The 258,765-nt window shown below is 44.1% G+C and overlaps 3 protein-coding genes and 1 long non-coding RNA gene across 4 annotated transcripts; all 4 read left to right on the top strand.

Moving 5' to 3' along the window:
- Positions 1-2,509: 2,509 nt before the first annotated feature.
- ABCB7 (ATP binding cassette subfamily B member 7) lies at positions 2,510-36,727 on the top strand. Its single transcript, XM_051630040.1, has 16 exons — positions 2,510-2,680; positions 7,228-7,305; positions 8,585-8,671; positions 14,324-14,443; positions 21,741-21,873; positions 22,309-22,577; positions 23,764-23,852; positions 23,936-24,023; positions 25,621-25,795; positions 27,164-27,321; positions 27,854-28,017; positions 28,188-28,317; positions 28,776-28,947; positions 30,972-31,075; positions 32,018-32,125; positions 34,797-36,727. The coding sequence occupies exons 1-16, from the start codon at positions 2,522-2,524 to the stop codon at positions 35,013-35,015; spliced, it is 2,253 nt and encodes a 750-aa protein (XP_051486000.1). The 5' UTR covers positions 2,510-2,521; the 3' UTR covers positions 35,016-36,727.
- Positions 36,728-42,581: 5,854 nt separating this feature from the next.
- LOC127389498 (uncharacterized) lies at positions 42,582-50,532 on the top strand. Its single transcript, XR_007890656.1, has 3 exons — positions 42,582-42,784; positions 46,041-47,515; positions 49,811-50,532. It is a non-coding gene; the product is annotated as an uncharacterized LOC127389498 (long non-coding RNA).
- Positions 50,533-51,609: 1,077 nt separating this feature from the next.
- NEXMIF (neurite extension and migration factor) lies at positions 51,610-207,222 on the top strand. The gene is made up of 6 exons (XM_051630644.1): positions 51,610-51,637; positions 159,021-159,155; positions 198,729-198,853; positions 201,958-206,242; positions 206,998-207,110; positions 207,158-207,222. The coding sequence occupies exons 3-6, from the start codon at positions 198,778-198,780 to the stop codon at positions 207,220-207,222; spliced, it is 4,539 nt and encodes a 1,512-aa protein (XP_051486604.1). The 5' UTR covers positions 51,610-51,637; positions 159,021-159,155; positions 198,729-198,777.
- Positions 207,223-231,733: 24,511 nt separating this feature from the next.
- RLIM (ring finger protein, LIM domain interacting) lies at positions 231,734-249,953 on the top strand. The gene is made up of 4 exons (XM_051630152.1): positions 231,734-231,937; positions 241,650-241,838; positions 242,691-242,774; positions 243,617-249,953. The coding sequence occupies exons 2-4, from the start codon at positions 241,670-241,672 to the stop codon at positions 245,149-245,151; spliced, it is 1,788 nt and encodes a 595-aa protein (XP_051486112.1). The 5' UTR covers positions 231,734-231,937; positions 241,650-241,669; the 3' UTR covers positions 245,152-249,953.
- Positions 249,954-258,765: the final 8,812 nt, after the last annotated feature.

The raw sequence follows: 258,765 nt of genomic DNA, 5'->3' as shown, positions 1-258,765 counted from the left end.
CTCCTCCTGGGAAGGAGAAAGTTGTCCCATCCCATGAACACCAGTTACCTAAAGGCTGAGAGGACACGGCAGCAGAGGCTGCAGATGTCCTGCAATCCTCCAGGCCACGTTGCTGCTCCTGTGACATGAAAGGGGTTGACATGTCCCTACCTGTATGAAGAGGCTGTAAATTGTACTTCCTCCTGAGTCCTTATATGCAGCTGGAGAGGGATCTCTAAGGGTTTTTGGAAATCTGCTCAGAGGAAGGAATCAGTCACTCCAGAGCTCTTTAGTCTTATCCCTCTTCTGACCTGGAAAAGTGTCCCTGCATTGAAGTGGACACTGTGTCTGGAGCTGGCACAGCCCCTCAGTGTGTGGCCAGTGGGATTTTGGCTTGCACACCTCAGGCTACACACACAGCCTTGGCCTTGACCATCCATTATGGACAGAGGTGGTTTCAGCTCCACATCCCATGGGATGAGATGTCTTGCACCCTGCTGGCTCCAGGTAGCCTCCCACAGCCCGTTTTCTTCAGAAAGAGTACTGCAATGTGCCTCTGACCTTGACTTCTTTTCAGTGGGGTTTTTAATATTTAGCAGGTTCATAGAAGAGGGAGCATTGTGGTGGTTTCTGTGGTTACCTGCACTCACCTCTGCCGGATGCCATGTGTGATAATAGTGCCTTTGGCTGTGACCAAAGAGAACCTGGTCTGGCTTTTAGTAGGGTCAGTGTCTGGCAGCTCCTGAAATTAGCTAAAAGAACATAGTTGGATCTAAAAGATGCCCATTGTCTAATGTTAGTCCAGAGAGGCCCTTTCCATGTGGTTCTTAAAGCACCGTGGACCTCAAGCTCCAACCCCCTGGGATGTGCCTGTCCATCTTTGCCATGCAGTGAGGAAAACTTTCTTCATATTTTCTCCCTTTGAGCTTTTCCTCTGTGAGGAAAAGTGAAACAAGAGCTCTGGGTTTGTACTGAAAGTGTTTTGAGCACTTGCAGTATTGTTTGAAGATGGAGGCTCTTTCCTAAGAGATCTGAATCATGTGCTTCTACCCTCTAGGGCAAGCTCAGTGTTTCTTCTGAACTTTCAGTTCCATTTATGTGTAATGGCAGATTTTTCAGTGCAGATAATTTTCTCATGTCCCCCGTTGTGGCTGTGTTTGGGTGACCATCCTGTGCGTTTATGAGCATTTGATCATCTTTTTGTGGACAAGCATTCAGAAGCCAACGGCTTCGAAGGGGTGCTAAACGTCTGTACAAAAAAAGTAACGAACAGCTCGTTTTGCCGTTATGTAGGGACCGGGAGTCGGGATTCTTCCTGCCAGCCGTGTGCCTGAGCCTGCCGCAGCGCGGCTCTGTTCACACCACGCTCTGCACATGCCATCGTGATGAAGAATTAAGAGTGACAGAAACGTCGCCTCTGTCGTTCACAGTGAATCCTGGGTCAGAAGCAAAGTTGCGTATCAAAGCGCAGGCTAGAGAAAGCCTACCTCATTAAAAATCAGCGTTGAGCCAACTGTCCTCTTCCTTCCTTCCGTCTGTCTTCCTCCCCCACACACGAGCTTAAGACTCTCCCTCAAGGCAGGAGCATCAGTCAAGCTCTGGTAGCTTTGAAGAGATCTTTACAGGATTAAAAATGCCACACAGACTTCCTGCTTCCTCACGGCTCTGCATGCCAATGAGGTGGCAGCAGGCAGGCCATTGTGAATGCAATCCACAGCACATCTGTCTCTTCCTAAACTGCTGTTTAATTAGGAACCAGGCTATCGCTGCCTCACTCCTGTATCAAAGGAGCTGTGGCTGAGCTGTGATCGTGGTGGTGTTCGCTGAAGGAGTTCTCTGAGGCAGCTCTTGATTTAAGCTGCTCAGGACGTGGAAGAAGGGAGGAGGGTTTTGAGGAGCCCTGCGGTCCGTGCCCCCTGCCGTCCCCACCACACTGTCCCCTCACGGCCCTGGGCTGAGGAAACCCCCGGGACAGCGGCTCCGGGGAGCCCCCAGAAACCTGCCACGAGGGATGCGTGCCCCCTCTTCTCATCGGATGGCGATTTGGGTGTGGAGGCAGCGTGCGAGTGCTGCGGGGGCCTGGGGGAAGCGGCCTCCCGAGCAGCAGGGGCCCGGGCCGGGCGCCGCGGCGATGGAGCTGCCGGCCCCGAGGAGCGGCTGCGGGTTCGGGCTGGAGCGGCCCCGCATTTCAACACGCCAGTTTCTGGGCAAGGCTGCCTTTGTCTGTCCGGGCAGAACGAAGCTGCTCCAGAGGCGGTGAGGGCACGGCAGAGCCTCGGCCGCTGCCCAGCTCGGCCGGGATGGCCCGTCCTGCCGTGGCGGGGCTGAGGGCGGGTTCTGCGCGCTCCCACCGGGCAGCCCGAGCGGCCGCGGCGGGCGGGCAAGCTGTGCGGCTGTGGCGGCGGGAGCGGGGCCGGGCTGGGGGAGCGGGGCCGGGCTGGGGGAGCGGGGCCGGGCTGGGGGAGCGGGGCCGGGCGGGGAGCGGGGCCGGGCGCGGCTCCTCCCGCCGCCCCACAACCCCCCGCGCTGCCGCCCTGCCAAGATGGCGGTGCTGGGGGCTCCGCGGGGCCTGGCGGCGGCCGCCTCCCGCAAGCGGCGGCTCCTCGCCCTCCTCCTGCTGCGGCCTCCGGCGGCCGCCGCTGCCTGCGCGCAGGGCTGGCTGGCGGGCAGCGGGGGGCAGCGGGCCCCGGGGAGCGGCCAGGTGCGTGGGGGCGCGGGTCCCGGCCGCGGAGGGCGCGGGGCCCAGGCGGGGCGCGGGGCCCAGGCGGGGCGGCCTGTCCCGTCCTTGCCTCGCTCGGTTCTCGGCGCTCGCCGCCCCGCGGGGGGCCGGGAGGGCATCCGTGCCGCCGTCCCGCTCCGGGAAGCCGCCCCGGCGGGGAAGCCTGTGCGGAGGGCCTGGGGCGGGGGTGCGGGGCGTGCGGCGCCCTGCGGGTGGTTTGGTCGTGGCTGATAAACTCTTGGGCACGTCTGGGCTCAGGCAGCTCCAGGCTGAACCTGTCCCTCTGTGGCTCTGTTTAGGTGGCTGTCCTGGGTGTTTACGAGCGTTTGATCGCCTTTTTGTGGGCCATCGCTTGTGAGCGGGTGCTGAGTGTTTTGTATAGAGAATAACGTGACAGCTAATTTTGTGTTATGTGGGGAAGGGAAATTGGAGTTGGAGTTCTTTCTGTCAGCAGGAGAAGACTGGAACGTGTTCCGGTGAATGTGGTTTTTTTTGCCTTTTGTTTTGTTGTTTCAAGTCAAGACTTGAGTTGACTCCAGTTGAATAGCCCAGCCTTTCAGGAATTCCTACACGTTTTTCAAACTGAGTGGAGGAAGTGTGTCTCAAGGGCTGAGTGAACAAACTTTCCATGAACTCTTAGATAGCTACTATTTCTGTTGGATAATAAACTTTTTTCTCTCCTGCTCCCTGCGCTCCTCTCTCTCTCTCCCTGCCAGGTATAACTTTTCCAGACTCAGCTTTTCATTGTCACCTGCCTAGGTCAGTTGCCCCTGCCAGGCAGAGTTCTGTCACAGACTACAGTCAAGTTAATTGTTAAATTAGATGAGCAGGACTGAAGTTTTTGGGGTTTAGTTTTGAAACTTGTGCAAGACAAGAAGGTGAGAGTTAACGTTGCTGCAGACCAAATACATTTGGATATCTTAAAAAATATCTGGGTACTCAGTATTGTCTGGTGTTCCTGGAAACTTAGTTCAGATGTTAGTAAATAAACAACAGTGTTATTGTGGTGATGTATAAGAGTATTAGTTATAATCCTGTTTTCCTTTTAAATATTTTTATTTTCATGTGAGAAATGCTAATCCTTGCTGATAAGTTTTAATGGCCACATGTTGCTAAATGTTGATTTGCACTAGTTTTTCTGAGCTAGAACCCTAAGGCTATGTGTGTAGTGTACATATATATGTATTTGTCTCTGGCCTTCAAGTTTCTAGGCATTTCTGTGTTACAAAAATTGGTTGATTATGCATCTCTTTTTTTTTAGTCTGGTGATTAGTTTGTCCACATCCAAAATGAAAGCGACATCAAATTCTATTTGACCTAAAAATTAAATGGAAGGAAAACAGCATTTGACTGAAAAGGTGCAACAGCATTTTGACTAAGGAGAAATATTTTACTAGCAATCTGTGTAAGAAGTACACTGGGAAGTTTCTTTCAGGGAGGACTTTGGCAGCTGTAGAAAACAGGGCTTTGTAAATTATTGTAACGGTAAAAAATAGAAGAGACTTTTTTTTTCCCCTCCTTGCATTATCTGGCCCTCCCAGCTGCCACAGGACATATGATTAAGAACATGCTCTGCTACATAATTGAATAATAACCCTTCCTCTGGCAGTGGTTTTAAGAGAAGTTTCAGGTATTTTCATTACATTTATTTATATTTTGCTTTTTTTTACCTGAATCCTGGTCTGGTCTGTAAAATTATTCTGATGTTTCTTGTCCAGACATCATCTCATGTGTCTGTGTGCGTTGCTAAATTCTCTTCTCTAGACTTCAGTGGTGTAGTTGATCAGCTTGATGTATGGGAACTATTAATCAACACTCTCCATCAGTCAACAGCCTTTACTGGCAGATAGATGCTTTATAACAGTGTATTTGGAATTCCTTGAATTTTCAGAATCCCTTTATAGAGCAAGTATTGCTGCTCAGCGGGTCAGCATTCTCATATGCCTGTCTGTCAAAACAGACATTAATAATACTGAAAATTGTAGCAAGGAAGGATGTATCACGAAGTAGAACAGGTGAAAATAGGGGATCTTGTTCTGCAAGTCATTTGGGGGATATGGGGGGAGCACAGACTAAGCAACTCTTCCTGTAGTAGAGGGTGCTGTGGAGCATGTGAGGTTTCTGCTTAGCCACTGAAACATGTTTTACCAAAACAAGCCAAATGTGAGGGTTGTATTAGTAAGACGTTATGGGGCAGACTCCTTAAGGTATCTTTTTATTATCCTGCTTTTATTTGATGAGGATGTGTGTACAGAGCAATAGCATGTTGTCTGTTGTTAAACATAACTCATGTTTGTATTGTTCATAGGGTGATAGTTTAGTCTGTATTTATACCAGAATATTTTCACTTTTTCTCTTTTCTTCCTCTGCTCTTTCCTGTTTATCTTTTCTTGCTTTGCAAGTTCAGGAAAATTAATGGTGGGACTTGAATACTGCACAGGTCCTTGAATCCCACCAAGTATCCTTCCTGATACAGCTAGTTTGAAAAAACATCCCTGCTAGATTGGTGCAGTACATCTGAAACATACTCCAGAGAGAAGCTTTTAAGTGTAAATTTGACCTTGTGCAAATGTGTTTAATCCCTGTTGTTTGCTTGCATTTATAGTATTTAAACTGCTACCAACAGTCATGACACTTCAGCAGTATGACTTTTATGTGCAATCAGTATGAGACATCTGTTTCACCCTTTAGAGTCATATCTGAACTACATTAAAAGAACATAATGGTGCAGAGTCAGGCATTCAGAAGTCAAGAAATGCCACAGTTAAAGTTCCCTGCACAATGTCTTAAATTCAGAAATAAGCAGGACTTGCTCCTGCTCCTTTAAAGGAGGAACCTGCTGCTTTTATCTATTGCAATAAGGTTCAGGTATTCCTTTTCCTTTGTAGTCTTAAATCTACTGGGAGAGAGTTGTAGTGAGGGAAAGTGTATTTTCTGTTTATGAAACTGTCACTATTTGTGTGGAGAGTGTATTAGTTCAGATGGAATCCTCTGTGCTGGAACGGTGAAGTTCTGAGTGTATCTACAATGAAGTGCCTTATAAATGCAGCTCCTTCAAGTAACCTGAGTCTTGGAAGCATCAGGGCAGTTCACCCAGGCCAGTTAGCTCCACCAAGTGCAAAATGTATAATTCTGATGTTTCCTCTTTGTGTAATGTCATATAGTGACAATGTTTGAAATAAGCAGGCCCCACGTGGTGACTTGTGGGGGAAGAGGAGACTCAGGAGAGACCTTCTCACTCTCTACAACCACCTGAAGGGAGGTTGGAGTCAGGTGGGGTCGGGCTCTTCTCCCAGGCAACCAGTGACAGGACGAGAGGGCCCAGCCTGAAGCTGAGCCAGGGGAGGCTTAGGTTGGTTAATAGGAAGCACTTCCTCATGGAAAGGGTGATCAGACATTGGCGTGGACTGCCCAGGGGAGCGGTGGAGTCGCCATTCCTGGAGGTGTTTAGGGAAAGACCGGATGTGGCACTTAGTGCCATGGTCTGGCTGATGTGGTGGTGTTAGGTCATAGGTTGGACTTGATGATCTCAGAGGTCTTTTCCAGCCTCAGTGATTCTTAAAAATGACCAAATTCTAACTTAGGGCATGTGTCCTGGGAAAAAAGCAAAGGAGCATTTAACGCAAGCTCTGAAATACGTGATGTGCTGCTGTTTGTCAAGGTTGAAAGTACCCTTTTTATGATTGAGGTGTTTTTTCCATTTTGACATTAGTCCTTTGCCCTGGGTTGATGAGCAGTTGTTGCTCTGTGATAGTCATTTTTATATAGTGTGAGGTGTCTGGTTAATATTGCAAGAGAGCAGTAAAGGATTTAATATTGGATGTGTCAGAGATGATGTGGCACCATCACTGCTAACCAAAAGAGAGGTCCCTGTTTGCCACTGGGGAAGCACTGCCAGCCGGGCCATCGAAGGAAAATGAATGTAGCATGGAAAAAGCAGAATATCTATAAAAGATGCACTGACAGATTTATGAATTTTGAGCATCTTGTGTGCTGCCTACCTAGAACTTTAGTCAGCCATGCTGTAATTGCTGATAGTCCCAGTGCCTCCCAGTCAGGAGCTGCAGGTTTGATTAGCCTTGTGGTCTGTGAGACAAACGTGGCGTGCACTGAGCTGAGAGGAACTGGAAATGGCAAAGCCCATAAGCATAAGAATAACTCACAATGAAACACAGAACAAAAGAATATTTGAAAGAAATCAGAAGGCAACCTGAGAGAAAATTAAAATGAGAGGAAGGGGAAAACTTTTGGGTTTCCTGGTACAAAAGGAACGAAGTCTGATGGGAATGGGGATTCAGGAAAGGGAAAGGTTCATTGTCATTTAACATTTTTAATGGTTGAATGTAATTTATTTTACAGCTGCTCCCCACCAGTATTCTTTTTCTGTGGTCAATTGTTAAAAAACAAAGCCATCTGCCTTGTTTCCATGTTATGCTTGTTTACATAAACTAGATGAATGTTCTCTGAATGTGAAGGGCATGTTCTGCATGAATCTATTCTCACTTTTTTTTCCCTTTTTTATTCTGTAGGTTCCACCAATTTGCAAGCAAAGATCATGGCACAGTCTGGGAGGAGATTATTCAAGGCCTTTATTAGAGGCTTCAGAGGTAGGTATAAATTGTTTCTCTTCCTACTTGCAGGTCAGGGGAAACTCAAGCCCTTGGGGCATCTTTCAGTTTAGTCTGTTTTATTTTTAATTTCACTCTTTACAGTTTTGAAGTGTAGCAAGTTAAATGACAAGTTGAGTTTCTGCCTCTAGAAAAGGAGGTTATATTGCTGAAAATCTTCAGACTGTTGCACTCCTCTCAAGAAATCTTTTTGAATCTCTAGAAACTAATGATGGTACAAGAACTTACAAAGAACAGTTCCTAAAAATGTGGGTTTTGTATGTTGATACATAGATTCATGCTGTCAGGCACAGAAAATCTCAGTGAGCTGTGAGCTTTCCCTGAGTCTGTAGGGCTTTATTACTTCAAAATTCTGTTTAGTTTGTGGAATATCAAGAAACTGTAGAAATTTATTCTTACCACTCTGAGTGCCAGGATGTCGGACTCTTATTCCTATGAGATCTGATTTTACATAATGAACCCAGAAATTGTCAACATGTAGCAAATCTTTTAAACAAAATGCAAACTCCTTTTGAATAGCTTTAGTGTGTCTATTGTTTGTGGCAGGCACTCTGAAATTGATCTTGGAGAAATGCCTGGTGGTAGGGAGTTGTTATTTTTTAGTACTCCTACATGCAATTCAGAAATTTTCTCTATATTTATTTAGCAGGGAATCTTGGCCACATGCTAAGAGAAGTGAGTATTTGTTTTTAAAAAGCAGGTGCTTTTCCTTACTGCACCTGTACATGGATTGCAGCAGGGACTCTGTACTGGCTGAAATTGTACCTGTGATATGGTACCAGGAGGCCATTCTCAATCCTGATAGGAAAGAGAAGTGTGAAATGGATTTATCTATTTGTTTTGCCCGCAAGTAAAGTTACTCTTTCTGTACATGGAAAGGGTATTACTGCTTAAATGTGCTCTACTGTATATGTTAATATGCCTAAGTACAGTTATCCTCCAAAACTTCATTTTCTTTTCAGTGTTCCTTAGTTCACTTTTCCATTTTTAGGTGTCCTTTTAATTGAAATATTGAAGGCTCTGTTATCTTTAAGCTGCTTGGAACATGGTCTTTACTATACTGCAGATTTATAGTCCCTTTCTTACTGTTGTTTCCTTAAAGAAGGCAAGGTGTTTAGAGAGAGGTAATCTCCTGTAATAAAGCAAGCTGAGACAGTTTGAGGATGAGGGAGGAGGAACAGACTGCTTGTTCTTCCTGTTGACTTTTACATGAATGTTTCCTGAGGATCTTGCAAATTGACTTCTCATTTTCACACAGATCCTCCCGAGGTGGCAGCTGACAGAAAAGAGAATGTGTTGGCATGGACATGCAGGTGGAGGACTTCACACAGATCCAAAGGAAGGGGTAAAAAAATTACTTCATTAATACTGCTTTTTAAATAAAAAGTGATCCGCTTCCCCCCTCGCCCCCACAAAAAAAAATATGCTGAAGACCCCAAGCAACAATTTGTGAAAAACTATCGGTGCATATGTGAATGCTGTAGCAGAGTAAATACTGTTTAATTGTGGATGTGGGCTTACTAGCTCTTAAATTATCAAATGTTTATAGTAAGAGTTGAAGTGCTCCACTGGTTTCATTAAAAATACAGTCTTGGTGTCATACAGTTCTTGGAAATTGGCCTGTGTTATGTTAGCTGTTTCTCACAGAAAGTGTGTTCCCTTGTAAGGTTTGTTATTCTCATTTGTGACTGATGCTTCCCTGCAACTTGTCATTCAGGATAGTAGAAATCACGTTGTGGATACGAGTTAGGGCATCAGCTGGTAAAATTGCACTTGGAAATGAGGAGAGGAAAGAAGTAATGACACTGCATGTATTTTTACTTGGGTTTAATGTTAATGCATCTGATGTGTTTTGACTGCATTTATATTCAGGAAGCATATGTTAAAATCATTACGATAGTTATGTAAGGAGAAGCAGTATCTTTTATTAGATCAAATTATTACAATTAGAAAAGAAGTCAAGCTTTTGGTTAACAACAGTATAAACTCGGCATGATTAAAATGGCAAAATGAAAGCTCTTGAGTTTATCTAACTTTCATTTTCTCACTTTGCATGCAGACTTATTTCTGATGCTTTGTGTATTTGCGGGATGATTCTGTGATGTTTGTAACTTGTTCAAGCTTGGATGGGTTCTTCCTAAAATTGTAAAGATCATGGTGATGACAAACTGAAATTTCAGTGCAGAATCCAGGTCTTTCAGGGCTGGTTTGCTTGTGCTTAACTGCTCTGACAATGTCTTTCCTGCAACCTGATTTGTAAAGAAATGGAAAAGTTAAACCTAGGGTTTCCTCTTAAAATTTTGATCCAAGAATTGTCCCTTCATTGAAACCAAACCTGTTTGTGCTAGAGGCAGAGTCAGGAAAGTTGCCACCAAAAGGTACGCTTGGATAGTAAGAGGGAATTTCATAACCTAAGGCATAGCCAGCAGACATTTGTCAACTGAACCCCTTCCATATGATGGGCACCTTCCAGGACAAATCTGTTTAATCATTTTAGGTAGTAGGTGTTTAATTACCAGGTATTTTCTTTGGAGTTACTACTTTTCAAAGGTCTACAGCTTGGCATCATGCAGGAATTTAAGTATCAGTGGTATCTCTGGTCACAGGGAAATGGAAGGTTCTGTTTACCAAAGCAGTAGTAACATTAAGGAACAGTGGATGTTCCTTGACATGAAAATTCACTAGGAATATGTTAGCCAGAAATTCTGCTGCCAGCTGGTATTTTTTTAGCCTACTAGGCAGTGTAAATATTCAAGTGGCATTCTCCACTCACTCATTATTTGCAGCTGTTCGTGTATCAGCCAATCCCCTGAGTTTTTTGTTCCAATACATGGAGCTGTAATCTAGTTAATATAGGACATGGTCAGTTAAGACTGTTGTCTAACTAAGCACATCAGCTGTGAAGGATTGCCTAGGAGAAAGCAGCAAGAACTTAGCTGTAGGTGAGATGAAATGTGTGAAGAGTGGACAAAAGAGAGAGTAACACTGGGTGCAAAAGCCAAGAGGTTCTCAGCAAAGCTGAAGGGAATCTGATGTTGCAAGTGCAGTTCTTGCACTTGTGTACACAGGCACTTGTGCTCAGTGCAGCAAAGTGCTGGCACCCAGGTGACCACAGGAGAACTTTTTCCCCTAGGATGATGCTTTCAGGAAAACTACAGGTGATGATGTACATGTCACCTGTATTGCACCTTCCTCTTTTCCAAAATTTTTTTGATTGACCCAACTGCATCCTGGAAACTGACTTTGGGACTGGTGTTTGAAATTGTCCCTTTTGTAGAAGCTTCAGGGGATACAGAACTGAATACTAAGAGTAAATGCGGAGTAGGAAAGGCATGTTACCTTCATCTCACAAGTAGCTAGGAGGGAAGCTTACACATCTGTGTTTTTACAAACTAATTCTTACTTGCAGCAGTGGCTGATGGAAAGTATGAGGACAGAAGACCTAAGAACTTTGGGGAAAAAGTTTGGAAGGAAAATTCAGGTCCTAGTTTGACATTTATGTAAGATGATATGGCAACTAAAAAAAAAGCCTGCGTCCTTCCTCACCTTGTTGTTTGCTACATAAGTCACTGCATGGGCAGACAGTGAGCTGGTGTGAAGTGATCTAGCTGGAAAATAACGTGTCCAGTAGTGGGAACAGCCTCTTCCTTCCCAAACAACTACTGCTGCTTCACTCCCAGCAAGCTGCATGGCATGGGCTGAAACATGCTCTAAATGCCTCTAGCTATAATGAAAAAAGTTAATTTCTCAGCCATGCTTTTTCTCATGCTCCTGAATTTGCAGGTGTGTCTGACTCTCTTTACTGAGGCAAAACCCTGCGATGAACTGTAACAGCAGTTTTCTGCCAGTTTCATAAACTGCATCAGTTCATCAAGGTGTTCCATGAGCTCCAGGGGTGGTGAGAGAAGTGGACTGGAGCTGTACAACTGAGTGCTGCAGGGAGGGGAAAAGCAGGGGAGGAAGCAAGTGAGCTGTTAGTGGTTTGCAGAATAACCTCCTGCAGTTGTGAGACAGCTTGTGCTAGTACAATAAAGAGCATGATAGAGCTTTGGGAGTGAGGACACAGGGAGCCAGAACTGGATCTTTTTTATTCCTCAGCAATGACAGCTTAAATGCAAGTCAACCTGCTATTTTCTTCCATCGTGCTTCTGATAGCTCATCATCCTGGCATAGGCTTTATCCATAAAGTCACAGGGTCAGCCCAGTGAAAGCTTTGCAATACTCAGTAATCTTGGTGATTGTAAAGAGGAATGATGACTTTTTTTTCCCCTCTTCAGGTATTTTAAAAGGTCCAGAACCTGGATAGGATTAGTCAGGAGGACAGGAAGATAGTCAGTGCTCATTCCTTTGCAAATAGTCTTCAGTTTTTGGTGGTGGGTTTTAAAAACATGCTGTGTTCAAAAAGAGAAAAGGCTTTTCTTCTTTGCTCCCTGCTATATTAGATTTATAAACTATTCCTTCTATTTCTGTAGAAATAGGCCTTGGAAGAAAATACAAAACATTATTGTCACTTAAAAGGAGGTAAAATAAATTAATCTCTTAACCTTTTTACATACCACAGAAAATCAAAAAAGGGCCTAGGTCCATTAAATAGATTGCTCATTTTAGTTGTTAATGTTGCCCCTTGCATATTTAAACCATTTTCAACTCATGTTTCTGTACAACAGTAACATTTATTTCATGGTAAACTTTGATGTAATATGTGTGCATTTTGCATCTCCTTTGATATTTCTTGTTCCTTTGCAAGGCCTTTGGCAAATGACTGGCTGCCTTCTGACTTTTTTCTGAGCAGATTTACTTTTGTCACCGTTCAGAGCCATGAAGAAAAGGAAATGGATTCCGTGTTTGCAGCCAATGTATTTCATTCTTTTTAATAGCTTTTCTGTGCAAAGTCTGACTAGCCAATAGCAACATATAATTAGAACTGCTCTGGTTGAACTAGTATCTTTTGTGTTTATGTGTTACAATTTTTTAACTTCCTTTTAACCTGTAAGTGGTGATCAAAGATGTTTTCCAAGTGTTTGAACTGCTACTTATGCATATCCTTGGCTGAAATGGAAAGATTCATGTGTCTGCTGCAGCAGATACCTCTGTCTCCTGAATGGGGTAGGACACAACAAACCATTTTGTGTCCTTTCTTCACTTCTAAAAAATGGCTATGTGGAAGATTTGTAAGTCGTTTGACATGTGCTTATACTGTGTAAAGCTCCAGTGCAATTGCAGCTGTTCACAGAGTGCATTATCTCTTCCCCTAGACTAGAAACACTGAGGTGAATTTTCTGGTGATTTTAAAGCTTACATGTGTAGGATTGGCTTCCCCAGTTGCCTCAGCAATCTTACCTTTTAACAGAACTCTCCTTTCTTGCTCATTCACACTTGACCTTACGAGAGAATTTCTAATTTGTTTTATCCTCTAAGTCAAGGAATGAGCATTTAAAGCACACAAGCTAGTGAGGGAAACATTAAAATATATTGTAAAACTCCCCCTTTTTTTTACTGACTTCTAGATGAGAAGGCATCTTTAAAAGATGTGGACTAACTTCTTGTTTCCCACCCCACCTTCTCTGACTATAAAATATTGTCTGAAATGGAGAGATTAGCTGCTACTTGCCGCCATCCCTTCTGCTTCAGATAACCTTGGTGTCTTTCAAGTTAACCCCAGGGTAGCCATCACAGAAAACGGAGTTGTTGGTACTTGTGCTGTACATTACTGTCTGTGCTGTTAGTCTTGGTTGGATAGCAGGGTTTAGGCCTCAGCTAATACATTTAGCTTGGGAGTTTAGTGGAATATATCTCAAATGTAAGTGATATAGACATCTATCCTTCTGTAAAATAACCTACATTTCTGTAAGATCAACCAAAACCATCACCAACAAAAAAATAACACCAAAACAAAGCCACCCCGAACTAAACCCCCTAATATTTCTCAGAGTGATTTGTGTTCAAAATGCTAGTTTTATTCAGAGCAAAGTTAGAGGTTTGGAAAAGAAGAATCTATTTGAATCATTAAATTGACATAATCAGTGTAGCTAACGTGTGGCCCTGTGCCCCTTCTGCCTCGTGAAGCCTGATCACCCAGTTTCAGGGACCATTCTGTTAAATGAAGTGGTGACAGTGGAAACTGAGTTAAGGCCAGTAGAATCATTTCCTTGCTGGTGATCTTAACTTTGTTAGGCATACATGGAAGGACTTCCCTTTGGGTTACTGAAAACATTCTCGATAAGACACAAGCAGAATAAGAGTGTTTCTCAGTTCTCTGCAAAGGTTATAAGATGATCAAAATCTGTGAAAGTGATTGCTGGAAATGCTTAAATTTGTAGTAATGCAACCAGATCATCTGAGCTGAAATTTATATTCAGTTCAATTTACGTATCAGCATAAGTGTTCAGTTTGAAAGGTTCGTTTGAGTTGCTATAATGCTAGTGATTTTTTAAAAATACTGTATTCTGTTATGACTCACTGAATTGAAGCAGTTTGTTCCCCAAACTACTTACATTTGTTGCAGAGTCCTCAGACTTCCTTCTTGCCTTCGTTTTTTTGTTACTTCATCATTTATTTTTGGCATTTCCCTCCTCGTGTTTCTGTGCTGTGTTAAAACAGCTTCCAAAGGAGAAATATCAAGCCCTTGTATTTTGTACAGAAATCTTGAGGAGATAAAAAGGAGGGCTCAGTTTATTTCTTCTGTGGAGCATTTCAGCTATGGTGAATTGTGGCTTTCTCTGTGTTCCATTTCCAGCTAGCTGGACTTGCACTCTTGAGGATGTGTGAGTAAATACAATTCATCTGTTTTAACAGCGTGTCATGGATATAGACCTTAAATCTCAAAATGTGAAATTTGAACATGCAGTCCTAGGCTAAAACATTGTGAATTGGCTGTTGCCTGTCAGTTAAAATACAGAAGTGATCCAAATATATAAAATTAATTCTTACTTATACTGTTGTTTTGCTTACTGGGGTCCTTTTATAATGCCATGGCTTTGTTTGTTCTTCCCTCTAGCTGAAGGAGATAGATGCCAAGAAGATTATCAGAGCAATGCTGTCTTATGTGTGGCCCAAGGACAGACCAGACCTGCGAGCCAGAGTGGCCATATCTCTGGGGTTTTTAGCAAGTGCAAAGGTAAGAACAGATATCTCATTGTGCTGTGATAGTTACTGTTCGCCTGAGTTTGTACCAGGAATAATTTTCATTTTTGTTATTTAAGAACTTTTACAATTTTAACGTGTTTCCTCTATGAGGAGCGTTTAGGGTTAGAAATAATAAATTGGGTTTTGTAACAGGGTATGTATTTCTGTGCAAGTGTGTGGTGGGAGCTGCTGCTGATCAGAATTTATTTCCATTGCTCACATTAGTCCAGGATTTTCTGTTGCAAATTAGTAATTTACATCATCACTTATGGGAAATGTGAGCTAAAGGTAGCTTACAGATCTCTTCTTGTGTGGCACTGTATCTGTCAGACAAGGTTCCTTCACAGTTCTGTGCCCGTTCTCACCTCTGACCTTGAGCAGTGTGGTGGTATGAACTCTTGCTGTGCTATGGAAAGGGGAATTTGAGCTCCAGTCTTTTATTAATATTTCTCTGTGAGATCACAGTGGAATTTCTGTTGTTTCTGGGACTCCACTGGTGTCCAAATATGAAGGAAGCTTTATAACTTATTTTTTATATTGAACCATGCTATCATTCAAATGATTGTTCTTGTAGTCTCTGGATTATGGAGGGTTGCTCTTACCTTTACTTTGTTGTGTGGAAAGGTCTCTTTACACTCTTGCCTGCAGCAGAATTATAGTGTTTATTCCTTCTATGAAAAACAGGCATGTAAAAGCTTTCTGGATATTAATGTGGGTTATAAATCCAATTTTGTGCAAACCTTCTAGAAATACTTCAGACAAGCACATGTTAACTGTGCAGAAAATAAAGAAATGTTTGATTACAAAATATTGGGGGAAATTTTGTAAATTCCACTGAGACACAGGGCTCAACTGGATTGCTTCTGAGTCTGGTAATTTTTACCAAACATAAAGCTAATATTAGCATCTTGCTGGGATAAGCTAAAGTAGGGACTGCTTAGCAGTGAGTTTTAGCACTTGAGTTAGTTGCACTACCAACTTATTAGCATTTCAGCAACGTTGCCATGTCATGAAATGAGAGAAGAAACAAATTTAAGCTATGTAGGTGTTAAAAGAAAAGCACTTGAAGAGAAATGTGCTCATTTATTGGAGCTGAAGAGGCAAGGCCAACCTCTCTCATGAGCAGTCTGTCTGCTGCCCACAACAGACATTTTGGTTTGTGCTGCAGTTCAGGAGGTTGCTGATAAAGCAGGTGATGACATGCAGAATATGACATGTCTGCACAAATAAACTTGCACCTTTTTTGTAACATACACAGCTGTGCTTTTGATTACACTTAAAAACCACCTGTGAAACTATCTGCTCCAAATGCAGATGCCAGGAGTGTTTTGCCTTGTAAAAGGTGCAGTTGCCCTCACAAAGGTATTTAGGTGATTATGTGCTTGGTTTCTTGAGGTGTTGTGATGTATGTTTAAGAATACCCCATTTATCAGCTGATAAATTCTTCTAATTCTTCTAACATTCTTCTAATGTTTCTTTTTAAAGCTTCTTATTGATAATGTTAATAATCTGAATTAATATAATAATAATAATAATAATCTGAAAGCAATTTTGAATTCAGTTTGTTTTTTTCTTTTCTGCTCTTCTCCCCACTTTCCTGATTTGTAGTGTTACATGAGTGTGATGCAGAATGTGAATCCAGAGTCTAATCCTGCATGTGGCAGCATTGTACCTTGCTTTTAGGAAATCTGTTCATGTTTCAAGCAGCTTTCTGGAGTGTAATGAAAACAAAATTGCTGGCAATGATGCCTGACTCTTGCAAATAGAGTATAGCAAATATGGTATATGGTATAATACAGAGCCACTCTATTTCTGCTGGGAGAGAGAGATGTTCCCCCGTCAGAAAATCAGATGCTTAATTGTTCTTTGGGGAAGTAACCTGATGTTTGGATCTCTCTTAAGTGTTCTCTTAAATTTCCTACTTCAGATTCTGTACAAGGCAGCCTGGAAGCTCTGATGTCCCGAGGAGATTCCCAGAAGCAGAGCAGAAAACCTGTTGAGTTTTGCCCAGGTTTTAGGAGATGCCTGTTAAAGCAGAAGTGTTTTGTGAGAATATTTGTTTTGGGAAACAAGGATTTCACTGGGAAAACACACAGCAAGCTCTCTGCAGAATAGATACTATAACTGACTGGGGCAAAAAAATCCGTAGTTGTTTCCTAGCTATCCCTTTGTGAATGCTCTTTGGTTTGTTCTGTTTCTGTCCTAACAAAGCTGTGTTAGAACTCAGACATTTTCCCATAACCACAGCTTAGCAAGATAACCTGAGTTATGTCCACTCTTCCTTTGTGAGTTAAATTTTCTTAAATTGCATGATACTTTACACATGCAAACTAATTTCTGTGGCATAACAGATACGTGGTGATTTGTTACAGAGCTGTAGTGAGTCTGTCATATTTTTTAGCCCTGAACATCTGCTTTTCTTCCAGAGCAAACTAAAGGTCACTTTGTCTTAGAGAAAATTAAATACAAATTAGTTTACCTGTAGCATGCCTGGACCATGTATAATCCTGTGCAGTTTCCTCATTATCCCGTTTGGGAGCCCTTTGTATGGATTGCTTGTGAGGTTAATTAAAATGTACTTGATAGACCACACAAGCAGTTGTTGAAGTTTCCCTGCTATATAGTTGTCAGCACAACAGCCAGCTAATCTTTCTCCTCACTGCAGTCCTGGCCCTGTTGCTTTGTTCACTGTGAACTTGTCTGCAACTGGAGGATTCACATCCTTATTATGGAGTTTGTCCAAAGGTTGATCGTTTTGGGGGGTTTTGCATAGAGAACTGTATGATCATGATGTTTGCTACTAGCCATCTTCCCCAACAAGAAATACTTTTGTAAGCCCATTTCTTGTAGTTCACACCCTGTTTGATTTGGCTTCCTTACCCGCAAAGCTGGAGATCATACCTCCTTGTCCTGCTGCTTGAGAAGTAATTTGTCTCTTTAAATCTTCTGGTTCACTAAAACAGTTTCAAAACAAAAGCCAGTTTGTGTGCAGCTACTGAAGAGCCTGCAGTTACAATCTGTCGGGTCTCCTTTTGTGGGGCCCAGTTCCCTGTCACTGCACAAATTATTGTGATTTTTGGTTCCTTTTTGCCTACACATAACCGCTAGTAGTAACATTAGCCTTCAAAGTGAGCTGTTTGGGTGGGTTTTTATGGCTGGGAGCTGACAGGATGGAGTCTGCTCTAGGGCTAGCACTGTCTTTATTTTTTTCCTTGGAAGATTTGTTGTATTATGACACGCTTTAAATTTTTATCTTAAATATTTATAACCTATCTAGATGTGTGCCATCTGAAAGATGCAACAGGAAGATAGGAGTGAGAAGCACACGAGGCATTATCTTGTGTTTTCAGACACAGTTTGGCCTGCTCAGGTTCTACGTATCTTGTTTTTTCTTTCTCACATTTTTTGTCATCTCTACTAGGGTATGTACAGTAAATGCTTCTTTCCTTTTCTATTTCATGCCTTTATCTTCTGTGGCACAAGAAGAAAAGTGCTCTGGCTCCTGAGGAGCTGGGTTAAATGCACGAGTATGACAAAATTGCTTGTCACCTCTGTCAGCTCATAATGGTTTTTGGCCTCTTGGTCACAGCCCAAGGATGTGTTTGATATTCATGAGCCAGAGAAATCGTTCAGACTATCTGCATTTCTACTGACTGCTAATTCTGTAAGTTTAAGGAGAAGAAATTGTTTGGCTCAAGAGGCAAGACTTTAGTGTATGGTAAATTTTATCTGTGTGCAAAGGTATTGGTATCTGTCTGGTCAGTCAGTATGTATGTATGATCTTGGTGTTTGAGCCCTTTCTGAGGGCTCAGATGGAGTTAGATAATTACAATGAACCTTTAGATACTGTTAGCTTTTTGAGAAGTTTCAGGTGGAAAGTATTTTTAATATTTTTTTTCATCTTACTGGAAAAAGTACATTTTGTTATTGTCATTCAATGCAAAGAAGGCACCAAGCCAGATGCTTCTTCCCTCTTCTGGACCACAATTTGCAGCTCCTTTAGCAGTTTTACATCCATTAGGGATAGAGTTTTCTGTTTATATTTCCACAAATGGAGTTGTTGGATGTGTACGTTTATATTGGTCCAGTGATAAATTCAGTCATCTTCATGTCAATGTTTCTCATTGAATTATTGGCAAAAGAGGAGTTCACTAGAGGCCAGTTTTATCATGTTGGGGCCCAGCCTGTCACTAATTCATCATCTTTATTAAACAACAAATATTGGGAAGAGCAAAATGAAAGATAAGACTGTTTGGCTTAAAAGTAGTGTGGTCCCACAAGGGAACAGAGATGATGATGCACTGTCAGCTTAGAAGAGTGCAGTCATTAAAAAAAAAAATGTTTAAACTCCTTTAAGCCTGATGCACTGCAGTAGAATGTGGTGTTAGATGGGAACAGTTGAGTTGGGATGACTTCATGGGTGCTGTATTGGCTTTCCAATAAATTCAGACAGGGATAAGCTATTAATTCAAAATTAGAAATTACACACATTTATATTAAATATCAAGATTTCAGGAAGAGCAGGGAAACCTATTGTGTAAGCCAGCTGTTTTGCATGGCAGCTTTTCAGAGTGCACCTTGGGGTGCTTAAAGCTTCTTGTTCTGGGCCAGCAAATTCGGGCTACTGAAGAGATAGCTGTGAGTTTATGTAGAGGGCTGAAGTTTTATTTCTATTAATGTGAGTGTGATCTCATTGACTTAACAAATGGAGTAGGAAAGGCCTGTTTCTAATAATGACCTCTCATCTCTCATGCTATAAACTTTGTAAGATTAACTTTTTTTTTTACATTACTGGAAAGCAGACTGTCTTGATTGCTAATTAAATGCAATATCGTGCTGCCTTGTTCTTATTCAAGCTTTACCCTCCAGGAGTGAGAACAGCTATAACCTGAGACCAGGCTTTAAATTTCATTTAAAACTCTATTGGGTAGAATTATATTGATGTAAAAGAAGACATTTCTGTAAAATTGTAGGCTGTTACCAGTTAAATTAATTGCAACTGGAGAACTCCAATTTAAAGAATAAATCTCTTTTCTTTAAATGGACTTTAAAATATATCTGTAGTTTCTTAACTACCTGTGGTGTCTCATAGTCTTCTGAAGAGTAAAATCCCTGCAGAGGCATTTGTGAGAATCTGCAGCAAATCAAGACAATCTGCATGACAATACTTTTATTTTTGTTTGGAATGGCCTCTCCCAGGAAAACCTAGTCTTTATTAAGAAAAAAATTGAACTTGAGTAAGTCTGAAGATAAATTTGGGTTTTTTGGTTATACTGGAAAAGAGGGGTGGGGTTGAGTTTCAGTATTGTGAAGATTCAAAGTCCTGTTCATGCATCCTCAGTTCTTTGTGGGGCTTCATGCTTAAGGTTCAGGTATGTAATGGAAGTAACCTGTCCTCTTCAACTACCTGCATGTAATTGAAGTTCTCAGACATCACTGCCTACTACTAACCTCAGGTCTTGGTTTTTAATGGAGCTTTCCACAATTCCTGTCTCTGATGAGGGGAGTTGCTGAGTGACTCTCAGGCTTGCACTGGAGACGTTTCGGAAGAATGCATTTGAAGTAGGAGCTGATCTTCAGCTGTTTTTTTCAGTCACAAGCCAGCCAGTCATAATCTCACCTAGATGCTCTCAGATCTCATCTGTCTCCTTTCAGGGGTTGTCTAGGTTTATTGAGAATTTAGTAGTCTTCTTTTCTTCTTTTTCTTGCTTGGTGTATTTTGTACGGGAGACATGGGAGGGAAGAGGAGAGAACAGATTCCTTCCTCATTTGCATTTAAAACTTTTGCCTGAAACAGTGTATATAAAAAAAAATAATTACACAGATTAGAAAAAATTTACTTCAGTCCTGTAGTTAAAAGAAGTATTTTCAAAACTCCAGTTTCCCCTCTTAGAGAAGGACTTTTCTTCCATTCCTTACAGTAATTTGTAACACTGGGAATATTTGATACTGGGTTAGTTATAACTACTAAAAGCCTGTGTTCCAACCTGAATTTAGACTCAAGTTATGAAGGAGTTTCACTTGAAACCTAGTTTTTTTCCAGTTAATTTACAGTTTTTTCACTGGACTTTCAGCTCTGACAGATGTCCCTGAATACAACTGGGATGTAAGTGGGTATACAAAACATTTGGTGGAGAGAGCTGAAATATCTTTGTCAATCTGTTTTGCATTTTTGGTTTCTTCTTGTGTAGAATAATTTGTCATTACCCCCAGTTTTTTCCAAATATTGAAAAATAAAATCAGCCACCTTTCAGCAGAGTCAGCTCACTGTATCTTAACATCTACGATGATGGTAGGATTGTAGGTTTTAACATACTTGTTCACCTGATAAAAACCCCTTGTATTCCTTATTTTCAAATCTTCACAGTTAGAAGCAATTTGAGTTAATTAATTCCATTAATTGATAATTTTTTTCTTGTTGGTATGAAAAGGCAACAACAGAGCTTAAAAATGTTATGTTTTCTTTAAGATTTTCTGTATTTTCTCATGCTACAATAGTGCAAATAAAAAAAATGCTAAAGTTGGTGTCTTTACCTATTTAGCTGTTTTTTCTTTTTGTGTGAAGGAGACACCACTGTTAGAGGAGGTGCATTTGGGGCCAGAAATCCCTAGTGCCATACTGCCTGTTGGGGTTGTGGATATGACTTCAGGGTTTTGTTTGCAAGCTCATCTGGTTGTAATGTCACGTAGAGTGTATGGGAGGTCTTTTGTGCTGCTGTGCCAAACAGTAGGCTTAATGTAGTTATTAAGTACATGTTTATAGTGGTGTTGCAAATGGAAAGCGTTATTTAAATATTACAGTAATATTTAAATATCACAAGAGACAAAGGATAGGTTAACTACTTTACTTCTCTAGAGCTTTGGTTTAATACATGTTGACTGACCCAAAATTAGCAATGTGTGGGTGAGTTGGTTCTTCTGTAGTAGTAGTTCTTCATGCTGCATATTGCCAGTATCACAAAGAGCAAACAACCTGTAGTGACAATGTAATTTAGTAGGACTCTGAGTCTGCATCGTGCAGCGTCTGCTGCTTGATTAATTTCCGGGGTGCTCTGCGCAGCTGAGGTGCCTTTGAAGTGTACAGTGTGTTCAGGAGAGAAATTGATAACTAAAAAGAGCCAGTGAGAGGGACAAACTAACCCTGCAGTCCTAGGAGTGAGGAACTGGGGAGTATTATGCTTGAAATAAGAGAGCCACCTGATCTGCACTAAGTGGTTCAGAACTAAATAGAACAGCAGTTTCAGTCATGCTGCACAGATACTGACTGACCAGTGTTGTTCTGCTTTTAGGCCATGAATATCCTGGTTCCTTTCATGTTTAAATATGCAGTAGACAACCTCAACCAGATGTCTGGAAACATACTCAACCTCGGGGATGCACCAAATACAGTGGCAACTGTGGCAACTGCTGTTCTCATTGGCTGTAAGTGGTTTTCCCAAAACTGTTTGCGTTGTTCAGCGGGGCAGTGGGACAGCAAAGCTTTTGGCCTTTGTGCTGCTCACCATCCCAGATGGTTATTTCATAGCTACTTCTGTGTTGGTGTCTGTCTCCAGTGTTCTGTGACCTTGCTTCTGGTATTCCACTTAAAAAATTACATAATGCTTTATAGGAATGATTCTTGATGATGAATCCTACACTTTCTTACAACCCGCTGGAAAAGAAACTCATTTGATATGTGTGCACAGTGGTTTATAAATGAAAAATGGCATCAAGTTTTGGAGCAATTAAGTATAAATTACCATTGAACTAAAAGTGTTGAAAATTTGTAAAGAATGAGTCTAATGTAATTTCATGCATGAAGGGAAGTTGGAAATAGAACTATTCTCATTTTGTAAACTTTTTAATCTGTTTTTTTAGATGGTGTCTCAAGAGCTGGGGCGGCGTTATTTAATGAAGCTAGAAATGCAGTATTTGGGAAGGTGGCTCAAAATTCAATCAGAAGGATAGCAAAGAATGTTTTCCTGCATCTTCATAACCTGGATTTGGCATTCCATCTGAGCAGGCAAACTGGGGCTCTGTCAAAAACCATCGACAGAGGAACAAGAGGCATCAGTTTTGTTCTTAGTGCTTTAGTATTTAATCTGGGACCTACCATGTTTGAAGTGGCACTAGTCAGTGGAATTCTGGTAAGTGTTTATTCATGAGTTGGAATTGTCTCATTTCGGAATAATGCGTTGATTTTTCTTTGATAGAAGTCTACTGAGTATTAATAATAATAACAATGATAATAGAATTTACAAGGTGGTTTTAAAAGCAACTACTGTAAGTCAGAGCAGTCCATAATTTTCAAACGTAAGTAACTTTAAGTTGGCTTATTTGAAATTGTTTTCACATTTACCACCTGTCTTCAGCCAGTGATATTTATGTGGATAGTTTTAAATGTTTTACTTCAGAATTATTGAGAAAATGAAATCAGAAAAGTAAACTGTGCACACGAGTGTCAAATATATCCAGCAGGCTGTAAATGTCCAGAAATGTTGTGTCTTAGTGTGTGGGGTACAGAGGAAGGAATGATTATTGGACCTCTGCTAATATGGGTCTTTTCTTGTCCAGAACTTAACAGTGAAAATTATTTTTTGGAAAATAGTCTTCTCCTTGAAGGTTTTAAGCTTAATAATCTCAATTTAAAACTTTTATTTTGTACATCATACTGACTGTCTTTGAAAACAGGATCTTTGGATATTTATATGCTAAAATCCAAATCTCGATTATGTAGCTTAGACTCAATTAAAAGCAAGAATCTCAATTTGTTTATATCCCTTTTTTTTTTAGGACTTAACAGAATTTGAATGTAACAAAATGAGGTATAACCCCTGTTGATACTGAGTTAAATTTTATAACCTTTGGAAGTTGCAAATCGAGCTGGCTGTCAGCCAACCTGCCATGATGCTTGAATTTTTCTTCTTATGCCTTTTCTCTCCTAATGTACCCTGAAGTAGAGAAAATGCTTCATAAATTGTTTTGCAAGGCCATTTATTTCTTCTGCAGTCTTCAGCTTTCCTTCAAAATCCACCCAAAAAGCATGTAAACAAGTACTTATTTGTGCTAACAGCACACACGTCAGCAGCATTTATGTTTTATAATGGGAAAAATAACTTGCCAGAATTATGTTATACACGAGCCCTTGGTCATCTCCTGCCTTTTTGTCTATACCCTTCTCCTTGCTGCTTTCCTTTTGATTAGCCTTTAGCTGTTCAGAGCAGGGAGTGTGTTGGGAAGGACCTTGAGAGTTCTTGTCTTGGGCTAAGCCATCATAATTTTGAGACAACATTGAAGTTTTGAGAATGATTGTGACCTTTTTTCCTTCTCTAGTATTACAAATGTGGTGCAGAGTTTGCTTTGGTGACCCTGGGGACGCTAGGAGCGTACGCAGCTTTCACAATAGGCATTACCCAGTGGAGGTAAGGGGTGCCCTCAGATTGATCAGGGGACTTGGTGTTGCCTCAGCCTGAACTCCTGACTGTGTTAAGCCTTCATTTTACAGGACTAAGTTTCGAATAGAAATGAACAAAGCAGATAATGATGCGGGTAATGCGGCAATTGACTCACTACTAAATTATGAGACTGTGAAGGTAAGACCAGTCTTTACTACTAGGCTCTTTGTCTTACTTCTGTCAGCCTAAGGACAGTGAGTCATAAGATTCATCTTTTATAGGTCTGCATATTTGGAGCAGTAGCCTATTTTAAACCATTATTCATTTGAGGAGTACTATGTGGTATTGGCAGAGTAGCATGAAAGGTTTTAGCAGCTCGTGAAAAAGTCTTTTTGCTAATTGAGTGAGAAGTTTCTTTCATGACTGAATTGCCTTCACCATCAGTTTCTGCAAAATGTAAACTTAGTCTTGTAGAATTTTCTCTTCACTTGTTTGCAAAATTGTCTTCTGAATGTCAGCCTGCAACATGTCTTCTCAAATGATGGTGTATACTGTTTTCATCCCCTGTTGTGGTTTGTAGCACTTCATTGCTATGTTCACATGAAAGAACAGGTCTCTGTTGGTTTTTCTACTGCTGCTATTAAGAAAAATCCCGTGGACAGCTTTGAAATTGTCCAGACTTGTGCTTATTTTATGCTAATTTTAATTGGACAGCTGGAACTGGAAAGATGAGCAGTGCAATGATCTGTGAAGGAAGAACCCAGAAGTAGACATTGTGTGAGAAGTTGTAGAGAATTTGCCATCATCACAGTGACAAGGGTGTTCCAATACATAGAGGACAGTGACTTTTTAATCTTTTTAGTATCTAGTGGCAGCTGCTGATTTTTTTTGACATTTACAGAATCACAGAACTGTCTGAGTTGGAAGGGACCTCTAGAAATCATCTAGTCCAACTCCCCTGCTAAAGCAGAGTCACCTAGAGCACATTTCCAAGGACTGTATCCAGGAGGGTGTTGGTTAGCTCCAAAGAAGGGGACTCCACAACCTCCCTGGGCAGCCTTTCCCAGTGCATTGTCACCCTCATAGTAAAGAAGTTTTTTTTCTCAGATTTAGGTGGAACTGCCTATGTTCCAGCTTGTGCCCGTTGGAACTACTGAAAAGAGTCTGGCTCCATCCTCCTTTCACCCACCCTTTAGATACTTACATGCATTAATAAGGTCTCCCCTCAGCCTTCCCTTCTCCAGGCTAAAGAGTCCCAGCTCTCTCAGCCTTTCCTCATAAGAGTCATCTTTGTTGCCCTCCCCTGGACTCTCTCCAGCAGTTCCCTGTCTCTCTTGAACTGGGGAGCCCAGAACTGGACCCAGTTCTCCAGATGTGGCCTCACCAGGGCAGAGCAGAGGGGGAGAATGACTTCTCTTGACGTATTGGCCACACTCGTCCTTGTGCACTCCAAGATTCCATTGGCCTTTTTGGCCACAAGGGCACATTGCTGGCTCATGGGTCATTTACTATCTACCAGGACTGCCAGATTATCAGATAGAAGTTCTACAAGACAGACATCTGGTGATACTAGCATATGAGCATAGTAGCCATCTCCATAATGTCTCTTTCCCAGTGCAGAAGGTACTGGCTTTGCTCATGTTTTTGTTTTTACACACTAATCTTTTATGTTTTTTCAGTCATTAGGAGTGTTGAAGAGGAGTTCTGTGTGTTTATACTGAGCTTCGTAACTAGTTAAATCTGTGGCCTAGTACATTTGAGAAAGTGACATTTATTATTTTTGTGTGTGTCACAGTATTTCAATAATGAGAAATATGAAGCCCAACGGTATGATGAATTCTTGAAGACATATGAAAGGGCCTCCCTGAAGACTACCTCAACTTTAGCTCTCCTCAACTTCGGGCAGAGCGCGATATTTAGCGTTGGCTTAACGGCCATCATGGTGCTTGCTAGCCAGGGCATTGTTGCAGGTAACTCATCTGTCTGTCAGCTAAAAATCACTCTCCTGTACCTTAATTCATACATAAGAGAGCTGTTAATTAGCTTACGGTTGATGTGGCAGTTCATTTTGAGACTTTTTGCTTGAGAGTTTTGGGTATTTCTGCTTCTTGGAGTGTGACTAATTTCATTTTATGTATTTTGTGTGTATATATGTCAGTAACTAGTATGATTTTAACATTTAAATGACTTAAATGATGATTTAAACATTTTTAAAGTTTAGTAGTTAAAAGAAAAATCCTAAGAAGATGTAACTGTTGCAGGATTGTTAAAGACACATAATACAAATACTTGTGTGAACCTTCTACAAAGGTCCTTTCTTTTTACCCTTCTCCCTTCCTACATTGGCAGGATTCAGAACTTTTCCCCAGTGTTTATGTGCCCATGTGCTTTGACTCCAGTATTTATTTATTTATTTATATTTTAAAAAAATTTTTACTAGTATCCTTCACTTTCCTTAGATTAAGGGAAATAAGGGCACATTATTATAACAATTGTTTCCATATGCTATAGATTTTAATTTGTCTAGCTTTAGAGTTTTAGAATTTGTCTTATTTGCTATATAGAGTAGAGCCTGCTTTTGTAGGAAGACAGTAGAATCTTCAAATGCTGTAGATGGATGCAGTATTGAGCAGTGTGGTTTTTGCATTAAAAAAATGATGCTTTAAACACTGTTGGCATTGTCTTTGAAGGTCTGTGGCTGGTCTTAAGGAAATTCAGAATAGTCTTTAGGCAGGATGGTAGAAATACAGCTTTAAATCATCTTTCTGGCCCTGTTTTAGCTGAACTGACCCAGCACTTACCTTTAGCCACTGTGGCATCCTGAGCTTTTCCTTGGTCAACATATTTGATATTAAGATACTCAGAGGTTCTCACTATATATTCTAGCAGCTCTGTTGTATATAGTATGAAAATCCTCTCTTGATCATGACAAATTCAGTCATTTGAGTTTGTCTGTAAATGTGCTTAATATTGTCTTTCCTGATTCTTGCTTTCATGTGTTAGTTCCTCCCCTTCTAACTCATTTAGGCCCCTTTATATTTCTCTCTTTGGAATTTACAACTTTACGATGTTTTCTCTTAATTTCCTAATATGCTGCTTGTCTTATTTTCCAGTTTCTATTTTATCTTCTTGTAGTGAAATCCACTTGTTACAGGCACCTCCCTATGTAAAATCTAATCATCTGGGAAAGCATTTTGTTTAGGATTTACATGTCTGGTTTTAGAAATGAGATAAACTAGGCTTGGTTGACTTGATTATTAATTTTTTCATCTTTCAGTGCTTCCTAACAAGACAACTCTTTAAGCCTCTTTATTCTCTCATATCCGTTTTGTCTTAAGGCAGCCTTTCTGTTGGAGATCTGGTGATGGTGAATGGATTACTGTTCCAGCTTTCTCTTCCCCTGAACTTTCTGGGAACAGTGTACAGAGAGACAAGACAAGCACTTATAGATATGAACACCTTGTTTACACTTCTCAGTGTAGATACCAAAATTAAAGTAAGTAGTAGCTTATTTTCCTAATGTATCTGGGTATTTAGTAGGGCTGCTTTCTGGCAATGCCAGCATTTCACCCTCCTTACCTTCCAGGTTTAATTTCTGTTCAAGAAAGATGTTATGTACAGATGCTGTTCTGCCTCCACTTTAAGTGCAGTTAGTGCAATAGCAGCTGCTTTTCTCTTGCAGAGCTTTTTAGTGACAGTAAAAGTTGCTTCCTGAAAACTGTGTTTGTATTGAGATTTTTTTTAAGTGTTCATGCTTTGTGCTTTCATTTTTATTTGTAATTAATGATGCAGAATTTATTACTGTAAAAGAAGTTGTGAAGCAGAGTGTTTGCAGCAGACATTTTTACCTTCTTTGGGGAAAAGAAGGAATAAACCAATTTCACTTGTGTGGCAGATGATAATTTTAACATATCTGAGCTGGAGTGTCTGTTTGCCTTTTTCTGAGCTAGAAATTGGACTGTTCAGCTTTTTGAACTGCTTGAGACACTTTCTGGGCAGCATATAAAGTGGCACTCTTCTTTTAATAGGACAAAGAGCTGGCTCCACCCCTGCAGATCACACCACAGACTGCTTCCATTGCCTTTGATAATGTGCATTTTGAATACCTTGAGGGGCAGAAAGTCCTTGCTGGAGTCTCTTTTGAAGTCCCTGCGGGAAAGAAAGTGGCCATTGTAGGAGGTAGTGGGTCAGGGTGGGTAAATGGACTAAATTCACCAATCAATGACACAGAATTATGTTTCTTAAATGTGTGTGTTCTTGTGTTTCCCCTTTTATTGTTTTCATTTGTGACATCAGTTCTGTTTGGAGATTGTAAATGGCAAGGCAGGAGTGTATGTTGGCTTAAATTCTTCTCAATTTCAGGAAGAGCACCATTGTGAGGTTGTTGTTTCGTTTCTATGAACCTCAAAAAGGAAGTATTTATGTGGCTGGACAGAATATACAGGATGTCAGTTTGGAAAGTCTGAGGAAGGCAATAGGAGTTGTACCTCAGGTATGCCAGGTTTCCTTCTCTCCAGATAGTCCATCATAATAGGAACCCTCAGTATTCTGGCACTGTGGCTCCATGAAGGCAAACCCTTTGGAAGTCGTCATGCTGCTTTTTTCCCCCTCAGGAAATACAGTGTTTTTATGTGGATCATCATCTAGATCCAATTTCTGAAATGTGTTTAAGCCTCTTCATGAGAAACTGCCTCCAGCTTTAAGTGATTTAACTTTATAGTTGATTACCACCCATAATGAGTTAGCAAAGTGGTAAAAGTATGCATGACATATATATATTTAGGACACAGATCCATATTAATCCCATTTTTGGGAAATTTCCCCAAATGCTTTTACCTTCAGGCTTTGTAGCGAAGCACAAACTACTCTGACTTCTTTCATGGATTGGGGGCAATTTTTAAACTATTGTTCATGGTTGCTTGTTTAAAATATTCTTCCCATAAAATGCAGGATGCTGTTCTCTTCCATAATACCATCTATTACAATCTGCTCTATGGCAATATTGGAGCCACTCCAGAAGACGTCTATGCAGTGGCCAAGCTGGCAGGGATCCATGAGGCCATCCTTCGCATGCCCAATGGTTACAACACCCAGGTTGGTGAACGAGGGCTCAAGCTTTCAGGTGGGTTCTTAAGTCTACAAATTCTTTGTATCCCTTATGCTGCCTTAAAGTTCAATGCATAGCTTAGTCTTCAGTCTTTTAGCTTGTTTACATTCTAACATGATTGTAAGGCTAAATATGAATATGTAGTAGTTTAAGGCAACGGTAGACTGCAAGGTGTAGACTGCAAGATGTTTCAAATAATGTATTTTCAGGGGATAGTGTTAAATGAGTTGATACATAAGCAAGTAGATGCATCTAAGTAAAAATTATCTTCTATTTTATTTGGGTAGTGGAATGTGTGTGAGTAGAGCTGAAACTTCATGTACATGTGCATTGCATGTAGGACAGGCTTGTGTATATATGCATAGACTTTCCAAAGTTGGGTACTTTAATCTAAGGTTGAAACAGGTGAAAGTGAGGGGGTGTTTTGGTTTTCTTGTTAGTAGGTGAGACAGTGGGGTATGTTGTTGCAGCCTAGTCATGTTGGACCCTGTTCATAATGAAAGGGCCTTCATGTCATAGGTTCTCTAAGCCCCTCCATATGTGGGTAGGCACTCTGTGAACAGCCTAACTAGGAACAGTTCTGGTTTAGGTTGGTTAGGTTTTAGCCAGATTTTGCAGGGTGTGAGAGCCTTTCAGGGCTACACTTAAAAAAATTCACTTTAAATCATTCTCTGCAGATGTCTGTAACAATTTTTTTTAATATAAATGGCAAGAACCTTCATGCAAACATGAGTCCCTAAAGGCAGGGCAGCAGTGTGGGTAACAAACTGCAGTGTCTGAGTTTCTCTCCCCTAGTGGGGCACAAAAATAAGCATAAGGAAGTATTAGTTGTGATGAGAATGTAACTGGTGAAGTAAGCATCTAGTGCAGTTTTTACTGGTCTCAACCATTCATTCATCAAGAGTAAATAATGAAAAACAGGTTGTTTTGGCTTTTTCAAGTAGAATCCATTTCAGTGTTTTCTAATAGATGTGTAATACCAGAGCTCTGACAGCCCAAACCCCTGACTGGGGAACAAAACACTTAATGTGCTCCTGTTCTGAGTAGGGATGGAGAATAACATGAAACAAGTGGATGTGCTACAAATGTCAGGGAAGACTTTGAATTCTATTATTGTAGTGTGTCTTTCAAACATGGATATTGTCAAGCTGTGATTTTCCAATGTGCTTTAAAGGAGAGAGAGGGAGAGTATGTTAAAATAGAATGAGTAAATTGTACAATTCTAATTGTTACTGAATTGTGCCAAAGAGAGTTAAAAATTTGAACTGCAGCATTATGATCAGCCTTTTAAATGGCTTGTTAAAGCATGTTCTGTCCTGATAGGAATGGACTGGTAACAAGAATATAATGGTATTAAATGGAATGTTTTGAAGTCTTGAATAAAACAAAGCAGGACAAGTGCACAAATGTGAAATGTTTGCATTGCCTGCCAAATGTTTAGCAGATTTTAAGTTCTCAAAGGCACCTGTTTTCCTTTCTGTAAAAGTTGCCCTAAGTTATTCTTGAGTTGATGTTGGCTGTAAGAATTGTGAAGAAAGGAAACTAGTCTGAAAACTGGTTATATCAGAAACCAACAGGCAGTAGGCTGTGTAATGAGGGTGACTTTCAGTACCATATTAATTATGTTCTTTAATGAAATTTACTGGGTACAGCTGTTTAGAATGGACACTTTTAAATTTGGACCATTATGGAGTGGAATGTTAGATGAATTTCAAGGAGAGACCTGAAAATAAAAAAATGTGTGTGCAAGATGAATGAAATCAAATACAGCAGGTGTGGACAGAGCACTGTTTGTTGGTGAGAGAAAACAGGGTGTGTGCATGTTAAATTACTGTGCAGGGCATAAGCTTAGGGTGAAACAAATTGATACGCTACAAATGTAAGGAAAGACCTTGGGTTTTGTTACTGTAGTGTGTCTTTCAGTTTTAAAGAACCAACCCCAAAAACAGTCCTGTCTGCTATTGGATTTAGAATATCATGATGGTAACTTCATCTTTGCTTTTTTTTTTCTCCTCCTCTTCCCCCCACCCTCCATTCAGGAGGAGAAAAGCAGAGGGTTGCAATTGCCAGAGCAATGTTAAAGGAGCCACCTATTCTTCTCTATGATGAAGCCACATCATCTTTAGATTCAATTACAGAAGAGGTAAATTGGGATAAAGAAATACAAAACTTAAATGGTGTAATGATGTCTGGTTCTGATGCTTTTCCATTGGCCTTTTCTTCCCAGAAAGAATTCAGTTCTCTTTTCCAGATTGCTATAATGTGTTTTTCTGGTATTATTATGAAGAGATCTTATGTCTGAGCCCTTTGCCAAAAGGCCAGAGCAGAGATGCAGAGTCTGTCTGCCTTGAGACATCATGAGGAGTGTCAGCTCTGTCTCGGGGTGTATTTTCTCTTTGACACTCTTGCCCACAGTCCTACAGAACACTACTTGGATTCTTTCTCTGTTCTGTTTTGCTGTATTTATGGCAAGAATCAGAAGCAAAGCTGAAAGTTTCACAGCAGAACTGCACTTGAAAGACAGCAAATGAAAACAAGTCCTTCTCACAAAAATGTATCTTGTAATCAGAATGTTTTCTGATAAGGGCAAGTGTTTTTCAGGAAAATAAAGTGGATGCTTCCTTTATTTTAGTGCATGATATTGAGAAGAATGTTGTTCTTTAAATGTCATTGATTGGAAAGTATTATTGTTGTTATTGTTATTATTATTGTTGTTATGATTATTATTAATAATAATATTTTCAGGTGCCTTTACTGCTGTTTATGTTGCTTTCATAGCACGGCTGCACGGGGGAGATTTTCCTGAAATCCAGTAATACTTCTCTTCCTTTGTCCTGGGGATATCTGCATTGTTCTATGAATAAAGGGGTGTTTTGCAGTTTGAGGACTTTGTTAGAGCCACAAATACTTCATGCTTGGGGTTCTTCTGTAGCTACTGGTAGCTGTTTCTTACTGTGAAGCTAGAGCAGTCCTGGAGATGTTTCAGCATGAATTGGCAGCGATTTTTGTATTTCCAGACAGTGTTTGATTTCTCTTCATACCACCTAGGCCTGTGTAAGAGTTGGTCTCTGTTTTTACCTTGCAGAATATCCTCAGTGCCATGAGGGACATGGTGAGGCACCGGACATCAGTTTTCATTGCTCACAGACTGTCCACGGTCGTTGATGCCGATGAAATCCTCGTGCTGGATAGGGTGAGTGATGGCCCCCTTCCCACATAGTGTCAGTGCTTGTGTTGGGAGAGTCTGCCTGTCCATTTGGAAATATGACCCTGCCACCAAGCTGGGGAAGGTTATTTGTTTGGAAATAAACCATGTTAGAAAATTCTAGTCCAGGTTTTCCTTTTTATATATTTAACTTCTTTCCAGTTGCAGAAACGTGTGTGTGTGACTCTCTTTTATGTTTTATTTTTACTTTATTTTCATAGTTCATTTGATTGCATGTTCTTTTTATGGATTATGACAAATTTCACTTGATGCTTTAGGACTGGCTTGGTGTTGCATGCTGTTTATTACATGGATCTGTCAGATTAGGTTTCCTAATGTGTTTCCCCAAATTACACTTAATTCTCTTTTTCTCATACATGCACTGGTTTTTTTTCTTTCAATAGAGAGAGGACACTGTGTCCTGTTTCCATGCAGATAAAACTGTTGTAGGGTTGTTCAGTTTAATTATGTTACAAGTTTGAACACCATTTTCTACTCTACCTGTAGAAAAGTGTGATTATTCCCTTTCAGTGTGCTTTTCTTGTGAGAAAAATAGAGAAGTTTCAACATGTGATTTACTAGTATCACTGTTACTAATTCAGCTGTTAGCTCAGTCTGTCCTAAGTCCATTTTCTTCTATTTTACCCATATCTGGCTATAGATTTAAAATAAGCAAATGTTCTTATTATGACTTCATAGTTAGTTTTAACTGATAATGCTGAAAATACAGTACTCTAAGTACTACTAATAGATGATACATTTCTCTCTGCATGCTTTTTTTCAGGTGTATTGGGTGACTAAAATACACATATCTAAAAGAAAATAAATTATTCCTACATTAAATTATTTCATGGGCAATTAGAACAAAATCTTATGAGATGGCAACATTCGTGACTAGCTTTGCTGTACAAATCTCAGCTTCATCTGAATCTCAAAATGAAGTCATGTAATAAATCACTCCCACTGCTCTGTGGAGTTCTTACTTGCTTTTGATCCACTTGTTTTTTCAGCTTCTGCTGAAAAAAATGTTTTCTAAGGTGTGTCCTTTGTGTAACTGCATGGTAAAACATCTTGCAAATGTTTAACATGTTTGGAGGCAATCTGCGACTTTTTGTTTTCGACAAGTTTTCACAGCTTACTAAGAGTGTGTTTTGTGCTACAATGTAACTGTTAAACTAAAAAGAAAAGCACAACCTTAAACTTCAAAGCAGCTAGGCAGCTCACTCTCCTGAAGGGTGTTAGTGTAATAAAGATGGTGAAGGAGTAGGGCAGCATGGTGCAGCACCGACCGGCAGTGCCCGGCTGCTGCTCCAGGCACCAGCCTCACTTGCTCAGCAGAAAGTTGCCTCCAGTCTTCCCAGCTTGACTGATGAGCTCTGTGCTAGCAACCACATCAGTAAGGCTCAGTCGTGGACATGACTCAGGATGATTGTTTTACTTAACAGTGGAAATATGGCACCACAATTTCAGCACCTTTGCCTGGGTAAAACAGGAATAATTCTTGCGTGAGTGAACAAACGTTGTCTTAATGAGGTTGATCTTAATGCTGTGCAGCTGAACAGAGAAGTTACATTGTTGAGGATTGTTCAAGAGTTACTAATAAGGAAAAAAACCTTAATTCAAAAGCCTGGTCTCTACTACAGTGCACTCTCAAAATTAACTGCTTGACGTTTTTAAATAAATTCTGCAGTTCTGTTGGTCAAGTGGGTATTTGTTCAGATTCCACCAGCATGACTAGTAATAGAAGTGACAAGACCCAATTTTTTTCCCAGCATGTTCATCAGCAGCTGTCACAAGGAGGTAGATTTAATCATAGATCAGAATTTACAACTAATATAAAATCCATGCAGTTGTCCATCCAGTGCTGTCTTTTCCCACAAGAAAGAATAGCTAGAGGATGAATACATTGTTGTAATTGGAAGCCAGTGAATGTAAATGTGTATCTCAAAGCAGGAAGGTGAGTCCTTTTTTGGACTGTAGGGTTGTTTCACTGCCTGTAGGATTTGGGTTCTCCTCTCCATCTCTTTCTTCCCATTTTCACTCTGATAGTAAATCATCTTGGCTCTTGAGAACAGCCCAGATGAACTGAACTGCTCACCTGATTTTCATGACACCAACTGCAATGACACAAGTTACTGAACACCCATCTGAAAACACAATTTACATTAATTGTTTTTGGGATTTAATTCTAAATGTGTTTTGCTTATCTAGTACAAATCCCTCTGTGGATGCTCTTTTCTTTTAGCTTCTTAGTGTAAATGTGTTTGTCAGAAAGCAAAGACAAATACATGTTTGGTTTGGTACATTCACGTGAGGTGTACACCAGTAGTTTTCACTTCTCATGCTGAGGTCTACATTTACTGTAAATAGCTCTTCCAATTTAGGTAGTGAAACTTGCCATGTTGGTAGGCTTTACATTTTGTCCAGGTGGACAAAAGGCATCCACATTCCCATTTATGTAAGGCTGGGAAGGACACAGCTTCTTGTTTTCAGTGTAACACACAATTCAGGGCACCACACACTCAGTCCTTCATTGCTGTCCCGAGCTCTGTGTCATTAACAATTCCTGTGATCTGTACGGTAAAACTGAGGCCCATCTCTTGGCAGCATTTCTATCCCTAAAGATCTGGATACTGAGTTACTCTTCCTTCTTTTCCAGGGCAAAGTTGTGGAACGTGGTAGACATGCAGACCTCCTTGCAAGTCCAAACAATCTCTATTATGAAATGTGGCATACGCAGAGCAGCAAAGTACTGAATAGTCACAACAACCCACCCTGGGAAGAGAGGAATAGTCGGATGTCCAAAGAGGAGGAAAGAAAGAAACTAGAAGAAGAAATTAGCAATAGTGTGAAAGGCTGTGGGAACTGTTCCTGCTAACTGTTGATCCTGGATTACTCTTCTTTAGCAGGTTAAAAATGCACAAGATTTCAACAAGGTGCAGCTCTGGTGTGTCTAAGTCGACATTCAAAAACTTCGTGGGTTTTGCAGCTTTTGGGTTTTACAGTTTCTCAGAGACCTAATTTCAACCAAAGGAGTTCTATTTTTACATTTTAGAGATCTCTCATTTTCAGTGGCACCTGCAAGAGCTGAGCTTTTTCAAAAACTTTCAACTTCTCAACTAAGAGTGTAATTTATGGCAATTTTTAGGCATTGGCAAATTCTCCTGGTAGTCGCTTGAGGTGGATTATTAAATTGTAAACAGATTTGTCCTTGGTTTACATCATTTCTCATCATTAATGGTTCATAAATATGTCATGTTTTAATTGTAATAGGGCTAATTTGAACTCACTTGCTAGCGAGGAAGATGTAATTTAAATTGTTCGGTGATGTTCAGGTTTAAAATGTTCTTCCTTGTAAAGAATACAAAAAAGCCTCACAAAAATATGAAGAGGCTTCTAGTAGCAAACTAAATATTAGAATTATCCATCTCACCCTTCAGAAAGACATTTCATATTAGACTTTCAGGCAATGTACTGGTATTATTCTGCAAGAGAGCTAACAGTATTTTTAAGAGCTGGCAAAAATCTGGAATTGGCAAAATATTGTGTGACTTCACAGAAAACAGAAATGGTGTATGTAAATGTGAAGAATTGGAAGTTTCCCTTAAATTAAAAAAAACAGAGTTCAGGATTCTGTATCCTCAACATCTGCTGCAGTAGTCAAAGCAGAATGCAGTCACTTCTATTTCAGTCATGGTCTTAGGGGGAGCAATTGAGATTCAATAAAGACTTCCATAAATTTCTATTATGTCATTAATGTATGAGAAAATGACCTGGATAATGTTGAGAGCATTGCTGTAATCATCTCTTCATTTCAACAGTCAGAACTTCTTCAGTGTCAAGAAACCTCAATCTTTGTGATTTGCAGGACACTCCAAGTGTATTAGGTTTGTGTGGCAGGGTTTTGGTGAGGGGGGGCTGCAGGGGTGGCTTCTGTGAGAAGCTGCCAGAAACTGCCCCCATGTCTGATGGAGGTGACTCTGCCTGATTCCAGGAAGGACCCACCACTGGCCAGGGCTGAGCCCATCAGCAACGGTGGTAGCACCTCTTGGATAAGATATGTAAGAAGGGAGAAAAAAATACTGCAGTGGAACAGGAGCTAGAGAGAGGAGTGAGAATATGTGAGAGGAACAGCTCTTACAGACACCAAGGTCAGTGAAGAAGGGGGATGAGGCACTTCAGGCGCAGGAGCAGAGGTTCCCCCGCAGCCTGTGGAGGTCCATGGTGGAGCAAATATTCCCCTGCAGCCCCTGGAAGTCCACGGTGGAGCAGATAGCCACCTCCAGCCCACAGAGGAGCCCACATCAGAGCAGGTGGATGTGCCTGAAGAAGGCTGGGACCCCGTGGAGAGCCTGTGCTGGAGCAGGGGAAGAGCGTGAGGAGGAAGGAGTGACAGAGACATGATGAGCTGCCCCTAACCCCCATTCCCTGTCCCCCTGTGCTGCCTGGAGGGAGGAGGTAGAGAAATGGAGAGCTGAGGGTGAGCCTGGGGGATGGGGGTTTTGGGGAAGGTGTTTTAAAATTTGGTTTTATTTTCAATTTGCCCTGCTCTGAATGTTCATTGACAATAAATTAACTTAATTTCCCTGAGTGGAGTCTTGTTTTGCCCGTGCTGGTCCTGGCTGAGTAGTGGTCTCCCTGTCCTCTATCTTGACCCACCAGACATGTGTTTTGTTTTCTCTCCCTGTGCAGCTGAGGAGGGCAATGATGGAGCAGCTTTGCTGGGCACCAGTGTCTGACCAGGGTCAACTCACCACTACAGCACTGTATTCTTGGGCTTTATGTCTTCAGGGAGAATTACCATATCTATCAGCTATGGTATTTATTATTTCCTATATCTATATATAGATATATCTAAAAATAAATCATACCAGTTATTCTGGTATGAGTCCTCATGTTGAATTTAAAAATAAAAATCTTTCTCTTGGATGTGGAAAAATAACTTTTTTTCCCCTCTGGAGAATTGCACCAGTATAATTACACTGATATAATTACGTTTGTAAATCAGGTGCAAGATTTCTCAGTGTGGGCAATAGAAAAGCACTGAATTTGGTGCTTCTGGAAATGTAGTTGAAAATGGTGTTTAGGTTTTGTGTTACACCCTCCCTTGAAACTAAATGCAGGAAGAGTAACTTAAAGGGAGTGAAACCTTTGCTTTCTTTTCTGTTAGTCCTTCATTTCCTCTACTCAAATGATGAGTGGAGAAAAACAACCTGGCATCCATCTCCAGAGTAAAATTATTTTAAAAGTCTATAAATACAAGGACTTTTCATCCTTGGAGCGCACAGCCAAGTGAAGCCTTGTTAACGTGGCAGCAGCTCAGAATTCTTCTAGCATACAATCTCCCTTTTATTTTCACTAATTGTCTCCTTTTTTAGTTCCTGACAGCAGTGAGGTTGACTGTAAAGGTGCAGTTATCTCTGAACTGCCAGAAACAGTTAGCAAAGGTTTATTAAAAAGTCTTTTTGTGTTTAATTCTGGAAAGGGTTTGATAGAGCTCTAAGGCCATACCTGTCTCTGCCATAATTTCTGGTGCTGATCCCTGTGCTGCAGCTTTGTCCAGCTTTAGGCAAAGGGGATGGTGGGAGGGAACTCTTCGTGAAGGCTTTTCCTGAAAAAAGGAAGAGTTGTAAATGAGCAGGCATTTGGGGGCAGCAGTAGGGATACTTGGGGATTCTCTTGTCTGCTAGAAAGTAAAACTTGTGCTCTCTTTTATTTGTAAAGTTTAATTTTTATTCATATACTAGGACTCCAAAGTTTGAAGGAAATGTTTGAAGCACTGAATGGTGGGAGGGTCTCAGCTTTGGAGAGACTCCCTGTAGTGCTCTGGCTCCCAAGGCAGGGGATGTGGCATCTCTTTAGAAAGCCTTACAGTTTCTTAGAGAAAATGGTTTTATTCTGGGGCCTCTGTAGATCTTGGCCATTCTGCTCTAATCAGGATCTTTATTTTTCTAAACAGCAGCTTTTCATATTCTGGACTTCTAGCTGGTTCCTTCTCAAAATTCAAGTCATTATTACCATTACAAAATCTTTGTCTGCAATTTTAGAGTGGAAAAAGCCAATTTTCCCCCCCCTTTTCATTCTCTGTTTTTAAAGGAAATGTTTGTGAAAAATGGACATGAAAAAGGGGCTGCTTCTTGCAGTGTCCAGTCGCCTTTTAACTGTCAACTTACAGACTTAAATTCCCAAGTAAAAACTTCCTAGGCACAGGATATGAAGGCATGACACACATAGTTTGGGCTATTTTAACCTTTAAGTTAGAGGTTAACTGAATTAGTGGTTGGGAGGGAGGTTGTTTTGCTTTTTACAGATGGAAATTCATAATCTCCTGCCTGCAGATGATCCCTCAGTTCACTCTCAGCAGTTACTATGTGGATTAGTAGTTACCCATATCTCTCAACATTGTGATTTTAATTTATGCTCAAGTTTATTTTCAGAATGGAACTGAAAAATAGACATTGTACAGTAAGATGACAGATGTTCAACAACAAACTGAAGAGCTAGATTAAGGTCATATGTTGTAAACATTCTGCTGGAAGATTTCTTATTCTGACTCCTTCTGTTCATCTTTGTATAGATAATTATTATTAAATAAAGGATTTATATTTGTGACCAGAAATGGGTGTCCTGTCAAACTGGCTCTTCCAGCTTTGCAGCAGTTTCCCACTCAGGTTTTGTGTCCCCTTCATGTTCAGTGTATGTAGCTGCAAAACCATCTGAAGAGTACTCGTGAGATGCATCATGCTGATGAGAATGAAAATTTTTGTTAAAAGCTTGATGCTTTCTTACTTCAAAATACTGTATTTTTATAAATTTGAACTCTTGTGAACAACAGAAGTGGAGCTGTCTTAGGAGTTTGCTTAAGCCTTTGATGTGGTGTCTTGCCTAATGACTGATTGGATTTCTTTTTTTCTGCAGCTCTAACTCTGCTTTCTCATTATCAAATGATAATAATTTATGCCTGATTTTGATAGTTCTTCTGATGCACTTGCACCATATTGATCTGAGCTACAAGAGCCTCTGTTCCTGCTGTCCCTCTGTCCCAGAGCAGCTGTCATGGAGCTCTGCGTGGTTGTGCAGAGGGCAGGGGATGTCTGGAATGGAGGAGTGGAAGACCCTGGAGCAGGCTGGCTTCTTTCAAGTGTGACTGGATGAACTTCAGCTGTTGTTTCTAAAGGTTTGTTTGCTCCATCTTTAAATCTTGTCAGGACACAGCTCAGGATAATCTGTAAATGTTTATTGATGAAAAAAGTCATTAATTTTTGAGGGGAAAGAGCTGTAATGGAAGAATATTTTTTCTTCAGGTATGCATACAACTTCTGTTGGTGCTAATTTGAGTTGCCTGTGTGCATCCAGGCAAACAGTAATTACAAGCCCAGCATTTATAATCTGCCTATAAATCAGGAATCATTTTGAGGTGCTCATTTAACATCCCATCTGCCTTCAAACAATGGTTGCAGAAGCAACTATTTCATATTCTCGATTATCTGCTGCTTTCCAGTGAAAAATTTCCAATTATGTTTATTTTGGTTAGTTGAGCATCTAAACAGTCTTCCCTGCCTTTAGTCCTGTTGTCTGCTGGAAATTTATTCTTTTGGCCTGTGCACAGGTTGGGAGATTTGATGGCAGCTGGATGTGGTCTTAACTGAAGGGTTTGGTGTGTTTCTTGGAAGGAGCCAGGACATTTTTCTAAAGTAATAATTCTGTTTTCTTAAAAGTGATGTGAAGAGATGTGGCAGTGGTGTGATATATAATTGCCTTGTTAATGCAATGGTGATGTCATTGAAATGGTGAGGGAGGTGAATTGTAAGTCCCTGGGTATCCAGTAGAATGTAAATTCTAGAATTCAGCTAGTTCCTGACTTGAGTGTATCAGAGTTCTTCTAAAGAAGAAATCTTAAAATCTGAAAAATCTATTTTAAATTCCTGTTCTGTGGCTTTTGCTCAGTTTCTGCAGATGTTGTGGCTAAACTCAGGGAAAAGACATGAGCTTTATGCAGCCTGAAGAACAAAGAGAAACCTTGAGAGATGAGTCCTACAGAGGAAGGTCGCCAGGCCCAGGTAATTCCGGTCCCCAGCTCCCTCTGGGGTGCCACCAAGAAGCTGCCAGAGCCACCTAAAGTAAGAAACACCCTTTCATAGTCTGTACAGCACCAGGCAAAAGCATCAAAACACCAACACCAACAAATATTTAGAAAAGTGGAGGTTGAAAAGATGAAAACTTTCCATTTTAAACTAGTTAGAGAAAATGGAATGTGAAGGTCAGTCTGTAATGGGGAGTGAACGTTTCAAGTGCACAGTGGATGCTGTAAAGCTTTTAAAAAATGGAAATGCATGGTCATGTATTTGCACACAAGGGTGTAAAAATCTTTATTTCTTTGGTGATTTGAAAAACTTCCTAGCTTTTGAAGAGCACAGGTAAAAGACAGCTTATTTATGATTAAAACCAAGGAGTGCTTTCTGGGAAAAATAGTGATGCAAACTCTAAAAGGCAATGAATGAATTTTTAGTGGTTGAATCCAGATTTCTATGTGTGTGTCAAGTACGTCTACATCTCTGAGAATTATTTAAAGTGGAGACTGGGAGGAACTGGAAAAGATCAGTAACCTGAAAAACTGTATCGTGGAACACCTGGAGTTTGTCTTGGAGGGTATGGAAGGAATTGATAAATGTTTGGTGGTGTGTGGACCATGGAGTGACTAATGGATGTTCCTGAAAACGTCACTTGCCTGAGCAAACAGTTTCCTGAATTTCTAGGATAAAAATAAATTAATGACCTTAAGTTGTACAATGCAGTGACTTTTTTTTTTTTTTTTTACAATATTTTACAGTATTTAAATATCAATGTCAGAAGGAGAGACATTCAGAGAGGAGAACTTCAGGTAGTGGGGGAAGGAAGACTTGCTAAATTCAACCCCTTAATTGCAAACTTTGAGGTGTAGAATGGAGGGAAGGTGGCAGCCTATGAAGGGGGCTGTCTGTGTGTCCCTGGTGGGCTGTGGGGAAGCACTGCCTCTCCCAGGGCAGTGTCCAGGGAGTGTGGTGGGATGGGACGTGGCACCGTGAAGGACCCTGTACAATGCTCACATGTCTGGTGGAGCAGCTGTCTGGTGGGGAGAGGTTTGCTTGAGGAGATGCTGTTGAGGGAGCTCTGCCACAGCATCTGCTTTTTCCAGTTTGGGCAGCTTGAAATAAGAGGAAGCTGGGAACAGTAGCCTGCTCCCTGTTGGCTTTGGTCCTGTGAGGCTTTGGTGGTATTATGGCTGTACAAGTATCTCATGATCAGCAGCATCTGGGTGTGATCATGTTATGTAGCAGGGTCTCCAAAACAGCCAGGAGAGTGGGACATGCACAGAGTTCTGGCCCTGTGGAAAGAAGGATTTGGAATGTTGTGTCCACCAAAAATTAGTGCTTACCAGAACCCTGCTTTTCTGTGAGGTGCAGAAGGGCCTGTCTGCTGGATTGTGGGGCTGGGTGCTGGGTTGCTGTCATACCTGGAGGTCTCATTAGCCTTATGCTTTCTCATCATTGCCCTGGAGTTGCTGATGCTAGACATCTCCAGCTGAGCACAGAAACCTTCCTTCCCCAGACACAGAACTCCATGGCTCAGATTTTACCTCCTGGATCTCAGCATGGGCAAGATTCAGCTGTTTCTGAACAGGAGATTTCCTGTACCTGCTGGCAGCGTGCAGGACATTGGGATGGGTTTGGCTTTGAAAGCAGTTGCTGTTGCCTGAGCTGTGCCCCTAGCAAAACTGGTGGTTGGAATTTTCATCAGGTATTAATTTCTCAAGTCACAAAGTATTTTGTAGAGGAAACATCAGAAGGTAGACTGTACTAGTGAAAAAATTACTTAATATAATTAGCATAGGAGTCATTGACAGCAACTCAAATGCAAATAACCCTTGTGAAAACAAAAGGGAAATACAGAAAAGTACTTTTCCATGTGTGATCAGCTCCAGAAGCCGAGAAAAAGTGTTTTCTGTTGATTATCTTCTGCAGTTTTATTTTAACTTAGAGCCTAAAGCTTCCTAGCTGTTATTTAGTCTGCTGGAAAGTCATCAAGTTCAATGTCCAAGTGATTCTAATAGGTGTCTAGAAAAGCCAATCCAACAAATGACAATGTTTTTAGACTTGGATAATTAAGCCTCTGTGGAAATTAATTCAGTGGGAATATAAGCTCATGTCTAATGGCAGTCTCTGATGTAGACCAAAGCTGCTTTACTGACAGGGGAGCTGTCCTGTGGAGCTCCTGGTCTGACAGAAAACTGGACAGACTTTCCCAGGCCTTAAATTCTACTGGGAACATCTCTTAAGTGCTTTGCTGAAATGTTAAGCTCTTTTACTAAACCTGTAAATGACAACTCTGAGTTTACAGCCTGCCTGCTCACTCGTGGGTCGGGGGTGCTGAGCAGAGGGAGGGGCTGTGCTGCTTGCTGCTGACTTCCAGGAATCTCATCAGAACCATCAACTGGAAAATGTTGGAAAGCTGTGACAATCTGGAAAGTGTTTGTGACATCTGTTAAACATGCTTGTTTTTATTCCTGCTGACTGCAGTGGGAGGCAAGTGGTATTTCGTGGAAGTGGAGTGGTGGTGTTCCAAAGGGGGAGCCAAAAGTCTTCCTCAAGGATCCATGGTGTCATTCAGGTGAGTTTCTTTATAAATGACCACAGCACGTTCTTAATGCTTCAGCCAGATTGTAAAGAGGTTACTCAATAAATTACTTCTCTCTGACTGCAGGAGATAATGAAGTGAAAAAGGTTAGCCTCTGAACTTTGCAGGAGGCAGGAGAGGAGATGAGAGTAACCTCATGAGGTCCTTGCTGCTGAAGTGCTTTGGCGGCCTGTCTGCATGGGGTGTGGACACAGGCTGAAGGCTCTGTGGTTCAGAGCAACTTGGCAACGATTTAAAATGAAGTGGGCAGGTTAGAAAGATGTAATCTCACAGGTGCACTTGTCATCTGAGTGTAGAAGGCCTTAAATGTGCAAGATGTGTAAGTGTGAGCTGTGTCTGCCTACAAGAGATTCCCTGTCAGATGAGTTGGTTATGCCCTGTGACTGCAGTAAATGGTTCCTGGCACTGAAAAAAGCTTCCTTTGTGATGTATTTTGTAACCAACATCTATTTGCTTTAGTACACACTTGTCCTAATGTCTTCATCACTGATCCCTGTTAAAATGGCTGCACAGAACCTACAGAAGACATGGGGTTACCAGTTGGTGGCAACGTTGGCAGCTACATTCAGCCAGTGCTGCCCCTCTAAATAAGTGCAAAAAGGAACGTGGCCATGGAAAAAAATGTCCTTGTTGAATCACCCAACACAGTTCTTGAATCACAGATGGTACAACAGAGGTGGGCAGCAGCTATGGATATAGTAACAAAAATGGGAAGGGAAGCCCTTGGCACTGTCTAAGCTGCCTCTTCCTATTCTGCCAGATGTTTATCCAGAACTGAAGAAAAGCTCTGATGGGCCTGGTTGTGGCTGACTAATATGTTTCTTTAGGCATTGACTAGTTATCCATAAACAGAGGAAATGAACTAAATATTTAAAACCCCCAAACCCACCTAGGTGATATAATTTAACTTCCAGTTCTTTCCAAGAGCCCTTCCAGCAGTTTGTGGGCCTTTCTGAGGGCTCCATACCTTCTCTCCACCCTTGGGCCAGGTTGGCACAGAGCATCTCTGATCTTACCCATGAGTTGCCTTGAAGCTTCTCCTCAGTTCAGACTGGAGATTTATCTTTGTGGATCAGTCTGCAGGGTATTACACTGTTCCAGGTGGTGGTCTGGTTCTGGAAGTGCCAGAAGCTCTACAGCTCCATAAGGATCAGCAGAAACATCTTAGAGGGGTTCTAGAGCAGAGCCCAATGTGCTGCCAAGGTACAAGAAGACTATGATCTACAAAGCTAGGACTAGTGAGGAAAAAGTTGGGTGTGAGCAGGGTGTGGTTGCCTAAATCCTGGGGTTTTTATCAGCCATGATTTATGGTTGGGACGTGCATACATGGATCTTATTGATGTGACCAAAGCTTTCTGTGAGGGTTGCCTCAAGGGCCAAGTGAACACGTCTGGTCAAGCTCTGTGGTCATGCACAGTTCAACGAGCTCCTCTTTCTGAGGAGAAGCAGGAGCAATGTGAGAAAACGGTCACACAACTAGGAATATGTATTTGTCCCATCAGGAAGATCTCTAAAACCTGCCACAGGTCTAGACTCCAGATTAATGTCTGTGAATCTCAAAACCTTGGGACTGTCATCACAAAAGACACTATAAAGAAGGCTTGGAATTGAGACCTCACTGTAAGTCCTGCAGGTAATTGTCCATGATCTGGCTCCCTTATGCCATGTGAGGTGACTTCACACCTGCTGTACAAACGGAAAATGAAATTGCAACTTCATGCACTATTGTCAGGAACACACCCAGACTGCAACCTGAGGTGTCCCTGCCCGTGCAGGGGGATTGGAACTAGATGATCATCTAGGTCCTTTCCAACCAAAACCGTTCTATGATTCTGTGTCTTCTGTAAGGTAAACAAAAATAAATTAAAAATTCACTGAGAAGGTATGAGTTACAAATTTTAAAAAAAGAGAAAAAGAAAAGCCTTGGTTGTAATCACTCACCATCAAAAAAAAAAAAAAAATCTTTAATTTTAACTTTCGTGTTAATTCTGGAAGAGATGGTGAGGGCTGCAGGAAGTGCATTTAGTCTGTATGTACTGTCCTGTTTCTTTGTGTTTTGGAAAGTAAACGTTTTGCCTGAAGCAAGAAGCTAAATTGCTTTGCACAGGTGTAAAGCTTTCCTTTTATTAATTTTTAAATAAATGGGGGACTGTCACTGAACTGCAGTTTAGTACTTTTTTGAATCAGTCTTTGTTGGGTTGGGAAGTATTTATTCCATTAGGAGGCTATAAAAAAACAAGATTCATCCTTAAAATAAATTAATAAAAATCTCCTGTGAAAATGCTAAAACTTAAGTGGAATGTTTCCAGAGAAATCAAGCATTATTATGATTTTTTTTTTTTTAAGTGTGTGTAAAATAATCCTGTCTTCCAAAAAGATGCTTGAAGTTGTTTGGATAGAGTTGGCATCTGCCAGAGTCAAGTCACACATAAGATAACATGATTGACCATTTTTGGCATAGGATGGTCTAAATTGGCTCATCTGTTGGCTGTCAGTCTCTTCTGAATTACATCCAGCTCTTTGTAGGCACGTTTCCATCTGGTTAAGTTTAGGACTCAAGCTGTTTATATATTAAAAAATAAAAAATAAAATATTTTGTACCAATAACAGTTTCTGGGAAAAGGTTTTTTGCTTCTGTTCCTAATGCATTCTGAAACAATTTGGTTTTCTCTCCTGGTCAAAATAATCTGAAGAGTAGGAGAAGAGGTGCCTGTGTATTGTGTTAAGACCCTTGAAGCATGCAAATAAAATGGAAAGAAATGTAAAAGTTTATATGTACATAATTAAATATATGTATATCTGCATGTCTTTCTATAATATCTGTTCTTCTGAAATGGAAACCCAGATTTTAAGTCTGCTAATATTTTAACTGTGTGCATGAGGAAAGCAGGATGAATACATGCTGTTACATTCTCATTGAGTCTTTCTAAGATTGGCTTTGCCTTATTTTTATTCTGAATATTAGCCATCTGGCACTGTGTGTGGCAGTATTTAGTGCCACAAATAATAATGAAAAATATGGTAATATCTCGTGATACTTTAACATAAAAATATAAGACAGAGGGTATAAAGCTTTGGGCGTATAATCTTAAAGCTGCCAAAGCATGTTGCTCCCTCTGCCCTTGTTTTCCATAAATGATTCTTTGATTGGAGACAGCAGTGGTAATGGGAAAGTCCTTGGTTAATGCACATTAATGAAACTGCCTTTCTTGTTGTTAATGAACTACAGCCCTGAAGAACAATGGGAAGGAAAAGCTCCAAGATTTATACTCCTCTGCTCAGAGAGATGCGGGCACATCCAAGATCATGAGAAAAAGGCATTTGAAACTCGAACCAAAAAAACCTTTTCCTTCTGCCTCCCCCCATCAAAACATGATGATGAGACTGTTGCATATTCAGCAACATGTTGTTCTCACCCTAGTTAAGTTGCATCATTTGATGGGGCTTAGATGAGGTGAGAGCTAAACTTGAGTGACCCTGCAGGCTGGTGCAGAGGTGAATTGTGAGGTAACCCATAGAGCTTCCCCAGCTTTCGGGGCTTCAGGAGAACAGCTGAAGGATGCTGAGGCCCAAAGGAAGATGAATTTACCTTTAAGGTTGGATTTATTTTTTGAAGATTGACCAAGCATCCATTAGGATGGCAAGACCTACGTGGCCAGCTTACGTGGTTGCCCTTTCTACATTAAAAGCAATCATTTTCATCAGCTCTGCTCTCTGTGACCTCTGTTCACTACTGGAGTGTCCTCCATACTTGAAGGAAGAGCCTAATGCAGAAGATGCCTCCAGGCACAAGGAGCCCAATGTTTCCTCAAGAAATGAAATAATTTATTACAGCCCTACAAGTAACAACTCCATCAGCAAGAAACAAGACTTAACTTTCTTCTGGTTTTGTGCAGCCTGCCCCAGAGAGAGACAACAGCATAGCATGAAAGATGGCAGTGCTAAAGCAGAATTTGAGTTCCCACCTGCTAACAAAGAGCCCTTGCCAGCTCTTGGACTCTGCCATCTTTGTCCAGGAGTTTCAAATGCCAGCCAGCTTGGCCAAAGCAGCAGCTAGGTTTGGACTATGGAATACAGAAACATCTACTGCTCCTCTGCAGCTCATTAGTCTAGGGCAGGGAGCAAAGGTGTCCAACCTCATCTGGGTCAGTGAATTTACTGCCTGTGAGTAGAATCATAGAACAGTTTTGGTTGGAAAAGACCTTTAAGATCATGGAGTCCCAAGTGTTAACACTGTCAAGGCCGTCACTAAACCATGTCTGTAAGAACCACATCTGCACAGCACTGAAATCCCTCCAGAGATGGTGACTCCACCACTGCCCAGGGCAGCCTGTGCCAGAGCCTGACAACCCTTCAGGGAAGAAAATTGTTCCTAATATCCAATCTAAACCTCTCCTGGCACAACCTGGGGCTGTTTCCTCTTGTCCTTTCATCTCAGCTTTCTCCTTGGACATACCCTGATCCTTTTTGCCTTCTCCAGGTTTTGCTCTAACCTGTGCTCTGTCTCACTGCAAATACCCCAGACCATTCTTGAGCCTTTTTTCTTGTTGCTGGTTTGTTTTCTTTTTTCTTTTTTCTTTTTTTTTTCTTCCTCCTAGTACAGTAGCCTCCCCTCAAGTGGCCAAGGTTGTGAGTCCTGCCAAGGAAGTGGGAGAACACAGAGCCTTCTGTCTGCGGAGTGCTCGTCTTGGCCAAGGCACAAATGTAAGCTTTTATTTCCTCCCATTCAGAAGCCACCAATAATGAGGTGTTTGGCTGTGGAAACATGGTGAGACAAATACACAATTTACAATTTGAAGCTGAAACCTTGGGAGGAAGGTTGGGGGAAATGGAGAAAGAGATATGGATTAATTTGAGGGATCAGAGCTTATTAGCAGGGCAGTTTTAATGCTGCATTGGGCCATGGGAGACTATTGACCTCCTGGAACTTATATTTGAATAAAGAGTCTTTTTAGTCCTGTGAAGGAGTTGCAAGGAGGGGGCTGGGGTTTTCTAGGGGAAGGGGGTTGACCAGTGGAGCAAGGGGCATATCAAGGAACGGAAAAGCCTGGAAAGCTAATGTGGGATCCTCCTTACCTCCCTTTCTTCTGTACCTCTGTGAGGCATGCTGGAAATTTGTCTGGCCCAGGGAGGTCACCAACAGCTTTTAGTTTTTAATATTTCTGAAACATCACCTGTCAGGGCAAATCAAAGGTGTGGACTAAAGAGCAGCACTGTTTCTCCAGCTCCTCTTAGGCTGGAGGGGGATCCCGAAAGGCAGGAGTGCTGAGTATTTTTGGGTAGGGTTGTAGTGTTATTTTGGCAAAGCTCTAAGGCTTGCCAGGTGTGACAGTCAGGAAGAGAGAAACTCAGGAGGTGGTAGTTCAGGATTCCAGATTTGTTTCTTCTTCAGGAATTGCTTCAGCCTCAGTAAGAATGAATCACAGTGTGCAGGCTCAGCATTGCTGCCCACAGCACACAGGCAGTTTGGAATTGCACATCAGGGCCTAGGAAGGAAAGAGGAGGTGGGGTGAGTTCCAATCTTCCTTTCCTCCTATTTCTCTGCCTTTCTCTGCTGTGTGTAGCAGAGGGGCTGGGTGTGGCAGAAATTACTCAGGTGAAGGATTTAACCCTTGTCAGTTACGCCTTGGTGAGGCTGCCAGGCACCAGGAAAAGCAGGTGTCAGGAAAATAGGGAATGATCAGCAAATAGGTGCTCAAGGAGGTCAGGGGCACGTGGCTGGGCAGGGCTGGCATCACCATCCCTGCACCCGGGGTCTGTCCATCTCTTTCTGCCAAAGGGAGTTTTCTTCTCACACCTCTGAGCCTCTTTATTTGACAGCCTGGAAAATTAATTCCAGGCCAAGGTGGGTAGTGCACTTCCATCATTTCAGTGCACTTTTTACATCTGTTTGTGGCAGTACATAAAAAGATCACAGTGCACAGACTGTTAATTTTTAAGATGGCCCGAGATGCTGTGTGGAATTTTATGCTGCCGATCGATTAGTATCGTGGTGGTTCTGTAACTGAAATGAGTAGCACGTGGGCAAGTGAAGGCATCACGTTGGGTTGCAGCTATAATCTTGGAGCCTTGTATTTGTGTTCTCTCCAAAAGACAGCATTTAAATAAATAACCTGGGTTGGCATCTTCTAAACTGGCTCCAGGTGCAGTGTGTGTTAATTGAATGTATCTTGTCATCTCCACGACTCTCCCTGTGATGCATCTAATCTTACCTCTGTGATGATGTTCTGCTGATTGCTGGGGCTGCCGTCTCCTCATCCACAGGAGCTGGGGAGGTTTGAGGACCTCAGTCCTTCCCACTCTCTCCTGGATGCTGGGAGGTGCCTTAGAGGAGCTGCTGGGTTTGCTTGAGTGATTTGGTGGCACTTTTGGAGGGAGTTGCCTGCACATGAGGAGGACAGAGCCTCCCCTGAGTTCATGGAATTTTGAAAGCAGTTAATGAACATGGCCCAAATGTGTGTTTATTTTCCTGAGCGCTGCTGCTCTTTCACCTGACCCCATGTAATTACTCATTTGTATTACTTGCATCTTTCTGTCAAGAAAATAATGGAGGGGGTTTATGAAATTAAAAGCAGTGTTATGGTGGAGATGACAAATGTGCAAAGGTACAGGGACCCAACTATGTGATTTCCACAGCAACATGGGGATGCTGGAGAGGGAAAGCATGACTGAGGAGAGGTCTGGGAGGTGCTGCAGCTCTCTCTGTGGCCTTAACGGTTTTAAACTGAGAAAGGGGAGATTTAGGTTAGATATTAGGAAGAAATTCTTCGCTACAAGGGTGGTGAGGAACTGGAATGGGTTGCCCAGGGAGGTTGTTGGTGCCCAGTCCCTGGAGGTTTTTAAGGCCAGGTTGGAAGAGGTTTTGTGCAGCCTGGTCTAGTGGTTCCCTGCTCATGGCAGGGGGGTTGGAACTGGATGATCTTTAGGGTCCCTTTCAACCTTAATGATTCTATGATTCTTAGTCAAATCACTTTCTGCTTGTGTCTCTCTCTGCACCAGGGTGTAAGACTTGAAGTGTGCATCCTGCTGCAGTGGGAAGTTGATGTCTGGAGTGTTCTGAATCCAGAGGGCATGGCATGTGTTGCTATGTGCCCTTCCCATGTTGTTACCGCATGTACACGTGGGGCTCTTGGGTGCCCTGAGAACAAGGACTGAAGTTCCCAGGATTTTAGAATGTTAGTCACAGTATTAACCAACTTTTTAGACTGTATGTGCTGTGCTGTCTGGGATGGAAAGGCAGCAGCATTTCAGGTAAGCTCAAGTGGTAACTTAAGAATAGGAACCTCTGTTAAATATCACTGTTGATTTAATTAAGCCATTCTTCCTTTTTCTTCAATTGCAGCTAAAATACCAGTGTCAGGTTTGCTGTCCGTTTGCTAAACAATTCTGTTGATTCCAAAGATAAAATACCCAAACTGGTGCAGTAACTCTGGACACGGTGATGGAGGAAGCCGGGCAGGGGTCCTGCAGCCACTGCGGGGGTCCTGCCAGCCTGGATGTGGTTTAGGTGCCGGCAGGCTCTGCCTCCGAGGACTCCTGCCTTGCCTCAGTTTCTCCCACCCTCCTGTTCCCTCTGGAGGCAGCGCCTGGGGAGGGCCTGGCCCCTCAGCAAGTCCCAGGCAACCTTGAGATGAGGCAGCCTCTTCCTTTTAATGAACATCTGAACAGAAAGCATCGCTTTAGCAGCTGTTATGTATTAATAATGTGATAATGAAAATAAATCGGAAGAGCTGTTGCAACCCCTGACCCGGTTTCCCCTCTTCACTTCTGGCATCTATTGCGCCGTAGGGAATTAGGCGGGATTGACAGGCTTCACGCGGGAGGGAGTTTCACTCCCGTGCCCTGCAGGAGCGATCCCGGGCGGGGGGGACAGGACCGGGGGGCCCCGCAGCCACCTGCGGTGCGGCCCGGCCCTCCCTGCCGAGCGCAGCGCAGCTCCCCCGCACCGCAGGGGTAACCGCACCGACCCCCGGCCCGGGAGAGGCCGCGTCCTTCCCCCCCCCCCCCCCTCCCAAGGAGGGAGCTGTTCCCGCGCTCCCGGGGGACGCGGGCTCCTCTCCGCCCCCTCGGCCGGGCTCCCGCTCCCGGCACCTGCCCCGGGCCCGGCGGCAGGTGAGCCCGCCCCGCCCCGCTGTGTGCGGGGCTGCGGTCACGCGCCCTTTATGCCCGGTGGCGGCGCGGCGCGCGCTCCCGCGGCGGGGCCGGGATTGAGGATGGGGGGGGGGGTGGGGGGGGGGAGGTGTGTGTGTGTTGTGTGAGGAAGGGAAGGGAAGGGGGGCCGCGGTCCCGCGGCTGAGGGAACAATGGCAGCGCCGGCGGTCCCCGGCACCTCCCGAATGGGCACCGGCGGCCGGGGTGGGGGCGGCGAGGCGGGAGCCGCCCCTCCCGCAGCGGGGAGCGCGGGGCGCGCGCGGGAGGAGTGCGGGGGGGCGGGGGGGGGGGGGGCCCGGCCGTGAGGCGGCGGGGCTGAGGGCCCGGGAGCGCTGGCTCCGCGCCCCGGGGCTGTGTGTGTGTGTTTGGGGGGGGGGGGGCAGCCCGGCCGTGAGGCGGCGGGGCTGAGGGGCGGGAGCGCTGGCTCCGCCGCGGGGCCTGCGGCGGCGGCGGCGGGGGAGGGGCGGGGGAGGGGGAGGGGCGGGCGGGAGGGAGGGTGGGAGGGGTGGGGGGGGGGGGGGGGGGGTAGCGGAGCGGGGGGGGGCGGGCGCGTCCACCTGCGCGCGCCGGGGCCCCGGGCGCGTGGAGCAGCGCTGAGCGCCGCCGCCACAGCGCCTGGCGGGCGGGGGCACCCGCCGGCCCCGCCGCCGCCTCCCTCGCGGGCCCGGCGCTGAGGTGAGTCCCGCCGCCGCCGCGCTGCTTCCCACCCCCCCCAACCCCGCACCCCCTCTTTCCCCTTCCTCGTCTTCCACACACACCGCGGGAGCCGCAGGGGAGGCGGCGTGAGGCGAGCGGGGGGGGGGGGGAGGAGGAGGAGGAGGAGGCCGGGGCGCGGGGGGGTGTGTGGGGGGGATGCTGGTGGCGATGCCGGCCTGCGCGGCGCGGAGGCCTGCGGGGAAGTTGCGCGGCGGCGGCGGGGGCGGCCTGCGCGGGGTGTGCGGTGTGCGAGGGGCGGGCTGGGGGCCGCGGGAGGCGGCCTGCGCGGGCTGTGCGGGGTGTCGGGGTGTGAGGGGGGGTGGGGGGGGGGGGCGGCCTGCGCGGGGCAAGTTGTCGCCGTGCGGGTCCCCCCCCCCCGCACACACAGACAGCATGGGCAGGTGCCGCGATGGGCGGGGGGCGCCGCCCCGCAGGGCCCCCCCGGCCCGCACCGCTACCCCCCCGGTGCCTTCTCCGCCTCCCCGTGCGCCCCGGAGGGGTTTATTTACGGGGTGGGGGGTGGAGCGGTGGGGGCTGCACTTACTTCAGCCTTGGCCAAAACCACAACAAAAATATATAAAAAAGAAGGAGGGGGTGGGGATTTTTTATTTTTTCCATATATTTATTTTTTTTTCCCGAAGAGCCCCGGCACTGGAAGTAACTGTCATTCCGCGTATTAAACTAGAAAACTGGCTAATCAAATAAAACTGGCTCATTGTCTGAAACTCTATCCCAGCGAAAAATGCGGCTGTGAATATAATTAACCATCTGTCTAGCGAGCGGTGGAGAATTGGGTTCGTGCGGTTTTTATTCCGGTCTCTTTAATTCCTGAGCCGCTGGCGCGTCCGCGCGGCGGTGGCTGCGAGTGCGAGATGTGACCTGTGTGTGTGTGTGTGTGTGTGTGTGCCTGGATGGGGCTGGAACCGGGAGAAGGAAGGGGGGAAAGAATGAAATCCTCGCCTCCGAAACGAGCCGGTGCCGCTGGCGAGCGATGCGGTTTGTCATCTGTTAACGCAAACAAGCTGTAACGGGACCGGCGGTGAAAGCCGAGGTGATGATGGGTTTTCTGGCCGCGGTGCTCTCCGGCGTTTCGCCTGCCGCTCGAAACAGGCGCAGGATGGGTGCGTATCTGGGGGGGGTGGGTGGGTGGGTGTCGTGGGTGGATGTGCGGCCGGAGGGGAGCGGTGCGCCTGTGCGAGCCGGGGCCTGAATGAGCCTCTTGCGTGAAAACAAAACGGCTCTGTGGTTCTTCAGGCTTCCCGGAGGTTTCTTCCCAACCCCCTCCTCGGCGGTTTGCTCGTCCCTCCTGCCCCGCGACAGCCCCTCCAGCCGGGGCTTCGCCCAAAACCCCTGTTTGTACAACCCCCGACATCCTGGTTTTCCGCCGTGCGCTGGTTTTTCGGTGTCAGAGGTACCTGCTGTTCTCGCTGGAGCAGCGTGGTACTGCGGTAACCGCTGTGCCCAGAGTCTGCTGGAGAGTGGAGCCTGGCTGTGCCCCTGCACACGCTCGTGCTTGGGGGTTGTTTTCTATTTCATTGTTTTCATTTGGTTTTTTTTAGCCTAGGTAAGGGTAGGATACAGAAACTAAAAAAATAATAAATCGCGGCAGCGCTGGAGCAGGTAGGATGCAATTTAAAGTCACTTCAGCTAATACCCCATGCAAGACTGCATTTGTTAAGGTATGTGAACTGTGCATAAGGCAGCAGTCTTTAGTGAATCATTCCTTAAAAACAAATACTTGACAAAAGAACCAGACCTGCTAAATGGATAACAATTATGTAAGCCCATAGTAGGTTTTGATGTGTGTCAAGTCTGTTAAATAAATCAACCTGTTCAGTGAATAAATCTGCTATGCACCAACGCTTTAGTATTTTTTTTTTTTTTTAGGGAATAGACCTGGCTGTGTATAAGATATTTCTACTGAGCATGTGAATCTCATGGCCAAGCCCTGTAGCTGCCAGTGAGACAAGACAAATCCACGGGGAGGGTGAGGTGCAGGAGCACGGGGAGGGAGGGGGCACACCAAGTAATAAGATGGATATTAAAAATACACAAAGATGTGCATAAGGATTCCTAGTGATAAAATTCTCACTGATCCATGCCTTGATGGAGTATTTGCTTTGCAGTGGCAATGGCCCATACAAAGCTACATTGATTTAGCTTTCCCTGTTCACGATGGCAGTTCTGGTGAATAATTATTTTCCCAAAAGCCCTAACTGAGGGAAGAAAGGGAGCCCCTGCTTGGCCTACACAGTAGTACAGTATCTTTGAAAGTGTGTATCCGGCTGCAAATAAAGAGAGCCAGTTCAAGTGTTACTACACTCAGCAGAATAAAAGGGAGGCAGAAAAGGGGAGCTGGCTTCCCTGTGCACCTCGTCCCCCTTCCCCTCTGGGCAGCTCACCCAGCCCTTTGCTTTGGGGTGCTGGGGAGATTTTTGTGGGTTTGTTTGTCCTCTTTTTGCTGTTGCCTTTTGGAGGCGAGGCTCCAGCAGTCCACTTCAACGTTGAGTTCTGAATGACGTGGAGTCTCTTTTTGGATTAAAAAAAATAAATGATTGTGGCCAGTGGGTTTCAATTTCCATAGTGGGGACATGGAGTACATCTGTGTGGGGCAGTGCTTTGGTGGTGTCCTCCTCTTTTGAGATGGTTGGTGCCTCATGGATGTTTTTGTGATGTAGCTCGTGCGGATCTTTTTCCTGGCTTTGTAAAGAAACATATGAAAAGACTTAAATGTGTTTGCAGGACCAAGAAGGACAAAGGTTCCCAAAGAGAAAGTGTTCCCAAACAAAGGGGTCTGACTCAGGTTGGCACCCTGGGTGTGGGATGCAGCTATCGATACAAGGTGCAGCAGCACTTCTCAGATAATAAGGCTTTTCCATCACAGACACAGTAATAGCAAACCAACCGTGCTGATTTCCCCCAGCACAACAGCAAACCTGCACTTTTAAGTTTATACCATGTCACAAACAAAAAGCCGTGTTAAGAAACAGTCTTTTCCTTGGGTGGAATCCAGGGAGGAAAGCCATGGATGCTCCAGACCTTGCCCTCGTCCTCGCTGGGGGCTGTGCAGATGCTGCCTTAGTTGGGTTTGTGTTTGGCCCTGAGAGAGGCAGGTAGTCTGAATGTTAAACACAGTAAAATTGCTATTGCTTCTCAGTAATGACAGTTTTTGGTCTGTGAGGGAGTTTAAAAAAAAACATTTTGAGAATTGGGAGCAAAATAATTTTTATATAACCCACCTGTTACGTTCAAAGTCCTGTATTTTCACCTGGGAGAGGATTGCACTTTTATTTTTATGCTAGATCTTTGTGTACTTTTAGCCCCGCTTGAGTTGGCTTTATAATCATTACCTATGTATACAGTCAGGTGCTTGACGAGCCTGATTTTGTGGAAGCTGCCAGCAGTGAGTAAATGAGCCATGTGGCATAAAACTGAGCAAACCATGTTTTGTTGGTACCTTGCTCTTCCCTCCTTCCTTCAGGTTGGTCGTGTGCACCCTTGGTGTCACCTCTGCAGGGGTCCAGGCTGTTCTCATGTAGGGGCCTGCCCATTTGTTACCTGTGTGTGGTGTGAGAGGCTTGGTGGGATTGCAGGGCTTTGATTGTGGGGCCATTTCAATGAAACCTGGAATAGTTACCATGTGTTACATTGCTGTGGAGAATGGGTGAAGTCATGGGTGCCGAAGATGATAAACTGGTTTAAGGATCCCGGTGTTAGTCGTGGGTTTTTCCTGAAGGACACCACAAATTGAGGATGGGCTGTCCTGCTGTCAGTGCCAAAGTGTTGGTATCATCAGTTCCCTGCCTGTGAGGAAACTGGGGTAAAATGTTGATTTGGTAAGGCTGAACCAGAGCAAAGTTTGCAGGAAGAGTTGTCATTTCTCCAAATCAGCGTTAAACCCAGCTGTGGGCCTTATCCTGAGCAAAGTCATCTTCTGAACAGCAAGAAGGGTGGCTTTAGTTCAGCAGGGCTGTGGATGGCGAGGTAGTGGTGCCGGTTTTGTTTGCAGTTCTGGGGGAGTAGGATGGGATCTGTGTAACACTGTTTTCGTGTTCCTCTAACTGCAAATTGATGTCTGGGGAATGACGTGTAGCAAAGGCTCTAGACCAGCAAGTCTCTGATATTTTTGTAGCAATGTCTTTTTATTCAAAGCAGGTGTCATGGAGATCTTTCATCCTAGGATTTCTTTCATCCCTGGCGTTTGTTAGCTTGTGTTAAAACTTTAAATCTCGAGAATTTCTTGTGTACAGAAGGTGTTCTCCTATTGCTTTCACACGGGTTGGATGATTGTGCAGTCTCCACACAGCAAACTGTGTGGCTGCGTGGCCACATCAGCTCTGTCAGGAGCTGGGATGTCACCCAGTGCCCTCCAGTTGTGGGAGAGGTCGGTGCTGGCTGTGTCAGAGGACTCTGCAGGGGGACGTGGGAGCAGCCAATGGAGGGTGTTGTCCCTGGGCAAAGTTTTCTCCTGACCCATAAGTATTCAGAAGGTGATTTATTCCCAGTGATGCAAGCTCATATTTGCAGTCTTGTTTTTTAACAGCTCTAAAAAATCCTTTTTTTGATAAAATGTCTGATTTGCTTAATTTGTCTGAGCTCTTGTCTTGATAGTCTCCCATGATAGAAAATTCTGTTGGCTGATTGTTTCCTTTCACTGATGCTGTACTTCTCGTTTTGTTTTGGATGTTGTATCTTCAGAACATGGGTGGATCTATCAGTAGAACTCTCTGATGAATGATCTTGTCTAGATTTCCTGCTATTGCCCCTTGGGAGGGTAGGACCCTAGTGTTCTGGACCAGAAGGGCTGGAATTGCTTCTGCTTGGATTCAATTACCAAAATCAGTTTCAACCTCTTTCTGAATGGTCGTTATTGTTACCGTTATTGTTACCGTTATTGTTGTGTCTCTGTCCTAAGAGTCTGGGAGAGGCTGAGGTCAGACTTGTGGATGTCACCTTGCATGGTGTTGCAGTGCCAGTCTGCAGTGTGTCCGTGTCACTGAGAGGGGCAGGCACAGCAGAGCCTGTGTGCTTGCCCAGGTGATGCTTAGGTTTTTTTGCCAATTTATTGGTGTTCTCACCTTGCTTCATGGAACCTCTTGTGCAGAGTGGCTCCTCATGCATGAGGCACTGGTTCATCTGGTGAAGGTCATCTTTGCTGCTTTGTGCCATTCACCACTGTTGTCTGAAGCTGTTACATGCTTCTCCACTGAGTTTGAGAGGGGAGTGTCAGGGTTTCTAAAATAAAATATTTGAGGCAATTTCTACTTCCCCTCTGCCCTGGGATAGGAGCTTTTCATGTCCTAAAACCCAGGCATTGTCACAGTGCTTCTCCTGGCGTGCTGAAGCTGGTGGGATTGTGGCTGGTGCTATGACACTTCCATTTTTGAGGGCATTCTCTCTTCCAGATGGAGGCTACCAGAAAGATCAGCTCCTGTGAGCCTTACAGGATGTGGCTGTATCTCCAGGAGTGCCAGGACGTGGCGTGGTGGACTGTCAGGTCCTGCTTGCTGTGGAGCACTCCTGAGAAACTGCCTGGTTGTTTCATTGCCTACTTGAGACCTGGGCTCTTTGGAAGGCTGGCACACAAACTCCCAGCTCTTTCTCAGTTCTGTTTCTAGGTAAGGTCTCTGCCTTGTCCAGGAGTTGCCTTTGGAGCTGTGTACTTAGAAAAAAATCAGGTTTTTGGTTGTGAGTTATAGTGCAGAAGAACCAAATGTAGAAAAGGCAGGCTCTGTGGATGGATTTTTTTCTCTTTTTCCTGTACACTGTCCCAATGAATGACTTGAGTCTTTGATGGAGAAGAGAAGCTGAAGCCTTATGAAGGGCCTGTTTATTGGCATTAATTATTTTTTATTAGTTACAGCATCCGTAGTCCGTTGGCAGTAGAAAAGCCCAAAGTAAGAATATTAAATCTTCAGAAGTTTTTCAAAGCTTGCATTTTTCATAAGAAGCTTGTGAAGTTTCAAATCTAAAGCTTCCAAAGCCTTTTTTTTTTTTTTTAATTCTTCAGAAGTGCCACTGAAGCTCTTTTTTAAATTTTTAGTATTTTAGCTGAAACTATAAGTTCTATACATTAAAAAAAATGTAGTTCTTTCCCATCCATTGCATTGGCCCCAGTTTTCAGGTCTCTAGCTGGGTCAGCTAGATCCTCTGCAAACACTGACTCTGCTCCACAGACCAGGTGTGTACCCTTTGCTACCACTTCACTCCTGTTTTTCTCCTCCGATCAGGGTTTTGCTGTGTGGCTGGTGGCAGCTGCAGCACATGCCCACATGAAAGGTGGGTTTGTTTGCAACCGGCCAGTCAGGACAATACGTGACCTTCACAGTTGTTGAATAACTTCAGAGAAATACTTAACTGCTTCATGGAAACAAGGGTTGTAGGTGGGAGTTTAACAAGTACAAAATGAATCTGGTGTCTCTCTGGCCAGCTAGCTGCATTTTTTTTCCCTCCTGTAGCCTGCAAGGTTGTGTTTTAATGCTCTGAATTTAAGGTTCATGCTTGTGTTTTGGAGGCAATGCAGATGGATGCTTGGTCTTATCACATTTTGCTTCAGGGGATGGAGCGATTAGTATTCTTGGCCCTCTCTGAACTTCAAGGGTAAATTGCCTTTTTTCAGGGTAGTTTCTGCTCTCATTTGTGTGAAGGAAACTGTTGGGCAGTGGGGTTGTTTTAGCTACAGAGAGGTCTGATGTGGGGTTTTTAAATAGTTTTGCTTACGTTCTATGACCAGGTTTACCTGACCGACAGCTGTGCCTTTAATGTGGGGGGGATGGGTGGAATTTTCGGGAAGATCAGAAGGGAAAGTCTGCTGCTGACCACAATTTTTCAGCTCATATTAAAGCAAACAAGTGAACCCCCTTCTTCTTGACACCGCTGGCTCCGTAGGGAGCAACATGCAATAATTTCCCATGGTTTGTTTATGTCTGTATCTAAGGAAATCCACTATATCAAAATCACCTTTCCATGTAGTGGCTTGTCCTTAGATTCTTTGTGTGTGTGATATATTAATTTTGAAGTACACTGAGCAGACGTTGCCAACTTGTGCAGAAACACAGCAGACTGGGATTCAAGCAGCACAGCTAATGGATAATTCTGGGACTGTGAGGACCTTTATTAGACCATGGTGCCCATGAGTTTATCTGAAGCAGAGGAGCCACGTGGTGTGAACTCAGCCAGGCATGGCAAATGTGGAGAAACCTGTCAGCTGAAACCTCCTGCAGAAAAAATAATTTGTCCTAACCCAGTAACCTTCACTTACTTAATTGTCTTATTTGTCTGGTTAGCTTATCATTTGATGGAGTGTTTGTAGTGGAGTAAATACAGTTTTGTTTATTATGCCTTTTTCTTTCTAATTGCACTAATTCCTTGCCTCCTCCTTTCTGGCTTCGAGCTGGGCCTGTCCCCATCTCAGCTGTTGCAAATGCCAGCCTTTTGGAATGGGAACAGGAGGCTGGGCAATGATTCCAAGAAGTCTCTGGTTTGAAAGGGAGATTTTTTTGATTGCCTTGATCTTTAAGTCTCAGAATTTATTGCTGCATAAGGAAACACAAAGTTACATTTCAGAGTTGGCCTTCAGGTTGTAGTTTATGTCTGTATACAGTGTAAAGCTACTTAAGAGTTCCCTCTTCTTCTGTAGAAGGTTAAGACCTGGTGCTTATTTTCAACAGGGTGTACTGCTGATTTTACCCTTCTGAAGCATTTCTTATTTTGGAGGAAAGATGGGCAGTGGTTGTAATGTAGAGTCAGTTTGTGACTGGCACGTTGGCTGTTCTGTGGTGTATGGAATTCCTGATTCTGACTCCTGTGTTAAGCAAACCTGGTATCCTATCCCTTGCTCAATTTTTTTTCCCCTGTTCTTCCTCTCCTCCTTTGTTTATGATGTTTATATGCACAGTCTGCCAGCATGCATGCTGGATTCCCTCTCTGTAAATACTAGGATGAGTTTAAGACTTACTAAAGGTTAGTTTGGGATTAATTCAGAAGTATCTTGGATTAATTTTTCAACTACTGCAGGTAGTTGGTGGGTGTCCTGGAGGGGAAGTTCTGCAGCACGAGTGGCCTGAGGCTGTGAGCACAAACCCACCTTCAGGCTTCACCTTGGGGCCTTCAACCCCAACCCTCTCAAGACCAACAGTAGAGCCAAGAGTGTAGGGATGGAGAGGGCTGAAGTCATAAGTGTGACACTTCTGTGTCAATGATAAGGAAAAGAAGAAACTGCTGCTTAAATTGAGCTTTGAAGCTGGTTGCCCTGCATGGTATGGAAAAGTCTTCATCTGCATTGCGATGGACATGTTTGTGAGTGGTGGAGGCCAGACATCTTACCAGAAATGCTTAATGATTGTGTGGTGCCTTAAACTTGCATATGAAATCATAGGGGTTATTTTCCCCATTGCAACCTGTAATAAACATAAACCATATAAAATCTACAGCTTAACAATATCATTGGTGAGTTTTCCCCCTGTGCTCTGTGGGCTGAGGCTGAAACTGAAAGGGGCTTAAGGATACACAATATTACATTTTGCTTTTCTGTTAGGCCTGAGTGTTTGCTGAAGGGGCAACACCTAAATTTGAAAGTGTCAGTAAATGGAGGGTCAAGGTGAAAACTTGTGTAGCTCACTGCTTAGTCTGTGTTTCTGTTATTTTGTTCAGGACTCCCTCCCTGCGTTTGTGAGTAAAGCAATACCCTGGTGTGGTATCTCCTAAACTTGATCTTGGTGGCTGCTTGAATCTGTTTCTTGGGTGTTATAGGCTGCCTAAATACCAAAAGGGGTAGCGGAGGGGTTGGAATGAGCATTTCCAGATCTAATGGTGGCTGTGCAGGGTGCTCCTCTTCATCCTTTGCTATCAAATGCTTTCACACACTGCTCTGTCTCTCCTTGAACAACTTCTGTGCATTGCATGGTAATGGAAGTCAGAATAATTTGTTTGATGTTATTTATCCAAATCTGGAAAGGATGGTTTTGCAAAGACCAAAGAAAAATGGTTTTAGTCTGACAAATGCCAAGGGTTTTTGTTTTGTTTTTAAAGCCCAAACAAACCCTTAGGGATCCTTGGCTGGGTGTATAATAGCATGAAATACACATTTCTTTCATTCTGCTTCCTAAAAATCTAATTCTTTATGCATTTAAAGTGGGAGTTGAGGCAAAAAAAGAGTTTAGCTGTGTTGACCTATATTTATGAAAAGAAAAGGCTTGCTAACTGTTACAAGAAAAATATATAGTGCTGTTTGTTTACTCTGATGAAACATATACGTGTACTAAAAACACTTTGGAGAGTCTTCACCATCTTACTGCACGTTTAAGCCCTTTCCAGCCAGATTCAGGCCGTTGGTGCTGCTCATAGCATGTATTTTCAGACTTCCCATTAATAGCCAGGAAACAGCAATGAAGAGGGGCAGCAGAACAGGGACTTTAGCATGAGCATGGAAGAGAGGTAGCCCTGAAAACGTCCCTGATCTCAAGTTTTAAAGGTGAGCTTTTTTCCTGCTTTTTTTTCTTTCTTTTGTTTTACATCCAGCCTGCTCTTTATAAAGTGCAGTTTAACGGTTATCATGCTGCTTATTGCATAACTGTGGCACAGATGTTGTTTTTTGTAATGTTGCCTGACATATTTGAAAGGGAAAAGGAGAAAGGGAATTTATACTCTTTGGAGATGAATATGTGGAGCCCATTAGTCTTAAAAAAAGTGTGAAGAGCTTGTTAGAGCTGAAGCTGGCACATCTCTGAAAGGCTGATCTGTTGTGGAGCTCTTCAGATAAAGAACCAGTTGTTGTATCTCCTGGAGCCTGTTGCTGTTAGCCTAAAACCAGAGCTCGGTGGAGCACTTACTTGCACTCTTAAAGTTTAGGCACATACTTCAGTATTTTGTGGAATTGAAACCAAATCTGAACATGTTTAATAAAATAAGGTGTTGTCCAAAGTTAGGTTTTGCAGGATAGTCAGCAACCGTGCTTAGAGCTGAGGGATGTGAAGATGAAATACACTCAGTGAGTATTTGTACTGAATGTTTAAGTGTTTATATTACTGCAGCTGAAAAAAAGAACCTTTAAAGGTTATTTCTTATGAAGGGTTGGCTGAGGAAATGCAGTTAGAAATAACACTGGGTTTTGGTGGAAGGGAAGAATGTCAGGCAGGCCTAACATTTCCTGGTGGCATAGGCATGAGAACGTAGAGTCATCTCCTTTTGGTGTTTCTAACAACATTAGAAGTTTTAAAATAGTAGAAATGCAAATAAGTAGAGGTGAAAATGGTAAATGCTAAAGTTATAGGCTATTCTGTAACATAAAATGCTGTATTTATTTTTCTTTATGTGTAATAAAAAAATGCTGGTTGTTTCAGATCAGCACAAGGTGCCTTGATTCAGAGTTTTATAAACACCAGATAAAGTTGCACAACCCTCCTGTCCCTGCTCCATGGAGGAGCTAACCAGCTCCTGGAGAACTCAATGACCTGCTAGGAATGCAGTCATGAAATGAACCCAAGAATCTTGACTTCCCAGCCCTCATTTCTGTGTGTGTGGGGTAGTAGGATAATTGCTTGTGATAAATTGATAAGAGGGAAAGAGGAGGAAAAAAGGGGAAATGACACCTACTGTCATGGAGTACCTTTTGAACTCTTAAAGATAATTCAAATTATTAATTTAAAAGCACTTCCAAAAAGAACAGGTGAACGGTTGTAAAACCAAACGGAAGGAAACCTGAGAGTGTTTTTTACTTGCTTCTGCCTAGGGCAAAATATTTTAGTTTGGTTTTTATTTTACTTGGGTTCTCCCCTTTGCCCTCCCCCTGGCTGGATTACCTACTACAGGAAGTAATGAATTAGGCAAAATAAATCCTAAATTATAGCTGCAGAAGCAGGAGCTGCTGTGTGAGTGCAGGATTATGCCCAGGCTCAGGTGTAGTTTTTATGGCAGTCCTTGTGCTTGGCCTTTTCTTCAGCAAGCAGCAGGGGCTGTGATGTGGTGCTTCTGCTCCTGCAGCCGGGCCTTTGAGGCTGTGTTGGTGCTGGGTGTTGATGTGACCATCCTGGATGAGGAAGGGGACATCTCCCCTGCCTGCCTCTCTCCCTCAGGGACAAAACTTCCTTGGCTGGCAGGTGGACAGAGCTCCTCCAAGAACTATTCTCCCTTTCCAGGGTCCAGTGGCACCTGTGTAGTGTATAGTGTGTGGCTCCCTGAAAACCTCCTCTTCTGGCTAAAAAAGAAATGGATGAAAAATATTACTCTAAAATAGAAGGTTGGTTCTGATGCAAGCTGTGTTTACTTTTGAAAATTCAGTTTATTAAACTCAAGGCTGCAGAACTCCAGGGATCAGTGATGCTGTTGGAACATCACCTTACACACTGCACAAGCAATTTTTCAAAATTACTTTTTTAATTAAAAGTTGTATCGGTTTAATGTGTGTTAAAGGAAGGTTCACAGGCTCAGTGTCGTCTGAAACATGCTGCAGATTTTGGGAAAAAAACCTTTTTCTGCCTTTTAAAGTTTATCCAAAATAGCGAATATGTGTGCAAAGAGAGGGGAATCTCCTCGTGGGCTTTGCATCTGAAAGATTGCAGGGTAAAGGTATTTATTGATTATCAGTTGAGCTCTGCTTCTGTTACCCATGGAAGGAGCTGCACAGAAGCTGAAGTGGAATATGAACATAAGGAAAACAAGGAGGACTTGAGGTTCAGCAGAGGAAAGTCAATACAAAGCTTATTTAAATGTCAGCTGCCTGGAAGAGCTCTGCTCAAAAGCTGTAAGGAGAGATTAGGTCTAAGACATAATGCATGAGTGTGTAAGGAAGGGAGGAAAGATTGCTGAGCAAGTCAGGTGCTGTGGGGAGTGTGTGCGAAAGGAATATATTAAGGAGGAGGAAGGAAGAAGAAACTGCTGACTGAAAGTTACATCTGACAATTAGTTTTGAGCAACTAATTGGAGAAGCACATGGCTTTTGGACATGGGAAGACGGTGATCGTAGTTGGTGGGCGATCTGATCTGTTTTAACCGTGTTGTTCATCAGCACAGTTGACAGGGACAAGCAACACTCATTACAAATCTGTTTACTACATCTACATATTGTATTTATTTTTCTGAATGTACGTGCAGAGTGGGGTGTCTCTGTAAGCACAGGACTTCTGGAATTGGGCTCACATTGGCTAAATAAAGCCAACAGGCCAGAGCTGTAATTGTGTGGCATTTACCAAGTAAGTGGGTTTACATTTGGGGAGAGATTGAGCCAAACAATCACTCTTTTGTAAAGGAATAGCCTTATTCTACAGTTTATGGCCATTTTTATTTTGGAAAGTTAGCCACTAATTATGTGTTGCACTAAGAAGCAGTTGCATTATGGTTGTGCCAGAAGGCTTTTGGTTCAGGCAGCGATGCTGAGCTCCAGTGTAGCAGTCCACTGGAATAATGCTTTCTGCTGGTGTTGAGGGGTCAGGAATCTGTCTGAGGATGGTGAACAATGATCTCATCTCAGTTTTCCAGTCCCCATTGGCTGTGTAGCAGCAGTGCAGTACTCTGGGTCATGAAGCCTTCAGCATTTAGGCAGGACTGGGATGAGGAAGATGGGGTGTGCCCCGCTGCCCACTGCAGCCCAGCCAAGTTTGGTCTTTTTGTCAGCCTCTTGCCTAATTTTGAATGGAATTCCATGTCTTTATCTTTAGGAAAGTGAGTACCTTGTGCATATGGTAGCCAAAAGACCTAACAAGCCTTCAAGATCAAGCATAGCTGACTTCTTTGGCACAGCAAAACTTCCTAGTCTTAATCCACTCTGTTGAAAAAAATGTCTCAGAAAAGGGGTTTGTCCAGGAGGACCATGAACACTGGAACAAGGGACAGCTACAGAAGAAACCCTGGTTTGGATGTGAGGGGTGTTTCTATGCCTTTGGCATCTAGCATAAACACGTGGCAACATGTATGCTGGTGTTTGTGTTCTTACCAGGGATACGTTCTGGTCTTGTTGTGCCACACTGCCTGCAAACACGTATCTCTTAACAAACACCACAACCTGTGCACATGCTTCACTTCTGCAGAGAGGATGAGAGAACAAACAACATATGACGAGCATTATTTGCATTGTTTAATGCTCTTCTGAGCAGAAGGACTCATTTACAGCAGAAGATGCTCTATTGTCTAGAAGGGAAGATGACCAAGCAGCCTGAGGTGGCAGGTGAATATTTAACAAGGAAATGGGATCTGAACCTGTGCAGTGGTGGGCTTGAGTTACTGTCTCCCTCTCTGGTATTAATTTTATTTTCCAAAATGCATTATGACAGTAGAACAATTGATGAGGGAAGTAGGTTTACATCTGAAATGCAAAGGAGGTTTCACTTAGTGGTCTGAGCACACGAGCCATCAAACTTGGGTTCCCAAGCCCTAGAATTGATGTTGGCTTCTCTCTTGGCCATACAACATTGCCATCATTTCTCTGTCCTGCTTGTCCCACTCGTTTGATAGGATTATTAATATGGATGTGTTTGCTTCCCAGGAGTGTTGTGAAAATTAGTTAAGGTTTGAAAACTGTGTTGTGGAAGTCTCAGTGCTGATCATCATTACAACTACTGCTTTAAAAACACTTTTCTGTTTCTTCTAGCAAAAATATAACCTCTTCTGCTGGAGTTTTCCTCTCACATTTTGTGTTGCTTGCTTGTGGTATCCCAAGGCTCTTTCAGTGTACGTACTTTTTTGCTAAAACATCACATTTTATCCTGTATTTGAGATTCAGATTTTCAGTATGTAAGTTATTAGACAAAATGTGGATAGGAGGCAGAAAGCTTTATGCTGATGAAACTGCATAGTTGCTGCTTTCCCAGCTGAGCAGTGTCTGTGGGTCATGTATGCATTGACACATCTTTCCAATGATACTCCATCACGTCTATTTAAAGAAGGTGTTTAGACCGGGTGGGATCCTTGCAGCTTTGACAATGTTAGCTGTGTCTTTAGGGCAAGCTGAGAAGCAGACAGGCTAACGGGAGTACAGGGGGTTGGACCTGGAGGTGTGAGATGAGACCTTGAGAGGGAAATACTGCCCCTATCTCCAGCACTGAGACAAGGTGGTGACTGCAGGCCTCTTCTTTAAGGGTGAACAGCTCCAATGCAGCTTGCAGCTGAAGCCTTTTGGACCAGCCACCCGTTAGACTCTCTCTCGGGAAGCAGACTCCAGAAGTTTCAAATGGCATACTCTTCAGTGCTGAAAAAATAAAGCCATCTTCCCACGTTTGGCCTGTAAAACTTCCTTCCCATTTATACCATGTAGAGGAAATATCATGCGTAATTAAAAGGTTCATGATACTCTTTTGAAGATTTGTCTTCCAGTAAAAGGTAGAGAGATCTTTCTGCAGATTACTGTTGGCCAGGACTGATTTCTTGTCAAAAAATGACCTCTGTTAGCAGTTTCTTCGGAAGGCATCTGGGAAGCCAGTGGAACCTAAACCAAGAGGGGGTAGAGTTAAGAAGAACACTTTCTGTAGTGTTTAAACTAGACATTTCTTGGAGGGAATCCTTCTGAGTGTTGATCTAGGTTGGCTGTAGGAGGTACTGAAATCCTTGGATGTGACTGGAAGTTGGACTGAAGATGAAGATACAGAACCAGGAGATAAATATCAAGAGGAATGAAGAATTTACTCTTGCAGAGCAAGAAAACACGAGACCTTCTCCCTTACAACACTTGCCTGAAATGCCCATGTTACTTTCCAGTCGTAGACTTTTTCCATTCCCCTTTACTTCTCTTACTCTTCAGTATCTAAAACTGCGTCCCCCTGAAGTTTATCTTGCTTCTGGTTTCTGAGTTCACACAGAGAATGAGATGAAACAAGGCAAACTTGCTCTAATAGCTCTCTTCTAATTCTGCTGCATAATGGAGATGAGCAGTACTTACATAACAATATCCTGGGATGTTAATAGATGTAATAACCCAGAAAGGTGGGAAGAGGTTCTGAATTACCTATAAAATTGCATCTAACTAATGAAGTTTACAGGAAGCTCATCTCTTTGAAGAAGAGTTAGATGGTAGGTGCAAGGCTTCTGCATATGCTCAGAAAAGATAACAAAATGAAGCTGCCTGTCCTAATTGGACTGGAGCTTCCATCAAACGTAAGTTTTGAGGTGCTGTTGGGTTATGCCAGTTTTACATGGGCTTCTAGTTAAACTCTTGTAAGAACGTAAACAACACAGACTTCTTTAGGTTTAATTTTTTTTTCCAAGCATAGATATGTACCAGTCTTGGGAATTATAGCTCTGTATGGGCCCAATGAAAACAATCAGTTCATTAATGCTGTTTTGTTAGACCTTGCCCCCCTCTTGCCATGGTGATAAGGGACCTTAATTAGATCCCAGAACAAATGCTAGAGAGCTTGACAAAAAGGAGAAACATGGGGAGGGGGTGGAGAAATACTGAGATGTTGTTAGCAGATATATGCAGAGAGCTGTATCCTGCAGAGGAGAGACTGTGTTTTATGGAAAACATGAGTTTTCTTTCCCCGGAAAAGAGCGTGTGCTGGTAGGCTGTCAGCATCTGTGGACAGTGCGTAGAACTGGTATTGGCAGCTTTGTGTATGTCAGATGATGCTCCTAGGTGTGGGCACCTGTCCATCTGCTGAGGAGACCCAAGGAGGAAAGCACTGCTGACGGAGGGGTAGTCATGAATTAAAAATGTCTTCTTAAATCTATTCTGGAGGCTGGTGATGCTCCCGGATGGGAAGTGGCCAAATCATTGGGTTGATTCATATGTTCATATGTTAAGAAAAACTGTCTGTGTGGGGAGGGGTGGAAAGGGAAGAGAAGGAGAAGGATTCAGAGCATTTTCATGAACACCATCGGCAGAGAGCATGTTATGATGCTCAACAATAAAAAGGAAGGTTGGCAAATAATGTTAGCTTAAAAAAGGGAGAGTTTTCTGTAAGGTGCAAAGCTCCACGTGAATTCTGAAAAGCAAGCTTGCAGACACACAGGCGTTGAAACCTGTGTTGCATTTTTAGTGAGAAATGGTGGGGTTCTTCTGTTTGTTTTCTGATTATTGGGTGCTCAGGTTACACATCAAAAACTTCCTGCCTGGGTGTTTTAGGTAGAATGTTAACTTCAGGTTAGAATCTCAGTGTTTGATGATGTTTCCAGTTGGAAATTGGAGGACTATGGCCATCAGCTCTCATACCTTTGTGTCTGGTCTTACATTTACATGCTGGCTCCACAGTCACCTTACGTAATTATTCCTCAATTACCTTTCAATAAATCGAATAAGATGGTCTGTATTTCTTTATTTCAACATACACATCTTGGTGCACAGGTGAAGATGTTTCAATTTATTGCATTACAAAATGATGCCTGAAAGGCAGCCCTCTTGTCAAGGACTGTCAGGCTGCTCAAGCAATAGTGAGAGACAACTAACCTGTGAGGGGATGTGAAAACGTGATCACAGGAGAGTGGCCTTTGCATAATCCTTAAGTGCACTGAACGGAATGCATTTTGGTGAAGCAACAGGGCAGGACTTTGTCATATTCATGCTCCCAAAGAAAGCATCTGACTGACTTGGGTCATGCTGTTTAACAGGTGGTCTTCAATTTGCACTCATTAGGGGGAAAAATAATTTCTATATTGGTAAATATTTCTTGGATACATTTTTCTTTGCTAAGCACAGGATAAGTTGTGTGGAACAAGAAGATTTTGGTTTCTGTAGTTGGTGCAGATTACTTCTGAGTTGGTTGGTTTTGGAGAGGGATTTGGTCATGAAGAATAAAACAGCTCAAGGTCTCCTGGTGTTTGCATGCCCTGCTGGGGCAGGGTGTGACAGTGGAGCAATGGTTCATTTTAACAAAGGCACCTTTGTTTTTCTTGAAATGTGTGCAGGAAAGAGAAACTATCTGAAGTTTGCTTGGTGCATGATTTCTTATTCTTCCACTGTTTCTATGTGTTTCCAGTGTCCTTATTTGGGATTTTAATCCAAGGTTACCAAATCTTCGATACGGGTCTTGTCATCCTTTAAAAACCTGGAATTTACTTATTTTTTAAATTAGCTAGAAGACATAGATATCCAGGACTATCCAATATTAGCTTCTGTTTTGCAGTAACAGAAAATAGGCTTCTTATTGGAATTGAATGGAAACTGAGGTTTTTCAGTTTAATTCTTTCAATTTTGCTTCACAGGCTGAGGGTAAATGGCAAAAGCTTAAACGAGTCTTAATTACCACAACAGTAGAGCGATAGAGACAATCTAATGGATGCTCAATGGAAAGGAATTTTGGATAAATATGTGTGAGATGGCTGTAGTTTAAGTAACATTGATAAATGAAGGGAAATGAGGAGGAGGAAATTTTAATTTTCAAATAGATGAGTTGAAGGTGTAAGGATGGGTGAGCAGTGGTACCACTGCCTGCCACTTGATGGGAGCTCAGTATAAACTGGTGACAAGGTTTCCCCTGCTCAGAATTACTGTCAGATAAACATTACTGCAAAAACAAACCCATCAACTCATGCTTTTATGGCTTATAGCATTGTTAGTAGTAAATAAAACCATTAAGATCAGCACTTTTCAGACAGATGCTTCAGGAACAGTGAATATAAGCATCTGCCCATCCTCAGGAGGCTGGTTCCTGTGGAATTTAATGGAAGGTCTCAGCGGGTCTGGAGCTGTTGTAGGAGTGACTACTGAGGTACAAGTGTGGTGAAACCAGAACAACATGTTTGGAACACGTTTGGAACATGTTGGTTTGTCTTGTTTTTAAAGCTGCATGGATCGTTTCCATGTAGTACGTGGATGAACATCTTGTAGTTCTGGAGAATAAAGCCAATTACATCATCTATTATCAAGTAGAACTCAGTTATGCTCTGCAATCTGAAAGTGTCAAGTGTTTCCATCCTTATTGGTAATCCACTGTAAATTAGTAAAGTTGGTGCTTTATAGTGTATTTTTTTTCTTTCAGTTTCAAACCTGGTTTATAAATACAAAAGGAACATGCAGAAATGCAGAAATTGGGTATGAGTGCACCTTGGAAATGCACATTAGTGGTGTGACTTGTGTACAGCACACTCTTCCAGGAATGACTTTAACAGTTGGCAGGGAAAGCTTCACTGCACACTAAGACCTTTCTTTGAAAAGATCTCCTCTGTGAGGAATTTTGCTTTCACCAGATCCATAGTTCAGCTCCTTTGCAATCATCCAGCCCCTGAGCTGGGCAGATGCCCTTGGGGGCAGGTTCCTGGCACCAGTGGAATGGGTCAGCAATTCACTGGCTGAAGCAACTTTGGTTGAATTACTTCTGGACTGCTCCACCCCTGGAGCAGGAAATGCATGTGCAAGGTATTAAATAGTGTAATTAGATCATCTAGAGGATTTAGTCCAAAATCATTATTCATTTTATTATTTTTTTTTTAAAGCTGTTGTTTCTAGAGGTTGTACATGTTTCTTAAATAAGAAGTTGTATGTTTGGTTTTTACCAAGTCAAAACGTTGGGAGAGTTTTTAAAATCACTATTTAAAGCTCAGATTTTGTGTTGAAACTCAAATCTTCTGCTAATTCCCACAAGTAGATGTTTTGTGCACGTGCAGACAGAGAACAAACTGGAAGAGCCATAATGGGAAGTGTCCCCTTTTCCCCATGGCAGCTGCTTGGCCCATAAGGTGTGAGGGCTCAGTGAAGACACCTTTGACTGAATGAGTTAAGCTGATGAAACCTCTCTCATCCTTACTCTGGTTTCTACCTACCTCAATTAATAATTATGCAGATGACCCCTTACTGGTGAGCTCCCCAAAGCTGTGTGCATAAACAGTATATATTATGAAAACAATGAAGACCTCATTTGTGGGTCTGACTGCAGAGCTGAGAGTGCCCTGCTTGAGCCAGTTCCCTCCTGGAGCCCTCTCTTATCTCCAGCAGTGCTCCAAGACGCAGGTTGCTCTGTGGTCTCTTCTGTGTAAAAATACCAGATTTGCAGGGTAACAATATGAGATACTGAGGACACATGGTGATTCATATACCAGTTACCTCTTCTGCAGCTGGCTTGGTATTTAATTTTTGTCATAGGTAAGTATTTTGGTGAAGGGTTGGCTCCTCCTTCACTCCCTTCTAGTGGCAGTGAACAGTACAATTTAGTTAGCCACATTTACTGTAGCCACACCAGTAGGGATGCATGTGGAAAAAGTCCTTGGTGGCCTGGCATCTGTTTTTACAGTTTCTCCTGAGGTGGTTATTGAACCCTTGCATTAAAAAATGAAACCCTAATTAAGGATTAAGTGGGTTGAGCAGTGTATTTGCTGTGAGTCTATTCAAGGTCTTGATTCAACAGCTCAGGTGCATTCTCGAGAGAGCCTCAAAACATATCTGAAGTATGTCCAGGAACACGACTGTAAGAGAAGGAATCAAGGGCATATGGAAATGATGCACAGCTCATTTAATACCAGATCAGCAATTCTAATCAAGAGGTAGAACTCGTGTGCCAGATGTATGGTTTTGACCCAGATGTCCAGGGTTTGGGGGCACGTGCTGGGTTTCTGGGTGAGGGTGCAGCCCTCGGGCTTGAAGGCCTGCTGTGAGGTTGCAGCTGATGTTTGTGTTGGGGCAGAAGGAATGACTACTCTTCTGCAGCTGTAAGGCTATTCCTTTCTTCTTTCCATCCCTCCTGAGCACAGAGGTAGCCCAGCAAAAAAATGTTGGATTGTAAGTTGTGTTTGAAGGAAACACTGGAGATGCAGGGGCTGTCATACTGTCATCTCCAGGAAACAGGTCTAGTTGAGGTGGCTCTTTTGCAATGGAGTCTCTTGAGTGTCACAATACAGGTTTGGGTGTTTGAGAAGTCAAGTGTTGCACAGGCAGCAGTGCTGCTTTGAAGGAAAAGCAAATCTGGTCGTTTTGGTTCTCCAAGGGTCTTTGCACAGCTTTGTAAACACAGGCCCAGCTCAAACGTTTGTCCCATGACTGGAAGAGTGTGGGTATCTGTTTGGGTTTGGATGATCATGCTGGCCTGTAGTGGTCCTGGCAGGGAAGCCTGGGCACTGCCTCTCTGTTTAATTTGGCTCCCTGGCTTCCTCTGCTTTGTATCCTTTGCATTTCTGGCATGGAGGCTGTCTCAGGACTGCAGATGGTAGCAGGGAGCAGGGATGCATGAGCTGGCGAGGTGCTGGAAGTGACCATGTGCTGGCAGCCACTGGGGCCAAGGAGCCAAGCAAAGTCCTTCACACAGAGCTCTTGCAGGGCTGTGTCACTGCTTGCAGTGCCCTTCTGCAGAGTCCTGTATCCTGCAAGGCTGCCATACCATAATGGGCATGATGGTCTGACTGTTTCCTTGTACAGCTAACTGGAGTTTGTGGTTGGCTTAAGCGCAGAATAGAGTCAAACCAGTATGCGTGCACAAAGTGGAGTGTAAGTTTTTCTTTGTGTTTTCTGGAAAGTTTCTAGTTTACTCCTGCTTCTCAGCTAATGACAAAGTACCAATTCAACTTCCAAGTCTTATGAACAAACTCCTGTGCTCTTTGCTTCCTGATAATTCTCTGTGCAATATATAGAAATTAAATACAGAAACACCACGTCTCTGTAACTGTACAAGTGCTAAATCCTCTTGGTATCCATCAGTTTCAGCCAGTTTCTCTGCAAGAGCAGTGGCTGTGGCCCTAGTTATGTACTAGTGACATTCTTTAACAAATCTTTTGATCCTTTTTTCACAGAAGGTGAAACTGAGACAAGGAAGTTGGTGGCCCATTTGTGTAAAGGTGCCATGGGCCCTCAGCTCCCAAGGATGTCAGTGAGGAAGGTGAGGCTCAGGCTGCAGGGGGTAACTAATCTGGCAAAAAAAGCTTGTGTGCTCATGTGGAATCATGCAATTCAACCAGGTTCCTTGTACAGCTGCTTGGAGATTAACCTGTTCCTTGGAATAGGACCTGATGGATGTTCATCTATGAATTAGTGTTGAAGGGATTTTGTTTATTGTACTTTCCATGATCTGGAAAAATCTGAAGCAGTGGCAGCTACAAGAGGCCCTGCAAACTGCTTTGTCAGGTCCATTTAAAATGGCTCGTACACTTGCAACGTCCTCAGAATTTTCTGCCATTTCATACCAACTTCTGAGCTCCACTGGTTAGTGGAGCTGATGTTCATGGGGTGTCTTGGCAGCTTCATAGCTCTCCCATCTATGATCATGCTCAGTGGCAGTAGGTGACAAGGCCAACCTGCTGTACCCTGGCACATCCAAGGAAATGCCTGGTGCTTGAGCTGAGGTTTGCAGGAGTGTCTCCCAGTAAATGAGGTGGTCATTAATCAAGGCTGGGGTTTCCTCTAGTTGATAAAAGCTAATTAGGACTTACCAAAACCTATGCATTTTAAATGGCCTAGTTAAACTGTTGAACAGTTTAATTTACCTGTAACTAAGGCCTGAAGTTTTGATTATTCTTGTCAGAGTGGGATAAGATGTTCCTGGTGTGTAGTGGTCAGTGGTATTTTTGGGAAATGCGTAGTTATGTTGCAGCTCCCCCCATGAGCCAGTGGGATGGAAAAGAATGAAAATCCCACTTTTGCTAGCTGGGATGCAACAGCAATCGATCTTATCCCCAAATTCACTGGCTACACTTGACTCAAGCCTTTCCCTTCTTCCTGAACTCCCCATTAAGGTTTTAAATACATGTATTCAGTATTCTTGATGTCTGTCCTAAAGCTGCACAGCATTTCTATAAAACATAAAATACCTTGTGACACTTGCCATTTCTTTCTACATGTACGACCTCTGGAATAACTCCAAAGCTCTGGAAAAGAATGAGATTTTCAGTAATGGCTATAGGCATTAAGGGTACAAATACCACTGAGTATCAGTGGGATTTATGCTCCTAAGTTACTGTAAGTGGTTTTGAAAGTCACATCCAAAACATATCATTAAAAACAAGATATGCTGCTAGTGTTTTTTAAAGCAGATGTGTGGTATAAATGAACAATAAAATGTAAGGTGCTTTAGAATATTATTCTTGTGGAAGAATTGTTAAATACTTAATTGTTACAAACAGCTGAATTTTGGAGAGCTTTCTTGTCAGGACTGCAGTTTGGTGTGTTGATATTCATCCAGCTCTAGAGACAAAGCAAGGGACTGAGATTTTAGAGCAGAACTCCTTTATTCTGTTGTTAATCAAAAAGAAATTCCAATATATATTCCTATTGAGACAAGAAAATATCCCCAGTTTCCAAGAAATGTTGAAGTACACTGATTGTTAAATGTAAATGAGACCCTGTCATTAAAATCCATAGATTCATGGTGCTAAATGACAAACTGCATTTACCACATCACTTAATACACCACTTTCTTTAATATCTTGAAAGTTTGTTACTACTCAGCTGGGTCTGAAGTTTTCCAGTGGTTTTGGCTAGTGTCTTTCTCTTCTCTCCAGTGGAAATTTGTTTTCCACTGACCCCTGAGTATCCTGAAGGCAGGAGATGGGCTGTTACCCTGTGAACAGATTCCTCCGGCTTTTCTTTTCACAGGACCCAAACTATATATATATATGTATATATATATATTTTTTTTTTTTTCCCTATGTGCTACATGTTCTAAAAATTCACGGTTTTGCCCTCCTTCCTTATCAGTGCCCAACTGCATTTCAGCATTGTATTAATTATATTTAATTTCTGAATTCTCTTTCTGAAGAGGTGGTGATTCCTTTGGGAATGGTCTCTGGTGTTTTGCCTGAGTCTGAGCTGCTAGCCCACCGAATCGCGGCGTGTTTATGGGCCTGGGCACTCCTATTAGCAATTGTAGTTACATATTTAAACATATTTCACATCAGTAATTATGTTGTATGGCCTGTAGCCAAACTGACTAATTCTGCTTCCTCAAAGCTCCAGAAAAATATACATATTTAGAACTTGGCTAAAACTTCCCTTTAGCAACTCGGTGATGTTTCCTTAAGGTCAAGGCTGTTCTAAGTGGGGAAATAAAGGTGTTTCAATATGAGAAAATTTTTAAACAAATTTTCCCATTGTCTCTCCCCTTTTTTTGAGCTTGTCTTTGGTGGCATCTGCTCCCTGTCCCAGCCAAGGGGGCTTGTTTTGCATGGACATGCTGGTTGGGCTCCTTCACATCCTCAAATGCAAAAGACCTGTCATAAATAAACTGCTCAGATCTTTCCTTTTTTAAAAACTCATCAGACAGAGCAGAAGATTGGGCTGGCTGGTTGCAGTATCACTGCAGAGAGGAAAACAAAGTGTGTGATGAGGACGACACGCTGGAGGGAAGGGATGTCATCCAGAGGGACCTTGACAGGCTTGAGGGATGGGCTCATGCAAACTGCATGATGTTCAGTCAGGCCAAGTGCAAAGTTCTGCACCTGGGTTGGGGCAATCCCAAGCACAAATACAGGAAGGGCAGAGAATGGATTGAAAACAGTCCAGAGGAGAAGGACTTGGGGGTGATGGTGGATGAGAAGCTCAACATGAGCTGGCAATGTGTGCTTGCAGCCCAGAAACCGTGTCTTGGGCTGCATCAAAAGAAGCACGGACAGCAAGGCCAGGGAGGGGATTCTCCCCCTTTACTTGGCTCTTGTGAGACCCCCCGGGAGGTCTGTGTCCAGTTCTGGAGACCCCAACATAAGAAGGACATGGAGCTCATGGAGAAAGTCCAGAGAAGGGCCACAAATATAATCTGAGGGCTGGAGCACCTCGCCTGTGAGGACAAGCTGAGAGAGTTGGAGTGGTTCAGCCTGGAGAAGAGTAGGCTCCGGGGGGACCTTAGAGCACCTTCCAGTGCCTGAAGGGGCTGCAGGAAAGCTGGGGGGGGGGCTTTTCACAAGGGCTTGTAATGAGAGGACAAGGGGGAACGGATCAAAACTGGAAGAGGGGAGATTTAGGTTAGACATAAGGAGGAGATTCTTTAGTGTGAGGGTGGTGAGACTCTGGCCCAGGTTGCCCAGGGAAGCTGTGGCTGCCCCATCCCTGGCAGTGTTGAAGGGCAGGTTGGATGGGGCTTGGAGCAACCTGGTCTGGTGGGAGGTGTCCCTGCCCATGCAGGGGGGTTAGATCTGGATGATCTTTAAGGTCTCTTCCAACCCCAAACCATTCTATGATTCTATGATGATTCTATGCAATATGGACCAACTCTGGGCTCAGTTGCTGTGCTGGAACGGATGAATCAGAATGAAGTGGCTGCATTTACAAAGGACTTCATTTGTAGTGGCTGGTTTTTGTTTGTAGCAGAGCTGATGACAGGCAGGCAATTGTCAAAAATAAGGAAATGCTGGGAAGAATTCCTCGTGTAGAGCTTTGTGTGGTGTCATCATTGTGCTTTCCAAGTTCTGTGTCCCCTCCAAAACATTTGTTATTGGCCACTTCAGGGTGGGGGAGGCAAAGAGCTCTTGCCTGGCTTATCCAGCCAGGTTCTGGGGGGCAGCTGGGCTGGCTGTGGCCTGGCATGTCTAACTAATTCCATTTTTGAGCCCCAGCATCCAATTTGACAGTTCCCACATCCTCCTGCCATCCTGCTAATTGCTTGGCATTCCCTGGGTGTTAGGGCATGGTGTCCACCTGCAGAGATCTCCCTTTTTCACAGGTGGGTTTCACACTTTAGGCCAGGTTGGAGGGGGATTTTTTTATTTATTTGTTGTTGCTGGCCTAAGTTAGGTTTGGAACGTGAAGCCATTAGACGATAAAAGCAACACACATGCCTGCAGAGGTCAATTTAACTGGTGCAGCAACACAAAAATACACAAAGGACCCATGTAACAAAACCTAATCGGCTTTAGCTTGAGGGTGACTAGAACCCACATCTCTCAGATTGCTCCTATCAGTTACCTTTCTACAGTTCACCACTATTTATTTATTGCAATTGAAGCACAATATTTGTACCTATTAGCCTTTGAGTTTCTTTTTTAGCTCCCTCCCTACAAAGCAAGATGTAGCATTATTATTAAACTGTTCTTGGGGCTAAACATTGTGAATGTTATTCATGTCTGTGTTTATTAGTAAGGAAGGAAGAGGGAGAAGGTTTAGCTTGTCTGGTTTGCTTGACTTGCATCAAGGATAACTTTGTAAGAGAGAGAGAGCTTTCAATAAGTATTTGAAATTGCATAATGAAAAGGTTCTGGAAATAATTATAAAAATCAGTCTGAAATCACTTTGAGAATTGTTGAGGGGTTTATTTTTTTACATTTAAATTGGCAATGAAGTGTAATGAAGACAGTCAGAAATAACCCCTGACGCCCACGCAGGGTATATATAGAGATTGTATTTACTCTGCTGTGCAAGCATCTACTGCAAGATGGCACATTAAAATGTGAACAAAACAGCACATCCACGCTCCTGGATGCCGCAGTGCTGTTACAATCTGATAAACAGTTCGAGTGTGGAGTGCATGCTGTGTGCATCTATTATCTCTCCCTTACGTTCTGCATTCTGGCATTTAGCGTCCACCAACCTTTGTCTCCACGAACGCTGCAGCCGCTCAGGGCTGCGGGTCGGCATGGGGGGCAGTCCTCAGCCTGCTGCTTTCTTCTCGGAGGGCAGTTTCCCCAAACGATAGCCAAACCCAGCTGGATTGCTCAGGAATGCTCTGTATCTCCCAAACTTTCCATGTTTTGCCCTTTATGTCATCGTGTGCGTGAGCGCACAGGAGGAGCTCCGAAGAAATAGTTGAAAGGAAGCCTTTTGTCGCGTTGGTTTGCAGCTGGGGATGCTGGTGTTTGGGCTGGGCTGGGCATCTGGCAGAGCACGGGGTGTAGAATTGACAGAGCCCTTGTAGGGCACTGGTTCACTCTTCAGCAGCAATATTCCGGTGGCACACTTTGTTTTCTTTTCGGTCTAAGCTTTTTCTTTCCCGCTATAAAATTGTTTCCAGTCCTTGTAGATATTTGTGTGACCTTCAGCGTGTAATCTCTTAATTCATTTTGTACTGAATATGCAGCATATTGAGACATTAGCTTTACAGACTTATCGCTGAGGAGATGTTAACTCTAAAAATCAAGTGCAGCAAGTCTGGGAAGAAAAGCCCAATTGTAAGCAACCAACCTCTTTCAAACCCTCCTGCCCCCCAGCTTTTTCACCTCAAAAAAATGTCATTTTGCCTATATTTGTATGTGATAATTTAGCATGAAAAGCACTTTGAGCACCCTGCGATGAACATTTTAACATTCAACTGAATGTTTGCTTCCACGTTTTCCATATTTCTGTGTATCTCCATGAGAAACAGCACAGAATTTTTGTATTTGAAATTACCAGAAAATTATTTAAATGTTGCTAATGAATTCTCAGCTAATGATTCCAGCCGGGGTTACCCTGGCTGAGAAGTACAGGTAGAGATTTAATTTGGAGCTAGAGTTTATTACGTTCCTGTCCTCCTTCCCTCTCCCCCTCTCCATTACTTTCTGAATGTTGGGAAAGAACTGGCAGAAGGATTGGGGGTTGGTTTTGTTTGGTTGGTTTTAGTTTGGTTTTGGGTGCCATGGGATTGGGTTTTGGGTGAGTTTGTTTGGTTTGGGGGTTTTTCTTGGACAATGAAAGAATCAGCCTTCCAATGAGCAAAAAATGCACCATCCTGAGCATGTGGCTTTTGGGATGCAATCCTGTGGCCTCCCATTTCATGTATTCTCATGCTAATTACAAGGAGTGCTCCTTAAAAATGTAGGAATGGTAAAGAGGAAGGAAAAAAAGTGTGGCTAGTTGTTGGCAGTAGCTACTGTTTGCAAAGGGATGTCATCACCTTCAAAATTTGTTGTTTTAAGGACACTTTTTTACCTTCCCGTGTTGCGAGTAGCATTTCAAATAAGCAATACTGAGAAAAGATCATCAAAGTTCTTGTATTTTTCCAGGCTATTTTTGTGAAGGTATCAGTATAAGAACGTTCAAAGAGTTTTTCTGATTTCATATAGATTTTTCACACTGCTGCAGTAAAGAACAAAAGTTTCACATTTAAAAAAGAGAGTATTGTTTGTAAAATCTTAGGGATAAACTGGGACAGGCAAAGTATGTAAATTAACTTACAAGTCCTGTAAAGTGGAATAGATTTTAAAAGGTGATTGGCCTTTTATTTTATAATCTTATCCAGATAACTGTTGTGCAAATAATACAATTAAATTAATATGTTCTCTGTGTTTTTCATCAATAATGCAATCTTGAGGTGGAAACTCCTGAAGAGAGCTTCACAATAGCTTAGATGTACACTGTGATGCTCTGATGTGTTATTTACTAGTTTGAGCTTGTGGTTTTGTTATTTTTTTAATTTTTTTTTTTCTCTCCAGGGTATTTTTGTCTCCATTTATTAGTGCAGTAGTGAAACTGGTGCAACAGGGAGTTTTCCCTTGCAGAAAAATGAGGCAGACAAGGAGTAATGTTACACGTACCACATACTTAGAAACTTACTTTGTAGATGTAAAGTAAGTAACTTTATGGTGACAGTTGTGTTCCATGGAGCAGTGCAGGGACTCTGTCCTATCTCCATGCAGTAGGAATGTTTGGGTAGAGTTATGTCCTCACCAGGCGTAGCTAATTAAGGAAATCCAAGGAATAGCCAGAGGTTGTTTCTCTAGTGAGTGGAGGTTTGCAACAACAGGGATTTCTAGGTGTACCTTGACTTACAAATGTAATAAGAGACTGTCTGCCTTGCCCTTGTTGGCATCTGATCTGGGGTTGGTTACAACATCCAGCTATTACTTGGGGAGGAGTGAACTAAACATCTCCAGTAGTATCTTTATGTCCAGTCGTGCACCCTTGGTGAATGCTGCAGTCTTTGAGGTGGGCTGAAGTGTTGTGACTGCCTGTTTGCAGTTGTTCCTGGAGGTTTTTACAGCTCTGCTGCCCCACTGTGAGGTGGACGTGCAGACCAGGCACGCAGGACAATGCAGCTCTGGCAGCGGGTGTGCTGGGGTGGGTGGCAAAGCCTGGAGAAGAGCCCGTGGTCCCCCCACCTGGCCCAGCTCTCCTTCCCACCTCTGCCTTTGCTCCTGATGGGGTAAAGCTGGGCTGGGTGCCCTGGGGCTGCAGGGATGGGCTGAGGTTTGTTGGATTTGTACCAGTTTTTTCTGTTGGACTCCAATGCTTCGGGAGAAAGCGGGGGAATTCGGCAGCCAAGGTGGATTTCCATCCCCTGCTCCCCTCTGTGTTGTCACAAGTGTTTGCAGAACATATGGTATGTAAGAATCACCCGTTTCTCCGTGAGATCCCAGCAAATTCTCAGCATATCAGGGTGAGATACTTTTAGAGTGTCTCTTAACTCTTTAATCGCTGAATTTCCATCCCGGAGCATTGCATGAAAACATATGGTTCACCCCCCCACCCAGTGTTGTGGTTGGTTTTTTTGTGTTGCAGATTTTTTTCCTGTTTCCTCTGTGTATGTGGTTGGGGTTTTTTTATTTTGTTTTTATTGTGGTTTTTTGGTTTAGCGTTTTTGTTTTTTGGAGGAAGACAGAGGGAAAATACTTGATACTACCTCTAATTATTGGTTGTGTGGCCTTTTGGGAATGGCATGGTTTTATCTCTGCTGAGCTTTTCCCACGTTTTGAATGAGAAGCCTCTCAAAGGATGAATTAATTGCAGGCCTGACTTTTCTTTTACCCCATCCCTACTGCTACCTGTCTGATTTTGAGCAGTATTTTCCTTGCTCACCTCTGCCTTCCCTGAACCTCTCAAAATACAGTTTCACTTCTGTGTTTTTATTCTTGGAGACATTGCACTGAGAATAAATATTTCATTATATATTTGGATGTCTTCCTTACCACTGGACTGCTATACTTAATAAATAAAAAGACAGAAAAATAGTTGCTGCAGTTGCGTGTTACACAGAACTCAAATTGTAATGACTTTTAATGTACACACAAGTTTAAATCTCTTTCAAAAAATCACCAAGACAGTGTTGATTGCATTAAAATGGTGAAATTAAAGCCTGTTCTTAAGAGCATAAAATATAATATAATCTGCACAATAAACAGGTTTTAAAAAATATTAATGTAGCTTGAAAATAGTCAATGGACACATTTATGAACACTTGGGGCTTCTTTAGTATGAAGTCACTTCATAAAGTGTCTCCCACCCTACAAACATGGGGATCAGTGATTGACAACTTCAAGGCAGAATCTCATGTTTTTATATAAGCATTAAAACCTGTGTATTATTAACACTTGTGTTTGTTTTGGAAAGCAGTGGAAAGTAGATCCAGGGCTTTGGTTTTTGGATGCTGTGTTTCAGGTTAGAACAGACCTCCAACACATGGAGAAGCAAGTTTGTGATCACATGGATGTGCAGGGATGAGCATCACTGAATGTCTTGTTGATGGTACATCTATCAGCAATTAAATGCCATGATGCCCCATCCCTGGCAGTGTTGAAGGGCAGGCTGGATGGGGCTTGGAGCAACCTGGTCTGGTGGGAGGTGTCCCTGCTTGTGTAGGGGTTTTGGCACTAGATGATCTCTAAGGTCCCTTCCAACCCAAACCATTCCATGATTCTGCAGCTGCATGAAGTAGTACTTCTCAAAAGCCTACTTTGTGGTTTTGGTACAATCTTTGTTTGGTGGAGGCCCTTCCCACCCTGTCACCTTCCTGTGATGGTGGCCCTGCTGCAGACCGTGGCTGGGCCAGGGGACCAGAGGTTCAGGCAGGTCAAGTGCCGATGGTGCCCGAGCATGCCCACCCTTCCTTCCCTGTGCTGCTCCCAGTGTCAGCCCTGGCATTCAAGTGATAATCTTGCCTCATTTTCCCTGACTAATAATGGTGATTAACCTTTTCAATTTTGACATTATAGATAATAAATCAAGCGTGTTGGTATCACTTCTGCAACAGTAGAAGTTTTTAAAGGACAACAAAACAGGGGCTAAAAATCCAGCATGGGCAGTGTCTGCTGCCCACCTTGTAAATCAGCACTCATTCCTGTGCAGCTGGGACAATGTTCAGCCATGTGCTCCCTTGCAGCCCATGCAAGCCCAGAGTGTCTGCAGCCACAAGGAGTGATCTTGGTAAACTGTTGATAGCGTCACACCTCTTGCTACTTCCCATCTCATTCCCCTGCCTGTCGAAGGAACAAATCCGAGGAGGAGGAGAGCTCCTAGGGAGTAAGGCAGCCAGGGTGGCAGTGGTGGTGTAGAGAAACCCAGTCTTGTCTCCTCTCCTCCATTGGTGTGCCAGATGGCCCTTCCAGACCGGCACATGGTTTCTATTCCTGGTGCCTTTCAGGGATGACGGTGCGGCGCCTTTCCCGCGGGACACACTGGTCTCCATTTACATGGTCATAGAATCACAGAATCATCCTGGTTGGAAGGGACCTTGAAGATCATCAAGTCCAACCATAACCTCAATCCCCCTACCATAACCTCATTTACCTGTTCAGTGCTCAAATCATGTCACTAAGCACTATATCTGTATTTCTTTTAAACACTTCCAGGGGTGGTGACTCCATCACCTCCCTGGGCAGCCTGTTCCGCTGTCCAACCACTCTTTGGGTAAAGAAATTGTTTCTAATGTCCAGCCTAAACCTCCCCTGATGCAGCTTCAGGCCATTTCCTCTCATCCTGTCATTATTCACTTGGGAGAGGAGGCCAACTCCCACCTTCCTACAACTTCCTCTCAGGGAGCTGTAGAAAGCAATGAGTTCTCCCCTCAGCCTCCTCTTGATCATCCCTCTGCATCCATGAGCAAAGGGTTAATGTGTGTAGTTTCTGCTGTTCCCAAAACGTAGATGTGTGAAGATCATCAGCTGGAGTTGTGGTTTGTTAAGCATTTTGCTTTCTGGCATTGCCACCAGCTCACGGATAGGAATGTGGAGCCATCACAAGTGGTAGCCAGGAAAACAAGTTGTCGCTGCCAGGCTGGACATGGGCATCTCACTGTCCCTTTGTGTGCACTCCCACTTCCCATCCCATCCCTGCTCCTCCTCAAGAACCTGCCCAGATGACAGGTATTGTTGGCTTGGGTTTCATTTGCCACGGTGCTTCAGAGTGCTGGTAGTCACATGATAGCTGGAGACCTAACTGGGTTCGTTCTTGGAGATATTGTTAATTAAATTTTTTATGAAGGAGCTGAGGCACACCAGCAGTGATCTTCTTTCAAGCAGAAATGTAGCAGGCAGTTCCCAAAGAGACCTCATCTGCTCTTCTCTATGAAAATCAATTAGTGTTATGAATGTGTGATAGCTCCTTAAAAAAATCTCATGATGGAGAAGTCTTTACACCTTAGGATAGTAAAAGGAAGGATTTCTGTCTTGCTCCTCCTCCCTTACTCCTCCCTCTCCTGCACTGGCTGCTTAGCACTGCTGTGGGCATCCATTTGAACTTTTTCCAGATTCTTCAAGGTTTAAAAAGCTATTTTTAAGAAAAAAAGCACAGAGTTGTTCTGCTTGGAAAGGACAACGTGTAGATTGAGAAATCCATGCTTTGATACCCTTCATCAGCATCTCAAGGTATGGGACTGCTGGGGCAAATCCTTGTTTTGTTTTATTTAGTGACTGACTCAAGGTGCTTGCAGGAGATGTGGCTTTATCAGTGGTTTTGTAACAGGGCAGCCATTTGTGCTGCTTCTTAAATGCTGCTTTTAATTCTCTCTCTCCCTCTGCAGTGTAAACACCATCTCCTTGTTGACTGTGTGTTTGTTTTTTGAACTTCCTATCCAAGCTTTCATTCTGATTTTATTTTTTCCCCCACACCTTATTTCTCTCTAAGCAGAGCTACACACTAAAGAAGAAAAATATCATACTTATATACTAAAATGCTTAATAGCTCTGTAGCAGTTATAGACAAAAGATCATTTTCTCAGCATGACAGTGTTACTGGAGTAAATTACTCCAGCCAATCGAAAAAGGTGATGTTTTCTGCACATATTGTTGCCTAAGCCTTTCTTTTCCATTGTTGCTGATACAATGTTTGTCATCTAGAATATGCTTTCAGGAGATTTTTCTAAACAAAGTGTGTTTAAAAAGAAAATTAGGTAATAATTTGTGAAAATACAAAAGTTGCTTTTGAAACCTCCTTCCCAAAAAAATGGAAATCAGAGGGTAGCAATTTTCCTTTCTACCTGGGATACTGAAATTTTACCGCTGCTGTTCTGCCTTCTTCACTCTTTTGTTCCCTCTGTCATAGAAGTGACTTTCACCCATGCAAAATGTATGATTGCACAGGCTTTGACCTTTACAAAATGCACTGTTTTTTCCTTCCAATCAGTCCTTGTGAAATTAGCACAGGTTTTATCTGCCTGGCCTCTCCTAGTTCAGATCTTAAAAACAAGGCCATTATCGCCGAGGCAGGAGGGTGAACCCACCTTCTCCCTGCCTCCAAAAATAAACAGGGATGTCCCAAATAAACCCCAGATACTCTGAGGCCTCTGGTTATTTTGCTGGACCATTTGTAAAAGGAGAGGAAGAAGGAAATAGGGTTTGAATTAATCTTTTACACGGTTAATCCGTCACAAGCCTCCAGCCCACGGATCCACAGAAGACTGTTGCTCCGGGGGTGGACAGCTTCCCAAACAGGACACCCTGAGCCATGGATGTGCAGACTCTGACAGTGTCCTTGTCTCACCCATTAGTGAAGTACTGAGGGCACTCAGGGTGGTCTGGGAATTCATGGTCCATGTGGATTTAGAAGGCAAAAAAGGGGATTTCTGGGATGCAGTAAAAAACTGGGTGTCGCTTTGTGTGGGGCAGGAAGGAGCACTGATGGGCAGGAGGAATCTGGGATCACCAGCTATCCCTCTTGCTCGTCTCATCTTCACTCCAGATCTTGTCTTCCTTTCCCGCCTTGTACCTCATTTTCCTTTCCTTATTCTTTACCTTCCCAGCTTTGCCCATCCATAAAATCACATGGATAGACAGGTTTGGTTTTGTTGTTGTTTCCCTACGGTTTGAAGGGACCTTCAAGATCATCTAGTTCCAACCCTCCTGCCATGGGCAGGGACACCTCCCTGGGCAACCTGGGCCAGTGTCTCACCAACCTCAAACTGAAGAATTCCTTCCTAATGTCTAACCTGAATTTCCCCTCTTCCAGCTTAAACCCATTACCCTTTGTCCCATCACTACACACCCTGGTAAAGAGTTGTTTCTGGCCAGCTCCCCAGACTTGCTGTTGAGTCTGCTGAACACCTTTTTCTCTCCTAATGTCTGTTTAGACTCCAAGCTGTTTTGACAGGGACTGCAAATGACTTTTGCCTCCAACTTTGCACTCTGGGGTCTTGTTACTGTTTGGTCTTCAGGCACTCGTAGAACTCCTGAAATTTAATCCAGTTCAGATTTTTAAATTTATTTTTCTTCCCCACCTTCGTGTCTTGAAGTTCTGTTCAAGAACAGTCTGCAGGACCTTGCTGCAGTAAAAATAATACCCCTTAGCCTTTTCTTAAAGCCTCTCATCTACAAAAGAAGATGTAAATATTTCAGGCATAAGTTAAAGGAATATCATGAGGATAAACTGTTATTTGAAAAATGTTTTTGGAAGTACTTTAGCTGTATGGGATCCTCCTGTTCCCAAAACTTTGGAGTCCAGATGATCATCTGCATATGTGTATTTTATGATTTATTTAGCAAGCACTTTAAGCATCTGCTTACATGTTGCAGTGAGCCAGAGTCTAAGGAGGCAAGCTTGGAGGACTTGTGTTTTATCTCCAGGTGATGGACGAGATCTTTGCTTCCTTTGTGTTTCCTGCAGCTGAGAACGTGTCAACCCTTATTGTGAGAGGTGCCACCAGCTCTGCATCAGGCAGAAAAAAAGCAAGTGTAAGCAGGTGAATTTAAAGGGTGGAAGCTGATTTCCAAAGGAAGCTTTTGTGGGAATTAGTAATTTTCTATTCTTACGAAATCCTTCTCCTCTGAATTTCACTCTTGAGCCCACCCTGGACCTGCAGCCTCCTGGGTTCAGCAGAGCCTTCTTACTATTGCAGTGCTGGTGCATCAGCCTTCGTGGCAGTTTGAAGCAGTTAAGATGCTGCTTTGAAGCATTTAAGATGCAACTTTTTACAATGTACAAACCAAACTAGTGAAGATGGATCTAATTTTTAATTCTTTTAAATATTTACATTGAAGTAGAGCATTAATGATCCAGTGGCTGTTCCACACCAGGTTATAATGCATTTCAAAGTCCTACAGGCTACTGCATTTTGCATGTAGGTTGAGCTGATCTTTAATTGAGCTCCCAGGAAAAAACTGAGAGCATGGTGTCTTTCAGAGATTTACTTTATTCTGGGCTTTTTATCTGTGGAAAAGAGGAACACAGCACCCTCATCTTTCTGGTGTTGTACTAACTGTAGAAGGGTAAGTCTTACACCAAGCAGTAGGCAAAGGAGGGTGTCTGCAAAGTCAGATGTTATATTTAGCTTTACCTCTTCCTGAGGATTGTCTTTAACTGTATTTATTTTTGTGTTGAGGAAACAGTCAAGTCAAAATAAGCAAGAAGTTTTCATGCTCTGCAGGCTCCTCTGCATCAGGAGAGTGTATATGTTACTGAGTTCCTGTGGTTAGGTGCTTGGATGATGATAAAATATCTCCTTTCCCTGTTGCACAGTTGCATTATTTGAGATTGCAGGAGATACTACTTGCCTGCAGGCTTTGAAATGATCTTAGGGAGCAGAAGGCAAAGGGGGGGGGGTGTTTTGGTGTGCTGTCAGCTGCCCTTGCCCTGGAATTCATTTATTTGCCTTGTTCAGGACATGTTGACAAGGGACCTCTGTTGTTCAGTCTGTTACGCATCTTACTGATGCCAGACCCATTTCAGTACTTCAGTAGTGTATTGCTATCTGGACTCCTGTAACCTTAAAAAAACAAAAACAAAAGCCTTCTTACCCAAAAAGCCCTTCAACACCTGCATTAAAATAACACGTTTTGCAAAGAGAAGTCCTCCAGTTGTACAATTTATATTGTAAGGGCTTAAACAACTCAGTATTTTGTTGCGTCCCTTCTGTTGGGGAGCATTCAGTAAGTGGTTAGGTGTTCGTACCACAGATCATCCAGACCATCTCCTTGTGTTTCTGTCTACTCCCTGCACACCAGCCATCTTGTTTACAAAACTCAGGTATTTCAGTAACTCGAGGATAAATCCAAATCCATCCTGCCGACAGAACTTGGTACCGAATCTGGCGGAGACTGACAAGACTCTTCCCAGTTGTTTCGCTTCACTTGCTGCTTCCCATCAACCCAGCCCATGGGAAGAGGCAGGGGTGCTGCAGGAAAAGGGCCATGCAATCTGTTAAAGACTGAATAGCAGTGTGTGTACCCTGGGGACAGCACTGCTTTGCACAAGTGGTCTCTGCTTAGATCCTGTCAGATGTGGAGTCTTTAAACTTGGGTTTTTATTCCATGGAATTCTTCAGGGTTTTGGAAAAGGGGGGGAAAACCCACCCTCTCTTGTGGAGCTCTGTGCTAGGCAGCAAAAAAGATGCTGCAGTTTAATAAGAAGCTGCTCCTTTTCTTCTTTGCTTCACAGAGTGTGCTCATCTCATGTTGATTGAGCCTTAACTCTCTTGGGCACCTTTGCAAATACAGCCTTGTTTCGTGGGAATTACTCTCTGCTTCCTCCCCTCCCCATCTGCTCAACTTCTGCATGATGTAGGCACAAGGAATGGTGCCTACCCCAGGGGCCGACCCGCTTGGGCTACAAACTACCTTGTGAGTAGAAGACATGATGTGTCTTCTGAGATATGATCCATGTAGTGAGCGAGATATTCATGTTCTGATCTTTCGCAAAATCTTGACAGTAGGACGTGCTGTTTCATGGTTTGGAAAACCCAAGCTTCCCAGTGTAAAGGTGTTTACTGTGATTTCTGAGCTGTAAATGTTCATGAGGTAATTTGTTGGTTCCAAATGAGCCTGCATCAACACTTCAGGCTAATGAAACCTTTCCATCCTCCTCCTCATTCCAGGTGCCCCAGGGTCCTTGCAGCCCCTGGAGGAGATTGGCTGCTCTGGACTTAGCCCATCGTGCATTCAGGGCATCTTGGGTGATGGGGGGAGTGACTTGGTGAATACTGAGCTGGGAATTCCATCACTAGACCCTTGCTGAGCTTTGTGGAGGTACAGGAATATGGATTAAGAAATAAAAGAGTTCTGGTGCAAATAGCTGCAGCATGATGGAGGCTGCTCATTTTGCTGACATGCAGGATGCTTAAAAAGAAAAGATCCCCCCCCCAAGTTTCAAGTGTCACCATGTAATCTTTTCACCACTGGACTGAATTGCTCCTGTGGTCTCAAATGGGAGTTGTGTGGCCAACTTCCCTGCACTGGGCTTTGACGAACAAGCAGGGGTTAATATTAAAGCAGAGCACGCTGCTTTAGAAATGGGGGAAAGCAGATGCAAATTACTGTGAATGCTAATTTTTTCTATTTGAAAATTCTCGTAGTGTTTTTCTGAAAACACTTCCGTTAAGTAAGCATTAGGTGGAGAGCTGAACAGTTTGCAGAAAATCTCCTCAGTTGTGTGCAGAGGGGCACAGTTGTGTGAGAAGATGAGGAGAGCATATGGAGCCTTCTGGTCTACTGGAGACTCTTCTTCGGGAGCTTGTAGCTGCGTGTGTTGCATGGGGAGAGATTAGAGTGGACTTCAGGTGTTTGTGTAAAAAGAGGGGAGGGAACAGGTTCCTAAAAAGATGGGGGGGATATGTGGCATCCAAAATCCTTGTGTAGGGAGATGAGGGTGTCTGTTCCTCTGGGGCAGAGCAGAGGTAGGGAAATAGTATTCCTGTTTATATGTGACACAGGCAGGTATCCCAATCCAAGGCAGCTTTCCCAGTGGCTGCGCTGATGGTTTTGTGGGCATCACTGTGGCTTTTTGTGCAACCAGGGCCTGATCCCATCCTGTCAAGTAAATGAGAATCTGTTCATAGATGGCAGCATGTGAGGGCCTGGCCCTAAGAAATGAGCACTGTGCTCCAGGCTCTCAGGATCTGTCATCCAGGTGGGTAGAGTCAGCAGTGGTGAAAACAGTTCTTTAGGTCCCCAAATGCTGGGGTTTAATTGGATCAGAAGTTGGGTCCCATCAAGTTAACTGGGAGCTGCCACAGGCTCTTCATACTCCCAGAGCCCCTCTCCTTCCCTCCTACGTGTGCTCAGGTGAATCCAGTAATTAGATTGAAAGGGAAATGGGAAAGATGCTTGTGTGTCATGCTTCAAACCTTTCATCTGGGTTGAGCCTTGGCAGCTGTGCTGAACATATGAAAGGTAAGAGGGCAGCTGGCAAGGTTTGCTGTGAAAGAGTGGGAGGAATAAAAATATGCCTGCCTGGTGCTCTGCTGCTGCCTGCGAGCGCCGCGCGTGTGCGTGCATGTGTGTGCATGCGTGTGCTCCTGCCTCTGCTCTCCTGCCAGCACGTCCAGTGGTTATAGTCTTTACAAATGAGGCCGTGCTTTCCAAATGCAGACTTCAGGAGAGCAGGGAAGTCTGAAGGATCAGTGGCTCTTTGCTGTAGCTCCTCTGCTGCAGCTGAGGTTGTTGCTGGTGGCAGCTCAGGGCTGTCTTGAGGCTCCTGAGGCTCTAAAGAAGAGGTTCAGCTTTGGCCTTGTTCACACGAGCAAAGCTGGCAACATGAAAGGGGGATTTGAATGCAACTGTGTGTTTGGCTTCAGCTGCATTGTGATTTAGTGGTGGGCTGAGTTTTTTCTGCTGCTTGAATGTGGCCAAGTGGCAGAGGGTGAGAGGGGACAGGAGCTTCTGCACCAGCACCTGCCTCGTACCTCGCTGGTTGGCTGCTCCACAGGGATAGTGCAGTTTCTTTGGTGTCTGTGGCTAAATCAGCTGCTACCATACCCTTAGTATGCTGGTGAACTTAAACCATAAACAAATGCTTTGTTTAAAGCCAGAATTTTACAATCAATAACTTTTTTATTTGATTCTCGTGTTCCTTAATCTCCTTGCCACAGTCTCAGATTAAATACATGAGAATCAGGTTTCAGGGACTGATGGTTTTGCTTGTATTTCTCCTGTTGTTTGTGTTGACAGATAATCCCATTACTGCTCTTCTTAGTAGTTGTGATTGCTTTTATTACAGATGTCTCACTTTAAAAATCCTAAACCCATCTCAGCACTTGATTATACCTTTGGTGCTGAACACCTACCCACCCTTCCCAGAGTGGACAGAATGAGGATGAATATTTTTTATTTTAATACTTTTTGAAAAGACAAAAATAACCACAAAAACCAACCAAACAAAACCCAGGGGAAAAAAAAAAAGCATGCAGTTCTGTGGTTTCAGGGAAATACTGGCTTTGACTTCAGAAAGTTATAAATCTATTAAAAATTGGCAATGAAATGGTCTGGGCTCCTGGCAGTGTGTCTGGTTGGTGAACTGTGCCTTGTTCTGGGCATCGAGGGGTGTTGCCCAGATCATAAAAAGGTGGAAAAGAGCTCAGGCCTGTTGGGTTGTCTTTCCTTGTCTCTGCTTGGATGAATTTTGGACAAGTCACGTTAGCTGACTGACTTAGCTTTGCAGTTTGTAAAATGGAGCTAATGATGCCACCCACCACCCCGATCCTGCTGCGCTTCTGGGCTGGCAGATGAAAAGTGTCGGCTGTGGAGCCAGGCATTATTTTTATCAATGAGATGTGCATGTGAATATGGCTCATGCCGAGTTCAGAAGATGATGAGATCTCTTGATCTCTGGCAGCAGACCCTTTACCTGAGCAACCTTCTCATGGTTTTGGGATCTGACATCATCTTAGCCTGAGAAAATAGTAGATGGAGCCGCCTGGTGTGGAGCAGATCTCCCAGGTAACTGGGCCGCTCCCACTTTCCGTTTCTGGTCCTTCCTCACCCTGCTCCTCCCTGCCCTGTTCTGTTCTCCATGGTATGAATTGTGTGTCATCCCCAGTGAGGTTTTATTTGGGCCATAGTGGTTTTAGTATTGTACGTTGGAAATATGCAAATCATGTATGATCAGCTAATGCTTTGAATTATTCCTGCAAGGGGACGGGTTGTGAAGAAAACCAGTTACTGTGGCTGAGCCGAACCCCAGCAGCCCACAGCCACCACCACCCTGCAGCACAGCTCCGGGGTAATTCACCCCTGGGAGCTGCCACCCGTCCTCCAGGGCAAGGAGATGGCTGTCTGTCCATCTGCCCCTCTGGTGGGACTGGGACACAGGTGCTCAGCTTTGGGTCCTTCAGCAGGACTGGCTGCACCAGTTTTTCGCTCCACCACTGGGGCAAGATGATGGCTCCCCGGCTCGGCTGGCAAGCCAGATTTGGCTCACGCAGCAGTAATGGTAGGGAACCTCTGTAACGTCAGCATGAGTATATAAATGTGCCCTGCGGGATGGCAGCAGGCACCTGCTTCTCAATTAAATTAAATTAAAATGAGGAAAAAAAACGTTTTCGGTGTAGGTTTGCAAATACTCGTCAGTGAAAGGCAAGTTACCAGCTCTGTGGCTGAATCCTCACATGGCTGAATCTTGGTGATTATGAAATGTGCTTCTGAAGAGTTTCCCCTTGTCCCCACAGCAGCCCTGATCCCCCAGAGCAGCCCTTGTTTAGTGTGGATAGGCAGGTGATAGGCATGGACCTATTCTGACAAGCCTTTGTTAGGGGTGATGTGACAGATTTTGAGCTATGATACTGTTGAATGCCATGACTTTACAAAAATGGAGCTTTAAGCAGTATTAAAAAAAATTAAGATGCTGCCTTTAAATGAAGTGTAAAGCTTCCAAAGGTGTAAAAGCCGAAAAGCTGGTTTGTCGGCAGATGAGTCCATTGAGTGTGTGTCATCCCAGTTTAAATGGGAGGGGAGTGGGTCCTGGACAAGCTTTTGTGGAGCTCATCCTGGCTGAACATCTGCTTTGAGGCGCTGTGGCTAAGCCAGGTTGGGGCTGTCCTGGAGCACGGGCAGCCTGACCCCAGGGAGCAGAGGTGTCCATTGACGGCAGCACCACGTGTATTTGTGTGGATCTTTGTACATTCCCACTGTTCTTCCACTGTTTGAAACTGCAGAGGTGCTTGAAAGGGTGGGGCAAGCTTGGTGAGGTGTTCAGATGCTAACAATTGTAATACGGGTGGTGCAGTGCCTGGGAGAGCCGTGTGGAAAGGCAGGCTGTGTTTCACTTATCTTTTGCCCTCCTGGGATCTTTTAAAACCACAAACAAGAACAACCTGAGCTTTATGTTGGTAAAACAAAAGTCAATGTAGAAGCTGCTTGCTGTGCTGGAGTTTCACTTCATGTTAACTGTGGTGAAGCTTCTTCCCTCTGGCCAGAGATGGTTTTGTTCTGTCAATCTAAGTTGGAACCAGGCAGAAGCTTAATTGCATCTTCTGAGTTTTTTGCTCAGGATTAAACTTCGAAATAAAGCATTTGGAGGTGCCTTTGCACACAAAATGGTGCAAAATGATCTTCCCCCTTCCAGCTTTCCAAAAGGTTGGAAGCAAACAGGTCAGAAGCAAACATCTTACTTTGCTTTGATCCATAATGCTCTGGTGTGCTGCAAACAATCATACTCTTGTCCTCCATCAGGCCTTTTTTCTTCACAAACCATCCTTAAATATTGTTTTTATATTAATTTGTACCTGTTAATTTTCTGTCTTCTGTCGCCTTTATATGACTGTAGTTCTCTTGATGTATCAAAAACATTTTTGCATTAAAATTATGTACCTGCTGTGGTTTCACCCAGAGTCTAAGCTTACTGTGATTTAAAGAAATTAGCAAGTTTTTTTTAACTAGTCAATGCTTTTGATACGTCTTTTTTGTATAACATCTTTATTGTCTGGATAGTCAGTAGTTTTTTCCCTTCTCAAAGGCTCTTACAAAAAGAAAAACATCATAAAAACCCTTAAACAATTTTTTATGGATTTAAGAAAAATAAAATGAGTATTTTTACTTAGAAGGTAATCTTAGGAAGTAGTTTTGGGATTATTTTTTTTTATATAGGAGCATTTTTAAAGGAGCCAGATTGAGACACCCAAATCTTACCGAGAGACTCGCTCTGTTCTGCTGATCCAGCCAGAATTACTCCAAACAGTGTGATCTGCACCCCCAAAATGTGCAAGTACCTCAAGATCTGTGGTGCTGTGTAGAGTGGGCAGATTCCTGCTCCAGTGGGCCCAGGGCTTAGGATCTGAGATGTGGGATAAAGAAAGGGGCAGTAGAAAAGGGAGTGGGTTCTTTGAATGGCTCTTGGATTACTTGGCTTTCAGAGAGTTTACATTTTACTTTATTTTTTTAACACAAAAATTAGTTCCCTTGCGTCATCCTTTGTGATAATTGAAAATGAAGTTTCAGAGACAGGGTTTTCAGGAGGGTTTATAGGAAGGTGAAGGTGAGGGCCACAGAGATGGTTGGAAAGAGATGTCACCTATGGAAACGCAGCAATCATTTCTTAACAAAGTAAGCAGCGTTTTGTATTTTTTCTGTCACTAGAAGGTTTTTTGTTCTGTCATTGACCCAATTCCTGAGTTTTTCACAGAAATCTTTTTCATGAGTTTTTCTTCACTGCATTTATTATGTGTGGAGAACATGGGATTTGTGTGGAAAGCCTGTGAGTGGACAGATGAAGATGGTGTTTTATGGGGAATGGAGTGGGTTGGGATGCGTGGGGTGTGCCAGGAGCCAATCTTTCTTCCTGAAGAATAACATGGGATTGGGTTTTTTGACACACAGAGGAACTTGTATGAGTGGATTATCTATCTTGTCAAGAGGTGCCTTGTTCACCATTACCAGTGTATTTATTTATCTGCCAGTGTCTTTATCTAGAGCTTACCTAACAAAAACGTGAAGTTTCAACCACAATTGAGAGTGATTGATCAAGAAAAAAAAATAATAAATAATGTTCCTGTGTTTCATCTTAGCCCCATTTGCAGGTGAACTCTAGCACAGCTTTCTTTTATAAAGCAAAAAAAAGCATTACTCTGGTGATGGGCAGTGAGCTCTGCTTACCGTACACACAACAATCATAAACCAGCAGAAATTAGTCTCTTTCTGCAAGTCTCTCAGTCATGCAGGGACCCCAGGCTGGACCACAAGATAGGTGGATGCTGGGGGTCCTGCTGGAGCAGAGCCCACCAGCCCACGGCTACAGCCACGTCAGGAGGTCTTGCTGCATAGAGAGAACTTTGCTTTTCTGATTCACTTTGTTGTTTTCCTGATCTGGTGTTGACAAGCTGGGCAGGATTTTGCAGCTCAGAGCTTGCTCCTTTAGGTGAAGAAGCTGGATAACACATTGAGATAATGTCACCAGCTTGTTGAGGGGTGAAGTCTTTGGCAGTTGGTGTTCATCACGCTCCCTCACGCCCGTGCGCTGCGCAGCGGGGATCATGGATTTTGTTATGCTCAGAGGCCACCTTACTTTCTGCCATGTGTTTAAGGACCTGCTAACCTACAGCCAAGCTCATGGGTGCCACTGGGGGCTGTGGTGGGCTCTGCTAGCCCAGAGCTCTGTTTGCAGCCCGTGTCCCTTTCCTGGGTCCAGGGCTGCAGACGTGAAGGGGCATGGTCAGTCTGCTGGGCTTGACCGGTAGCCAGTGTTTAAATCATAGAATCATGGAGTGGTTTGGGCTGGAAGGGCCCTTAAACATCACCTAGTTCCACCTCCCCTGCATGGGCAGGATCACCTCCCACCAGATCAGGTTGCTCCAAGCTCCATCCAATCAGACCTTGAATGCTTCCAGGGATGGGGCAGCCATGGCTTCTCTGGACGACCTGGGCCAGGGTCTCACCACCCTCACAGCAAAGAATTTCTTCCTAATATCTCATCTAGGTATCAATGGTGTAATGCAGAAAGTAAGTATTTAAATATTTCTGATCATGTCTCTTCATTAAAACAGGAAGCAGCAATCAGTTCTGCATAATTTCTAACTCCTCTTGGACACAAGTGATTTAAAAAAAAAACAACAAACAACCCACAACAAAACCACCAAAAACCCTTCGATAAAAGTAAAATGGTCAATTGAGATACTAGACTATAAAAGTATTCTGAATAATTGGGGATTATCCTTTAATTTATCAAATTGAGGAAGAACTAAATTTTTTTCTTTTTGTGCAAGCTCTGTGTTTCACCCATGATGGTGATTGCTAGGACTGGGGATTAAATGCTGATAATTTATTTTAAAAACTAGCCCTTGGTACATGGCACTGGGCAGAATCACGGAAATGCAGGTGGGACCTGTGTTTGCTGCTGGTTGGGAAGTCACGAGGAGGGTTTGGGTTCCTTTGGCTGGGAGTTCCCATAAACTGGGAAATGCTGTGGAGCTTCTCAGAAATGAATTTACATTTTGGTGGTTTTTTTTCCTGCTGAAATCTTGTGTAGCCGAGGTGCATTATGCTAAGTGCAAGATGGTTTTGGGAGGCAAAGAACAGCCTATTTGGTGACCAGTCATTGATGAAGAGGAAGGTTACTTTTAATTTCTTGTACCATAAGTATTTTTCATTCTTAATGGCGTTCTGGCTCGTTACAGGAATTAAGCATTGTGTGTTAAAATAACAAATATGCACTATGCTTTGCTGGGTTTTAAATCAAAATGGCATTCTTTTTTATTTTTTTCATGTGAGCCCATAATCCTTTCTTTTATACAGTTTGATGCTAGCCAGCTCTTGCTTCCTGAGGCAGAACCATTAGATATCAAAAATATAATTGCTCTCTATATGAGTTCTCCTTTGTAGCCCATCCCTTTCATGTTTTGAGGCTGCAGCACTTTTATTTCTTTAAAAATATTCTATTAACTTCCTCTAAATTGTGTATCCCAGCCTCTGCAGGCAAGAGGTCAGTGCCTTGTTTGGATACTGTGGAGAAGTGGAGGTTTATGGTTAGGATTTGCTTTCTGGTGTGGCAGTTCAGCTGGAAAGAGTGAAACCCAGAGACAGGCGAGTGTAATTATCTCATCAATGCCAGTTGGGAGTTAATTAATCTATAGTTTCCCACCTGGCATCCAAAGTGGAAACTGTTTTGGGTGAGGGAGAGAATAGTAATGGCTTATCTTGCATTTGCTCCAGTGTGTGAGGTTTGGAATACACAGATGTTGAAATATAGATGTCATGTGTGTTAATGTATTGCAGGAGCGTATTTTTGCCTCCTTCCACACCTAAATATGTAGAGGTGTCTAATTTGTATGGACAGGTGCTTTAAAACCCCAGGGTGTCTTTTCTTTATTTTCTTGCTTCTTTCCATTCTGTATCTGTAATTAAAAGCACTGCAGAGATCTGCAAAGTATGACCTCCCGCCCATCCTTCTGTCTCCTGGGAATTGTGGGGTCACTGGATGAGGAGAAGCAGACAAGGGAAGGATGCAGGAAGTTGATCTGACCTGTACTGGAGAGCAGCAATTGCTCCTCTCTTTCTGAAGGTTAGAATTCTAAAAGCCCCAAAGCATAGACATTTCCTTTAATAACACAAACCCGTTGTCTCTAGTCTGCCAGAATTCAGAGCGTCTGGTGGTTTCCATGGAGAAGTGTATTTCTTTCAAGGCCCAGCTATTTTTGCAGAGTATTCTGTAATGTATTTGGACTTGCAGTCTTGTGCCATTTCTGTTCTCCTGCTCCCCGAGGAGTGCAGGGAAACACTGCCAAATTCCCAGTGAGCTCTGCAGAAGGAGCAGGCCAAGGGTTCCCTATGGCTTTGAGGATCAAGACACTGTGCTGTCCCCTGGTTTTATCATATTTTGAAGGAGAGGCCCCATGTGGGTGGGAGAGGTGAGGCTTCTCCAGCTCTGCACCACCAAAAGGAGGCTGCTAACACCCTGTGAAGCGTTGCTTTGGAACAGGTAATTTTGCTGCTGCTGTAAAGCTGAATTGGCTCATTCTGAATGTTCCGTGGTCCGAGTTTAAACTGGTTTTTAATGACAGCTTCCTCCAATTTTGTAATAATCTATGAAGTTTTGTCTAGCTATGCCATTACTTCTGCCTTCATTGTCTAATTAGAACTTAAACAGCACCACAGGTGCACAGCTTCTTCATGGCTTTCTTCACGTGGCTGCAAGAAGAGAAACCTCAGAAAGACGTGACCGAACAACATGCTCTTCTTGGAGCTCGTCTGCTATTGCTTCGGTGTTGTCCACTACAAGTTTAATTACTGTGTGAGAAATACTTTTTTCAAGTGGAGCCAAAATCTAGGATTTAAGCCAAAGTAAATTAACAGTTCTCAGAAAACCTGGAGTCCCAAAGCCAAGAATTTCAAGGCTTTTAGGCATCTCTGTGTTATTGGCAGGCATCTCGTGATGTCATGTGGTAGAACAAATGGACACCAAAAAGCTGAAGTCAACGTTGTGCCAGTTTAGCAGGGAAGATTAAAACCAATTTAATTTAGGGAGGCCAAACTGGAAATAATGATTATACACAGAAATGGTGGGGTTATTTCATAAGCCCTAGCCATTCCTTTCCACCAGTGGCAGATTTCCAAGCTTCTTTCTTGTTTCCTAAATTTGTGCTCTAGTTTTTCTTTTTTTATTTTGGGGTCAGAGGAACTACTTATTTGTCAAATTGTATTTGACTAATTGTATTTTCAAATGGGTTAAATGTAATCTCTTTTTTAATCTTTTTTTTTCACCCATAAATTATCATACTACTCAACCCAAACATTATATTTTGCATAAAATAACCAGCATTCAAGGATTAAGCAGGAAAGTCCTATTGATTGATGGAGTAAGGTTGACATGCACATTTTCTTCTGAAGGGAATTGATGGTGCTTAATTTCACCTTGTGTGTGCAATCAGGACTGTGTGTGCCTGATTCAGCACAGAGCAGGTTATAAGAGTTCCTCTTTGTGTCTGATTCCTGCAGCACACAAAGCCCTCAGAAAGGGACTCGTGGTGTGGCTCAGGCTGTGATGCTGCTTTCTCTAAGGTGGCCAGATCAGATCCTTTGAGCTGCTAGCTTGGATGCTGTTGGGAAAGCAGGACATCTGGTTTCTACATATTTGGTTGCCTGTGGGAGCTGTTGGGAGCTGCGTGGGTCTTATATGCTGTTGTGCTGGTGATCTTCAGGAAGGGGCCAAACACAGCAGCACTGGAAGCTGTCCCCCATTGTGGGGGGACACGCAACCTCAGTCTCTCCTCTGGTGCAGCCCCAATGGCAGGGAGGTGTGCGGGGCTTCTTGGGCACTGCTGCCCATCCTTTCCTCTTCCCCAGCATCTCTTGCACCTGCTCAGCTGTCACCTGCCACCACCTTGCTGCTTAATACTTGTGTTCTGTGCTGAGGATGCACTGGGACTAAAAGTGCTTCTGAGGTTGCAGACATCTGCTGTGCCCAGTGGTCACCAGAGGGTGGTGGAAGCTGAGGCAGGTTAACTCCAACCAAGACACCCAGCTGGGTCCATTCATGTTCCTGGGCAGGGTGTGCAGCCTCCCTGCACATCTCTCTGTGCTGCTTGTTCTGGGCTCTGTCCCTGTGGTGTTGTGTTCCTGCTGGCTGTGTGCACGTCTTCTAATAATGCTAATAATTTATTTAAAAAGGATAATTCTACCTCTACATTTGTTCAAGTCTCTAGTTCAAGTGCTCAAGGAAGGAACTGCTGAAAGCAAAGCAAGTCCTGTCATCTCTGCTGTGTCAGTTGTCCCTGGGAGAGGGAGGGGGTCATCCCACAGGTGGGTGGATGGTAGCGCCCTGCCTGGCCCAGCAGGTGCTGTGGGTCTGGCTGGGTGGGAGAGGCTGTGATGCTCTTTGACTCCTCCCATGCTACAGCAAAGCAAGCACAGTGTGTGTTTGGTCAAGGCTAAGGAAGGAAATGTATGCTCTGGTTATTTTTTCTTATTCTGTACAAGCCGAGCTTTCCATACGGGGACGTGTCGTCACGAAACGCCGCTGCTCGTGAGGGAAAGCAGGGTGGGCTGAGGGGAGTCCCCGTAAACTGGATGTGTGTGCCTGTACATCTGAGTGCCTAATGACACAAATTATGCTGCTGAGGGGGTTTGCTGGGTGTAGCTGTCACAGAAGCCATGGAGAAAAGAGAAATTGTGAGTCCCAACCACTGGGACTGACTGAAATCCTTGTTTTGATATTTACTGTGGGTGTCAAGGATGTATAAATGCAAACAGCACATTCATGGATTACTGTGGGTTGCTAGTAGGTTTCTGAAGAAAATAATTTGTAATGAGCTTTATTTATGCACTAGAAATAAAGATGGGATTAGGAGAATATTGAACTGTAAACGCACGGGTGATTTTTGGCTTTTGTGCATAGCACAGAGAGTTTCATCATTTATCTCTGCTCTGATCTCGAGTATGCAGAGCTGGCTGTGCCTTTCATGCAGCAGCTATTTTAGTTTGCAGCAGTCTGGCCTTCAGTCTGTAAGGCGTGCTCGCTGCAGAGCAGGCGACGTTACCTCCGTGGGCCTCTCCCTGTGGTCCTGCTGCTGGCTCTAAGCTCTGCTGTGCTTTGTTAGCCTGCTGTGACCCAGATTGTGCCTTCTCTGCCTTTATTGGTGCTCATCTCTCTAACTAACATTCTGGTTGCACAGCCTGATTTACCTGCTTCTGGGCTGTGGATGTGGTCGTGCACGTGGTTTTACTTTCCAGCTTCTTCAAGGCTGAAAGAGATCGTGCAGGTGAGGAGGACAACTGGCATGGGTTGGGCTGCAGAGGAGGTCAAACTGCTGAGACATCTTCAACACAAGGAGACTGTTTCAGCAGGAGAAGGGAGGTACCATACCTGGAGATTTTTGTTTCCAGATCCCCTGCTGGGATTAGTGCTGTGAGGATCCAGCAGTGAATTGCTGAGGCCACCTTGAGTCTTCCACTTGCTGCTTCACTTTAAGGAGGTGGTTTTTAGACAAACTGAAAGGCTCATTTGTAGTGAGCTAGAGTGGCCTGATGTACATGAAGAATGCCTCTACCTGAGGTGATTTACCATATGAAAAACTGAAAATATGCTTTAGGACCTCGAGAATAGTGTGGCTCCACACGCTACATGTGGCCAGTGTTCACACGGGGCATGGGCTAATGTACTGAAATCTTAGCTGAGGGTGCACACAGGTCTGCATATTGATGAGCTCTTGTTTTGCTGCAAAGGAAAGATGCATCAGATACTCCTTGGAGTCACGTTAGATTAGGAATTGTGCTCTTTGCTGATGCATTTTAACAGGGCTGTTGAACATCCCTCAGAGATGAGTATATTGGTGCCATAGCATCCATAGTGTTGAGAGCACTTAGTGCTGCAACCTCAATTTCACACAGGTGCAGACAGCAAATATTTTTTCTTAGCAATTTCAGGCTCCTACACTTCAAAGGAATGGAGAGGTGTGTTTTGTTTCCCTGTTTTTGTGTGCCATGCATGCGGGTTTTGGAAGTGCTGGGGTCAGTGGTAAGCCAAGTGCTTTGGGCTGACCTCTTGTATTGCTGGACAGCACCTGAACCAGTCGTGTTCATATGAAGCAGGTTGGCTGAGGTGTTTTCCTTACAGTCACTGAATCTGGGAAGCAGCTTCCTGAACTCTGCCTGCACCCTTGACCATTAGATGTGAGGTATTTTGGATTAATCTGATTCAGGAATTTTGGCACTGGTTTCTCCTGGCTGGTGAAACCTTCCAGTTCTGTTATTACCAGTGACATTCTCAGAGCAGCATGGATGATGTTGGTTTGGGGGTTTTTTTATGAGCTCATACTTTAGCTGGAAGGTCTGCTTCATCTTATTTAGCCTTTTAGATTTTGCAAAACAGCCTTGCCCCCTTGTTGGGCTGCCTGCAGCTGGAGTTTAATTTAGTCACCTTGAAAGGGGACTTGCCAAAAACAAAGGCAGGATCCAGCGATATGGATCAGCTTACACCAAATCAGCATTGTTGCCTGGGAATGTTTCTTGCAGTGAGAGAAGCTTGAAACCTGCAGGGTGTCTTTTTATGAAAAAAGCAAAATATATACTTATTTGTATGCATAGACCACCTAGGGGAGTTTCTTTTGAATTTGGCACTGTTTTAAACACTCATTGATGTGAGTGCTTATTGCAGCAGCAAGGACAAATAAGATGTGCAGTAGCTGAAGGGCCATTTTTGTCTGGAGCTGCACAGGACTGGAGTAAACAAGATTCTTTGGAATTAGAGGTCGGAGGAATAACTGTGGGGACATGTCTCCTGGCAGCACAGTGCTCCAGGACCTCAGAAATCAGAGCAGTGTTGTCTTACACCTTTTAATGGACGAGACGTCTGCTTCTGTGAGGTGAGCTTTTATAGAATCATAGAACTATTCAGGCTGGAAAAGACCCTTGGGATCACAGAGTCCAACCATCATCCCTACTCTACTTTGTAAAGCTTTGTAGAACTGAGATTGCATGTGGGGTGTAAGAGTTTTATAAATATTTGTGTATTTATTAGAAGATGAATATCTGATTGTTTCTCTTTGTCCTTCCTTCCCCTCATTTCACGTCCAGCTCTAGGATGTTACTTGCTGATCTTTCCACAACTAATAACAATTCTTTCTGGGCTTAACTAACATTCTTAGTGTTGGACAGGCAGGTCCAACAGCCACAGTATCTTATTGGGTTGACTTTCAGGGTGGGAGAATTGCTGATCATTTGATATGTTTTCAAGAACCCGTGAAACATGATCAGATCTAAGGAAAATATTTAAATCTGGACTCGGATTATTGAGAGAAAGTTATGTACTTGCTTTCATGCAAAGTTTTGTCTCAAATTATGCAGTGTAAGAGTATAGTTATTTTACTGAAGTCTCTTAGAGAGATGAAATAGAATGGCAAGTATTTCTGAATAAGAGGTGATTGGTGTAACTTCTAGAAATGAGATAGGAGGTACCTGGGATCTTCGTAGGGCCTACTAGGGCCTTGGACCACTTTTATTTTCTTAGTGCTAGTGCAGTAAAATGCAGAACTTAGGCAGAACTTTGTATCTCGGAGGTCCACAGGGGGTTGTAGGATTTCTGTGCCCAGCGTGCTCAATTGTAGGTGACTCTAGAGTGGATTGTAACAAGCTTTTCAAGGCTGGAGCAGTAGCTCAAAAGTAATTTGATAAATTCAAAAGTAGCAGGAGGAAATGTTAGTTCAGCAAATCATGGCCACTAATGTGGTGTGGAAAGGTCAGTCTGTAACCCACCCAGATCTGACTGCAGTGCTTAACCGCTTGGCGGGGACACTGCCAAGGTAACTGGAAAGTTTTGATAAAATTTATGAGTAGCCTTCAAAAAAAAACTTGTAAGAGCTGAGAAGCTGCTGTGTGCCCAGATGCCCTCCCAACCATGCCTTTGGATTTAGAGTTTTATTAACTTTCAGTGCAGCTTTCTGCTAATGAGTTTGAGAGCTGGAAGCTTTACCTGCAGGTGGAAGCTTTCCTTCCCTGTGCCCTCCCCTCCTCCCTTACCAAGTCATTCAGAATCTCAGATCTGAGATACTTGGATTCTTCTTAAAGCTCGTTGAGAGCAGTGCTGCTGTGGTGTGGGATGGATTTGCCTTTATGCTGAGGAGGCTTGTAGGCTGGATATATCTTTACATTGGTCGGTGCTGGCATCACTTGCTTCCAGGTGCTATTTCAGCTTTTGCTTCTCCCCCTCCCTGCACTTTCCCAAGGCCTTTGATTCTCTGTAGGGATGGTGGCCCTGTGCCCTTCCTCAGGCCAGAGTAGGTCCTGGGTCTGCGTTTCTTGCTTTGCGGTTGTCTAGGGAAAGATGTGCTTCCAGGATTAAGGTGAATCCTCGGCAGGCAGGAGCTGTTGAGGCAGAGCACCTGGGGCACTCAGGAGTGCGGGCAGGGAGGTGCCAGATGTGCCCCAGCAAGGGTGGGCTGCTCTTCTGGCTATCAGGTGCTTTAGAGGAGGGTTCCTTGCATTGTTGTGAAAGGTTTGATTGTTTTTGTTGTTTTTTAAATGGCCTCAATCACCGTGGTTTGTAAAATTGATTCCTTGCTGCCTTTTCCCCAGAAGGTACCATTATACAAGAATAGACCTTTCAAATTCAACTCCATTGAAAATAATGGAATTAGTCTGTGCTGTTGTTCCCATTAAGGAAATCAATCTTGTTTTGAAAACCCCTGTGCTTTTGAGAAGAGCAGAACCTGACAGAAGGATCTACCTTTCTGCTAGGCAGAAATTCCCCTGGAGACGTCTGCTCTTGGTGGGCATCCCTTGGTGTTTACTTCCCTTTTCAGGGATTTGCTGTGATTGTGGAATGGGCATTTCCTTGAGTAGTTTTATGCTGCTCCTTTTGTTAGCTTTTAATGTTGATCTCTTTCCACTTTTCCTTTATCTTTTATGACATTTATGTCAGGTCATGGACAAACAGTTATGGGCTGCACTGTTATATTTTTGGTACTGATATCCTTGCTGAGCTTAACTAGCAGACTGTATTTCAAAAGTGTCTCCTGCTTTTCCTCTGCCAGAACTGTTAAGTGCTTCTCTCCGTTCATTCAGAAGAGCTTATTACTGCTGTTGGGTCTTTGATGGCCTCTTTCCAGAGCTTCTCAGCCCATTTAGAGCCAATTCTTTGCTTTCCCTTGTTGGACACTGAGTCGTTGGGATGGTTGACTAGAAGCTGTGGATCCATGGAAGCCATGGATTTTTTCTTGACAATCTGAGTAGTGCAATATTGTGTTGGCTGCTTTCCTTCTCTGATTTCCTTCTCTGTTCTGCTATATTTTTATATCTTTAAATAAATAAATAAATAATACATATATATAAAACAAACAAGGAAGTTTCTGTAGAAAATAAATCATTGTTTAGAGAGGGCAAAATGACACTAAATTGGCAGCTTTGCAGAAGGTATGATGCCTTTGATTGATTAGTTGTCAAAGAAATGTAATGTACTAAACATGATGAAGATTAAGGATGTTAAGATGGTTAAAATTCGAGTTGCATAAGTGCTTGGTGTTAGGTTTAGAGCCTCTTCCAGAATTTTAATTTTGAAAATGCAAAATGTTTGTTTTATGCAATTCCTTAGGAGCCCTCGAGATGTTTTGGCAAATTTGAGTTCTTAAAAAAACCAAGCAAAGCAACAAACCAGAACCCAGTCTGAAAGTATTCAGTTTATAAATTAGGTAGAGACATTATTTTTTTTGGTGATTAATAGTGAGCTTCTGAGATGCATTAGACACTATTTACAGAAACTGTGCACCAGAAATAATAGTAGCATTATTCTGAACCTCATAATTACTTTCAGGGTCCAATTTTACATTGTATCCAATGTTCAAGAAATAATAGCAGCATATTTTTCAGGAAATGATTAGTTAGGTATTTAGAAAGATACATGTACAGCAGAAGAAAACATCAGTTAATCTAAACAATGCCTTTTGAGGGGACTAGGAATTTTTTTGTTGTTGTTTTTTAACCTTTTGCTCTTTCTTTTGTGACCAAATCCTCCTTTCCCACTGTCCCTCCTTTTCTTCTAGGAGGCAGGAGTTCACAGGAGCAAATACTGGGTTTTGTATGGACTCTCTGTTGGGGTCCTCCTCAAAGCTCTGCACAACTAACCTTTCAGAGCCTTTTATTTCTCGTATCTCCCTTGTCTCAGATGCCTGGTTTGGCCTCCATTGGCTCCTCTTCCCCTCTTTCCAAATGCTAGTAAGTCCTAGTTTGCTTAACAAAGTGGACCAGACAGGGTCCTGCAGACCACCCGGGGTTGCCCAGTCCCACTGGGGTCCTGCAGACCAGCCAGGGTTGCCCAGTCCCACTGGGGTCCTGCAGAGCACCTGGGGGTTGCCCAGTCCCTTGGGTCCTGCAGACCAGCCGGGGTCGCCCAGTCCAGTGGGTACCCGCGATCCAGCGCAGCTCGCTGTGCACGCGGCACCACCCGTCTCCTCTCACCTCAGGCCTCCCTCGCCTCCGCTTCCCTGCCCGGTTCTCACCCGTCCAGCTGCTTTTCTAACAAGAGCCCTTCCCGAGCTTGCGCTGTCAGCTCCTATTGCTCCTTTCCTAAATACTCAAGTAAACGCCTTCTCTCCTGGGGAGACTTCTCTGCCTATCTGCAGAGATACCGCAGTATCTTCCTTAATCGTCTCCGCTACCGTGATGCTGAAGAGGTGAAAAAAATGAAATGTCCTAAACCTGACAACAGTTAAGCTGGTGACAAATGAATGTCATATCAACCAGAGCAGTCTGCTTGTTTCTATTCCCCTCTCTCTTTAGCAGCGATATGAAGTTGGACTGCGAGCTGTTTGAAATCATCTCCCTCTCGTGTGCCTGCGCGGCACCAGTTGCTGGGACTCGTGGTCATCACTGCCACGAGCTGCACTCCGAGGGAGGACTGAGGAATCTATTTTCAGAGGTGTTGGCAGATGATCAGGACCCTCAGGCTTGTTTGACCACGGTAACTTGTCAAAAACAGCAACCTTTGTTGGGACCTTGCTTTTGAAACCCCCCTGTTAGCAAAGGTGAGGTGATGAGGGCCCTTGTTTTCCTTGCACAGACGAGCCGAGAAGTTTTAGGCAAGAATTTTGTTGTTAGGCCCTGTCAATGGAACAGGTTTTTGTGTTGTCTGCAGGCACTTCTTGCTGTGAGAACATGCAAGATAAACTTTAGGTTTCCGTTTACTTTAGTTGTATTTTGCTGTTCTTTTCTGCCTGTGGAAGGGAATGAGGCTTTACCTGCAAGACTCCCAGCAGCTCCATCCCAAGTGCCGCAGAGCTTACCTACAATGTGGAAAGGGCAACCCCGAAGGAGAAAGTTGACTGAGGTGGGCAGAGGAGCCCATCCACACATCTTGCTCCCAGCCATGTTGCCAATTGCCATGAATCCAACTTGGTTTTCTTTGCCCCCTTTTTTCTGTCTTCTGCCTTTAAAGTTTTTTGGATGTTGATGGGTTCTTTTCCTTGTGTGGTGGACCCTAGCTGACACCAAAGCCCTTCTGTGCTACCTCCATGTGTTGTCTCCATTTACCAGCTGTACCAATGGCCTTTTATCATTGTGCTGGGGCAGAACAAACCGACTTCTGCATCTGCTTCAGCAGGGCAATTTGTGGGCAGTGTTGCTGGTAGTGGCATCAGGACAATGAAAAGCTAATCTTGCACGTTGGTGTCTAGGCTCAGTTGCTCAAGTCCTTGCCAAGAGGAAGGGGGCTTCATGACTTGCAAGCAGAGCAGACTTGAGATGAAAGTCTCTAAACCACAATAAATGGGGAGCTCCAAAGTATCATTTTTAGAACTGCATTTCAGAGTATAGAAGCTCTTTTAAACTGTTTTTTGCTAATGAATAATTGAGGTGTGAAATACAGGAACAGTAAATATTTAATTAAAATACTAAACAGAAACTACAAAACTAGTTGAAGACAAAGGAAGTTTTCTTGTGTGTGTGTGTGGTTTTTTGTTGTTGTTTTTTGTTTGTTTTTCACTTTCTCCTTCTACATGAAGAACCCTGGTCTGGGCATAAGGATGCAGGGGGATGTGTGGTGGTCAAAGGACTGTCAGAGATTAGAAATCCCTCCTTACTTACTAACCACTCTTTTCTGAATTGTCCTTCGTAGATTAACTTGTGAGTATAGCGATTCAGATAATCTGCCTGTGTTCCTTTCCTGGAAATGTTTATGTATCTTGTAAATGCAGGAGACTGGGATGCTTCCTAGCTGTTCTACTGAGAAAAAAAACCGTGGTCAAGCTCCAGCCAGAAGTTATGTGTTCAATAGTAGTTAATTAGGGGCTAAAACACATGAATATATGGAGATGCATTGTGTATTTGCTATTAAAATTAAAACCTTCACAGAAAATGGCTGATTAAGAAATGGAATGATACTAAATAAACAAATAGAGCAAGTCCTTAAAGTAATTTTTCCAGATGACCTCACCCTCCCCATATTCTGGACTCTTACAAAATGTAAGGTTATTTAGGGTCTCTATAACTAGAAGTAAAATTAGATATTGGCTGGGGCTGTGTTTATTAATCAAGACCAGTAATTACAAAGTGCTGTTCATTTCCAGGAGGTATTCAAGCAATCCTCGCTGAAGCCCAGCAAGAATGAATAGATAATATGTATAACTGGTAGACAGAGAATGAGCACTCAAGGTTGGTGAAGATCTAATTTCCATTTAAAAATGAAACCAAATCTAATCTGAGGAGTTGAAAGCAATAAGAGCAATGTGTTAAAGGGTATTTATTGATAGTGTTGATCTTCTGTACTGAAGTCTCCCAGGCCCCCAGCTCAGGGGTACTTGCCTCATACCTCACCAGATGATGGCAGAAGCAGATCTGTGTGTCACTGCTGACATGGATTCTCTGTCCATGATAACCTAACCTGTGAGGTAGTCTTCTCTACCCACTGGTTTTCCTATGTTTGAGCAAAAAGCACTAAGTGATCACTTCGTTGTCACCCCACCATCCCATCCTGGTGTGTGGGTCACATGCACTGGGCCACGTCTCCACAAACCCAAAATCCTGAGATTGTTTAAAGTCTTTTTTCCCCGTGATTGTACTGAGTGTTGCCCAAAGACATTCACTGATAGCTACTTGATTTGTCACCATGGCTCAGATGTCAGGGGTCACTTGGGATTCAATTTAATCAAAGGCTTGTCAGCTGCAGCATCATATTTCTGAGTGCTTGGATCCCTGAGTGGAGCCCCAAAATCTGAGTTGAATACAGAGTGCATAGAAGAGTTTAACACTGGGCAAGGTGATTATTTAGAACATAATCATAGTAATAATTTAAAAAGGAAAAAATGAGCAGTGAAACCAAAAGAACTGAATGTGAAATCCTGTTGGTCTCTGACCACTTGGAACTGGAAGCCTGAAAAACCCTCCAGGCTTGGAAAACATGCCTGGGCAGGAGTGGACCAAGGGGACAATTATTTATTGTTTTATCCAGATGGGTGAGTGGAAGAGAGTTGGAAGGAGGCAGAGTGGAGGCTTTGGATTCAATGGTGTAGGGAAAGTGGCTGTGAGCTGGGCTACCTGTGCATTTAGGGGGGCTACTACAGACGTGGGCTTCTTGGGGCCTGTTTCTTGATGGAGATCTGCCCAAGCCCTGTTAGAGGTTCTGTCCAGCCTCTTAACCTGAGCACTTAAGATGCTCCTTCTGAGAAGTCACCAGAGAGTTCTGGATATTGGCTGATGCTTGTCAAGCATTTGAAGATTAAATATGCTGTGTGTGAACAAGTTTTTGCTTTTCTTGTATTGAACTTGGGTACCAAGGTGATGAGCATGGTATAAATATCTGAAGAGAGGAAAGCTGAGTATAATAATTTTTATTGATCTCAAAAGCTAAAAGATCTGTCTACAACTTTCTGCTATTTTGGTGTCTGATTACTCATTATGTCCATATAATAGTGCAATTATCTTTTCAGCAGAAGAATTGGGAGGAGGAGATTATCATTTTAGTAAAACTGTAATTCCTGAAATAATAGTTAATTTCTTTTAGTTGTTTGATTTAAGGTGAAAACAAATGGTGGATAGATCTGGGTGGGATTAACACATGGAGTAAGTTTTTAGCACTCCTTGGCTCTGCAGGAACTGTGATTTACAGGCTAATGCTTTGTTTTGTTTATGGTAAACCTCTGCTTAGAAGACCTTTTAGAGTTTGGTTTTACTGACATTATGACATAAACTGACATTATGTAAAAAAAAAATAAAATAATCCCAGTCTAAAAACAATAGGTCCTTATCCTTGCGATATAAGCCTTTTATAAATACATTTTTTTTCCCCCTAAACAAGCAAAAACCCCTAATTATAAAGGACTCCTAGGTAGGAAAATACAGAGAGAACTTCTGTTAGAGATGCTGCAGGAAGACTAGGATATTTCTCTCTTGCACTATGCTGGTGATACCTTGCAGGGTTTGTTTCTGTTAAGAACACATAAGCCTTTCTGATTTAAGGTATATGAACAGTCCTATGGTTATTAGTCCTTCTGCTAATGGTTTTATTTATTTTTTTTTAAATCTGTTGCTACTCTGAAGCGTGAACCAGTTTTGGAAACATTCTGAGCTTGCTTGATTAAATGGTCTTTCCTCCACAAAGTCTTTTGTTTAGCTGGAATACAATATTACAAAGCCATTCCCACTCTGCCATAAGAAATGGTCAGGACTGCTTCACCCGTGAACAGTTTGGCCATGTAGCCCCGCATGGGATGGAAATTCACGCTTATTAAGGAGGCTCCCATTAAGTATCTTACAAATACTCGGTGCTGCTCACAGACACTTTGCCTCGTGCTGGGAGAGCAGTCCTCCAGCAGCTGCACTCCAATTCCTTTCAACACACTTGTGCCTCAGCTCTGCCTGAGGCGAGTGGGTGATGCTCCACAGCTTGACAAGGCCCTGTCCCAGAGGGATGGAGTTGGGTGAGTGATCTGACAGAAGTTCTAGTTCACAAAATGGGCTGGGATTATTAATTCTGCTAGTGGGAGTGTGAAATACAGATTGCTTGTTCCTGTGGAGCAAGAGGAGGCCACCATGTTGAGCAAGCACTTGTCCCATCAGAGCTGGCTTCAGAGGAGCTATGCATCTTAATTTTTTTCATTTTTTCATATTTTTTTCTCTGTGCTCAAAGTATTTTAAAGTTGCATGTGGTGAAAAAAGACACCCTACAAAAAAATACAATTAAAGCATTAATTATTAGTGCTGAGAGTATTTTGAGTCATTTTTGTATTCAATCGACTGTAATTAAGTACTCAGTGAACACAAAATTAGGTCATATATTATGTAAATAGGATGAGACATCCACTAGCTCCAGCAGCAAATGCTTTGGAGTCCTTAAGGGTGCAATTCATGGTTGGGCTCGTGGAGCCTAATCAGTTCAGTCTGACCCTGATTTCCTTCTCTGTCACATGCCCACCTGGATGCAGAGTAAATCCTGATGGCCCGTGGTGACCAAGGTCATCTGCTGCCTCCAGCCAGCTTGCCTGATGTCCTCCACCAGTTTGAGATGAGCTCTTTGTGGGGGAAGACCTTCTTTTCACCCCCATTTGGACCTCTCTTTTCTGCTGTGGTCCAGCCATGTGACTTGAGTGCATCCTTTAGACACGGGCAGGATGGATTTAGGTATATGAAGGAAAAAAAATTAATAGATGCTTAACCGTTGTGCTGAGTGAGGCTCGGAGCACTCAGCCCTGCCCAGGATCATGCCCTCGATTCTCTTAACATGACACTTGATAACTTCAGTTTTAGCTTTCATAATTACAAATGCCAAACCTGATTTTGCTCCCTTTGAGGATAGCGGGAGCAGTAACAGGTCCATTATTATTAGTCAGAGTAATTATGTAGCTCTTAAAGAAAGGGGGAAAAAAAATATAAAACCAAGCTGTTGGATTCTGCTTTCTTGTGACAGGGCCTTACCTGCTGGGGGCCTGTGCTGTATGGAGCTGCATTTCATGACAGTCTGAAGTCACTTCATCCTCATGTCCTCCACTTATTGCAGTTTTTATTCCTGTCTCCACAAGTGGTTCTTGAGGAGCACCACCATCCTTCCCCGTTCCTTTCTGCCCAGCTCTCCAAGTTCTCACTCTTAAATCCAGACATGAGCCTCTGCATGTACAAGGCACGTGGAGAAGAACAAGAGCGTGTTAGGAGATGCTGGTGGCTGAGCGGAGAAGCAGGAAGGCAAAATGGCAGGGAGCTCTCTTCCTAACCTTCCCAGGTCCTCCACCACCCTTTTGTTTCCCATTCTACCCTGTTTTGTGTCCTAGTGAAAGAGGCTGAAATTCAGAGCTGACTGGGGGGATGGTGCATCAATTATTCTCTTTGAGTACTTCAGGTGTTAGTTTTCTGGAGTGTGTGTGGTTTGGTGCTGCTTGTATCTTCAGGTGATAAAATAAGTAGATTTTAGTCCATTATTTTGAGTTTTTAAGAGATACAATGTCTTCTCTAGCCTCCCTCCTCCATCTGAGCCTACCCCACCCCAACAAAAGCACCTTTATTTTACAGAATTTCTTTCCTTGGCCCACAAATGACTCCTTGTAGATCCCTGATAGAAAGCAAGGCAGGATTAAGTTGGGAAGAAGAGATCAGCAGTGGTAATCCCTGGGGGAGGTGTGGTGTGAACTGCTGCCCATGAACCCTGGCATGGTGGATCAGAATTAGTCTGTGAAAAGGGAAATAATAGAATCATTAGGTTTGGAAAAGACCTCTAAGGTCATCAAGCCCGACTGTCAACCCAGAACCACTTTGAGCATATTACTGTAAAATAGATGGTTTGTGATTTTTATGCCTGGGTAGCTCTTTTCTTAACTCACCATGGGAGCTGGTGGGTAGGATCCTGGGAATGGGGTGCTAGTTGCCTTTTGCTTTTGGTAACAGGAACCGCTGGGGAAAACCGAGGCAGACTGAACAGGCTGAGGACCAGATATTTCACTTTCAAACTACCTTCTAGCTGGGTGGGTCAGGCTTGACTGCTTTCAGCTTCGTACCGTCAGGAGGCATGGATTTGGCTTATCAAGCAGTGCTGGGCTTGCTAAGTGGTTGGCAGACATTATAGAAAAGCGAGATGCTATTCATGCTGCAGTGGATAAGGAGTTGGAAAGCATTGGTTTAAGATTGCAAGAGGCTGAGAGGAAAATTGAAGTCGTGGAGATAACGATCATTGGACCTAATGCTGCTCTTGCTGAGAATGCCAAAGACCAGGTTGTAAGGCGTGCAGAAGTCCAGTTGATGATCTGGAAAATAAGTGCAGATTGAGTATTATCATCTTGGTGGGAGAATCTTGTGAATATATTGACAGAGAAGCAGAGAGATTCATGCGCTTGTTGCAGGGTGCTGGCTGAGCTGCATAAACACTAGGTGAAATTTTTAAAGAAGTGCTTTAGTCTGCCGTGAGGGCATCGTGTCAGTGAATGCCAAGCTACTAAGCTGTGAGTTCCCAGGACAATAAATCAATGAATATTATTAAATGACATAGCGACTTGAAACCAGTCCATATGCTGCAACGCCAGCACAAGAACAAAATAAAAAAAATACCTCTTTTTTCACAAAGAGTTGAGGGATCATTTAATCTAACATCTCAGGAGGTAATTTTAATGTTCTGTGACTTCTGTGTGTCATTCACATTGAGCTTTTTCTCATATATCCTAAAAAAAAGTTTTAAATTGGTCTCACTAAAAATCATCTAGACTGCTCTGCCTTCTTGTTGACAACAGGTTATCATTTAATAAAACACTTCCTATTTATATACAAATTGGCAGAGAGAAAAATCTGGACTGTAGCTGGTGCCATAGGCCTACATCTTCTCTTTCTTTAAAGAGAGAGGAGGATGAGATTTTAGGTTAAACTGTTTTTACTCAACCGCATTATGCGCCAGGAGATAGTGAATAGATAACATCATCTCAATTGTACTCACAATCAGATTTTATCCTCCAGCAACTGAGATTCTGTGTGCAGCTGCTGACAAGACCTTTTCTAACTGACAAAGGCCTCTGTGGACAGAGACAATTTTCCCTGACAAGAGCAGGTCCGTCAGCACATTTTTGGATGGTCCACCTTTGCAATTGTTCCTTCATGAAAGTCTACGAACTTCCTCTAAGCCATTAAACCTCTTCTGTTAGTTTTAAAAAAAAATTATATATATTTTTATATATTTTTTATATATATATAAATATATATAATATATATATAAATTATATATATAATATATATATAAATATAAATAAATAAATATAAATAAAAAATATATATATATATAAAAAATATTACGATTGCCATTCTGACCTTTTCCTTTTCTACATTTGCCTTGACCTGCTCTCCCCAGGACACAGTGATGTGTCCCACTGCCCTGGGTCTGGTCACTCACATGGGGAGGGCAGGCATGACGAGAATTTGGAAACCAAGGCTTATGTTCTAGCCAAAGGAGAATTTAATGTAATGCAAGGTCTGTACATTTAAAAGACTTAAACCTTTTCTGATCCAAACTATTCTTATGTTTTACTTTTCCCTGAAATCCTCATAAAGTGAATGGAGTTTATTGCTTATGGGGGCCTGGTCCCTGGGACACTTCAGTACAGAACCCAAGCTCAGGCAGGGGGATCAGATCTGTGGTGGAGTAATGCTTCTCAGTTTAGTCCAGCATGGAAAGCAGTCAGCGATGTCTCTGCACTTTATTAATTATTATTATAAATTAATAATATATGGATTGTTGTCATGCTGTGGTGGGTTAGGCACTGCACAAGTGCGCAGTGAAAGGGGTGAATGGGCTGCTGGACCAGCTCCTCTCCTGGCCAGGAAGATGCTTTGGGTCTCAGAAGTGTCCATGGCATTATTCATGAGCTGGTTGGTGGGACCCTTGGTGCTTTTTGCCATGCAGGGAACCAAACTGCCTGGCAGAACAGCCAGGAGATGGGGAGGAACGGAGGAGGAAAAGGAAACAGGGCAATTAATTCGTCTCAAAAAAGGACAAAATGTTTGTTATGCTAAAAATACGCAGCCACATTGCTGATACTACATTTCACAGCAGTGGCAAAGAGCTATTTCAAGCTGATGAATGGGAGGGGAGGAATGATACAGATCTGCTTGGAGAAATAGGGTGGCCAAAAGCTTGCTGAGGGACCATGGAGAATGGTGGCCATGGTGTGAGAATTTGTGAGGTGGGGTCCAGCAGGCAGCGTGCTGGGGCTGTCATCCCTGGGAAGGCAATCCCATCTGCCTGGGGTGGATTCCAGCAGCAGTAGTCACTCCAGGTGACTACTTTGAGGTAGTTTTGAGGGGCTGAGTAGACGTCATTTTGCTGAGGAAATGAGGAGAAAGTACAAGGACATGTGGTGCAGGGAGGTGCACTCCATCCTGTGTCCGTGGGGTGCTGTGAACTCCTTGGCAGGCACCTGCCAGGAGCCCTTCAATCCCAAACGGAGGCCTGGAGCTTGTGAGGGCTGAGCTGGAGGCTCCTGGCTGGCCTCAGAGTATTTACCGGTTTTGAGCAGCTGTTTGCAGGACTGAAGGGGTGGTGGGGGGAACATGCCATGTGGCTACTCACCTCCTGGCCTGTGCTTTATTGACTGCTTCAAAAGCTTCACTTGCCAGCAAAGCTTCCTATCCTCCAACTGCATGTGCCTTGGGTTAACTCCTCTGCTTGTCTGTGCTGTACCAGTAAGAGTAGGAATACATTTCTGTGTGCTGCTTAAAATGTAGATCTTTTTGATTACCTGTGAGATTGCCCAGGAAATCTCTGTGCTTTGTTGCATTGCACATGCTCCTCAAACATTTACAAGCAAACCACACACTGGGACAAAACTAGGTCACACTGGTAGACTCCTTACTGGACAGATGTTTAATTTTCCTAATTCACCCCCTATATGAAGCAACACGATTGTGATTTTGGGGGTAGCTGTATCTTGCTGACCATAGCTAATTTTGATTGTGAGTCCATCAGAAGATTGAATTTTGGAGCCACAAAATGAGAGTTTTTTGTACATGGGAGAAAGCGGGGTATTTTGTCTTTGACTCTCAGTGGGAGGTCACAGCCTTTTGTGCTGGCAGCTCTGAAACCAGCACAAACTGGGGTGATTAGCTCCCTTTTCTAATGAGTACACAAAGCTGATTGTGAATGAGCCAGTGGGTTCATTGTGCAACCTTGGCCTGTGTTTAATCCTTTATGTGAGACCCCCTTTTACACAGGGACAGCAATTGGAATCCAATTTACACTGGGCCTGGCATTAAATCTCCTTAGGCTGGCCATACTACTAATCAGTGAAATGAAAATTCAGTTGCTTTTAGGAGTCTCTTCCCTTCAGTTCTGCCACTCATTTTCTGCTCCTTTCTGTGCATTTTAAGAGAGATGAAGCCCTTAAGTGGGAAACACTTTGTCTTCCTAATACCAGAATAAACAATGTCTCGCTTCTTGGCAAAACACATCCTAAGTGCTGTGTAACAAGCAGGAGAGATCTTAGAAGTCCATCAAGAGATGTTATGGTAATTTTGCAAGAACGACCACCTTGCTTTTAGTGAGAATTATCTAAATATGAAGATAAAAGGAAGAAGAAAGAGAGCTTGTCGTGGAGAGAGACACATGAAAGGATTTCAGAGAGGCTTTCTGTGCTGCACAAAAATACCAGCAGTTGAGTTTTCTGCCAAGCACCTTAACAGCAAGAAGAGTTTCTTCCTGTCTGATTTGCACTTTAGCAAGCAGGACTTGTTAAATCAGGCTTGGGGGGTGCATCAGAGATCAGTGAATGACAAAGAGGAGACTTCATGTGCATCACTTGTTTTCTTCTCAAGGGATGTTGTGAGTGCTCATTAATCAGCCCCTCCCAGCAACCTTGGAACTATGAACTTAGAGTTGAAGAAACTTTGTCCTCTTGAAATTGAGAAACTGAAAACACAGAAAGATAATTTTTTAGGAGCATCAGTGTTTGGGCACCTGCATGAGGAGGGATGATTTCAGAAGCTCTGAATGCCCATCCTCTGGAAATCAAGCATCTGAAATGTCTCACCTGGGGGAGTCAAAAATGGGAATGCAACAAATCGTGGCTTGCTCTTTGGATATTTTGGCTGGCCGTGGCTTTTGAAAGCCACTGCACTGTGTGCCTTGGAACCATTCAGGTCAGGAGTTGCTCAGTTCTAATCCCCATCTGTCTGTTCCTCTTGCTGCCTGCAACCACTTGAAATATTCATTCTGCCTTTTATTCATCAGTGCTGTTTAATACCCCTGACATAATAATGGTCTGGAACGTTTGTATTCTGTTACAGTCATTGTTTTGGGAGTATCTAGAAAGCTGACACTGGGCTGGAAATTAGTGAGTATATATTCCCTTTGTATCCAGTAGGCCAGGTGTATTTATTTAAAAAATAATGAAGTAGCCTCCTCAAAATCAGGTGATACTTTCTACATGATTAATTTGAGTTTGCTTTTTATTTCTTACCTAGTTTCTGAGCTGCTGGGGTGCACATTGTGGTTGCTTTTTGCCATGTTTTATTTGCAGCTACAAGAGTTGAAAGTCTTATCTTGGGGGGAGGGCAGGGAAGGCTTTTTTAAATACAGCCCAAGTTTGTGAGCAGAAGCATTAAGATGAACACTACAAGACTTATGCTAAAAATCACAGGAACCACTGTTGCTGCTAAACCCAACAAGAGTTTAGGTGTTGTCTGTACTTGTGCAGTGTTGTGCCTTGGTTTCACTGGGAAAACACAGCCCTGCAGAACCATGCAGGGGATCTTGCATTTTAAGGGACTTCTTCTGTCTTGAGGAGTCTGAAGCTCAAGCTAGGATGACTTCAGGGTCTCCCAGGACTGTCTGAGGGATGTCAGGTCAGATGGCATCGAACTCATTTAGTTTGGAAAAAAACCTTAAGAACATGGAGTCCAAGTGTAAACCCAACACTGCCAAATCCACCACAAACCGTGACCCTGAGCAGCACATATACAGCACTGCTGGGAAGGGGAGACACTGGGAAGTGGAGCAATGCTGAATTTAAACTATTTTTTTAAGCTGGCAATTTCAAGTGATGGTGCCTGTGAGGATGCAGAAGCCTTTCCTAGCTGGAAACCAAACGTACCGCAGAGGAGACTGCACTTCTCCACTGAAAACTGCACTTGGGAGTGTGGAGCTTCAGGGTTCCCAGCTGATGGATTGTGTTGGTATGTCTCCCTCCCACCTTAATTTGGTTATGTGTCGGTGACCTTTCCTCTCTGATCCAAGCCTGTGTGCTGTCCAGATTGAGTTATTGCAGAGTTTTCTCTACCAGGCCAAGCTAAAAGGCCAGTGAGAAGTTAGAGCTGGTACAAAATGTACCTGCCTGCCTGTTTGATGGCCAGAGCTGCAGGGAGTGTGTTTGACTCAATCTTCAGCAGTTCATACTTGTTTCCACATACAAATTAAGAAAATTAAAAAAAAAAAAAGAAAAAAGGAGAAAAATCCAAACCCAAAACCCCAAACCAACCCCCTGCAATTATTACATTAAGCTGCTGCTCTCATTTCAGCGATGCCAGTTATCCTTCCACAAGCCACAGAGGAAGATGGGGTTTAGCTGTAATGATTGCAGGGCAGTTGTTGTATACTTAATAGCCACAAGCTGTAAACCACTGGGCTTCAGGGGGTGAAGTCTGCACTTGGCAATCAGTTCAGTTGGGAAAAGTCTGGTTGACCTTTTAGGCAAAGTTGATCTGTTCCCCTTTAATGTGAGAGTGTTTTTATTTTTTATTTCTTACAAATACAGCAGTCTGAATTAAGGACAAATGCCCTAAACTGTGCAACTGAGCCTGCTTAATAAGCATAACATCTGGGGGCATTTGATTTTGTGCCCTGTTTTTCTGTGAGCAAGTTGAGCTCGAACACTTTGTGGGGAGCGTTATTTTGTGGCGAGAGGACATTGATCTTACTTGGCAGAAAACAAATGTATGTTTGTGCAGTGATGCCTGTTCGAGTACTTTGTGTATCTGCAGATGCTCTGCCCTAAATCAGATCTTGTCTGACTGATACATTTTAAGCAGGATGATTCTGACTCCTTCACAACTTCCTAGTGTAAACGTGTTAATGTTTTGCCCGGCACGTTATTTCTAACAGCCTGAACTTTCATTGTGTTTTCGCAGTTTGGGTTTACGATTAACATGAGGCTTTCATAGTTATTTAATTCTTCATAATTTTTGCTGCCTCCTAGCCTCATGACTGCCCCAAGATTGTAAAGAAGATGACAAGCACTCAGCCTCCTTGGCTTTATTTCCTAAAGATTTTCCTTGCCCTCCCCCAACCTCCAATCCCCCAAATCTGAGCCCTGGGGGAGAATCGGAAGTTGCTTCCTCAGACCTGTCAACTCTTGTGCTTTCAGGATGAGCCTAATGATGTTGAGCCCTAATATGATTCTTTCACACTTGTCTACTTCGATCTCACACCACAAGACAAGTAGTGGCTGTGTGGAAGGAGGGATGAAAGTCCTCCCATGGTGGAAATCTGCAAAGTGTATGCACTGGGTGTGAAAGAGATTTGGGATCAGATGCAAATCCTGTGTGTAGCGTAGCTAGTTGGTTGGGTTTTTTTTTTACCCTTGCAGTTTATATTATTTTGGTCTTGCTGCTCAGGAAATCAAATCAGGTTTTGGAGGGAGATGGGGAGGGTTAAGAGTGAAGAATTATGCTGAGTGTTTCCCATCTCCCTGATGTTCTGTAGGTAGGAGTAAATAGCAGGACTTGACATGGAGCAGAGGAAATTAGTGCTGAAATGGAGTACAGAGGTCCCTGCAAGCCTGGTGTTTCAGAGATTGACCTTCTCTGCCTTTTTTTAACCAATTATGAGAAGACCACTTGTCCTATGGACATTTTGTGCCTGGAGGCTCCATATCAAAATATGGGGATTGCCTTCACAGACTAATATAGTCCTGTCTCTAACCAGAGCATACAGCTCACCATGTCCCCTGCACTGTTTCTCATGAAGATGAGTAAGAAATGCTACCAGGGTAAATTTTGGGAGCAACTGGTGTGCAGCATTACTGGACTGCCCAGACTCAGTAGCATGAAGTCATCCCTTTGTTCTCTGTATTTGCTTTGCAGCTTAATCTGTGAGCAGTCTCCTCTACTTCTGTTTTCTGGTGAGTCAGAGAGGAGCAGAGGAACAGGCTAAACACAGATGGAAATGAAATAGCTCGACGGCTGAGTTTCTCAGTTTCTGTCCAGAGTGCATTCTTTGCAGATCATGCTTGGAAAATCATGTGTAGGGGCTGCAAACGTGCAGAGTCACATGGGGACAGGACTTGCTTCCCCCTTTGCTCTTAGATTGATTTGCTCACTGGTGAAACGGAGATCAGATTTCCTTGCGTGTGTAAACAGTGTGACTGCCTCTTTTTTGTTATCCAGCATTTTTTTTTTGTTTTTTTGTTTTTTATATTTGCATGCTGATTTTGTACAAGGCTCTGTTTTTGGTGAACCAGAAGAGTATTTGAAGCCACATAAGTGGGTGCTCAGCATCTGTTTCCCTACCAGAGTCGCTGTAGGTATGTCAGACACAGCGATGGAGATCCCTTCTGTCAGTCCTCTCTCCAGAGGAGCAGCTCCTGAATGAAATGGGCAGAAAGAAACAGGATGGGAAGACAGAAAAAAGAGGTGGGGTATTGCACATCTTATTTCAGGTTTTAATGCTTTATCCTTGCTTTCTAGTTCTGAATAGATTTAGAGTTTTTTAACTTATAACTCATTTGTAATGGGATCTCCTATCAAAAACCTGCATCCTGGAGGCTCTGCTGGATTTGAACCTTTCTGTGTACATCTGCAGCTGCAGCACACCAGGCACTCTGGCTTTTTTTTTTTTTTTTTTTTGAGACTATTTTGCCAACCACAAGGCTGATGTCAGGCCTCTGGGTAGTTAAAAAGCAAATTCAAGCAGTCCATTGTGGGGAACCTGAGAAAGTGCTGTTGCCAGCCAGGTTCTCAGGGAATGCTGGCCCTTGCCCAGCAGTCAAATGGGTGATTTACCATTTGCTTTTCCTCATTGCTGTGCAGCAGGCCTGAACTGTTGTGTGGAATTTTTTTATTATTATTTTTTTAAAAACCTCTTCTATTAGATTTGTGAGCTTTCTCTGTGGTTTGTCAAATGACTAGCCTTAAAAATTACATTCTTTGGCTGTAGGTCTAAAGGTTGTGATAGCAAATCAGGATTCCAGCGTTGGAAATTGGGCTTGGTAAGAAGCAGACGCATAAATCAAGGCTGGGCTGATAAAATGTGCTCTTTTGCGATGCTCTGCGGTGGGGCTGACAGTGATCAGCTTCTTGGCTGAAGTTCCTGAGGGTCAGGATGCATCAGCAGTGAAGGAGCAAAGCATGTACTCAGGAACGGTGCTAAAGTGCTGTCTGTCATCTCTGGGGTACAGTGCTGTGATGAAGGCCATGGGCACTCCAGGGTGGGTTCTACCAGTGACCCTGCTGAACCTCCTGGCCAGGTGACCACTCTCCTGGCTGAAATCAGGACCAGCATGTCCTCAAGTCAGATGCTTTTGTGTCCAATACTGGCTTCTTGAGATATTTTACAGCTGTTCTGCAGGTCCAAACTTGTGTTGTTTCTGCCACCCACCTGCCATCTGGGTGGGACTTTGAGCAACCTGATCAAGTGGGAGGTGTCCCTGCCCAAGCAGAGGGCTTTGGACTGGGTGATATTTAAGGTCCCTTCCAACTCAAATCACTCCATGACTTTGATTCTATAATGGTGGAACATGTCATGATGTGGAGCCTGGTCATTTCAGGTGGGTTTTGCCCTTGTCTGTGGTAGGAGAAGCCTGGTGGGCTGGCTGGCTGCAGGTGTGTGGGTGGTCTGGATGTGACATGGATCAACACCCTCCAGGGTGACCTGGCGTGGCTGTGGCCTGCTGTCCAGGGTGGCATCTGCTCTCTTCTATCTGTGTCTCTCAGCACTATGGGCCTTGCTGCAGCAGACGCCTCACCAGCAGCTTGGCTAAACACAAGATTCACTAATACTTTTGAGACAAAATATGTATCAGTCACTCTTTTATCTCTGTTTTCCTCATTTCTTTGAGTAGTCACTCTTTAGGCATGGAAAGCGGTGAGTGTTCTCCATTCCAAAGCACTCTTTCCAGTTGGACAATGAGAACCAAATGAATCTCTGCTTCCTGTTGTAGCTGAGGGACCTCCTTAAGGGAAACATCAGGCATGTCTTTATGATAACAGAGCAGGAGCAGCAAAACATGTTTAAAAATGTTTGCTATAATGTCCTGTTGGGAAGAATTCCTCAAAGCTTCATGGAGGGCAGCTCTCCCCAGCCAGGGCTGTGTCGTTACTCCAGGCACCCAAGAGGCATTTGGAGATGCTTGTCAGTCCCAGTCCCCCTGTGTGTTGAAATAATTTTGTGTTAGCACATCCCTACACGGGTGGCTGTGCTTTTAATGCAGATGCATTATGCCAAACATAAAACCTAGATACATCCCCTAGGGATGTTTTCTTTTTTGACTGCTCCAAAATCCTGTTCAAGTTAGTCATCTAACATCTGCTTGCTTTTCATTCCTATCAGTATTCATTCAGAGGTAAACTTCCAGGGATAACCTTTGCCAGCACTTCCCTAAATACTCAGTAAGGCACCAGGAGCACGGGAGAGTGCTCAGATGTGTTTAGTCCAACCCAATGGCAGCAGAATGCAGCTGCCACCTGCAGACTGGCATTTGTGTGGGGGACCCTGACATTTGGGTCATGCCTAAAAGGTTCTCAGTGAACCCTAAAAAATGGGTTCACTCATTATTTTTTAGTATTTTATTTTTCTCTCAATCATTTGGGTGCAATAGCTGGATTTTTTGGGGTGCATGGATGGCACTCTGGAGGAAGGGAAGGTGGACAAGGAAAGGAAGGTGGACAAGGAAGGGAAGGTGGAAGTGGCTGGTGCAGATGTTTTGATGCCACCCTAATTCTGGAGCATCTTTCATCAGGTTCAGCCATGAGAAAGCAGCTGGCTCTGTCATGGTGATCATCATTTTTACTCTTCTTTCTGCCCCTTCACTCTTTTGGGTATCTTTTTTGAGAATTCAGCTGCAGACTTCCTTGCTTCATTAAAAGGGTTGTCCCTGGTTGCCCTGGTTAGTCACTATAAACGAGCTGTTGCATTTGTTGCTAACCGGAAGCTAATCTCCCATTTCCTTTAATAATATTAGAGTCACAAAAAAAATAAATGCTCTACTTGTATAAATGCCCTTCAATCCTGCTCTGCTTTTTTGAAGATTGATTTGTAGCATTTCATTTCCCTCCCAGTGCAGCCCCACCCTGGGATTGGAAAGGAGGGGGTTTTATTGTTGTAAATTTGGTGAGTTTTAGCGTTGAAGAATGAGGAGATGCAGCAGGCTGTGTGGAAGGGAACCCATGGGCTCCTTCTTTAGGTGGTCCATTGTTTCCAACAAGTGTGCATTAAGTGATGGTAGACATCAATTTATTTATTTATTTATTTATTTAAAGGGACAGATATCTCCAAATAGTGGAGACATATGGAGTAAAATTTTTAAAAAGCCTTGATTTTGCTTTGTTTGTCAATATGTTGGTGGTTTGTTGGTTTTTTTTAATTTTACTCTTTTTTACCAGATTCCCAGTAGCCCTTGGTCTGACTTTTAGTAGAGGATGTGTTGCCCTGTGTTTCAGTGGTACTTCTGTTGAAATTAATTCTTATTATGTGTCCTTTGTTCTTGGTCACCGCTCTGTGATTTTGATATTTTGTTTTATTTTTCCACTGCAAATTAAACATAAGACATTGTGGTGGGTTGCAATCTCAAGGGATTAATTCTGCAATTTCCAGCCTGATGTTCTTTTGTCCTGGAATGAAAATGGTCATCTTAGGTAATGGCTATTTTTATACAACCATTTGTTCACTGAGAACTGGGTTGAGACCTCCAGTAGCGTTATCACTGACTGCTGAACAGCCATCCTGCAATTCAGATCACTTCTGGACTTGGCTGTGCTCTTGTCAGAGATAGAAAAGCTGGTTTAAAAAATGACTTTGTGTGGTCTCACGATTCCCTTTTAATTCTGCCTCTTTTTTATTCAGTGTGACTCAAGAAATACTGATACACAAGCAAGAAATTGTACATTTTTCTTTGTTGTGAGAAGAAGAACGTAAATATTGCAGTAGTATCTTGTGGTGAGCTGGAGTGACCATGGTGCTTGGATGCATACAAATGTGTTAGTCTTTGCAGATGAGGACAGAAGCTGGATGATGTCCTTCCAGCAGCACATTTTTTCTTGGCATCAGGAGTTCGGATGCAGCTCTGGGAAGTGATGCTTGGATTGCACAGGGTTTCATGCCCATTCCAAGTCTTCCTCAGCCATTGTTGTGCCCTAAAAGCCCTTTGAAGAATTGGAAACGTTTCTGTTTAAACCCCAACCCAGGGGTATTGCCTTTACCTTAGAGTAAAGGAAACTGAGGCAAAGATAAGGGGGTGTCAGAGGCTCATTTAGAGTCCTGATGGTTAATTGTGCAATCAATGCAGTGGACCAAGCTCCTCGAAATTAGACTATTAAAAAGCTAATTGTGAAAATACAGCAGCAAACCAAGATCAAAATGTAAAATACTGTAAACTATCCATGAGGGGGTTTTTAATCCACATACAGTGGAGCTGCATAGTTATTTCTCATTAATTATTTTACTTCATTAATGCTATTAAATAAATGCTACTGTAACTTTTTCAAGGCCTCTGTTTTTTTAATAATCCCAGCCAAATGGCTTGGACATTGCCTTGGTGCTGACTTGGCTCATGGATCACTGTGCTCTGAAGTTTGTATTAATCAGCGCTCGGCAGTCAGTGCATTGTTGCTTCATTAACCTACTTGTTTTTAAGTATCTGTAAATCACAAAGAGGAGAAGTCACGCTGCTAGCTGAGAAAGCAGCCCTGTTTGTAGCATCTTTCCTCTCTGAATCACGTTTCTGGTTAGTGCTTAGAGGTTTGGGGTATTTTTTTTTCTGCTTTTCCTGCCTGTGAAATTTGTGGTGTAGCCTAGAAAGACGTTTCAGATGTGTATAGCCAAAATCGCAAGTGCTGTTGCTTTTAACATCCAGGCTCCCTGAGGATGTTTGATTCTGGAATACATCTATTCTCCAAGTGTTATTTCGCTGCTCACAATGTCACAGCTAAGGTCTTGTTGTTCAGTAGGTAGATTTTATTTGTCAATGAGCTGTATCTTCCTAGAGAGGTGGGGAATTGCAATAAAAATGATGTATTTTATTTTTTAAGTGAATCATTACAAGAGTCATTAAAGAATACTAATAAATGTTACTAAGAGATTACTGCAGAATCTATAGGAGAGTAGCAGGTTGGTGTCAGGTTGTACAATCTAACAGCAATTACAAATTAATATTTTTATACATAATATATTTATTGATATTTCTTTACCTTCTTGCTGTTGATACTGAGGTTTGTACATTGATAACTGCAAATCACTGAGCTCCTGTAGTGGCAGGATGGACTCGATAGTCATCATTTTTGTCTTTGTTTTTCATGTGTCTCTCTTTTCTGTGGTGGCACCCAAACATCTCTTTGGACCATTAGCGCGGCGAAGGCATGAGGAGTCACTGGTGCCACTTCCACAGACCCGTGTTGCACACCCAGCTTTTCAGTAACTCATGAACTGCTTCTGGTTTCCCATTATTTCTTGGAATTGCAATGTCAAGATAACAGGGAGAAGTGGATGTTTTCTGTTCCGAGGCCTCTATCAAGTGTTCTGCTGGTTTTAGCTTTTGTTGTTGTTGTCAGTGCAAGTGCTGTTGAAAACCGTGGTTTAAACTTTGGCAACTCAGATTTAGGGCATAAGGCACCTCCGTGCAATTGAACCCATGACTCATGTTGGTAATTTGTAGTTGCAGGCACTGAGTGTGCAACTTGCTTTCCTTTGAAGCATGGTCTGTTATGCAACAGGAGCTGACAAGTACATTTTTGAACATTTTCTCTAAATACATATAAGCATCAGTTCAGAAATTTGGAGAGTTTTCTAATGGAATGATATTCTCTAGGAGAATCAAATAACGTATTAAGAAAATTTTTTAAACATAACAAAGAATAATTGAATTTCAATAGTATCTGATTGCCTTTGGTGTGAGTTTAAAGAATCAATTTTTCTTACAGATTTCAATTGCAGTTGCATTTCTATATTTGTATTTTTGTGCCTCGTGGGAAGTGCCACACAGGCTATTGGCACTGCAGTGCCTGACTTCTGGATGAAGGACTTCTAAGGATGCAAATTGCATATGGATGGTTTCGCTGAGGTGCCTGCCAAGTACAGTCATCATTTGTGTTGTTGTTTCCCAGCCTGTCCTACCTGTTGAGAAATGGAACACAACCTGTAAACATACACTTCGGGTTTAAAAATAACCTTCCTAAAACTTCTAAAGCATGTAAAAATGCATCTAGATTAATATTTAGACTAAATTTATTAAATGGGTACGATTTTTCTAGCATGAAATTTTAAAAATTAATTTATCAGTCTTTTGCCTCATGCTGCTACAAGAGACAAAAGGGAGTCTGTCTCTCCTGTTTAGTTTTACAGAAATATTTTTTCATTGGTGTGAATAAATGCTTGTCTGACATCCTCGCCATTTCTAGCCATTCTGCAAGGCTGAACACAAAATATGAGCCTTTCTTTTTAGAAACAGTCCTCAAAAGCCTCTGTGCTCATCAGCAGCTGTTGTAACCCATTTGTAGAGCTGGGCAAATGGATGCACCCAAAGCTTTTACTTTGGTCTGGTTGAGCAGAAGGTCCCCAGCTCTGGCAGTGCCAGTGTCTTTCTTGGGCTAGGAAAGGAGCCCAAGCAGTGGATCAATGTCCAGAAAATGGACCTGGCTTCCTAGAGGTTTATACCCCCATCCTGAGTATAAACTAAACTGTGCTCTGGAGACAGGCTGAGAGAGTTGGGGCAGTTCAGCCTCGGGAAGAGAAGACACCTTCCAGTGCCTGAAGGGGCTCCAGGAAAGCTGGGGAGGAACATTTTACAAGGGAGTGGAGTGACAGGACAAGGGATAGTGGTTTCAAACTGGATTTAGGTGAGACATCAGAAGAAATTCTTTGCTGTAAGGGTGGTGAGGCACCAGCCCAGGTTGCTCAGGGAAGCTGTGGCTGCCCCATCCCTGGAAGTGTTCAAGGACAGGTTGGATGGGGCTTGGAGCAACCTGGGCTGGTGGGAGGTTTCCCTGCCCGTGAAGGGGGGTTGTATCTAGATGATCTGTAAGGTCCCTTCCAGCCCAAACCCATCTGGGATTCTGTTGTTTCTTCCCTGCCAGTGTTACGCCTGGTTGGCTGCATTAGTGTGGAGATGCTAACACACAGCACGGGACACAATGGGAAACCAAGACCTGGTTTGTGTCCTCCTCTGCTCAGTTGTTCTCCTTGTCCCATTTTGCCAGGTTATTACCTCCTCTGATGAGGTCCATCCTGGAGAACCCAGGCACATGGAGCTTCCCCACCTCTGAGCTGCAGGCAGCAGGGAGAGGTGTTTGGAAAGGTGAATTGTGGCATTTTCTCTTTCCCAGGTGTGTTTTGTGGTTTTTCAGGGGAGAGCTTCACTTCAGCTTTTGAAGGGGCAGAGGGACCCTAGTGCAGGAGTCTGCTCTGGAGACCAGCACCTCAAACTCTGAGGAACTGGGGAAAAAACGCAAACGCTTGGGCTGTTTCTGATGGGTGGAGATGCAGTTGGTTCCTCTGCTCTGCTGCACCAGCCTGTCAGATGCCAAGCAAAGGCCCTGTGAGGGGCTGCAAGGCACAGTGGTTTCTTTGGGTAGATCTGCTTTCTGAAGGCCCACAAGCTGCTTGGTCATGAAGGGAACAGCTCATCCTTAGCTGGTTTGGTCACACATGTTGTATGTCACATCCGACCAAGTGAAGCCCAAGGTAAGAAGTGAAGACACACGGTGTGAAGTGCGCTTTGTTAAAGCGAAACACCGAGGAGGCTCCCTGGAATCTAATGCAAACATCTAATAGCTCCTATTTTATCCTCATCTCGTGAAATGTACTAAGCTTAAGTGGAAGCAGCTGCCTCCTGCACAGAGAAGGGGGGGCAGGTCCCCCCTTCCCCCCCCAGCCCCTGCCTTCAATTAGCTGCTGTTTTGCCTCGGAGTGCTGCATTATGACCACTCCTACTGTCAGAGACATTAGTAAATACGCAGTAGAGTAATGACTTTGTAAATAGAGAGTGGGGCTAACGAGTGTCCTCAGCTCAGGAATGCAGTGGGTATATATGAAGCCAGGTGTATGGGGGAAGGAGGAAAAAAACAAGAAAAGAAAAAAAGAAAAAAAACCCCAGCATCTCCAGGCTGGATTTTATAATTAGGGCACATGGTGTAACTCTTTTGTTTTGCAGAATCCAGCTTTATTAATTGATGTAGAAGGTTGCTGTGTGCTATTCATTGTTTGATTAAAATGCCTGTATAAATAATTAGGCCTCTTCTGTTTGTTTTATTTTTTGCACCCAATTTACATTTTCCTACAGAACAGAAATGAATTAGCAAATGCATTTATTTTTCCAATTTATTTATTTTTTTTAACCCGTAGCTGTTCTCCCCTGGCCACCAGCTGCTGCAGTCATGATGCGACCTTTGTGCCGTGCTATTTCAGACCTCAGTAACTCTGTTCTCTTTGGAGAAGCCCTGATCCTCCTCCCTCCTTTGTGTGGGGGCTGCGGGTGGGCTTGGAATCCCTCTGGAAAACAAAAATCAAGGCGTATACTCAGTCACTCCTGGAAACGTCAGGTCAGCTCTGTATCTGGTGGTGTTTTGCTGAAGAGAGGAGGTTTCAGGCAGACATGAATTTGTACCTGTCTGCTTTCAGGGCTGTATAAATGAGTGAAAATGTTGCTGGTTTGTGCAGCAGCTGGAAAAACCACTGCATGTCTGGAACTGGGGTTGGGGAGGACCCTTCTGAAGATGCCAGGAGCTGTGTTTTGTTGCACCAGGGACTGCCTTTCCGTGTTAATATATGAGAAGTCTGCCTTTCTGCAGTATGTGTGGAGCAGTCTGAGTCAGTGGGAAATCTTTAGCTTTGGGTGAAACCACTTTGAGTTGCAAACTAGTTCAGTTAATTTCTGTGCATTGTTTGCTTTTTCCCTTGAGAAAACTGTTGAGAGGTAGCGCAAAACTTGTTGCTCGTTATTCCCTCAGTGCTCTGAGGCCTGTTGTGGGTGGCTTTGGTCTCCCCTTCTCCTCTGGAGCTGGAGGCTACAGTGAGGAAATGTCTTACACTTCCACATCTTCTCAAGTGCTCTGCTCTTGGTAACATTTGCAAAATGCCCACTGGGGCATCTGAAAAATGGCCTTAACCTCCTGAGGTCAGATACCAACATCCTAAACTTGGATCTCCTCTATTCACCTGTTTCTAAGGACAAAAACAAGCAGCAAAAAAAATGGTGTAGACTCTTGGTTTGTAAGAGTGCATAGTGGGGTTATGCATGGCTGAGGCATCACACCCAAAATTATAATAGAATCACAGAATGGTTCAGGTTGGAAGGGACCTTAGAGATCATCTAGTCCCAACCCCCTGCAGGGGAAAGGACATGTCCCACTAGCTCAGATTGCTCAGAGCCCCATCCAACCTGGCCTTCCAGGCATGGGGCCTCCGCAGCTTCTCTGGGCAACCTGTTCCAGTGTCCCAGCACCCTCACATTAAATGATCCCTGTGGAAAGAGCAGTTTGGGTAAAAAATAAGAATTTGGTTCTTGATGTGTTTCTCCCCCACCTCCATCTCTTCCTTGGCTTGCAGGTCACATTGACTGTCCCACAGTGTAGGAAGAAGGTGTCCAAGGCACTTTTCTTTGGCAGGACGCAGCAGGTCCTCCCTCCTGGCAGGGCTCATCCAGGAGCACACGCTTCCTGAAGTTTTTTCAGGCATGGATCGATCAGCAAGCGCAGTTTAACAGCAGCTGCAACAACAACAAGAGAGAGCGAGCTCTCTCTGTGTGACTGATCCCTGGGGAGAAGCGCAGAATTGTCACCATAATAAGAGAGACTCAGTTAAAGTAAGTATCTCTCCCTGGGAAAAGAAGAAGCAGAGGCTGTCTGGCCAAGGTAGCGATTACAAAGTGCTGCTCTTCATCTCTTCGCTCTCCAGCCTGGCACCGGTGCATCCTGCATCATTACTTTGTCAGTAATGGTGGTGGCATCTCTGTGATTGCCCCCATACAAAGAACGAAACAGAGCTGGAGCTTCCCACCTGGAGATCTGTGGTACTGGGAACGCTGATATGACAGTGAGTCACTTGTGGTGATTTACACCATCCTTTACGTGCCCTGGCTCATGTGGGGTTGGAATGGCAGCTTGTTCAGTACAGCACAACCTTTCCTAATGTCTTTTTCTCACCTTCCCTCATTCTTTTTAGTTCTTCTCCTCCTAATTACCTCATCCACATCTCTGGTTTGTTTTGTCCTCTCTGGTGGAACATTGTCTGATGTTGACATGACGGTGGCTGGCAGCCCTGCGACTGCTCCCGGGAGGGGTGATAATTCAGCCCTTCTGCCTACAAGGCTGGATTTCAACTAACAAAAGAGCTTCTGGTCGTCTAGTTGGTTTGCTATCCGCTGCTGGTTTGTCTTGTAGCATTGTGGTGTGCACCAAAAAAAGCAGCAGAAATGGAGCCTCATAGAGTGTTGGCTGAGCTTTGCACGTCTCTCTCATGCTCTAGGAGATAGCTGCAGTATTTTATTCCTTCCTCATTGCCAAAAACTTGTGCTTCTTTGCTTGAATTTGCTCATCACAGACTGAAAAAGTCCTTGGAGGACTCTGGGAGTAGAGTGTTAGTCTGGCTGTGAGCTACAGAGAGCTGAGGTGCATGGTGTGAGGCTCAGCAGGATGGCTGGGCTCAGACTGCAGCCCCAGCCTACTGGGATTTGGGGTGGTTTGACTTTGCAATATTATTCTAGTAAACTTATCATTTGGAGCAAAGACAGTATTTTTTTTTCCCCAACCTAAATGCTGCATCCTCTATTTATTCCTTTTGCCTTCACAGCCAAACACTGAGTAGTCAATGGGTGGATTTTTTTGCAAGAAATTCAGGCTTTTCAGTTTTAAAAAAAATTGAGAACACAGCATAAAGACTGTGTGTGTATGTCTGTGAGCAGGTTGTAATGCACACAGCCAAATCAAAATTATCCCACCCTCACTTTTTTCCTGTAATTTACATAAAAAAAGCCACAGGGAGTCAGCCCAACAGACTGTCTCCAGCAAAGTGCTCAGAAAATGTGGATAATGTCATGCTGACTGTGATCATTTCAGGGCATATCTACTGCCTGGAAGGACTGGAAGCTTGGACATCCAACTCCTTATTCTGCTATTCTGCACTCTTTAGTAAATCACTCAATTTCCACCCACAAAATTAGTGAGTTGTACTTGTCTGATTTGGGGGTTGAAGGTTTGGTTTAGTGTCTAGTGTATTTTAACATCCTTATGCTCAAACTTTTCCATATTTATGTCTGTGATTATGTACCAAGTGCATGATCATTGTCATAAATACCCATACACATAAAAATACACATGATAAATAAAGTGTTACAGTTTTATTTTCAAAAACTTCTCCAATGTATAACTTTGCCAAAAACTTTCTTATTTGGTCTCTGAGAGGGAGACCCCTGGAAATTTTGAGGGAAATAGTGACACAAGTTGAACAGCAAGGAAAAGTGTATCTGTTTAAAGGAAAAACGGGTAATATTTTTGCAGGGTTTTAAAAAAGTCTGAAGTATAGAACTTGAAGCTGTTCAAATAATTGTTTTCACCTAATGCCTTTCAGTTAACTGTGCTGTTAAGCAGTGAACCAGTTGCTGTAGCACAGTAATGTGGCACTAGGTTGTAGGCCACAGGAGTACAATTCCCCCTTTTTTAATCCAAATGCTACTTTTCCTGCCTTTATATCTGAAAATATTACTATTTGGTGTTGGGTAAAAGTAAGGTGTTGGAGGCTTGCTATGTTGGGGGTAGGTCATGTGTATTTTTTATCTCAGTGTAAGCTGCAGCACAGCATACTTGGGTACAGTTTGGCTTATTCCTTTGTGAGTTTAAATAACATCCTTATTTCTTTAAGGAAATTTTAAATGAAGAAGTGTACGTTCGCTGTCATTGCCCTCAGCACAGTGACTTGCCTGTATTGTCCATGTAGATGGCCAGCAAGGATCTGAGTTGCCCGGTGCTTCCACCCTCTCCATGGTCTGGACAGTCCCAGGTCATGCTGCTGGGGTAGATGCCCACAACCAACCATTGCATATGCTGTGCTAGAAAAATGCATACAATTGAGGAAGAAGTTCAAGGAATTGAACAACCTGTTTCTATTCTGTTCTGTGTTGCTTCTACAACCTTCTGAGGCAGCTGCTGTCACAGGGCTAATTTTTGCTTTGCTCTCTAATCCAGTCCGTTCACATTAGAGAGGGCAAACCTGTTCAAAACTGGGCTGGGCATGTGTGATGCAGCTCAGTGGGAAATTGGAGGGCTAAAGAGTTTGAGTTGGTTGGAAAGATGCTTGTTAATTTTATTCCTTCTCATTTCAGACACGGTTCTGTGATAGTCTTTATGATCTTTAGCCATGCATTAATCTTGGCTCTGCTGAGTTTCACACCACTGCTCTTCCACCATTATAGTGCAAGGTTTCTGTGCATTCCAATTGGAAATAAATTTCTTTATTACACATTCTTTGACCTTGGCATGTTTGTAACCCTTGCGATTGTTAGAGGGGAAAAAGGAGGGCTTCTGGGAATAATTGCCTCGTTTGTTCTTTATCTATGAAGCATTGATATCTGCAGTTCTGTGCTGAGATAATTAAATCTTGGAATCACAATCGCACCAAGAGAATCTTTCTGTTTCTGCAGGCAATGTTTTATTTTTTCTCTAGGTATAAAAGTGCATTTTCCATTTGCAAACTCTCTGCAGTGACTTTTGGAAAACGGGTATGCTGAATGTCCAGCTGGAACAGCTTTGCTTTGAGATAGAGTTCTGTGAAATAGACACTAGAGTCACCTTTAAAAATAATCATATGAAAACTTGTGCACAAGAGAGTAGTTAGGAATCAGGTGGTGCTTCTTGGTATCCATAGTGGAAACAATTTTAGAAACCACTCCTCTCATAAATACTGCATTTTTGGGATAGCTCTTCTTGTATTTTGTATTGCCAAGTGCATTGGCATGAAAGCAGCTTTCCTCAAAAATTAATCCGTGCCTGCTGTCTTTTCCCAATGGGGTGACAAATGCTGCTGTAATCAGAGCTGGTGAAGCTCCATAAGAAATTTAGGAGAAAAAAAAATATTAGGAACTCATAAAGAAAATGTTCGGATATTTTGAAAAATATTGAGCAAACAAAACAGCCTCTTCCCATGGCAGCTTCCATCATGTTGGTGTTAATGGCAGAGCAGCCACAGCCCAGAGCTTTGAGCTCCTCCTGCCACACGCCAGGTTGCTCCACCATGAGATCATCCCTGCTCAGCTCCGCTTCAGCTTCAGGCCTGTCTTTGCTTTTGTGGCTTTCCTGGCAATCTTCTGGAGCAGGAGATGGAGCTGCCAGGTGGAGTCCCCTTCCTCCTATTTGAACTTGCACAAAGGGTTGTTTTTTATTTAAAAAAAAAAAGTGTCTCCAGTGTGAGACTAGGTTTACGTTGGAGCCAGTACATTGTTTTAAAAATGTGTTTTCTCTCCTCTCTCCTTTCCCTAAGGAGGCAGTAGGATATTCTTTCAGTGTAATCCAAGGCATTTCAACATCTTGTTTTCTAGCACCTACAATTTGTAGAGAGCAACTTGGTTGTGCTGTACAGGGTGTTTAGAAAAACAAAAGCAGGCCGAGCCCCATCAGCAGCAGGGGGTTGGTGTGCCTGCTGTCGGCTGCCTTTGCGGGGGCACGAGCCTGTCTGTGGGTGAGAAGGCAACCTCGGGAGACGAGGGCTCACAGGCAGCGTGTGCGGTGTCATCCACGGTGTGACTGTGAGGAGCTGGTGCCTTCCACTGCGGGACTCTGCGAGGAGGGGAGAGCATCACCCAGGGATGGGTGGAGGCCTGTCCCCTCGGTGGGTACCTGTGCTGCGGGTGCAGCTGAGGTCCCAGATCTGATCACAGAAACCCCCCCGGAAAATCCTCCCTGGCATAGGTGGTGGGTCTTGTGGTGTCCTGAAATAATGCTGGAAAAAAGCACGTAGATGATGTGTAAGGGTGAGATGTCTTTCAGCTCAGCAATGTCTCAGGTGTGACCTTTGTGACTGGATAAAGGGCCTGAGGTAATAGCTTTAAACAGGAAGAGGGGAGATTTAGATTAGACATGAGGAAGAAATTCTTCCCTGTCATGGTGATGAAACACTGGCCCAGGTTGCCCAGGAAAGCTGTGGCTGCCCCATCCCTGGCGGTGTTGAAGGCCATGTTGGAGGGGCTTGGGGCATGTTTCTGGAGTAAGGAGATGGCATCTCAGTGGCAGGGAAAGACTGAACTCAACAGCAGCCATAGCCCCAGAGCATGCTGGGTTCTCAGCTTGTGAGCTATGTGTGCATGGGCAACCAGGCGAGGAACACTTCAGGTTCGTGTCACCCTTGAAATTCATTCATTTTTGGGTGCAACGTGGGAAGAAATTGGTGCCTTTGTAGGGAGACTAATTTGACAGACACGTGGTAGCAGAAGGCACTTTGTAGGAAAAAGAGAGCAGGATGTGTTTCTGTTTGCTTTCCTGGAGACTGCTAAAACCCCACCTGATGAACGTACCTTGTTATGAATCTAGAGGTCTAGAGGTGTTGTGCTGAAGGCTCTTCCAAATTAGCTCAGCTGAAAGAACCTGCCTGGACTTGAGGGCTGGAGGAAAAGTCAGGGAGCTGCAGTGCTAATTGCATTGCTTACCTGCGCAGTGAAGGCTGCAGAGACTGCTATAGTTTAACCAGGCTCATCCAACCCTGGAACCCCTTATGCTCAGGATAGCAACCTCATAAGCGTGATCATCTCCTGTGGTGTTACCTTCCCAGCAAAGGTAACGCAGATCTGGTCTCATCTCAGCATTAAGTTCAAATTAGCCAAAGGATTAATGGAGGTATGTGCCCTCCAAAGGCTCCCTGGGTATTCCTGCCAACTACAGCTCTCGTTTCTTGCTGGCTCTGTCTTTACCGTCATTTTTGGCTGATGCTGTAGTAGAATGTCAATATTTTCAGCTGCAGATAAGCACACGGTATCATAATACAGCTACCAACCCCCCTGTTATTTTTCACAAGGACTTTCTTCTTGTTTGTGCCATTCTCTCTGCTGTGTATATTGAATTTCCAGTGATGTTCTTTGCAGGCTGCATGGCAGGGCAGTCCTCCAGACTGGCGTGCTGCAGGGAGCAGCCAGGGAGGGCTTGCAGTTGACTGTTCTGTATTGAGTAGCAAATGCTTACCTCCAGGAAGCTTTCACAGCTTTGTATCCGTGGTGATTGACATATCTGTGTCTGCTTTATTGCAACTTCTGGGCCGTGTTTTCCAGAGGAGAACACTGTTCCCCTTAAATTTGAAGGTGTGAAACAAGCTGCTTGGCTCAGGCTTGCTGTAAATCTGGCCTCTGAAAGCAACAAACATTGACATTTTCACATTGTAAAAGCTTGCCAGTCCTCCTTGTAGTGTTTTTGGGAGGCAAGGATTGATTAAAAAGTTTGTGTTCTTATTGTGAGCTACCAGACCTGAAAGGACTGCAGTGTTCATGCTGCTGAAGGTGGACATGGGGCTACTGCAGTGCTGCCAGGCTGGGAGGAATCCTTACAGAAAGGCAATTCCATGGAAAACTGCAAAAGGACCTAAAATGTATGTGATCCTATTCCTCTGCCTGAGCAAATAGGATATCAGGAGCTGGAGATGTTCAGTGCCAGCTTTGCAGTCCAATGCTAGAAGGAAGCCATCACGTTTGCTGAAGGATGTTCAAACCTCCCTTTGTCATGGTAATGAGGCCAGGCCTGGGCAGCACACATTGCCAGGCACTGCAGTGGTTTGTTCTTCTTCTGATTCAGACTGTTTGGAGAGAGAGAGAGAGAGAGAGGCTGCGAACGTGCGGTTGACCCAGTCTGAAGCACATCAATAAGCTCTGAACGCTGCTGCTCTGTGCCGATAGCCAGGAGAGAGCCATTAGGTGACCTGTCTGGCAGATTTTTCTTCTTTTACAGTTTAACCTTTTGTTGAAGTTCCAAGGAATACAAAAAAGGGAAAGAGCTTTGAAATAACAGGGTGTTTGATGGTGTAGGAATGGGCCTCAGAGACCACAGGCTCTGTGTCTGGCTGCAGCTTGGCTGGGTCTGGGACTCTGGGTCTCACGTTTGCAGGTGGGATGAGGCAGTTATGTCTGCCCTCCTTTGGGAAGGAAAACTATATCTTGTGTTGTCACTGCTCTAGACTGCAGAAACACACACCAAGGAACAGCCTGGCAGTGCCATTTGCTGATGGAAAGGTATTGCCTGGGTGAGAGTTGCTGCTGGGGCAGAGATGACAGTAGGCTTTCTTGGTGTGGGTCTTCCTGTCTAGTTGGCTGTTTTGTTCTCTTTTGTTCTATTTCCCTGCTCCCCACATAGAAAGACTCTTCTTTAAGGAAAATTCCATGGTTTAGTCCTTCAGCAAACAACTGATGAGATGGGGTGCAGCTACCAAATGTCAGTCTGCCTTTAATGACAACAGTCATTAGAAGATGCTGCAGGCTTGCATCTGGCTTAATGTAATTTTTTAATTATCGTCTTTCAATATAACGTTGACTTCAGTCAGTTGGTGTACTGTGTGGTGAGTACAAGAGGAGCAATGTGTTGGTATTGAATGTTTCCTGATGCAAAGGCTTAATCTGACCCGGCAGGATCTCCTTGGGCAAAGTCTGATTGACTTGAAGACAGTTTGTGGCGCTGGCAGGGAGGTGTGAGAGCAGTTTAGGTTATTTAAAGCAGCATCAGTTAGACATGGTGATAAATGCCTGAAATGCATCAACTTTCATTACCTCTACATGCGAATGGTCTAACACTTTTTTTTTCCTCCCCCTTTTTGGCTGCCTTTGGAGCCTTCATTACCATTAGAGACCCGGTGAGGATTTGGGAGAACAAGTGAGGCAGGATTGAGTCCTCTAGTTTTGGTCTGGGGGGGGTATCCTTATTTATCTATCTATTTATTTATTTATTATTTTTAAAATCAGTCCTGATCCTTACAAGGTACCTATGTGAAATCCTCAAATGGATTTTTTATCAGTATCTAAAATAAAGGGAGAAACAGATGCCAGAGATCAGAAGCAGTAGTTCCCAGCCCCACTCCTGCATTATCCCAGCTGTACCTTCATTAAGAATTTGTCCAGTCCAGTCTGGTTCTCTCACACTGACATGTTTACCACATCCCTCAAGATTAACTGTGCATCCTAGCAGGGCAAGAAGATTTTCATCTTAAGTTTTCTTTTTTAGTAATTTCATTCCATTTTTTCTCCTAATGGCCCCCCATGCTGGTTTTTGCTGCTTGATGTTTACACCTTTCAAACGCATGTCGATATATATCTTGGCCTCCTAAGCTATGCTCTTGCTTTAGAGCTGGACGCATTCAAATCTTTTGATCTTTCCTTAGAAATTTTTCCCTTCAAACCCTTAAACATTTTTTGTTGTTTTCTTTGTACTCTGTTCAATTTATCAATGTCTTTCTGGTAATGAGGTGTCCAGAAGTGAATACATTATTCCATTTATGGATTAATTACATCTGTAGAGAGAGGAGATTGTAACATCCTGCGATGTGATAGGTCTTCCTGTGTTTTCTGTCTTTGAAACTAAACTCTCTTTTTAGCTGCTGCATCCATCTGCAATTTCATCTGGAGCTGCCTGTCCAGGTCCCTGTTTGGAGGGATGTATTCCCAACATCTCCTCCTCAGAGCATGGCTGTGCTTTGGGTGACACATCTCTTCAGTATCAGTTTCATTTTTTTCATTCAATCTTTGTATAATTTTTCCATCTTCTTTCAGATCTGGTAGGTTTGGAGAGGGCCTCCTGAAGAGGATGGGGAAATTTCTTCTTTGAATGATGTTGACAGAGTGGTCCCGAGAGAAGAAAGGGACTGTTCTTAATTTCAGATGTCGCAATCAATCAAAGCAGGAGTTTCTTTGTACATATTTATTTTTCCTGTCAAGTCCTGCAGAACATTTGAGTGCATAGGAGGTGAAATTTAATAAACCGCTTTCTTTCCTCTTCCAGATTGTTAACAAAGCTGTTCAGATGAAATCCAACACAGATCCATGTGATACCTTGGCAGTTTCCTCCAACTCTTTTGTTTTGTGAGTCCTTAATCAGCTTTTAGATGTATCAATATATTGAGATTGGAGTCGGTGTGAATCTATTTGGGGTCTAATTTGTGTCTCATGGAGGAGAGTCCACAGACAGGGACCTGTGGCTGTTTGTAAGCTTTGCCTCTGGCCCTTGGGGGGCAAAAAGTGTTTTCAGTTGGCCTCGAGTCTTGCAGGTGCTAAATCCTAATCCCTTCTAAAGCAGGGAGCATTGAGGCTGCTCAGATTTTTGTAGGACTGTTGCTTTTAATTTCAGGAATGACTCTTGAAAATGCTACCCTAATCCATGTGGCATTTCCTTTCTTCTTTTCATTAAATAAATAATTTGTGATAACAAACCAACTGTGCATAACGAGAGGTGTTCTCTGCAAATCTGTACTTCTTGCAGCTTGCTGACCTGCTCTCTGCAAAAAATACTTTTTTTCTTACTGTTTTCTTTTCCATTCTTTTCCTAGGAGTAGAAGTTAATTGCATCCATCCGTTTAAGTCGTTTCCAGAGTTAGGTATTAGACTTAGGTTTTGAAGGAATTTGCTAAATTTCCCCTTCAAAAAATAATTCTTCACAAATAACAACACTTGATTTCTTTGGTTAATTGCACAGATTGAGTGATTTGGCACATACTGCATTTTCCAGACACTCCCTTTTTCTCCTTTGGTGGTAGCTATTTTTATAAACTCACCATCACTCTCTGATAGCACAGGCATCTTTCCTTAATTTACTTTTGAAAACAAATTTAATAAAGGAATTCCCTTTCTTTGCCATATTTGAATAATTCTTTTTATCTTTTATTAATTCCCCTACTTCTTCTTAGCCAGGTTTTCATTTCTGTGTTGATAAATAAGTCCTTCCATATTCCTTAATCCTTTTGTCTAGCATTAACTCATCCTGTATTTTATTGTTAACATTTAATTGACTTGGTAGGAATTAAATGTCCATGTGGTACTTGCTTGTTTGTTCTCATCCTTGTTCATGGTACTATTCTTCTTAGTACTGCAGCTCCTATTAAGATATATTGCTTAAATGCATAGGGGTTTGGGATTGAATTTTTTGTTGTTGTTATTATTTTGCTCTGGTTTTGTTTTAGCAATGTTATGCTAATTGAGGTATTCTTCTGAAGTTGCCAGCTGGCCTGTTTTCAGCACAGGTGGAATTTATGGAATCCATTTCATTGGCTTTATAGGATGCTGGAGGTGTCTGTTCTGGAAAGACACTAAGGAAGTCTTACAGAAATGGAGCTGAAGTTTCCTCTATGGCTTTACATTACAAAGGAAGCAAACAGCCTGATTTACTTTAATTGACTTAGTTTGTGGCCACTGGTCACAAATTTTGGTAAGACCTTGAAGATAAGATCCAACTGAAGCCCTGAAGCTGGAATGCAAAATTATATCCTAGATAAATTCAGGCTAACATGGAACCATGTTTAGACACTTTAAATCTTATCTTCTGCAGTGGATTGGTCTGGAATTTTTTTTTTTTTAACTTTTTATTTTTCAGGCTGTCTTTGGATTTGCAGCAAAAGGCTACAGCCTCTTTCGGTTGATTTTTCAGTGCTGATAACTCAACCCAATAATTTAGTCAACCTGATCTTCCCTCTTGAGTTTCAGCTTATTGGCATTATAATTAATTTTGACACGTAACACCACCCCTCCGACTTCTACTCTCAAATCTATTAATGTGTAATGATGAAAAGTATGTTCTATGCATAATATTGTTTGGGAGTTATAGATCTCACATTCTTGTTGTCTGAGAGTAAAAGAGTATAAATGCATTAACCCCTGCTAGCTGTAATTTTCTGACGACTGAAAATCATGGAATCACAGAATGGTTTGGGTTGGAAGAGACCTTGAAGGTCATCTAGATCCAACCCACTGCATGGGCAAAGACACCTGCCACTAGACCAGGTTGCTCCAAGCCCCATCCAACCTGCCCTTCAACACTTCCAGGGATGGGGCTTCTACAGCTTTCCTGGACAACCTGGGACAGTGTCTCACCACCCTCACACAAGAGAATTTCTTCCTAATGTCTCACCTAAATGTCTCCTCTTCCAGTTTTAATCCATTACTTCTTGTCCTATCACTCCAAGCCCTTGTAAAATGTTCTTCCCCATCTTTCCCGTAGCCTCTTCAGGTACTGGAAGGCCACTATAATGTCTCCCTGGAGCCTTCCCTTCTGCAGACTGGACAAGCCTAACCCTCTCAGGCTGTTTTCATAGCAGAGGCGCTGCAGCCCTTGAATCATCAAATGAGCTGAAGTTTCTTAGTTCGTGGTGACAACTTGCCATAGTCTAGACCAGGTATTTAGCCATGTATTTTATTAAAACTTGAGCTTGAGTATTTTGGTTTGATGTCTTTGCACTGTACTTCCTAATGTGCTAATTATAAAATACTGGACTGCATTACATCACATCCAGCCTCAGTGCTTCACAGTATTTATAGGACTGCAGCTTCTTTTGCTTGGTTTGCATCCACTCACAGAAATCCGATGCAGACACTCCGTAGGAAAAAAAACAACAACCCAACCCCCCAAAAAAAGAACCCCCAACATACATTTATTACAAAGGCCATTAGCAGCTGCATCACTGGTGTGTACTTAGATTTCATTTTCCTTCTGTACTTAGTAAAACTCCGGAATGAATGCCCATGAGGAATTAAGCTATAAAGACTCTGGCGGAGGAAGTACGTTAAAAGCAATTAGCAGAAATTTAACAAAGTAGATGAAAATCGAATCTCGGCGCTCTCAGAGTTTCCGACCTGGTGGTCCCGGTGGAGGTGATTCCAGCAGGAAAAGTGGGGTGCTGGGAAGGGGGAGCTGTGCTTCTGGCAGCATGCAGGGCTTGATCCGGGCTGCTGTGGGTTGGGAGCAGGCATGGAGAAGCCTCTGGAGCCAGCAGAAATTCTGGGAAATGCACATTTTCCCAGCCAAGAATCTTTTTGTTGGTTTTGGTTTTTTATGTTGCTGTCATGACAGTGTGTTTGGTAGACGTGCCAGTTCCTGACTCTCTTTGGATTCTCTAGAATCATCAAATAGTTCTGGTTGGAAGGCATCTTAAAGATCATCTAGTCCCACCCCTCTGCCATGGGCAGAGGCACCTCCCACCAGACCAGGTTGCTCCAAGCCCCATCCAGCCTGGCCTTGAACACTTCTAGGGCTAGGGAAGCCACAGCTTCTCTGGGCAGCCTGTTCCAGTGTCCCCCACCCTCAAAGGAAAGAATTTCTTCCTGATACCTCATCCACAGGTTCCCTATTTCAGGTTGAGGGCAGGTTCAGTTGTGTAGCCATGTTCACAAAGCACCATCGTGTTTCCTCCATAGCAACTGGGATCAGCTCCAGGTACATCTCCATTGTGCAGAACAACCTGCCATGGCCTCTGCCAGGGAAGAGGAACCACTGCACTTCCCACACAGCCTCAGGTTTAAACATTAATGGGGATGCAACAGTTTATCATCCAAATTTCTGCCACAAATCCTGAAAATCCCCTGCCTTCCTCCTCTGGTTTCCCTGGATTGCCAGTGAGGACTGAAGCAAGGAAGTAAATTCACCTTATCTAGAGCTGGGCACAAAATCTGGCCATAATATGTAATCTAAAATTGTCCGGTGTGCTATCAAGCAATTACATTTTCTTTTTTACATTCTGCTAACCTGAAAGGGGTGATCACCTTAAACAGCTTTTTTGCCCCAAAGCTCTTTAGTACATTATCAAATAATTTTAAAGCTTAATTCCTTACATTGGTATGTATTAAAGAGCTCACCAGCATTAAATAACAAACTCCTCCATCTTCCTTCTCACATCCTGCCTGGCTACTGAAGCAGCTCAGTGGTTCGTGCCCATTTTATTTGAGAGCACATGGGCACAAAGGAGAGGTAAATGTTGCCTGGAATTTGGGTTTATGCCCTGTGAGGTTGCTGGAGTTGCAAAGAAATGGGCAGCGTGGGCAGGTCCCTCCCATATGCCACCGCTCTTTGCTCTCCCTATAAACTTCAGAGCCAAAAAATCAATTTCAAAACCATTCAAGATTTTCTTTTGCAGCTGAGAAATGATTTTCAGAACCCCATCTCCTGGCAGGAAGCAGAGCTCTCAGCCTGGCTGGTGAGCTGTTTTGCTCCAAAAACTCCTGGATTATGGGTATTGTGAGTTTAATGTAAAGGTGTCAGGTGTCTCTGAAGAGAAATTAAGAGAATGTCAAAGGTAAAACTAAACAAAAGGGCAGACACAAAAAGGCTGTAAATGAGGTGGAAATTGCAGACAAATAGACAATGGAAGAAAGTTTACCTAGTGATTTGTTCTCCTTTGCACAAGGAAATGCCCTTCATTAAAAAAAACTTGCGTGAAGCTACTCTTCTCAGTACAGAACTCCATATACCCTGGAAAAACCCAGACTGGGTGTTGTGCAGCCCTGCCAAAGGCACAGGAACACAGGAGTGAATGTTGATTGACAGAGATAACACGGTCTTAATAACTGTTTTATTTAAATATTCATTTTTCTTATTTGCATAACTTTTTTGCTTCAGGCCGTCTCTCAGTACGTACCTTTTTCCTGGGCCCTCATCCGTGAGCAGCTGTGGGCCAGGATCTTGGGGGTGTCTTGGGGCTGTGGCAACCAGTGGCTCCCAAAAGGGATCCTTCCTGCAAGCCTGGAAGCTGGGAAAGGCTTTGAGTTCTTAGTGGGAGATCATTTCCCCCTTGATATGATACCCCAACATTTTTCTTCTAATTTCATCTGAGATAAAAGCTACAGGACTAAAAACTCTCAAGGTGAGAGCTGCTACTGGAGGTTGATGGTTCTTGATGATGCTGGTGGAAGAGATGGCTGCATGGTGAGGCAAGCATTTCCAAAGTGTTTCTCCCAGAAAATAAGAAGAAAGCCTTTTTTTTTTTTTTTTTTTTTTTTTTTTGGTTGGCTGTACCATGCAAGTTCTTTTCCAGTTATTAAATTCTGGAATTGGACTGGGAACCCTAGCTGGAGCTAAGGCCATGCATTTCTGTCCCTGAGGCATCATGGGTTAACTCGGCACCAACAGAAACCCACCAAAATCAGCACTTGTCTGAGTGTGGCTAAGGTGGTTGCTTTTCATGCAGAGATTTGCTGGATTAGATGAAATGTCCATCAAAACTGCAGCTGTTGGGGATTTCCAGAGTGTTACTAATTAAGAAATGTTAGTATTTGGCTCACATGCTGGTGGAGGAAGAAGGAGCAATTTCTTCCTTCCTTTTTCCCCTTCTTGACCCCTAGCTGGGCCACATCAGGAGAGGTCCCAGCCTCCTGGGGATGGGCTCTGGTGGTACTTGCTGGCAGAGTTGTTGTGCTTGGGAGACCTGCCCCTGCAGAGCCCAGCGACCTCCTTCCCTGGGGTGCTGGGGCACTCTGCTTTGGCCAGCCAAGGAAAAAGGCAGATTTTTCCATGTGGATCAGGAGGATGCAAAGCCAGCAGTGCCTGGTTCCTGCCTCCACAGCATGCTCCAGTGGACTTTGGAGTGCCCACCAAAATAAGAGAGTTACGTGTTGATGGGTGAAGAACCTCATGCGACATGAGAGCTTCCATCCTTACATTTCCGTGGCTCCAAACCTCCCTAGATGTGTTCCAGGGACAACTAATCTTTCCATGGGGATTTTCTAGAATAGATTTGGGAGAGCTGGGGAATGCTGATGGACCCAGGACATTTCCATGTAGTGGCACAGAGATCTTGATTTAGGTGAGAAGTAGCACAACCCAGGTAAACTTTCCTGCATTAAAAGAAGGCAGGGAAAATGCCAGTATCCTCCTTAGAAAAGAAAACAAAATTAAAAAAAAAAAACAAACAACCCCAGACTCTACCTCATTTATGTAAATACATGATCTTGAATACCCATGATTTCTTAGGTGCCTGTATAAAGCTTCAGGTGCTCTCTAAAGCTCAGATTGCTTTTTCATATGCGAATTAGCGATAGGATTTCTATGCTGCTTGTAAGAAATGATGTGAGGTTTGTTTAAAAGATCTAATGAGTCCTGGGTTGTCTGCACCACATCACATCTCGCTGCTGCGTGGTACGCACCAGGCCCTGTTCAGTCTGTCTGCGTTTTGCTTCAAAAGATGCTGTTACCATCAAAGATACTTACTATAAATGATTCTGAATGTTTTTTTTTTCTTTACTGCTATATCTGCCTATCCAAGGTATTAAAGGGAATGCGTTCTCCTTGAAGGAGATAGTTTGTATGTTGGAGTTCTTAGGACATCTGCAGAGCCCATTTGTTTTAGGTCTATTTATCTTCTTTTACTCATTTGTGGTTTGCTGGTTGATTTTTATTTTAAAATGAAGTTTATGACTGAAGCGATTTATAGAGCTGGAATAATTCAAGGGTAAATCCTGAATTATGAGAAATACTTTGAGGATGGAGGTTCTCATGTTGCTTGTGCCATAAATAGCCCTTCCACACTGAGCAGGTCAGCTGGACAATACTACCTGAAAAGCAGTGACTAGCCCAGATGCTGCCTTTCCTTCTCCAGATGAAAATCCCAACTTGTTATTGATGGGAGGCTAAAGAGCAGGCACACACAGTAAAATACAGCTTATTAAACTGTGGTCTTGATTGGTTAATTACTTTCTCTGCATTAATAGAGGATCAGGGCTGCAACTGTTGTTTTCAGAATATAGCAGGTTCTTTTCTGCTGCTGCAGAAGTGACTCAGTACAGTTCCTGCTTTGATTTACAAAATTGGATTTTAATCTCTTTGAAACCATTATGCTAAATCAATTTTTAACATAGCAGAGCACGGACGTACAAAGCCCCTCTTGTTCTCTGGTTACTAACTCTTTGGATGGGTGAGCACAGTATAAACGAGGCTTCAGCGGCATCTATGCGGAAGAGCTTGGCCAGGGTGGAAATACAGTCTTGCTCTCTTACGGCGACCAGCTCCTGCCGTGTGGACAAAGAACACACGGGTAAAGCTGCCTGTGCTTCTGCTGTCCTTTGGTAACGCAGCAAGCAGAGAGAGAGGTGCAGCTCAGAGCCGTGACCTTACCTGCTTTGGCGGCAGCCAGGAAGGACACGAGAGGACTCCAAGGCAGTCATTTGGTTTTTTTGGGTTCTCCCCACCCTCTTTAGCCTAGCTCTGGAGCTGTCAAGGCATCAGATGAATCACCCTTCTGATGTTTTGGATTCCTGACAACAGTAGCAATTGGGCAATCATCCAAATGCAGCAAGAGCACTGATAGTAATGAATGGGAAGCTCATATGATTGCATATGGAAAGCAGGGCAGGAAGAGTTTTAAGATGACTCTGTATGCACACATGCCTGTGTTTGGCTTTTATCCTTCTCTTCCCTTCCAAAATCCATTCTATCCCACTATCTTGCTTATAAATCAGTCTCATTGCAGGCTGGGGAGGGGACAGAACGCTTCTGAAATACTACAAGTAGATCCAAGCTGCAGTATTTGAGACTACTTAAATCCTCTGAAAATTTGAATTTTTTATACCCATCCTTCTCTCCTGGTGCCCATTTTGAGATGCCAGTTGTACATCCTGTTGGTAATCCTCTGCCCCAAACTCTCCAGGGAAAAAAATCTGGAATAGATCCTTTATAGGCTTTTTTGGTATGACTTTTTAATGAAAAACTTGAAGCATGAGACCTTTCAGAAAACTTCATGGATACTTTGTAACAGCTATGTCTCTGGGCCTGACCTCATCATAACATGGAAGGCTCTGGTCTGTTTTACTGGCATCTTGTGGCATCATCAGGGCTTGTGACATATAGTGGCCAAATTCCCTTTTGTAAAACCCAAAAATAAGCATAAAAGTTAATTGCAAAATAACAAGAGTTGTGCAGCAAGATGAACAGAAGATAAATTTCTTACTCCCTGAAATCTCCTTTGGGTCTCCATGGACAAGACCCCCAGGAGTATGAGCTGTGTTCCTAATGACCAGGCTGATGACAGGAGAGCTGGCTTGGACCACCCACGTGGTTCAGTGGTGGTGTTTCCAAAATATACGACTTAACTCCTGAAACCCTGCTGGAATGCTTTTCCTTTAGCTCAGCCTTAAACTAGGTCCTGCCAACACTTCCCCATTTGCTTAGAGAAGTGTTTGTATTTCTTCATGTGGCAGTGAGGTATAACATGATGTGCTGAGCGGTATGGGGACATTATCCTGGGAGGGATGCTCAGAGCAGGCTGGTCTCCAGGTCCAACAGCTGGGGTACCTACAAGAAAACAGCAGAGGAGCAAATCTAAGAGTGGGAGTCATCAGAAGAATGGACAGCATTCGGGCAAAGAGTCTGGGAAGGGTTTTGCCTGAACAAGTGAAATTTGGGTTCAGTCAAAGCAAACTGTTGTGGTGCTGATGACAAGGGGAAAGAGATGGTGGGTCTGTTTGATGGTCCTGTCTCTGTTATCTTACCAGCGTTGCACGTTTCTGTCTTTATTTCTGACCCTAGGGCTGTCCCTTCCCCTGCATGCTGGCTTCCTTCGGAGTAGCTCCGTATTTGATGGCTTTGTTGAAAAACCTCGATTCTGTTCCCCATTTTAGGACAAAATGTCAACTTCCACTCTCTTCTAAACAGCATTGGTTTAACTTGGGGGTCGGCATATGAATTTTCTAATAATCTGTTATTATTCCATTCTAGTCTTGCTGTTGGCTCCCACTGACATTCAGCAGAAGAGTTATTAATTATTTCCCTTTATATCATCTGCCCTTCAGGCCAGATTTCTCAGCACCTTTTGGTCCACGTTTGTTAGCTGTACTGTTCGACACTGATTAGTTCTTTATGTTCTTCCTTTCCCCGTGTAGGTAATATTATTAAGCATCCCCCCAAAAAGTCAGTTTCTTTTTAAGGGTTTTACCAGATAAATCATGCCTGCCGTGTTTTGCAGGCTGAGGGATGTGCAGTGCCCTTTGGAGTAGGCAGCCCAAGCTAAATCACAGGGTAAGGCATGGCACAAAAGCTGACAGTGACAGGCAAACAGGCAAGAATCACCATAACCTGCAGTGTTGCTGGTGCTGGAATGGAAGAAAAATCTTTCAAAATGCTGCACTGAACTACTTTGTTATGAGCCAGGATCCCAAAATAACTACCTTTCAGTTGGTAAAATAAATTATAAAAGTCTTTCAGATCCAAATGTAATGGTTGGGCAAATTAATCCATTGTTGTATTGTTATAGTGCTCTAATCATATTTTTATATATCCCAGGAGTTGGAACTAAGAAGCATTTTGCTGTCATTGCAAACAGAATAATAAGAATAGTCTTAACAAAGTGACGTGCACTAAGTTGACTTTCTGCAATACATTTCAGTGGAAATTACAGATGCTTTTTACATTTCATTATCATTAAGGTACAAATAACTTTCTTGTATCGAAAACTAGGCCTAGTTTACCTGGTTTAATAATTATATTGAGGCTCATTATGGACACCTTGTTTGTAATTCTCGCTTTTCTTATTGAATTCTAAATGTGTTATGACAAAAGTATGTACTTTAACAGATGGAGTGTGTTATAACAATGTTTAGTTCCAGTTGATCTTTTCTAAAGAACGAGCTGAATGATCTTGAACTAAATAGAACCAAGTCAACATCTAGCCTGCCTTTTTTCCTGCCAGCTTTTTTGGGGCTGCTTGGAGGGCAGGAGAGCCCAAGAAATGCTGTTGAATTGAGCAGGGCAGCTGGAGGATGTGGGATGATGAGACCTTGTGATGAGGACGAGGTGTGGAGGCTGCATCACTGGCAGGGGAGACTTTTTGAAGAAAATACCTTAGTTGATGTCAAGGTTGTCTCATTTGCCAGTGGGATATTGCTTTAATGGTGTTCCTTTTTCCTCTCCAGTTTACATAATGAGATCAAGCTAATTAAACCATGTCTAGCTCTGGGAAAAGATCAAAATGTGAGCTCTTTTTATTTCTTTTTATTAAAACCTTCACTCTGTAATGGAAGATTATAGGAAGTACTTCGCTTTCAGTGCATCTTGCTCATCCCTGAAAAAAATATATCTCCTCTTTTTTACTAATATCTCATTGGTTTTAATTGTTTTTTCTTCTAGTTGATCATGTTTCGGGAACTTGCAAAAGGTGCGTGCTTGATGTGGTTGGGTAGATTAGGTAGAGGAGTAATAAGAAGTAGATGCAGTCAGGTGTTTTATGCAAAAGTGACAATAAAGCCTACTGAGAAGTATCTTTTTTGACAAAGTTGTGGAGTAGTAGTTGCTTAGACCAGTTTATTACACACATTTCTTGTTACTTGTAGCTGACACTTACCATTGCTCTCAGACTCAGGGTTCTCCTTGGACCTGAGAACACTCTTTTGCAACCTTCCAAAATCTGAAGATATTTTTTCCCAACCAATTTTTCTTTCCTCAGGATGCAGAGGGGAATGAAAATAATGTGATTTGTGTTGCAGGTTAAATGCAAATAAGGACTCCTTAGCCTTCAGGTTGTAGCTGCAGTTCCAGATGTGTTGTTGCTAGATCACCATGCCTGTGGTCGCTGTCTTGGAGAGATCCTGGGAGGTGGCATTGGTGATCCAGCTGCTGGTGTTTCCTGGGGGACTTCTTCTGGCTCTGAGGTTGTGGGTCCAAGACCTCCCTGATGTCAATACCCATGATTATGCATTGGTGGCATTGTCATCATCTCATTGGTGATGGCAGCAATGGTGAGTCCAGGGTACGAGAGGCTGCACAGGCTGACGTGAAGGCAAGGAGCTCTTGCCAATAATAATATGTTACTGTATTAGATCATGCTAATTATATTTTAAGCTGCGATGATTCCAGAAGGGTTGAGAGGCAGTGAGGGCTCTCCTATGCCTCCTCTCCCTTGCAGAAGTGGCAAGGTTCAAGTATTATTTTCTCTTCCATAGGGAGGGAAGAGCTGGGAAAGAAGTTTCTGCTGATTGAGTTGAATTGCAAAGTGCTGTTTAGGTTGCACCCAAATCAGGGCCATTTTGTGTCCTTCTGTGACAGAGCAAGGAGCTCCCCACTTTGATCCTTGATGATCTTTGGAGAGAAGGGAGGAGGGGGAAAAGAGAAGGTAAGCTTTTATTTGAGGCATGTTGTGTTTTCCCCATGGAGCCTGGGGGAGGCTGGGGCCTGCCGAGGGGACTGGCTGGTGGCACCTGTAGGTTCTTCTGACACCGTCAGTAACTGCACTGTCTTCCAGTGGATAAATTTGCTCCATGTGGAAGCACAGCTCAATCTGCAGCTAGCAGGGTTCAGCACAGGCTTCTCTGCTCATGGCAAGGGGGTTGGAACTAGGTGATGTATAAGGTTCCTTCCAACCCAAACCAGTCTGTGATTGATGTGAGGCCCTGGAAAGAAACTCTTCTGTGGCAGTCGGTTTGTTTTTTGGTTTGGGGTGGGGGTTTTTTGTGTTGTTTTTTTTTTTCTTTCCTGTGTAAGCTCTTAAAATATATTAGGGTTAATGAAATCAGTCAAATTGGGAAGTGCTGCCTGTGATGGACAGATGGCCAAAAGCACTTGGAAGTACGAGTGGTTTTGCACCAGAAGGAGTGCTGGGATATGGCTGATGGATGCCTTGTGCTGTGGGCAGGACCAGTGTTGCAGGAGGAGGGAGCGTCCAGAGCTCCCACCCGATGCCTATTTGCCCACCTCAAGGTTCTCTTCCTGTTCTGACTCCATTCTAATAAATTAGATCCTTTCCTTGGAGACAGCATTCGAGCTCCCAAGTAAAATTTCTGCTTTTAAATAAAACAGTCCTTGCCATAACCAAACATATATGCCTGCTTTCTTTTCCTGTCCAACTTCCCCAGCTAACTGAACACACTTAATAATGTTTTTTTGCTGTATTTCAGTGGTATGATTGTACATGAAAATTACAGCAAAGGCATCATTTTTTTAACAGCTGTGTTTAGTTGAATAACAGATTTAGAAAGTGCAGACTTTAATTAATCTGTGTTTTCTGCTGGGATTTCAGCACCATCTGATTTACTTTTCATGGCTGAAAAGTGTAATTGTAGTTTTTTTTCCCTTTAGCTGGAAGTTTATCCTCCCAAGAAATTGATTTGGTTCTTCTTTTTCTTAAAGCAAACTCAATATCAAACTGAAGGTACCTGGTATGCAATACAGCTAATGCACTAGCTTGGACTGCAACGGGGTGGAGGTGAAGAACAAAAAAAATCTGTCAAACATCATGGTTTGCCTGAGAAAAAGCTGGGTTTTTTTCCTCCCTGCCTTGCTGCATGTCACATCTGCCCTGAAGGCAGGGTTGGAAGGGCTGCAATTGCATTGAGTGGCCCAAATTCTCTTCTTTACCCCGATGTTGGGGCAGTTGGGTGGCCAGAAGGTAAGGATGGGTGTTGCTGGAGGAACCTTCAAGCAAGAAGGATTTTCCTTATGGTTAATGTAATTTTTAAAAATTGGAATTATGGTAGGAAGATCCTCCCATTCTGTGCTTGCTCTTCACTGCATGAACATGTTCTTGTTGTAACTCTTCAGATGCTGCTCAGAAAGCCTCTCTGCAGAAGATGCTCGGGGATGCCTAGGATTTACATGCAGTGGTGGGGGACATGAAGCCATGGGTTGGGGAACCGTGATGAGAATTGTGTTTGTCATGTGCTGCTGGTCACTCATTGCTCCATCTCTGCCGGGATGAGCGCGAGTGTTGCAAACACTCAAAGAGCTTTGATGGCTCTTAATTGGGAATTTTCTTTAAAAAATCAGCCTGCTGGGAGAATGTATCCTTGTCCCACCCCTGCTTTTGCCCTAGGAGGAGGTTCCCTGTGCCAAGGGTGAGGATTTGTTCCTGGAGCTCGAGACAGGGTGGTCAGAGTTGCTCAGTCAGGTGTCTCCTCTCAGTGTCCTGCTCTAGAGAATTTGCAGGATAATGTTCTTATTGTGCAAAACCACGAGGGAACAGCCCTTTGGCTGGCACTTTCTCATGCTAGAGGAAAAGATGCTTAGACCCAAAATTAATAGTGGTTTACTTCCAGGGGCACTTGCTCTGAGCTGGGATAGGGGGAAGGAAGCTTTTTGCAATTAAAAAAAAGGGCATTCTTTGGGCAAGTCTATGTAATTTATAGTTTCTGTCAGATGTTCTTTTCCCCCATTTTTATTTTACTAGGTTGGTGTGGTTTTTTGATGTCTTAAGGGCTTTCTGTGCAAAGCGCACAACGTCTGAAGAGCAGTAGTGCATTTAGATTCCAAGTGTAATCTTAGGGTAGCTGCTAATCTGAATAAGATTTTTAAAAAAACCTTGATGGGTTTTAAAACTTATTTTAATTAAGGTCTTTCCTTTCAGCTCACCAAAGCCCTGAATTAGTTCCTTCATTCTCCCACAAGCATGAGTAGTCCTTGCTGTAGAGTCCTCTTGCATGGAGCTTCACCAGAAGAGCCAAACTCAAGATTCAGAGTCACTCGTGCCCGAAATGCTGGGGGAATTAAAGCAGGATTTGTGCAATTCAAAAAAGGCCAAAGTAAAAAGGTGCCTCTGTGGTAAGCTGGAAGATGCTGAAATTCCCAGTAGAGTCTTGTGCTCTCCAGCTTTTTCCTGTTTAGGAGCCTGGGGCCAGGGTAGCTGATGTTCTTAGGCTGTGGATGTGTGGGTTTGACATGGTAATTTGCTGGTTTGTGGTGGCTTCTCTGTATACTTCTACCTCTTTTCCAGCTGATTTTGCTCCATTGGTTTTGTTCCATGTGCTTTGCACCTGGAGGGTTGTGGGAGATGATACTTGGGTGGAGCTGGACTCAGCAGGTACGTGGACCCAGGTCTCCCTAGCTGGGAGATGATTCTGTGATTTGCTCTGGGCATCTTGGGTTTACAGGACATTTCCAGTGAGATTTGTCCTAAAACTGGTGTATTCCTGCACAGCAGGCTGCCCAGGGCAGTGGTGGAGTTACCATCCATGGAGGGATTTAAAAGCCCTGTAGATGTGGTGCTGAGGGACATGGTTTGTGTGGTGGCCTTGGCAGTTCTGGGTTAGTGGTTGGACTGGGTAGTCTTTTACAACCAAGACAATTCTGTGATTTGATTAATTTGATCTTGATGAATTAGGGGTTTTCAACAGAAATTTTTTCCACAGGAATTTTTCTAGTAGCTCTGGTCTGAAGCTCTCGCACACTTTACTTGCTGTGAGAGGTTATTTGTTTTGCTCGGGCATCATTTGGTAGATGTTGGTGTGGACCCCTCACTGGAAAGGCAGCTGGGACAGCGGGTCCAACCCCCAGTGTCCCCAGCACAGCCATTCCCTTCCTGCGGCTGCCCCAGCTCAGAGAGGCCCTTGGGAGAGGCTGTCGGGTGGGGTGACCCGCTGGCTGCACACCTTGGCCAAGGCAGGCTGCCAGCCAGAAGCAAGGTTGACAGCATTGGGACATGAAAGGAGCCACCTGCACACCACAGGGAGGGGGCAGCATGGTGTCATGTGCAGGTGCCTGGTCACATGCACGCACATCACCTGTGCTCCTCGACGTGTTCTCACCCAGCTCAGGGCTGGCAGCTCCCAATACTTACTTTAGAGGGCAGATAGTATTTCTTTTGGAGAGTGAGCAAATGTGTATGTGCATAGTTGCTTGGGTTTTATGTCTAAGCAAGACATATGAAATCACAGCCCCCAGGCGCCTCAGGCCTGTAGCCCCTGGAAGGATGTAGCCCAATTTTTGGTCCCATCAGCCCCAATAGGATCCCTTTAAACAGCTGGCAAGGGACATTCACTCACCTGTCGTTCTTCCAAGGGTGTAACAGGGGGCTTGAAGCAGTCTCTGTCCTCGCCCCGACATGTTGGCTAGAAGGGAAGGGGAAGCCAGTCTCCAAAGCACTGAGAAAGGAAACTCGTGCTCAGAAAACCGGGCCAAAAATGCAGGATTTTTATAGCACACAAATGTTACCTATAGCTATTTATATGCCCTCCTCAAAGGCTATTTATACCCTCTTCCTGCTTTTATGCTGGAGAATATTCTTATATGTTTCTAGTGGCACCGGGATGTTCTCCAGCCATTCCCTGAGTGCAGGGCTGTGCGGTTCCAATGCCATTCCTGGAAGAAGATGGCAATTTGTGGACCGTGACCTCTGCGTTGCTTTTCATTCATTGTGGTGTGAAAGGAGAAGCTGCCATGAGAAGGTGTGATTTTTCACACTCGTAGAAAAGTGGAGACTGCAGTTCTGAGTGAAGGGGTGAGGCTGAAGCACCGAGGCCCTGTCCCTCTAATAGGGACAGTTGATGCAGTTTGTCACTTGGCTGCCCGATGAGCAGTGTGATGGTACCTTAGTCTCTTGTTGGAAAAGGTAATGGTGTTTGCAGGGTAGGTTTCATTTGCTGCTGTCTGAGCAAATTGCTGTTAACCTCAGGTAGCATCTCTGCCCATGAGGGGTGGGATGGAGCTGCAGACACACACACTGCTGCCGGGCACCAGCTTTGTAAGGTGACAGCAAGAGGGCTGCTCTTCCCTGCCACCCAACTGGAGGTGATGCTGTTCCATTTGCATCCATCATACTGCTGTCACAGCAATGAAAGCCAGGTTTGCATCTTGGATGCCTGTTGCAATGAATGACAGAAAGGGATGAATATGCCTGATAATAATAGTGTTAATAAGAGTGGAAGGAGGTAGCTCTGAGGTCAGGAGCAAGTGTTTTTGTTCCTGTTTCCTACATTGTGCAGTGGCTCAGGAGCAGTGTAAGGTTAGTTTCTTGTTCCCAGGAGCTCTGGACCCAGCCACCCTGCTGAAGGTTGCATGCTTGGCTTGCTGAATCATTGATCTAGACTGCTTGAGCAGATTCTTCATTCCTCTTAAACGCAGACTTGCACTTACAAAGCCAACAATCGTTTAACATTTCTGAGGCTGAAAGTAGCCAAATTAGTGGCTTTTGTCATCAGGGATGCTGTCTTCGTTCATCACTCTGGGAATAATGTGCAGATCCAAGGGAATATGCTATCCAACAAAGAGGATGTGAGAGGAAATTATTATTTTTTTTAATAAAGGGAAAAAAGGAAAGGTTTGCAGCTTCCTGTGCTCTGGATGAATTGGGGATGGCTCCTCTTTGGTTGCTGCAGTTACTTGGCACTTCTGTGACAGGGTTTAGAAGCTGAACTTGGGTTTCCCTGATTCACACCATGAAGTTTCCCATTTGGTCTATACTGGGCAGCATCAGTGTGCCGAGTTTGTCAGCTCCCTCTTATATGCAGGTGTGGATATTTGCTTATGACAGATAAAAATAACTGTGTTGTCTTTCAAAAAACGTCACGTCCCATTAAAATACCAGCATTGCATAGGAGATTGGTTTTGTTTTTAGAAATGCTGAAGCAATGGCTTTTTCCATGAGGCTTTTCCCTAGAGGAGTCTCCGGGATCACAGAGTGTGTTTCAGCTCTATCTCTTGCATTTGATTTTTATCTTCCTGCAGTTGTCTTTTTTTTTTTTTTACTACCTTTTATTTTAAAAAAATGTTGTAGTGATCCTGTGGGGGACGTGGTAGGCTGTTAGTACAGTGGGTGCTGTAGGGCAGAGGGAGAGATGCAGAGTTTGGGGGAAAAAATCCAATTAAGGACTCTGTGGCATGGCCATTTAGATTGGGAGTTTTTCCTGTCCCAAGCTAAACTCTTCCAAAGTTGTCTGCAAGTTTGCTGTGCCTCGGGCTCTTGCTCCCTGTGCCCACAGAGGCAGAGCTACCCACGGGGGAGACTGAGGCACATGTGCCATGTTTGGAGATCCTCTGCTTTTCTTTCCCTCCCTATTGTCGTTGTCCTTTGGCAATGCCCACAATGAGAAGACAACTTCCTTAGCGGTTTGTTGTTTTTTTTTTTTTTTCTGCAGAAAGAGCTTTCTGACTCCTCCTGAACTCGCGAATGGATTTCTCAACCTCCAGCCATCCGAGGTGTAAATGAGATGGGAGAGAGAGCTTTGCATGAATCCAATCTGCCTGCTGGCAGCCCACTGTCTGCCTGCTTAGTTTTGCATTTTTCTTCCCTAGCATGGATTTCTTTAATTTTATTTTAATTTTTTTTTCAAAATGCTCACAAATTCCATCACTAATTATTGCCAAGCCAGTGCTGTCATTGGCCTTGGGAGGTGCAGCACGAGGGGCAGGGACCCCCAAATTCCAAACAATTGAGATTTACTGGGCGACTTGGGCAAAGTGCATTTGTTGCCTTGGAAACAAATAGCAGCAGTGAACAACTAAATGAAATTTATGGAGTCAACTTCAATAAATCTTGATGATAAACGTGCAAAACCATAGATGATTTGATGAAGATCTACAGTATGCAGATGTGAGGGATGATAGCAAGTTATAGAACTGCTTCCGATGAGATTTTGGATTGCTACAGTCATGTTCCTATAATACGGGATTTTTTTGTTGTTTCTGAGGAAGCTGTTTCTTTTCATAGACATGGCATTTAATTTTAATTTCCAGCGTATCTTTTACTTTAATTGGCACGCTGGATGATTACAGTGTGTTGTTTTGTCTTTTGCAAATCCTGATTCATATCTTAATTCAGGGTAAAAATAAAATTGAGAACTGTGGCAATCTAAGGGAGCAAGAAGTGCCGCGTCGCACGCCTCCGAGAAGGGTGCAAGATTTCACAAATTAATTAAAGCATTTATGTAGGACATCTCCCTAATTCCTTGAGTGAGCATTTGTGCCCTACAGGATGGGGACAGGTTTGTGATTTTGTACTCACAGTTTCTGTGGCAGATCTTTTTTTCTCATGTGGGAAGCTCTCTGTGCGTAGGGACAGGGCGGTTGTTTAGGTTGGTTGTTTTTTTTTTCTTACAACAGGTGATATTTTCTAAAATTGATATTTTTTGTTTCTGGTTTGACCTGCGGATCGATAATGGTTTGGGAATATCCGTAGACTTGCCTGGAGACTATGTTGTAAACCTTCAACACAGCCCTTAACACAATTTGATGTTTTTTCATTAGTTCCCTTACTTTTCTTGTTACAGGGTCTTATTTTCACGATTTTCTGCCAGGTCAGGCAGCACAAGGAACCTTTGCTTCTTCCTTTGTCAGCAGGGCTGCATGGGGCAGTTCTCCTGCAGCTCCCCCAAACTGAGGGGAGGGTCTGTGGCTAGGACCCAAACCCAAGCTCAGTCTGGTGTGCAGGAGCGTGGACATTATCACCTTTAGGAAATTGCCTCCCCATATCTTAAGCCAATTTCTCTGCAGAGGCATCTTTTTCCCACTGTACCTAATTGGTGCTTTGGTTGTGATGAATATTGGAGGTCTGCCAGATGGACTGATCATATCTTCTAACCTCAGCCCTCCTTTTTCTTTCTTATCTAACCCTTTCATATTCTTGGCTTACTCCTGGAATAAGAAACTGTTTCTGAGAATAAGGACCCAGTGTCAGTGCTGTCCTTGGACTATCAGCAAGTTAAAAAAAAAGCAAGTTGTAACGTGGGGTCCTGCTCCCACCTTGGCGCGTGGTTGTTTCAGATGCACCAGATTTTCTTTGTTCCTTGGATCTACCCAGATTCAGAGCCAAGCCCAGAAGTTGCCAACTATCTTCCAGCCGATAAAGTCAGCGCTTCACCATGTCAGCCCTAATATTTTGTACAGATTTTGAAAATCCTAATGTGTATTAAGCATCTGACCTGCAAACCATCCCAGGTCTAGTAGCAGAGTTTGCAGAGTGGGCCCACAGAACCCAGCGGTTGCACGTAGATCTCACGATGCATTTTGAATTATTTCATGCTGAGCATCCTCATAACCTCAGCTGGGACCAAAATTCAAGTTTCCCTTTGATGAAGGTGTGGAAGGCTGTAAACCTGAAGGGCTTCCTGGAGCAACCCCATGCACGTGTGATGGTTTCCAAGCTGCGCTCTGATGTTTACAGAGCACTGTAGCTCTTCCCATTAACATACAACTGTATAAGACAGATTGAACTCCATTAGGAGCTAAATTTAGTGACTTGCTAACTTCTTTTTGATATGTTTTTATAATTTCATTGTATTATGACACCTGGTTTTAAATTTGCATGAGTAAATGAGCCTCTCACTAAGTCAGGTAAAAAGATTTTTCACTTACCTACCATGAAATAAGACATTAAAAAAAATAGACTAGAAAGCAATGTATCCTTGATGTATTTTGTTTGTTTTTTTTAGCTATGCTGACTGAACAGTTCTAACTATTAATGCTACAATAAAGCTGTTTATACCATTTTAACAGGCTAAATAATTTCACATTATGAAGACATTTTGTAATTAATTTAGTATTTTGTGGGGGAACCGTGTTTTTGGAAAATACAAATTTGCATTTAATTACAAATTGAATTCTAAGTTGCAACGAGTGAAAACTGGCCTTTTATGGTTCACCTCAAAATCATAAAGTCTGTGGATGGGACTAACTCTAGAGAACAACCTGAACTGGGATTTCCATCACTTCTTTATAAGATTCCTGCAGGAATGGTTAAAAATACCTGTCAGTCAGTGAAGATCCTGCAGTTGGTTGAAGAGCAGCCCGTGAGCCTTCGTTCCTGCTGTCACAGGGAGTTCCACCATGTTTCACTACCATGTATTTATGGTCTTTTAAAAAAGATACCTGAACTTTTATTGGCAAGGCCTGAGCAACTTTGAGACCTGCACTTCAAAGGTATTTTTCTGCTCTTTTTTCCTGTCTAAGGAGACCACCCAAGCTGCTGCTGCCAGTGGGATTTGGAGGATGTATCTGCAGGGGGAGGGAGGCCAGCATAGTGGTGGGGCAAGAACATCCTCTTGTTTCAGCTGGTCCACGAAGAGTGAGGAGATGGCACCAATGCTTGTTTGGTTCTGCCCTGGGCTCTGCTAACAAGCTCAGGCAGAGGTGAAAGTCCCTCTCTTAATTACCCAGCTTTTTGGCTCTCCCCATCTCTCTTGACGTCACCATTTTTAATCTGTTTGTGTTACTGATTTTTTTTTTTCCTTTCATTAATAGTGACAGATGCTTTTAATTAAAAAGAAAAGACAAAACAAAATCCTGAGTAAAACAAAAAGAATATTCTAATTTGGTGTGACATTATGAGACAGAATGGCTCCTGGCATGCAAGGTATGGAAAAGGTCATCTTCCATGGCTACAGCCTTTTGCAACGGTGGAATTAAGTTCAAACTCGGGCTGGTTTTGAAGTCTTAAGTCTCTCTGGGGATTCCTTTCATAACATCTTCGAACTGGATAACACTACAGTAAATGAAATACACTGCACTGGATTAAAGGGTTATTTCCCCTGTGTGTCAGGCTGACACAGAATACCAAACCTCAGGTTGCCTCCGAGTTGTCTCTATCTGCTGGTACCTTCTCTGCTTTACATAACAGGAGGTTTTTCAGGGAACTTTTGTGATTATTTATCCGGCTTCGCCACTCAGTGAATGTAGAACAATTTTATGCAGCAAGGAAGCAAAATAAAACAACTAAACGGGAAGGAATTTAATGGGCTTAAAAATGTGAAGGAAGCGATGCAGGAAGGAGTGGAGCTGCCTCTTCAGGTCTATTATGCTGCTCTGTAATTTATACTGAAATACAAAATATAGATCTCTGCGTTGCCACTCATCTTCAGCAGCACAGAGCTTTGCAGTAACAACAGGGTATGATATATGTTCCTGTGCTCTTATCTGACTGTACCAACAGTTAAAATTTGTTAAGGATCATTTGCAATGTGTTTTGTTGTAGAACAAATGTTCATTTTCACCCTGAGCATGGTGTACACTGCAGCTTGTGCAGATTATGCTCAGTGCTGGGTGACCAAACCGCTGCCATCTGCGCAGGGCCGGGGCCACCGTGGCCCAGCTCCAGACCACGTCCCTCCCTCCCCACGCCAGGGAGAAGATGTGAGGCTTTCAATATTGCAGCATCAGCTCCTCCAGCTCTGTTGTGGTGACATGCCTCAGCCGTGCCCAGGGTGACACGGTGGGGTGGCAGGTTGGTCTGGGGAAGGCTCTGCCTCTGAGCTCAGGAGGGCAAACTGCAGTGGGTAGGCATTGAACCAAACTGGCACTGTCTTGGTTCTTCCTTTCCCCACCAAAGCACTGAGGAAAGACCCCTCTGAAATGACAGGGAGCCTGTAAAACATCAGCTGTTCAAGAACTTTGCTGACAGGGACTTTTCTTCTCCCTCTTTGTCTCCTGCCATTTTATTTTGGCTGAGGTGGCCCAAGGGTGTCATATGGAAAACTGGAATTGTCTTGTGAAGTGTATATAGAAGATAAAATGCATCCTCTGTGTTCTTGATACACTTGGGTTTGGTAAAATAGGGCTCTGTATGTTGGTGTGTACCTCTGGCTTCTGTTCTTTGTATGGAATCTATTGTCTGGCTCAGCATCCTTCTGCACTTGGTTTTCTCTGGATGTACTTGTGGAGAAACTGCATCGGATTCCTCTGTTTCCAAGTGTTATTCACATATAAACACGCCCACACATTAAAAACACGTGGGAAAAGATAGCTTTGGGTTTCTGCTGCCCATGAGTAATTCAAATCAAGGCATTTTTAGATGTACCTCTTACTTGAAAGATCTGGGAGGAGAAGAAGCAGGGGCAGGGAATTTGCATGTCCTGCTTTTCTGGGTTGGTTGTAGGCACCCTCAGCCTCTCTGAGAGTCTGTGTCTTTCCAGGAGCTCTGAAATCTTGCTGGAAAATCTGAGACAGATTGAAAACACGCTTAGAGCCTTAGCACTTCCTCCAGATTATTTCTTCAAGTATTTAAAAATATAATTTATAGCATTAAAATAAATGTTAATGAGCCTGCATTACTTACGGCTAACAATAGTAGTTCTATTCCAATCCAGCAGCTTCGCAGGGCATTCAGCAGTAGAGGAGCTGGGTGAGGACACCTGGCTTTTTGTTTCTGACTTGGGCCTTGAAGCCTGGAACAGTTTTATTCTTTTGTGCTTTACTTTCCCAGTTCTGCTCTATAGCAATGAACAGCTTCCTTCCTTTGTTAAACCACCTAGGATTTATCAAAGGCCACTGGGCAAGCGTTAAATACTAAGGTGATTTTTAAAAGTGTTATTTAATATTATGTTTATACCTCTTCGTGGTAGCATGTATCATTAGGTGCTACTTGCAGTCACCTTTGTGCTTTTCCAAACAAATAAGGACAATCCTTGGCTCAGGTTTTGAGTTTTTTTCCCACTAGCAGGCGTGGCATCTTCTAATTAATTTTGTAAATATACTTTTTGTTTGGGGGGGTGGGGAGTGGGGGTCCTTTCAGTGTTGGGGCCTGGGACTCGCCATGCTGGTGATACTGGTTGCACGGACAAGTTGTCATGAGAAAAATAACAACTGGGGAGTCAGCTCCTCTCCTCTTCCTTCTGATTCTCAGTTACTTCCAATGACATGGTATTTTAAGGCTCTCAACCTGCTGTGTGGAGCCGACAGTGAAGTGGGGAAGGAAAAGCACAGGGGAGGTGGCCCAGGGGGCCTTAAGGAACTGCCTGGGATCAGGACATGGAGTCAGTGGGGGTGAGAGGTAGGAGGAAAGGGAATGGCAGGGATTCAACCTTGGCGTCGTGTCAAAGGCGCCGAGCCCTTTCCCGAGCAGCTGCGAACCCCGTGACTGCAGGAAGCCAAATGGTTTGTTTGTGTGTTTACATGGATATGTGGGTCTGTGGAGGGGAAAACCACTTAGCAGAAATTCTGCTATTAAAGCAGATGGTGGGAGATTAATCTGTTTTTTTGGGGGGTATTTGCTGCTACGGTGACCAAATTATTAATTCCTTCCCACCCTTTCGTCATTACAGGGTGTGGGTGAATTGCCTTTCCCGAAACTCAAACCCTTTGCTCAAAAGCAAAAAGCAAAGGGATTTTGGGGAAGCAAAAGAGTGTTTGTCAGGTTCTGTTGCTGAGGTTTTGTCACCCATGCTCCTTCCCCACCCTTTCCAGGTGCTCCTGTCTGGTCTTGACCCATTTCAGCTCCCTCGTGCACTGCCTGCCCTCCTGCAGGCCGGGGGAAGCCCCTTTGCTGTTCCTCAAATGCTGCTGGTTATGCTAGATTATTTAATTTTTTTCCTTCCATTTTAGAAATTGCTCTTTTTTTCCCCCCTGCTGTATCACTGACAGCTGCATTCTCCTTGACAGTTGTGATATTTGTATTTATGCATAAAAACAGTAGGGAGCATTTGTGTAGGTGTCACTAATTTAATTTAATTTAATCTGATATGTATAGAGAGGACTGTTCTGCACTAAAGCCATTCTCTTTATTTTACAGTCTCCATCGTCATCAAATACAACTCCTTTCGTTCTCCTCTTCCATTCACCTACCCAAAGACCAAATCTGGAAATAGTAACCAAAAGAGAAGCCCACGTCATAGACAAAGCAGGGAAAGGTTGAAGTAATTTAAGGGTAAGTAATTTTTTTCGTCCTTATTCTAACTTGAAGCTTTGTGTGTAAAGCTACAGTAGTAACTGCAAGGCTGTACAAAGAAGCTGCTTTATGTGCAAAGTGGAAAAAAAGGACTGAAATGCTGATTTGGTGGTGAAAGGAAGGTAGAGCAGCACCTTTGGCTGGTGAGAGGGTGCCCAGAAGAGTGGCGTGCTGGGGGGGTTTGAATGTTTTGCCCTATTTCTTCTCACCCTGGATCCATCTTGCACTCGTGCCCGGGTGTGAGCGGATTGTTCCACACAGGTCATGGGCTTCGTGTGGGTTTAGCTGCTCCAAAACAGCTTTGCAGTTGAGAGGGAGCTGGGAGTTTGGAGTGTCCTGCTGTGGAAGTGCTCTTTTATCATTCCCTTCTCCTTTTTCCCCTTAAATTGTTGCTTAGCTTTGGTCAGGAGCTACGGTTGATATCTTTGCATGGTGCAGGCTATTTTGGCTTGCTGCTGCTTGCTGCAATCCCCTCAGCTTCGTGGGCTCCACAGGCTTTTCCTGGAGAGCAACCTGGCAGTGCCTGCGCTGGGATTTTCCAAGGGGAAGCATTGATGGGGGCTGGAGGAGGGACAAATCCTAATGGCAGAGTGAGGACGGCCTCTTGGTGGAAATGTTTGCCTTAAGGCTTTTCTTTTGCTGCGAGGGCGGTGAATAAGAGAGGAGGAGACAGAAAATCAGCGTTTGTGGAATTCAGAAGCCTGGCTGAAGCATTAGTAATCTCCAAATGTTAGGGAATGCGTTTTTCCACCCCAGTCCCAGATCCGTGCCTGCATATATTGCATTTCCACACGTGTTCTTTCAGAGATGGACAGGATATGCATGTGCTTACATTTGAGAACTTAGCTCGAAACATCTGGGTTTTCTGGTTTATTGCTCCTTTTTTTGTTGTTGTTTTTGTTTTTGTCCCCCCTCTGCAATATTTGTCCATGCAAAATTCATATCTGGGAAGGGCATCTTAAATCCCTGCTTCTGACTCAAAAAGGGAAAATATGGAAGTGAAAAGAGAGATTGTATCATTTAAGAAATATGATTCATGAATTAATCCTCGTCTGCTACACCATCTGTGGCGTGTGTTTCAATACAAGAATCCTGTTTTTATATCTCTTTAAAAAAGCTTTCTTCTTGCTGGCTGCCTGGGTTTTCTGCAGCACTAATGGGGAATCAGCTTCTTTTTGGGAAGGGCCTGGTGATTTATCTTCACAGCCTGGGGCAGAGGCCTCTAACCCCTGTCCAAGCTTAGGTTGTCAGGGGGGATGCAGAGCCCTGTTTTTTTGGGGGGGCTGCCAGGTCTCTGTGTCACACTGTGACTTGCAGGCAATGCCCTTCCATGACTGGTTTATTGCACTGGAAGTGTGGTTGAGGATGGTGCAAGGGATGGGCAGGAGTTGCAGGCAACTGCCTAGATAATTCTGCACAGATGATAAAGAGTTGTTGCTAGAAGTGGACTGGCAGGGTATTTTGTTCTTGGTGCTCTGGAAAAGAAAGGACTGAGGTAGGTCCCCATCCTCTGTTTACTAGTAATGTTTTTCTAATCTCTGTAGCTCTGGAGAAATGGGGGTTGCCCATCACTACCTCAAATAGGAGCTGCTACACTTGGTGTCAGTGAATGATGGGGCACTGGTGTTTTTGGGGGTGACTGGAAAAGGGTCTCCTTTTTCTAATTTAATTCCTTGAACTGTTCTCCGGCTTTTTACAGGGAAGAACTTTCCCTTTTAAACAGATTTCTCAGGTTTCTATTCAGTACACCAGCAGTACCCCTGGTTTGCTTCTGGAATCAGACCCGAGATCATAGAATCACAAAATCAGTTTGGTTGGAAAAGACCTTTGAGATCATCCAGTCCAACTCTTAACGCAGCACTGCCAAGGCCACCGCTAACCCATGTCCTGTAGCACCACATCTACATGGCTTAGAAATCCCTTCAGGGATGATGACTCCACCACTGCCCAGGGCGGCCTGTTCCAGGACCTGACAACCCTTTGGGAAATAAAAAGTTTCCAATATCCAATCTAAACCTCCCCTGGTGCAACTTGAGGCCATTTCCTCTCGTCCTATCCCTTGTTCCTTAGGAGAAGAAACCAACCCCCACCTCGCTGTGTGTGATCCTTTGTCCTCCTTCATAAATGGGACAGGGCAGGACAGTGTTACATCACATGCATCCATCATTGATGCCTTTTCTGGACTGAAGTGTCTTGCTGGCTGGGATTGCCCTGTCAGTTTTCTCCTCTGCTTCGTGTGGGATGCCTGTAAAAGCTTCAGTGTTTTTTTTTATTTGTCCTGAAGGAGGATCCCAAGGTGCAGGAGGTGGTGGATGGCCATTGCCCTTGTCACAGCTCTTGGTGGCCTCAGCCCATGGCATGGTGATGCAAGTGCATGGCCACAGCGTTGTCTCTGCCAGTGTCACTAATGTGCAGTAAGTGCAGCCCTGGTGAGCTCCCAGGCCCTGGTAGTGCTGATAGATGGAGGTGATCCAGGAGCTCTACACGAGGGTGAAATACTGCGGGTTTATTGCCTCGCCATCCGTTCTGTTTTCACGCCTTTCTGCCTCCCTGACTCATTGCTGTTCGGCCTCTGCTTCCAAGTCCTGCTTGCTGTGGTAACACTCACTGTGGACAAGAGGAGAGCGTTACAGAGCTCTGGGGCTTGCAACTGCTTCTGGAGCCTTTTATTTTTCTTTTCAAATGAGCATCTAGAGCCAGGAGACGTGACAGAACACAAAACATTAGCAATACATTTTGTACAACCAGGGGTAGCGTTTTCCAAAAAACTTTCAGACCCCACAAAACCTCTGCTGGTAAAAAACCCCAAGAAAATAAACTAATTATGCCCAAAATGGGAAAAGAGAAGCAGTCAAAGCATTTTGATACACATATTCCATTAGCCGTGGTTTCTACTTCTTATTTTAAGCTCTCATTAAAATTCAGCAGCTTTAATTTAAAGGAAAAAAAAAAAAAAAAAAGGAATGTTTATGCTGAGCGTGGGCCCTGGTTTCCAGTGTAGCCCGAGTTTGTAAATGTGGGGCTCTGGTGGATCCCACCTGGCTTCTCCTTCTTCCATCCACGATGTCCTTCCCAATCGGCTCATTAGTGGCCAGGAGGGTGACAGTGCAGTGGCAGAGGACACGTGACAGCAACTGGTTTCTTGTGGAATGCTCTTGAAGAGAGGAGAAGCATCAGATTCACCAAATATTTGTTAGGACCCCAATTAAACAGCTGTTTGTTTCTCATAAACAATTATGCCAAGACAGAAATTGGCTTGTGATTGTACGTACTTTTCTGGATGGGGAAAATTAAGCAGTAATAGCTGGAAAAATAATATGGGCTATGAGATAATAGATGCCTAAGGGATAAAATTAAACAGTACTTTACAACGAAGGAAGAGGTTTTGGCAATAAATGGTTTGCATTTGACTTCTTTTTGTTTACCAGAGAACTGATGTTGTGTTGGAGAGGTTGTCCTGGGATGTCTTTTCCTATGCCTGTTTTGGAAAATAGTTGAAGGTCTTACTTTTTTTAATTCTGAGAGGGATGGTGCCAGGGCTGGGGGGCAGCTCACTCCGTCCCCACTGCCGGTGAGTCGGCGGCGATGGGAATGCACGTGGCTTTGAAGTGGGACCAGACGTTTGAAATACCACAGGGAGCCCAAAAAGCTCGGGAAGGGGCAGTAGCATCTTTGGTACCCTGACAGGGTCCAGGCAGTTTATTCTTGTCTTGCACATGTGGTTTGTGTTCTTCTGTCCCTCCGCTATGTGCTTTTCCATAGCTGCTCCATCAGCAGCCTGCTAAGGGGGTACCTTGGAAATGCCATTTTCTCCATTTCACGTGGCTTGTACCGTCATCTCCTTTGACTTGTGCACAGGGGATGTGCAGACCTGGGCCAGACCAATGCCTTGGTTGCCTCCCAGTGACTATGGTAAACCTCCCGGTGATCCAAGGACTTGGCTCCACAGCCAAGTGCCGGGGCTGGGCTTGGTTCCTCTTCACTATGTGGGAAATAAAAGCCCAATTCAGCCAGACCTACAGGTCGAGATCCAAGGTCTTTGGCCCAGGCTTATTCCTGCTATCAGCTTTTAATTTCCCAAACCTCATGAATAGCCTCCCTGCCAGGTCGGGGAGTTCCCTGGGAGAGCCCAGTGGTGCAAAGTGCTGCCATCCCCCTGTGCTGAAGCAGGACTCAGGGGTGCTCAGCACCTCTGCAAATGAGGCCAAACTGCCAAGTGCATGGAAAATGAAATCATTAAGTCGCTGTTGCATTAAGACTCTGTTTTTATTCATGGAGTGTAATGTGATTCATTTGCCCTTTTGCTCTCATGTGGAGAAGGCAGTCATCTCGTATGCATCGCTGGCTGCAGGGAGAGTTGTATTTATTTATTTTTTAAATTGTGTGTGTGTGTGAGGGAGCAGACATCTTCCTCAAGTGCAGAGCAGCCACAGAGTTGAGACTTGTCTTTTTTCTCTGTGGTCTCCAAGGCTGGTGCCTGCCATCCTGTTTGTGGGAGCCTTTAGCTCAGCTCTTCTCAAGGCCTCATGGTGATGGTGATTTCTTCTGCCCCTGCCCTGCTGTGCTGGGGCAGTGCTGGAGAATTACAGGCTCCTTACTGAGCCCCTGCACCCCACCCAGGGCCTGGGCTGAAGTCACGAGGGACACTGGCACTGTAGTGTGTTGCTGAGCTCTGGGGCCAACAGCATCCTTTGGTGTCCCACTGACACCAAGGCCCTACCAGCTCCATGCAGAGGGGTGGGTTAAGCTCTTTACCAGGGAACTAAGGGTCCCGCAACACCCACAACCTCAGGATTATGTATCTGGCATGGGATCTTGTGGATCTGTGGTGAGACATAGGATGGGACCCTGCTCCACTTGATGAATGGATTAAAAACAAGTGAGGATTGTGTGTCCTTTCTGCTGTGGGTCACCCTTTGCAGTTAACTCCTACTTGGAATTAAAAGAAGAAACGCACAACAAGGGAAGAGTATAAACAGCAAAAGAACAGAAAAATGGCAATTTAAAAAAATTTTAGCATGGGGAGCATTAACTAAGTCATAGGGTAATGAGTAAGCCAGGTTGAGTCACTTCTCCTTGTTGTGGGACAGGATCGGAGTGGTTCAGCACCACGTGTTCCATCTCTACCTGCAAAATGAGGAAGAAATCCCTTTCCAGCCCAAACAACCACAGCCAGCCCTTTTCCAGCTCAGAGCTCTGAACTCAGTCTTGCTGTCAAATTCCGAGCAGTTGCAACATGTGGCACAGCAACTGCCTCAAAGTCCTCAGGTGACCCTGGATTTCTAGAGCTGTAGGGTCATAATATGTATAAAAATCTGTATTTTGGAATCAAAAGGCAGGAGGAGAGAGTTCACTCAATGGGTTTATTTTCTTTTTTTGCCCTGTCCTTTTATTCTCTGTTTTTTTTCTCCCTTCCTCCTTACAATGTTGGGAGACAAAATCTGTCCTAGGAAGGACCAAGGAAACAAAGCCTGGGTTGCAGGCAAGGGAGAGAAGGCTGTTCTGCAGGAGGGCATGAGCTGGGTGCTTAATTTGGTGATTTTCTTATGTTTTGTTGATGTGGAGGTGTAGTAAGAATGGGTCAGGTGTGGATAAAGATAAGGAGAAAGAGTTTTCAAAAGAGCTCAGAGCCAGGAGCGTTTTGGGAAGAATGTTTTTGTGCCTCCCAATGATTTGGGTTAGACAAAAGCGGGGAGGTACTGCCGCCGACCTGCTCCGCTCTTTGTTTTCAACCAAGAAATGCACAAATCGCTGCTGATTTTGCTGAGTGGTTTCCTGCTGCTCTGTGGCTTGATGTGGAGCTGCAGTTGTTCCCAGCCTGGTTCCTGACTTGGCGGTGCCGTAGCACACACACAAAAATAAAAGGGATCAAACACTCGCTGGTGGAATTGTCGTAATTCCCTACGTGGCGCCTGATGGGAAGATGTCTGTGCCAGCACCTTCACCTTGCATCACACTTGAGACCCTGGATGGATTTGGAATAGATTCATGCCTTTTGGAGAGTTCTAGAAAGGTCAAAAACAGAAAAGAGGCTCTAAAGCAATATAGCAACCAGCTGGTTGCACTGGGTTTCATTTTACTGCCCAGGCTAACATCACGAGCCACAGTGTTAATACCGTGCCCACTGAATGCCATCCCCCTCTCCCCCCATTTTTGTCAAGAGACAAGCCCGTAGGAGGGTTTTTTTGTCCTGAATATTTTCTGCAAGGCAGTAATAGGCTTTTTTGGAGGGGATGGTCCTTGTACCCAGAGCTGTAAGGTGGGTAATTTACAAGGCAATGTGCAAATGCCAAATTGTTAGGCAGAACTGCAGCTGATTTAGAAGGCAGTTAATGCTATAAATGTGCCAAGTGCCAGTAGAGTGTTTCTACAGATGGAATAACTGGAAATATTGGAGAGATTCCAAAGGTTTAATCAAATTCAACCGTTTTTTTTTCCCTTTTTTTTTTTCTTTTTTTTTTCTTTTTTTTTTTTTTAACTGCAGAATTCTCTAAGGGATGTGAGTTGAAATAGTAGATTATTCCATTGCTTTTTGTACCGTGGAGGAGATTTTTGTTGATTAACATAAAGCACATACTTCCAAGCAAACACGTAAGTGGGTCCATAAATCAGCAACACTGCCAGAGCTTGTGCTGGTTGAGTTTATAGGGTCCATCATCTTTAGATACCTTGGCAGGAGAGTCCCTGGAAGCAAGCTGATGGGTTTTCAGTCATCCAGCACAAAGGGAGCGAGGGGATGAGGTGGTGACAGTGTCACTGGTCCTGCACTGCTATTCTGCCAGACCTGGGCAGGGTTTGGTGGGATTCTGGGCATCATGACCATCCGTTCTGTGGCTCACCATGCAGTGCTGGGCCATGCATATGTTTCTGCACAGATGCACACCTTCCTCTGGTCTTGTTGACAGCCTTTCCAAGGCTTCTTATTTAGCCAGACCATAGGTACTTGGGCATGGAGACAGTGTGATGTGGAAGGAGTATCGTGTTATCCTTGGGCTGCAAACATCAGCAGGAGCAGTTCAGAGCGGGTTTGGCCTGCAAGGAGATCCAGAGCTCCTGAGCTTGCATAGCAGGACATGCACTGTGATCAAATGTGATTTTTTTGCTCATTTATCAAAAGCAGGGGCCAGAAAAGCCCTTTGTTCTGTCCCAAGGTTAGCTCTCCCTGTCCATTCCTAAAATATTCATCCAAAGCGTGGATGAAAGTCACCAGGGAGAGTGGGGACGTTGTGGCATGTCTCAAGGTAAAGTTTTGCTGCAGAAGTGATGTGTGATCAAGCTGGGGAAGGGGTTGGAAATTATTCCACCGGGTTTCCCATGTTATTGGTACAGAAAACAGAGAGCTCATCCCCATGACTGGCAACAGGGCTTTGTTTCAGGGCCACAAACCCCTGCGGGTGCAGACCACAAGGAAGGACTGTACCAGGAGTGATGCTGTGACAGCTCTGAAGCTTTTATCTCCGGGGGTTGTTTTGAGTGACATTTCTTCAGCAGTGTGTGTATATATATATTTATGGTTTTTTGTGGATAGCCTGATTGGATCTATTAATTGCATTTATTTATTTTTTTGTAAGGGAAGAAGAGTTTCCTGCTTTTCCTAGAGTGTTTGGTATTGATTCTCTCTGCCACTCTGCAGCTGGGGACTGTCCCCTCCCAGGCATTGCCATCCTCTGCCCGCTCTCTGCGTGGACCCCTGTGTCGCTCTGTGCAGAATTTCACACTGAATAAATTGCTACAAAGCCATTAGCCTCCATGCCACAGTCTGCTGCTCCTGCCTTCCTGCACCCACCTCCACCCTGCCATTGATCCACCCCACTCTCTCCTTGCTGCAGCCAAGCCTGCCTAGTGCCACGGAGCTCAAATTGCTTTAAATGGAATGGTTTGAAAAATGGTTTAGAAATGTTCCCTCCCCTTGGTGAAACTGCCCATTCTGCCAGACAGCCGGAAGCTCCTAGTTGATTTTACCTGGCCTAAGAGTGGGGGAAGACTCTTCATTGCTTGTGGGGTTTTTTGTTTTGTTTTAAGTTAAAGTCAATGTGGAAAGTAAAACCTATGTGATTTTGGGAATTGGGCCCCTGATGAAGCTGTTGTCTATGGATCGGTGTCCTAGGTTGTATGTCATAGAGCCACAGAATGGTTTGGGTTGGAAGAGACTTAAAGATCATCTTGTTCCAACCCCCTGCCATGGACAGGGACACCTCCTACTAGACCAGGTTGCTCCAAGCCCTATCCAGCCTGGCCTTGAACAGTCCCAGGCAGGCTCACATGGCGCCTTGGCTCCTTGCTAGCTCTTGGCTTTGCCAGGATTGTGGTTTGCTCCATGCCTTTGGATCTTGTGCTGACACCCTGTGCAGTGCTCGGTGGCAGCTTTGTCTTGAGAAGCATCAGATGGTTGTTTTCCTGTTGAGTTGGTTGTGGTTGAAATAGAGGTGTTTCAGACACATGACCTGTGGTGGACTTCTTGAAAGTATTAAGCTGCTCTAATATGCCCAGGATTGGGAGGGCATCCCTCCAAGGAACTTGGGGCTGGATGAAAGGTGGTGAGCACAGCGCTCACCTACCTGGAGCTGAGGGAGACAGGGACTTTGTATCATAGACATCTGTAGATGTTTTCTGTGTGGATGCAAAAGCCCTTTGGAAGTGCTGCAGGAAGAAGGCTTGGAGAAAGTAAATAATTTTGCAGGTAGTATTGTCACCCCGAGAAATGGTTGTTTGTACAAAAGGTGCTACAGTGCTTCCAACAGCTGGTGATGTTCCTTTGTTTCTCATTCGTCATCTGCCAGCCCCTCCCCAAGTCCTCTTCACTCCAGATACACACATGAGAGCCCTTCTGAAGCAACGTTTATCTCAAGTGCTGCTATATCAGGATTCATCCATCTTTTGGTAAGATCCACACTGAATTGAAGCACTAAGAGTGGAAGAGTGACACATGCACTCTGTTCCTCTGTTCTTTGGTGTTGCTGAGAAACAGAGTCTGGGGTAGGACTTGGTTGGATTAGGACTTGGGTGGATCTAAATTTGCAAGATAAACCATTGGAGAATCTCCACACTATGGAGTGGCCTAGTTCAATGTGACAATCTGTCTGTGGGAGATGCCAAGGGTTCAGCTAAGCAACTAGAGCAGGTTTGTCCTCAGTCCCCTGATACTCGCTTAGTAGATTTGCAAATCCTTGTGGAAATCTGATTGAATTCAATCTTTTTCTGGGGTTCCTCCTTCTTGCTGTTGCCTAATGGTCCTTGGTCCTGCAGTCCCTGCCTCTGTACCACCCATTGGGTCTCTTTGTGAATACCCTGGCTGTGTATTTTCTGACACTTGCAAGTCTACTCTTGTGTTACGCTGAAAGTGGTTTGAACAGACTCCTGCAGGAATATCTTTTGTGCCCACAAACCTGTCTTAAACTCTTCTCCAGCATCTTGTCTGCAAGCAGTGATGGTATAAAAGGGCAGTAGACATATCTAGCATACAAACTCCTATTGAGTAAGCTTGTGACCTCACCCTTGTAACCTTTCTGCCCACTCTGACCTCCTCCCCGCTAGTCTGCTGATGGCAAACTCAGTGATGCTGCATCAAACTGAATTTAGGATTATCATTGTGATGCCTGGATGTGTTTCTTCTTTGGGAATAATACCTTTGGGCATTTGACGTGTAACAATAAGAATCTGAAGTTAGTGTGGTTGATGGGTCTTATGTTGACAGCCCTGAAGCTCATCCAGAGAACTTAACCCAGATGGTGCAAATGTATTTTCAAATTTTTGTTCAGAGTAGGACCACCTTTAAGACAGCAATTTCAGTCTCTGCTTACGTGTTGTCATTTCTGTTCTGTCAAGCAGGAGGCTGTTGTGGTGCTGATGTCTACAGCAGGCTCAGCAATAGGCTATCAGGAAATTCTTGCTTCACTCCTTATCTGGGTCCAGTTTGGAGCTAGAGCTGAGGTGTTCCTGCCATCATGTTGTGATCCTCGCCCTGCTTCTCATCCTCAGACTCTTCCTTTTCACCTCTTTTTAAATGTTATTACCCCAGGGGTTTCATTTCCTCTCTTCTCCTAATGATGAGAGAAGTACATTTGCACAGACAGTGTTAGGTATCTCTGCTTTAGAGAGCTTGCCCTGTGTGCCACAGGTAGATACCATCCCAAATCTTCCTAAGTCTACACGGTTGGTTCATCCTCCCCGTGTTGGAAAGGACATGACAGGGAATGAGACAAGGTACAAGCTGGAACCCACTTACCTGAGGGGCCATCTGAACTTGGGGCAATTGAGGTTTTCAAAGGCAGCATCAACAGGAGAGAGCTGGAATCACACCATCTAAGTAAATAAACCAGGATTCCCTCTTCTGGGAGAAGTGCCCTGCAGAACAGGGTTTTTAGGCTCTGTGTCAGGTTTCCCTGTTAGAGCTCCTTCACTTTTGCCTGAATGCTGGAATGATCTTTGATCCAGAGAGAAAAGGCAATGTTGCAGCCTGTGTTTGCTTTGGCCATGTAGAACAGCTCCAGAACACCCTTTTCTTTTAGTGCTTGTGGGCCTCTTCTGAAAGAGGGAAAGGTGAGTCCAAGTCACTTGGATCCCATAAACACGTCCCTGACCATCACCATCACCTCTTGCTCCCCCAGGGATGGTATTGCAGGTCTGGTCCTCTGTGTGTCTGTAAATAACGTGTTTTTTCACACTGAACAGAACATTTCTTTCCAAAGAAATAGAGAAAATATGCAGCAGAGTATCTGTCACTTCCAGTCTGTCCTGATTTTCTTTTTTCAGCTCTTTTTTCAGCTTTCTTCAGCTCAGGATGCCCCTGCGGCCAAGTTACCCACCTGGGACCTACTTCTGCTCTTCACTCTTCTCCTTCTCATTGGCACGCTGTGTGGGGCTCATCCCACAGCTCTTGGCCAGACAAGGATTTTAGTATTCAGGAAGTTGGGAAGTTTCGCTGTCTTTGGTCTAATTAGTTCATTAAGCACAAGGGAGCTTGGATCACAGTTCAAATGGCTGTAATTTGAGTGAGCTTGAGACAATATGAGAGGATTAAGTAGTAAAATTGTGTCTATTACTTCGGCCGAAAAATAACTATTCAATTTGACCTGAATATTTAATTTTCTGAATGTAAGGGTTAGATATTAATATGGGCTTGGCAAGAGAGTTCATCCCTTGCTAAACTGCTGAGAGTTCTTCATGTGCTGAGATCAGTGCTTGAAGTCAAGCACGTCTTTCCTGAAGTTCTTCTCTGAACAAATAATTGGCCTCAACAAAGAGGGGACTGGCTAAGATTTAATTGCTTATTATTGTAGGAGGTACTTTTAAATGGTCCTCTAGTCTTAAATCCTGTGGGTATCTATAAAATAGAGGTGGAGGTGGCTTTTCTCAGAGAGGGGAACTTTGAGTGTCTGCCCTCCATTACCCAGACTAGTGTCTCTGCATGTGCCAAAGGAGATCCATCTCCATGGGTGCCTTCTGCTGGGGGGTTGGCTATGGGAAGCTGTCACTGAATGAGCACAGACCAGAATTCCCTGAGAATTCAAAATAATACAGTCGGAAATTAAACCCTTTGCTTTTCTCTCTCTCTCTCCTGGTGACAGATGTTGGAGTCCAGGTATGGCAGAGTGGGCTGAACCAGCCACAGCCCAGCCCATCTGCTGCCTTCCTGCTAGCAAGGAAGCCCCAAGTGTCATTTTCCTGCTTTTACTGGTGTTGTGCAAGGCATGGCTGAGGGGGAAAAATCATTCTTTGCCTGCCTAAGATGAGTAAATGCAATATTTTATCTTTTTCCTTTTGAATATTGTATGTTTGCAGTGTATGTCTATTCCAATAAGGAAAACCAGTCCTAATTGGAACATTTTAAGGGGTTCGTGGTAAATGAGAGCAAACACTACCAGGCTCAGAAATTCAAAGGGAATTTGTTTAAAAAAATAGTGATGTTTTTAGTCAAAATGTCGGGATTTAAGGAGTGTTTTCAGTTAGCTGAAACTGGTGAGCATGGTGAGAATAAAAGGTGGTTGCTGGGTGATTGCTGTGTTAGCTGAGATGGCAGGGCAGCTGGAAAGCTCAGGTGGAAGGCCCTGGTGCCTTTTCCCTGTGCAAGAAGTCAGGTTCAAGGATCGTGTCAGTAATGGATCAAACCCACGGAGTTTTGAGACCTTTCCCACTCAGTGTTGCATTGCTGTGTATGGCCTGTGTGGGCTCCATAATGTGGCATATCAGCAGGTCCTTGCTGAAAGCAGGTATCCTTGCTGAAAGCAGGTCCTTCCTGCCCAAACTGGCTGGCTGCCTTCAGGGAGCACCAAGCAGTCACATTGCACTAGGGTGCATGCTGAGGTACCCCAGTTTCAGGATGGATAAAGTGGTTCCGACTTACCCATCTTAAGCCTTAGAAAGCTTTTGGTTGAGAACATGCTCTTCAGAGCAAAGGGACATGGAAACACCATAACGCTGACTCTGGAGTCTGGGCAGAGGTCATGCTACTGAGTGGTTTTTTTTCATTTTGGCCTATTTCTTCAGGTCTGCCTTATTTCTCCTCTAGCCTGGAGGCTTATGCTTGCTTTGTTCATGTACTGGACACCTTTAAATCAACCAGAGGATGATGCATTGGGTTTGCCAGCATTTCATTTATTTCTTCTGTGTTTGCTTCTTTGCTTGAAGACCCTCAGTAGGCAGGGGGTTAACAGCATCCTTCTGGTTCTTCCAGTTACCCCATCAGGACTGTTTAAAAATTAGCTTCTCCCCACTTACAGCACTGTAATTAGGATACAGGAGTTGTGGGGAATGATTTCACAAAGTGACTTGGTGTACTCGCCCATGCACCCCAGGGAGCCAGGCAATTATGCATACATAATTCTACTCTTTGAATATTTTCTCTTTCTCTGCATAATTTCTCTCTATTCATCTTTCCAGTGTCCTTCTGAGATAAACTTAGAAGTCTCAGCTTTCAGAATTAAAAAAAAAAAGATCTTGGGTCCTGCATGTGCACAATTTTGCATTTAAACCAGCAGCCATTCTCCAGGATGGAGCAGTGATGCTGGGGAGGAGGGTGAAGGAGCCTACAGAAGGAAGCAGGAGAAGCCCTTTGGTGCAGTAACACAACCACCAGTGAAGAGCATTTTGTTCCTGAGCTCCTGATTCATTTGCCATTGTCACCAGACAAAACTGGTGCCCTGCTTTTGACAGAGCAGGTGCTTTGTAAGGGTGAGACACTGGCACAGGTTGTCCAGAGAAGTTGGGGCTGCCCCATCCTTGGAAATGTTCAAGACCAGACTGGATGGGGCTTGGAGCAACCTAGCTGAACCTAGTGAGAGGTGTCTCTGCCCATGCAGGGGGATTGGAACTAGATGATCTTTAATATCTCTTCTAATGCAAACCATTCCATGATTCTACGTTTCTCTGGTCTTAACCATGGTCTTAAAGCCTGTGCTCTCAGTTCCCCCGCAGGGCAGTGAAAGGTCCCTTTAGCTGTTGGCAGGTCTTGGTTTCTTGCCACCATCCTGGGGCCAGCAATGGTGATGCAGTGCTCGGTCACCCGTAGGCAGTTGGAATTTTGGCTGTAAGCTAAGGGCATCACTGCACCTGGTGTTGGGAGCCTCCAGCCCATGCTGCCAGAGAGGATGTCTTCGTGTTTTACAATAGCTGCTGTAAGGAGCTGCTCTGTTTCAAACAAGAGCCTGGATTTGAGTCCCCTCAGCTTGGCTCCTCAGGGATTACGATCTGGGAGCCGGGATCCCAGGTGACCCGAGGGTGTCCCCACACAGGTGCACAGCAGCAGAGGCTGGTTTGGACCTTACAGGCCACAGACAGTTGGCACAGGCCAGGCTGTGCCCCAGGACACAACAGAGCTGACCCTTTCCAGTGCAAGTGTATTTTGGTTTCTAATATCCTGTTTATGCTGCTCTGGGTGAATTTATTGCAGCGTGATAAGCAAAACAGAAAGCAACTGCCAGCATATTTCCACTGTCGTCAGAGTCAGTTTATCTTTATAAACTTGCTGTTGACATGATGCAATTTCTCCCTCTCACAGTGTAGCTGTATAGCAGTGAAGTTGTGATAAAAGACAACTTGTTGAAGGGATCCTTTGTCATACTCCTGAATCATCTACAATTCCTTTTTTTCCCTGGTGCCAGAAGTGGGCTGGTGCTTTACAATTATACCTACACTTGATGCCTTTCTCTTCTTCTTCTTTTTTTCTTCCCTTTCTCTCAGTGATTCAAGTTCCCTATTGCACCCTCATTCTTTCCCTCTCTTTTGGTTTCTTCTTCTCCTTTTTTTTTTTATTTTATTATTTTTTTTTAATTTTGGCCACCTCCTTCTCAAGGCACTGAAGCTGTAACTTCTTTGCTGTGGTCTAAGGAAAAGCCACTGTTCTACTTCCTGAAGAAAGCTCATTGTGTGGTGCCATGAAAAAAGGTTTAAACAGCACAAGGGAATAAAGGCACCAGAATTCTCTGAAAGTTTTTCTTTTCTTTTCTTTTTTTTTAGAATTTTTTTTTAAGGAATAATACATAAGCTGCTAGGAAAGGGCAGAAATGTCTCCTGCTTCTCTCTAGTCATGCCTGTGAGGCTGTGAAATTCTAAGCAAAGCTGCTTTTACATAGGAGCTTGAAAGCTAGATCACCCCACCTCCAAACCTTTGCTGTTCTCTGCGTTACCCTCATAAGCCTAACAAAAAAATCCCAAGATTATTCCCAAAAAGCACAGAATCAAAACTCATAAGGCAGCAGCATAATTACTTGCTTTCTTTTTTGGTGCCAGTTTATAGCAATTGTATGTAAGATGCTCAAATACTTCCCAAGAGACCTCTTCAGCAGGCAGAGCTCAGTCATTCCACCCTTGGCGAGTTCCTGGAGGCTGGCAGCAGTAGCATGAGTGGTGGGTTTGGATCCTGGCTCCAGGTATATGGCAGGGACAGGCCCTCGAGGTGCTGGATCCATCATCTGGTCCAACCTCTTTTGAGGTAGGAATGCAGTTTAGGTGAGATGGTCCAGCACCTTGTCAAGCTGCGTCTTAAAAGTGTCCAGTGTTGGGGAGTCCACCTTCCCTGGGGAGATTATTCCAATGTCCAATTGTTCTCATAGTGAAAAATATTCTTCCTATGTCCAACCAGCATCTCCCCAGGAGTGACCTGCACCCATTACCCGTCATCTTTTCCATGTGAATTGATCTTCTTCGTGGCCCTTCTCTGGACCCTCTCCAGCCTGTCCACATAATTTTTGTACAGTGAGAACCAAAACTGAACACAGTATTCCAGGGGTGGCCTAGCAAGTGCTGAGTGGGTTGATGACATCTTTACTTTCGCTAGTGATGCCCTTGTTGATGCAACCCAGAACCCTCTTGGCTTCATTTGCTGCTGCAGTTCCCTTTCCCTGCTGACAGGGACTGATTCCTGCTGGCACTTGGCTGGACGTGGACAATGAATCTCCACCAGTTCAAAGTTTTATTTTAGTTTTCCAGTGACATCTTTCCTACTCCTGTGGCTTCACACAGTGCTGTGGATTTGGTGCAGCTGAAATGGAGAGAAGAGAAATTTAAAGAAACAGAATAGTTATTTTTATTGAAGCTAATAAAGAGGAAACATTCATTTTGGCCATGGCCATGTAAAAGAATGCTTTCCTTAAGCCTGAAGTTGCACCTAAACCTACTGCTGTTTCCCTGTCAACATTTCTTCTGATTTCTATTTGTGTATTTCTGTTTTTTCCCCAGTAAGTAGGCACAGTACTAAGGTGAGGATGTTTCTGTCTAGCAAAGGCACTTTCCTGGAGTGAAATGAAAATTTTATTGTTTTCTTTCCAGTATTACTGCAGCCAGTGATCCTTAGTTATTTTAGTAATAACACACAGAAGGAAAGTCACTTTATGTATTGGCATCCTTGGTAAATACAGTGAAATAAGTGTCAACTTTAAAGACAGTAGTAGTCTGGCTTGCAAATTAGGAAATGATGGAGAGTTTTTGGGTTGATGTTGTTGATGAGGAAAAGTACAGCAGCTTTACAGACAGAACTGCAGTCTCCCAGCTCTCTGGGAGCTGCCCATGAAACGTGTCTCCCTCTCTCTGCACAGGAGCTGTACAGCTCTTGTGATGATCCAACCCACAGTAATTAATCTGTGCTTAGAGATACCCTGGAGTGAGCTGAACTTCTGTAATTTCTCCTGCTTTTCCTAGTGGATTCTCCAGCAGGACACTAGAAATGTCCTCATGGAGCTGAAACACCTTCACAATGCTTTGGCTCTTCCCAGTGGAAAATAATTTAATGAGAACAGGCTCAGGCAGCTGGAGTTGGGATATGTGCCAACAGGCAGAGTGTGTCCTTCCAGCCAGGGCATCCATTGTCCTCGTCACCTTCTGTCCTTCCAGGGGCTTTGGAGACCTACCCTGCCACCCTGAGGGGAAGGTGTGGAGGGCCCTTTGCCAGAGTAGGTGCTGGTGTGTTGGGACACAGGCTGGATCACATACCCATGCTGCCCTGGCCAGGGCTGCCCAGAACTGCCAATCTGGACTTTGGCTGCAGCGACTTGGCAAGTGAGGGCTGGTGACAGATGCTAACTCTTTGTTTTTCAGTTTTCCTGGTATAAATAGGTTCAGGCTTTTAGAGGTTGTTATTATTAGCATTGTCATTCAAGTCTTTTCAGGACCAAGTCTCCTCTGCCCAGGAGGGAGCATGGACCACAGCTTCTGTCAACCTAGGGGTGTTGGTCAACAGTGGCTGACTATGAGCATGTGCCCAGGTGGGCAATAGCATCCTGGCTTGTATCAGCAATGGTGTGGCCAGCAGGATCAGGGCCAGCATTGTCCCCCTGTGCTCGGCCCCTTGAATCCTGGGGTCAGTTTTGGGCCCTTCACAACAAGAAGGACATTGAGGGGCCGGAGCATGTCAAGAGACAGGCAGCAGAGCTGGGAAGGGTCTGGACCACAAGTCTTGTGAGAGAACTGGGGGTGTTCAGCCTGGAGAAAAGGAAGCTGAGGGGAGACCTTCTTGCTCTCTGCAACTGCTCAAAATGAGGTTGGAGTGAGGGGGCATCGATCTCTTCCTCCAAGGAACAAGTGATAGAACAAGAGGCAGCAGCCTCAAGGTGTTCCAGGGGAGGTTTAGATTGGACATTAGGAAAAACTTCTCTCCTAAAGGGTTGTCAGGCCCTGGCACAGGCTGCCCAGGGTAGTGGTGGAGTCCCCGTCCCTGGAGGGATTTAAAACCCATGTAGGTGTGGTGCTGAGGGACATGGTTTAGTGGTGGAACTTGTCAGTGCTGGGTTTATGGTTGGACTGGATGATCTAAAAGGTCTTTTTCAACCAAAATGATTCAATGATTCTCTCTGTGGCTTTTCAGCAGGCTTAGCTGCTGGACTGCTGCTTTCTTGCTGCCTTCAAAACCACTCTTCTGCTTCCACCCAGCAGTGCAGCTTCCCAAGAGGTTGTAAGTTTTGACACAGGCAAGTGTGTCCCAAGCACATGATGCTTTTCACATGTTTTGTGTCTCAGTGCTAGCACATGTGTGACACACGGGTGACCCACAGGAGACACGACCTCCTGCTTGCAGGCAGGGCTCTTCCTCCACAGCCTGACAAACCTGGTATAGTGGAAGATGTCCCTGCCCATGGCAAGGGGGTTGGAACGAGGTCACCTTTAAGGTCTCTCCAACCCAAACCAGCCTGTGAAGGGAGGACAAGCCTCCCAGCGCAGTCCCCACCGTGCCCACAGGCACAGACTGCCCACTGCAGCTGTGTCTAGCAGATCCACAGCCATGTGGGCTTGTATGCGGCATAAGTAGTATTTCATGAGGTGCTTTCATTATCTGAACTTCCACAACCCCTTTCTGCTGTGGTATCTCAGCTGGTGGGAGGTAGGAGTGCATTATTTATTTCATCGACTTGTTTGCTTAACTGTTCACTGGCATCAGATTGAAATAGAGCATCTGCCTGCGCATGGCTTGTCTCTCTCAGCACTTGTTCCTGTTGGTGTTACTCTGCTCCTTCTCCTCACATTCCCTGGCCTCTGTTGTGGCACCTGGGATGTTTTGCAACAAATTAGACCATGGGTTGTTCACTGTGGGGATCATTTGTGCCTGTACAGCTCCGAGCACCATGGGGCAGGATCCCACCCGGCATTCCGGGGTACCAGGGATCTGATGAGGGGAGGTGATTGTGAGCAGTGGTTCTTTTAAGCCCAGGAATGTTGTGAAATACCATCAGCAGCTTCAAAAACTGGTTCCATACCTGTTAGCTGCATTCCCTGGCTCTAGCCTTCACACTGGCTTTTTGCTTGGATGCTCTTGCCTGCAAGAGGCAGCACATTTCCTCTTGGCTCCCTGCTGACTTTGGGATGTGGAAGGATAACCTGGAATTTTGAGAATATTTGGCCTGCCACACGTGTCCTCTTACATGTGTGAAATCTGGGCACTGGTATCTCTGAAATGCCAAAGGCAGTCAAACCAGAGTTCTTTTCTTATCACAATACTCTTTGATTAAGATCATTATAGCAACTGGTAGCAGCACTGCTGTTAAGATTGCATTGGTATTTCTGTCTCACGGGCTGCAACTCAGTGTTCAAGCTGTCAGGCCAGATGCAATTTAAAAAAACCCAATAAATTTAAAAACCCCAAATGGTTTTCATCCATTGAGATATTTTAGACCTACGTTGTTAAAAAGACAGATTTTAACTTGCTGCGGAATATTTTTATGCATGATCCGTGTCTACACATTATAATGTTTTCAAGAAGATGTGACTACCAAAAAATCTCTTTACTTTTTCTTTAGCTTGAGAAAATGCTCAGGCACTTAAAGGTGACCTTTGCACAGTGAGTTGGTACCAAACACAACTGTTCTTTGCAGACTGTTTTAAGTCTGATTTCACTTGCCATCCAAAACCATTTTTTTGGTTTAGTTTGAACCTCTGTAAAAAAGGAGGAAATAACACAGTGTCTTGTAGCTGTGCATTTCCAAGGAAATCAACATCATTTAATGCCATAGTGACATCAGGTAGGAAACCAGAACAGGAGCTGTAGCAACTCAGAGTAAATGATGACGAGCTCAGGGTAAAATATGAACAGGCTGGATAAATGGTGAAAGATAAGGAATGTGGCTAATCTTATGTGCTCAGAAATCATAACAGAAGCTTAAATCACATGATTTTTTTAAAAAAATAAAATATCTTTTATGTGCGTGTTGGTTTTTGAGCCTCTAGGTTGTATTTGGTTCATGTTTTCATGCATTTCTTTGCAGTCTGGGGGGCTAGACACATACTTTTGTTTTAGGTGAGACTGTCATGTCATTGCTTGACTCCAGGAGCTCAAGCATTTGGAAAAACAGCAAACAGTCAGAGCTGATCCCATGGGGTGAGCTCGAAGCACTAAATTTAGATTGTTTAAAATCCTTTCCTTCTCCAGTGCTGCTAGATTATTAACTGAGGTGAAAAAAAATATATATATAAAAATTGAAGTACTTTGTGAGTTTCAAATTGATAGCATCCTTTTAAATCTTTGCATAAATTCCGTGGCACTTCACCTCCCTCCCACAATCGGATCTAAAGAGCGAGAGTAACGATGTCAGGGGCTTTTTTCCAAGCTATACAAAGAACACGATTCAGGGATGTATTAATGAAATATTAGCAAATCAATGCCAGGAAAAGCAACAGTAAGCCAGAAGAGAAATCTGTGCTGGTGGGTAGGGGAGTTTCAGCAGTGACCTGACACGACTGAGCCAATTCAACCCAGAGATCTGGTTTCTATTGAGAGAAAATATTACTTGCTCCAAGAAAGGAGGACGAAAGCCCTTGAGTAGGATGGAGTTGCACCATCTGTGACACCTGCATTCAGTAACGGGCACGGTGGATAATAGGCAAAGAGATTGTACAGCAAAACATGCGTCATTTACCTCGGAATAAAGAGGTTTAATTTCTGAAAGGCTTTCGGCGCGGCTTGAAGCAAATGGGAGCCAAGGGCATTTGTCACCTGGCAGACCGAGACAGGGAACCGCACGCCTCGCCCTCGTGTGAATAAATCTTACCAGGGCTTGGGTTTGCACATGGAAATGTCCTGCCTGTTCCTGGGCTAAATCCCACTTTTTCTGTGGGAAACTGGACCTGGAGCATCAGTGCTGAGGTAGAAGGTGGACAGGTCCCCACAGTCAGGCCTGAAAGCTGTTTTCTCTCAAGGGAATGCTGGAAAAATCTGGGTTCCTCCCAGCCCCGGTTAGCCCTGGTGTTGTCAGCGCAGTTGAGTGGAGCCCTGGGGCTCAGAGCATCCTCTGCACCACCACCCTTACCCCCAAAGTTTGGTGGGCTGCTTCAGGTAAGAGCAAACACATTGTCATAGGCTATTTCTTTGATGCTAATCTATAAAAAAACTAGACCAGGAAATGTTTTATATTCTCAGATTTTGAAGATACCTTCAGTCAATGTGAACCTTGGAGATCTTTGCCTTGAGCTGCAGTTCCTGTGGTTTTCAGATACTTCCTCGCTTCTTCAGATTAATTTATTTATTTTTCCTGCAGTACTTGGCCCATACCAGGTGTAGGGATCTGAGCTGTATGTATTTTCCAGGGCAGGTTTCCATTGTTTCCAACTTCTTTTTTTCTGGGCACAGTTGTTCTCCTGTGCAGAAGTGCTTTGCTCTTCCCTGTCAGACAGGGTTTGCCTCCCAGTTCAGCTTTGCAGCCAAGGCTGCAACCTTTACTGGTCCCTAGACTGCAGCTGATTGCCAAACCCTCGTGCTGCAGGATGCCTGGCTGCCTGGCATCTCATCCCGTGGGATTTCTACCACTTCCTAAACCTATTACGCATAAGTGGGGTCTGCCATTTCTAGCAAGTTATTCCCAGACAAATAGCAGTGAAACTCTTTTATGGACTTAATCACTGCAAGTGGTTTAATCGCTGCTTTTCTACCGTGCTTAGTTTTTGCTGTGATAAGCTGCTCCTCTGTCAAGACCTTTGTGTTTTTCAGGTAGGAGTGAACCCGAAGCAGAAGCCCTGAAATTATCCCCCATCCCATGAAAGCCTTTTAAACCAGGGCTGAGCCAGGCTGTAGCTCTCAGGGTGCTACATCCCACCCCTCTTGCCACTGAAAGAGCTCTGGTTTCCCACAGTGTCTTGAAATCTTGACAAACTTGCAAATAAGCCTTCTACAACCCAACCTGAAACCTTCAAAACCGCATCCAGGAGCATGCCAGGGGCTGGCTGGTCCTGACAGCTTCTCATTTTGGCCATGACAACTTCTGCCTCACTGTGCCCAGGGTAAATTGGCTCTTTTTGAAACAACTCACATTTCTGTGGGTCTGATTTCAGCTTTGCAGCCCTCAGCTTACCACAGCCCATTTAGCAGCTCCTGCTCTGAGGTGTTTAGCATGCACTGGGATATCATGTCAGTGTAACGAACAGGCTGAGAGACATGCTGCCCATTACCTTCTCCATTAACCTCTCCAACGTGGCAAGCTAAAAATCATAGTTTTAAATTGCTGCAGGCCTTGTCCTGCTGTGAAAGCAGCCTGTCCCCTGTGCTTTAGATATACTTTGACACACCAATCCCCATTTTTATGACCCAGGGTGAAAAACCAGGCTCTGCCTGCTGCATCATTCACTGTGTCACCTCACCATGGGAATGGACAGAAGTCCTCTAAGTGACTTCCAGTTGCCACTAACATTTTTTCCTTAAACTAGAGCTGTGGACACAGCTTGAGGACTAGTTTAAGATTTAATCTATGCATTGCTCTTAGGTTTCTTTACTGAGTCTCCTCCTTCCTCTAAGATGTAGGCTGGCTTTTTCATGGTGTTGCCTTATGCCAGAGCCTGCTAGACCACATGGGAGATCCCTCTCCCACTCTTCAATCAGGAAAACATCTCCAACTCATCAGTAGAAGACTCGGTGATGTCGACTCATATTTGACCACGTGGTGCTGCAGCAGCACAAGGTTGGGCACCCAGCCCCTCTGCCTGCTCACCTCCACTCCTTGTCCCCGCTGTGGTTTTCCTCCAAGCTCCCGTGTTGCAACTGCATTTTGTTCAGCAAAGAGGAGATCCCATCAGTTCCTGCCTTGGAGCTTTAGGCACTTGTGCAGGTAGAGCTCACCAAAGGTCTTGGGCCGTGGCAAAGGTTTTGGTTGCTTTCCATCCCACTGAAGCAGAGGCTCAGTCTGTGCTCCCCTTTCCTTGCAGCCACTGTCCCCACCAGCTCCTGATTCTGGAGGCAGAATCACTTATTTGCTGCAAATCAAATGCTTTAACTGAGATATCTTTGAAGGAATTTCTACAAGCTGAGTTTATCATGCACATTTGGGAGCATTTTTTCCCCACAGTTATTAGCCCTAATGAAATCCCAGGTCATTTTTTAGAGGGCTGTTATCTTTGTGATTCAGAGCTCTGCACTAATTTCCAGGAGTTTAAGTCTTCAAAATGAACTTCCTTGTTTTGAGGTGGACACAGTGTTTCCCCAGCACAGATCCTCGGGGCTCATTTCCTTTGTGCCCAGGCTCTTCTCCCAGACTTCCCAGCCAGCATTTACCCCAAACACTTTTCACCTGTGTCTTTGGTTTTAAAAGCTTTCTGCAGAGTTTCAACGTTTGAACACATCTTTGCTTTGGCTCTGTTTCCAGAGGTTTCATAGAGCCATAGGACTGTTTTGGTTGGAAAAGACCTCTAAGATCATCCAGTCCAGCTGTTAACTCAGCACCACCAAGGCCACCACTAACCCATGTCCCTCAGCACCACATCTACATGGCAGCTTGAGACCACTTTGTCTTGTTCTGTCTCGTGGTCCCTGGGAAAAGAGACTGGCCCCACCTCATTCCAACCTCCTTTCAGAGAGTTGTAAAGAGTGAGAAGGTCATGTTGGCTTTATGATAGTGGGGATTCTGCTTTTATATAATTTTTTAATGCAAGTGTGTCTACCTGCGCCTCTTGCAGTTGTAACAAACCTCTTTCCATCAGCAAATATGTGCCTGGGCAGGAGCTTGGAATGGAAGCTGCTCTGGTTGCAGGTTTCTGATTCCGTGTCAGATCTCAGTGGCATCACGGAGCCATCTCAAACAGTGGTGCTTTGCACTGTGACATAAAACTGCAGGGGGAACTAAAGCTGCTCCATGGAGATTCTCAGGTCCCTGTTAGCACAGGTAAGTCCTAAAGGGATAAGGGCAGCCTTAGTGAATGATTCCATCTTGATATTCCTTAACTCAAAAGATAAGCTTAGGTGCATCGATGCATAGGTCTCCACTTTGTCCCTAGACACCATCCTGATCTGTTAATTTCATTTAAATGAGGTTAAATAAAACCTGCACAAAGTGTTTTACTGGACTTCCATCAAAGTGCTCAAAAATAGCACCACTTATGGTGCATACAAATACATCTTTCCACTTGGCGAGCGAAAGTAATTTATCAACAAGTGGTCCTTGTCCCTGTACCAGGGAAAGTCTTTGTGAAACACACTTTTTACAGCAGGTTATGATTTGTACAGCATGTTTCTCCCATTACAAATATGCCATATTTCTTTTTTAAATGTTAAGATGCTGAGGAATGAAAAGGAAGCATGCAGGTTTGAATAATTTTTGAAGGGAAAGCTATCCATTGTACAGACCCTCCTTGAAATGAATAGATCTGTATCAAATGTGGTCTTGAACTTGATGATGGACTTTGATTTAATCCATTGTAGAGGATATTTCACCGGTGTCAGTGAAATGCATGAAAGGGGAGAACTGGGTGATTTATCCTTCCGTATCGACCTTTGTGTTTGTCAGCCAGCAGCAAGGGTATTGTTCCCCTTCCCTTTTTTATCTATTGTTTAGGGTAGTCAGTAATGGGGACACCCATCAGCCTACGCAAGGCAGATTCTTCTGCCTGAAGGTTTTTAATCTGCATCTCCTGAAGAGCTGGTTCCCCTGCGCTTCCCATGCCTGCCAGGTGCTGAGAGCCTGGACACAGCACAGCCCCTTGGCCCACCACACGCTGAGCCCAGACAACCACAGCTTGCTTAACTCATGGTCTTTGGGACCAGCGTGGGTGAGTGTCCCTGCTTGGACTCTGAAGGACAAGGTTTAGTTTATCCAAATTAAACTTTTAAATTATGTTTATTTTTAAAACTTAACTGATGTTTTTTAAAATCTTATCCATATCCTAGGCTGCATCAAAGGCAGCATGACCAGAAGGTTGAGGGAGGGGATTCTTTCCCTCTGCTCTCCTGAGACCCTGCCTGGAGGACTGTGTCCAGTTCTGGGGTTCCCCAACACAGGAAGGACATGGAGCTGTTGGAGAGAGTCCAGAGAAGGCCACAAAGATGATCCCAGGGCTGGAGCAGCTCTGCTCTGGAGACAGGTTGATAGAGTTGGGATTGTACAGCCTGGAGAAGAGAAGGCTCCAGGGAAACCTTAGAGCACCTTCCAGAGCCTGAAGGGGCTCCAGGAAAGCTGGGGAGGGACTTGGGACAAGGACAGGGAGTGATAGGACAAGGGGTAAGGGATTAAAACTGGAAGAGGGGAGATTTAGGTTAGACATTAGGAGGAAATTCTCTAGTGTGAGGGTGGTGAGACAGTGGCACAGGTTGCCCAGGGAAGCTGTGGCTGCCCCATCCCTGGAAGTGTTGAAGGGCAGGTTGGATGAGGCTTGGAGCAACCTGGTCTGGTGGGAGGTGTCCCTGCCCATGCAGACGGTTTGAAATGAGATGACCTCCAACGTCCATTCCAACCCAAACCGTTCCATGATTCTGTGATTTTGAAAACACAGGGCCTCAGCTCTGCACCTGTGAGTGATGTGGCACCAGGCAGGAGGTACCTCCAGCCTGGGCAGGTCAACGCCACCACTGCAGCACTGCTGCCACAGAGACCACTCGCTGTTTTGAAAACATGCCCCAGTGCTTAGGAAACATAGAGCAGCCCTGAAATACTGTTATTATTGTTGAATTGGTGCCTGCAGGCATCTGGAATCTGGAACCAGATTGCTGCAGAAGGGAAAAAAATAGGGAGGCTAGAGCATCCCAATAAAAGCGGGCAAGACGGATCTGGAGCAGCTCAGCATTTCCCAGCTGCTTGGTTTTCTGTCTCAGCATTGATGTGATTTTAATACGGTTCCATGGCTGGAGTTGCTGTGATTAGCAGAGCAATTTGCAGCGCGTTCGTCAAAATTGCCGATCAATTTGAGCTCAAAATAGACCCAAGTCCCCGCGGAATCGACGGCTGCTGCCCAAAAAGCACTCAGCAGTTTGGGAAGCCCAAATGGGATCTGAGGTGCCTGTATGATGTGTGGGATCCCCAAGACCCTTTTTGTGTGTTTTTTAATTGCCAATTGGAGAATAAGATTATTAAGGCTAGAAAAGAGGTGGGCATTATATGGATTTGGTTAAATCCCTTGAAGATGGTCATGTCTTGGAAGGAGGTTGGAGCAATGTGGGTTCTGGTGTCTTCTCCCAAGGAACAAGTGATACGGCAAAAGGAAATGGTGTGAAGTTGTGCCAGAGGAGGTTTAGATTGGATATTATGAACAATTTCTTCCCCAAAAGGGTTGTCAGGCCCTGGCACAGGCTGCCCAGGACAGTGGTGGAGTCACCATCCCTGGAGCCCTGTAGGTGTGGTGCTGAGGGACATGGTTTAATGGTAGCCTTGGCAGTGCTGGATTAATGGTTGGACTTGGTGATCTTAAAGGTCTTTTCCAACCAAAACCATTTTGTGATTCTATGTCTCCCTGCACTGCCATAGGACATGGAGGTCGCATCCTTCCCACCTCCTTTTATCCCAGCAATAGAGCTGGCTGTAAGGTTTTGAAGAGAAACTCTTTGCTTCTCCTTTAGATAATAACTGTGAACCATGGTCATCTCCTAACACTTTCAGGGGTGGAAACAGCTGAATTTTTTTCCACACCAGGCCAGTAGCGTTGGTAGCAACTGCTGGATCTTGGAGGTGCAGGGTATGGAAAACCTCGAGGTCAGTGTGAATGTTGCTTTTGCAAAATGCAGGGTTAGTTTGCATTTCTGCAGCACCATCAGATGTCTTCATCCTCACACCCTTCATGTTAGAGCCGGATTCCTCCCTCCAAGTCTGTTTAGTCAAGGTGAGGGTGCCCCATGTGCTCTGGTGGACGGCTGCAGTCACTGGGCAGAATCCACCCTATTGGATTGCATGTCATGCTTGCTTGTCTTTGAAGAGCCAGGCTTGTTTCCAACCCTGTCAGGATCTGCAGGAAATTCCAGCAACTTCTTATTTATCACCAATGCTGAGTGATCCATGAGCTGGTCTTGGTTTTCCAGGGAAATTGGTATGAAACCATGAATTCACCCTTCAGTTTGTATCTAACAGGGCTGCTCTCCCTTGGGTTTGGCTTTGTCACAGTCGCATTCTTTGCACTGTAAGGCTCAGAAGTTTATCCAGAAATAAGATGGGATTTTGACCAGTTTAAAATGTTTGTTTAGCTTTACCAAAGAGAAGGGTTTACTTTTATTTATTTTTAGCCTTTCCTGTGATTTCTGTCATTGCTCCCAATTTAGCTGGGATATCTTGGAAACAACAATAAAGTGTCCTTGAGAGGCTGGGAACACATCACTGCTGACTCCTGAGAAAGTTTTTTTAAAAAGTCAGGTTGTTCACTTTTGAGGAAAAATGACAAAAATCATGTGTTGTGGGGGAAAAAGTACTTAGCAGAGCTTTGCGTTAGGAGAAGAAAAACCAGCAGACTTAGAATGTAGGCCAAAGACAGGGTTTCCTTCCTGTTCCATCCTTCCTTTGCTCCCTTATATTGTGAGCACAGATTTGGATACAAATTTTTTATTTTTACTGAAGAATTGATTTCACAGCTGCCCTAAGTGAATAAAGCTGTGATGTATTAACTAATGTCAGGCACAGGATGTTTACCTATTTATCTTTACTGCGGCGTTGCCCATAGTATTTTTTTCTCCTCTGTTCTCTGAGACTCGTTAACGTTGCAAACAGAACCAGGATCCTACTAATGAAACAATCACAGTCATGTGGCTCAATATGCAGAGTTAACACCTCCAGTAAAAGCTGATAAATGCCTTTGGTTTTTTTAATTTTTTTTTTTATCATTTCCTGCTATGTTCACATGGAGAAAGAATGGGGAAGCAGAGTGACTTCCTCTGAGTTTAAAAAAAGATCAAGGAAATGGAAAATATTCCTTATTTATTTAAGGAAAATAGTGTGTGATGAGGATGGAAGATGGTTGTAGGACCAGTGAAGTATCACGGGATCAGTGCAGAGGCTGGTGGCAACTGCTGAAGAGAGGACACGGAGCTGGGGGGACAGAACTCATCATGCCTGGGGCTTGTGAAAGGGGAGCCCAGAGCATCTAAGTGGCCTTTCCTTCCACTCCTAAATGGAAGGAATTTACATCCAAGGAAAGGGTGCTGTGCATGGAAAAAAGGACTTGGTTTCAAGCTGAGAGAGGAGAGATTTAGATGAGATATTAGGAAGAAATTCTTTACTGTGATGCTGCTGAGACTCTGGCCCAGGTCGCCCAGAGAAGCTGTGGTTTCTTCATCCCTGGAAGTGTTGAAGGGCAGGTTGGATGGGGCTTGGAGCAGCCTGGGCTGGTGGGAGGTGTCCCTGCCCATGCAGGAGGGTTGGAACTGGATGACCTTTCAGGTCCCTTCCAACCCAAACCAGTGTGTGATGCTATGACTTGGGCAGTGGTGGAGAGCTGGCTTTTCTGGTGCCACACAGCTACACAGCCACAGGCCCTTATGCATCTACTGGAGCTGCTGGTGGGACAGGCAGGCAGACCAGTGCCAGCAGTCGGTTCTCCTGGTGGCCTCACCATTTTTACTTACTTTCCATGGGCAAACAGCTGCTGTGGCTTGTCGCTCTGCAAGCCCCATGTCACCTGCACCAGGAGCACTGGGTGCTGCAGCCTGGTGGTTCTTGCTGTGGAGGCAGCGTCTGGGGAGCCCCGGGCTGGCTGATTGGTGTAGCAGGGTTTGAATTCTGCAGTGAATATGACTAATAATCCATGACCTGGCTGTGATTATAGATGAAAGCAAGCTGATGAAGAGACCCTGCGGTGGCACAGAAAGGGATTAGACATTGTCTAAAGCCAGGGCAGTACCGGAGCATTTGGATTTCACATCCCAGATTCACGGGTGAATAATTCAGCACTTGAAAAAATGCTTCAGCCACAGTGTGACATCTCCCCATCTTTTTTCAGTGATATCCAAGACTTTAACTAAACATCGCTTCCCAGGGAGCTGGGGCAGCTGTCCAGATATTTTTCCTCTTAAATATCAGCATTCCAGATTGTTACCTGGATACGGATGGAGATTTGGACCGATATCTTAGGGGCTGCAATCTCTCTTAATGCTGGATTTCGCCTTCAGAAAGCGCCCTCGGCGTTTGCCTGAACCCAAAATCATTCCAAGTGCAAATGAAGAGACGTGGCTTTAGATTTAATTGACGCTTTCGTCTACTCGGGTGAGCTGCTAAGGCGTGCAGAGCCATGGATGGGCTTGTTGGGGAGTTTTAAATAAATGAACCAGTTCTCCAAGGCAAATGTTGGCAGATTTATTAAACATGAATGGGAAAGTAGAATGCGTAGGAAACGGCCTTGTGAAATGGCTTGCTGTTTTATAAATGCAGGAGCCCTATAAATTCAACCAGCTGCCGTATTTTAAAACTAAATTGTGCTATTAAATCTCTGCCTGTGAATGGTAAGCTAGAACTGTCCAGAAATGCAAGAGTTAAGGTGCTCGTGCCACCTTTAACTCTGCCTCCTCCAGAGTATACATTATAATAAGTCTTTAAATAAATGATCACATATTGTTCCTCAAATAATTCATCCTTTTTCTGAATTAGTAGCTAAAAATGGGTGGTATCTTATAATTGTCATCAATTCAGACTCCTTATTGGGCCTGATAAAGTCTTGTCTCAGCGTGAGAAGTGTTTTGATCATTTGCTTTTCCTACCTACCCTTATTCCCTTTTTAGTCAGAAACGTTTGCTCCTTCAGATCATGGGATGAGACTCTGAAGCTCTTTTACCTGTAAAATTTGGTGGTCCAGCTGTGTCAGCTGTAGGAAACTACTCACTCTATTATGAAAATATGCATGAGGCAATAGGTACTGTATGGTTTCTATAGGTCTAAGTCACTTTTAGATGGGCCTTGCCTGGCAGACCCACTACACCAAGATGATGTCTGGGAAAAAATGATGATGATGTAAGAGCTGCTACCTGGTTGTGTAATTAAAGGTTTTGAAAGCAAAAGGAAACAAACAGAAGTAGCCCTAGCTTCTACCAGGAATATGCAGGAATTAGATGAAGTTGGAAGTTTAAAAAGGAAATACTGTGGAAGAGTTTATCTGCTCTTAATATTCCTGGTGGTATTCCAAGGCCATGTGGATTTGGTACAGGACATGCTCTAGTGGCCAAGGTTGTGGGGTTTTTTTGTGTTGATGGTTGGACTCGGTGATCTTAGAAGTCCTTTCCAAATACAGCAATTCTGTGACTTATATATGTATATAAAAAAGAAAAATCCTTATAAAACTTCAAGTTGTTCATGAATATTTAAAGGATCTTGCTAGAAACTTGGCTGTAATGGCCAAGGGATATTTGTCTTCCACATCCCTGAGGAATGTCACCCTTGTTTTCAAGGTCTCTCCCCTTTACCTCTTTTCTAGCAATCTCCTTTCCTTAGTTTGTCAAAGCTGAGGGTGTCCCACATTTGGGGACATGGCATGTCCCCTGGTAAGGGATCTGTGGCCAGAACAGGAAATAAATCCTTCTACATGGAAGCAGCTCCTCGTTTCACAGCTGATAGCATCATGGCTTGTGTCCTGAGTGAAGGTCCCAGAGAACAGGGCTGTTGGAATTTCTTTGCATAAAATATGGGAGGAAGGAGCCCTTCCTCCCCTTGCTCCAGCTTAATTTCTTGCTGTGCCTGAGCCAAGCACCCAGTTGTTTGGTCTTCCTCTCGGTGCTTTTATGAAAATTATGTTACTTTAGAAATTAACACTTTTTATCCTGAGTCCGTGTCGGCTAATTGCTATTAAGAGACAAATGAGCTTTGCTAAGATTTCTTTTTTCCTATAAAATTTCTAATTTGAAGATATTAGAAAATAGAAATGTTTACCCCACTAGGGTTACTGCAAATATCCTGATGAGCTTTCATATCCTCCTGCAGCACCAGCCAGCTTAATTGCCCTCCTTAGCCCAAACTTTAATATATTACAAATTTGTGCAGGAAAAAAAAAAAAAAAAAAAATTCCTCTTTTCTTTCTCCTTTTTTTAAACCTGGTGGTTAAAAGGGATGAGAAGAGAATAAACCTTAAGAAGTCAAAAAAAAAAAAAAAAAAAGGCAATTGTGAAGTTTAGGACTGAGTCTTTTCTTGAGCATAGCTCTGAAATCCGTTTCCTCGTGCTGTTCTGGCCCCATACTAATCCATCTCTTTAAACACAATTTTACAGACCATTCTTCAGCTGAGTTATTTGATGATACCCAGCATGCAAGGAACTGTGAAACATCCCCTTTCTTAGAAAGCTTCTGTAATATTAATGTACTTGACCTTGGTCTCTCATATTTCCTGATTAGGTTCATGGGAAAAGTTTGCTAAGCTTTGAAGATACTGTCTTGTAGACCTGTCCGTAAATACTGTGGCAGAAGGAGAATTTTGGTAATAAGTTAATTTAAATGAAACAATTCTGCCCATCAAGAAATCTCTACCCTGAACTATTCTTTAATGGCTTTTGTTATTTTGGACTTGAGTGACACATAATTAGCTTTGGAGAGCTCCTCCTGTTTTTCTAAGGTTAATACCCCAGAATCACACTGAACTTTCGACCTTTGCAGATTTGTGGAAGCTGGAGTTTTTAATCATTACAGCCTAATTTTCTTAGAAATGCAGACTCTTTAACATTTCTGATTTATCTTAACTTTATATCCAGAGACTGAGTGAAAGCTACATGTTTGGAATACAGTTGCTTTTAAGGAGGAAAGGCAAAAAGCAGCATTATGGGGTGTCTTTGGGCATCTTTTCTTCTTCTCCCTGTAAGGACTGGGGGGTCTGCAGGCAGAGCAAGGGGCAGTGGCAGCAGGGGGGACCCCACTTACTGATATTAACCCCATCGAGGCAACCCCAGGTGCTAACACAGCAGTGTCTGCTCTTCTTGGCAAAGCAAACATGTAAATTCTCATCTCTGAAGAAAAATGCTTCTGTTGCTGTTTTCCCTGTGGCCTGAGACTTTGCTACGGTATCTTGAACGTTATATTTGTAACTGTTATGCAGTGCAGTAAGTGCCCTCTTCATTTTATCAGCAGTTTGTCTGGCTACAATGAATCCTGAGTGACCTGGAGTGGCAGAGCCTGCTCAGCCATGTGTGCCCATCTGCCAGCGTGCTGGCCAATGCTGGGCATTGACATCTACTGATGGAAGGTGATTGTAGGACAGGGAGCAAGTACAACCTGTCACCTCTGTGCTCACTGCAGCTCTCTTCAGTCCCTTCCAGTGGGAGGGAGTATCTCTTCCATGCAGGATTAATCAGAGCCATTAAAGCATTTCAAAGCCCTTAAAATTCAGCTATAAACCCACATGGATCTGCTCACTTATCAGTCTACAAATAAGCATCACTATCTGGTTCCCCCTTCTCGAGGGGGCCGGGGCCTGGCTGAGGAGGGTTCTACCTCTGACATAAGCTGAAATAGACAGTTGAGAGAGGAGACTCGTTTTCAAGTTGTCCAAAAGTGTCTGTTTTCTCTCTGAAATTAAACATGTTTTCCTTAGTATCTCTTATAAACAGGATTCACATCCTTTTTGAGATTCTGTTTGGTTGGCCTGGTACTTGTTTCAGAGAAGAGGTTTCTCTGTTTTACTGATTTGCACAATGGTCAATTCACCTCTAATTTCCAGTACTGGGTGAAGTTTTGGGACCACTCTGCCAGTTTTTGAGCCCCAGACTTCAAGGGCTTCAGTCATGGGCTGCTCGGTTTGGCTCTTGTTTTGCTTTTTTGGTTTATTGCTGGTGGTGGTGGTTGGTGTTTTTAGGATTTGTTAATAAGCCTTGTTAATTAGCTACTCACTCTCTTCGTGGCCTTGCCAGCCTCCTGTAACACTTAGATACTCCTGAAAATAATTGTGTGTATATATATCTTGTGCTTAAAGGCAGCACAGACATGTGCTGTTCCCATGGATTGGCTGTATTTTGTGTTCCCATCTTTGGAAGTCAGGTCTGCTATAAAATAATTACATCAACTGATTTATGACCCTAGTGGAGCTGTATAGAGTGTATCAAGTCCTGAAACATGTGCCTGAGCTGTGGAGAAGTGAGATCAGGGTTATTTCTCTTCTGGATACATTCAGGTCCTGCTCTTCCAACAAATACCTCCTTTTCCTCTGTTCTTTACAGTCTTGATATATCAAGACCTAAGTTGAGGAAATCCCTGAAATCCTCTCATTCCTTCCCCCCATCCCAGAGATAACTTCTGCCTCTCTAAATGTCTTAGTAATCCTCAGAAGCTGTAAAAAGAAGAAGCTAACCCTGGCTGGATTGCTGCGGTTAATTTTCTTCTGAGGTGACCTTTGGTCAGGGAGGACCCAAAGTCCTCACCCAGAGGACAGAGAGGATGTATTTAGCTCATAAAATGAGCAGCCTGTCCCGGGGAGCAAGGCAGCAGCTGCCCCTCTGACATTTCTCATCACTGGTTTCTTAATAGGCTTGTACCGACAGCTTAATGCTGGGTCTGTCATCAGCTGTCAAGTCATCTTTCTTTGGGTGAGGCTGTTCATCTCCTTTAATAATTATAGAAATGGAACTGTAGGCCATCACACCTAAGCCCAAGTTTGTGATGTTCTTCATTTTCAGAAGATGAATCTAGCCCTCAGCTTGGCAGTGCTTTTCAAAACTATGCAGCTGGTGACACTAATTATTGCTTACTTTTCTCCCCTCTTTGGAGAGAGGATGACTGAAAAGAAACCCAGTGACTCTTCTTACTAGTCCCCTCTTTTTCTTGGTACCCAGAAATCCTCTCTGTGCTTCTGGAACCTTAAATCAGGTGTCCTCACTGAAGCCCTCACGAGTCTACGTGGGTTCCTGCAGTTCGTCACCATCATTATTCCCAGGGGAATAGTTTCCTGGCCCCACAGTGTAAATTCATCCCACGTCTGGTGAAGAAGGATATTTCTTTCTTCCTTGCCTTGTCATGAATGTTCCAACAGGTTCTCAGCATCTGTCTCTGGGCACATGGCATTGAGCTGTGCTCATCCAAAGCCAGTGTCCTTTACTTTTGGACTTGAATTATCCTTTTCCCTCCGATTTTCTTGGTCTTTCTGATCTCATTCCTACTTGGACATTTTTTCCCTCGAGGTTCCACCCTCCCCAGTCCCTGCCTGTCTCACACCTGTACTGTGATGATCCTTCACTCTCTTTGCATTTTGGTACTCTTGTTTTTGGGGTTTAGCAGCTGTCCTTTCCCCAACACAGAAATTAAGCTGAAATATGCCATATTTCAGACATTCCCTCAAGCATTTCAGCTTCTCAAGGATTTTAATTGCCACCTTTTTCCCTTTATGATGTACTGCTGTTCTTGATGTGTGAGAATACATTTAGAGAGAAAGCTCCTTCTGTATTTTACGTGTGCTTTGTCAAGAAGGCTATAATTTTGTTCACTTACTTCCTTTTTCCTTAAAGTCATTTGTGACAGGTCTTGAAGCACTTGCACCTCATGTCCTCCCAGAGTAAGGTCAGAGACTGTCATTTATTTCAGAGTCAGCTCTGAAATAGGCTGCTCCTAATATCATATCTCGGGGTCCGCTGGAGTTGGGGCTCAGGTTCTGTGATAATTGTTGCATCTGCTTTCAGCAGAGGAAGAAGTGGAGGCTTGCTCTGAATATTAACAAGCCATTCATCCTTTGCTCCTTCTGGAACACACTACTTCTTAAATAGTTTCATCCTTTCATGGTTTTTGTGTTCTCTGTTTTCTCTGCAAGCTCTTTTTATCTACTTCATTTCTTTCCTCCAGATTTAGTCCTAATTGGAGGCTTTTATCAGTATTTATACCTAGGTTGCCAAGCCATATACTGTTGACTCTATCAAACCTTACCTTCCTCAAGTGTTTTATATGTCTCACTGCTCGGATTGACCCAGAAAAGCCTTCTTTGTTTTCTCTTTCTCCTTCACTTGGCCTTTTCTCCCACGTGCTCACCATCCTTAATAGGAAGAGCGTAGAGAACTGCTGGAAGTGTTCAAGGCCAGGTTGGGTGGGGCTTGGAGCAACCTTGTCCAGTGGGAGGTGTCCCTGCCCATGCAGGGGGGTTGGAACTAGACGATCTGTAAGGTCCCTTCCAACCCAAACCAGTCTGTAATTCTATGATTCTATTATTTCCTCCCAGGAAATAATTTTCCTGGGAAAATAACTTTTAAACCAGAACTCGTAAGTCCAACATCCCTTCCATGGACCAGAGAAGCACTTGATGGTGGGCAGAGTGGGAGGATGCTTTCACACTGTACCTTTCTTTGTGAACTTCACCTTTCCAACCCTTTCTGCTCTGGAAAATTCATGTACCCTGTATTTTTGCTTGTCATTTTGCTGGGCAAAATGTAGAGACCCTTGGTCTGAAGAAAAAATATAAATTATTGGAAAAACAGGTTTACTTAGAGGTACTTCTAGAGAACCTATTTTTGGAGGCTTAGTAGTAAAATACATCCCCATCTGCTGGCAAGTGAAAAATTTTTATCACTTCACCCACCAGTTATCAAATTATAGTGAAAAACCAAGGATCAAGTAGAATCCCTGGGATGAAAGGGATTTAGGAATTTCAAAATCTGGTAGGAAAATGCTGCCTTTCAGATCAGTGAACAATGACCTTGGCAAAGCAACCCAAAACTGCAAACAGAAAACCATTTTCCTCTGTGGTGGCCTTGCTTTAGGAGGAGCTGAGAGTGCAGAGATGCAGCCCAGAGGGGTGAGGGAAGCAGCTCTGGCTCTTGTTCCTCTTTGTGGCTGATTCCTGAGAAGATGCCCCTGAACTTGGCTTTGTGCTGTGGCAGCAGAGTTAATGAAGTCCTACAAGGGCAGGAGACGTTAGGAGGAGCATGGCATATTCAGCATCCATTCGTCCCACGGATAGAGCTGAATTCTTTCCTACTATTACTCCACTGAATGTAAATATCTCTGAGACATTTACACGGTATTTCTTTTTAAGTATATAATGTTTTCATTCAAAAGTATCATAATTCTTAAAAGACCTGTCAGAGGCTCTGACATGTAATTAATTTCTCTAAAGCTCTTTTTGTGAAAGATACAACTGCACACACAGAACACCTGTGCTTATTCACAACTCGACAGGAAAAAAAACCACATCTTCTTCCCTGCTTTCTTCCCCCACTTCTCCAGAAAAATATTTTTCCTCCCCTTTGGATACTCCCTCTCCATCTACCCTCCTGATCTGCACCAAATAAAAGCACTTGGTAAATAGGAGCTGTGTATAAATAGGAACCAGCACGTTGGGTTTTGTCTGGGTGATATAGACCTTTTGTTTATTCAGCTTTAAGCCAAAACACTCTTGCAGCTTTAATTATGGAACAGCTCCTGCTAACCCATAATCTGGCCCATCTGATGTATTCCCATACATGTAGGTGGGCTTTCAGCTGGTCTAGATGCTGTTTATTTTTACCTGGTAGATTTTTTTTTTTTCCTCCTCTGCTTGGGGAGGAGTGTATTAAGCTTCAAAACAGCACTAGTGCCCAGGAAATATGAATTATATATATAGATATATGTGTATAGATTTATATAGATATCTAGATATCTCCACAGCTAGTTGAACATCTCCAAGTGCTGGATTAGATGGCAGTCATGACTGGCTGGCTTTATCCCCTGGAATTGCTTCCAGGGCATCACTGCACCCATCACTGTGTCCTCTGGAAAATGCTGTGAGCCCATTAATATTCATAGGAACATGCTTAAATCCAAGCTGTGCAAAACCAGTGGCAGTTTTAAGTGAACATAAGGTTCATCATTTATGTGACTGGAGATGAATGTGGGAATGTGTCCAGATGTTTTCACTTTGTTATTCGGGTGTTTTCCCCTCTGTTGTAGGTAAATAAACAGCACTCCTGATTTTCCCCTCCTGTAGGGAGCATTGCTTGTGGTGCTGATGCTTTGCCTACCCTGTTGCATTTGTAGGAAAGGAAATAATCTGGTTTAACTCCAAAAACAAACCCCTACAAATGAGGGGATGTTCTACCAGGGTATGCTGCTCAGTCTCTCTGGGAACAGAGGGAGCTAGTGGGGCCTTAGCTAGGACATTGGCTTATGTTCTCTGATGATGTTGGTCTCCACTCCAGCAAAACCAGCATCCATGAAACTTCTTGAGTATCATGTTGTATTTTTAATACAGAACAGAGAAGTGTTTTGGGTTACTGGGCCACCTGGGCTGAGGACACATGCTCAGAAGGCAGTGGTTTGTTTACAGTGGAGGATGCGTTTTGGGTGATGTGTGTGTTTTAAGTGTTCGAGGCCAGGTTGGATGGGGCTCAAAGCAACCTGGTCTAGCAGGAAGTGTCCCTGTCCATCCAGGGGGGTTGGAACTGGATGATCTTTCAGGTTCCTTCCAACCCAAACCATTCTGTGATTCTGTGATTTCTCCAGGTCACTGAGTCCTGCTGTCACAGGCAACTGCATCTTGCCCTTCTGTCCATTAATTTGTCCATCTTGTGCTTAAAACTAGTTGCATTATTTTTTAGCTCCACTGCTTACTTTCTGTGACTTCTCCCTTTCATCTCCTTTCTTAGCCTGTGTCTTTCTCTGTCGTGCCAGCTGTGATCTTAGCAGACCAATGCACTACAGTCTGGTGCAGTCCAGAAAAGTCCTTCTAAATTTTTTGCTATGACTGAGCCACCTGTGACCATCCTTGGGGCACATCCTGCCGAGCTGCGCTCCTGCCCTCCTCCTCTGCAGCCCTGGAGTTCATCTCACTCCACATCTCTGACCATCCTCTTCCTCCATCCATTCTAGCTCCAGTCAAGTTCATAAACTTCAAGCTCCGATTCTCGTCCTATTGGTTCTCCATGATAGCGTGACCCCAGTCGTGAAGACCTCTTCAATGGCCTGACGCTGTCTGAAGTCCAGATTCTCTCCCTTTTATTCTTCTGACCACAATCAGCACCATGTTCTGTGTTCTCCTGGTACCTGGTGTACTCTGCCCACCACCTTTATATCTCAGACCTCTCTCAGTTGAGTTTTTCTTCCCAGGAACCCAGCTGTTTTCTTCCTCTTTGTTGTTCCAGGCTGTAGTTTCTTCTTGTTCTGTATCACATCAAGCCCCTTTATCAGCTTTTCTTTTGCAGTCGCTGGTGTTTCTCCCCATCCCTCTTGGAATCTGGCCTTTCATGGCCACACTGCTCCCAAAAGGTCCTCTTGTTCACTGGGTCCATGCAAACTTCAGGTTGTCTCATTCACACTTAATCTCTCCCTGACAGTACGTGAAGATCCCCTGTCTGAACTCTTCAGGTCATTTCCAGAGCTCAGTTCTGTTCTCTGAGTGACTGCAGTCGAGACGAGTAGTTGTCAGGAGGCACATCCCCTTTATTCTTGCATTTTGTCACCTTCATTGGATCCAGCCTTTGGATCACATTCATCAGAGCATCACTTCTGCTCTTCAGAAAGACTGTGGAGATAAAGAGTATACAGAAATGTGGATTGTAACCTTCTGAACATTGAAGATGATGGTCCCATCATCCACCCTGAGTCTGGTGAAGCGAGCAGCAGGTCCAAATCTGTAAGCATGCACGGTCAGATATGCCATCCTCCAGCCCTATCTACCCTTGGCTCATTAAAATGGAAGATCTTTGCACGTTTCTCTCCCACCTTGCAGATGATCAGGGTGCACAAAACCCATCTCCCAGGTCACAATCTAGCGAAGCTCCTTACCTCAGCTTTTTCTTCTCCCAGAGCTTCCAGAGGTAGCAAACAGCCCAGAAGTCATGGTGGCCCGTGTCTGGGGCTAGTGCTGGTTCTCTGGTCTCCTAAGAAGCCTCTGGTTTCCTGAGAAGCGTCTGTTTTTCCTGAGGCTTAAGGTATTTTTTTAACATTTTCATTAATACATATATTTAAAACATAATTTATATAATAAATTAAGATACCTATAATAGGCAGAGGGTATCAAGGAGGCATGAAGTTGTAGACTGTCACTGGCAAGCACAGAGCAGCTTTCACACTTAGAAGTTAATCTTCTTCAAGCTGCATGGAAATGTCTCCCACCGACGCCTGATCCGTGCTTTGGTGTTTCCATCGCTCCCGTTAGAGCCCGTCAGCGACACTTCGGCTGGAGCTTTTCCCAGCCCGTGGTGGGGAGGGTGAGGGACAGAGGGGTCTTACTGCAGGAACCCAAGTGTGGAGAGCTTTGAAATATGGATTTGCATCAAAGTAAAACTGCAGGCTAGTTAAATATGCCTCTTGAATATGCAGAGGAATTGAGTTACTGATGCTTGTTATTCTTATCCTACTCTGGGTGTCACAACATCTTTAAGTTCAGGGAAGGTTTCAGTTACTAAGATGGTTGTAAAGATTTCACATTAATTAAGAGGACTCCACTGTAAATCTGAATATGAATGAAGTTGGGCTGCTGAACCCAGGGCAGAGAATTCTGTGGGAAGATCAGAGATTGACAAATGTTGATTTAGAAAAACAAATCTAAAAGCAAACAGAAACCCACCTAACCCAATGTACCTGCTCTATGAGAGAGAAAAAGTTGAGTTCAAGTTGCCAGGAGGAAGAAATTAGATTCTGACTTGAATTTACAGTCCAAGAGGTGAAATTCTGTTGGTGGGGAGCACTGATGAGGGTTATCCTGTGCCACCAGTGCCTGGAGACTCAGGCGCATCTTGTTACAGGGTCTCCCTCTCCTTAGGCAGGTGAGCGTTTTATCAGGGGGAATCTTCAATGGACAAGTGGAGAAAATTGAGGCCTGATTCTGATCCCTGTTTTGTTGCTTCGGAGAAGTTCCATCAAGTCCAGTCAACCTTGACTGATGGTCATACAATCAAGATGAAAATTAACCCAACAGGGACTGTGAGGGTGGTGGTTGGTGGGGGGAGAAGGAGCCTTCCAAGGAAACTCTTGTAATGAACTAGAGTTTTGAGTGAAGAATGAGACTAATAGTTTTTTGTTGTTTTGTTGTGTTTGTTTTCCCCAAAAAACTGCTTTTTAGGGGAGTTTTTCATATGTGCCAGCACTTGGAAGGTGAGAGCAGTAGCTCGGGATATCTACATTTCTCTTCCAACTCCAACATAGGGTTGCTGTTGCCTGACCTTGGGCAAGTCCCCATCTCTTTGTGTCTCCTCTCACCCATCTGGAGATAACATAATGACTCTTTCCTGGTCTTTCAAAGCAGTTTTGAGCAATGTGAAGGGTGCAGAGTACCTGCTCCACCTTCTAAAGCAGGACTTTGGGGAAGGAAATAGTGATATATAGCCTTTGAACCTACTGAAATACACTAGATGTGGCTTTTAGAGTTGAAAAAGTGAAAATACAAAAGCCTAAATAAATACTGTGTGTCCTCTGAAGCAGGGTGAGGGCAGCATGTGAGGTTATGTGGGGTTTTTTTAATTGTTATTTTTTACTCTTGGTTCCTTGAGCTGATTCTGGGAATTGTACTGACTGGTTATGTTTCGGAAATGTGCAGGTTGGCCAGATGCAGTGGGGCATGGAGTGAACAGAACGAGGTTAAATTGATGGATGACCAACAAGAGCAGGATTGTGCCTCAGAAGACCAAGAAACTATCCTGATTAATGGGGTGAAAGAAAATGGTAAGGAACTTAATTACGGTCCAGGAGGGAGCAGCGACAACTTGCAAGCCAACTTATTTTCCTAATTCCTTTTGTATATTTAATTTTAGTGGTTTGCAGGTATCACTGCAATGTGGAGCAGTGGGGTAAACGTGTATTTTCTGCAGAGATGTCACTCCAGCTATGAATCTGCACCTTCTTAGGTCTTAATTAGTACTGCTTTTGACCATGCATATGCACGTTTATGGGCACATGCAGTTTGAATTATGGATTTTAGTCTGGTTTCTTAGGGAAAAAAGTCTTACAATAATATGTATCTCCTCTGCCTGTTGGGCATCTTTTCTTTTCTTCACAATTACTTATGAAGCCACCAGCCAATCTCAGCAAAACTTGACTGGAGGAAACTGAGTCCCTACAAACTGAGGAGAAATTAGTGGTTAGGTAAAAGAAACAGACCGGGATTAGCACCCATGGAAAGGGAAGGCTGGACTTGTGAACTTGTTATCTCTTTCTCTGTGTGGCCCATCAGCAGGGACATGGGATCCCCTCACCTGTAACACCACTTTGGTGCATGCTGAGGTGCTCCTGGCCACAGTCGTGCTCCAGGGAACCACCAAGTCACTCCAGCTTCCTTCATTGGGGGAGTATCGGCTGCTTCCAGCAGCCTGCCCAAAATACCTTTGTGCCTCTTTAATCAATTCCACACTTGTCTTGAAAAGCAATAATTAGGAGTAACAGTGCTCTGCTGCCTGAAAACCTGATTGGAATAAATGCTCCTCTGAGCATTTTCCCAAGTCATTTGGACTTCAGTGGTGAGCCACAGTAAATGCCGTGGCAGTTCAGCATCGAGGCAGGGGTTGACATTTTCATTCTTCAGCATGTTTTTGTTTAACTTCATGGCTTTTTGCATTTTGTAGTGGCCTATAAATCTTAGATATTGAGGACGTGGTCCTCCGATGTCTTCTATGTCCAAATCCTTCTGTCTCCTCAAAATGAAGTTTATGCAGTGAGTCAAATGTTGTTCTTGTTCATTCCTGAAAACCCAGAGTGGCTCCAGCTGTGTGGGTGCCTGTGAGGACCCCACAATGTGTGGGTGGCTTGTGCTCACCTCTACCATGAAATTTTGGAGGTATCTGTCTTTGTCAGCCCATCTCCTTCATGACTAGACATGGCAAAGCTGCAGCTGATGACAGCTGCTGGAGCTCCCAGGACATCTTCTGGCCATGGTCCCCCTGTCTAAGCTAACAGGCAGTAAAATAAGCTTTACCTGCTGAGTAAAGTTGTGTGATGTCTACCCATGATACCACTTCCTTGAAATTCAATTAGACCAGGCTAAAAAAGTGCTTTAATTAAACATTGTTGTGTAGGAGTTGCTGCTGAATCCACAGTAGTAAGTTGGAAAGTAGCTCTGATGTCCCCTCACCCTATCAGTGGGTGCTGGCTGCAGTGAATCCACAGCCAGATCCAGAATCCAGAGTAAATCCAGGCAGCGGTGCCCAGTTTGGGACTGGCTCCTTCAGAGCTGATGGACAGCAGAGTGGCTCAGGATTTTTCAGTCAGGCCACCTATGTTCAACTGGGAAAGGTGGTTTTGCTTCTTCAGAGTTTCCGTTTTTAATTGTAGCCTTGGAGTGTTGTTTATGTTAGAGCATCGGTTGAACGTGCACTTGATTTTAGGATGATACAAGCCCTAGAAAATAAAGTTTTAGTATTTGTATTTCACAGGAGTTAACTTCACTACAGCCATAAACCTAAAAAGACACCCAGAGAGAGTTTGTTTTCTAGAATAGCATCTCTGTGTATTGAATGCAGTGTTGAGACTGGATTTCAGCTTTTTACCTCCCCCTTTTTTGAGTCTTAGAGTATTCACGGACATCCCTCTTTTATCCTCACATTTTCTATGCTGCTCTCAGCTCTGAGCTGATTTTTATTTTATTTTCCTTCTGAAGTGGAACTTCACTGGTTAATTTGTTTTGGTGCTTAAGGAAAAAGATACCACCTCTGCATTTCTGATATAAAAACTGGTGGGAAGGCCTGAAAAATGAGCTTTTTTATTGATTTGTTTTTTAACCCTTTTTGAGGAGAGGGAAGCAGCACAGATTTCAGGCAAGTCAGTCTGTTTTTTTCCAAGCCATGCATGTTGGAGATGTTTACAGACCTTGCACTGCACTTCTGCTTTGATTTCTGCAGTGTTTGGGAAGTTGTGTGAAGTCCTTAAAGCACTTCATGGCTCCAACTGCAGCCTGATGGTACTGGCTGAAGGCTTCACCCATGGCTTCATCCCTAAGGTCTCTGTTGGACAAAAGCACCGGGAGCTTTTGGGATGAGATTCAGGGGATTTTGACTTTCTCTCAGTTTTAGGCTTGGCACAGACAGGCAGCCCTCCAACACATACCATCCACTGAGGTAGATAAAAGTATATTCCTAACTTTATTCTGCCACAAAAGAGTGTGACCAGGTAAAAATAAAAAGTCCTTAGGTTAAAAAGAAATCCTTACATTATTAAAAAGGCGTCAAAATGTCAAAACCCACAATAACTCTAATAATAATTGCTGTATACTCAGTGTTACTTTCTACCTTCCCTTGGTGTGAACAGTGACAAAAAGACTTACTTGTTTTTTAAAAACAGCCATAACTTTCTGACTCCAAAGCAGTAATGAGGTTCAGGTATGTTTAAGCTGCAGGCACTGCAGGGGGGATGCTTTGTTTCTTTAAGAATTTTATTTTTCCATTAATTTTTTCAACGTTAATGGGAACATTTTTATTAGGCTTGTTTTGTTTTTTAATAACCTTGTCAGATTTGAAAGGCAGTATCCAGGTAACAGTATGTATATGAGGAGGAAAGAACGGATGGATTTGGTGTTTTTTAAATGTACTCTTGTACCTCTTCCAGCAGGCTGCAGAGGGGAGAGCGTTCCCCTCTCCCTTCTGTGCACATCGCCACCTTCATGACATCCAGAAGGGAAGGCTCATGGTCTCACAGGGAGCACTTGAGAAAAGTCCCCACCAAACCCTCGGGAGAAGGGGAGTGGGGTGGCCAGCTGGAGCTGCACCGCCAGGCTTGTAAACCCTCTCTGTTTTTCCTTCTTTTCTCCTTCCCTTTTCCTCCTCCCCCACCCCACCCAGAATCACACATCCTGGATGGCGACGAGAGGCCTTGCAGTGAGGCCGGGGTCCCGTTCCCAGCCTTGACGCCGGCTCCGAAGGAAAGCCAGCGGGCGCTGCCCGCCCTGCCTGCCAAGAAGCCCTGCCTGCTGAGCCCGCCGTCGCCGCTGCGGCTCACCGATGTCCCCGAGCACCCCGCGGATGACTCCTCCGCCCACGCCATCTCCCTCACCTCCTGCGTGACAAAGGGCATGAGCTCCTGGTCGCTGCCGGGCGAGTGCGAGAAGGCTCCTTTCAGCATGATGGAGCCCGGGGGGATGTCGGCGCTGACGGGCGACTGCTTGATGCAGCCGAGCCGGACCTGTCTGGGCTGCTTTATTGAATCAAAGGACGGCATTGATGCGGAGCCGGGAATAAGCTTGAAAGTAGGGGATATAAATAGGGATTATGACACCTGTTCAGTCTCTGATATAGGGATTCACTGCATGAGCACAGGAGAAACCATGAGATATGGGGATCAACTGCTTTCAGACCAGCTTTTAAGCTTCCCTATGCATAAATCGAGGGCAGCGGACAAAAGAGATGCAGAAAAATCTGACAGTGATTCAGAGGACCCTACTCAGAAAAATTATTACGAGGGATTACTATTAGACAAATGCAATGGCGAGGAACCTTTACTAACAAATCCCAACCAGGAATGGGGCTATTTTGAATCTTTCATTAGTGAAAGTAAAATTGAGCTGCTTGACCTCTGCTCCAAAAATGAGCTTTCTGTAAATTTGTTTTCTGAGGAAGACGTGGATAATTACATGTTTGATGATGACGATTCCACCTTGGGAAGTGATGTCTGCTCCCTAAAGATTAGATATGAATCTTTTCAGGACAACGTGCGGGAGAAGACCACCACCCTACAAGAGGATGCCCAGTTCAACTTCTTCCCCAGCGTGTTCAGCAACTGCACCAAAAGGGACAACAGGAGCACCCTGAAAAGGGGGGCTGGTGGTGCCACCGACCCTTCTCAATTCAAATCTGAGGAAGGCATCATCTGGGGGGAGGAGGAGGAGGACGGTGAGGAAGAGGATGGTGAGGAGGAGGAGAAAGCTGCCTTAAATAAATCCTGCAACAGCACAGAGATGGTGCAGTACATGGCCCCCAAGAGGAGCCACTTTTTGGACTCGGTGAATTCCACAGAGGATTCTGGGGAGTTCAGTGATGACAGCACTTGCACAGAGTCCTCCTACGATGTGCTGCGGGATATCAAGGACTGCAGCCGGTACCTGTCCCGGGACCACTCCAGCTCCTTCATTCAGCAGAACTATGGGTTGCGGGCCAAGAGGAAAGTGCGCTACAGTGATGACTACCTGTACGATGTGGACTCCATCGAGAACGAGAAGATCCTGGACAAGAAGGAGTGGCTCCCGGATGGGCCCAAGGAAGAAGACGATGATGAGTGGTGCCCCAAGAAACGGCGAAAAGTCTCTCGCAAGGAGCCCCCCGTTATCATCAAGTACATCATCATTAACAGGTTTAAAGGGGAGAAGCATATGCTGGTGAAGCTCAGCAAAGTGGATGCCAGTGAGACAACTGTTACCCTAAACGAGGAGCTGCTCAGCAAATACGAAAAGCTGGCCCCACTGAAGGGCTTCTGGCAAGAGAGGCAGCAGAGCCGGCTGGATTTGCTCAGATCGTCTCTCTACCACAAGCAGAATTTCTATCTTAACGGCTCAGATGCTTCATTCCTCCCTCACCCACGGAAGCGAAAATGCAAGCTAGCAAACCGGCACCGGATTCAAAGAATTAAAGCCATCGAGCAATCAGTGAACAAGCTGGGCTCTTGCTCCTCTGATAACAAGCAGCCTTGCAGCAGTAAAGAGGACGTGGGCCTGAAAGGGCTGCCGGTGTTAGCCATCGCCACCCCTGGCTGTGCCAATGGATTACATGGGAATGACATCATGGGCATTGCTGCCGTGAAATGCAAATCACAGGAGCGGGAGCACAAGGGGACGGAGAGGAAAGTCCTCCGCAGAATCAAATTCAAAAGTGAAGCCAGGTTGAAATGCAAGAAGATCAAAGCTGCTACCAATACAGCGGAGGGCTCCCCGGTGCTGGAAAACCAGGAATCTGCAGCGCGTCTGAAGGACGAAACTGTTCCTTGTGCTTCAGACAGCTCCCATCTCCCGGAGTGCCATGAGGATAAGCTTGCTAAAAATTCTCCTTTCCTACCATCCACCTCCTCTTCAGACAAGCCTCTGCCATCTGCTAATATCACCACCAATGTACCCCTGATCCCCGGAGGGTATCTGCAGACATTGCTAGATGCTTCTGATTTGTCGAGCAACGCCAGTATCTCGTACTTCACCCAGCACCCCCCTGAGCAGCAGCAGCAGCACCCGCTCCCCAGCATCATCCCGGCAGAAAAGCCCTTCCCAGCTCTGCAGCCGGCACAGAGCTGCGTGCTCTCCCCACCCTCCGAGTCCGAGCTGCAGCAGTCTCCTGCTCACTTGGAGATGGAACAGAGCAACTTCAGTAGCGTGTGGCCGCCCAGCAAAGCTGCTGGCAGCAACCACCAGGACTTCCCCAGCGAGCTGGGGGAGGCGGGTGGGCTGCCTGGTGAGTTCGGCGGTGGTGCCGCGGGGGCTGATGGCCTCCCTGCCTCGGGGTACGCTCCAGTCAGTCTGAATAGCAGCAAATTGCTATACCAAAAAAATTACATGCCAGATAGCCAACAAGTGCAGGCTGATGATTCTTATCAGTCATGTCATTTTAATAATGGAGAGGGACGCTTTCATTTCCAACGAGGTACACTAAGTACAGATGATGGCAGGCTCATTAGTTTTGATTCAGTGGGTTCATTGTCAGTTAGTTCTAGCAATTACAGTTCTTTAAGTTTAAAGTCTTGTGAAAAGGATGGCGAGGATGATATTAATGATGATTTCTTGGCCCACTGCAGTCCCAAGCTAGTGATCCAGCAAAGCATAGATGAAATCACCCCATTGAAGGAGTCTACAGACCTTTTAGACATTTCCAACTTCACTCCTGATAAGTTCCGCCAGTCGTCGCTGTCGGAGATGTCCCCTCCAGACACTCCCAGCCTGTCCCCACAGATAGCTAGCTCCGACAGCAAGCCCCTGGGCACCTTAAAGGGCTTTCAGGAGAGCTCCCAGGCCACCATCAACAGCTCTGAGAAGGTCAAGTGGAACTGCGGGGTCCTGCAGTCCGAGGATCAGGCAGATAATGGGTTTGCTTTAAATAATCACCAGTTCCAGTTCCATATGTTCAATGATGAAGATTCTGTCAGCCTCCTCGAAAAGAGTCCATGCTTGTCAACATTTAATGAGCCATCTGGTCAAATTAGCACCAATAGCAAAGTGTCAAAATCGAAGAGGAAAAGTTCATCCAGCAAGAATGTGGGTACAAACCAAAGCTCTTCCCAGAAAACCACCCGGAAAAAATCGCCCAAAACCAACAAAGGAACTGATAAACCACAAGGGAAAAACTCCAGGCAGTCACCCAAATCCACCAGGAAAGGGAAAAATGCTGTGGGAGTCAATGGTGAGAAGGCTCCGGTGGTTGGTGGTAGGGTGGTCAATCAGCTGAGCAACGTGGCCACCACCACTAAGGGCCTCACTGAGAGTACTCAGCATTGCAGCCCCACTGGGGTGAAACTGGGCAAACACAATGGGCTCTCTGGAGAGTGGGCACTGGGAAAAGAGGGAGGCACAGGCTGGTCAGAAACAAGCCTGGGCAACACCACCAACCTCCTGGATGACGATCAGAGGGAGTTTGAGGAACCTTCCAACATCTTGTCCAACATTGCGTCAGGAATGGCGGATGTCCAGAGGTTCATGATGGCCTCCATCGAGCCCTTGTGGGGGCCTGTTGGCCACAACAGTGTTCCAGACATATTCCGGTCACCAGAATCCAACAGCCTGAAACTGAAAACTCTTAAAATTTTGGCAGGGACCTCCCAAGAGTCGAAGAAGAAGGCGAATGGCAGCTCGCCAGGGGTGGCGAAGAACCACAAGTCGAACACCAAGGGCTCAAGCAAAAATGGCAAAGCTGCAACCTGCGACCCTGGTCGCCCCAACTGCTCGACCGGGTACACGACGGACATTCATACTCCCTTTTTTGATAAGAACTATAGTAACCTGAGCACTTTAGGCAATAACGGACCTACCCATAAAAAACTCTACCGTCATAAATCCAGTTCGAAATCACTGAGGGATGAGAACTGTAAAATAAAGCGGACGGACCGCGAACAGCCCCACAAGGACCCACCCGTGACAGCTGCTTTTGAGAAACTGAGGTAATGCTGCACCAAACTGGCTGGAATGCCCCTTAACCTCCCTCCCACCTGCTAAGCCCGCTGTTCCTCAGTTTTTTCCTTCCTGAAAGCAAAAGTTGCATGAAAAAAAAAAAAAGGAAAAAAAAAAAAAAAGACGTTTCCCCTTTTACAGTTTTGGTTGGTTTTTGGTTTTGGGGTCAGGGTTGGGTTGGTTTTTTCTTTGTTTGTTTTAATGTGGGTTTGTTTGGGTTTTTTTAAATGCATGAAAATACTTATTACTTGCAAGCTACCTAAAAGAATGACCAACTTTCTGGCTTGGCTGGGGTTAAAAAAACTAACAAGGCTACTCTTTTCTGCTGTTTGGCTTCTTCAGTTTTTAATTACTTATTTATTGGGGGGGAAAAAAAAAAAAGAGAAAAAACATGATTACACAGTCTTTTTAATGATTTTGACGAGGAAAGACTTTTTTGGGGGGAACATTTTGTAAAAAAATAAACCACAAAAAAAAAAAAAAAAAAGAGAGAGGTTATGCATCCAAAAGCCAAGATCTCGAAACTTAAAAGGCTCTTTACTTTGCAAATGAGAACTCGCTCCTAATTGAGCTTCACGTGGCAATTTTGAGTGCTTTCTGGCCCCCTCTGCTGTTATATCTCCTAACCTGCATCATCTAAAGCTGCATCTTCTGTACCTGCCCGCCTTTAGCGCGTTCGCTCCGTCGTGGTGACTCCAGACGAGCTAACTAAGATGGCATCAAATGTTTGATTTTTTTCCTGCAGGGAATCAGACTCCATTCTTCTTAAAGCAGAAACAACATTTTTGGGTTTTCCTGTATTTGAAGAAGAGACTCCCTTTTCTAGAAAGATGGTTGATGTTGGTTTCTTTCTTTTTTATTATTATTTTTTTTCTTTGGTTGTTTTTTTTTGTTTTTTTTGGTTGTTGTTTTTCTCCCGTCGGTTCCTTTTCGAAATCTGCCTTGTGGTCTGTTGAAATGTAAGTGCTGAAATGAAGAGTTTGAAATTGTGGAAATTTTATTCTTTGAAAGCAAACCTAATCTGGTATTCTCTGTGAAAAGACTGTTTTAAAAGTCATACTGTTGTACAGTAGTTTATGCACTATTACCCACGACAACAAAAAAAAATTGTGCCAAACTATGAACAAGTGACTGTATTGTATATATTTTTACTTCTCTATCAACATTGGGTTGTGAGTGTTTTCTGCAGCTATGCCTTTTGGTTTTACTAGAAACATTCCAGTTGTTAAGTACTAACCACCCCCCTTTGAAAGCACCTGTAACTCCCAAGGAAAACGGTATTGTTCACTTAAACAACTTACCCAAAGTTCTATGGACATGACTAAAAGTGTGCCAAATTTACTTACCTCATTTCATGGATTCACCCTGTGGTTTAAAACTCATAAAGGGAAAAAAAAGAAAAAAATTAAAAAAAAAGAAAAAAGTTTAAAAAAAAAAAAAAAAAAGGAAAAAAAAGGGGGGGGGGGGGGAGAAAAAAGGAACTTTGAAACCAATGCTGGGAAATGGTAAAGTCCTCTCTGTGAAACCATGAGCAGAACAACTTAATGGTGAAATGTTGAGTTTCATTCCAGGAGAGAGCTGAAATGGTGGAGGAGTTCAGAAAACCACTGACGGTAAGTTTGCCAGGAACTCAAGTGTCTGCATGTAGAGACTACAGATCAGCTGCTTTTCGAGTGTCTGTTTTCTTAAAGCAAAACCTGTAGCTGAAGATCATTTGAAATTACATTGCTAGTTCTTTGTATCTCAGTTTTATATATTTTATAAGAACCTGGGATAAATTCTAAAATAGTTATAAAAACAGAACTAATAAGTTTCATACATTTTTTGCTATTTACTTTTCCTTTGAGTAGTTTCTTAAACATTTTTGTCACAGAGCCTGTCACAAGTGCTCTCCTATCATAGCTTTGGTGTTTCCTAAATGTCTAACCTTGTGATGCCAATATAGTTTGAACTTGCAGAAGCAAAGTCATTAGTTTTAAATACTACTCTGAACCTTTCCTTTGATTCAGTTCATAAGATAAGAAAAAAACAAACAACAAGCAACACAACAAAAATGGAGCTATTTGTGATCTTACCAATCAGGGCCGGGTCATACATGACTGGACTTTATTAAGACAGTGTTAATTATTGAATGCGAAATGTATTCTCAAAAAGGCCTTATTTGTAACCCTACTCACCACACCCTCGCCCTCCAAGAGAATAACAAACCCAACAAAGATCTACTTTCCTTGTGCAACTGAGAGCCTGTGCATTTTGCTGCTGATTTCTTATGAAACATTGATATGCAAGAGCTCTGGGAGCGATTGGGAGCAGAGGGACACGAGGCTTGGACACGTTTATGCAATAGAAAACGGTGAGGAAGAGGAGCCTTAATAGCAGTGGCAGAGATCACGTTCTTGCCGTGGTCGTGAGCGTAGGGGTGGTGTTTTGCAGAGGACAGGACTAGACTCGGGTTTTCTTACCAGCAGGTTGGTTTTTTCAGCCTCCACTCAAGGCAAACCAGCAGAATTGTTTGAAGTGAATTTAGCAAAAAAGCAAATGGAGCACTTAAAACTGAAGGGGAGTTGCAAAGTGTCGATTTAGAATTAAAAAGTTTTCAGCGTTCGCAGATCTGGAGGTACAGCTTAGGCTCAGCCCTGCAGTCCTGGAGAGAATAGCAGGTAATTGCATTGCATTTTACTTAACAGATGAAGGAAGGAACTCTGAAAAAATAGCGATTCTGGAAACTATCCTATTATGTTCATTTATTCCATGAAAAAATGAAATGCTGGCGTTGTCTGGAGTGAGTTGCTCCAGATGAGACTGGTCCCTGAGTACCCTGTAGGGTGCAGCATCCCACCCCAGCTCTGGCTCCAGGAGGGATCCAGAAGATGCTCAGGATTTACTTTGGAGAGAAGAGCTGTGTTAGGGCTCCATCCCTGGGCTCCATCCCATCACCTGCAGCCACCATGCTCTCCCTTCTTGCTCCCCCAGCAGCTGTCTGTTCTATCCATAGGGTCATAAGACACCACCAGCTCTGGCCACTGCCCTGGTGCTGGCATATCCCAGTTTTTCAGCATTCCTGACAGGTGCTGCAGGATGAGGGGCTGCTGGCTCCCTTCTTTTGGACGTTCAGGCTGCTACTCCTATGGAGACAGGTCAGGTACAGAGTGGGAATGTGGCAGGGCCCTTATTTTTGACGCAGAACCATCCTTTGAAAGCACATTTCAACTGGCCTGCACTGTGCTTGTTATGCTTGATGTGATGAATGTGGGACTCATCATAAAATACCTTGTACCGAACCAGTAGCAATATTTATTGCATTTGTGAAATGTGCAATAGGGCATGAAGGCATAGAAGGTATTGACTGTTTTACTCTATGATGGAAATCCATGACTACCCAGCTAGGTGTTTCAGGACAGTGTTCATCACAAAGACCAGCTGCCTTGTTTCTCTCTCCTTCACTCCTTCTGTCACTCTGATTTCACTGCCATCTTCAGTTCTCAACCCATGTCCTCCTCAAAAATCTCTGACCTGGGAGATACTAAAGAGCCCAGATCCCTCATGGTGGGGCACTGGCCCTTCTCCATATCTGAAAAGGTGATCTCTCTGCTGACTGACTCCAAAACTCAGAAATTGCCTAGAGCTAAACATTTGCCCTCGTCCCTTTTGATCTTCAGAGACTCATAGAATAGTTTGGGTTGGAAGGGACCTTTAAGGGTCACATCTAGTCCGCTCCTCCTACGGTCAGTTGCAAGGGGCCTTAAGGGTCATCTAGTTCCAGCCCTCCTGCATGGACAGGGACACATCCCACTGGACCAGGCTGCTCCAAACCCCATCCAACCTGACCTTGAATGTTTCACTGATTTCCACCCAGATATGAAGCCATGTGATGTGACCATCCAACCAATTCCTTATCCATTGAACCATCATCAAGTCCATCCATCAAATCCATATCTTTCCAATATAGGAAGGATGTTATGGGGGACCATGTCAAAGGCCTTACAGAAGTCCAGGCAGATGACATCTTTTTCCAGTCTCTGGGGACTTCACCTGACTGCTGTGACTTGTCAAACATTATGGAGAGTGACTTGGCACCTACATCAGCCAATTCCCTCAGGACTTGAGGTCCCATAGACTTATGTCTGATCAGATTCCTCAGGTGATCCCAAACCTAACCTTCTCTTACCACGGGATGGACTTTGCTCCCCCAGTCCTTGCCTTGTGGTTCATCCACCCCAGAGGTGTGGGAAGAGAGGTTGCCAGTGGAAACTGAGGCAAAAAAGCTGTTGAGTACCTCAGCCTTCTTCTGATCCACTGTTACCAGTTTGCCAGTTGTGTTCTTTGACCTTCACTCTCTGGCTGATGTACCTGTAGAAGCCCTTCTTCTCATTCTTTGCTTGCTTTGCCAAGTCCAGCTCTATCCACATCTTGGCCTTCCTGATCCATTCCTATACCCCTAGGCAGTGTCCCTAGACTCTTCCAAGGATACCTGTCCCTGCTCTCACTGCCTTTGCATTTCCTTCTTGCCCTTTAGTCTGACCAGCAGGTCTCAGCTCAGCCATGCTTGTCTCTTGCCTTCCTCACCTGAATTCTTACACCTGGGGATCAAGAGCTCTTGTGCTTTATGAAAAGCATCCTTAAGGACCTGCCAACTCTGTTCTGCTCCCTTGTCCCTGAGGGCAGTTTCCCAGGGTGTTCTATTGACTGACTCCTTGAAGAGCTGGAATTTTGCTTTCCTAAAATTCACCTCCACCTGCCTGTCACTACCACAAGGTTTTCATCACTTCCTACCTTGGTCTCATTCCCAGCCAGACGAGCTCGCCTTTCCACTTGCTCTTCTCATCAGTATTGGTGATGTGTTTTTCACAGCATTACTTCCAGCTGTGGGAGAACTGGGACATCAGTCCCACCCATGCCTGCCCACTACCTGTGCACCCTGGGGCTCCCACAATGGCTCCCATCTCAGCTTATCCTCTTGCCCAGTCCCACTGTACTCCTCTCACATCTTCTAGTTGGGCTCCTGGCTGGTGGGGGCAACTAATCCAAGCCACACAAAAGAAATTTATTCTGCAGCATCCCTTAAAATGTCTTTTCTTCTTTTAACTGGTTTCACTCCTGCTCTAGAGGTGTCCCAGCAGGCACCCTGCAAGAGGACAGGTCTCGGTGATGCTGCTCTCCTAAGCTATGCCGTGCTGGCACATGGTGGCTTGGGCGACTATTGATCACCAGGGAAATTAGGAAGCAGAAACCAGCCACTTGCAAAGGAAGGTCATAAAATCCATCCAAGAGGAGAACAACCCAGGATGGCTCAGCGTGAGCCCCTGGCTCTCCCACCATCTCCCAGCCAGGGGCAGGAGCTGCCTGTGAGGAGGACAAGGGGCACAGGTCTCCTATGGTACAGGGAAAGCATCTGATTCCCTGCAGCAACTGCACTGAGCAGAGGGTGTCCCTCAAAAAGGAACCCTACAGCCACCCAGCAGGAGCTGCCCACCCCCAATGGCCACAGTTTTGCTGGAGGTTACTTGCATATAGAGGTTTTGTAAATAGAAAATTATCAGTGTTTTGGATCTCAGACCTCACTGGAGCCACTTTGCTCTCAGAGTCCTGGAAAAGCAGTTTTTTGAGGCTTTGAGAAGACAAATCTCCTTGGAGCATGGCAGGATCTCCATCTCTAGAAGCCTTGGGTGTGGAAGTACTTGCTGTTCTTTCAGGGGCCTCCTCCACCTCCACATCCCACCACCCCCAGGGTCACCAGCAGTTGGTTGAGCTGCACAGCTTGCAGGAAGTCCTTCAGTGGCCTAACAACCTTGCTAGCTGGTGAGGAGGAAGGTGGAGCCTGGTTCACTGGATTCTTGTGGTTGTCATCCAAAGGGGAAAGGGGGCAGCCCCGTGGCTGCTGCCTGTTCCATAGAACACCCACTGCCTGTTTGTAGCTCCTCATCCAGATGCATGAGGGGTTCTCCTGGGACTGGCACCATGGGGCTTTTCCTGGTTAAGGTTGGACCAGATGATCCTTAAGGTCCCTTCCGACCTGGCATTCTATGATCAGTGATGAGGATTCAAGTAATTTTTAAATTTTTTTTTAATAATCTTACCAGATTTACATCTTGCTTTTCTTTTTTTCAAGCATAAGAGGGTTTTTTTCTTTTGAAAAATGGCTTGAGAGTAATGACTAAGGGACCAGATATAGGCAGGTGTTTCAGAAGGAGGAGGTGAACAGCAGCACGTAGGGTGGTCCCTTGCTGGTGTTGCAGTGTCCTGTCCTGCTGGGGCCAGGTCTGTGTGGAGAGAAAAAGCCAAGGTTGGCTGGTGGCTTTGCCAGACCTTCACCACACAACTTGTTTTTTCAAACAGCAATTGTGGTTCTTTCTTTTTGGCATTATGGCTCACAACAGCCACGAACCAAAACAAGGATGTTGGAAGCAGTTTCATTCTTTACCTGCTGATCCATATTCTCTCTCCAAGGTCCCGCTCCAGCAAAGCACTTAGGTGGGAACTTACTCTGAGTGGTTTCCTGGAGGGCATCCAGCAGTTGGCATTAAGTCAGGAGAAAAGCTCCCTTGAAGTCAGTGTCAGGGAGAAGAGGATCAGGTTCATGGACTTCAGTTGGTGCAGGATCAGGCCCTTGGTCTAACTTTCTCAACTCGGTGTGTTGGACTTTGCCTGTGCAGCTCCCAGGAGGTCCAGTGGAAGTTGCATGGTTCAAGCCGCTGACATCTATTTGAGAATGTGCCTCTTTATCTCTTCAGCATGTGAAATAATGCAAAAAAAAGAAAAACAAAAAAAAAAGAAAAAAAAAAAGGAAAAAGAAAGCAAACAAAGTACAATGTCTGTGGTAGAAGCAAGGCTTTTCAAATCTGTTTCTCAGGTAAACAAGTGACACTAATGACAGTGGAGTAACAGCCATCTAAGGGAATTGGGATCTAAAGCAGGAGGATGCCCTCCATCTCGCAGGATGCTTGGGTTGCCAGACACGTTTACTGAGCCTTTGAACACTTGGTGCGAAAGGAAACGAGAAATAAAATTGGTATTCACCACTACCCTTCGTTAGACAGACAAACGTCCATTTCAAAAGCACAAAGGGAAGACTTAAACCTAAACTAAACCACACACCCGCAAACGAAAGGTACCAGTTAAACTCCTTTTTGTCTCTTACTCCCAGTGGGAAGCAGGGTAGAAATCCAAGGAGCTGCTCTGTTCCGTGCCTGCGGCGCCGGCCGGGGCGTTTCGACTGCTGCCTCCAGAGATGTGAATGTACTGCTCCTTGAGTTCCCTCCCATAGAACTAGAGGCACCTCGTTAGGAAGTTGCTCCTGTTTTATGGTGCTAAAGAAAAACTTTTATTCCCCCCTCCCCCCACCACCTCCTCGAGCATTTAAGAACTATTAAATGGCCCTTTTTATGAATGTAACATATCCATTTCTGTTCCACATTTTACACTGCAATTTTAACATGTTTGGAAATGATTTGCCTTTTTTCTTTTAGAATAAGCTTTATAAATATTCTGTAGAGTCAATTGAAGTATAATTCTTAAGGATCACTCTAAGACGCCTACAAAATCTTGTATATTTTTAAGTGTGCCAATTTGTAAAATATTTTGTAAGTGTATATTTTTCTTAGAAAAGTGCTGTGAAGTGTTTGTATGTGTGAGGTTTCCCTTTTTTTGCACCTTCGGGTGTTAATAAAAGGATGTATACTTAAAAGTTTCTGGTTTTAAAAACCAAAATACAAAGAAAAAAATTAAACTTTTGTTGGGAATTTTGTAATAAAAAGAAATGTTGTGAAAGAGTGTAGTGATATTGTGTAAAGGAAACTGGAAAATTTGTGAGCGCTTTGCTGTTTTATAGATCCTCTTGTAAATTATTCTTGTAATATTTTGGGTTTTGTTGTTCTTGTTGCAAAGGTTTTAAATATTTGTGACTGACTCTGTATGGTGAAAACGTCATATTGTTAACTTGCTGAGTTTTGTTATATTGTTTATGGAATAAATAAAAAAAATTAAAAATCTCATTTTAAGATCATATATGAAGAAAAAATTAAAACTGCCATTTATTGAATATTAGGAATCGTTTCTTTAAAGAAATCATTACTGTCAGAAACACTGAGGACCAGCCCAGCTGCCCCCCCTCTGTTCACACCCCTGATCCTGGCCCACTGCTTAATTGGGCTGATGCTCATTAGAGTGAAGCCCATTAGAGATGGATGGGAAGAAGTGGGAAAAAGCACTGGGATCACTTCTGCCTGAAAGAAGTGTGACTAGTTTTAATTGAGAAATGGAAACCTCCTGGAATTGGCAGAGTTGCAGGTTGGCCTGGTGAGGACACGGGGACGGGGCAGCGCAGCGGGGCAAAGCTCTTCCCAGCCCATGGTGCCTGGGAGAGCAGGGACACTCCCTGGGGACAGCAGGGTCCACATCCCTGGGGACAGCGGGGTCCCCATCCCTGCCAGGGTCCCAGCACTGCGGGGATGCACACCCATGGACTGGCCTTTCCTGGGAAGGAGCAGGTGGGTGCAGTGAGATGTCGGGTGGTTCTGAGTGCTGCTGTCATCACCTCCACTTGCTTGAGGAAAAAGCCTTTTAAAATATGTGTTCCATTTTTTTAAAATTACCATTCCTTTCGCTAGTGCTTGACATCTGGTTTGAGTTCAACCAAGTTGGAATGCAGTGTTTTTTGCCTGATCAGAACACAGAAAGAGAAGATTATCTGTTGTCTGATGAATTTGGTGAGTTTTTTCCTTCTCATTTTGCCAAAGCTCAGAAGCTCTTTTATTTTGCAGGACAGGGTTGTGTGGTTTATCCAGGGCACTGAGAGGGGTCAGAGAGTCTTTGGGTGCTGTTAGCTTGGGCTTAGGACTAGAAAGGTGCTCTAGATGTGGTTACACATACTTTGGGAATTGCAGCTTTGCCATTTTCTAGCTGTTGCAGCACCTGCCGAGGGCAGGTGAGCCCTCACACCTATGAGGGAATTGTTCATGTCTCCCTTTTCCACACAGAAAAGGTGGGATGCCACCAGTGGGGATGCATTGGTTGTTCCCAGGCTTCGGGTGGACCCAGATGCTAGGAGCTGCAGTTTGGGATGGGCTGAGCCCTCAGAGGGATTTGGGCAAGGTCTAACCTTGGAACATTGGCAATAATATGATCTGAGACACTGCTGAACTGCTCATCAACTTGTGCATGTCTAGAAATATGGTGCCCACAGGATTAGGCATGAATTTTCTGATGATGACACATTGGGATGGAGGCAGGTAAATTCCAGCCATGGCCCTGCCAAAGTCCTCAGACACTTCAGGACATCTTTGACTTGCCTTGAATGGGATAGTTAATGTGATGGAAGGGAGATTTGCTCCTCCATCTCCTGTGTCCCTGACCAGTCACTGCACTACTGGAGTATCTCTCAGTAAATGTGCAAACTGTGCTGAAGCCTGTTGATACCATTCAAGTCATCTCTCGTGAAGAGTAACGAGTACCTGTGAAGCTGAGACCGTGTTTGCCCCGCGCTGTGAAGCCGCGCTGCCTCGCACATGGATCTTCACGCGCTGGGGAATGACATGGATTGAATTCCATGTGGAAGCTGAGCTTTCACTCTGCATTTCCTTGTTTGGCTTTTGCTTTAATATAATCCATCTTCTGCAGCAGAGCGTGCCGAGGGAAGATTTGTGATATGCTAAAACCTTGAGGAGCTGGAGTGTGAGAGAAGCAGCGATGGGGAAAAACAATCCAACAGCACTTAAACTAACTGCCCGGTAAGCTCAGCAAAAACCATTAAAAAGGGACAAAAGTGCCAGCCAGCAGGCCCAGGGCTGCATCCCTAGGGACATGTGTGCCACTGGCCCTCCTGGCTTCATTAACTGGAACAAATTAGCACAAGGTGGGAATATTCTTAGAAAATTAGCTGCTGCTGAAGCATTTGCAGGCTGGAGGCCTCTAGAGGGTGTCAGGTAGTGAGTTTAAATTGTGGATGTATCTTTGTCTATTTGTGCAAAAAATGTCAGTGCAAAAATCTGGGAATTGCTTCCTTTGGGTGATCGTAAGCACCTCTCTTAAAGAAATTTTGAACTTAGCAATGACAGTGTTTCCAGGAACAAGGAATTAGGAGGGTGGTTGCAGTGCTGGGAGAGGGTCTGTGGGCTTTGCAGCTGCACACAATGCCAAGGCAGCCTTCCATGTGCTGATGGCCGGACAGAGGCTCCTCTTCCATCTCCACGAAGTCCCAGCCAGACTGCAGACAATGCCTGCCATGGGCAGCACTACAGCATCCGAAGCAGGAATGTCGGGTAGGATTGATCAACTCAAGTTTTACAGTTTTATTACATTCTGGAGTGATGAACTCCAGGAGGAAAGCAAGGGAGGGAAATGAGTAACTGTGTCTCTGGAGTTCGGCTTGGAGAGCAGGCAATAAATAAAGCCCAAAGTCACCCATTGGCTGTGAGGTTAAAACAAAACAAGCAATAGCTGCTCACCAACTGGGAGCATCCCTTCAGGCTGGGGCCTGCCATCCTCATTGTGACTCCCAGTATTTGTTTAATACCATTTCTGGCAGGAATGAGGGATATTTGCAAAGTTTTGCTGGTGTGTGTGACCATGGGCCAAGTCTAGTGGAGCTGGGCTGTGGAGAAAGGACTTGACCATGGCCTGCTGATGTGTCTACTTTTTGGCCCAGGACTGAGCCTGATGGGGCTGCTCCTGTCTATCTGGATGCTGCCAGCCTGAAGCTGGGTAAGTGCCAGACCCTCCTGTGGACTGAAGACATTTGGGACAAGGAGATTTGGGGGATCCAGACCCATTTTCCTTCTTTTCAAAAACACAAAACTTCTTTTCCTCCTTTTGCTTTCCCTTTCTGCTTTAGGCTGCTGTCTAGCCACTGTGGTGCTAGAAGAACCAGACCTCCCCAGCTCATGTCCTGCTGTAGCTCTGACAGTCCCCCTGGCTACATGTCAGATCTCCTTGGACTTCTCTTGGAGCAAATCCCAGCTGCTGGCACTGGAGGCACTGGCAGATGTTCTGGTGGGAAGGAGGAGGTTCAGGCACACTCAGGGCATCAGGTTTCATCCAGGCCCCAGTTACCAACCAAAGATACTCAACCCTGAGCTTAATAAAGCCCAGCTTTAAACCCAACCTAACTTAGCTTTAGTAGCAGCCAACTGACAGATCCCTGCCCTGAAACAAGAGCCATTTCATACCAAAAGCAACCATCACGTTCACCCTGTGAGCCCTTGCAGATTCAGCAGAGAAACCCTTCAGCTCATTGGATTCAGAAACACTGACAGAAAGCCTGAGCCATCCCTCTTAGACCTAGGCCTAGCCATGAAGCCATCTTCAGAGCCTATGTCTTCTTCTGCCCCATAAACACACCTTTCCACCAGTGTCCCAGTTCTGGTGCCTGGGGGAGTAGACGAGGTCTTCCTTCTGTCTCCCACCCTCACACTCAAGGTGGAGACCAAACCTGCCCCAAACTGATCTCAGCCCATCAGGCCATGCAAAACCCAGCAGGTATCCAAGGTGGGACTGTCCTTTCTCCAGCCCACAGCCAAGCTGTGAACATTGCTGCTTGTGCTGCCACGGTCCCAGCACAGCTAATGGCATTCCACTGGCCTGGCAACATCACATCCAAGTATTTTTTTACATGTCATAAAATTCCAGGTAGGAACTTTCAGAATGGGTGATGTGTGGTTTATGTTGATAAATTCTCACAGGCTTCCCCAGTCAAATTGCTGGGTTTTGTGGGATTTCACCTATAGCAGCTTTTCCTTCAAAATATTCTTTGTGTTGCAGCGAAAGCACAGGTTCCATAAAGCACTTAAACACACACTTTATCTTAAGCATGTTGGAGATTACATCCCTCTTTAGCAAAGCATTTAAGTATGTGCTTAATTTAAGGATTTAATTAAGCATTTTAATTGTAGACTTCAATATGTGCTTACCTGCTTGGCTGAATATGAGTGAAATTACTACGTGCTGAAGATTTCTACATAAAGTAAATGACTAATTGTCTGAATTAAGATGCTACATTATTCTTGCACAGTGCAGTTAAAATATAAATGGGGAAAAGGTAAGAGGCATTTAACTCAATTCCTCTAGCTGAAAGTAGCATCCACAACCAAATCTGAGTTGATTAAAATCTAATATTATTAGTTATAACCTCTAAAGTGGCATTACAGATCAATAGAAAGGGGCACCTTAAAAATGAGTCTCCAGCTCATAAGCTTTAATCATGAGAAAGGAAGGATTCAGACATCCTTTCTCTCTCATTGGAGGCAGGGAACTTGGAATGCAAATGACCACACCACTAAAATGTCTTTTCTACTTTATCTTGTTTCACTCCTACTCTAAAGGTGTCCCACCAGACCCCCATCAGAGGACTGGTGTCCATGACATGCTAACACTGCTCTGGATGTACCTGCAGATGATAGTCTAGAGTAAACAACCTGAGCAATGCTTGATATTCCAGCCTATCACATGTATTTCTTTTCCTTTTTTGCATGTTGCACATATTCCATCTTCTTGGAGGGGAGAGGTAAGAGAAACCTACAGTGGAACTAGAAAAGGTATCTTCAGAGGTGGTACTAAAGCCGTGATGACCAGGATCCTTTATGCTTTCTACAGTGTGCTGATGGAAACACTCTCCTGTGTCAACACACTGCCAGTACAGACAGGAGACAATCTCTGTCAACTCTGAGCAGCGTCAGGTACATGACCTATAGGTGAGTCAATCTAATTCTATCCTGTAGTGAGCCCTGGTGCACCTGCATAATGAACAGCACGCTGTCACATCCTCTGCTTGACTATCTCAGTAGAATATATTTATTCTTCATAGCCCTCAGGTACATCATGTTATTTATTCCTTCATCTAATGTATTTGGAGCAACTTGCTAGTAAGATGCAGCCCTATTTATCCTTCTAAGGACAACAATAGCAGGAATAAATGTTAAACTAAAGAAGGGATTAAAAAAAAAAAAAATAGCAGCTCTATTTGTGCTATGCTGAGATGCATTTCTTGGCAGCCCCAAAGATTCAACAGTCTGGTATTTATCACGATGAAACACAAAAATGTCTGATGATTACATGAAGGAACATCAAGAGACTAAGCATAAACTGCAGACTGAGAGGTCTGTACAGCAGGCAGCTGCAAAGCCCTGGCATGTCACGTCAGCCCCGTGGTGCAGCAGAGGATGGTGCACAGGACGGGGCAGTGAGGGTGGCAGAGCTGAAACCAATGATAACCAGCACAGTTCAATACCAAAGAGGAGGTTCAGGCAGCCTGCTTAATCACATCATTTAACACCCTGAGGATTATTTTTAAGGAATTTATCCCTCCTTCATCTCCCATTAGATAATGCTGCAAAATGCTGGCAGTGGCTATGGAGACTACTTAAGATCTTTCTGTTTTGATAGGAGCCCCTGGCGTGATGTTCAGTGAGAGGAGCCTGTCCAGCAGGGGCCAGAGCTGCCTCAGAGATTGAGCATCAACCCCAGTCTCTGGAGGACAGGGTCTGCCCCTGGCTACAAGGTGGGTCCTGCCCTTGGCACATGCTGGATTTGGCCCTGGCTGTGTTGGAAGGTGGGTGCTTAGCATGACCCCTCTGTAATGCACCCTGATGCAGCAGGGACAGGCTGTGCTGTTACAGACCCTCTCTAGGAACAGGCTTAACACCCTCAGGGGCTTTGGGGGGGGGAAGGGGAGGAGAGTTTCTCTCTTGGAAGATGAGAAGCTTCCAGTGTCTCTTTGGGGTTATGATACCAGGATTATGTAAAAAGAGCTGAAGAATAAGTTTTGTTATGAAATCTGAAAGGCCCAAGGAGCTAAGAGAGTTCCTGGTGAAAGTGCAACAGTCCCTTTATGGCTTTGGTCAAGGTTGCTTGAAGTTAGAGGGCTAGAAGTGGGCAGGGGAAGGGTTTCTGACTCCAGTCTTGGCCCAAAGAAAGAAGCCCAGTATCTCCTGGACCCCAGGCTTGCCATTTTGGCCATTTTGTTTCCCAGCACGATTACTCCCAGCTTGTTGTAATCACTCTTGCAGCTACTCTTGGAAAAATTGGGATGTGGGACATTCAGCCTTCGCAGTTCTCACATGTTGTGTTCTTTTGAGGCAGATGTGCTCATTACAGGGTAAACTTAAATGTGGATGGTGATCTCTAGGTACAGAGGATAGAAAACCAAAGATGAGTAAAAAAGCAAAGTGGTTTTAGGGAGAAACTGAGAAGTGCCACAGCCTGCAAGTATCTCTGCTCATGCTTTAGTGGCTGCCCTTGGACAGGCAGTTTTGTCACTCTGTGCTCAGCTTCTCGTTGCTCTAACAAGGGACAAGGAGCTTCATTGATCTTTGTAAAGCATTCAGTGAGCATCACATTTTTCTTTCATGTTCTGTATGTCCCTGGTATAGAACACATACATCAAACCCTGCCTGTAATGCAGTAATTAAACAGCACTGCTAAAGGGATGTCAGAGGATGGGGCTGATTACAGATCACCCAGAAATGTCTTTCCAACTCTTAGGCCCTTTGACGTGATTCCCCCTCCCTCCTCTGAATTTCTTCCTGCATTAATTTCAGCAAGTTCTGGGATTATTTGAAAAAGAGCCTTGGGGGACTTGTTCAAAGGCACTGCCACCACAGACGACTTTGCTTTCTGAGCTGAAGCATTTCACTCCTATCTGTCTGGACATATGAGCTGCTCAGCACTGCTTCATTAGGCAAGTTATTTTTAAATTCCCAGAAAGAGCAAAACATTGCGAGAGGAATTAGCATTTGCTGTTGTAACAGCTGCAAAAAAGAATAGGCAGAAAGCCACTGCGGGTGCCCCCTGCTAGCCCTGTGATTAACCAGTACCCAAAGTCACTGCCACACGTTCAGGCTGCACACAAGATAAGGATTGGTGAGTGACCATCAAAACTGTGTTTTGGATGTAAACAGGGGGGTGACCATCAACACTGAATAAGATGTCTTTGAAAGATCTCTCTTCCCTCCAACCCCATCCTGTTTTTCCTGCTTTCTCTTCCCCCCCCCATTTTTTCTCTTGAGGACTTTGACACTTACAAAACCTCCATTCTGGTTTCTCAGCACAAATGAATGACAAGATAAAGTTTCCCACTGACAAATGCTGCTCTTACAGCATGGAGTTAAAGTGAGAGGCATGGCAATAAAACTGTGAGAAGCAGATTTTGGGATTTGTCTTGCAAATGCTGATTGCCCTGTGGCTTTTGCTGCTATGGCTCACACTGATAATGTTACACAGGTGAAAAAAAGTGTTGGAAAGCTGTAAGATGCTATGGATATGGCCTAAACCTGAAAAGGGAGGAGGGGTGATTCAAAATGGCCTTTTCACTGAACTGGGAGCACACACATACTGCAGCTAAGGCTGCCTGGCCCTGCCTGCTTCCCCTCTTCCCTTCGCCCCTGCCCACAGTGGTAGTGTTTCCGTATTTATTCTGTAGAAATCTAGCAGGAGCTGTTCTAATAACCTGCTCCCAATCCCAGCCTAATGAAGGCTGCTGGATTCCTCTGAAGTAATTCTTGTGCAAACTAGAGTGCTTCCTTTGGAAAAAAAAACCACACTCATTAAGTATTTCCAGTGATTCTTCAGCGACGGGCACTCTGCCATAGTCGGCAAATTGTGGGTGGACTGTTTCAGTGGGCAACTTTCCACACTGCTAAAAATATAGCACAACCTGTTTGGATGTCCAGCTACCAAACACCACTTTGCCAGGTAAAGACCATTTTTGTGTTAAAGCTGCCACGTGTCTTCCCAGAGACTGCATTTAAAATGTCCCATAACCTTCTAATCCTTAATAAACTGTGTTCCTTGGGTGTTTTCTCATGAAGGTGTGTTTTCCAGCTCTTGGGGAATTCTTCCTGGAGCCCACAACAGAGGTAATAAAACCTCCCTCATCTTTCTTGGTGTGTCCCTTTTTGGTTCCACGGAAGCGTTAGCTCATCTTGGCAGAGCATCTCATTAGGAGCTCATGTTCAGCTGATTATTCCTCTTCTGAATCACTGTTTTCTCTGACTTTGCCACCCGCCCCGCAGGCCCAGCTGCCGCTCTATTCTTAGGCTGAGGGCTTTACATCTGGTGGCACTGAAAAACATCTTGTTTACTGCAGCTCAGCTCATTATGTGATCCAGATTTGGTATCAGTGACCTGCCCCTAACTTCTGTGTACCTGCAGGTCCCCAGTAATGATTGCATCTTTTCTTGTAGGTCCCTGATCTCACATCAGGCAGCATGGGGTCAGAAGCAGTAGGAAGGGAGCTGTGTCTTGCTCAGGGAGGCTCCAGCTTTCAGTTACACTTGGAGACCTATTAGTTTTCTGTCCAATTAATATTTGTCATATTGACTTACATTGTTCCTCTTTCTCAATCAAAATATCCTGAAAGACCAGATGTCTTAATAATGGAGGGTTTATTCTATCAGCACTACTACTTTAGAGCATGACATTAAGGAAAGTATTTTGTTAACCTGACAAGACCTACTTTTCATAATGTTACAGTATCTTCTGGAGATGATTTATGACTGAGGCCTCTTCCCTGCATCACTCTGTGTTATTTTGCTTGGCCTCGCTGTCAGCATGACAGAGACACATCCCATTTCTGCACCAGAGGCTGATACTTCCCTCCCACCCTCAGATGGGCTCAGCCTTTAACAGAGTCTTTCGCGGGGCCCTGCTTTAGCGCAAAATGTGCCATCCCTACCACCTACCACCAGCCGTACCTTGCAGGCAGGCAGAGGCCTGTTCATGACCACTCCAACAGGACACAAGTCTAGTTTGAAACGGGAAGCTGCAGAATCAGCATCATGAGAAGCTTTAGGCAGCTACTGGTTACTGAATGACCACAAATTAAATGTTTGAGAAACATGTAAGCAAATTCCTTTCAGAAATGTACACCAACACTTCGCCACAGCAAAGTTTTATCTCAGCCTGCCAGCTGTTACTCTTCCTCAGGTATCCTTGATCGCAGAATGTCAAGTCGTAAGTTTCATTAACTTTTGAGGAGACAAAGAGCTGCAACAAATTTCATCTGGCCTCTTCTCTAGCAGCTGTGAGAGGATGGGCCAGCTGTCCTTCCTTGTTTGCTGCCAACTGCTTCTGCTCAGAGACAGGTCTCCAAATCAGCCACCCTCAAGGGTGGGAGAGTGTCTGTTATTTTTCCCAATGCTGCGGAAGTCTTTTTGTCTTTGAAGTCAAACCCAGTGGCTCCACAGCTTCCTGCACGACATTTTGCACCGTGGTGTCTCTGAGCTCTGCTCAGAGATGTTCTCCAAGCCCTACATGTTTGTTCTGACGTTTCCAGCTCTCACCTTGGAGAGCTTAGCACTGGTGTGTGGGAACACCAATGCCCAGGAGCTAAGTAACACCAAGTGGACTTGTTTTTCTGTCTAAACAGACCAAAAAAGAAAATTGCTTCAAGTGTTTTTAACACTTAGAACTGAGAAAAAAAAAAAAAAAAATCTCCTTTTTAGAGCTCTTCACCAATGCAGTATTGGAGCTGCATTTAATTATAGCATCTTGCAATGATGTTGTTTCTTAGAGAGTAACAATTTGTTGTTGGTTTGTTGTTGGTTTTTTGCTGCTCATTTGGAGGAGAGGCAGTGGAACAGGATTTATGAGGCTGCTATAGATCAATCTGCACAGGAAAAATCCTGATACAGATCAACAAGGAGACCCAGAGAGCCCAAGTGTAGTACGCCATGTTTCCACCAGATATTTACAGGAGGAAAGTTCTTCTGGTACTTCCAATACCAAGTAAGTGTCTTTCATTACATACAGTCAGACTCATCCTAGCAGTGAGTGTGCTGTATTTAAAGGAAAATGTCTAAATTCCGGGGGCTTTGATTAGGTTTTTTTCTTTGATTTTGGTGACACAGTGGGGAATTTATCGGGCTGTGCCAGAACACACATTAGTCAGCCTGCACCAGCATGAATGCAGAGCAAATCATTTGGGCATGCCTGCTGTTGTGAGAAAAGTTGAAGCATTCAGACTTGATATAAATTCATTTATTTATTAATTTTGCCATGAGAAAAGTCTCAAACAGTATTTTTCTCATGCAATTAAAAGATGTTTTTGGATTAGCATTATAATCCTATGTTCTGGTTTGAAGGGGGAACAGGCTGATTTTATGGGATTGATATGAGGACCTAGAGAGAGGGTGTTTAGGACCCTGAGGGATCCAGGGGGCAGAAGAGAGAGGGATCAGGATTCCCTCCCATTTCCTGCCATACCCTATAAAAACCAGGAGAATGGGAAGTCTGCCCCTTCCTGCTCCCTTCATCCTTTCTTCCTTCCTGCTCTCAGCAGTCTTGGAGAGGGGCTCCTGCTCTTTTTCGTCAGCTCACCAGGTGCTCTGCAGGCTCCAGCTCCACTGGGTGCTGGGAGGAGCCCTGGACCCTTTTCCCAAGTTGGCTCTGCCACCAGGGACTTTTGGACACATTTATCAGTGACTGTTGAAATTGGGTTTTGTTTGTATTTGTATATTGTTTTCATTATCCCACATTACTCTCCCTTCCCAGACCTATGAAACCTGTTCTGGTTTTAACTTCCAAACTTTGTCTTTCTTTCTTATTCCCCCTTTGTCTTCCCCTAGGATGGTGGAGGAGAGTAGCAGAGAGCAGTTCTATTCCCTGTGTTTTCGTTTGCCCTGAACACTAAACCAAGATGTCTTAGAAGTAAATTACTTTAAAATTAAATACAATTAATAATACATAAATAAATAAATAGATCTGGTAAGTGTGGTAAGGAGTTTGTCAGGATGAAGTAACTTCTCCAGTCTGAGATTTAATTCTGTATCTACACATGTAGCTCTTAATTGCCATTTTACTATTTTAGATGAGCTTTCTTGCCTCAGGGCTTTAATAAAATCCACTGACTTCAGTGCTTAAAACCTGGCCAAGTTGGCTATTTCAGGATAGAGATTAAGTTCCTTCACCAGAAGACCCAAGTTTCTACAATTAAGACATGCAGAGGGGATAGTTTTCCACTGGGAAAGGGCAGTATCATCGTTAAGTCACAAACTCATGTTGACACTGATATTCTTGGATGGCCTGGGACAAGTTCTTCAACCAGGGAAAAACAAAATGAACTCTCACTTTTTCCCTTTCAAGTACTGTTAATACTGTCCCTGAGGCTGCTGAAGTTCTTGATGGTGTCCAACCAAGTGTCATTATCCAGTTAAGCCTGTTCTGCACACCTCACAGTAAGTTGGGGCCTCTACCATCTCTCAGAAGGTGCCAAATCAATCAGCCAGGAATTAATTCCCAGAGATCACCATGGTAACCACAGAGCTTCATCCTGTTGCACCAACACACTTTGGACAGAAGTATTTTGGAACAGACCGACATGTGGAGCAAACAGAGGGGTTTTTTCTATGACTGTCAAGTTGGCTGAGGGCATGTTTCAAAATCCTTTTGGCTAAAGGGGGAACTACTTGGGTCAGTTCTGGTGAGTTACTGCCTGACTGCTCAATCAGGGACAGTTACAAAGCACTCTGCCATTACAGAGTCAAGCCTCTCAGTGGCAGGGTTGTATAAACTGCTACACTCTCTGCTGTAACTTATTTCTTCTTTTGTAGCCTGATTTTTTTGGGTGCAACTGGATTTAGAGAGCTAGGTAGAGGCTGACAGTAAACACCATGAGAGAAATCCTTTGGGCTATTTCCACAGCTTATCAGACAGATCTATCCTTCAGACTGCAGCAGTGGAAGTGGAAATGGATTTTACCCTTAACCAGCTATTTGCCTGTTGAAAAAACTACCAGGCACTCAGCTGAACACTTGATCTCTTCTGGGACCTGCAGCAGTGACTACAGAGAGCCTGAGGAATTCCCGCGTTCCAGTGCATTTACTGAGCATGTTCGGCAGGACTTTACCCATTCTGCATCTCTCACATTCTTTGTGTGCAACTTTCTTTCAGAAGCAAAGGGGAAAAAAAATCAACTTCAAAAGTAAACAACAGCCCAGCTTTAAAACCACAGGTAGCAGGGGTTGCAGTCAGAATTACTGGTTTTATGCTGCCCAGATCTCTAGTTAAAAGCCTTTTGAAAAGCCAAAAATACTAAGTGGAAAAACTGCATTCTCCTTAGCAGGCTGTCTGCAAGGAGGTGTGTGGCATCAGCTGCAATAGTGCAGTGAGCAGAACAGCTCAGCAGCAGAACCTTGAGAAACACTGAGTTTCCCCACAGGCATCTGGCTGTTCATTTACGTGCTGCCTTGAAGAGCACAGACACACCGTGTCTGCAGCAGACACCACGCTGTGACCCCGGGCACCCACCCCTCACTGCAGCTTCCTGCACTCTGCTTTCATCCAGGGATGTGGAGGAACCTGCCCCACTATTCCGTGGAACTGGAATGCAGCAGGAACAGTACAAATGCCAGATGCAGGGTCAGGATCTCTCCTTTAAGTAAGCAGAAGAGAAGCAAATGGAGCTTGTTCTGGCACTCAGGCACGTGTTTCTCCACATTTTGTTCTGCCTCATTTTTACACAACTTTTGTATTTGTTTCATGTTTCAGTCTGAAGCTTTCAAGAAGCTGATTTGAAGGGGTTCTGAAGCCATCAAACTATTTCTTGTGTCCACCTGGACCAAGTTTGTTATATCCAAGTCAGGCTGAGCTGCTGCTTAGGAAAGGGGAAAATGGGATATAACTAATGTGAAGTTACTGAGTAAGAGCAGGTTACTTGGAAACCTTCAAAGATCTTTCTAAATCTGAGCTGGAGAGCTGCGTTATCTTAGAGACATCTGTTTTAATAATGATTAGGAGACAAAAATTGATCCTGTATCCTACCTAACGAGCAGTGCTGCAGCCAGCCAGCAGGCAGGGATGGGTACTGCCTGCAGATCTCGTGGGGAGCGCTGCTGCTGCTGCTGCTGGAGCCTGCTCAGAAAACTCCTGTAAATCCACACCACTTCAGATACAGCTCTGATACGCCTAAAAATACACCTCAGTTGACAGAAGGGACAGACAATCACCAAACCATCTTCCTGGTTTTATATAGAAAGAATTTAGAGTTGTAAAAGGGCACAAACAACACCTCTGTTTGTGCTACATTCCTGTCTGTTTCCTATTGTATTTAGGTGCCATCCTCCTCTTAAGATCTCCCTCCAGAACACATTTTGCCAGAAATGAGGTGGCTAATTCTCCTGGAGTCTTATCTCAAACACAGCTTAAGGTCCACCCAGAGATTTGCATTAGAAGTGCTGGTTCAGATTGACAGGACTGAGGTGCTGTTGTGTGTCCAAAGATGTTGTGTGTCCGAAGAAAAGCAACAGAGCTGGGGAAGGGGCTGGAGCACAAGTCTTATGAGGAGCAGCTGAGGGAGTTGGGGGTGTTCAGCCTGGAGAAAAAGAAGCTGAGGGGAGACCTACTTGCTCCCTACAACTGCCTGAGAAGAGTTTTAAGTGAGGGGGGTTGGCCTCTTCTCCCAAGTATCAACTCAGGAGAAAAGGAAGTGGCCTCAAGTTGCCCCAGGGGAAGTTTAGATTGGATATTGGGAACAACTTCTTTCCCAAAGAGTTGTCAGGCCCTGCCAGGGCCGGGCTGGAGTCCCCATCCCTGGAGGGGTTTCCAAGCTGTGTAGATGTGGTGCTGAGGGACATGGGTCAGTGGTGGCCTTGGCAGTGCTGGGGTAATGGTTGGACTGGATGATCTTAAAAGGTCTTCCAACCAAAAAGATTCAGTGATTCTTCCTGCTCCCAGACAGCCTGGGAATTTAAAAGCCCAAATGTGGAGAGATGGTACCTGAGGATGTAAGTTCTCCTAAGCACTTCTCACAGCACTGCCAGACAAACAAGACCTAGATCAGAATTTTGACACTATTAAAAAGACCTCTTTGCCTCTTTAAGGTGCAAAATTTTTCTCCAGTTCTTTAAAACCCTAGCATGCCAGACCTGCTTATTTAAAAATAATAACTGGAATAACCTCCTGAGATACTGTTTGAATGGAAAATACTTTGCTGTGTGAGATATAAATATGGGGTTTTCCCCCAACCTCCTTCAGCCTGCCTACAAAAGGAGAGGGCTTCTCACCAGAGCACTGCAATGGAGAAAAGAGCAAAGTTAGGACTGTTAGGAATTGTTACATCCTTAGGTTTCCTCTCTAGTTTGTTCCAGGCTGGTACATTAGTGTAAATTGGCTTCATTTACCTGCTCAGTGCCTGGCTCTGCTAAAGCTTTGAGTACATAAGGATTTGATTTTGTTGGGTCTTTTTTTTTTTTTTTTTTTTTTGCTCAGGTTTAGAAGCTCTCAAGAGATTCAGATTTTTCTCACCTCACTGCATTTGGATTATTACTTACCTGTATTGTGAATAAATTATTTTAATGTCTTTTTAGGGAAAAAAAAAATCAACAACATTTTTCCCCATCTATCACTGCATACCAAATAACCAGTTTTTAATACTCTGGGGGATTTAAAGCAAATTTATTTACCCTCATTGAAGGAAACAACATTAAACTCACCATGGAAGAGTGTTGTAATTCCCCTTCACTGTACATACATTAGCAAATTGAAAACAAGTATGAGTTACACCATGCTTTATTGTTAGAGATTTGAATTCTTCCCTATATTGCAAAATTCTCTGTGCAAACGTAGTTTCCCCTACAAGCTTTTTGAAATACACTGCTACACCAATCCTCATTTTTTCAAAGTCAAGGAGGTGTGTGTGCACCAGCCATTAATTGTTATTAATGTCAAGCGGATACTGAAATCCACTAAGCAGTTTTGAAAAATCAGATCTTAGTCTGTATCTGATTGACCCTGTGAGGGCATTTGCAAATAAAACTCCACCAAACCACACCAAGTGAAGTATTTCTCCTTAGCTGTCCGCCCTGGACCTCAGCAACAAGTTTTTACCTCTGTGTCAATCAGCAGAACCCAGCTGCCATCTCTGCACATCATTGGGTGTTGATCTCCCAGCAAACTGGCAAATATCCACCTGAAGAGGTGAAGAATAATGTTTTATTCCTCTGCTGCCATTAGATGATCTTCAAGACTTTTGGTAAGATTATTAAATTAACAGTATTTTATTGAGGGGAAAAAGAAAGAGGCAAACAAGCAAAATTATTTGCCTGTTCTCATATAATACTGAAAGGCTGTTCCAGGAGCATAAACCATCATCTTATCCCTCCATTCCAACAGCAGAATATGCTCCACCTCCCATTTGCTCAATAATCCCTAACATTTTGCTGCTTAGGGTACAACAAAGCCACTTTTATCCTGCTCTGCCCTTGCCTGGTGTTCAGAAAAGGTGGGGAGAAAAGGCAGGATTCACTCTCATGCATAAATCACTGTCACAGCCACAGCAGCTCCTGTATCCTCAGTCCTTTGAGGTCTGCCATTGGAGCACTCTCAGGGACATCCTGCTGATTCACCAATTGCTACACTTACTGGCTCCCTGATCAATCATCAGCTCAAGGCTTTGCAGGGTACAGTGGATCGATCAGGCGCCGATCAGTTGCCCCAGGAACTATCAATATTTGACAGTGAAGTTATTTTTTTGCATGCTTCAGAGGTTTCAGCCAACAATGAGAGTGTCCACACACACACACTCAGCCACAGGGCCTCTCTTTTTGGGGGATACAGGTTCTCCAACCCCTGGAATCTGACAGACACTGTCTAGAAAGGATCCGATTGTCGTGGGGCAGGAACAAGGTGACTTTGCCCAGTGACAAATGTTTTCATTCATCCAAGCCACAAAAGTGCTTTTTTTGAGATGAAATATACCCTCCCCAGTTTTTCCTTTCTTTTTTTCAGTCATACTGAGCAGTCAAACCAGAGTTAATAGGTCATGGCTTGACCCTATAGCGAATCCAACTGTAATGCAGGATGTTTATTACAGCAATGATGCAAAGGAGTGATCTGATTGAAACTCACCCTCCCAATTCCAGTTTGCTTTGAAAAATGTAACAAATTAAACTTCTGCAAGCAAGTTTTATGATGGATTAGGTATCAGCCCTCTGTCACTCCCACTATGTGCTGTATTAAGTGTCATTGGTCCTCCTGCAGCTGGAATAAATTCTGTACTTCATCTTCTGGTTAATCCAACAGAAATACAGTTGGGAAACTACATGTGCTCCAGATGAAGCCAGGACTGCTCCAGCTCTCCATTACTCATGATTTTGATATGACCTTCAGTTCAGTAAGTTTCTAACCTACTTCCTTTTCTGCTCCCAGGCTGCAGTAAAACTGATGAGCAACGTGCCCTGTACCTGACCCCTCCATTCTCTCTAGCACGGACACTGTAGCTGCCTTTAAATTCTCAAGTCTGAAGGGGGAAATGTAAACCATGGATATTGAAAAACACTTTGTTTACATTAAAAGTTGGGCTTGTACCTTTCTACCCATTTATGGTTCAACAAACTTTCTATGAAACCCACCCTTATACTTGACAGGATCTCACTGCTTTTACAATAAACTGCCCAAAACAGGAACAAAGGTGTCTTGTGGGCTGCCTGAAACCCCATAGGTCCTCAGAAATATGGTTTTTCTCAATGTTCAGGAGCTTGGTTCAACATGAATGTAACTTTCTGGGAAGTTACCTCGGTTTTACTTTTCCCTGAAGTCCTTCTCAAGAGGGAATGTTCAGGCAGTACAGTGGGATCTTCCCAAATTCCGAGAGAATCCCTTCTGTTCTCTACAGGAGACAAGTCTGCACAGCCTGAACCTTTTCCCTCTCCTTAAACTAGCACTGATCCTCAGCACAGCACAAGCCCCCTTGGGTTCAAAACTGAAATAGGCTTTTTTCTTTCCTGGTCCTCTCCTATTTCTTTTCATTCGCAGTTTTTTTTTCCTGCTATGTCTTATCGACTCCTGGTTTGCAGTTCCCTGCCAGCATGCCAGGAGGGAGGCAGGCTGGCCCTGGAGGCATCACAGCTGCAATTTACTGTGTCAATGAGGGGGGAAGAACTGCAGAAAAATGTCACCTCCAAACAGAACTGACAGAACATGGGAAGCCTAGTGTTCAGTTAGTTAAGATTCGTATTGGAAACCAGGAGTATTTTGGCTTCTGCACTGTGTGACAGTTGTCTTTAATATACACCAGGTTAGGCCGCAGGCAAAACCCACCTTGAGGAGAGGGAAAACGCTGCTACAGTTAAGAGCGATGAAAGTGAATGTTCAGGCACTAGTCGTCCCTAACAATTTCCACAGAACCACCGGCCCTTGGAAACGCCGGCCGTCGCCAGCCGCGAGCGCGGGCAGCTGCGCCCTGAGGCGACACGAAATGGCCCCCGCCCTGGCAGGCCCGGCCCTGTGGGGACACGGGCCCTATCACTGCTGTGTCACAACGGCCGCACAGAAGGGGAATGGCCAAGCCCCGGGCCCTGCCCGGCGCACAGGAGGCGGCGGGGCGGCCATGGCGGAGCGGGGCGGCCATGACACCCGCCCGGCCCCGGCCTCTGCCCCTCTTCAAAATGGCGCCCGCGGCGCGCTGGGGCCGCTCTATCCCCGCGGTCCTCCACGCTCCCCTCCCCAGCCCGGAGGGGGCGACGGCGCCTGCGCAGAGGGGCGCGCGCGCCTTAACTTCCGCTTCTCGGCGGCCGCTTCCGGGCCCCCCGTTCCTTGGTAACAATGGAGCAGAAAATGGCCGCCTGAGCGGGGAGGGAGGCGGCGCTGCGGCTGTTTGGGGACAGACGGAGCGGGGCGATCCAGGGCCGAGCCCGCGGAGCAGCGGGGAGAGCAGCGGACCGAGAGCTGGGGCAGGCGGCGGCAGACGGCGGCGCCGGGCGGTGAGTATCGAGGCCGGAGGCGGACTCTCAAAATGGCCCGGAGAAGGGAGAGGCCCTGGCCCAGGGGAGGCGGCGTTGGCTGCTGCCCCCGCCCGAAGCCGGGGGCGGCCGGGGGCCGCGGGCTCCCTCAGCCCCTTCTCTGGGCTCCCGCCGTGCGGCCTGCGGGATCCCGGGCAGGGCAGGGCGGCTCCCGGCTCGGCCGGGGCTCGGGAGGCCGAAACCGCCCCGCGGCAGAGGCGGAGCGGGGCTGCCGTGATGGAGCTGGGGGCGGTGATGGCGGCCTCGCGCCGCGGGGCCCGGGGCTCTGCCTGGCTACACGGGCCTTTTCTCCCCCGGATGGTCCGGGCTTTGTCAGCCCGGGGGCTTTTCCCCTTGCTCCGGGACGTGTGGCAGGGCCTCTCGGCGAAGCGGGTTGAACCTCTTCCTCCGTTTGGAGCTGGAGGAGGGTTTGCGCTCCCCCCTTGGGGAGGGTGTTGGGCCCCGTATCTTTTAGGTATCCAGTTGGGCTGGAGGAGGAATCGAAACTAGCCCCTTTTTGGAAAGGTGCACTTGGGCGTGAGTTACAACACTACGTGGGGCCTTGCCATGCTCTTTAGTGCCTTCAGGACCGTGTTTTCAGTCTGAGTTGAGAGAAGAAAGCCTGTTGTGGAGACAGGGAAGAGGAACTCTTCATTTCTCACTGTGGCTGTTGTAAGAGTCTCGATCAGCTTGAGCCCTGTTAAAACCTGGGGTGTTTGCTATTCCTGTCCTGTTGGTTTTTCTCCAGTTAATCACGTCATCTTTGCTCTGTCACCTTAGTTTCCTGTGCAAGTTTTTCCTTCCCTCTTTAATATTGTTTGTTGACGTTTAAGGTTTCTGTTTGCTGGATTTCAAAGCCATTATCACGACCAGCTAGATGTATATATTACTTTATCTTCGTGTGCTTTAATGGAGGAGCAACATCAGTTTGTGTGCAGTAGTGTATATAGAATGTAGTTACTACGATTTGTCGTGTCTTGATTTTAATGTGTAGTAAAGGTTTCATAGTAAAAATACAAATTTATTTTTTTTAATAATAGTTCCATTTGTTTCACCATTTTTCAGAAACATGGAGTCTTTTTATAAAGAGGAGCTTGTAAACAAGAATTCAGACTCAGTTGTACCCAGTAGTACCATCACACCTCTGATTTATTTTCCCTGTCAGTATTGGCAGTACTGGTTAATTTCAAGTTGTAAATCGATGTCAAAATGCTAAAGAAGCTCTGACACCAATTTGTCTCTGAATTTTAATTGCAGTGACTTGTCAAGTCTTTTTAAAAATTAAACAGTTGGCTGCTTCTGGTGCAGTTAATTGTCTTAATTGAGAGTAAGATCCTTAGTTTTGTTGTCGTGGTCAACTAGCACTTAGAATTACTCTGTTCTCTCTACAGGTTTGCCATTTTGGAATTAAATGATTTATAGTTTGGAATTATGTCTTGCCTGCTTCTGACAAGGGGGAGTAATATAAAAATTAAGGGCTTCTTGTTACGTTACACCAGTAAAGCATAACAACTGCAGTGTTCTCTTCCTCAGCAGTTCTGACCACATCAGTGTTTGTCACTGAAATAGCCACACCAGCATTTTTCAAGCATGTAGTGGTTGTCATCTGTATCATGTTTATGTATTCCTTATTATTGAATGTAGACATGCCAAGGTGTACTGGAAAACAGTGTCACAAGTGTCTGGTCTCCACTATGTGTCTTTTTTTTTTTTGGTACTGGTATTTTTAGGGGAATGGATAGTGTGATCCCTAAATGGAAATGCTTTTAAATTGCCTATATATGAATATACCTGCCTGGCTTGTTGGGTTTTTTTCTTCCTCTTCCCTATGGGTATGTATCAAAACAAATTTCTTGATCTTGTCACCTGAGCCTAAAGATTCCATCAAAGTCCAGTTTAATAGAGCTTAACATGTTACTAGGCATGGTTTTGTTTTTTTTTTTTGTAGATAACTCGGTTTCCATGCATTAAATCTGATTGACATTATTGGGTATTTATCCAAGCTTTTGTGACTTAGTCTTGAAGAAAGCTTGTCAGCTGCTGAGCTTGCAAAAATTAATCTTGAAGGCATAAAACCAAATGGGAACATCTCTGTCCTCAAGATAGTTTATTGATGGTCTTGTGCATCTCAAAACCAGTATTTCTAAGCAGTGTGAAAAGGTGGGGTCAGGAGCCTTGTCTGGTGAGTAGAGGTGGCCAGAGGCATCACAGAGACTCTGATTTGCTGCAATTAAGATAATGAGAAATAAACAGCCTATGTCTCCTTCATACTGTTCAGATTTATATTAATGAGGCACTTGATAGTAACTTTTTGCTGACGTGCAGTGTTGAAGCTCAGCTTTTCACTCAGGGAGGTCTGCAGTGTTGTGCAGGCTCTTAAATCATCTCATGATAATTGAAAACGTAGGAAAAGTCATCACACGTTTTCTCTTAATTCACACATAAAAACACTTTGCTTAGAGGACTCTCAATTTCAATATGCAAGATGTGTGTGTGCAGTGTTGTTAAAATGCTTGAGCTTGCCTGCCTTAGTGTATCATCAGAAGTGGAACTGTAGTCTTGCATATCCATTGCTAGTCAAATTTTACTCTTTATTTTCCACATCTGTCTTTGTGAGGCACAGAACTCCATGTGTCTGCATTCCTGGGTGGGTTGTGGTTGTAGCTGTGGTCATTGTTGTGTTGCCTTTCACTTCCAGCAGCAGTTTTGCAGAGACAGAGATTTGGTAGTAGGTTTAGAGATGGTTTTTATTTTGTAATTGAAATACAGTGAGTGATGGTTGGCTTGGTGCCTTCACTAACCAGTATTTCTGCTTCAGAGAGCAGAAGACTGTGTGGTGGTCATCATGTAGGTTTGTGGGTGCAGCTTGGATGTCAGTCCTGCTGTACTGCTGTCCTTCAGTGCCAACACTGGTTACTTGCATGCAGCATTATTCTTCCTTTGAGCTTCAGAGCAGGCCTTCTGCTTCCTGACAGAGGGAAGCTCACTTCTGGGGGAAAAAAACCCATCATTTTGTGAGACTCCAGTGCTGGGAACTTGCTACACCTTGTTTACACTGAGTTTTCTCTTCCATGGTACCATGTGAATGGGTGGGCAAGAGGCAGTACTACCTGCATTTGATTTTCAACTTGTGTGTGAAAAAGTGTTGGTTTAGTAAATGCAGATGATAAAATGTGAAGCCCTGGGTTTTGACAGCTCTTACAGCATTTTGTTTTCAGAACTCTGTCTTTGTTCCGCATGCTTTCAGGGGTCTGGAGTTGCCAAGCTCTGCTCATAAGTAGGAAAGATAACATTGGAAAACTGTAAGTTTTTTTGTTTTTTAACTGGAGCTTCTTGAGCTGGGTGTGTATACAGGGAGACTGCTGCTCTACTGTGGCTGCTGGAGGCTGCTGGGATTCTGTGCCTTGACTTCTTCATTTCTTCCTGACTTTTCAGGAGTTGATAGTACATTGAAGAGTGTTTCTCTCCTTCATCTCAAACAGTTGGTTTTGTTGAAATGTTTTCCTTTTTTAAAAAAAAAAATTCTGTGGGATTTTCTGCAAAAGTTTTCATCTGCTTTCTGTTGTTTAAAATGTATGTTCAGAACGACTCCGTGTTTTAGGGCCTTTGCTCTGACACATACTGGGGCAGTGAAATAGCTGAATCAATGTTTAACACTCCTTGTTCTGTTGGCATTTACGTCTTACAGCAGTTTACACTTCATGGAAGACAGAATTCTCTTCCAGCTTACCAGAAGCTGTATGTGTTTCATGATGGGTTTTTTTGGGGCAAAGAGGACATAGAGAGCTCCTGAGCGTTTAAAATTTGTGCTAAGTTTAGTAGAAATCTAATAAGACCATAAATGTATTGTTCATCAGAGTGCCAGTTGGATGCAAGAATAGCAGGGGAAAAGGAAAAAAGAGTGTGTCCAGAATTCATAATTGCCACTTTGAAAATGAGAAGTGTTTTACTTGTCACCATTTTGAAGATGCAGATGAGTGAGTTGTACCTGTGCTACCAAAGCCTTTGGTGTGATCACAAAGGAGACTTGTGCACTTGCACAATAAGAAAAACAACCACAAACTTGACCTAGTGATGCTCCGTGTCTAATGCAGATCGCCCAGCTGGCTCCTTGCACTGTCCTGTGGCATCTCTGCCCTTTCATGGTAGGATTCACTGACAGTTCATGCATCTGCTTTTGAGCTTGCACATTTGAATGCTGAAATATTTATGTTGAAAATGTAGTTTCTGTTAAGTCTCTCTTCTAGTTTTGAGCATGGAGAACTTGGCTATTGCCTGACATGGAAACTATTTTTCAACTTTTAATTCTTCTAGGAAAATCTAGCACTTGGGAGGCGGGGTGGGTCAGATGAGCACTGAGCATGAAGTTGGTTCTGTTTGTGCTTGAAGAACCCGGGGTGACAGAACTGTCTGTTCTCCCTGCTGTTCCCGTGTCATTTGAGAAGGAATTGGAGAGACTGCTGGCTGGGCTGGTCCTGCTCGACGGGATGGGGTGTTAGAGCTGCTGAAGTCAGAGTTCATGGAAAGCTCTTTGAACTGACAGCTGTGTTGAGCTGCTGCTGTCGAGCTCAAATGGCTTTGAGGTGTGTTCAGTGAAAGCAGGGGTGGAAAAAACAGTTAATCTCTTAACAACCCAAACCAGAAAATAAGTATTTCTGGCTTCCACTACTGAGTCACTTCTTTTAGTCAAAGGGTTTGATAATTTCTGCAGACTGGAAGTAAGCAAGGTGCTCTACCGGTTGAAGTACCTAATTAAGATGAGGTTATGAATCATAAATGAGAAATTAGCCTTCTGCTGAGCACATCTCTGAAACACTTATTCATATTGCCATCATCTTTTTTGTTTATACAAAGGTATTAATTATGTTGCTGGGACGTGAGGTGATTCAGGAAATGTTCCTAACACACCGGGCACTTCAGAGCCTCATGTAATGTTGAAATACCAGTAACACCCAGATGGGGGGGATTTTAGTGGAAATATTTGTTGCACAGCTAGCTCATGAACACCTGAACTCTTCCTGCAGTTTAACTAATCCAGTGCTTTTCTCCTGTTGTTATTGGAGGCTTGCCCCATAAATCTAATGAAGATTATAACTTTAAGTTGTTGCTTTTTCTTTTAACCCTGCAAATGAGTGATTTCTGAGTTTGTCAGACCTTCTGAGTTCTACCTAGTTTGTTTAATGAGAGTTCTAATGATTTTGTTGTGGGTTTACTTGGCTTTTTGATTTAAAAGATTAGGAATGCAGGCTAAAGTAATGTCTTGATATTCAGTACAGATAACTAATGTCAGGAGATTCTGCACATTTTTGAAGGAGGAAGAGTTAGTGCTGTATCACTGTGCCTCACAGTCCACTAGTGTTCTTTCTGGGTAGAATTCTGTAGTCCTTAAGTGCTGAGCAGTATGGAGACACAGGGCTACCAGTGCAGGTAAATGGACAACACAAGTACTTTATCAGTGCTTGCTGTCTCACTAGATTGTTTTCAAGGAGTAATAAATTTCTGAGTGATTTAATTTACACACCACTTGGCATAAGGGGAGATGTAACATGTTTCTGTACTGTAGGAATGGTAACTTCACATTATTGAAGGAATATCTAGTATTCTTAAATTACTCTTGTCCAAAAGAGCTTAATATTATTTCCTCTTGAATAAAAGTCTGTAACAAGCAATACCTTTTGTGGGCTTCGTGGCTGTGGTTCTGCAGTCAAGCAGCAGTGGAGAGGCAGCTGATCATTAGTGCTCTGAAATCTCTGAGACTGTTGAAGCATAACTGCAGGGAAGATACTTTGCTGACTTGGGGAAGGATGAGAACACCAATTAAGAATTCACTGTAGTTCATGTGTGTGGATATTCAGCTGCTGAAGAATATTTCCTTTTATTATTTATTTTGTTTTAAGAAGAAGATAATTCTAGCTGTGGTGCTGTTTGTGCAACCTTTAGGTGGTTCTCCCCTCTCTTTTCCCATAGAGATTCTTATTGCTGGACATCTCAGTTGAAGTTGGCACTCATCATCAAATCTGAACTTCCTGCTCATAGACGTGACCTTCCCCACCCTTTGTCAACTCAGTGCTGACAAAGGAGGACACTAAAGAAGGAAATTCTGAGTCCTTTAGCTTGGACAAGAACAAAGTTTTACTTTGAGTTAAGTTAACCACTGGAAGAAAGAGAAAGAGAGTTGAAGCTACCTGCTTATTAGATAATCAAATGTTGGTTGTTTTGTTGTAAGTTAATAGTACACCTATTGGTTTTCCTTCAGCAGGATTCCCTGTCTTACTGCAGTCAGCTTCCTTCAGCTGGTCTTAATTTGCTGCGGTTATGAGGCGAGGGCAGAAAATCCTGACTGAGGTACAGGTTTCCAAGTTATTTCTGTGACACTCTGCCCCGCTGAAATAGCAGCGAGGTGAGGTTGTAACTGCCACAGTGGAAATCCTGTTGTCCATCAGATGGGACCTATGGAGTCCTGCTGAGGCAGGAGCAGTCTAAATGTTCCAGTAAGTTCCATCTGGCAACGTCATGCTCTGCAGCTGTGTGGGTGGTGAAGCTTAAAATGGACAATGTGGACAGGGAAGAGACTGAAAGTAACAGAAGCCTTGGGGTAGAAATGCTGTTTTCCATCTACTGGTTAGAGCATCAGAGCTCAAGTGGGAAGAGTTTTTGCTGTCAACATTAAGGTAGGGAGAATGTGTTTGGTGTGAATGTGCATGTTTCTGTGCCACCTCTATTTCCATCCTCTATTGATTCATGGCATTTCCAGGGCATTGAAGCTAAACTGCCTGAAATTGGGGAACAGAGGCCGCTGTAATGTGATACAGTAGCTTGCAATAGGCAAATTGTGCTTGTTATTAGTGGTAACAGTCCTAATGTACGTTAAATTCTTAATTCAAGATCCCACCTCAGGGGCTCTTTTAGGAATAGCACCTTTTCATTCTTGACCAGTAGCTGGTTTTGTGGTTTAGCAGGGAAGGTGCAAGACGGTGGAGCAGAAAAGAGGAACAGACCTGGAAATAAGACTGACTTTGACTTATTCTGAGCATTTCCTAAAGGGTCACCTATCAAAGTGTACAGCAGTCTGTTGGTGAAGAAGAGTTTGGGTTTTTTTCCCCCGACTTCACTTGTTTTGACTTTTCCTTTTTCCCTGGAATGTTGCCCCTTCATCTTCTGAAATGGAAGGAGCAAATGTCTTTGAATCAAATAGGCATTATGCAGCTAAGGTGCCTGCAAGCACTGGAATTTGCATTTAAAAGGAAATTTCAAAGCATAAGCAGTAAACAAATGTCCTGCTTTGTATGCATAGAGCATTTTTCTTTTTTAAAAGCTGTTGTAGAATTAGTGTAATGCCTAAAAATATTTTAATGTGTTCAAGTCAGTAAATAGCAAGGGGGCATTCAGTTTGGGGAAGAGATTTTACAAAACTTTTATGCTGCTCCTGCCCATTAGTATCTTATTACATTCCCTTATTTTCCTAATGGTCTTATCAACTTGGTTACATTGTTGTCCTTAAAAAGGGAATGTCAGGTAGCTTTGATGTGTATCCCAGGGAACTAACACATCTTTCAAGGTTTTATTTGGGATTCAAGTCTCTGGTTCTACTCGAGGCTTTATGCAGATGTTTCTTTTAAAAGCAGTTGTGTGTATTTCTGGTACCTTCTCTAGAGTGAAAAGTCTTTAAGTGAAGTTACTTGGAGTCATCATTCTGCCGAAGAAACCTTGTAAAAAGCTGTTTGAGTTCTAGGTGAAGTGTCTTCTCGTTTGAACTCTCTGTCCAAGGTTTGAAGGGCACACAGATTTCACAGCTGAGCCTGGTGTGAGATGAACATACCTGCTGGAACTGTTGCACAACTGCCCCTGTGAATGGCTTCATTTAGCTGTGTGTGGGACAGCACATCACGTGCATGTCTGCAGACGGGGCCAGGCAGTCTTCAGATTGCACCAGAAACCTCAGAATGCAGTAGAAGCTGATAGGCTTCCATTTTAAGGGCTGGTAACCCTAGTGATTGCTGCTAGTCCTGATAAAAAGGTGAAAATCATGTCTGATTTCTTCAGTAAAATGGCAGAAATTCACAGCACCAAATAATACCAGTGGCCTTGCATACAGTGTTACTGAGTGGCAACAAGTCAGTTGTCCCTTTATATATATATATATGACTTAAAAACAAGTTCACATGTGTCAGAATTCAAGACAAAGAGGGTTAGAGTAGCTATTTTGTAGTCAGTACGCCTGCAAAAATGGAGTGTCCTGTGGAATTTTCTGCTGTTACACACTGAGGTTGTCAGTGCACTTGAATTTTCACAACAGCAGCTGAAACAACCTGCCCTTGCAGGTGATGCAGTGCTGCTCTTTACTGGAGAAGCACTAATGTAAACTGTGGGCAGTCTTGACTTGACAGCTGTGCTGACAATCCGAAAAAAGATGCTTTTTGCACTAGACAGATGTCTAAGTGTTGGAAATTTTCCAGTGAGAAGCAGAAAAGCTTTTTTTCTTCCAGTATTTTCATGTCACATGAAGTATAGTTTAAATGAAAGGAATGTTTTCTGATGGAGGATGTTATTGCAGAGCTTTTTAGCATGCAGAAGATTAGGTTGCTAATCACCTCTCTGAGTAACCAGATTCTACCAGTTGTACAGGAAAATTCTTGATGTTGTGAATAGCAAGGCATAGTGATTAAGGAAACTAGTTATTTTAACTTTATTTGATATATTTGCATGGCACAACTAGTGCCAGAATGTCTCCTGTATTTGCATGTATGTTGTTATAATATTTATCAAATATAGATGTGGCATTCGTTGATTTTATTTTTTGAGGGAAAGAGACATTGTCAAGGATCTCATCTAAATGAAAAGCAATGAGGAGAAGATAATATTAAAAAAATATGCAGTCTAGCAGACAGATCTTTGTAGCAGAAGCTATACTTGGTATTGTACACTGTGGAGTTTTGTTCTGGAAGTTTTAGGTAACGTAAGTAATTCTTTAAATGCAGAAGCTTCCAAGCAAGCCCTTCTCATGACGTAAAACTATAATGTTGATTTTACAAAACCTTTTCCTTTTTTGAGTAAACAAATTGCCTTTTTTGTTTTTTTTTTTTGTATATTTGGGGTTTTGTTGTTGTTGTTTGTTTGGGGGTTTGTGCACACACTGTTTCATAGCATCTTCTGTGGTTGAGTTCTTCATGACTCCTTCATTCTGTGAAAATTCCCTTGGATGGTGAAGAGAGTATTTCTTGTAGCAGGCAGGAAGAAGCAATAAACAGAATTCCATGCTTTTTTAGAGTCAGAGAACACGACCAGGGATGGTTCATGCCTTGTACTGCACTGTGAGGTGTGCTTTTGGAGGCATGTGCAGTATTAGGAATATTTTATGCTAAAAAGCAGATAGTCATGGACACCAGGTCAGCTCTGTGAATGTGAAGATGGACAGAGGCTTACAGCTGATGATACTCCACGTGTTCATACTTGCTGCTTTTATTGGGTTTTTTATAACGATGGGCATAGATTTTGTTTGTACTTCAATGCCTTGAGAACAATCCCATTGTTGATCCCTGTGGTTACCCATCTCATCTGAACTGAAGCTTCATTAGCAAACACCCCACCCCCAAATTTAAGCATAATGATGAAGAACATAGCACAGATTAAACGTGCCTAAATTTCATGCCATATTTCAATACACTGGATGAAGGGTTTGTTTTCTCCTTTTCAGGTACTCTTCCACTCATCAAGATGGAAAGCTCAGACTCTAGTGACAAAGGAAACATTGATCAATCAGAAGCACAACGTCAGAGTCAGCTAGATAGGTTAGATCGAGAGGAAGCTTTCTACCAGTTTGTAAACAACTTGAGTGAAGAGGACTACAGGCTTATGAGAGATAACAATTTGCTAGGAACACCAGGTGGGTAATGCCTGTGTATGTGCATTGTCCTAAAATAGCTTGTTGGCGATTTGCATAATTTTCTCTTCCCTTGAAACTGTTCCACCAGTTCAGTTGGTGTGCTGCAGTTGTATTGCATGGTAGGAGGCAGCTCCTTGCTGATTTGTGCATAGTCAAATTGGAGCCATCCTCTGGCTAGAGGGGGGGTAGAGTAAGATAATGCGGTTTAATCAGATACAAAAGTCTAGTGTTTACACAGATTGGCAGCAACAGCCAGTTCCTGAGTTGACCCAGTTCCTGTTATGGACCCTTATTCATTTTTTATCAAAAAAAGTAATCTCCCTTAAGCATCTGTGTGAAAATTCAGTGCTGGTGAGGTTAAGAGTTTGTAACTAGGTTAAGCAGCCTGGTGCAAGGTTCTGCATGGGCATTTTAATGTCAGTTTTCAATTGACTTAAATGGTCTCTTTATAGGATGATACCTAATTCAAACCAATTCTAATTTAAAACATGACTTCAACTAATTTAAACCTTTTTCATGCTTGTAAAAGTGTTATCTTAAATATTTTACCCTGGGCAGCCATTTAATTGGCATAGGATGACAAAAATTGCTGTTAAGTTGTAGAGGTTACAGAACCAGAAAGTACATCTGTCTTGAGTAGGTTGGAACTGTTGGATCTTTCAGCTTCAGCAAAGTGCTAAAGTGTCTGAGCTTCCCCTTAGCAACCTGTGTGGCAGTCTCATTATGGCAGGATTTAATTAAGAAAAAAAAAAAAGACAAGCAGTGGCTTGTACCTTCTTTAGAAGTTTTTTATTATGCTTGCCATACGTATGATTTGGAAATATTTTTGGAAAATTTTGCTTATTTTCTAAGGTGAAATTACTGAAGAAGAGTTGCTGAGAAGGCTACACCAAGTTAAAGAAGGTCCACCACAGCAAAACAATGATGAGAATAGAGGTATATACAGTATTTGTGAAAACTCTTAACTTTAGCACCCCGTACGGACCTTAACTTGAGTGCAGGAGTGGAACGAGTTAAGCCTAGGCAGGTGCAAGGTGAGCTTTGTTTCAAAACTAAATGAACTTTATCTCTGATATCTGCTGCAGAGGTCAGTTTGGGACAGATTTCACTCATAAGGCATCTGTTACTTGTATCGAGATGAAGTTTAATTTAGGTTTCTCCCCTCCGCCCCCCTCTTAATTTTTTAATTAAGATTGCCTTCTTATCTGCTCCCCTCTGGGGTGCTTTTTGGCCGTTCCTCCATTTTTTATTCACTGTTCTTCCCTTCCAAAGATGCTGTATTGCTTTCATTATCATCCTTCTGTAGAGCCTGGTGGAGGACACTTGGAGCCTGCCACTGAGGCTCATTCTTTAGTGAGATAGATTTACTACAAAGCCATTCTTCAAGGGAGGGGTCAGGACAAACTTAGCTCTCTATTTAGCACTTGATAGATCACTTAATTGTTTGGAAAGGAAAACACAGAATATTGATGTGTTACAGCACCTGAAATGTGACTTCTCATTTACTTAGGATAAGCAATCTGTGTTATTTTGATGACTTGTTTGCTGTGTGATGGCTGCAGCCTGTCTGTACACATTAAAAAAATGTCCACTCCTGCTCCCTTAAAAGAACTACAGTAGATAGGGTTGTCATGCTACATGTGAAACACAGTAGCACTTAGTAGGATTAAGCACTTCTAAATTGTCACTTGTTGAAGTAAGCAATTATATTCTTGGAAAAGATGACTCCAAAATTAGTTCGGTACTCTAATGTTGGTAGTTCCCTGTCTTCTCCGCAGGTGCAGAGTCTGCAGAAGATGTTTCAAATGGAGATTCTATAATAGACTGGCTTAATTCAGTCCGACAAACTGGGAATACGACACGAAGTGGGCAACGAGGAAACCAGTCTTGGAGAGCAGTGAGCCGGACTAACCCAAATAGTGGTGACTTCAGATTCAGTTTGGAAATAAATGTCAACCGTAACAATGGGAACACAAATCCAGAAACTGAGAACGAGCCACCTGTAGAACCTTCCAGCGGGGAGGATTTGGAACACAGCCAAAGTGACTCTGAAATTCCAAGGTCTGAATCGCCATCCATAAGGCAGCCTGGGTCAGAAAGGAGCACTTCGGAGGAGCTAACAACTGAGGAAGCTTCCCCTCCTAGAGGGCAGAGGAGAGCGAGGAGCAGGAGTCCAGAACAGCGGAGGACGCGGGCTAGGACTGATAGAAGTAGGTCACCTATTAATCCAGTGAGCGAGGCTCCTCGCAGGTCTCATCACAATACATCATCTCAAACACTTGACCACTCCTCGGTGAACGAAGCTGAGGGAAGCTCTAGAACTAGGCAGCACGTGACTTTAAGGCAGCACGCCGTGGGGACTGAGGCACCAAGCGAGAACGTGGTTCTGTTTTCAACCCCGGAAACAAGACCTGTTCCTCAAGCAGCAGGTTCTTCAGAAACCAACAGCACCAGTGAGTCTGCACCTCCTGGGCAGAGGCCTCCTACCATAGTCCTTGATCTTCAGGTGAGAAGAGTTCGTCCAGGAGAGTACCGGCAGAGGGACAGCATAGCCAACAGAACTCGGTCCAGGTCTCAGACCCCCAACAACACCGTCACTTATGAGAGCGAGCGGGGAGGGTTCAGGCGCACGTTTTCACGCTCAGAGCGGGCTGGAGTGAGAACTTATGTCAGCACCATTAGGATTCCCATCCGTAGGATCTTGAACACAGGCTTGAGTGAGACCACATCAGTTGCTATTCAGACAATGCTCAGGCAGATAATGACAGGCTTTGGAGAGCTGAGTTACTTCATGTATAGTGATAGTGATGCAGATCCTAGTGGCCCAACTCCGAATCAGAACGTGGATGCTGCTGAGCCCCAGAATGGAGGTGGTGGTACTTCAAACAATGAAGGTACAGATGTTAGCTCAGGGGAGGTGTATGAAGGTGTTAATGAAGGTGGTTCGACATCTGGTGCCAGACGGGAAGGTCGGAATACGAGGGGATCGGTCACGTTTGAAGAAAGCGGTTCTCTACCATTCCTTAGCCTAGCACAGTTTTTCCTACTAAACGAAGATGACGATGACCAACCAAGAGGACTCACCAAAGAACAAATTGACAACCTAGCCATGAGGAATTTTGGTGAGAGCGATGCTCTGAAAACCTGTAGTGTGTGTATTACAGAGTACACGGAAGGCAACAAGCTCCGTAAATTGCCTTGTTCCCACGAGTATCACGTCCACTGCATCGACCGCTGGTTATCAGAAAATTCCACTTGTCCCATTTGTCGCAGAGCAGTCTTAGCTTCTGGTAACAGGGAGAGTGTTGTCTAAATGAGATCTGAATTTATGGCCAAGCAGCTGGTGTGATAGTGATGGGCAAAGAAGTCACTTCCTTTATGGCCACTTTTTGAGTGGTACCTCAATGTATAGTAATGACTCGGAGTGAATCTTCCCTCATGAAAGCATTTTCTCTGAATTCAAGCTTTTAAAATTGGAACGTTTCTTTAATTAGGGTTTTCAAGATTGAGTCAGTTTGGGTGTTAAATTTCACTTGTCCAAAGACATCTACCCACTTCAAATTATTAATTTTTTTTGGTGAAGATTATTAAGTTCTTAACCCCACACAGACCCTGCCATCCCAGTCCAATAAACATTTTGTCCTCAAGATTGTGCTTACGAGGAGTTCTCTGAGAAGTCATCCCAGCTAAATGTTTGTGAGTCACAGGAATTTTTGCAAGAGATCCAGCTCTCTGAAAAAACTATACGAACTTAATTGCACACTTGAACATACTTTTAATTTTCGTCCTGGGTTAATATTGGATGTGTTGGTGTAAATAACACTAATGTTAGCCCTTTCCCCATCACTATGGCACGCTGTAGGATGAGCTGTTAGCTTAATTGGGATATTTATCTTGTTGTGGAAATATAAAAATTGCCTATGCTTGTTTAAATAAATAAAAAAAACCCCAACAATCTGTTTTAAAATTGTAAAGCTTTTTTGTAGAAGCTCAGTACTTTTCCAATGCACTGTTGTACTAACGCATTAAGAATTAAAATTGTACCATGCTTAGAAATCAAGGAGGCTTTTCATACAAAACCCACCACATGGAGAGCAAAGTAAAGACAAGAGAGCTGCTTTTGTAACTGTGTACCTGTCAAGAGCAGTGCATATCTGTACTATTTATGTGAACAGCTACTGTAATATAAAAACAGTTGAATTAGACATCTTAATTGCATTAAAAAAATGGATATGAAATGTTCTAATTGCTGTGTTTTGGCTCAGTAATGCTACTAAAAAAGATGATTAAAAATTAGAAGGGGTTCTAAGTGGCTGGTTGTTTCTCAGTATGGTTCCTAATATCTGATAATACAAACCAGTAGGTACCAGTTCATTCAGTGAGGTTTATGCCTAATTTTTCTCTTTTACTTTCAATTTTGAGGCTACTCTGTGTAACTCTTCAGCAGACAAGGGTTGACAGGTTATTTTCTTCCCCACCAGCTTCAGCTGTATGAGTAACCTCTGAATCTGTTGAGTGAAGATGTTGATACCAGTCTTGGTAGCCTGGCACTCAAGTGCCACAGAAAAATAACTATTAACTGGAAAACAGTATTAGTGTGAGGTGAAATTTGAGTATTATAATCTATTATGGGAGTACACTTAAATGTGTAACCAATTCTAAGGATAACATTTTAAAACCCCAATAAACTCCTTATGCTCCTGTTGGACAGATTAAAATCAATTGAACTGACTTTTAAAATCATGTGTGGCAGATGGAGAATTGGAGAATGTACCTCAGCCCTTGTCAGTGTCAGGGGAAAACATCCTTCACCCTCGGTGACCTGTTCTTTGTTTTATGCTCTAATGATTGTTATTTTTTCTAGTTCACATGTGCAACAGGGAAAGCAATATTTATTTCAACTCTAGGGCAGTAGTTGGGAAGGGATATGAACTGCTCTTGCTGGCTCTGTGGGAAACGTTTGTTCCTCAGATGACAAAACCAAAGCTGACCTGTCTTTTTCCTAATTAAACCAGATTTTTTGTGTTTTATAGTGGTGGTTGCATAAACTATAGTCTCAGCTCTAAGCCATTTTAATGTCTCAGCAGTTAGTTAAGGATTCCACGATGTCCTGAAATCCCAGGTTTTTCCTATGTGTGTGTTCTGTGGTGTTTGGTTCAGTGGGAAACCCTGAGGGGCTCTTGAGCTTGCTTTCCTCCCAGAGGGACACACCATCGTGGCAGAGGGGACACATGTGTTCTCTTTGAACAGAAGAATGAATAAGCTCATGGTTTTGACTTTTCCCTCAGCCGTGCATCGCTGTAGATCTGCAGTTACCTGTTAAGTTCAGGTGCTGGACTCTATGCCAAAATTTCCTCAGCAAAATAACACTTCTGAATTTCTTCCAGGAGCATGCACATAGCAGATACATGCTACCAGCTGCTGTTTCCAGTAGCGTTACTGACTTACTGGGGTGTAGAATTTGAAGGAAAACCCAAACCTCTCTGTGAATACCATGTTAGATATCAGAAGTCTGATGTACATCTCTGAGGACCACAAAGAAAGGAGCCCACTAGTGCTAATGTGTGAAGCCCGGCTGTGATAACATGTGCTTCAACATCACTTTCTTTTTAATGCTCTGAGTTTCCAGTAACTCTTCAGGTTCATAGAATCAACTTTACAGTTTTGTTATAGCTTAATAGCAGCATGCCTTAACATTTTATCTTTCTGTAACAATAGCAACTAATAAACTGTTGGCAGTTTCTCAAATGGTACCAAGAACAAATAATTTTACCTCAGTTCAGGAGACCTTGAATGTTCTCAGTGATTTGTACACCTTTTCCAAGGCTGAGCTGGAGGTGCTGGAGGTTTGTTGCCTGACATCTGGAGAAGCTGGCAGAAATTAAATTGCTGATACAGCAAAGGCCTCTTTCTGTAGCTGAGTCATCTGTCAGCCTCTGGTAATTCAATTTCTATTCTTTTGAAGTTAGATTGGAGTCGGGGAAAGCCAATATTAACACTTTGGTTGCTAACAAAGTATGAAGGACTCTTAACAAGGTTGACAATTAGCCTCATGTGCATAACCACAACAGGTTATGAATGGTTTTGGTGTTGAGCATTTGTACTTCTTGCTGCCCTTAGTTTATACTTTCTGGGTGTTACAGGGGGGAGTTCAGCTGCTGAACTCGGCTGTCTTGCCATGGAAGGGGTTAAAATGGCCGGTTTTGTCCTTGTCAGGGGTCTAATGGTTCAGAAATGGGCAGTTTGAAGGTGCAGAGCCGGCCTCGGTGCATCTGCTGCCTGGGTCACAGTGCCACCGTGTGGGAGCCTCTCCCAGCCTTCCTGCAGCGCCAGGAGAAGGGCATGGAGCAGCGTGCTTGCTTTTGCAGTAGAGGCCGTTGCTTTATTTTCCTTTTGAAGGAGGTTCCCTGTTAGTGCCTCAGCAGTTAGCAGTGGTGGTTTCTGCCAAACTGCAAACCACCCAAACTCCTGCTGGGAGTAGCTGTTGTGTGAGCTGAGTTCCCTTCTGACGGGACAGACCTGGATCTCCAGGACCTCCACACACAGCAAGGAGAGCAGTCACAAGGCCAAATCCTGCAACACCCCCCCAGTATTTTTTATTTATGAGTGTGCTTGATGGTTTATTGCAGGTTGTGAACTGATACAGATTTGTCAGGCCTTACTTTTTCTTTTTTTTTTTTTTTTTTTTATTGGGGCTTAATCTCTTAAAAGAGTGTGCCTGGAGTCTGTTAGATTTCCCTTTCACGTGCACTTTTTTATTTCTTTGAGCAAGCTGGGCTTTTTGCAGAGAACTTGTAGGCAGTTAATTGATTTGTTTCAAAAATGATTTGATTAGTGTAGGTACTGCATGCATAGAAATGGCTCATTAGAAGTTTAAAGAGGCTTTGTGCTGATGTGCAGGCACAGCAGTAGCACTGACATGATACGGACCCGTTTGGAAGGAGCCATAATTGTCCATTGTGTCAACTTGCAAACGAATGGATTTCCCACCAGAGTTGGCACAATGGGCCGCAGTAACTGTCAGTCTGGTTTCCTGTCACTCGTCTGGATTATGCAAATGCAGAGAGGCCAGAGAACTGTCTCTCTGGTGTATCTGCAGCCCGTGTTTATCTTGAATGGTTGCCTACACAAAGAGGAGGTTCCCAGTGGTCTCATAATAATGAAGGTCTGACGTGAAGATGAGACAAGAAATATAGTGAGGGCTGAGCGGTGGCTTTTGCTCCCAGCAGAGCGACGAGGGTGGTGTTGAAATCTCCCAACGTGCTCCTCACCATCACAGGGCAGTACAAAGCTTCCTCCTTCCCTGTACCTTGGGATCCATGTTGTTAACGTGTCCGTTTGTGTCGCTGCCCGACGCCTCCCGCTTCCCCACCGCTCCTGGCGCGGGGCTGGAGGCAGGGCCTGTAAGCAGAGGTACAGCCATCCTTCCCAAAATGTCTGCCTGCTCCTCTGCCTTCTCCCAGGAGGAGGTGCTCTGGATGAGGGTTGGCTTGAAGCCACCTTAAGGGAATTTAGAACAAATTCAGGAATATTTCCAGCCCTCCAGTACACTGGGCTTTTTGTTTGCTTATCCTTGACTGGGGAGGGAGGAAGGAGGGGGGGAGAAACAGAAGCAACGGTGACTTACCCAAAGTACCTATGAGGTGTCTTGTGTTAAAAAAGAAGTTTGCATCTGTTCTACCAGGGCTTCCCAACCTCTTCTTGATGCTCTTCTTCCTTCTTCTGGGGAAACATACCATCAAGTTTGGTTTGGTTATTTTTTCTAGTTTGGTTCCCTTAAGCTAAAATACCTGAGGTCCCTTCCTGAATTTCACTGTCTGCTAGTAAGGCCATGGCTTGGGAAGCCCTGAATTCAACCGAGAATGTAACAGTTTTCTTTTGGTTTGGGGGTTTGGTTTTTGTTTGTTTTGTTTTGGGTTGGTTTTGGTTTTGTTTATTTTTGTACAGTGCTTTACATCTGTTTATACTGGACTTGTTTAATACAAAATGGTACTCTGAGGTCATGGGACAACAGTTTGACCAGATTTGATAGCTACCAATTAGGAGGAGTTTGTTCCCTATGTAAGATGTCATAATGCAAATTTAAATAGACTCAATAAAATGCATTAAGTGTTCCTTTTGTGCTTGATCATCACTCCTTGGCTTTATTCTTCTTATGGTGGGTTTGTGCTGAAGTAAATTATGGTGGATGTGATAGGAATTTATTCCCTCCATACATCTTTCCCCTTGAAGCTGAGCAGAAAGGAGGGAGCCAGAGTGAAATAGAGTTAACTTCTCAGAAGAATGTATTGCTCCTTAGCGCATAAAAATAAAGCAATAAATCTCATGATGTCCCAGACTTCTGTAAATCTGGATAGCGTGGGATACCAAAGCAATGTCTAAAAGTAGTTTTTTGAGGAGTAGCTGTAACTTTTTTGGGTGCCTATCAGCACCAAGGCCCGGCTGTCAGGGCTGAGGCTCCCCAGAAATGCACTTTGCAGCAGCTTTCAGGAGGAGCTCTCACATATGGCTAAAAGCTTCATCCTAAAATTAGTAGCTGCTCTACGTGCAAATGCTTACTTGAGTGGGAAGGAAATTTTTTAGGGTGTGGGAAGCTGTCTTTATTATCCACTTCCCTCACCTCAAGTCCACTCCTCAGGTAGGAAGCGGCAGGAGCCACTCCCTGAGAGGGGTGGGATGACCTCCAAAAACAAGGAGGGGTAGGAAGGTGATCTAGAGCTTGAAAACATGTCATGGCTGGTGCCTCGGGTGGCACCAGCAGTGTCACAGCTGGGCTGGTGCTTGGCAGCACTGCAAAGGATCCTCTTGTCTGATGAGGAGGAGAGTCTTGAGCTTCTCCAGGGTCACAGCAAATCGGGATTCTCCTCCAGTTTCACTCTTGGTGGGGAGAGCACTTGGACAATGGTGGGGTTTTTTCCCTGTTTTGTCTTGTTCTGGAAGGTGAGAGAGGTGAGACATTGGTCCAGGTTGCCCAGAGAAGCTGTGGCTGCCCCATCCCTGGCAGTGTTGAAGGGCAGGTTGGATGGGGCTCTGAGCAACCTGGTCTAGTGGGAGGTGTCCCTGCCTATGCAGGGGGTTGGAAAGAGACGATCCTCGAGGTCACTTCTAGCCCAAACCAGTCTGGGATTCTGTTACCTGAAATAGTCTTTAACATAGGTGACTCTTTCAGTGACCTGATCCATGAAGTGGTTCCCATGCTTTCTGTACCAGGAGCTCCGTGCCAGGGCACCAGCTCCATCCCCCATCTCCCTGGAGGAAGTCCTTCAGCTTGAGTAGCCCTGCATTCCTTAAAAACTGCTTAAAGAACCCAAACCAACCCTGGAGCATGTCTGTGGCTGATTTCATCCCTATGTTTATTTTCTTTAATATATTCAAGGTCTTTGTTCTGACCTGTAAAACTTTATATAACCTCGTTGCTCTCTCTGGGTGCTTAAACCCTGTAACCTTTTGTCTTGTCCTACTCTTCCCTCAGGGTATATTTCTGTGGCAGATCCAGACCTTCTAAGGGTGTATGTTTGGCTGCTTTGTGGTCCTGCTGCTGGATGGGAGGAGAAAGGTTGTGTTTGGTGAACCTGTCCATCCCAGAGCTGCAGGGTGCAGGAATAACCACGCATTTAGGAGCTTCTGACCTTCAAACGGGGGGATCAAGTGTTTGGGAATAGAGAGGCAGGAGAAAAGCAAAGGCTTCTGCTCACTCGCCCTTCCCAGCTGTTCCAAGTGCCATTGAACCTGTTTCAGGACTTTTAATATAATGAATCTAAACTCAGCTCTGTTGGGGCTGCCTAAAACCTGACAATGAAGTTCTATAGGGACAAACTAAACCTACTTTTTAGTCTTAAACTGGAGGGGCATTGTCTGGGACGCTAATGAGATGCTGGTGCTGCATGCTCCAACTGTTCCCCTGAATAAATCCCCTGTTAAGCCGAGCATGTGAAAATCCAGACGTCAAGTCCCCTCAACAATGATTACTTCATAAAACAGGAGTCAACCCATATTTCCTGAGGGTTTCTTGAGTTTTGCCACCCTACACCAGCAGGTTCCAGGGTTTCGAGGGAAAAGCTTTTCCTTGCTGATAGCGCCGTGGGATTTGGGCGGCGGGAGCGGAACGGGGGCTGCGGCGGAATTGTGTGTTCTATTTTAACCTATAGCATATATAAAAACAGAATACAGAATATAAAGTGATATATAAAATATGTAATTGTATATTTTATATAGCATAATCAGCATGGAGATAATATTTTTTCCCACCACTGATTTCATGTCTCAGGATGAATTTGCAGATTTCTCGAGGCTGAAAAAGTCTGAGGGGGTTTTGGGTTGTGTTTTTTTTTGCTCTGGAGCAGAAGCTTTGCCTGGTCTGATGGGTCCTGCTTGAAGTGCCATGAAGCAGAAAGTGCCTGGTTTGTTTTCTTGGCTTTAACACCCACTCTAGTCTTTCCTTTTCCTTGCCAGCCCAGGGCAAGGCAGCACCAGGAAGGTGAAAAGCAGGAAAATACACAGTGGAAGAAGCAGTTTAATTGCTGTAGGTGCTTCTGGCTTCTAAATAAATGAAATAAGTAATTTCCAAGTTTATTTAGGATTTGGGTTTTGCTGTTGGCACCTTCAGGTGATCTTGCTTTAATTTGTAAAGATGGATCTAAATAAAATGAAATATTTGTGTGAGGGGGAGTGCCCCGAAAGCTGGTGGCTGGTGTGTGGGCAGTGCTGCTTGTCCATCATCCCTGCTCGTGTGGTGGGGGCAGGAGGGAAGGGGAGAGAGTGGGAAATGATGGGGAGGGGTGAAGTGCACAGGAGGGAAAGGGCAGGAGGAGGTTACTGAAAATGAAGGAAAAATAAAGAAGGGTAAAAAAATAAAGCTTTTGAACTTGGCTTGTCTGAGTGGGAAAAAAAACCCATCAACACAGGTGGGAGAAGAAGATGAGTGGGAGCAAAACCAGGAGGATCCTGGGGGTGTGAGGACACAGCAGGTCCAGAAGCAGAGCCCTGGGGAGCAGGGTTGGGGCCCTTTGGGGGCTGAGCTGGGGGGTGTCAGGTGTTGCTGGGATGTGGTGTCGGCCACGTAGGCCGGGGCTGGCGGGGCCCCAACAACGCTGCAGATGAGACGCCAACAGATTTATAACCATAAAAATCCCGATCTGGGGCGGAAGAGGCGCGTGCCAGAACAATAGCTGGGGGGGGGGGAGGGGGTGTCACAGCTGCAGAGGGGCTGGTGACCCGATAACAAATTTAAAAAAAAAGACAACAACAAAAGCACACCCCGAAGCTCAGCCAGGATGAAGCGTGTGCGAGCAAACGGGTCCAAACACAACCAGCTCTTCTTGCAGCCCAGTGTGTTCCTCCCTTCCTGCACTTGGGGAAGGGGTGGGCTCAGGCCACCCCAACATCAAGAGGTTGCTGCATCTTCAGCATCACCTTTGGCTCCCCATGGCCTATTTGCTCCCCCCCATCCACACACAGACCTCCTTGCTCTCTTTCCCACCTCTCCTCCCTCCCCCTTGCCCCTTCTTTCCTTCCCCCACCCACCCCTTGCACATTTTGCTTTAGATCTAAGCATATATATGTGTGTGTGTGTGTGTGTGTATATATCTGAACATGAACATGATCATGAAAATATATGAACAAATAGTTCATTTCTCCCCCACCCCCGCTTTGTCGTGCTCTCAGTATTAAGCATTTTCCCATATGATAGTCTAAAAAAAAAAAAAGAAAATAAAAAGCCCTCTAAAGCCCATCCCAAATGAGAGCACATCCTGAGCTCACCCCATCCATTGCTCTCCTGTCCCCTTTGGTGATGCTCCCCAGTACAGCAGGATGGGTGCTGGGCACCCCGCTTTTGGGGCTGAGGGTTCCTCAGCTGCCTGAGCAACAGCCTGAACAGCTTTGGGAAGGGAGATATGTTTTTTCTTTCCTAAATGATGGTTTTAAATAACAGCAGCAAAACAACAGCTCTAGGAAAGACTGGCATTTAAAAGCTTAAAAAAAAAAAATTAAAAAACCAAAACAAAACTCCTTCCAGTCATTGGTGTGTCCTTCAAGACCTTCAAAGATACCTGTAGACTTTTCATTGTGTTTTGTTGGTCTTTGTGTATATTTGTTTTTTGTTTGTTTGTTGGGTTTGGGTTGTTTTTTTTGTTGGTTTGGGGGTTTTGTTTGTTTGTTTGTTTGGTGGTTGTTTTTGGTGGTGTTTTTTTTTTAATGTATTTATTTTGTAAGGATTATAATATTTGTCCTGTTTAAAAAAAAAAAAGCAAACAAAAAAACAAGCCAACAGATGGAGAAGACAAAGAAAGGAAACAAGCCCAGCCCGGAGCCTGCAGGGAGAGGAGCAGCACAGCATCCCCACAGCCTCCAGATGCCCAGTAACCACTGGGCAGGACTCAGCCCCCAAGAATGGCAGCCTCTGTGCATCCCACCTGCAGGCACCACTTTGTAGACATTAAAAAAAACAAAACAACAAACCCCAAAACCTCCAGGTGACATTTAAGGCCCCTTCCAACCCAAACCATTCTGTGATTCTACATATCTAAAAACATATCTGTAATTTCGAAGTATTAAACTAATATAAACCACTGATGTGTGGTTTGTGTTTCATACATAAACTATAGGTGTAAATTTTGTAAATAGAGATGTAAACTTTCATCAGTGTCTTAAAAAGCCATGATGTCAATTTTACTGTATGAGTAGATTGTTGTGTTCTATTAATGAAAACATCCCTTTGTTGTTGTTTCGTTCAGTCCTTAGTTTGGTGCCTTTCTACTGGAAAGCTCAGGGGTTTCTTCTGATCCAAAATGTATTTTTTTTCCTATTTTTTTCTTTTTCCTTTTTCTTTTTTTCTACTTTGTCTTTTTTCAGTGCATTGACCAGACCCAGCAGTCTGCATGGGGAAGTTGCTGCTGCTCCATGCCCTGGCCTCAGTGAGCAGGGAGTCCTGGTGAGCATGTGAGCAAATGCACCTATGCAGAGAGATAAATATATATTTATTTTTATATATTTATATATAGATATATTAAATAGATATATATTTTAATATAAAAATATATACATATACTATATGTATACATAAATTAAATATATATATATATATATACACACACATATATACTTGTATGTATATATATGTCTGTATTTATGTATATATTTAATTTTTTATGTGGCACTTCTGTCAATGGGCTATGACTCCCAAATCTGCAGCCGTCCCCAGAAGATGGTTGGATTATTCATCTTGCTTTTCTTTTTCTGTGTAACTGTTGCTGGCTGCAAAGCCAGGGCTGGGATGGAGCTGGTCCCTCTCCTTGCTCTGTCCCTGCCTGCACTGCACAAACTCCTCCTGGCTGCAGTTTCATTCCCTTTGAATTTCTGTTTACCAGCTCTTATCTCCTGCTGGGGTTTTATTAAATACTGTTTGCAGTAAATATCCCCAACTTGAAAAACGGCTGAGATGCGCATTAAAAAAAAAAGCCTGAGCTGAAAGAAACTAATGCATCTCTCAGCTTACATCTCAAGTCAATTAAAGCACTTTATTTTCAGTATCTCACAGCCACGGTGACCTCACTTCTCAATAATCATTCCTGGTATTTCCTGCTCTCATTCCTCCCTTAGCTGCTCTTATTGACAAAAAAGATCAGTTCTGTGACCAGGGCTGGTACCTGGGAGGCCTCACCCTGCCCCTGCTCTGCTGCCAAAAGTAAGAAAAAACAAAACAAAACAAAACAAAACAAAACAATAACAATAATTACCAAACACCCAGCTTCATTGCTGTCCCTGTGTGAGAGCCCCTGCAGACCAAAGCCACCCGTGAGCTGCAGACCCCGCGGAGATGCTGGGTGCCAAAACCCAGATCCAAACCTGTGTCCCAGGGAACTTGTGCCACCAGTCTGGGTACCAAGATCCTCTTGGACATTTGTTTCTTTATAATTTTTACTTTTTGATGCCTCGGGTGGGACAGGGACCATCCTCCACCTGCCACCTCCAGCTTTCACCCCTCTGTTGTGGAGGAACCTCTTTTCCCCCCTTAGGCACCAGGACCTCAGTGCTCCCTTTCCTCAAGGTGTATGAAAAACTTGATAAAAATAATTTCCATGTTAAGATCCTACCTCTCCAGACCCTTTTTCTTGAGGAATTCCAGCTGCCAGGGGTCCAGCACCCCTGACCAGTCACGGGGAGAGGAAACCTTGGCAAGACTCAGGCACAAAGCTTTTATTTTTAAACCTGTTTTATTCTACGCAAATTCTTTAAACAACGTTCATAAAACATTAATTACAAAAATGTACTAATATGGGGTTTGGTTGGTTGTTTTTTTTGTATACCAACAATCAGAGATTCACATTTTGAAAGGACAGTCATACTTTTAAGACATACATTCATATATTTTACTTCCCAATACAAAATTTTAAGGGAATATAAATTGCTTATAAGGAGCAGATGTAAAAATAGTAAAAGAAAAAAAAAATTATAATTTTTTTACTTCAGGGTCAGACTTCTGCAGCAAATTGCTTGGCAGCCCCAGGCACCTCACAGGACTTATTCTGGAAAAAAAAAAAAAAAAAAATAGGGTTTTAAAGCTCCCAAGGGTGTTTTAAAGCCTTTTAGTTGAGCCTTTTTAGTGGGTATGAAGCCTGGGAGGGTGAGAGATACCAGCACATCAACAGGGCAAAATTCAAGCCTCCTCCCTGGAGCATCATGTGAGGTTGGCTCCAAAACCCACCCATCCAAAAACAAATATTTGGCTTCATCCTGCTGGATTTCAGGGAACAGGGAGGGAGAGCAGGTTCATTTCCTAATTGCCCTCAGCCTCCCCCCACCCAAAAAAAAAAAAAAAAAAAAAAAGGCCCATCTCCTGCTTCAACGGGTTCAAATTGCTGAAACAGGAGATGCTGGGAAAGTTCAGGCCTGGAGAAGTCGTGTCCTTTTAATAACAAAAGGGTTTGATTGAATGTGCTTGGCAGCCAAAAAAGCCAGACTCAGGCACCGACCAGCAGCAGAGCATCAAGGCTGCGCCAAAACCTGCCCTGGAAACAACTCATCTGACACACCATGATTAAAAATGTACAAAACAAAACAAATAAGCTTCATTCCATAGTAAAATAGACACAAAGTCTTGCCTCTAATGCTACAGTTAAGAGCTACGCTTGCTGTGCTGGACAGAGGTGATGGAGGGTGAGTGTTGGGAAGCATGTTACAAAGAAGAGGAGGAATGTTGGAGGTAGGAAACCTCCTTCCAAAGCCACGTTTCACAGGAAACGAGAGATGTTGTGTCTTTCCTCTTCTGCTGGGAGCAGGGACCCAAGCGGTGCCAGGGTTTTGGAAGCAGAGGCACTCGTGGTGTCCATCCTTGGTGGGAGCACTAAGGGCATTGCAAGGTTTGCAAAAATAAAAAGACAAAACACCCCAAAAAGGGGGTTGTGCTGATGAACCCAGCGATAACCTCGTTGTCACCAGGACCAAAGTCCATGGAGATACTGTGCCAAGCAGATACAACACCCAGAGCCCCACTCACCCCCAGCCCACCTGGCTGGCAGATCCATCCCTCCCCACATCTATTTTCCTTCCTTTGGCTCCCAAAAAGAAGGGAAACACCTTTACCTTGGCTCATTGGTTGCTGGTTGAGCCCCTCCATGGTGCCAGCTCCACCCCTGCATCACACAGAGGACACTGGAGTATTTAAGGAGCACTTGTCAACCACATCTTTCTCTCCAAAGGCTATAAGGGTGGCTGAGATTTAAACAAAAGAGTCCAAAATTGCTGCCTGAATGCAGGTTTTTGTGGTGGAAAGTCTCTGGCAGTGGGAGGAGGATTGCCTTGGCAAAGGATTTGGAGCTTTCAGAGCCATTCCAGTTTTTGGCTTCCAGCTGGATAAGGAGAGGTGAACCCTGCCAGTGTGAAACTTCTTGAAGCTGAAATAACCAAGGTAGCTCCCAAACAAACCTCTGCTGGGAGAAGAAGGCAGGTCTGTGTCTGCAGTGAAGTATGGAGGGATGAGCAAGGGTCTCAGCTGGATCCATCTCCTGTGGCATCCTTGGCAGTTGGTTACTCTGAAGACCGTAGGGCCACACATAGATGCAGATGTCAGCCAGGGTGAAAACCCAAGCAAAGCCTCCTGAGATGCTGAACCAGAGTGATCTGAGCAAGCCTCAATGAGATCCAAAGCACCAAATTAGCCTGCCCAGAGCAAACCGCTCATAGCACCAAGGTATCAGCACCAAGAGTGCATCACCGTGCAAAATGCTCCTGTGGCACTGCCATGCAGGGACAGGCAGGAATGCCCCTGCCCAGCTGCCATCCTCCCTCTCCCAGCTCCTCCAGACCAGGAAGGCCACTCCAGAGCGTCATGAACCCCCTTGACCACCAGCACAGCCAAGCCACCACAAGGGTGGGAGACAGAGCCAAAACATCTTGAAACTGGGGTGGGTCCCCAAGCCCCAGGGTGCTGCAGCAGACCTGCAAAACCCCCTCAAGCTTGGCTGCGAATTTGGATGTGGCCTTCCCACACTGGGGGGATGTTAGGAAACCTCAAGCCCAGCCCAACGACGAGCCAGAATGTGTTAAATTCAAGCCATGAAACGTCTCCTTGCCCGGCAGCAGGACCCCAGGGCAGGGCATGCTGCGATGAAGCAGCTCCTGCAGATGGTTCCAGCTTTGTTTCACAACTCCAACAAGCTCTAAGACATGAATCATGGCTCTTCCCGGGCAGCCCCGAAAGGCTAAAAAAAAAACAAACAAAACACCAAACCAAAAACCAACAAACAAACCCAAACAAACCACAACCACCTGCCCCACTCATCCCACCCACCTGCCCCGAGCCCTTCTCCCAGCTGGGCTGTCCCTGCTCTGTCCCTCAGCCAGAGCTGGAGGAGTTAACCCGGGGCCGTGCTCTGCAGCAGCAAAAAAAGGGGGGGAAAAAAAAAAAGAAAAAAAAGAAAAATCAACT

Source organism: Apus apus, chromosome 12 (assembly GCF_020740795.1).
Source record: "Apus apus isolate bApuApu2 chromosome 12, bApuApu2.pri.cur, whole genome shotgun sequence".
NCBI lineage: Eukaryota > Metazoa > Chordata > Aves > Apodiformes > Apodidae > Apus > Apus apus.
This window is presented reverse-complemented; position numbering and strand designations above follow the sequence as displayed.

Excerpts from the sequence above, each read along its gene's own strand:
- ABCB7 (XM_051630040.1), top strand. The coding sequence starts at position 2,522 with ATGGCGGTGCTGGGGGCTCCGCGGGGCCTGGCGGCGGCCGCCTCCCGC. Across the intron at positions 21,874-22,308 it reads AACTGCTGTTCTCATTGGCT|ATGGTGTCTCAAGAGCTGGG; the intron begins GTAAGTGGTTTT and ends CTGTTTTTTTAG. Across the intron at positions 31,076-32,017 it reads TAGATTCAATTACAGAAGAG|AATATCCTCAGTGCCATGAG; the intron begins GTAAATTGGGAT and ends TTTACCTTGCAG.
- NEXMIF (XM_051630644.1), top strand. The coding sequence starts at position 198,778 with ATGGATGACCAACAAGAGCAGGATTGTGCCTCAGAAGACCAAGAAACT. Across the intron at positions 206,243-206,997 it reads GCTGCTTTTGAGAAACTGAG|GGAATCAGACTCCATTCTTC; the intron begins GTAATGCTGCAC and ends TTTTTCCTGCAG. Across the intron at positions 207,111-207,157 it reads TGTTGGTTTCTTTCTTTTTT|TTGTTTTTCTCCCGTCGGTT; the intron begins ATTATTATTTTT and ends TTTTTTTGGTTG.
- RLIM (XM_051630152.1), top strand. The coding sequence starts at position 241,670 with ATGGAAAGCTCAGACTCTAGTGACAAAGGAAACATTGATCAATCAGAA. Across the intron at positions 241,839-242,690 it reads CAATTTGCTAGGAACACCAG|GTGAAATTACTGAAGAAGAG; the intron begins GTGGGTAATGCC and ends TTATTTTCTAAG. Across the intron at positions 242,775-243,616 it reads AAACAATGATGAGAATAGAG|GTGCAGAGTCTGCAGAAGAT; the intron begins GTATATACAGTA and ends TCTTCTCCGCAG.